The sequence below is a fragment of the Parasteatoda tepidariorum genome, chromosome 4, assembly GCF_982258835.1.
Source record: "Parasteatoda tepidariorum strain Cologne lab strain chromosome 4, Ptep-v5.0, whole genome shotgun sequence".
Classification (NCBI taxonomy): Eukaryota; Metazoa; Arthropoda; class Arachnida; order Araneae; family Theridiidae; genus Parasteatoda; species Parasteatoda tepidariorum.
This window is the reverse complement of record NC_141758.1, coordinates 118,094,486-118,363,554: the sequence shown is the minus strand read 5'-3', so window position 1 is coordinate 118,363,554 and position 269,069 is coordinate 118,094,486. Positions and strand designations below refer to the sequence as shown.

At 31.1% G+C, this 269,069-nt stretch overlaps 1 protein-coding gene across 1 annotated transcript; it reads right to left on the bottom strand.

Moving 5' to 3' along the window:
* Positions 1 to 26,008: 26,008 nt before the first annotated feature.
* LOC107438039 (uncharacterized) lies at positions 26,009 to 191,512 on the bottom strand. Its single transcript, XM_087162368.1, has 38 exons — positions 191,328 to 191,512; positions 129,231 to 129,272; positions 126,285 to 126,500; positions 121,265 to 121,447; positions 119,749 to 119,967; positions 118,267 to 118,299; positions 112,334 to 112,567; positions 109,219 to 109,275; positions 106,881 to 107,102; positions 104,775 to 104,948; positions 103,191 to 103,261; positions 100,331 to 100,412; positions 100,133 to 100,237; positions 97,213 to 97,323; positions 96,791 to 96,985; positions 95,280 to 95,504; positions 93,472 to 93,687; positions 92,096 to 92,460; positions 89,999 to 90,080; positions 89,799 to 89,909; positions 88,113 to 88,325; positions 79,653 to 84,581; positions 77,865 to 78,068; positions 75,280 to 75,468; positions 74,220 to 74,429; positions 72,672 to 73,049; positions 56,051 to 56,082; positions 54,272 to 54,350; positions 51,995 to 52,234; positions 49,542 to 49,652; positions 47,680 to 47,790; positions 41,015 to 41,125; positions 37,679 to 37,786; positions 33,449 to 33,556; positions 32,188 to 32,298; positions 30,118 to 30,231; positions 26,923 to 27,036; positions 26,009 to 26,282 (listed from the first exon to the last, which is right to left on the bottom strand). Exons 1-38 carry the CDS (start codon positions 191,383 to 191,385, stop codon positions 26,089 to 26,091), a joined length of 10,557 nt encoding a protein of 3,518 aa, XP_087018494.1. The 5' UTR covers positions 191,386 to 191,512; the 3' UTR covers positions 26,009 to 26,088.
* Between the last annotated feature and the right edge of the window lie 77,557 nt (positions 191,513 to 269,069).

The following is a 269,069-nucleotide window of genomic DNA, read 5'->3' as shown; positions in this document are numbered from 1 at the left end:
AGTTCACTATATCCGTCCAATTTTAACTAATGGATCCGAACTCCTTCTTTTTATTACACATTATTTAAGTAAATGACCAATAAAATTAAATACAAAAATGACTGAAAAATAATACGTAGTAACAAAAAATGTGTTCACTTGCTTTTATTTTTTATTACTCTTCGTCTTCTGTATAACAAAAAATTAGTAATCTTTAGCTGATGCAGGGAAAAATGTGTCCATACATCTGCCTGGGTAGGCCTTTGTTTAGGGATGGAAAAGTGCGATAAAAGAAGAAAACAAGAGAAAATGATTATCACTATATTCCACTCTATAGATGGTTTTAAAAATCAGTATAAGTATTTATTTTGAAGTAGACATTTCAAAATTATTAAAAAAATTAAGAAAAAGAAATCAGTCGGAGACATTAGTATTATACGTGTGTAGCAAGGCACGGGACCGAACATTTCGTTCGCTGTATCTGGGAGTTCACTATAAACCATGTACACTGTAGCGGGATTTGATTGTATTTGGATCGGACGCAGAGAATTATAGCCATAAAGATATACATATTTTAAAAAAAAGAAAAAAAAACATGCATGCTGTGCTGCATGCATGTCTTGTTCACTGTAGCGGGGGTTGACTATAGTTAGACGTGTTTTTAATTTGATGAAAAATAGTTAATCTGCTGGATAACTGTGCGGTGTCACAGAACCCCGTGCTTGTCATGCTGTCACAAATTTATGACCGCTCGCTCTCCCTTCCAAGCGTCACGTTTTTAAAGGCCCTTTAGTTAAATATATAAAACTAGGAGGCTCCGGCCCTTGCTCGCTAACGCTCGCCAACCCCCGAGAATTGCTACGCAATCCTATGTGGTTCACGCCGTGAACCATGGCTCGCTGCGCTCGCTCGCCAATGGACACAATGTTCTAGCACAAAGACATAATAAACTGCTGTTTGTAGAAAATGCAACACCATGAAAGAATCATCAGAATCAAATGAAATTTAATGCAGAAACGACTTGTACTGATACAAATAAATGATGAAATTTTCAAAACAAAAGAAACAAATTAAGCGTCCGAAATCAGTATTTGGTGCAGCCACCACGCGCTGCAATAAGTGCTGCTATACGACGTGGCATGGAGTCAAACAGATGTTGAATATCTGCTTGAGGAAGAGAATTCCATATCGCTTGTATGCGCAACCAAAGTTCGTCTTTGGAAACTGCAGGACGCGGATCACGAGTGAGACGCCGACCAACCATATCCCACACGTGCTCAATAGGTGACATATCCGGCGAATAAGCAGGCCAAGGAAGAAGTTGCATGCGTTGTGCTGAACAGAAGTCTCTAACAGTCCGCGCAACATGTGGGCGTGCATTATCCTGCTGAAAGATAGCTCCAGGGATGCCTTGAAGGAAAGGAACGACTTCGGGCTGTAGCACTTCACGGACGTATCTGTTGCTATTGAGATTACCCTCAATTCGTATCAAATTGGATCGTCCATGATACGAAATCGCACCCCAGACCATAACTCCGGGTGTTCGACCACTATGTCGTTCAATAATACATTCAGGAAGGCAGCGTTGACCGGCATAACGTCTAACACGAACACGGCCATCATGGGTCCACAAATTGAAGCGTGATTCATCTGAAAAGACAACTTGGTGCCAATCAGCTCGCCAGTCTCTGTGCTCAAGAGCCCACTGCCGACGCAGCCGTCGATGATCCGCCGTGAGGGGAATCCTGTATAATGGCACCCTTGCACGCAATCCACGGCGCAGCAGACGACGACGAATTGACGAAGCCGACAATTGTACACCTGTAGCAGTAGACCAATGTGCTGCCAGCTGCCTGGAGGAAGCTGTGCGATCATTCACCGCCATGCGGAGCAGGTGTCGATCATCGCGCTCTGACGTCACCTTCTGTCGTCCAGTGCCTGTTTTTCGAGTTGTTCGGTGCTCGTCGGTCCACTGCTTCCAAACTCGCATCACTGTGGAACTGTTCCGCTGCATACGAGCTGCTATTGCGCGATAGGAAAATCCTCCTTCTCGAAGGCCGATTATCCTCCCTCGTTCAAACTCCGTAAGTTGCTTGAATTTCTTATTCTTCCGTCGTGGAGGCATACTCAGGTCTCACTAAACGTTTGCCACTAACAAATAATCATAGACTATTTTCAACGTCCCGCTACAGCACTTTATTTACACGCTTTCAGCATCAATTCAGAGGGCGCTGCGAGCGCCACGCACGCGCGATGGCTCTGAAACTTTATTAATTTGCATAATATCCTATAATTGACATTTGCTGCGAATTTCATTTGATTCTGATGATTCCTTCATGGTGTTGCATTTTCTACAAACAGCAGTTTATATTATCATCAAAGACATAGTATTTTATCATCAAAGACATAGTATTGTACTTATGTAGAAGAATTCTACCAATGTTCTTATTGGCTTTTAAAAAAGTATATTAGCTATTTAGATTGAATATTTAGATATTATTAGAAAAAATAAAAACATTAGCTAAATAAGAAACATATTAGCAAAATAAATTATCAAATATTGCTTCACTAATATTCTGCATTTTAAAGCGTGAAAATTCAATGCATAAATAAACGCGAAATATAAAAAAATTCAATGCATTCAATACAAACACTTAAACGTTTTTTAGACGTTTAGGTAGCTCCCAGTAGAAAAATATCAATTCAACAGCGGCCTTTTAAAGCATTCTCTCTTCAATTAATTAATTAATTCCTAATTGAGTTTAAATTAAATATTGTCATGTTGTTAGTGCATGAATCTGAATTGAACAACCTGATAATGCTCACTCTGGTTATTGTTATCTGGTTGCTCACTACGTGCTCTTGCGCACCGAATCCAATCAATTAAAAATGAAAACTGTTGCCAGCGCGAGAAAAGAAATATCATCGGTTTTATTGATACATACATACATACGTACGTATTAGCGTTTTATATAATATAGATAGATTATCAAGTAATTAATAAATTCATAACCCATGAATATTAACAATTTCCACTTCTCTGTTTTTACTGAAGAAAAAAGAAATGACATCGTTTGTTTTCGTGAAATATATGCAAATCGAAATTGACCTTGATCTAGTCTTCGGGTAAATGACAAGGACGTATTTTAATTCTTTTAACCAAGTTGTGATATATGACACAAATGTGTCGTTAATTAAAATTTCCGGACACGTCTTTAACACCTGCCGCACATCTTCTCTTGACGCTGTGTTCTTTGTTTTTCACTAATTACTAAACGGAAAAAGAGAGAGAATTGAAATCGAAGCTGTTTTCTGAATAATATAGTCTAATAATATAGTCCTTGGCTATATTATTCGACGCACTCTAAGATTCCATGTAAAATCTTAATGATCAGGTGATACTATACAGCTTTATTGTTTTTACGTTACTGTTTGCACTTGTTTATGTTCAGGTACCAATTGGTAAAATTAGACGATATATTATATAAATTTGACGATAGGATAAATTAGACGATATATAATATAAATTTGACGATAGGATAAATTAGACGATATATAACACAAATTTGACGATAGGATAAATTAGACGATATATTATATAAATTTGACGATAGGATAAATTAGACGATATATAATATAAATTTGACGATAGGATAAATTAGACGATATATAACACAAATTTGACGATAGGATAAATTAGACGATATATTATATAAATTTGACGATAGGATAAATTAGACGATATATAATATAAATTTGACGATAGGATAAATTAGACGATATATAACACAAATTTGACGATAGGATAAATTAGACGATATATTATATAAATTTGACGATAGGATAAATTAGACGATATATAATATAAATTTGACGATAGGATAAATTAGACGATATATAACACAAATTTGACGATAGGATAAATTAGACGATATATTATATAAATTTGACGATAGGATAAATTAGACGATATATAATATAAATTTGACGATAGGATAAATTAGACGATATATAACACAAATTTGACGATAGGATAAATTAGACGATATATTATATAAATTTGACGATAGGATAAATTAGACGATATATAATATAAATTTGACGATAGGATAAATTAGACGATATATAACACAAATTTGACGATAGGATAAATTAGACGATATATTATATAAATTTGACGATAGGATAAATTAGACGATATATAATATAAATTTGACGATAGGATAAATTAGACGATATATAACACAAATTTGACGATAGGATAAATTAGACGATATATTATATAAATTTGACGATAGGATAAATTAGACGATATATAATATAAATTTGACGATAGGATAAATTAGACGATATATAACACAAATTTGACGATAGGATAAATTAGACGATATATTATATAAATTTGACGATAGGATAAATTAGACGATATATAATATAAATTTGACGATAGGATAAATTAGACGATATATAACACAAATTTGACGATAGGATAAATTAGACGATATATTATATAAATTTGACGATAGGATAAATTAGACGATATATAATATAAATTTGACGATAGGATAAATTAGACGATATATAACACAAATTTGACGATAGGATAAATTAGACGATATATTATATAAATTTGACGATAGGATAAATTAGACGATATATAATATAAATTTGACGATAGGATAAATTAGACGATATATAACACAAATTTGACGATAGGATAAATTAGACGATATATTATATAAATTTGACGATAGGATAAATTAGACGATATATAATATAAATTTGACGATAGGATAAATTAGACGATATATAACACAAATTTGACGATAGGATAAATTAGACGATATATTATATAAATTTGACGATAGGATAAATTAGACGATATATAATATAAATTTGACGATAGGATAAATTAGACGATATATAACACAAATTTGACGATAGGATAAATTAGACGATATATTATATAAATTTGACGATAGGATAAATTAGACGATATATAATATAAATTTGACGATAGGATAAATTAGACGATATATAACACAAATTTGACGATAGGATAAATTAGACGATATATTATATAAATTTGACGATAGGATAAATTAGACGATATATAATATAAATTTGACGATAGGATAAATTAGACGATATATAACACAAATTTGACGATATATTATATATTATATAATATATAATATAAATATATTATATATTATATAAATTTGACGATAGGATAAATTAGACGATATATAATATAAATTTGACGATAGGATAAATTAGACGATATATAATATAAATTTGACGATAGGATAAATTAGACGATATATAACACAAATTTGACGATAGGATAAATTAGACGATATATTATATAAATTTGACGATAGGATAAATTAGACGATATATAATATAAATTTGACGATAGGATAAATTAGACGATATATAACACAAATTTGACGATAGGATAAATTAGACGATATATTATATAAATTTGACGATAGGATAAATTAGACGATATATAATATAAATTTGACGATAGGATAAATTAGACGATATATAATATAAATTTGACGATAGGATAAATTAGACGATATATTATATAAATTTGACGATAGGATAAATTAGACGATATATAATATAAATTTGACGATAGGATGAATTAGACGATATATAATATAAATTTGACGATAGGATGAATTAGACGATATATTATTTAAATTTGACGATAGGATAAATTAGACGATATATAATATAAATTTGACGATAGGATAAATTAGACGATATATAACACAAATTTGACGATAGGATAAATTAGACGATATATTATATAAATTTGACGATAGGATAAATTAGACGATATATTATATAAATTTGACGATAGGATAAATTAGACGATATATTATATAAATTTGACGATAGGATAAATTAGACGATATATAACACAAATTTGACGATAGGATAAATTAGACGATATATTATATAAATTTGACGATAGGATAAATTAGACGATATATAATATAAATTTGACGATAGGATAAATTAGACGATATATAATATAAATTTGACGATAGGATAAATTAGACGATATATAATATAAATTTGACGATAGGATGAATTAGACGATATATAATATAAATTTGACGATAGGATGAATTAGACGATATATTATATAAATTTGACGATAGGATGAATTAGACGATATATAATATAAATTTGACGATAGGATAAATTAGACGATATATAATATAAATTTGACGATAGGATAAATTAGACGATATATAACACAAATTTGACGATAGGATAAATTAGACGATATATAATATAAATTTGACGATAGGATAAATTAGACGATATATAACACAAATTTGACGATAGGATAAATTAGACGATATATTATATAAATTTGACGATAGGATAAATTAGACGATATATTATATAAATTTGACGATAGGATGAATTAGACGATATATAATATAAATTTGACGATAGGATGAATTAGACGATATATAATATAAATTTGACGATAGGATGAATTAGACGATATATAATATAAATTTGACGATAGGATGAATTAGACGATATATTATTTAAATTTGACGATAGGATGAATTAGACGATATATAATATAAATTTGACGATAGGATAAATTAGACGATATATAACACAAATTTGACGATAGGATAAATTAGACGATATATTATATAAATTTGACGATAGGATAAATTAGACGATATATAATATAAATTTGACGATAGGATAAATTAGACGATATATTATATAAATTTGACGATAGGATAAATTAGACGATATATTATATAAATTTGACGATAGGATGAATTAGACGATATATAATATAAATTTGACGATAGGATGAATTAGACGATATATAATATAAATTTGACGATAGGATAAATTAGACGATATATAACACAAATTTGACGATAGGATAAATTAGACGATATATTATATAAATTTGACGATAGGATAAATTAGACGATATATTATATAAATTTGACGATAGGATAAATTAGACGATATATAATATAAATTTGACGATAGGATGAATTAGACGATATATAATATAAATTTGACGATAGGATAAATTAGACGATATATAACACAAATTTGACGATAGGATAAATTAGACGATATATTATATAAATTTGACGATAGGATAAATTAGACGATATATTATATAAATTTGACGATAGGATAAATTAGACGATATATAATATAAATTTGACGATAGGATAAATTAGACGATATATAATATAAATTTGACGATAGGATAAATTAGACGATATATTATATAAATTTGACGATAGGATAAATTAGACGATATATTATATAAATTTGACGATAGGATAAATTAGACGATATATAACACAAATTTGACGATAGGATAAATTAGACGATATATTATATAAATTTGACGATAGGATAAATTAGACGATATATAATATAAATTTGACGATAGGATAAATTAGACGATATATAACACAAATTTGACGATAGGATAAATTAGACGATATATTATATAAATTTGACGATAGGATAAATTAGACGATATATAATATAAATTTGACGATAGGATAAATTAGACGATATATAATATAAATTTGACGATAGGATAAATTAGACGATATATTATATAAATTTGACGATAGGATAAATTAGACGATATATTATATAAATTTGACGATAGGATGAATTAGACGATATATAATATAAATTTGACGATAGGATAAATTAGACGATATATAACACAAATTTGACGATAGGATAAATTAGACGATATATTATATAAATTTGACGATAGGATAAATTAGACGATATATTATATAAATTTGACGATAGGATAAATTAGACGATATATTATATAAATTTGACGATAGGATGAATTAGACGATATATAATATAAATTTGACGATAGGATGAATTAGACGATATATAATATAAATTTGACGATAGGATGAATTAGACGATATATTATTTAAATTTGACGATAGGATGAATTAGACGATATATAATATAAATTTGACGATAGGATAAATTAGACGATATATAACACAAATTTGACGATAGGATAAATTAGACGATATATTATATAAATTTGACGATAGGATAAATTAGACGATATATAATATAAATTTGACGATAGGATAAATTAGACGATATATTATATAAATTTGACGATAGGATGAATTAGACGATATATTATATAAATTTGACGATAGGATGAATTAGACGATATATAATATAAATTTGACGATAGGATGAATTAGACGATATATAATATAAATTTGACGATAGGATGAATTAGACGATATATTATTTAAATTTGACGATAGGATGAATTAGACGATATATAATATAAATTTGACGATAGGATAAATTAGACGATATATAACACAAATTTGACGATAGGATAAATTAGACGATATATTATATAAATTTGACGATAGGATAAATTAGACGATATATAATATAAATTTGACGATAGGATAAATTAGACGATATATTATATAAATTTGACGATAGGATAAATTAGACGATATATTATATAAATTTGACGATAGGATAAATTAGACGATATATTATATAAATTTGACGATAGGATAAATTAGACGATATATAATATAAATTTGACGATAGGATAAATTAGACGATATATAATATAAATTTGACGATAGGATAAATTAGACGATATATTATATAAATTTGACGATAGGATAAATTAGACGATATATTATATAAATTTGACGATAGGATGAATTAGACGATATATAATATAAATTTGACGATAGGATGAATTAGACGATATATAATATAAATTTGACGATAGGATGAATTAGACGATATATTATTTAAATTTGACGATAGGATGAATTAGACGATATATAATATAAATTTGACGATAGGATAAATTAGACGATATATAACACAAATTTGACGATAGGATAAATTAGACGATATATTATATAAATTTGACGATAGGATAAATTAGACGATATATAATATAAATTTGACGATAGGATAAATTAGACGATATATTATATAAATTTGACGATAGGATAAATTAGACGATATATTATATAAATTTGACGATAGGATAAATTAGACGATATATTATATAAATTTGACGATAGGATAAATTAGACGATATATAATATAAATTTGACGATAGGATAAATTAGACGATATATAATATAAATTTGACGATAGGATAAATTAGACGATATATTATATAAATATAAAATATATATTATATCAGGCATTATATGAGTATAGTACAATAATGAGATCAAATGATGAGACGAACTGTAGTGTTTTAATAATGACATGATTTGCACGAGGTTATATGCAATACTCTTATATTTAAACATGCATGTCATGGGTTTTTATTATAAAAATCTTCCTATTTGTATTTATTTTTAACGTATTGCATTACAATGTTAACCCATGGATACACTAACGTAAACAAGTGCAAACCGGTTTCAGTCGCATAAAAATAATAAATCTGCATAGTATCTCAAGATAATTAAGATTTCACATAAAATATTATAGTGCGTCTAATAATTTGAAGTAATTGACAATAAATATTTTTGTTTATACGATTACAAATGCGGACATAACTGGCGATTTTAGCCCATTTTTGCCTAGGCACCTTGCAAGAGAACTGTTCCTTTTCTCAAAGATGTGGTCGTACGAACGTCTTATTTTTAGGACTTGGTTTGCAGACACTAGATAGTTCTATCTATCATAATATATTAATTATTTTGATCTGAATAAGCCACGGCATAGTACTTTCTGTTACGAATTAATTCTCTTTGGCGGCGTCAATTCGTCGCCAATAAAATTATATTTATTTTCAGTTGTTCTCGATACACTCATGCCCGAAGGAGCACTTCTTGAAACCTCCTATTTCTCATATTTTGTTGGTCTGTTTTCAGTCTAATTATTAGTTTTTTTATTGTTATGTTTGTTAATAAATATAGATGCACATATTGATTGTTTATTCATTAACCAGGGCATCAAATGGTAGAGATATACGCATATCCCGAAACTCGAAATAGATTTTCTATCACTTTTCTTAAGCTAAAGTGGTAGGTAACAGAAAGAACTATCCACTCGGTGTAAATGAATATGCACTACCCAGGGTCCACGCTGAGGATTTTAAATTATTAGTCAAATATGAAAAGTGTGAGCCGATTTTTGAAAGTGCTCGCTAAATGCAAATTTTAAAAAATTTTTATACATATTTTTCTTTTCAGTGGAAAAAATCCTTCGCTAATACTGTCGCCAAAACACAATTTTTTCCCCCCAAACTTACGATTTTATCGCATTTGGCGATGTGGCGAATGCTTAGCCCGAGCTCTGACTACCACATTGTTTTTACCCATGTGTTTATCGTATAGAGACTACCTTTTATGGCTGGACATACATGGGTTAAAACATGTAAATATTCAGCGACTGTTAAAGTAAGGATCGTTAATTTGTTAATCAATTCATCACTTTACGATCAGTCACTTTTTTTAATCAATTAATCACTTCTTTTTAAAATTGATATCGTTCACTTGAGCGTCATAGAAAACTGCTTTGTATCTTTCTCATATTTGAGAGTTCAAGAGCTATTTTTATTAAAAAGAAAATAATACAAATTTGTTAAAATTTGCTTGTTAAATTTTTTGCTTTTGTTGAACTTTTCAAAATATATTCTCTTTTTTAAACTTTTATACACACGACTTTTATGTTCGAAAAAACGTTTTTAGGGCTCTTAAATAAAAGACACATTTTTCGAAAAACACATCACCTTGAATAGGATGCTAAATACTTTTCGTACCAAAAGTGTACAAAAGTATTGACACGCATTTTGTGATGAACTACTTCCACACTAACTATTAAGATATAAATACTTATGGTTGAGCTTGAGCTCTAAGGTCAAACATCGTTTTAAATTCGATAAAATAAGGCTTTATTCCTTCAATTTCATAGCCAAAATCTACTTGTGTCAACAGTCAGTCTTGAACGCGAGCTTATTAAATAAAGACCTCGTGAGTGAGAAATAAATTTTCTGCAACAAGGGATATATAGTCAATATTTGAAGCAAAAAGCTGAAAAAAATAATGGAAAAGGATCTTATTTTGCTGTAACTTTCGAAGAAATGGGAGTTTTGAAAAATAAAAACTCTCGTTAAAACTGCGGTACAAAATGTTCCAATCAGCAACAAAAATTTCAACACTGTAATTGCTTTTTAGCGGAAAGTAGATCCATCAACATGTTTTTTTTTTATTTACTACAAGTTTAACAGTGATTCATTCTCGAACTAACGATTGAATCGAAATTGATTTTATTTCATCAAATTGTGTGTACACATCTAGGTAATTTCAAATTTTTATGTTTTATAGATTTTGAGCAGTTAAGTAAAATGCAGCGTAGAGAAAAAAGAAAAAACAAATCTCAAAAAAATTGCTTAAAATTGCAATAACTTTCGAGCAAATTGGAATTTCAAAGAAACTGTGCGAAGTTCATAAGCGAATGTGGTCCCTTCATCATATCAAATTTCAACTCTGTAGTCGCCTTCTTGTGACCTGTATAACGGGCCGCATGATAATTTTTAATTAACAGTTATAAATTTCTGAATAAATCATTGAATATTACTTTTTTATTCCATCTTCTTTCTTGTGGACTTTTCTATGAAGTAATTTCAAGTTTCTAAGTCTTATATATTTATATTTTTTTTTGGGCTGCAAAAATGAAACAGTGTTGAGCACCCGAAACAGTGGGTGGCCTTTAAGATGTCTTAATCTAGGAAGCTTAAGATGTAATTGTATTATAACAAGATTATATTTTCGACATTTCTGTTTCAAGAATATTATATTTTGTTATCAATTTTAATTTGTCCTCAATTTCGTGTACAATAAAACACACTTTAATTGGTTCAAGATAAAAGAAGATATATGATATGAGTGCCGTTTTTGTTTAGGTATAGGCAGTATTAAAATAAAAATCAAACGAAAGAAAGAAAATTTCATGCAGCAAATTAATTTTTTTATTCTACATGCGTTTCTCTTTCTTTTTTTTCCAAAATAGTTACTAAGAGCCGTAATGGCTCAGGGGATTCCCTTTCCAACGAGGCGAACCGGGTTCCAATTCCAGTCGATATGAACTCCGCATCCGGCTTGCACCGATCACAGTGCAGACGTGAAATATCCTCAGTGGCAGACGGATCATGGGCTAGAGTTCCCTTGCCATCAGGCTAACCTTGAGAGGGTCTCGTTGTCTTCCTCTCAGGTCGCGCAAATGTGGGTTAGTTCCATCAAAAAGTCCTCCATGGCGACACATTTCTCCCAATACTTGATCCAGGAGTTCTCTTGACTTCTGGATTGGGTTCGAAATAACTTCGGATGGGTTTAGCAGTAGTAAACCAAAAAACTGAATCTGCTGTTCAACTACGGTTATATACATAAAAAAATAGTTACTCAGTCTGCGTAATCACTTATCAACTAGATTTCAAACTACCCTCTTCATAGTAACTTGCTTACTGCTACAATAACCAAGAGGTCACGATCGATTTTCACTTCCTCGTTGTACTGGTTGTCCCCAAAATGATGTTTGAAACATCGGAAAAGATCACTTAGCACAAAATCTGGCCTGTATTGAGGGGTGGTCTGAAGCCAAAAGAGTCCAGTAAAGTTCGGGACTGATCCGGAGAGAGAGTCATTGTCAAGGAGTTTCAAAATTTCCTGTCAGCATGCCAGCAGGAAGCTTCGTAAACTTCCTACAAATCTGCCGGTGCAGACAGGTTTTTTCCCGACTGAAATGTATCACTGACCGTACCTCACACGATTTGTTGAATTTTGAACATTTTAAAGACACATAAGTGATCGTATATGTAACCTACACATCTGTAACTGAGCACAGTTGTTCCTAAGGAATGCTAGTACACGACGTAAGCATTTGTTGCTACGAACGCGTCACCTATTAGAGTACACAACAAAACGGCGCTTACTTAAAAAAAAAAAAACAGCACTCGTATATCAACTGTCTGCATTTTTAACCATGTCTAGCGCACTTAAAAGATGTCAATTTTAGTTATGTATATTGCACGAATTTAAACGTGTTTAAAAACAAGATAACGACCTTCTCCAAAGCATTAGTCAGAAAAAAGTTTAGTGCATTTCACGATCAAAAGCGTCTCAAAAATTTTGTTGTTGTTGTTGAAGAATCAAGGTTGGCATCTTTCAAAACTCCACTCGAACAATTAAGTTAAATGTTATTTGATAATTGAACTGAATCTGCAGAAAAATAGTGTGCTACTGTCCGATTACGGATCGCAGCCAGTGATGCTTGACTTCGTTGTTCTATTGGGAATCGTGTCTTTACGATCAGTTCACTGCTAGACGGCAGAGGTTTAACATCTTTGCATTAAGTCCCCTCCTAGTCACTGGTTTGGAATAAAAAAAACTCTGGAGGTGCTCTAGAGTTCGAGGGAGATAGATCGGATCAAAAAACAAGATTAATGATTCATCCGCGGCTATTTAAAAATCTTGAATTTCGAATTTGGGGACAAAGTCCTTCCCAACATGAAGCAGGTATAAATTGAAACCTGCTTCTCCCAAACACATCCAGTCCCGCAGTGGACTGATCGTTAAGACACGGTTCCCAGCAGATCACCGAATTCAAGCATCATTGGCTGCTGTCAGTGTGCGGGTGGGTGACCACTTGGATCAGTTCGCGTAGGGTGCGCTGTATGGATCCTCGTGAAACTGTTCTACAGTAAAGTGCTCGACTTCACGTGCAGGTCGTCGGGCTACCAAAGAGGGAGGTGTCAGGCCCTCTACAGAGAATCAAAATTGTGATGGCATGTCTTCGGATCATCTTCAGGGATCTTTCCCAGACCGTCGCCAATAGCCCATTGGGCAGCTCTAGTGCGACGTAAATGAACTACAACTACAACCCAAACACATCCACACAAGCACTGAGCCAATGTCCAAGAGTTCGCGGGATCTATCTTCGCCGGTCGAAGACTCCCCGTGCAGTAAATAGTGACTGATGCACGTTAAATCTGCCGAGTCACAAAGTCCTCCATGTTCCCATAACAAATCATACCTCAGGGATACTGATCCAGGAGTCATGTCTTCTGAATGGGTCCAAAATTTCAAGACTACGGAGTTGAACATTAGTAGTGGTAAACCCAAAATGGGGTCGGCTGTTCAACGATGGTTATAAAATAAAATAAAACGCATCCGTGATGGCTCAGGTGATAAAGCGTTTTCCATCCAATGAGGTGACCGGGTTCGAATCCCGGAGATGGCTATCGATACGAATTTAGCATCTGGCTTGCACCGACCACATTGCTGGCGTGAAATATTTTTAGTGGTAGACGGATAATGGGTTAGAAACCCCTTGCCGTCTGGTTAACCGTGGGAGGTTCTCATGGTCTTCCTCCCCATATAACGCAAATGCGGGTTAGTTCCATCAAAAAATGTTCTCCCAGAAGGCAAATTTCTCCCAATACTTGAACTAGGAGTGTCCTTGTCTTCTGGATTGGGTTCAAAATTGCAAGGCTATGTAGTTGAGCATTAGTAGGCTGTAATCCCAAAAATTGGGTCGGCTGCTTAAAGACGGTTATAAAAATATATAAAAAAGAACACACACGTACACATCCTTAATTGTCAGGAATTTTCTTTTCTCTTGCAACACATTTTAGTGTGTGTCTTTGCCAGAGAGTTTGAACTCGTGGATTTGATATAGATTTGATAGCATGATGACCTTTTCTGAATTGTACTATCTGTCTCTTTACTTGACGAGTCCCGCAATGGACTGATCGTTAAGACACGGTTCCCAGCAGATCACCGAAATCAAGCATCACTGGTTGCGGTCGGTGTGCGGGTGGGTGACCACTTGGATCAGTCTGCGTAGGGACCGAGGGTGTGCGGTATGGGTCCTCGTTAAACTGTTGTACCGTAAAGTGCTCGACTTCGCGTGCAGGTCGTTGGGCTACCGAAGCAGGGGGGCCATCCCCTCTGCAGAGGGTCAAAATTGTGATGGCTTGTCATTGGATCATCCTCAGGGATGTTTCTCAGATCGTCGCCAATAGCCCACTGAGCAGCTCTAGTGCGACGTAAATTAACTACAACAACAACTTTATTTGACGAAGGCTTGTAAGCCGTACTTATGTAATTGAGCATACAATTCTGCGTGTTTATGTAACAATAAATAATTAAATTAAATTTCCGACTCGCTGTTATCTAACCTGAAAACCTATTTTAAATAAAAATGGTTTCCAAATGATAATTCTGGTACATGAACCGCTTCCTTTCTAATTAGTAAAAATAAAATAAATTTTTTTTCTTCTAAATTCAAATTGCTCAAAGGTTTATTAATATACATCTACATTAATTCTGATGGCTTAAGTTCAAAAACTCAACAGTAACTGAAATTCAATGGTAAGCTATTTTATTTGTATTTTTCTCATAAATGTTTTATTATATATATTATATTATTTGATGTAAATTTCGGCAAGAAATTGTTGAATAATTTTAATCCTTATTAAAAAACAAAAACTCCCAAAATATAGGAGGTAGCCGCAATCTGGGAAATATAGTCCTCATAGTTCAGGAGAGCGATCCTAAGTTCCCAAATGTTACTTTTATTTTTTGCGTACTTCGCCATTATCTCGAGAACTTCTAAATCGAATTCTTTGCATTATCAAATTCATCTGTCTGAAGATAATTCCATGCAGAAATAAATTTTAATAAAAATACTAAGTATTTTCTACTTTATATAGTAACAGTCTTAAAACTTGAATGTAAGGTGAGAAAAGTTTTACATAAATTCAAAGTATCTAGTTTTACCCGGCAAAATACAAGATTTGATCGAAATCCGCTGAATTCCAGAGAAATCAAATTTTAAATATACGACAATTTTAAATATTTAACAGATTTCGCTCAAATTTTGCTATGTAAAATTTGATATTTTAAAATGATGTGAAAAGTTGTATACCTTACGATTCAAAATTGTTTCGACTATTGCTAAATAAAATAATAAAAAATTGTAAGTATTTACTAAATTTTTTTTTACATGGATTTAACATGGATTAATTTATGTGCAAAGATTTTTCAATTCGCTTAAAAAATTGTGGAGATATAACGAAATACGCAAGAAATAAAAATAACATTAGGGGAGCCAAACTTTGGATCGCTCTCCTGACCAGGACCCCATTTCCCAGATTGGGGCTACCTCCTCTATTTTGGGAGTCAGAAATCCGAAACCGTAGAAAAAAGGATATGCTTATTCAGAGAAAGTACTTTTTTTTGTCTGATTCGGTAAACTAAAAAATGGTTTGCACCAATTAGCATTTTTGATGGTACCTCCCCTCAAATCATTATTCAATACATATATGGAAGAAAATGAAGCTTTCATTAGTTTAGTTGTTTAAAATTTAATTTCATCTTGTGTAAGGTGTTAATAAATTCATATTTTTTAAATCACGCTATAAATTTTGAAATAATTATAAAACCATAGCTTTACGAATTAGCTACACATATGTAATTATGTATTACTAGAAATTGTTTTTTTTTATAATTATTAAATTTTGTATTTCTTAAGAATGTATGAAAAAACTACGGAGTTTGATTGGGGATTTATGAGAAAATTATGAGTGATATTTCATTATGGTGTTACATTGGATGCTATTCTGATTTAAAAAATAGAAGTTATTAGTGACTTTATGTGTTTCAAATTTTTACGGTGCTCTTATTTTTCTATCTATGATTTTTAAATATGTAAATTTTTTGAAAGATGTTCTAGATTCAACACTGGATGAATTTAAATGCAATTTAGGTTGTTTTTTTCTATTAAAGAATGGTATTTTAGTTAAAAAATTATATCTTTTTATCTAGACTTTGGACTTATGAATTTGAATTAATTTTTAAAACTTAATTACACTACATTGAAAAAAGTTTGGGCTTTAAACAATTTTTTCATCCCTTCATAATTAAATGTCGATAAAAATTAAAATTTAAAAAAAGAACTTTAAGGTAGAAATTAGGACTTTTCCGTTTTTGATATAATTCTATTACAGCTCAAAAAATCTTAAAATGTTTAATATTTTTCTCTTCCTGACATGTTAGTCAAGAATACCATACGAAATATTTATAAACCAAAACATTTTCTTTTATCGCATACTCATTGCCCATTGTTAGTCTGTTGAAAAAAAGGACATCATTAAATCGACGTGAATACTTTCATACATGAATAGCAAAAATCTAAAAATGCGACGTAACGATCAAGACATATTACAAATGACACATATTTTTGTCATTGCTGAAATCTTAAAAATGAAAGATACAAAAATTGTTTAGTCTTCTTCAACTACCACAAAATATTTTTGGAAAAAAGCATTTTTCCGCTGTTTGAAAGAGGTTTGAATGGAAGACATACTTATTTCTGGTTTCAATACACAAAAGCGAAAATCGAACCTCTTTTTCAGCTTACAGTTCGAACCTTTTTTCAATTCCAACTATTAGTTCGCACTCTCTTTATACGAGGGTTGCTATTTATATTTCTGGCCTAATAATGAAAAAACAAATATGTAGGATCGAAATTGGTTTTATTGTTTTTCAAAATATTCTCCATGATGATCAATACACTTTTGCATGCGTTTGAACCAATTTTCAAAGCATTTTTTCCAGTCCGATTGAGGTAACTCCAAAACATGCGTTTTGAATGCATCAACCGCTTCTTCGGGGGTCGAAAATCATTGCCCACGTAATTTATTTTTTATGTGTGGGAATAAGAAGAAGTCATTGGGTGCCAAATCAGGGCTGTACGGCGGATGACGCATCAGTTCGATCTTTCGCTCCGTCAGAAATGCCTTTGTTTGAGTCGATGTATGAGAGCTCGCATTGTCATGATGAAGAATGATTCTCCTGCTCTTCTGCTTTTTTCGAATTTCTCCGATGACTTCTGGCAAACAAATGGTCGTGTACCATTCAGAATTGACCGTCCTGCGTTGCTCTAACTCCACTGTTTCCACATGATCGTTAATGCCGAAGAAACAGGCAATCATTTGTTTCGATGTTCTTCTTCCTCGAACAACTTTTGTTGGTTTTGCCTCGTCTTGGAAGACCCATACAGTTGATTGCTGTTTTGTTTCCGGTTCATATGTATAGATCCATGATTCGTCACCTGTGTAGATGTTATACACAGCCTTTGATGTACCTTGAACGTATTTTTCCAACATTTCCTTGCACCAATCGACACGAGCCTTTTTTTGAGCGTTTGTCAGATTATGCGGGATCCAACGCGAACAAATTTTTTTTACGCTCAAATGTTCATGCAATATTTTATTGATGCTAGTCATACTAATATCCAAAGACGCCTCTATCTCACGGTATGTCAGATGACGATCTTGCTTTATCAGTTCACGCACAGCATCGATCTTTTTTGGCACAACAACGGATTTTGGACGACCTGCACGGGATTCGTCCTGGATCGAACATCGACCACGATTAAATTCGTTATACCAATTTTTTACAGTGCTGTAGGATGGCGCTTTATCGCTGAATAAAGAATTAAGTTCATCGAAGCACTCTTGTCTTGACAATCCACGTCGAAAGTTATGAAAAATAATGGCACGAAAATGTTCATGATTCAATTCCATTTTTTGAAAGAGAAGAACTTTTCAATTTACTGTCAACGACAAAAATGAAGCTATAATGGTAAATCGTCTGCTGAATTTATGTTTAAAAATATCAAACTATCGATTAAAATCGTCTGCGGTCGCCTAGCAACACTTACTGTTGCCAAGGCCAGAAATATAAATAGCAACCATCGTATGATGTTCAAATTTTCAATCGTTAATAAAATACTTTTTTATTCATCTACTCAAGTGTTCAAATACATTATTTTAAACTTGTAGTGGATGATGACACTTGATTTTAATACAGTTTCTTCGAATGTTAATTCATTCATTGAATTTAATAAATTTTAGTTTTATATGGCAGAAAAGATTGTAATTTTTTAATAAAAAGTAACTAAAATAAAATTTTTCATTGTTGACCTATGAAGAAATGGACTTTTAAATTTTTTTACCTTACCTGCTTCTCTCTTAACCATTTAAATTCAAATTTTCTTCGTTAAATTTTCTCTATTTTATTAGAGCTTATTGTTATAAAAAACTAATATAAATTAACCGCCATTAAAATGGGTTCAAAAATTTTTATTGACATTTTTTCCTCAAAGTAGGGTTTGACTTTAATTTTTCTTATATTATTGTTACAAAGCAAAGAGTGTATGACTTACGACGAAATTACCTTTTTTTTAAGCATAATAAAAAAATTTGTTTGCCTTTCTTAGAAATTGCTCCTCTAATATGCTCCTCTATTTTCTTTCTTTATAATTAACTAATAAAATCAATATTTATTATTATTAAGGATGTCAAATAATATTGCATTTCATTTCCTTTTCTTCTTACAGAAACTTGTTACGATTTGGTAACTTATTGTTCAATCATTTCCACCCAAGAAAATTTTTTTGATGGCTTTCCATTGATGGACCAACGTAATCTTGATGGTAACCATCAATAATCCCATCATGAACCATCATATTATTTGGTGGTAAACAACCCATCACCCCAATGTATGAATTCGGACTGATTTATGATGGTCCAACATAAGAATACAAACTTGTTTTGATGGTTTGTTCATGTTGCGCCATCAGAACTTTCCATCATAATTTCCTAGAAATCAAATGTTAGAACGATCATGAACAACCACCATCCCAAAGTAGGAATTGGGATTGATTTATGATGGTTTAACATAAAAAAAACCAAATTGTTCTGATGGTACATTCCAGAGAACCATCAAGAATTCCCATTAAACCATCATGGAAACGTGTAGTTGGAACCATCATGAACCATCACGGATTGTTGGCCCATAAGAGTCAAACTTCTCTTGATGGTTGGTATCATAGCATTAAAATAGCTATTTCCATCATGGAATGATGGAATTTTGGCGTATCAAGAAGCATGAACACGTAATGGAAAATGTTGGATGATGGTGACCATCAAAAGATGTTGGACCATCATGAATCGCACTGAAACTGACATAAACCATCAAAAGTTTTTGATGGAACCATCAAGAACTTTAACATGGGTATCTTCGGAATTTCTGTCTTCCATTAAGTGAAAGACCTGCAAAGTTCCGTTTACTCTAGAGGTGCATTTTAGCACCAAACATACCGTAAAAGTCAAAAGATTGTATGTTATTGTGTGTTGAATTGTATTGCATTTAAAATGTTTGGTATGTTTAGTGATAAGTCAAAATAATTCAAAATAAAAGTAAAGGTAGAATATATGTATATTTTATTTTTTAATAATTTTTAATTTCATCATTAAATAAGTGTAGTAGATTATAACGACACTGTCGTCTATCATCCTAAATTGATGCTGCTAAAGGAATTCAACAGTAAAAAAAGCATTAGGGTGTATTAATTAAGAAAGAAGTATTAATAAGCATTGATGAAGATGAAACTTAAGAACAAGTATTGATGGAATAAATGTAGAGCATTATTAACAAAAAACAACATTTGATGAAATTTTAGCAGTTAAACAATAACATTTTTAGTATTAATTAATTTTTTTAAATGCATTCACAAAGCGAATGTCTATTTAAAATTCGTTGGTCAAAATTTCTAATTAAAATGAAAAATTAATATCTTTGGTTATCCAGTCTTATGGAAATAAAAGTCAAAATTAAGTTTTAGAATTATTTTTTCTGTAGTATCTCATTTAAAAAATAAAAACAAATTTAATGAATTAAATGTATATTTTTTTTATTAATGCTTTTTTTATTTTTATTAATTTTTTTAAGTTATATATTTATTTCTAAGTAAAAATTGCATTTTTATTTAATTGCATCCAATATTCGAAACTAGATTTTACAGAGGCCATTAAAATAGTTAATTTAATATAAAAGAATGTTTTTTTTTAGGATTGTTTTAATATCTCACAATTTGTTTGACGCACATTCAAGCACAGGATGTTTGAAGAGTTGATATTTGGATTATACCAGATATAGGAACATGGTTTTGCTAAATAAAAGAAAGGGGAGTATAAAATTTTGACTGAACTAATCAGTTATAATTTTGAATAATAAAATCGTGTCTTTCGTACGACAGAAGGAACAAGGAAACTCTTTTTTAAAACATTTTTTTTTGTATTTTACGTACTTTTTGTTCATTGAGTTTGATACGAAATAGAGACAGTTTAAACACGTTTTCGTAAAAGTAATCGCAACAATTTCCAGGACATGTTACCATTATACATATCGGAATACATCAGTGGGAATTTCCTAGTCAATTTATTCTTGCTTTATGCAAAAAATTATACAACTGTATATACATCGATATATATAAAATATACATCGTAATAGTATTTAAAGTAATATTTTGTGTAAATCAATATAATACATATTTTATAATGTTAACATCCAAGTTATTATGTTAAACATCCAACTAATTATGCATGCAATAAAATATCTCTTTATATTAATAATTCGTAGGCAACACCACCTCTGTTTTGGGTTTTAAACTAAACTACATTTTTACAAACTAAACTACATTTGGGTACTAAACTTCACATTTTATTTCACTTTGCTGAAACTGTAACACTGAAATGCTACTACAGAGTTAAAATTTGACGTTTTGAAAGGGCTGTATCTATTTATGAATTAAATGTAAGTTTGTCTGGAAATTCCTATTCAATCGAAAGATTTAGACATGACTTAGAACATTTATAACTTTGTAAGATAAGGATGAAAGGTACATTTTCCTACAATTTCATAATAAGTGCAATTGAAACATAATACCTTTTGTACTTCAAAATTCTTTTCAACTTTTGAAATTTTAGCCCTTTTCATTCGTGTTTGGCCTCATTCGATTAATCGAGAAGAAATACATGGGAAACCTCACTCTTTTGCATAGCAATGGAAGAGGCGTAAATAAATGTAAATACAAAATTGAAATACAAAAGAACATATCGATATCGGTGACAGACTCATTAGGGTTTTTTTTTAAAATTTATTTATTTATACTGTCGTTGAATCAACCCAATTTTGTGTTTACGTCTACTAATGTTCAACTCCGTAGCCTTGTTATTTTGAACCCGATACAGAAGACAAAGGAACTCCTGGATCCAGTATTGGCAGAAATTTGTCTTCGGAGAGGACTTCTTGATGAAACTAACCCGCATTTGCGTTACACAAAGGAAAGCCACGAAAACATCCCACGGTTAGCCTGATGGCAAGGAGACTCTAACCCATGATCCGTCTGCCACTGAGGATATTTTGAGCTAGCACTCTGGTCGGTGCGAGCCGGGTGCGGAAATCGTTACGAACAGCCATCGCTGTGATTCGAACTGGGTTCACCTCATTGGAATTCGAACACTCTATCCCCTGAGGATCGACTCATTAAGTTTGAGAAAAAAGTGACTTATTAGTCTATCTACTAACTGAAATTTTAAATTTTCAGGTCTATTATATTTCAAATGATTCTATTATTTTATTTATGCATCTCAAATTTTTATGTGTTTCATATTTATCATCCATGATAGATATCTGTTATTTCCCTTTCAAGCCAGAAGTTGAAAGATAGATATTGTGTCTGGGTTGTTAATATTTAAGCGAGGAAAAAAGAAACTTCATTGAAATTTAACAAATCACGATTTATGAAGACTGGGTAAAAAGCATCTAAGACTTAGTAGCTTGAACAAACAAAGAAGAGAAGATTACTGGAACCAACAATCAAAATTCAAATTGTAAAAAATTATAAATTTCAAATAATATTATTTGTAATGTGTTTAGAATATGGATTGCTGATTTGCAAATAGAATAGATGTCTCAAAGTTGCGGGATTTTGCCACTCTCCACACATTTCTCCTTTCCGTTACCATGATTTCGGCTAATCTTTATTTTTCCCATGGCAGAGCATTTCAATACGAGGTTAGAATTCAGTGGTCTGAGAAATAAGTAAGATTTGCAGAAGCCATGGTCACGCAGATGGGAAAAGTGTGGAGAGTGGTAAAATTGCATTCCATTTACAAAGAGTATAGTACTAAGTATCCAGCAGATTGGTTCATCTGGTTTGCGTTAAATATATTCTTAAATGAAGGAAAATATACCTTACCTTTTTTATACTCTCGATTCGTCTAGTTTTAGTATTTGTATCAGAGATAGTTTATAGAACCGTTTGATGTTTCTTCCTCATGTATGCATGAAAATAGTCGACTCGTGTTATAACGACCCTGTGATAGGACGACCAACATGATATAACGACCCTGTGAAGGAGTCCCAATTCACATCTATAAAAGATAACGTTATTTTACTCTTGCTATAACGACCGTAAAAAAGGTCAACTCCTAATATAACGACCCTCTCTGAATTTGAACACCGCTCTTTTCTAACTTCCTATTGGAAAGTGGGGTTGAATGGTTGACCTTGAACAAGCACACATATGTTAAGTCCTCTTAACATGTAACTTCAACAAATTAATACACATCAAAAAATTAATGTCTTCGTCTAATGAAGCCTCGTTTATGTTCCTCGGTTTACTCTTCTTTATAATACTGCAGATTATGTACATAAAAGAAAATTCGTTATATATACCCACAAATTATGTACATCAAAAAATTAATTCATTAGAAACTAGATTTTTTTTTGTCATACTATGTTTTTTAATCTGTACTTTAAAATAAAATTCTTAATTGTTAACAGTTGTAATTCAATTGTTAAAATGTCATTATGTTTTATTAATGTATGCATCCTATCCTTTTTTGGTTTATAACATGTATACCACAAATAGTATATGCATGCATTATGGCGTTTAAAACCATTATGTGACCGATTTTCAAAGGAAATTTTAAAGAAAGTTAGTTCATTCAAACCTAGAGTAAGTCAATAAGTTTTTGTTGCTGAAAGAAAAATCCAAAAAATCAAAAATCAAACGAATAATTGGAAGAGAACTTCTCCATTGCACAAGTCATCGTCGCATAGTTAATTTACATTTTGATGTTTTAAAAATTACTTTTAAGTATTTGAAACTTCGTGGCTACCTCTATCTTTGTCTGAACTCACTTTTTCTATACGCTCAATTTTAAATTCGTTAAGGAGGTGAAAAAATAATTTGCAATGAAAAATTATCCCCCATGGTTATTGCGTCCTCTTAAAATTGGATTCAGAGTTAAGAAATAAGAGACAGTTAAGAATCTTATAGTGCGTCTAAACATAAGACTGTAGTTTTACTTGAATTTACTTATCTCTAAACTTTAAAATACCAATAGAGATGAAAAAGAATTTGCAATGAAAGAATTTTCTTAAGAAAAATATGATCATGAATTTTCCATCACCTTGACTCTTGTGAAGACAAGAAAATTATAACAACTGAAGAGTAATTTTCTCAAAACAATTATTTACCGAGCGGTAATTTCGTATTTGAAAGGAGTTTGAAGAAATCCCATCGCAATTATGACTCAAATTATGTTCAGTTGAATCTTTCATAGACAGAGGTTGACCTTCAAAATCATTTGAATGAAGGCATATTTGATTGACAGTCGGGGAAAGTGCTGATAATGGCATAACGCGTTCTCACCTTTCCGGTTTTGTTCATTGAAAAGAAATAATAATAATAGTAAAAAAGACTTTAATGTTTATATTATTACTTTTATTATGATAGAGGCGTGCTGCAAGTTGAATCGTGACTCAGTTTCACTGATAAAAGTATCGTCTGCACTCTCGTTTTTTAAGTGTCGGTTTCATGAATATGCATTATTTTTAATGTTTGCGGTTTTATCTTTCAGCTTTCATAGACTATAATTTGTTATTCTTTCAACATTTATAAAGTTTGTATGAAATAGTCTCATGGTTATCTTTCGCTTGACGTCATAGGGACGGCAGCAATGACGTGGGGAGGTTTTTACATGCCCGGGGTAAACTCGACCCGAAGATGCAGGGAAAAATAAGCTCATTTTCTTAGAAAAAAATAATATCTTTTTCTGTAATGAAAGTGGAAATTATTCTAGAATAAAAAAATTATTATTTGTGAAAAAATATTCTGAATTTTTTTCTTCTGAAGTGCGAAAATGAATGAAATTTTAAAGATCTAGAAATTCCTTATGAAATTATTATGTTTGGAAATTGTACTTAACTTCCCATAACCCCAAAATACTTCCCCGTTAAAAAATTAATTTTATAATGAAAATATGAAGAAGTTTATTTCTGCAGCAGCTCATTGTGCGCCACAAGGTTAATGTTGATTAGGAACTATGCTCGGACCTGATCGATGACACGATGTTGGCAATGGGTTCGGCCTTCATATCTAATACTATTTTATTTTATATTTTATAACCGTGATTGAATAACAGAACCAATTGTTTGGGTTCACGACTACCAATATTCAACTCCGTAGTCTTGTCATTTTGAACCCAATCCAGAAGACAAGGAAACTCCTGAATCAAGTATTGGGAGAAATTTGGAGAACTTTTTGAGTGAACTAACCCGCATTTGCGTAACATGGTGAAGAAAACCACGAGAACCTCCCATGGTTAGCCTGATGGCAAGGGGACTCTAACCCATGATCTGTCTATCAGTGAGGATATTTTACGTCAGCACTATAATTGGTGCAAGCCGAATGAGGAATTCGTATCGACCAGCCATCGCTGAGATTCGAACCCAGTTCACCTCATTGGAAGGCGGAAGCTCTGTCCCCTGAGCTATCACGGCTCTATATCCAATACTAATCCCTCAATTTGAAGCTGGGTTTGCTTCAAATCGACGCCTACTATTGCACCCCAGTCTTAGACAATAAAGTTTCGATCTAACCTGATATTTATAACCTGAGTCGTCAATTGAATGTTCCTTTCTATTGGTTGCCTGGGACGGTAGCACCCATCATCCCTTTCAGTACGTCTGTCAGTCTATTTATGAGTAGAATGCAAGCAAAAAAATTTGAAAACAACTTATTCAAAAATGAATAACATGAAAGTATGAAAATTTTATTTAGAAAAAGTAAAATGTAGCAGAAAAAGTGTAAAGCACATTATTATGATGCCCTTCAACCTTTGTGACGCCATTTCGGGCAATCACAAACAGGGCATCCTCCTTCCACACTCTTTATCTGGCAAAATCTGCTGCACTTGGGAGGTGTACAGCGAAGCTTGCATTCGCACACTTGGCACCCACTTTCATCCACTTCCAACTTGCAGCCAGCTCCTAAGCATGATGCTGCCGGGGCACACTTTGGTTCTTCTATGTAGTGAGAAATAAGTATTAGTGTATTAAAAAAGTGTAGTACATTTCTAGTGGAGAAAAAGGCTATGTATTGATATTTTAATAAATTAGTACGCAAAGATTATTGTCCACCTCTAAATTTAAATGATGTCAACAGATATGTGAAAGGTCAGGTATAGAATTGGTTATGCTCAAAAAAATTGACATTTATAATTGACATTAATACTGGCATCAGCAAATATTTTGGAAGATTTTACATGGCAAAACTGTTGGCACAATTTAAAAGATAATGACTAAAGCTTTTAGAAATGGTGTCTTCTTTAACCACACAAAATTTTCACCGACCAAAATAAAGCTCACGAGGTTAAAATCTTTTACCAAGCACTGTAATTAAAAAAGCATTCTTGTATAAACATCTCAATCGTATAAAATTTCAAAAGTTTGTATATTAAAGGTAGAAAGAAGTTTTTAACTCCCAAATCTCATTTTTGTCGATCCGAACTTTGGCTAAAAATGTCATCATTTCCAAATCTTCGAGCATGTTCTTTCAAACTGTGCCAACAGTTTTGCCATGAACAAATTATGCCAAAATTGTTGCTAAAAGGAATATTCTTTACATAAAGTAAATATGGAAGTGTTTCCATTATTTTGATCTTACCTTCCCTTTCGCTTGGACATTCGCAACCAGGACATGGTCCGTCAAACACTTTTTCAAGAAAGCAGCCTTCAGGACATAGGGGTGGAGAGCACATCACTTTGGGCACCTCAAAATCTAAGGGAGAAAAGTTTTTCTAAGTGGATGCCACAGAGCAGAAGAAAATTTTCGTCGCGAACTCTCTTTATCCTTCATTACTAATTCAAAATTTAAAAGAAAGAAAAAGTAATTTCAGGCAAACTTAGAATAAGTCATAAAGTTTTAATTGCTGAAAAAAATTCTTCAAAATATTGAAATGTGTATTGGTCCTACCACTAAAAAAATGAAATTCCAATTGACTAGTATATAAGACACGTTTACTAGATTCTATGTTGGGGTACCTTTCCTTAGATGAATGTTGACATTGTCGATATCTACTCTCTATCCCCACATTGGTGGTCTTCGGACGTGAGGTGAACATGCCTACCTAGACGTAAACTCCTACTTCGATGAATAGTCCAAATTCAGCAGTTGACTTGCCACTTGTGACTACAACATTATCCACCTCCTCACGCTGTTGCTTCTCAGTCTCGATCACACACAACGTATACATTCGACTGCTAAAGGCAACACAGGAGCGATCACGACAGTGAAGCTAATACAGCTCTCACGATCAGCACAAACAAGTACGGTGATTTTAATACACCTCTCCCGGCTTCTCACAAAGCAGCGATGAATCAACTAGTGGTATACGTTCATCTAATTCCATCACAGCTATAATTCTGGTGTGGGAGTACTGTAGTGTGCCTACCACTACAAAAAATAGAATTCCAATCCTCTAGTATATAAGACATGCTAACTCGACTCTATGATAGGGTACCTTTTCATGGATGAATCTACTCTCCCCACAAAATGCAAACAAATTATTGGAAGAGAACTTCTCCATTGCGTAATCCTAAGTTATTTCATAATATATTCTCATTTGTCTATTTTAAAACTTTCTTTTCTCTATTTGATACTCCATGGCTTACTCTAGGTTTAGTTGAACTCACTTTTTCGACGCTGTAAATCAGTAAGAGAATTTGCGAGGAAAAGTTTCTTCCGCGGTATGGCGTCCTCTGAAGAGGACACTTTAACCGCTGCAGAAACACGTCATGTCACACGTCTCTTTCACACACAGTAGAAGAATGGGTTTTTAGAATAAACTTCGAGTGCTGAAAATAGTTCATTCATTCATTTCAAGTGCTGAAAATAGTTCATGCCTGATTACTCAGGATTACGCATTAGGGAAGTAATCCTGAAATAATTTGTTCGCATTTTGAAATCATTCTAATGGCATCTGAAACTTAATGGTTTACACCTGAACTCTCTAAATTTAGAATTTTTACCTACCGGTTTAAATGATACAAAATTTGTCATGTAAAGTTTTTACCATCTATAGCGTTCTCTTAATCCTTTGAGACTGGTAGGACACATGTGCCCCTTATTTATATATTTTTTTCTGACGCTCTAATACTAGCTAAAATATATTTTCTTATTTTTTAATTATAAAAAACAGTCTAATAGTTACTTAAAAAATACATGTTAGATTAACGGAATTGTATTTATACTAAATTATAAAATCAATTAATAGTTTGAAAATTTTTTTCATTCATATTTTAAAATTTATCAGCAATTGATTTTGTTTATTTAAAAAAATTTCCATGATGTATAACTGTTTCTAGTAGATCTAATGATCTGCAAATAAGTACAAATTTGAAAAGTTGTTTGGAAGTGAGCTTTGATCGAAAGATTTTGTAGAAGAAAAATACATTAGTTCTGTATTTCATAACTGAAAATTATGAAAATATAATGTTTTCTTTATTTGACCTAAATTAATGCAAAACAAAGAAAAAAGTATGAAAAAAATGTTTAGTAAAAATTCTGCTTTAAAGGGATAAATAACAGGCTTGCAAATTTCAAATGAAATAAAAGATTTAAATTCTTGTATGGCTTAAAATATTTAAATAACTGCATTTAAACGTTGTTTACCTGTTCCAGTTTTGCCTGTTTATATTTCAAGGATGATGTACTATTTCCGTTGACTAAAGCGTGGGTTGTTTTATTGGTTTGCCTCTATTACTACGAAAATGTGGGTTAACACTATACTAAATAATATCTTTCCCAAAAACATGTTTGCTTCAACGTTTCATTTTGTTTTTTCTTTGTATTGTGAAGAATATTTTAAATTATAAGGTAACAGATATAGAATGTCGTAGGTTAGATTATCGGTTATTTTTGAAATTTTTAAGACTAAAATGGTTAGGGCACATTTTACTGGAAAACCTTACGAGGCAGGCTTTCTGGTTCCAGTGCAAATATTTTTTTGTTTTGTTAAATGGCGTTGCAGATAATAAACCTGCCAATCAAAGAAAAATAATTACATCATCACTTCATGCTACATTACTGAGATTTCAAAAATACAGTTATGGAATTTCATTCATTAAAAAGAATTGGAAATTCGCAACTTGATTTTCAACTATTTTTTCTTATATTTACAAGTTTATCATCTACAGCGTCATCTGAGATCAAGATTTTGAACTAAAACCAAAAACTCAGAAAGGAAAGTTTATGCTCTGTCACATGAATTGCTTTTAGAATTGTTGTTCTAACTTAAGCTGTTATAAGAAGCATCAGTTTAATTATAAAAAAACATTGTAAAAAACGATGTTGATAATTTTTTCCCCAATTACAGTCAAACTCCGCTATTGTGAACACGGTTTATAGTACCGGATATAGTGAACGAATTTCTACATACTTCTAATTTCTATATGTCTCAATTTTCCATCCCTAATTAAAGGCCGCCCTTAAATTTTTTGTACCCAACACAAATAGTAATAAAAAACAACATTTGAAGCATCTTTTTTTACTACATATTGTTTTTTAGTCATTTTTGTATTTCATTTTATTCGTGTTTATGGTTCATTGATTTAAATAATGTGTCATAAAGGGGAGGAGTTCAGTACAATTAGTTAAAATTGTTGGCGATATGGATATAGAGAACTCCCGATTATATGGAACCGATATTTCGGTCCCTGGAAGGTTCACTGTAGCGGGGTTTGATTGTAGTTACAAAATGAATGATTTTGTTTTCTTTTGTTGCTTACTTGCTGTTTACATGTTGTATAAAAAGGATGAATTAAATGTTAGATGGAAAAAAAAATATCAGCTTATTCTTACCGTCCTTTTCTTTCGGACATTCACAGCTAGGACAGGGTCCGTTAAAAACCGTTTGAACGAAACAGCCAGGAGGACAGTTTGGGGGTGAGCACATCACTTTTGGAACTTTAAAATCTAAAAAAAAGTGTCGATTATTTAAATAAGGCAAATAAATATTATTAACCGCTTCCCTGATTCTCCCGAGTAAACTCGGGTATGTATATATTGTAAATATTTATTATCCCGAGTAAACTCGGGTATGTATATATTGCAAATATTTATTATCCCGAGTTAACTCGGGTATGTTTATAATGTAAATATTTATTATCCCGAATTAACTCGGGTATGAATATATTGCAAATATTTATTAACCCGAGTTAACTCGGGTATGCATATAATGTAAATATTTATTATCTCGAATTAACTCGGGTATGTATATATTGCAAATATTTATTAACCCGAGTTAACTCGGGTATGCATATGTCGCAAATATTTATTATCCCGAGTTAAGTCTGGTATGCATATATCGCAAATATTTATTATCCCAAGAAAACTCGGGCATAGCAGAATTCGTCAATACGTTTTGTTTTATCACGTTTCTATTCGCTGCCGGAAGTAAAACAGAAAATAATAATATTCTTCCGTGATTGGAAGTTAGCCAATATTTGTTTGAGAGCATTGCTATTTGTGGTACTGCAGACGTGTTTTGTACAATTGTATATATTGTATATTGGTGGATGAATTTACATAGAAAAGAGGATATTTTGCTTCAGATGCGAGCCGGGAGCAAAATTTGTATTAACCAGTAAACGCTAAGTTTAAAACCTGGGTCACCTCATTGGCAGAGGACTGCTCTAGTCCTGAGCCCGTGTTACTCCTGGAGGTGAATTTGGGAGGTTAAGTTCGCCATTATTGAGTGCATCTTTTGTAGGTACAGTTTGTCTACTGTAAGAACTCCCCCGCCACAAAGTTTGAGCTCGTCTGCTGCTATAGAAACAAGAATAGCGCATTTCAGGGAGGGTAGCTTCTTTTCCTTCTACGGCTAACACAATAGACCGAAGAAAAGATTCCCTTTTTTTCGCCGACCCCACCCCCATACTTGAAATAGTTATACCTCGTTACCATAGTCCCCGCCACGGGTCCAGACGAATGGCTAGGGGAGTTCCTACTTGAGACAAACTATATTTCCCAAGCGTATTATTAAATTTTCTGAATGAATATTTCGTGACATTTGTTTTCTCGTTTTCATACATTTTGGACACACTGTACGTAAAGTAGACAAAATGTGATTAAAAACAACAGGAAAATTGAACATGTGGTAGTTAGAATACGAAACTTCCTGATTTTTAAGTAAATACACATCTTAGCTTTTTACACGATATTTTGGTAATATACATGTTACCGGCAAAGTATGCAATGCCGGCATTCTTTAGAATGCCTAGGCATTGTATATAATGCCGGATGTTTTTAGGCAAGGTATGAAATATGAGAAGTATTACATACTTTCCCAAGGCATTGTATATAATACCTAGGCTTTCTATAGAATGTCAAATGCTATTTAGGCAAAGTATGTAAAAAACGTCCTAATGAAGTTATTATGTAAATGATGTGTATTTCTCAAAAATAAAAATGATATTCTGAAAAAATAATGAGAGTGCCACTAAAAAAAATCATTCAAAATGTGTAAAGAAAATAAAAGTTGTACAAAGCATATTTTATGCCTTTCTTATTAAGGGAAACTAAATTTTCATATAAAAAATAAGAAACTAACCTATTTGTTGCAACATGGCAGGCTTGAATGATATTTTGATTTTGATATATTTGAATGATATTTTGACGAATCGGAGATGTATTTTATACTTCGCCGGTTTCTCATTTGGCATTCTATAGAGTGCCTAGGAAATGTGTGAAATACAAATCGTTTCATACATTGCCGGCTAGATTTGGGCATTGTATACAATGCCTAGGCATTCTATAGAATGCCGGATTTCAAACTTTGCCGGAAACATACGTATCATGTGAGAGTAAATTGTCATGATCTTTTCTATACATTGTCTGCAGAAAAAAAAATGAATATAATTGACGTTATACCTCTCTTGCAATCACAGCCAGGACATGGACCATCGAAAACGGTTTCTATAACACATCCAGGGGGGCATTTTGGGGGGTTGCAGATTACTTCATCTTTTTTAACTTCTTCCTCTGTTAAAGAAAAAAAAGCGAATAAGAAAAAAGTACACACCAAGAATTAGGTTTTGAATGGTTCAATCTCTTGTAATTGATTGAAACTTAGATGTGGTTTTATAACGATAGAGCCACACTGAACTTGATTGCTGAGTAATTAATCTAAGAACACTCTGCATTGCTTAGGGGAAATTCGGTAGCCGTAGGGAAAATGAAGGAACTTTATAAGAAAATCTTCTAAAAATTCGAGCAATGAAAAGGAATTTCATAAAAATATCCCTTGAAAACAGATATTTGACAAAATATTTCATTATAAACAGATATTTGACGAAATTTTCCCTTAAAAAACAGATATTTGAAGATATTTCCCGTTAAAAACGGATATGTGACGACATTTCCCTTTTAGATTTTAAGATTTTCTTCCCTTGTAACATACAATGTTACAAAATACTGATTGATTTAGTACATTACAATAACGGAGTGGTTTAAGGGTCATAAGTCCATAAGTGACAACATAAGATATTGATATCAAGTGATATTTTTTCCACCATTCATTTATGTATAATAAAGAAATAATGAGACAGAGGCCAAAAATACGTTATTTAGAGACAGTCTTAAAATGTAGTTGCTAGTGTCTTGAAAAAGGATGCATCAGTTTTGTTCCCACTAAGTGACAGTATTCTCGTGCAAACATTTATAATTTCTTTTTATAAGCAATTGGGTACTTGCATTTCAGGAAGAAGATCACAATACCTGTGACCTATGATCGTTTTTAAGCAAAATGGCGTGTTAAAGTTGAGATACATTTCTCCACTTAAGTTAGAATGTTAATTTACGTGACATTAATTAAATACAGTTCTTTAGCACGCATCGAATTTTTGAAATGTAGTTCTTTCTGATCTACGTTTTTTGCTTAACTTAGAATTATCATCTGTTTACGTATTTTATTGTAACTGTGACATATTTTTGTTTCGTGTACCCGACAATTTTGATGCATAATTAATTTATGCTCTGCACAACTTTAGGCGGGTCTTGGTTAAGAAATATGAGTAATTGAAGTATCTTTGTGAAAGATTCTTTGCGTAAGAATGTAGAATGTGTCACTTAAGAGAATTGATAGTTGACGTCAACAAATGGTGTTCTAAGAGGTAAACTATTTTTTTTTTACCTGATATGCAGTCACATCCAGGACAAGGACCATCGAACACAGTTTCAATTGAGCAACCAGGGGGACAATTAGGAGGATCGCACGCAATGTCTTTCTTCAATTCTCTTACTATAGATAAAAGAGCAAAATTAATTAGTTCTGCTATTAAAAATTATAAGCATTCAGTCTCTAGCCAAATTACTAGACTCACTATAAGATGATTCTATGTAAAATCTTAATTATCAGGTACAGCTTTATTGCTTTGACGCGACAGTTTGCATTTGTTTATGTTCTTGTATAAATTGATTAAATGAGACGATATATCGAATGTAATTTCGACGATTGGATAAATTAAACGATATATTAGATAAACATAGATAATGTTTCTTATTTTTATATCCGTCGTTGAACAGCCGACCAAATTTCAGGTTTACGACTGCTAATGTTAAACTCAGTAGCCTTGTAATTTTGAACCCATCCGGAAGACAAGGAAACTCCTTTATCAGTACCTCCTGATAAAGGGGGTACTGATAATTCGCCTTTATCAGTAGAAATTTTAATATCCTGGTTTAGTGTCAAAAATATCGATATATAATAACCTATTGCAATATTTTCCAATTTAGCTAATTTATATTGTTCTTACACTGGTCAATATATATTATAATATTTTATCGAATGAATTATTGAATTAAATAAGTTTTATCAATACTCGTATTAATATTGTATTAAATATTAATCGTCATGAATACCATTCAGAATATTATGTTGTCGATGATATTCGCGGTAAATTTGTAATCGATAATTATAAAGTTACCAATTATGATTACGATATTATCCTATTCGGTCTGTATTGTTATCGTTAATGACCGCGATATTACCGTATTTGATACAGATATGTGTATTATCGGTTCTCGGTGAGCTGTGTAATTCAGAATCTGGCATTGTTGGCAAACGTAGCTCCCAGGCCTAATAAGTGCCAAATATTTTTCACAATAACTAGTTGATGACTATTTTCTAGGTTTAAGAGTGCGTTTATGATGAGCCAGTTTTTAAACTAAATTATTTCTATTGAAAACAAAAAGTGTTTCGTAAACAGCATATTGTTTTTTTATAATAACGAAGATTCTTTTCAAATCCACTGAAATGCTGCATTTTTATGCTGTTTCATTAAGTTTGTCAGACGGAATAGTAATTAGCTTTGTGGTAATGAACAAAAGTTCATTAAATTTTTTTTAAAAGCTCGAATCCAATACGGAGTATCAAAAATAATTTCAAACGATTCTTTGGACGATTGGTGCATTTTATTTTCAAAGATCGTTAAATTGAAATATCAAATAATATTCACAAAAAAAAACTATTGGGTTTTTAGGAAAGTTCTTACCGCTATTTTAAATGTTAACGATTCTCATACCATTTCATGCATCAGACGTGTTTTAGATTATTCGAAAGACGATATTTTGTTCAATCTTCTTTTTCTTCTTTGGTGTCAGTTAATTTATGTTAATTATCGGATCCTTATAATGGAATGTCAGTGTGTAAAAATGTGCAACATCTCCTTTTTTTTACTTTTTTGATCAAGGTTATAGAGCAGGGGCGGCGAACCTTTATACACCAACGTGCCATTTGGTCTAAAAAATTGTTTGATGAGGTCATAGACGTGCCGTCAAATAATTTTGACTTCGTGATTATTGGGAAAATATTAATACCAAATACTATCAACTCAAAACTCTTTATTTACATTGAAAAAAACTTTGCACTGTCTCAGTTATACGCGTAATTCAACTTAAAGTAACATCAGTGTGACTTGTGTTGTTGCAGAGTAGATGACAAATAACTTATATTAGGTTGTAAGATGTTAGTTTAAGAAGGACTGTTAATTTTTTTTTGCTAGTTATTTATTGTTAGCTTATTTTTTATGGTTATTAATTGTTTTTTTAAGCATTAATTGTTAATTTTTTTATTAATAATTGTTTATTATTTTGTGTGCTTTTTGTGAATTTAAATTTGTTACATATGCTTCATCGTGTAATACCATTTGTGTAATAACAAACGTGATCGGTGGCGTGCCCGAAATATTGCGTCGGGTGCCATAAATGGCGCGCGTGCCATTGGTTCGCCATCCCTGTTATAGAGCATTAACCGCGTCCCTGGTGATCCCGAGTTAAATCGGGTATGCATAGATTGCAAATATTTATTATCCCGAGTTAACTCGGGTATGCATAGATTGCAAATATATTTTATCACGAGTTAACTCGGGTATGCATAGATTGCAAATATTTATTATCACGAGTTAACCTCGGGTATGCATAGATTGCAAATATTTATTATCCCGAGTTAACTCGGGTATGCATAGATTGCAAATATATTTTATCACGAGTTAACTCGGGTATGCATAGATTGCAAATATTTATTATCACGAGTTAACCTCGGGTATGCATAGATTGCAAATATTTATTATCCCGAGTTAACTCGGGTATGTATAGATTGCAAATTTTTATTATCCCGAGTTAATTCGGGTATGCATAGATTGCAAATATTTATTATCCCGAGTTAATTCGGGTATGCATAGATTGCAAATATTTATTATCCCGAGTTAACTCGGGTATGCATAGATTGCAAATATTTATTATCCCGAGTTAATTCGGGTATGCATAGATTGCAAATATTTACTATCCCGAGTTAATTCGGGTATGCATAGATTGCAAATATTTATTATCCCGAGGAAACTCGACTGTAGCAGAATTTGCCAGCAAGTTTTGTTAGATCCCGTCTTTACTGGGCCTGAAGCAAAAATATAAATAAGTTTGTCGAGTTATGCTCGAGAGTTTTGCTGTTGGATTGTGGAACTGTTCACGTGTTATGTGTGATTGTATATATACGATGGTTGTTGAATTTACCTAGAAAAAAAAAGAGTTAAAAAATGACGTTTGCGCACAAAAGAAAAATTAATGCAGACGAGTTTTCAGATTATGTGAACAAATACAAAGACTAATGTTTAACTTTTTTCATTTTCCAGAGGTCACTCGGAATAGTAAACTGACGGTAACTTAAATGTTTCTTACTCATAAACAAATTAAATTTCAACTTAAAAGTTGTGTATTATGTTTTGTTTTATTTCTTTACGTTTATTAGTAAAATAAAAATGTTGATTTTTTGCATTGTTTTTAAAATAATTGGTAAGGGAAGTGGTTAAAAGCTGCTCAGAACACATGTGCTGTGTATGGAAAGGGTTCCATAGTTGAAAGAACCGCTCTTGATTGGTTTAAATATTGAGATTCTGATATCAAAGACGCACCTCGTTCTGTTCGTTCATTTGATATCCATGATCTAATAAACCAACTTCTGCCCGAAAAATCACGTCAGACGACAGAGAATTGGCAAAGAAAACCACACTTTTAGTTTAAAAAAAAAGAGCAACAGAAACTCAGTTGTCACCCCAATAAATCCGTAATGACTCCTTATACAGTTGCCTTATTCACTTGCATAAAATTGTGAAATATTGGATAAGAACAAGCCATTCAATTGGATTTTTAACTCAATGATAATTGCAATAATTTTTATAAGATAATTGCTAAAACCCATTTGATGCGAATTGTATTGGATGTAAGACACCTTACTATTGGTTAAGGTTTGAGGTCTAGAAAGATAATAAAAAACTTGAAGAAATCAAGGTAAAATTTATAATATTGTGTTTTTTCTATTGCGTTTATTTGTAGAAATTATCAGAAAATCATGGAGTTCGTAGTACTTGAAGAAACCTATTTTATTTATTTATTTATTTTTAATACCGTACTTGAACAGCAGACCCAATTTTGGGTTTACGACTTTTAATGTTCAATTCCGTAGCCATGCGATTGTGAACCCATTCCAGAACCCAAGGAAACTCCTGGATCAGTACCCCCAGAGGTATTGACTTGTTATGAGAGCATGGAGGACTTTTCAACCCGACAGATTTAAGACCATTTACTACACGGGGAGTCCTCGGCAGGTGGGGATCGAACCCACGATCTCTTGGACAGTGTCCTACCAACCAGGCTATCCCGATCTGAAAAAATCTTTGTAAGATTTAAAATTCATATTAAACGTTTCTGATGAATTTCACAATTTTCATGGGAGATCATTTTTTAAGCTAGCGATTTTTTATCGGGTTGTTGATTCTTCAGATTCGAATAATGAGTCGTTATTATTATTTATATCAGGGTTATAATGTTCAAACTATTATTTAGTTCATGAAAATAATATAAAAATTACCTTCGCAGTCACATCCAGGACAGGGTCCGTCGTAAACTGTTTCAATTCTGCAGTTTCGGGGACATTTTGGTGGGTCACAGATTTTTGATTCTACGATGTCTGGAATATCTGCAAAATGGGAAGACAGAATAAACATTAAGACTCAAAAACAAGTCAAATACATTTTGATCTTTAATTGAAAATATAAAGTAGAATGCAGAATATAATATAATTTTATTGATGTGGTAGTGGGGTGGGTTTAAAAGTCATACGCGTAGGCACTGCTCATCGGCTTCGTAATGTTACATGGCGACTGCGCATTGGTTAATCTGAATGGATATTTATGATCGTTGTTGAAGAGTCGACCCAATTTTTTAGGTTTACTGCCACTAACGTTCAACTCCGTAGCCCTGTCATTTTGAACCCAATCTAGAAGACAAGGAAACTCCTGGATCAAGTACTGGGATATATTTGCCTTCGTGGAGAACTTTTTGATGGAACTAACACTCATTTCGCATTACATGGAGAGGAAAACCACGAGAATTTCCCACGGTTAGACTGTCCGCAAAGGGACTCTAACTCACTACCTTGAGGATATTTTACTTCAGCACTGTGGTTGGTGCGCATTGGTATAGATCATCGATCGGTGGGATTCGAACCCGGTTCACAAATATTGACACATTAATAAAAATGACATTACATACTTAAAGTTCAAAACTATGAAAACACTGGTTAGGAACTTTTGTTTCTAGATATAAATTATTTTCAATTCTTAGATTCTTTAAAATTTTATGATGAGTCGCACGCATCAAGCTTTTGTTCGATATAGCAATTTTAATTTTCATAGAGTGACTCGCTTGCAGTTTTTTCAAATGCCGATGAGCACGCATCCACAAAAAGTAGTTTTACAAAGTGCCGATAATTTAAAACATTATCATTAATTGCTCGCATCAAGCATTTGTTTGACGATGTAGAAATTTTTTTATTACCCATTGACAAAATGGGTCTTGGTTTAGATTTGATGGCGTCCACACACTTTTTAACTGCGTTCAAGAGTAATAGTAAACAGTGCGCATGCGTCGTCATTGAATGCGTTGCTATGGTGACCGCTGCTATTTTTATTTTTATTTTCACCAGCAGGCATTTTTAATGTATTTACATATTAATAATTTAAAGTATTTTTATATATTGTTTAATTATTAGCGTATAATGACTGGCTTGGTGGGGATTTCAATATAAATGCTGAAGAAGGAAAAGTATTTTGTGACGTCTTGAAACACGTACATAGGCAGTATATGAAAATCAATCCGACGACAAACATCAATGGAGGCAGTTTTTGCAACCCATGATTTGAAATGGTGTGGCGTTTAACGGAGTTAATCCAGAAAGAAAAAACATTGACCAATGGGCAGCCAGTGATCATAATAAGGCTATCACAACATTTTTGTGGATGTTATTAACTTATTTTATTTTTATTTTCTAGGACTCACGAGTAGTATTTCAAAATGGCCGAAGCAAAAATGTTAAGTTTCTTCAATATTTCATTTGTAATCAGTATATATTTTAGTGAATATAACTGTGAGACTACTTTTCGCAACATTATGTAATTTTTTTACTGTATTTATATACCTTTTTGAAATTTTTTCACTGTCTCAAAATTCTCGACTTCTTTAAATTAAAATAAAAAAAAAAACTTTGTTAAAATTCCTTTTATATTTTTAACGATATTGAATATGAATTTTCAAAACATTTCCGAAAAGTTTTGTTTTGAGCAGTAAATTAAGCTTTGACTATTTGTCAAAAATCCGTCATTCTCGAGATCTTGACCTTTTCTCTTTTGTTCGCTGTAAATGAATTTCGTCAGATTTCCATTCAAGGTTAATTCGAATCCAGGAAATCTTCTAGAAAAGTGTTTAAAAAGCTTTTCTGAATTGCAAAGTAAACACACTTTACATAGAAAAACAAAATTTAGTTCTCCCCGGTCAAACAGACCCAAGTTAGCAAATATTTACTGCTCCGCGGCTTTTGGGTCATCTACTTCTTTTAAAGTTTTATTAAACATAATCTTTGCATTCTTTTATTAAAATGAGTTTTCAAATTTTTACGACTCCAAATATGCTGCAGTTAAGATACGATTGTCTACTGCAAAAATATTTTTATCACAAATATAACTTCATGATGTAATTCAGCATAATATAAGTCTTTACATTCTTTTGTTAAAATGAGTTTTCAAATTTTTTCCACTCCAAATATGCTGCAGTTACGATAAGATTGTCTACTGCAAAAGCATTTTGATCACAGATAAAATGTGATGATATAACTCAGCGTAATAAAATGTAACAAATTACAGTTTGGAAAAAAAAGTAACCGTTATGAGATTTGAACATTTTCTAAACTTAAATTTTAATTATATGCTTTTTACAAAAAAAAATATTATGCATTTATAAGTAACAAACTACATTTTATAAAACTATTTTTTTAAATTTTTTTAAAGAAAAAGAAAATTTTAAATAGTATTAAAATGATAAACTAAATGAGATGCTCATAGATTAGTCTTTTTCAATGTAGAGGGAAAACAAGGACACATAATATTAGAGAATTCAAACAGAGGAAACAATAATTATATGACTACAATATGAATACATGAATATTTAATTATGTGATTGATTGTTATGCATTCTTACGCTTCATAGTTTTTATTGTGTTCCAACGCAGCTTCATACTTTTCATACTAATTTTTAGCCGGCCAGGTGGCCGAGCGGTTAGCATGCCTGACTGCGAAGTCATAGGCTGCGGGTTCGAATCCCGCTCTGGGCATGGATGTTTCTCCCTCTCTCTTTGTGTTGTCCTCTGTTGTATGTGTGTATGATGTGTGAATGTGGCCCACCCTATAAATGGGTTTGTGGCAGTGTGGCGTGGGCAATGTTGCTCGCCTCCGTGACTTTGGTTCACAGGTGCCCACTGGGTAACGCGAAATCAGCAACATTTCTGGCATAGTATAGTAACAGCCTTATTAATCTCCTATATTGCGTCATAGTTTCTATTATTATAATATTAGTTTTTTTGTGTTCTTTCGTTGCTTAATTTTAAGTACGTTTTTATTGCGCCGTGTCCATGTTAGTTATTGGTGTCCATGTAGTGTTTTTGTGTTTCCATGTCGCTTTATGAGTATTTCATAGTTTTCAAGTTTTTTTTTCTGACAGTCTTTCTAAGTTTCTATTTGTCCTCTAAGCTATTGGTAGCTTCTGTCAATACAAACTCCATGTTTTGCACAGTTAACACACAAGACACATATTTTAACAAAATTAACTTATACAAATAAAGTTTAAAAGAACAAAGTTCACATATTTCATTTACCTATACAGGAGCATCCTGGACAAGGACCATCAAATTCAGTTTCGACGAAGCAGCCAGGGTCACATTTAGGAACGTCACAGATGACTCTCTTTTCTACTATTTCGACGATTTCTACGGAAAAAAAATTAATTTTAAAATATGAAATCATTTCTATTTTTTATCCTTCATTAAAAAACCGTAATTATACGAAAAAAAAATCTTTATTTTATTTTTGTTTTGGCTCTGTTTATGTTAAAAAGTTATCAAAACTTTGATTGGTAATACAATTTCAATAATTGCTATTCAGCTGTAAAAGTGCTCTGAATTTGCACTAAAACTGCACTTCAGTGGTCAGAAAACAATTGAAACTTTTTTTGGTCATCCTGCGCTACTAGCCCAATCCAGTTGCAACTTCAGCTCACTAGCTAGTCTGATACATTTTGATTGAAAGGTAGAGCTAAAACGATGATCTGAACACTGATCTAAAGTGCGATCTCTTACAACAATTCAGTTAAAGTTTAATTCAGGCAAAATTATTAAATTTGTGTCTAATTGTGCTTTGTAATAGAAACTATAGCAAAAGATCTAGATAAATAGCTTTCAAAAAAAATTTTATGAACCAAAGAAGTCAAATTTGGACATCTATATTGTTTATTGAGCCAATGTACCACCCATTTTTTTCCAATGATTTCAAGACCTTTGCAAATAAAAGTAAGATTATAAAGATTCAGTTGGGTGGCTATTGGGTAATATCCTTATTGAATAAAAGAGCTAGTTATACGTTAGACTATTTTACTGTGTGAAGCATTTTCAGGGTAAACGATTTACTGATTTGATGCATGTCCTAAAAAAGTAACGAACGAAACCGCACTATTATTTTTAACATAAAATATATTAACCGCTTACCCGATTATACCGAGTTAATTCGGGTATGTATATATTGCAAATATTTATTATCCCGAGAAAACTCGGGCGTTGCAGAATTTGACAGTACGCTTTGTATTATCACGTTTTTACTCGCCTGGAGGCAAAAATAAAAAAAATCTGCTGTGATTGAAAATTTGCCAAGTTTTGTTTTGGGAGTTTTGATGTTGGTTTGTGGGACTGCACACGCGTTTTTGCTATTGTATATACGATGGTTGCTGACTTTGCATTAACCCTTTCCTTCTCGCTCCCTTGAAAATGACGGGGTGAGGTTTCACCCTCTATTTCTCGTTCCCGTGATTTTGACGGGTTGGAGCTTTCAGTAGTAACGTGCCAATAAAAGTAAAACTAGTTCTTTTGCCCGGAAAACATTTTATTACTCATTTTGCACACCAGATGGCAGTACCAGGATATTTTTAAGGTAATTGTAGATAGTTAGCTTATTTTAAACTAGTTGCAGCACTAATCAAATACGTAATACAAATACAAAAGCCCACCCCCCAAAAATAGACACTTTTATGACCGTTTTCTTGAAAATTAAGCAATAGTTATAGGGGGGGGGGGGTTAAAAAAATAATAAAAATGGTGTATCAGTACACTGGCGTTAGGAATGTATCACATTGCGTTATCCCTTGTTTTAAAAACTCTCTCACAAAGACTAATATTTAACTTTTTTCCTTTTCCCCTTTATAACTCGGGATAATAAACTGATGGTAAATTAAATATTTTTTACGCAAAAAAAATTAAAATTTCTACTTAAAACTTGTGCATTATGTTTTGTTTTAGTTTCTTGTATTTATTAGTGAAATAAAAAGTTTTTTGAGTTTTTGCATTTTTTTTTCAAAAAATTGGTGAAAGTAAATAATTTATTCTTATTTATCCATCCAACCTATTTTAAATACTTTCTCCTGTTTTTATATAATACCTCTGCAACGAATTGTTATTTTTCTTTACACGTGATTTAGTCAGAGGCAGTCCAATGAATTAGAGACCTTTGATAAATATTTTTTGGTTCTGGTTTTGACCGAATAAAAGCCAGTATTTGCGAGAGCATTTATTTTATGGAATAGAAGAGCCTTCCTTTCTGGAGTGCATTTATATCCAGAGAATACCATGCATTTGATACGTTGGCTACACAGACTTTATGATCCTGTAAATTAGATGGAACAGGAAATTGCTGTTGGATGTGAGTTTTGAACTTTTCCCAATGATCGATGACTTTCGTAGATGAAGGTTAACGATGTCGATAGCAGCTTTCCCCACACTGGTGACCTTCGGACGTGACGGGAATATTCCTACATTGACTGAAACTTTTACTTCGAAATGAACACGCCTTAACAGTAACGCCCACTTCTATTTGAACAGCCCTACTTCGATGGATGGTCCACATTAAACAGTTGACATATGTCTTATATCTCAACAGTAACGCCCACTTCTATTTGAACAGCCCTACTTCGATGGATGGTCCACATTAAACAGTTGACTTATGTCTTATATCTCAACAGTAACGCCCACTTCTATTTGAACAGCCCTACTTCGATGGATGGTCCACATTAAACAGTTGACTTATGTCTTATATCTCAACAGTAACGCCCACTTCTATTTGAACAGCCCTACTTCGATGGATGGTCCACATTAAACAGTTGACTTATGTCTTATATCTCAACAGTAACGCCCACTTCTATTTGAACAGTTCTACTTTGATGGATGGTCCACATTAAACAGTTGACTTATCTGTTATATCTTAACAGTAACGCCCACTTCTATTTGAACAGCCATACTTCGATGGATGGTTCACATTAAACAGTTGACTTATGTCTTATATCTCAACAGTAACGCCCACTTCTATTTGAACAGCCCTACTTCGATGGTGGTCCACATTAAACAGTTGACATATGTCTTATATCTCAACAGTAACGCCCACTTCTATTTGAACAGCCCTACTTCGATGGATGGTCCACATTAAACAGTTGACTTATGTCTTATATCTCAACAGTAACGCCCACTTCTATTTGAACAGCCCTACTTCGATGGATGGTCCACATTAAACAGTTGACTTATGTCTTATATCTCAACAGTAACGCCCACTTCTATTTGAACAGTTCTACTTTGATGGATGGTCCACATTAAACAGTTGACTTATCTGTTATATCTTAACAGTAACGCCCACTTCTATTTGAACAGCCATACTTCGATGGATGGTTCACATTAAACAGTTGACTTATGTCTTATATCTCAACAGTAACGCCCACTTCTATTTGAACAGTTCTACTTTGATGGATGGTCCACATTAAACAGTTGACTTATCTGTTATATCTTAACAGTAACGCCCACTTCTATTTGAACAGCCCTACTTCGATGGATGGTCCACATTAAACAGTTGACTTATGTCTTATATCTCAACAGTAACGCCCACTTCTATTTGAACAGTTCTACTTTGATGGATGGTCCACATTAAACAGTTGACTTATCTGTTATATCTTAACAGTAACGCCCACTTCTATTTGAACAGCCTTACTTCGATGGATGGTCCACATTAAACAGTTGACTTATGTCTTATATCTCAACAGTAACGCCCACTTCTATTTGAACAGTTCTACTTTGATGGATGGTCCACATTAAACAGTTGACTTATCTGTTATATCTTAACAGTAACGCCCACTTCTATTTGAACAGCCCTACTTCGATGGATGGTCCACATTAAACAGTTGACTTATGTCTTATATCTCAACAGTAACGCCCACTTCTATTTGAACAGTTCTACTTTGATGGATGGTCCACATTAAACAGTTGACTTATCTGTTATATCTTAACAGTAACGCCCACTTCTATTTGAACAGCCCTACTTCGATGGATGGTCCACATTAAACAGTTGACTTATGTCTTATATCTCAACAGTAACGCCCACTTCTATTTGAACAGTTCTACTTTGATGGATGGTCCACATTAAACAGTTGACTTATCTGTTATATCTTAACAGTAACGCCCACTTCTATTTGAACAGCCCTACTTCGATGGATGGTCCACATTAAACAGTTGACTTATGTCTTATATCTCAACAGTAACGCCCACTTCTATTTGAACAGTTCTACTTTGATGGATGGTCCACATTAAACAGTTGACTTATCTGTTATATCTTAACAGTAACGCCCACTTCTATTTGAACAGCCCTACTTCGATGGATGGTCCACATTAAACAGTTGACTTATGTCTTATATCTCAACAGTAACGCCCACTTCTATTTGAACAGTTCTACTTTGATGGATGGTCCACATTAAACAGTTGACTTATCTGTTATATCTTAACAGTAACGCCCACTTCTATTTGAACAGCCCTACTTCGATGGATGGTCCACATTAAACAGTTGACTTATGTCTTATATCTCAACAGTAACGCCCACTTCTATTTGAACAGCCCTACTTCGATGGATGGTCCACATTAAACAGTTGACTTATGTCTTATATCTCAACAGTAACGCCCACTTCTATTTGAACAGTTCTACTTTGATGGATGGTCCACATTAAACAGTTGACTTATCTGTTATATCTTAACAGTAACGCCCACTTCTATTTGAACAGCCCTACTTCGATGGATGGTCCACATTAAACAGTTGACTTATGTCTTATATCTCAACAGTAACGCCCACTTCTATTTGAACAGCCCTACTTCGATGGATGGTCCACATTAAACAGTTGACTTATGTCTTATATCTCAACAGTAACGCCCACTTCTATTTGAACAGTTCTACTTTGATGGATGGTCCACATTAAACAGTTGACTTATCTGTTATATCTTAACAGTAACGCCCACTTCTATTTGAACAGCCCTACTTCGATGGATGGTCCACATTAAACAGTTGACTTATGTCTTATATCTCAACAGTAACGCCCACTTCTATTTGAACAGCCCTACTTCGATGGATGGTCCACATTAAACAGTTGACTTATGTCTTATATCTCAGCAGTAACGCCCACTTCTATTTGAACAGTTCTACTTTGATGGATGGTCCACATTAAACAGTTGACTTATCTGTTATATCTTAACAGTAACGCCCACTTCTATTTGAACAGCCCTACTTCGATGGATGGTCCACATTAAACAGTTGACTTATGTCTTATATCTCAACAGTAACGCCCACTTCTATTTGAACAGCCCTACTTCGATGGATGGTCCACATTAAACAGTTGACTTATGTCTTATATCTCAACAGTAACGCCCACTTCTATTTGAACAGTTCTACTTTGATGGATGGTCCACATTAAACAGTTGACTTATGTCTTATATCTCAACAGTAACGCCCACTTCTATTTGAACAGCCCTACTTCGATGGATGGTCCACATTAAACAGTTGACTTATGTCTTATATCTCAACAGTAACGCCCACTTCTATTTGAACAGCCCTACTTCGATGGATGGTCCACATTAAACAGTTCACTTATGTCTTATATCTCAACAGTAACGCCCACTTCTATTTGAACAGTTCTACTTTGATGGATGGTCCACATTAAACAGTTGACTTATCTGTTATATCTTAACAGTAACGCCCACTTCTATTTGAACAGCCCTACTTCGATGGATGGTCCACATTAAACAGTTGACTTATGTCTTATATCTCAACAGTAACGCCCACTTCTATTTGAACAGCCCTACTTCGATGGATGGTCCACATTAAACAGTTGACTTATGTCTTATATCTCAACAGTAACGCCCACTTCTATTTGAACAGTTCTATTTTGATGGATGGTCCACATTAAACAGTTGACTTATCTGTTATATCTTAACAGTAACGCCCACTTCTATTTGAACAGCCCTACTTCGATGGATGGTCCACATTAAACAGTTGACTTATGTCTTATATCTTAACAGTAACGCCCACTTCTATTTGAACAGCCCTACTTCGATGGATGGTCCACATTAAACAGTTGACTTATGTCTTATATCTCAACAGTAACGCCCACTTCTATTTGAACAGTTCTACTTTGATGGATGGTCCACATTAAACAGTTGACTTATCTGTTATATCTTAACAGTAACGCCCACTTCTATTTGAACAGCCATACTTCGATGGATGGTTCACATTAAACAGTTGACTTATCTGTTATATCTCAACAGTAACGCCCACTTCTATTAGAACAGTTCTACTTCGATGGATGGTTTATATTAAACAGTTGACTTATGTCTTATATCTCAACAGTAACGCCGACTTTTGTTTGAACAGTTCTATTTACATGGATGGTCCACATTGAACAGTTGACTTGCAACTTGTGACTGCGACATTATCCACCTCCTCGTACCGTTTCGATCGCACACAACGTATTCATTTGACTACTAAAGGCAACGCAGGAGCAACCACGACCGTGAACTTAATACAGCTATCACGATCAGCATTAAAAAGTACGGTGATCTTAATACAGCTCTCCCTGCCTCTCACAAAACAGCAATGAGCCAACTAATGGTATCCTCCGTCGAATTCTATCACAGATATAGTTCTGGTACTGTAGTGTGTCTACCACTACAAAAATACAATTCCAATTCACTAGTATATAATCCATATTAACTCGATTCTTGTTGGGGTACCTTTTCATAGATGATGTTAAACAATGTCGATAAATACACCCCCACATATACGCACCCGAGTCAATTCGGGATTATCAGGGAAGTGGTTAAAAAGAAAAGAATACTGTATTATCGTTTCCATCTTTTCTTTTAATTCATTGCTCAGTTAACTTACTAATTTTGACTCTCTTAAATATCTTACTCACCTTTTGTTCCTTTGCAGTCACATCCGGGACAAGGTCCGTCAAATACAGTTTCGATCACGCATCCACGGGGACATTTTGGGGGGTCACATCGGATTTTTTCTTCATAAATTTCTGAAAGTATACAAATAGCAGATTTTTGAAGGGTTTAGAGCTACTTCTTAGTAAGCTACATTTTAAAAATTTTTAAGAGTGTTTTTGTTAAAGAACACTATGTTTTTCACTTACAAAATAAGAAGGATATTAATTAATGCGTCGGTAAATAATGCCAATTATTATGCTAACTATTGTATCATTGCCATTCCTACGAATAATTTTTGTGTCATTAGGTTACTTTACCATTCCTGTTATTAATGAATATATTGAATATTGCAGTCGATGTAAATAATTAATGTATCGTAAAATAAGATTGCTGATTATAATGATAATTGATGCATCTAAAAGTAATATCATTCATTATGATAATATGAATGATATTATCATAATGAAAATCATGATAATCATTCATTACGCAACTCTTGATATAATGACCCTTTAGGCTTTGGGAGAAAAAGGAGGTTATAGTGTGAAGTAGTTATATCGTAATAGCACAATAATACCATAAATATCAATTCACTGCAAAAAATACTTTATTAATACTTGACAAAGCAATGCTATAATATATTTTATTATGGATTCGGTTACTAACAAAAAAAATCGGTAATAATGTAACTTTTTTTTACATAATAACGTGCAAAATTACCTTTTAAAATAATATTTCAAACTTGAAAGGTTCAGAAATTCCAATTTTGATAAATAACTCACTGTAAGATAACTGCGAAGACCACGTTCGTGCAAACTAAACGAAAATAAACAAAGGGACTGACCTATTCATTAATAAAGAGAAAACAATTTTCAAACAAGAAAAAGCATGATTGATAAATTTATTACGGAAAGAAAGTTTCACAGATTATAAGCGATCATAAAGTACGAACCTCTAGGACTTTGGATAAAAATTTGAGGAGTAAAATTCCCTTCGTTAAAAGGGAGTTCGAGGGGTTATTGTGTGGTAACTTCAATGTAAATAATGGTTTAAATGACTTAACTTTTTTTTAAAAAATGAAATGACTAAATTAGGGTCGCTTTTTATTTTTTTATTTTATAACCATCGTTGAAGATCCGACCCAAGTTTGGGTTTATGACACTACTAATGTTCAACTACGTAGTCTTGTCATTGTGAACCAATCCAAAAAACTAGGAAACTCCTGGTTCAGTACCTGGTTCAGATTCAACGTGCACCAGTCAGAATTTACTACACGGGAAATCTTCGGTCGGCGGGGATCGAACCCACGACCTTTTGGACATGGGCATAGTGCCCTACCAACCAGGACCTTTGAATGGAAATTAAAATAACATTGCTTCTATGGAATAGCAAATGGGACTTCATGTATAGCTCGTTGTTATCGAAGTGTCGCTGTAATAGGGGTCGTATTATGGAGCGTAGATTGCCATCTATCGTTTAAAGTCAAGAAAAGAAAATGTAGTCTTGCCCGCTATCTACTGTTTTCATAATAAGAGGTCGTGGGTTCGATCCTCGCCGGCCGAAGACTCCCCGTGTAGTAAATGGTGACTGATGCACGTTAAATCTGTCGAGTCTCAAAGTCCTCCATGTTCCCACAACAAATCAATACATCTGGGGGTACTGATCCAATACATCTGGGGGTACTGATCCAGGAGTTTCCTTGTCTTCTGGATTGGTTCAAAATTACAAGGCTACGGAGTTGAATATTGGTAGTCGTAAACCCATGAAATTGGGTCGGCTGTTCAACGACGGTTATAAAATAAAATAAAATAGAATAGTTCGTAAATTAATATTTCTGTCATACCTTCTTTTTTAGAACAGTCGCATCCAGGGCATGGTCCGTCATAAACTCTCTCTATTTCACAACCAGGTGGACATCTTGGAGGATCACACATTTGAATTTCTTTTCTTATATCTTCAATTAAAAATATAGATTATAAAACAGTTGAGTCAATAAGGTATTGTATCAAAATTAACATTACAGTAATACAGTCGGATTTCTATTTGTAAGAGCTTCCATTTTGCGATATTTTCTATTTTACGACTTTTTTCGAGGAACCAAGAACATTTTGGAAATTTCTTCGTAAAATAATAGCGATGTGAATTTTCTATTTCATGAACTTCTCTTTGAGAACCACTTTTCCTATTTCCCAAAATATTTCAGGATATTTCAAACTTGTTTTGCATTTTTTGCATTTGCAAACTTGTATTGCATTTATTGGGGAAATGACCTTGAATTGTTTGTCGTAGCTACTAAACTTATAGAGAAAGCAGTAAAATCCCTTTTTGTTTTCATTTCAAACGAAAAACAGTAGCAATTAAACTTAAGAACGCATGTGGTATTGTATGTGGAACGCATGTAGTATGTTTAAAATTACTTTTATAATGAATGCAACTAAAATTTTATCTATTAGCCTTTATTAGTTGAAAATGTATGTAGCCTGATACTATAACACTAAATAATGTTTTTCTTTCCATGCAGATTTCTTTTATGGTTAAGATTTATAAAATAAATAGTAGATACTAGTAAACAAGATAAAGGTGTATCAATTTTTTTTTAAAATTATGTCTAGTGCTTATGAATTTGAAATCTGATTTATGTTGTTTAAGTACTTCAAAAGGTGATTTTCTATTTAACCAATTTTCCACATAACGAACTTACTATTTGGCGACTTCATTAAATAGAGGTCCAACTGTATATATACGATGGGTAAGTGGGGTTTACCAATCCTAGTCGATTCAATCTTGAGGTCAATATCTATAATGCATCTTAGTTTCGGACAATCTCCATCAACCTTGAATAAAAATCAATGTCGGAAATACCGTACAATGGTTCTCAACCTTGAAAAAATATCAATGTTGGAAACACCGTATAATAGCTCTTTACTCTTGCCAAAAGAGAAGAAAAAACAGGGTAAATGCATCACGGGTTATTACCGTAAATATGCGTCAGAGAAGGGACCAAGACAAAATTCCTGATGGTACCATCAAAGGATTTTGATGGTTTATGTTGGTTTCGGCAAGATTCTTGTCCAGCATGTTCAACATGTACTGATGGTCGCCATCGTACAACAATTTCCATCTAGTTTTGATATTTTTGGATGGTCCAAAAAGTTTTCATCATTACAAAATGAAAATTTTCCTTTTGTGTTATGAAGGTAAACTATCAGGCAATGTTTGATTTTTGATGAGCCAATTTAAACCATCATAATTTGATGGCAGAGGTTGTTTTACCATTATGATGGTCACTAATAAGTTAAGTTTTTTTTGCTGGATCCGCAACAATTATCGAAATATGATGGAAGATGTTGTATGGCTATTTTGATGGTCCACCAACAAGATTTGTTTATTAATGTTGGGCCAACAACAAAAATTAAAATATGATGGAAGATATTGTTTTACTAATATAACGGTTCAACTATCATGTTATGTGTAGTATTGTTGGACCAACAACCATCAAATTAAGACGGAACATGTTGCTTTACTACTATGATAATTCATGCTATATTTGTTGTTTTTGGACTAATAACACCCATCAAAATAAGACGGAAGATGTTCTTTACCATTATGATGGTCAACCAGCAAGTTATGTTTTTATTTTTGAATCAAAATACAATGGAAGATATTGCATGGCCATTTTGATGGTTTACCAACAAAGTTATGTTCACTAATGTTGGACCAACAACAGCCATTAAGATATGATGGTTCAATTATCATGCCATGTTTTTTATTGTTGGACCAAACACAACTATCAAAATAAGATTAGAGGTGTTATTTAATCATTATGATGGTATACCAGCAAGTTATGGTTTTTATTCCTAAACCAACAACAACCATCAAACTAAGACGGGAGATGATGCATGATCATTTTGATAGTCTACTAACAAATTATGGTTTTTAATATTAAACCAACAACAGCCATCAAATTTTCTTGGAAGATGTTATTTTACTATTATAATGGTTTAACCATCACGTTATGAACTTAATATCGTACAAGTCTCGTTAACATTATACTGGTCAAGCAAGAGTTATTTATGTATTGTTCCCTAATAATGTATTATCATTATATGTATATAGGAACATTGGACTTTAACTATTTAGGATTGATTAGACATAGTTTTAACAGGTGAAACGTGAAAGCTTTGGACATTTTTTGTCTTTCAGCCGATCAATAGCAATAAGTCAAATCTAAAACTAGCTAAACTTTGAAAGGAAAGTTAGAATTTTTAGGTTTCTAATAATTTGAAAGGTATTTACCATCAATGTCCTCTTCTGATACCTTGCACATGCATCCTGGACAAGGTCCTTCGTAAACCTCTTCTAGCTGACACCCAGGGCCACATACTGGTGGGTCGCAGACCGGTGGACACTCACATTTGAAACAACCCCGTTCATCTCTCACCTTCTCACACCCTTTGTCGCATTTCATCCACTCACATCTCGGCCTCTTCCAAGACTCTGGAACATTCACATATATTGTCTTCATATAAACTGCAACTGTAAATACAAGCTGGTAAAAATTACAGGGTGGGCACCCCAGAGATCTGATTCTACCAAACTGATCCCAGGGAATGATCAAGTACATGCTAGTACGTTAATATAGTATTCATTGGTTACGCTGTTTATCATACACACAGACAGTCGGACTCCGATATACTATAATTCTGGTTGTTTAGCCGTATTAGGTGAAAGCAGTTAATAAACAGTTTGTTCTCAAGCTTAGCCGTTTGATTACCATTTTATTTATGGTATTTCATTATTGGACTGCTTTGATTAAATATGGTAAAATAACCATTCAATAAATTGTTATTTAACAATTTTTTCAGAGAAATTTGTAACAGTGAACACGGAACTTTTTACACAAGAGTTTTAACTAGAACGTAGACTGATATGAATCATTTGAGAGTTGGTTTTTCCCTTGAAAGTTGATTTATGTAAGGTTTTTCACTTGAGAATTGATTTATGTAGGATTTTTCACTTGAGAATTGATTTATGCAAGATTTGGTTTTGAAAATTGGTTAATGAAAGATTTTTTACTTGAGAATTGATCGATAAAAGATTTTATTCAAGAAAGTCAATTCGCGAGAAAATTGGAAAGACACATTTTTCTTGCGAAATTAATGCTCATAATTGTTACATCCAAAACTTTTCCTTCTGGAAAAATTATTATTGTTATAAAAATTTTATCCAAGAAACCTTTCAGAAAGTGTCCCTTATTAATATTTAGTTGACGTCGATTCCCGGCAAATTTTATTCATGCAATATATTTTTCTCTCGTAATTTTGTTTATATTTTGTCTAATAAGAGATTTTGGGTAGTAGATTGTATGAAATAATAATAACAATTATTATTATTTGCATTTGACTAATAAGAAAAGATACTTAAAATAAATTCTAATGAATTTCAGATATTTTTAAAGATTTCATTTATATTAACGGAGATAAGGCTTGCCTACTGCTTGTAATTTAAAAAGCTGCGACATGCTGTAGTAGCTCCTGCATACATTTTTGAAAAATTTGCCGTAAATGATTTAGAAGGATTTTAAACATTTTTTTAGAATGAAACCGAAATTCAGTCGATATAGTTAATAGTTACAAAAATACGAGAGTTTCATGAGTTAGTCAAAAAATTTTACTTTTTGTCCCTAAACACTTCATAATTTTTAAGTTCATAGTTCGTCCGACACTATTTTTTTTAATTTTAGTCAGCGAGAAGAATACGTGCAATCCATCAATTGTTTAAGTAGTAATATCAGACAAATATATGAATCTAAGATAGAAATTGTACCTTTTCGCATATTAAAAGCCTTTTATTAAAAAATGTTATTAACTAAAAAAACAACTTAAGTTTTAATTTCAGTGTCAAAAAATGCATCGAAAAATAATATGTCCATTAATAGTGTAATTTAAATGTCTTTAATCATCCCTAAGTAAATACTAGATGGAGGTTCACATCAGAGTAGAACTTCAGATATGGACTTTTGAGACAATTTCCTTTTATTCAATTCCTATTATTAGTTCACACTCCTTCTATACCTTGTTCAAATTTTCAATAGTTAATAAAATACTTTATTTCATCCACTCAAATTCAAATACAATTTTTTAACTAGTAGTGTATGACACTTCATGTTAATACACTTTTTTCAAATATTAATTCGTTCATTAAATTTAAATAATTAATTTTAGTTTTGTATGTTAGAAAAAATTGTAATTATTTAATAAAACGTAACTAAAATGAAATTTTTCTTCGTTGACATAAGTTTATTATTTTTATTATTACTTGTTTATTTTAAGTATGCAACTACTCAAAAACTGACTTCTCACTAAATAATACATCTTAATAAATAATCTGCCTTAAATACTGAGTCCACATTAACCCTAATTCCCAATTTGAGCTCTTTCATTAACATGAAAAGTGGCTAATTCACGAATCCTCCAGAAATCAGGATAAAAGCAAACGTGACCAGTTACTTTTTTTTACTTCAATGCCTGGAGCCATTAATACTGCAGAAAAGTATAAAAGAGAAGTACTTACTTCGGTATGCCTCGATAGTGCTGGCAACGGCAAGGAGTACGAGGATCACGTACAACTTCATGACGTCTGGTCTGAAGATCTATTTTCCGGATCGTTCTCTTTTTATCCGTATCTTCCGGTGAGGAAACCGACAACTTTTCGATAGATGGATGAAGTCGATAACAGAAGTTGAAATAGAACACAAAGAACAATACTTTTCTGAAGAAGAATTATTTTTTTTTACTTTTCATGTAAAATAAATGACACATTGCTTTTGTAAGGGGGCGTGAGGATTTTTATTAAAAAATCAAAAATGTCCTTCTTAGCATATGGCGAAAGTTTATGAATAGTGCTGGATCATTTTGATGTGTGAGACAGTCAAATCCCGTTATAATGAACATTCAAAGGACTGAAATTTCGGTTCACTATAACCGGGAGTTCACTATATCTATCTGTACTGCAAACCATTTTATCTCATTTTTCAATTTTATCTCATTCATATAACGAACTGCTCCTTTTTATTACACATCTATATTATATAAAACGCTAATACGTGTGTATCCATAAAACCGATGATATTTCTTTTCTCGCGTTGGCAACAGTTCTCATTTTTAATTGATAGGTTTCGCTGCGCAAGAGCACGTAGTGAGCATCATATGGCTAATCTATCTATATATATATATTTCTCTTACACGGCACCAAAAAAAAGCCTCATTACAACTCCCCGAATGGCAACGTTAGAAAATCGACCCATGATTGCTGCTAAAAATGTCACATGGCAAATCTAGTTGAGGTGGCTCAACATATAGCGCTTTTAAAAACGGAAACAATAACCAGAGTGAGCATTATCAGGTTGTTCAATTCAGATTCATGCCCTAAAAACATGATAATATTTAATTTAAACTGGCTCAACATATAGCGCTTTTAAAAACGGAAACAATAACCAGAGTGAGCATTATCAGGTTGTTCAATTCAGATTCATGCCCTAAAAACATGATAATATTTAATTTAAACTCAATTAGGAGTTAATTCATTAATTGAAGTGAGAATGCTTTAAAAGGCCGCTGTTGAATTGATATTTTTCTACTGGAAGCTACCTAAACGTCTAAAAAACGTCTAAGTGTTTGTATAGAATGCATTGAATTTTTTGATTTATGAATGAATTTATTATACACATTTTGTTGAATTTAAGTGAGTAACTGCAATATTTGATAAATTATTTTGCTAATATGTTTCTCATTTAGCTAATGTTTTGATTTTTTCACCATGTACAATCTAAATAGCTAATATACTTTTTTGAACGCCAATAAGAACATTGGTAGAATTCTTCTACATAAGTACAATACTATGTCTTTGATGATAATATACTATGTCTTTGTGCTAGAACATTGTGTTCATTGGAGAGCGAGCGCAGCGAGCCATGGTTCACGGCGTGAACCACATAGGATTGCGTAGCAATTCTCGGGGGTTGGCGAGCGTCAGCGAGCAGGGGGCGGAGCCTCCTAGTTATGAAATAAATGACCCATAAAAAGAAATACAAAAAAGATTAAACAATATGTAGTAACAAAAAATGTGTTAACTTTTATTCCTTATGACTCTTCTTCTATCGTACAAAAAATGTGGGGATGGCCTTTATTTAGGGATGGGAAACTGAGATAGAAGAAGCAAACAAGAAAAATGCTTATGGCTACATTCCACTCAACAGATGGTTTTAAATATGTATTTTATGTAAAAATTTTAAAATGACCAAAAAATGAAGAAAAAAAAATCAGTCAAAGACAGAAAAAAGTTCACAATAACCAGTTTCCTCTCTTCTTTTGGTTCCCCTATATCTACAAAAAATAACATTATATGTTCCGTCATCAATAAACAGTTTTAATAATTGTTTTAAATCGTCTGTCGATATAATAACTGCAACTCCAGCTGGTTGCTAGGCAACCAAACGACTTTTTCTTATTATTAATGTTTTTGTTTATCGTTCGTCTCTGTATGTCTGTGGAAATAAAAGAACGTAAAAGCTAACACCACATGTGTATAGCAAGGCACGGGAGTGAACATTTCGTTCACTATATCCAGGAGTTCACTATAAACCATGTTCACTATACTATAGCAGGGTTTGACTGTTTATCTCTAAAAAATATCGAGATTTCGCAATATTTTTCGATTTTATTAATTAAAAAGAATTACAGTTGCTAACAACATTTTGGTTGCACAAACGACACTCATTGATACTTATGATAATATTGTGTTTGTTATTAATAATAGTTTTATTTATTTATTTATTATTATTATTATTTTTTGCTACGGCAGGCACTGAACATTCGTTCTTCACCTCTAAAGATGCGATAAGTGTTGCTCATTTAACGCTACTCATTGGGAGTCATTGAGGCGAACAATATTACCCACGCCACACTGCCACAGATACCCGTTTATAAGGTGGGCCACATTCACGCGTCACACAATAGAGAACAACACACGGAGAGAAACATCCATACCCTGAGCGGGATTCAAACCCACAATCATTGGCTTCACAGTCAGGCACGCTGACCGCTCAGCTACTTGCCCGGCTCGATAATTCTTACTATTTATGAGACTCATGATATTACCCTATTCAATATTTATTGTTTTGAAAATGATCGCTATATTATTGTACTCTACTGTTTGGATATCAATTATATAATACTCTGTAGTCATTATGGTACTTGAAATTTCCTGTTGTCGATAATGACAATCGATCTATGATAATTATCTCTGGATTTCTCTTAAGACATGATATTCTTGATTTACCGGGGGAAATATCGTGATGGTTAAGCCTTATTATTAGCGAGTTAAAATAGTATTGAATTGAATTTTTGAAATACGCATTTTTGGAAAAATTGCAACGACCAATACAGAGCCAGAAAACGAACACACGTCTCTATTTGCACTATTTTTTTTTTTAAATTTTCCGTTCCAAACCTCAGTATTTATATAACCGTCGTTGAACAACCGACCTAATTTTTGGTCTAACAACTACTAATGTTTAACTCCGCAGCCTTGTCGTTTTGAACCCAATCCAGAAGACAAGGGGACTCCTGGATCAAGTATTGGGAGAAATTTGCCTACATGGAGGACTTTTTGATGGAGCTAACCCGAATTTGCTTTACATGGAGAGGAAGACCACGAAAACCTTCTACGGTTAGCTTGACGGCAAAGGCAGTCTAACCCACGATCCGTCTACCACCATACATTTATTCATTTATTGTGTTTTTAAAAAAGGGATATTTATTTTTTAATATAGATATTTGCTTTCAAATCAAGTTATCTTCTGTTTATGTTTCACAAACTGCACGGTGATGGGCAAAAAACCCCACGCTTTAACCCTCAAACATCAGCACTCAGCATCATAATCGATAAAATAACTTCGGTGAAAACTATTAAATAAGTTCTAAATATATTAGTTTAATGCACAGAAAGTGTCTCGAAAATGGTCAATGACTTAAAAAAATTAAAGATAAGCTCAAGGATAATGCTTAAAAAATGAAGTATTTATTTTCAACAAGTTTCAAAAATGCATACAAAGTTTGTCAACAGGTAGCACTGCTGACTGGGACCGACTATGGAATAGTGTGTGTAATATAACCACTATTTGCATCCCGAACGTAGAGCAGTTTAGGAACAAAATGAATGGATGCCTGATCAAATATTTTAATTTGAAGGTTAAATCATGATCCCGAAAACATTGGGTGAGTTCCATGACTTGGAATGTTTGGGGTACGCTTCAAAATGTTTCGACGCTGTCGTTCGAAACACCGGTTAGAGTCGATAAATTTCATCTTTTATCTATTTTTTTAAAAAATAACTATTTTGAGTAAAAAAATTAATTATAATACAGAATTTTTCCAATCGCATTCTTTGCTGCAATTTTTTCATCAAAATAAAAGTTTATAAGAAGTTTAAAAATCTAGAATCTGATTGGTACATTTTAAGCAGAACGGAGAAATCATAAACAGTTAAAATGTCTCCATAGTTTCTAAATGTCTGGAATTGAATTTTATCATTCTTTACCATTTCGACTTTTTCTCTCGCACTTTTCTTCATGAAAGAATTATTCAGAGTATAAATAAAATGAATTATTATTAAATAATGACGCCACACGGAATCTTATGAACTGTATTGTTGAAAATGTATGCAGTCCTCTTACTAGTAGTACAGACCAGAAGTACAGTTAGGTTAGTTGAAAAAAGAAAATTTTTTCTATATCCATGACTTCAAGGTGTTCCGTAATCACCGCCCTTATTAAGGGATCGTAAATTACAATAGCATTGAGAAAGTAAGATAGAGAAACCCGTTTCCGGTATCAGAACTAGTGTAATAAGACGGCGTGCCGTGCATATTTATTTTAGCCTTGCAGACAAAACCAAACCGCACTTCTTTTTACATAATAGTGCGATGTCGATTCGTAATTCATAAAATATAGGGCTGCTTAAAAATGTTTAAAATCCAAAGAAACGTGCAAAAATAAAATCTTTTTTCACTTTATTACCATTTTTCCTGATTAGAGGGCAGTTTTGTTTAATTCCTTCAGTTTGAAACTTTGTTAGTTTACAAATTTATTTCATTTCAGGTTGATCATTTATTTTCCGAAGATTTAGAATATTTTAATCTATATATTAGTCCACCTAGTGTTAAGTTAATTTGTTTTTAAAAATTAAATTTTACCATTGAGTCACTTCAGTAAGCTAAAAGTATTTGGAATCAAGAATATTTCCCATTTTAATTTAATTTCAGTGGTTACAGAATTCTTCCCTTAGTTTCACTTAATGAAATTCTTATATATATATATATATATATATATATATATATATATATATATATATATATATATATATATATATATATATATATATATATATATATATATATATATATATATATATATATATATATATATATATATATATATATATATATATATATATATATATATATATATATATATATATATATATATATATATATATATATATATATATATATATATATATATATATATATATATATATATATATATATATATATATATATATATATATATATATATATATATATATATATATATATGTTTGGTACCATGTGGCCACCAAACTTAATTATTTGTATGCAGTTCATGGTTTTTATTGCTCTTTTTTGAAATGCTGACGTGAAAATTAAGAAAATTTTTTTTTTCGTGTCTTTCAATATTTCTCTTTATTTCCGACACATGTTGTGAAAGTATAAAATAAAAAATGATATACAAAAACGAAAGTACTATGAAAAAAATGCACTAATTTGGCACATGTGATTTTTTCTTTAAAAGGAAAAACGAACATATGTTTATAAAAAGAAAGATCGCTTGTACAATAACCTTGCTGAATCGTTGAAAAAATGATTGCGAAATTTTTTTGCAACAATATGGCAATTTTTTTTCATTTCATTTACAACTTTCCATGAATAATAACTATTTGTATCAGATGGTTTATGTTAATCTTCCTACTCTAACTGTATTTGTGACGTTATTCTAGGAATCCTTCCTCTTCCCGGATAAATTCTTTTATTTTTCATTTTCTTACATTTATTCTAGAAAGTGAGCTTCCTCCCAGACATATAGGCCGAACGTTCTTCCGCGTAACGGATTCCGGAAATTTATCAATTGTTTGGTTTTGTTCAAAAAAGTAAAAACATTTATCGACAAAAATTGATTATGTGAGATTCGTAATTATCTTTCACAAGCAGAAGATTTCCTGTGAATTATTGATCTAAGAAATTAATTTTTTTCGGTGTTATTTAGAATCTGATAATCGAGGAATGCAGAGTCACAAAATATTTTAGTTTTTCATTCTTTTTTTTTCATACAAGAACCATTACTCTTGATCTGCAGATCTGGCGACGGTGTTTTGAGGACTTAATTGCAAAAATTTATAAATAAGTATAATACGGAGTACAACAAGTGTACATGATGATAAAATGATTGTACCAAATTAGTCTGGCATTTTTCTGACTGGGTTATGTCTTACAATTGTAAACTATTTGAGCTTTCTAATTTTAATAAAATTATTTGGATTTTAAATTTAGAATATTTTGTCTGTGAGATAATAAATGATAATAAATTGCAAAAGATAATAAATGATGTAACCATTACGCTGAATTAAACGATTACTATTTATTTGTTGGTTTCAGAATGATGAGTTATGGGGTCAAACATTTTAAAAGGATTTTAATATGTTGCAGACCTAAGTATAAAGTAGGATAAAATAGTTCTTCCAAATTGGTCTGGCATTTCTATGGCTGTGTTTCCTCCGACTTTTGGCAAATATTTTTAATTGCCTAATTTTAATAAAATTTTTCCTGTAAGGGAATATTTAGAATGCATCGTCAGAGAAGCAACAGATTTAAGTACAAATGATAATGAAATAAATTAAACAAATCAGTCTGTAGTTTTTCTTATAATTCTAACTAGATCTAATACATTTTGAAACGAAACTATGAAAAAAGGTTTAATTTCTTTTTTTCTTCTTGATTTTAAAATTTTTAGTAGGTGCTTTATTTACGTTGCACTAGAGTTGCACAATGAGCTATTGGCAACGGTCTGGAAAGCATCCCTGAGGAAATAACTACAGATTTATTGCTTCTTAATCAATGAGATGGGTGTGCTTGGTGTTTTTTACAAGGTTCGCTATATTGGGTTCAAAATTGGTCAATTTTATGGCACATATGTATATGACTTATAAACCAGAAGTACAGAGTTTGTGCCACTGCGCGCTGGTACATAATTACTTGTTTCACCCTAATATATATAAACTTTTATTAATTTATGTTCTATAAAGAAACTGATATTAAGTCAGTTATAAAAAAATTCACAAATTTTACATACTTAATTAGGTATGTGTGATTTGCGTAATTAGAACTGTTTTTTCATAGACCCCAATCAACCCTTCCGATTCGGATAGACCCCCATTCGACCCCCGCCTTTGTTAAATAGACCCCTGGGGGTCTATATAGACCACTTTGGCGACCTCTGCATTAGAGCAATTTAACGAGGACCGAAACAGCGCATCCTCGGTCCCTACGTAGGCTAATCAAAATGGTCACCCACCCGCACACTGACCGCAGCCAGTGATGCTTGACTTCGGTGTTCTACTGGGAACCGTGTTTTTAAGATCAGTCCGCTACGGGACTTCAAATTTTTGTAGGAGAGAGGGAGATTTATGAAATGTTGTCGGAGTCACAGCACACTGAAGTGAAAATCAATCTAAAATAAATCTAAAAAAATAGGTATTAAGTGACTCTGTGTTTTCTTTGTCTAGTTCATTTAGGAACAATAACAGCTTTTTTTCTTCAAATTTTCGGAAAGAAGAGGGAAATTAAAAGAAAAAAGAAACACGATGGGAGAGGTAGCATGCCTGAATGCAAATTGTTATTAAAATATTCTGACAAATAGATTTTCTTCTATGACTGTGCATTCTAAATGTAGAGCATTTTTAGAACAAAAGCGATATTTCAGAATGCCCATGCAATAGCATGAAAAGTGATATTACAATATTTCCTACTGACTGAAATCGACAATGATTCGTTAGAATCTGAAAACGTTTCTTTGTTATTTTATTTTTATTATTTTTAAATATTTATTTGCTCTCCTATTTGTTCCTTGCAACTTTTTTTGACACGAATTTTAAAAGCAGATATAACGCCACATTTTTTTTAATTTTGTATTTTTGATTATAAACCAGTAGTGGCAACAAAATTAACTAAATTATACAATTAAAATCCTCTAAAATATTTTCCGTTTTCTTTTTATTTCTATATGATAACAAATATTTAATTTCTCATCGTATTGGGATAACATTTAAATCTAAATATTTTGCTCCATTACAACTGCAACTTTAATCACAAACTTGTTTTTTGAAATTCTTATTTAATTTTTATTTATTATATAAAACTATATATATTTATAATAAATACTATATATTTTAGCAAAACATTTAGCAACAATACACATATTTAGCAACAATGTGTAAAAGGTAAATTGCCATATTGCATTTGTTGATTGAACCCTGTTTTACATAACATTTATTTTAACAGTAAATGTAACATTTTAAAACGAAACTATCATGCAACTAAACTTTTATAATTATGTTTCAAATTAAGAAAGAGTATCTATATATTTGATGTTGTTAAGAACTATTTATTTCAGCAATAGTGTACTAAAGAATTTTTTGAAACATATTATTTCAAAACGTTTATTAGAACGTTTCGTAGACATGACCTTATATGTACCTGTTTAAATAACTAGTGTTTAGTTTTGAACCAAATTCTTTTTGCTCTAATTCATGAAAATATAAATACATTACTCTTGCCACGACAAGGTGAAAATTCTCTTCTGAAGCTACTGAAAATCCGTAGTTGTTGAAATTGTAGGGAGAGATGTTATCGACCATGTCATCTTTCATCTATGAAAAGGTATCCCATCATAGAATCGAGTTAACATGTCTTATATATACTAGTGCTTTGGAATTGAAATTTTTTGTAGTGGAAGACACACTATAGTACTACCCCACCAGAATTATATCTGTGATCGAATTCGAGGAACGGATACCACTAGTTGATTCATTGCTGCTTTGTGAAAAACCGGGAGGGCTGTATTAAGTTACTTTTGAGCTGATCGTGAGAGCTGTATTAAGTTCACGATCTTGATCGTTCCTGTGTTGCCTTTAGTAGTCGATTGAATATGTTTCACGCTATGTCTGATAGAGACTGAGTAGCAAGAGGGTGAGGATGTGGATAATGTCGCAGTCACAAGTAGCAAGTCAACTGTTGAATGTGGAACATCCATCGAAGTAGGCGTGTTCAGATCGAAATGGGCGTTACTGCCAGGGTAGGCATGTTCACATCACGTCCGGGTCATCCACGTGGAGCGTGTTGTTATCGGCAATGTCAACCTTCACCAATGAAAAGGTATCCCATCATAGAGTCGAGTTAACATGTCTTATCTACCAGTAAATTGGAATTGTCATTTTTTGTGGTAGTAGACGCAATGCAAAGTCTCTAAGGTAATATCATAAGATTATTTTATAATATAATAAAAGAACACCATTTTTGGTTTTAAGCCTTAGATTTCAAATAATAATCACATTTGAAAACGCAAAAAGACAATTATCTCTTCATGTCCCTTTATTGAAGAAACTCAAGACAAATACTCAGAAATAATTTGGAAAAAAATGTATTCTATTGTGACAGTATTTAACTTTAAGAAATGGAAGTTTTTTTCTCAAGCAAAAGTAATGTATCTGTGTAAATATTGATATGAAGCCATCTTTTTCAGCTGTTTCGTTTTAATGAGCAGAAAAGCTAGAGCAGCACGCAATAAAATCAAGCTGCAACTGGAGTCATATGAATGAGAATCTTCTAAGGATAATGAGTCGCATTTAGAGTGGCAGAGTAAAATAAAAAGAGAAATTTGTAACAGAAAGTATACTTCTTGGCTCTAAATTGGCGCCTCTTAATAAAAGAAGGGCGCCATCAGCTACGCTCATTTTCACTTTCCGGTCATAGAGCTTCTGGACAATGTCAAGTGCAAACGATTGACTAATTTTCCCCTGAAAGAGGAAATCATTCTTTTTTTACTTGACTCATTCACGAAAAAACGTTCTGATTCGATGAAAAATACATTGATCTTTTTTCGTTATTTAAAAATTTTTTGAAGAAAATATTAATTAGACAAACAATAGGTAAATTTTTGAGTTTTAAAGATTTATTTTTATTTTTTTCTTATTTACTGACAGCGTGCAATGAATTTTGCGTAAAAACTTCCAACCACATTCAAGTCTGAAAAAGTGGAACCATGTTTTCCAAAATGCATTCATTCCCTATTTCGAAGGAAAAGAATTTAAATCCATCATAATACATATTTATATATAAGAATTTAAATCCATCGTAATGCATCTTTATACATAGAACTTTTCGTATTTGTGTCCGATTTCTCACTTAAAATAAATATCCTAGCGGGAGGTTGAACTATATGACTTGGCTATAGCGTTCAAAAATTGCCGTAATATTGTGGTTGTTAATGTTAACTATCTGTTTACATTATTTTATTGGAACTTTGAATGTATTTTAATTAGTTGCTAGTTAAAGTTGTAGTGCTTTTTCACAAATCGGTGCTCCTAAATAACTTATCGGTGCTCAATAACTTAAATCAGTGCCATTTACTTATTTGAAATATGTCTATTAATTATTTTATATTAAATTAACTTAAAACATACCAATTTTTAATAACAAAGATATTATGCGGCTCAGGCGATAGAGCGTTTGTCTCCTAATCATTTGACCTCCCCGCAGTGGCTGGTCAATATGAATTCTGCTCCAGGCTTGTACCAACCACAGTGCTGACATAAAATATCTGCAGTGGTAGACGGATCATGGGTTAGAGTCCCCTTGCTGTCAGGCTAACCGTGGCGGTTTTCTTCGCCATGTAACGCAAATCGAAAAACTCTCCACCAAGTCTAGTTTGACCCAATGTTTGATGCAGGAGTTCCTTTGTCTTGTGGATTAGATAAAAAATTACAAGGCTACGGACTTTTATAGTCGTAAGCTCAGAATCGGGTTGACTGTTCAACACCGGTTATTAAAAAAATAAATAGTGCGTGGAGTCCCTCCGCGCGGAAGAAGTTAAACTTCGCAACCTGCGACGTTAATTGTAGAAGAATCATCAGTCGTAGAAGGATCGCTAGTTCTATTCAACGACTCTTTTTCCTGCTCCGCTCGCTTCCGTGCTCTGTAATTTCAGAAGAGAAAACCTAACAATCAATTGATGTTCACAAGAGACGTACCTTGACATAACCTTAAATCCGTCGCATTGTCCGTTGGATTGTTTTCACTCATTTTTTACAATTGTTATCCACTAAATTTGAAAATAAAAAATACTACCCTATTAAATTATATGTGTATCAAAACAAACTAAAAGAAATATTTATAGAAAAACAGTACTTTTATGACTTTTATTATTTTTATGCTAGTGAGAACCAAAACAATATGGAAATGAATGAGGGAAAACTGGATCCAACCACGTGATTTCCCGACCAATAAAAATGTAGCGTTAAATGTTTAGCGCAACCTTGTTGGAAGTCGCATAAGAAGTATAACTTCATAAATGCAATCAGCCCCAGTTACCTATTTTCAATCAAAACGTAAACAAATCGTAGAGAATAAAATTTGATCTAAACTTATCAAACAATTTATATTGACTAAATTCATGTTATATTAATACTTATTTTTACTTGATTTGAATCATATAGTCCTTAAAAAGGTTTTTTGTTTTTCATTTTGTACGAATACATCTCCAAACTGTGAATTAAAGTTGGTAATTTCGTTGCAATTTAATAAATGCGAACATTAAATCGCGGAAACATTGAAATTTTGAGTGAAATTAAAATTGGGCATTTTAGTAAAAAAATAAATTAATTAAGTGGACCTATCAAAGTGATCTGAAATGAACGATATTGATGGTCGCTCAATTGGGTACTTGCACTTCAAGAAGACCTCCCATACTCACACATGTGACCTATGACGTCAGCGCCAGGTAATCTTTATCAGCAAATTAGCGTATTAAAGTTCTGTGAAGTTCCTCTACATAAGTTAAAATGTTAACTAGCAATAAGTTAAATACAGAGTCGTTTCGCACATCGAATTAGTAAAAATATAACTCCTTCTCGTCTACATCTTTTTTCTTAACATAAATTTACTATTAATTTATGTATTTTATTGAAACCGTGATATACTCTTGTTTTGTGTACCTGACAACTTCGATGCAGAACTAGTTTGTTTATGTTCCTCATGACTTTGTACCCATCTTTGTGTTAAGTTTCTGCGTAAATAAAATAGTGACAAAATCTTTGTGAAAGAATTTAAAATGTGTCACTTAAGAGAAGTGATACTTGTCGGGCTTTGTTTACTGGAAATGGAATGGAGAGAACTGTTGCTAACGTAAACAAGTGCTACATTTCAACAACCATTCGGGATCGAGATACCTCCCCCCCCCTACGTCACTCGCAGGTATCCCATTGTCTACTAGTGGCAGTCCTAACGCCCTCTGCTAGACAGATTATGACTTCTAAAACCCTGAAAACAAAAAATACAGTGAAATCTTTTCTGTAAGAAATGTTTCGTTTCCGTTTGAACTAACAACGATGAGATAATTAAACATAAAATAGACACAAAAGAATACGACACAGACAATTTGTATAAAGATTTATTATTCAAAGGAATAAAAAAATTGTTGTTATTGGCAAAAGTACACTTAGAGCTTTGAATAGTAATTTAAACAAACCAATTGATGTAACTACATCTCAAATTTCTAAGGCATCTTCTGGATGGGATCCAATCATCGAAAAAGAATTTGTGTGTCTTCATTCGGAACGGTTTTATAAAAAGGCCTCTTTTTTTTAACATTTTCCTCCAATACATCATTTCACTCGCCTCTGATGGACCTCAAGTTTTTAAAGAACCTTTCGTTTGATTAGTCATATCTTGGTCAATTTATTATTATTCAAATTTTATTATTATCAACTATTGAAACCTTCTAAATTATATTTCCACAATCTGATATTAGTAGAGAGCAGGCTATTAGTTGTTTCAACAGAAATGATAGTTTTAACAACTAAAATTAAGGTTTTGCAGTTTTGACGTTCGCGTGAATATATAAGTGAAAGTACCAAGCATTTTGAAAAAGGAATTTGTTTTCTGTTTAAAGTAAAGGTAAAAACTTTCTTATAAAATACTGTTCTTATGTTTGTTATAAAATTCAAACGTAGATTGCTAAATGTTAGTAAATAAATATGTTTATTACTTTATTTAAAATTTAGTTTTTAAAAATTCGAAATATACTTTTCGATATTTTTTTAAAAATTTAATATCCGTATACTTTTATTATTTTCGAAGTTAAAACATGAGCTAAACAAAGATTTAAATGAAAATGGATTTGGACAATGTCAGTTTAGAACCAAACAATTTGACCGTACGAAGACAGTTTTGAACCTAAACAACTGGGCAAAATTTAATCAGTTTTGAACCCCAAAGTAATTATACTGAACTTTGCCAATTTTGAATCAAGGCAATTGGACAGGCAAAGAAAAGGTTTGTCATAATTAAACAAAAGACTGCCAGATCAATCCAAAGCGGTATTATGATTAAAAATTAGTTACGTGCCGTTAATGGAACCCGACACTTTTTAAAAACAAATAAAAAAATAAACTGATTTATTATTTGAAATGATAAATCTAATTTATGATAATATCTCAAATTTTGCTTTATTTTTTACACTTGATGACATTTAATTTACACCTTACGCACAGATAAGATGCGAAAATAGTTTACCGTGTGTTCGTAATAATATATAATTTTCAAAGACCAAATATTTAATTTTAGGATGACTACATATAATTTAATTTAAAAAAACTTCATAACTTAGTTCCACCAGAGGATAGTGAAGAGGGATTAAAGTGCACTCTACATCTGTTATACAAAGATTGTGCAAGCGTTGTTCAAAACAATTCCAGACAAACTGAGAAAAAGAAATCTTCTAGGTGGTTCAATCTTCAAGTGTGTTATATACATAATGTCACAGTTTATTTTGTTAAATGTATTTGTTTTAACTTGGCCACTTAATTTGCCTTATCGTTGTTTTCGGTTTAGCGTTAAGTTAGTGTTTAATTTTTATCCCAGAATTTTTGAAAATTTTTGTTAGTTTATAGTTTTGCTAAATTAATTTGAAATCACAATATAAGAATATATAAGCATTTTTAAAAGTTTAGTTTTGTCACTATTCTACTTAATATTTTGTGTTTTGCAAAAATATATGTTCAAAAAATGAATGCCAAATTTTGCAGTTATGTTTAACATTTTCTGCATATAACTAGAAAATGATAAAGGCTAGGAGTCAACTTTAACATTTCTTCTCTTTTAAAAGGTACTTTAACTATCCATTTTTTTTACAATCACAAAACTCGGAAAGCGAATAAAATATAAATAAGTATTTCTGAGAATTAATGTAATTAGTGATGAAATATATAAAAACCATCATAAATCTGTTCAAACATCTTTTTCCATAAAAACTGTAAAATTTAAAGCCTTAGTAAACTAATGTTTTTAGAAGAATAAACTAATGTTCTTAGAAAAATAAATCGATGTTCCTTCCAGAACAAACTGTGTTCTTAGAAGAACAAATTAATGTTCTTAGGAGAATTAACATAATGATCTTAGCTGAATAAGTTAATGTTCTTGGAAGAACAAATTAATGATCTTAGAAGAATAAAGTAATGTTCTTAGAAGTGTAAACTAATGTTTTTAGAAGAATAAATTAATGTTTTTAAAGGAATAATTTAATAGTTTTTGAAGAATAAATTAATGTTCTTAGAAGAAAAAAATAATGTTTTTAAAAGAATAAATTAATGTTCTTAGAAGAAAAAAATAATGTTTTTAAAAGAATAAATTAATGTTTTTAGAAAAATAAATTAATGTTCTAAAAAGAATAAATGAATGATCTCAGAAGAATGAACATACACATGTTTTTAAATGAACATACACATGTTTTTGAATGAACATACGTATGTTTTTAAATGTATAAATTATTATTCGAATTACTTTACTGAGATTCCTTCTCAGTTCATCTGGAATCTGGTGCTCATGAAGAAGAAAAAAAAAGAAGAGTTCCAAACGTAACAGAGTGTGTGATTGTACGAAGCGTCTACAAGCGTCAGGTGCAGAGTATGAAAAAGACTTGTGTTGACAACAACTGCCAGTTTAACATGATAGTATGAAAAATAAATACAGTGGTAGCTTTTCCACAATTCTACCACCCGAATGAGTTAAATGAAACATAAATTAGTTCTGGCAAGATGATATCTTACACATGCGTTTCTTAGAAGTTCCATTTTGGGAATTTTTCCATGCAAAGATTTCCTTTTGTAACTATTGTTGAGCTGTTTTGATTTGGGTAGGACAAAGAATTGTTCGATGTTGAAGAAGAGTTGTTCATCGAATTGAAAATTCAGCTGTTGGTAGTTTGGCACGATATTTCAGTTCTTTATTCATCGTGAATGGTTGTTTTCAGGAATGATGTGATGTGGATGACATTGTTTTTTTTTAAAGGATATTACACGTTGATATCTAATGGATCACAGCCAACAGTCATCCTTCAGTACCTGGGAGCTAAAAACCAAGAATTAACAAAATATAAATTTTCGATTTTTTTTCCTTCAATGTTATACATTCATTTAGTTTTGTGCTTACCACATTTTCGGTAATGAGACAACATTTCAAATAAAAAACGCTAAACTATAGTAAATTATGATAAATTTATATTCCTGTCTTATATAGATGGACAAGCACATGTGTTAACAAGAGATATTTTCTTCTGTTACATTTTAGCAGATAAGAAGTTTTGCAGTAACAGTTATCTATCTCTATATTAAACAAAAAATCAAAAACTGAAGCAGCAAGATATTATTTGATTAGTTGGAAATAACAGTCGAGAGCAAATTGGAAAATAGCAAACTGGACAGTAACAAATTGAAAGTAACAGTAAACATGTATCAAGCGATACTTATATATTGCCTTGATTTTTTAACTGTAAAATCTCTAGATATTTTTATAAAAAAAGCGGACCAACCTAGTAGTCGGAGTTCCGATCGCCGCTGGTCATAATATAGTTTGCAATAATGGATAGCTAAAATACATCATCCAGTTAAAAGAAGCATTTGGGGACAAATTTGTTATTAGCTAAATTAAATTGCTGATTTTACTCTTATCCGAGTCTTAAAAAAACTGCAAGTCAGATAATCACAATAGAAAATGAACACCACAGAATTTTAAAATAAGTTTAAAATAAGGTCAGAATGTCTTTTTTTCTGCAAGAAATGGACAAAAATTAGATATTTTGGTAAGATTTAATGTTGCTATTGTTAAACATTACCTGCATAAATTGTAGAGGGAAAACAATTGCTTAAAGTTTAAGTTAAAAATAAGAATGATAATAATTTAAGCTTTTTTTAGTATGTTGGAAATTAAAGATTAATAACTTTCATTTTTTTTTAGAAAAAAAGGGGATAGTTTTTGAGTTTTTCTCTTCCTGAATTAAGATAGAATTGACTGAAGTTTGTGCCTTATATGAAACCGAATTATATACAGCGCATTTCCGTAAAATGAGTACTTTCAAATCAATCTATCAAATTTTTGAATATCTTAAATGAAAGTCGCAAAGGAGAATAAATTATATTCATTTAATAGTTTGTATTAAACAGAAGGGGTGCAAAAACTTGGGAGTCACCGGACGATTTTTCCTTTTAACTTGCAAACTTACAACATTTTTGTATGTTATATGATGTGAGGTCTCACAAAGATCGACAAAATATAGTCACACATAAACTTTTTGTTAGGTGAGTTTTATATATTTGTATGCAGTTCAAATTGACAAAGGAGTGCGATTTTCCAATTCAGTGGCCTTTTACAAACCCACTTTCCTGTCTAGTATTTTCAATTCATTTTTTTTAATTCACGTAAAGGATTTTAAAAGAAACAGGTAATATATAAAAAAAATTCTAAAGTCAATTCCTACTTGATCAAAAATTAAAAATTTTATTATAGCAACTTTTTATCAAATAATTATAATTTTTTCTCTCATATACAGCTAAAATTAATTAAATTTAATGAATGAATTAATATTTGAAAAAAAAAACTGTATTAACATCAAGTGTCAACCACTATAAATTTTTTAAAAAATTGAGCGGAAGAATAAAAAGTATTTTATTAACTATTGAAAATTTGATCAAGATATATAAATACTGGTATATAGGGAGAGTGTGAAATAATAGAAGGAATTGAAAAAAAGGCGCGTGGTATCAGACAAATATAAAAGTATAAATGTGGTGACGTGGACCACACTTGCTGCCCCGTAATGTTCTTTATTGAATTTATCTGACACAGCGAATATAAAATAATTAAATATTTAAATGTGCTTAATAAACTATTTTTTTTGTTTATGAATTAGATATTATCACTGATGTTATCTTTAAAGTATGTAAAAACAGGAATCGCTTATAGTAAATTTTAAAACAATGACTAATGCTTAGATCAGAGGTCGCCAAAGTGGTCTATATAGATCCCCAGGGGTCTGTTTAACATAAGCGGGGGTCGATCTGAGCCAGGGGGTAGAATGGGGGTCGATCCGAACCGGAAGGGTCGATTGGTCGAAGGATTATCAGTGTTTTTCAGATATGTGACAATTAAAAATAAAAGACTTGGAAATATATACGAGTAATCTTCAAAAATTGAGCGACGATTTTAAACTGCGTTTTGTTGATTTGGAAAACGTTGACATCCCTGATTGGATTATTGTGCCGTTTTCTGCTCAAATTGAAAACGTGGACATCAACCTGCAAGATGAGCTTGCTGAATTATTATGGGGATTTGAAGCAAAGACGCATTTTAAAAATTTAGCAATAAGCAAATTTTGGACAAATATAAATATAATGCAAAAATATGTAAGACTTTACGAAATAGCTCAGCCATTTATGATAGCATTTCAAAGTTCCTATAGGGTTGAAGCCGGTTTCAGTCACGTAAATTCAATCTTAACTAAGAACAGAAATAAATTAAATGTGGAGTTTCGAGGGGATTTAAAATTAAAATTGATCAATTTTAAACCCAATATAACAAACCTTGCAAAAAAAAAAAAAAAAAATACCAGGCACACCCATGTCATTGATTAAGAAGCAATAAATCCGTAGTTACTTTACTTATTATTTCTACTTATAATTACTTATTATTTCATAAATATTAAGGTATTTATATTTCAACATTAAAATATTTTTCATAAAACTATTGTTACACTATGTACTATTACTTTAATAAATGTTCAAAATCATAAAATAAATGTACAAACACAGTATCTAATAGAGTGTTATCTTAATTAACAGAAAATTACTTTTATGGGGGTCGATGGAGATTTCGAAAAATTATGTAGGGGTCGATGATCAAAAAGTTTGTCAACCCCTGGCTTAGATCAATCAGAAAATTCCATTTCGTTTTTCGTTCATCCCTATTTAATTAATGTACTAATATTTGAAAAAACCGAATTAACCTCGTCATTTACTACAAGCTTAAACAAACGTATTTTTGAACTTGAATGAATAAATAAAAAGTACTTTATTAGCGATTTAAAATTTTAACAAGATATAGGAAAGTGTGAACTTACATTAGGAATTGAATAAAAGATTGAATTACAGTTAGGACCCATTACAGGCAAGAGGAAAATCTCTTAAAAAAGAACGAGTCATTAAAGATCGCTGGATTGTAAATTAGAGCACGGGATATTGCAATCAGCTCTAAATTAATTATTTTATATACTTACGCTTTGGTTTTGAGGGACAGACGCAACCAGGACATCGGTGGGACGGGGCGTTTGTCTCCGCATAGCAGCTGCCAACACATTTCGGTGTGGGGCATTTATATCGGCACTTGCACACTTCACAGCCATCTGCTCCGATTTCCATGCCACAGCGGAGTCCAGAGCAGACAGGTGGTGGACAAGTTGGCTCTTCGGTTGTCGTAGCTACGGTCACAGTTTCTTCGACTTCTTCCAGGTCAACCGTCACTGTCGTGTGCAGCGTGGACAGGGTCGATTCCTCTTCCGCAACTACGGGTTCGATCATGCCTGTAAAAACTCCTGATGTGTCCCCTGTTTTGATTCCTTGGCCACCTTTGTTTGACGAATCTGATGAAGATGATTCTGTAAAAGAAAATACTTTTAAAGTGTGAATCACTGAGTGAATCATATTTTTAACTAATGTTATTAGATGAGTGTGTTTCTTGTGGCAATAATTGAAATCTAAGTTTATGATTGGTTTATGTGACAAAATTCCAAAAGCAACCGATAAATAGGTTAATCTGACAGCGTTTCTTATTGGATCGAATAAAGAATTTAACGAGCTGAATGCAAGAATATTGAGCCCAACTCTTATGATATCATACACGCAAAGGAAAATAAAGAAAAGAAACAAGATCATGATAAGGTACTTTAAAAATGTGATAAAAGAAAGGGAATTGCAGTTTTATCTGACTTAACCTTCTCCGTTTTTTAGTAGTTATGGTTTTGAAGTTACGAAGTAAAACTGTTTTATTATTTTCAGATATAGTTTAGACATATAAACAAGTAATTATTTAAAATTGTGTTACACAGGAATTTAAATTCTCAATTTAAACACCTGAATTTGGTCGATAAGAAGTTATCCTCACGAGTTTATTCTGCCCACAGAAAATACATTTTGTATACATTCATTACTTAAAAGTAAGACATTAAGTTGTCAAACGGGACCCCATAAGAATGCAAAGAATCCTGGAAAGGTGTGAAAATTCAGTGAGCAGATTCAGATTTGGAATAATAGAGATCAGAATAAAGTGGGAGGTGAAAAGGAAATACTTAATATGAGAAAGCATAATAGATTTGTTATTTAGAATAAGATTAAGATACTCAAAAACGTTGGACCGATTCAAGTGCCAAGAATTTTTTAGCATAGCAAGATGTTGGTCAAATTAAGATGTCAAAGAATGTTGGAAGGATCAAGATGTCGAAGAATAAAGGACAGATCAAGAAGTCGGGAAACAGAGGAGAGATCAAAATGTCAAAGAATGTTAGATTGAGTATATAGAGAATGCTGTGCCGATCAAGTTGTAGAGTAATAGAAGACAGATCAAGACATCGTAGAGTAGATGATAGACGAATATATCAGAAAGTAGTGAAATGATTAAGATTTCGGATGTTGAATTGTTGAAGAAGTAAGAAAAAAAGAGTACATCGATGCTGTTTGAACGAACAAATGGCCCCATGAAAGTGGCAAAACTCATCTGAGCTCTGGCTATTGATTTACGTTTGCACTAAATGGTGACAACTTCAACTCACCATTGGCAGGTTGGCTGCAGATGCAAACAGGACAATACGAGAGATACTTGTTGGTGACAATTTGGCAGCCTGGATCACAAACAGGTGTCTGGCAGATGGGCTTGTCGCAGGAACAGATGGGACATCCCTTGGGACCGGGAATCTCCCTACAACCATGATCGGAGCAGAATAAATTGGGACAATACAAGTCGTCATCGTAATCATCTTCATCTGCGAATTTATTGAGAACATTATGAAATGTGATGGCTGTTAATAATTCCAAAATTCTAAATTGATTTAGTTGATAGGCATTAGGTTAGGTTGTCCTAAGTATTAGCACGTAGATATTGATGGAATATTAATAAGTTTCTGTACTGGGTTTTTATTTTGAAATATAATTCTGGAATGTTTTCGTAGCTAAAAGGATTTCCATATTGATAGAAATATTCAAGTCTCAATACAACCTAGAAGTACATAATACTCGTTATTTTAAATCCTTAAATTTCAGAGGCATTCTTAACTTAGCTACTCAAATTTCTAAATAATGAATTATCATTAAATCAGACTATGATGAAAACAAGTTCCTCAAATTTTGCGTATCATCAAATGATCATTTTATCATGTTTATCATGAAATGATTGAGGAGTTTTGAAATTCATAAAATCATTGAGAATTTTTATGCCTTAATAACGATGAATGATTGATTGGTAAAATGTTTGAATATCCCTGAATCAATTGAGTGAAAATTTGCATTTATATCAGTAAAAAAAATTTTCAATAAAGAGAAACACATGAGGCTCTTCAAATGCATTTCTTTCTGAGTTGTAGAACTTAGGGTTAATAGTTAAAGAACTGTGGTTATGATTGACAATCACCTGTTTAATAACCATTCTAATTTAACGAATCTAACTTAATCTCTAATCTAACTTAACGAATGCTTTGTAAAATATATCAAGAAAAAAACCCCAAGAAACTGAACTGATCACCCGAGATTTATTTGCGTGATTTGCTTTCGTGAAGTAATCGAAATAAATACAAAAATATTTTTTTGCAACAAATTTCATTTGAATATTTGACGTACCATCATCTGTAAAAGTTGGGCAAACGCATGATGGACAAGTTCCTGGAGGTACATCAGTTTGGAGGCTACAACCTGGTCCACATTTTGGAATAGCACAACAGCTACAAGTGGAACAGCCATCCGGGCCTTTAACTTCTCTGCAATTCTTTCCTATGCAAGATATAGGAGCACAAGATGGTGCTGATGGCCCTAAAACAGGAATTTCTACTGAAAAACTTGTTTTTCTTTTACTTCTAAAAACCCTATTTTCAGTCTATTGTAAATTGATTTAGCACCACTTAATCATCAGTTCTATTTCAAATACCATAAAATTCACTTGGGTACAGACTTTACAGGAGGATACCCAAATCAAAGTTCTCGATGGTCCCAACAAAATATTTTAATGATTTATGTTAGTTTCAGCGTGATTCATGATGGCCTAACATCATTTCATGGTCCCCATCATCCAACATTTTCCATCATGTGTTCATGGATTTTGATATGTCAACAAATTTGCATCATTCCCTGATGGAAAATGCTACTTTAATACTCTGATGGTTGACAATCAAAAGAAGTTTGGTTCTCATGAATCAACAATCCATGATGATTTGTGATGGTTCATGATGGTTACAATGGCTGATGGTTTAATGAGAATTCTTGTTGGTTTCTCAGGAATAAACCATCAAAATAATTCGATTTTTTATGTTGAACCATCAAAAATCAGCCCGAATTCCTACATTGGGGGGATGGTGGTTCATGATCGTTGCAAAATTTGATATCTGAGAAAATACATATGATAGAAATTTCTGAGGGAGTAACATGAACAAACTATCAAAACAAGTTGCTATTCTTATGTTGGATCATAATAAATCTGCCCGAATACATATATTAAGGTGATGGTTACACTTATGTTGGTTACCATCAAAAATATAATGGTTCATGATGGAATTATTATTGGTTACTATTGAGATTATGTTGGTCCATCAATGGAAAACCATCAAAAATTTTGACTTGGGTATTATCTAAAGTTTTTTTTTCTTAACTAATGATGGCCAAAAGTTTAAATTATTTTCAAAAATTAGAGTTGCTGCATGTAATTTCTTATTTGCTAAACCCAGAAGTGCACCCGTGATAATGAAACACTCAAATGATTCGTACCTCTCAACCTCAACCATGAATTCGGACTTTATCCTCAAAAGAAGAGACAAAGAAATTTTAAAGAAAGAAGAAAACTCGTAGCATACAAGAGAAATTTGTCCCACACTGACTTTGAAGAAGAGTATGCTAGCCACTTGAAACACAAATTGATTCATTAATAGAAAGTAAGAGACATAAATTTTTTGACGTAAAAGTCTCTTTTTTTTAAAATTTCAATTCTTAGAGGGAACTTAAATTGTGAAATCTATTTTCAAAAACAGACATAATGATTTGAATGATCATTATTTTGTGAAATTCAAAATATAATCAAATTTAAACAGGATTAGATACCTGGTATGCAATGCCAAGTTTAACGTTGACAAAAAATTCCATCTCTGAAAAAACAACTCATTTGTCTGTTTACTTATTTATAATTATTTTCAATGTGGCAGCTTTTTTGCCCTTAGAAAAATGATTATTAATTTATTTTCAGTAATAAAAAACCTCACCTTAAGTTAATCAGGATTATTTTAAATTTAAAAGTATACAATACATAAAACAAAATGATTTTTTTAGAGATTAGTTTTGTATGATTAAACGATTGCTATAGAATGTTAACGGTCACAATTCAGGGTATAATTTTCATTTTGCTTTGTTACTAAACCAGGGTTGTTTTAAGGAATGATACGAATGAATATTATTGAATAGTTAGATATATAAAAATTCTGTGCTAAATTCCGGTGACTTAAGTTATCAAATTGAATAAAAAGTATTTAATTAACGATTGAAAATTTCAACAAGATATAGGTAGAGTGTGAACTAATAGAAGGAATTGAAAAAAAGGAGCATGGTATGAGACAAATATAAAAGTATAAATTTGGTGACCTGGACCACACTTGCTGCCCCGTAATGTTCTTTATTGAATTTATCTGACACAGCATATATAAAATAATTAAATACTTAAATGTGTACAATAAGCTATTTTTTTGTTCAAATAGAGTTATAAGTTGAAAATTATCCCTAATGTAATTTTAAAAATAGATGAAAAACTGTATAATTGAAAACAATGACTAACGCCATCAGAAAATTCCATTTCGTTTTTCACTCATTCCTATTTAATGAATGAATTAATATTTGATAAAAAATTGTATTAAAAATCAAGAGTCATTTACTACAAGGTAAAAAAAAAAGAATTTAAACTTGTAGTGGAAGAATAAAACGTATTTTATTCAACGATTGAAAATTTGAGCAAGACGTGGGAAGAGTGTTGACTAATAGTAGGAATTGAAAAATACCAAATAATTTAGATATTTAAAAGTAATGTTTTTTCGACACATTTGAGAACCGGTTATGTGCGAAGTCTGAATCCCTTCACTAATTATTAACACGTTATTTAAATTGGATGATTTGTGTAAAGTTCATAATCGATGAGTTCTCATCTGTTTAATTTTGAGAAAAACTCTACTTACGTTGGACAACAGCTTGAACAACAGTTACTCTGCATAAACACCCAGGACATTGCCCTGGTGGTACATCTCGTAAAACTTCGCAACCAGGATCGCATTTTGGCTCAGCACATTTGGGATCACAGACGCAACTCAGGCAACCGTCACTATCCCTCACTTCCCTACAATTGCTTCCTGAACAGTCTGTGAGAGGGGGACATTGTCGCTCTGAAAGAGAGAAGTCGAAATTGTACTGAAGCTTTAAATTTAATGCATGTGAGCTAAAAGCTTAACATCTCTCTCTTTCTGAGCGTGACTTTATTTATCCAATCAGCAACATTGAAGTTGCACCAAAGAGTGGAATTTGTTGTTCTTCTGTCTGACAGAGGGAGCACTGTCGCTCTGAAAGAGAGAAGCAAAAATTGCAACGAAGATTTATCCATGAACTTAGCGTATATGAGCTGAACGCTGGAGAGCTAATCTCTCTTTTTGATTTACAAAAAGATCAAATTTATTGTGTTTCTGCTTTTTAGAGGAAACACAGTTGCTCTGAAAGAGAGAAGCTGAAATTGCATCGAAGATTTATGTAAAAGCTTAGCATATATGAGCTAAAATCTTAGCAGCTAATCTTCTTTTCTAATTAAATTTTCAATGCTCAGTAGGCATTGGTGCAAAATATGTTCGCATTTATTCTTTGTTATTTTATACCGGACAATGAAAGCGCGCAGAAATTACAGAAAGTAAAGAAACGAGGAAGCAATATAATGTGGGAAGTAAAAATTCGATTTGAACAAAGAAGATTTTATACCAAATTGAGACAGCTTTACTGTTGAGTGATTTTCATAAACAGTAGTTTTCTTTTCCTTTCATATAAGATAAGATAAACTCTGAATTTAAAATATGTTTAGCCCAGTGGAATAAAAAGACACATTAAAATATTTTTCAAACATTAAATGATGCCTAAGTTTTTATCTTTTAGAAATTATGAAGTCGTTAAGTTCTCTCTAATTAATAAGTAAAATAGTATGCGATACAAAAGTTTTGCTTTTTCTGTTTTTAATATTTCAAACCTATTTCAAAGCCAATTTCGTTTTATTATTTAAGAAATTTGAATATTCACTCTTCGGGCAAAGTTGCACTCTTGTTTTAGATTTTGAAGTTCATTTTATTTTAATATTTCTTAAAAAAGACTAAAACTTAGTTTTTGACAAAAATATGCTGCATATAATGTTTAGGGACGGTAAATAACTTCAAAATATACAAAAAGAGGCTATTATTTTTCCAAAATAAATACTCTTCGCTTTAATTTAAGTGCTCTTGGAAGTTGGGTCTATAATTTTGCTCCATAAAGTAGATTTTAAGAAAAAAAGTAAGCTACTCTAATGCATATATATATATATATATATATATATATATATATATATATATATATATATATATATATATATATATATATATATATATATATATATATATATATATATATATATATATTTATTTATTTTATACAAAAAATACATTATTATTCCTTTAGTATTGTTTTTAAATTCATAATTGAAGAAATTAGTGGAAGATTTTGTTAAGTAGTGTTTTGAAAACTATTTACTTTTCATTTTTGAAAGAAAATTCTAGTCAACAGTGAATATAGAACATAGATTTACTTTGTCATATCTTTATATATGGCGATATGAATTGAAAAGTTTTGTTTCGAAAATCTTAATATTTTGAAGCTAATTTCTTTATCTATTAGCTAAAATTTACCATAAATTTTTCCACTAATTTCCTCAACTATCATAGACACAGCATGCTTACCAGAAACCTGGGTGCAGTCGCATACTGGACAACGTCCTTCAGAGTATGTTTTCGTCTTGACACAGTGAGATGGGCAGGGAGCGCACGGCGAGTCGCAGACACATTTTTGACAACCATCCCCACCTCTGATCAAGGAACAGTTGTAACCGTTGCAGTGTGGTGTTGGGCATTGGTAAGATGGACCTCGGGTGGAATACTTCATCGCACCGTAGGCTCCCACTGTGGGTGAAGCTGCAGAGAAAGAAGCAAATACATTTGTAGCTTTTGTGGGGTAAGGAAACTTAGAAGATGGCCTGCGGGGGGTAGAAGATACTCGATTAGAAAGATAGTTGTTAGTCGTGACTAAAACCTGCTCTTGACCAAATGGTCTATTAGAAATTTCTGGTTGATGATTGTCGAAATTTTCAACAATCAGTTGTTGACTCGGTGAGGTATCGGATTCATAAACCGGAGGAGGTGTGGTCGCTATTTCGGGATCTTCCCAATCGAAATCTTCGTATTCGAAGTCTTGTGGGTCTTCTTCCTCAAATTGAGGATCTTCTGCATCATCTTGCTGTTGAAGGGATGGTCTTGGGGGTCTTGATGGAGCCGGGAATAGGTCATGCATCACGGGAGGTTTGGTAGTTGTTTTCAGTTGTTGAAAATGTGGTCTAACGATACTCCCAGGTCGTGTCTTCACGCTTTGGATGTGCACAGGCTTTGCTGACTGAACTATTGCATGTTCCTGTTGATCAACTTGGTCTTTGGTAGATTCGTGTTCGAGATCTTCTGGATAGTCATTTGGTCTTTCTTCTGCTGGTATTTGAGGTGAATGCTGGTGCTCCTCAACTTGTTCGGTTTCTTGAGGTATTTCAAAAGAAACGTGCTCTTGATAATCAAGTGAGTCTTGTGCCGCGTCACCATCAACATGTTCTTGAAGTGGCTCGTTGCTTGGGGAATCCTCCTCTGAAACATGATGCTGGATGTGTTCTTGCCCATCATGATGGGATGCTTCTTGATATTCATTTGTTTCTTGCTCTTGCTGGGCTCCATTCAAATGAGTTTGGTGAACAACTTGTTGATGTTCAGTCTGTAATTGAGGTTTAGTATTTATGTTTGAACTTCCTTGATTTTGAATATATTGGTAGTCTGTTTGAACAAGTGGATCTTCTTTTTGCCCGACGCTAGTCACAGAAGATTGTTGCTGATGAATATATTGTTGTTGACTCTGACTAGGTACTTGATGAGCATTAGTTTGTATATTTAATGGCATATTTTGATCTGAAATCGTTTGGTGTAAATGTGCTTGCTGTTGATAACTTATTTGTGAACCAACCAACGTTTGCTGTTGTTGGGAATTTGTGGGATCGCCAGGTCCTCTGGTTAAAGAATTTATTTGCTGAATCTGTGATTCTTGTTGGGGTAAATGCATTGTGTTTTCTCCAGAGGTAGAACTTTGGTGTTGGTGTGTATGATCATGAGATGATTGTTGAATGGTTGGTGAATGCTGCTGTGTTTCTGAATTATGTTGGGATGTAATATAAATCTGTTGCGGCAAAGTTGGTTCTTTATTAAGTTGTACTATTTGTTCCTGAGAATTGCTAAGTGGAACACTTGATTGTTGTGGTTGCAACATATGCTGATTTGAAGCTTGGTTGTTTTGCAAGAATTGCTGTTGTAAATACTGCTGTTGGGGTGTTAAATTCTGATTTGTCGTTTGATAGTTTTGATATACATCGCCAAACTGTGGTTGCTGTTGAACATTGGGGTTCAGAGGTTTTTGAATTTGCTGCTGTGGGGGAAGATATTGCTGCTGAGGTGGAAGATATTGCTGTTGAGGTGGAAGATATTGCTGTTGAGGTGGAACATATTGCTGTTGTGATGGAACATATTGTTGTTGAGATGGAGCATATTGTTGTTGAGGTGGAACATATTGTTGCTGAGGTTGAACATAATGTTGTTGAGGTTGAAAATTTTGGTTTAGTATTTGTGGCGAGCTTCCAAGTTGTTGTGATTGTGTTTGTTGCTGCTGAAACTGTAGGCTGGGTGTTAACGGTGCATATATTGCTTGAGATGCTGAGTTTTGCTGGGAAACCAAATTCTGTTGCCCTTGGATATTTTGATTTAGGGGTTGATAAGATTGCGTATATTGCTGTTGAATTTGTTGATCTTGTGTTTCAACATTTTGGGGTGAAGAACTTATTTTATCTTCTTGAGTTTCGTGATGTTGTTGTGGCTGAATATATTGCTGTTGAGCTTGCGAAAGTATTGTCTGAGGTTGAACATACTGTTGCTGTGCTTGTATTTGTTGCTGATGTTGAATATTTGATGGCATGCTTTGTTGCGCCTGAATCTGTTCTTGAGGCTTTATATTTGGCTGTAACTGAATCGATTGCTGAGGCACGATGTTTTGCTGTTGTTGACTATGCTGTTGAGATAGGATGTTTTGTTGCTGTTGACTTTGTTGTTGAAGTAAGATATTTTGTGGTGGTTGAGCTTGTTGCTGCAGAAGCATATTTTGTTGAGACTGGATGTTTAGATGAGGCTGAATATGAGCTTGAGATTGATAGTTTTGTTGAATTTGAATGTGGGGTGGTGATTGAATGAAATGCTGTTGATTCTGTATAAATTGTTGCTTTTGTTGCTCCGCAAATTGTTGTTGAAACTGGGAAAAAGAATTCATTTGTTGTTGAGTTTGTACTAGTGACGGTCTTAAATACTGATTATTGCCCATAGAGGTAGATTCATTTTGCTGCTCTTCATTTATTGCTAAATCCATCTGCGTAGAGGATTCTGATAAAAATGAGTTTTCGGGTTTAGACTCTTGAATGGAGATTTGATTTGAGGGTTTCATTTGATCGGGCATTTGTTGCTGGGCTTCAGCAGTTTGCAAATCTTCACTATTTGCTTGTACTATTTCACTCGCATCTGCACCATTAGTTTGAACTTGTTGCCATTGTTGTTGAGGTTTGACAGTTCCTACAATATTAGTTTGACCGTAGATATTTTCCAGGTAACTTTGAGTATGTGCTTGAGTATTATCACTTGAAATTGGCATCAGGGAATCAGGTTTTTCTGCAAAGGTTTGTTCTTGAATACCAAACACTTTATTCGGTGAAGTCTGTGGGGAATGTTCCGTGAAAGTTTCCAAATTGGAAACTAATTGAACGTTACTTTGTCCTGTCATTTGATTGGTTGTTTGGGGTACATGGTGATTGAATTCTGGAATAGGATCTACTTCAGAAATCACTTCTTTGTTTGAAGAATCATGTATATTGATGATTTGATAATCAGGCTGCGGTTTTTTGTCTTCTGTGTGAGATGTTTCCTGAACTTTCTGCTGATCTGTGACTTGTTCTTGACTTTCTGCATAACTTAAGTCTTCTTGAGAGGATTTGTCAGGTTTAACTTTTTCCTGATTACTTGATAACCTGTTATCTTGCATGTTCCACTGGCCATAATTACCTAATTGCTGCTGAGGCTGCAGCTGTGATTGTAGCAACTGCTGCTGGTAAAATGGATTGTTAACTTGACTTAAAATTTGTTGTAAAAATCCTAGCGTCTGTGTTCCAGCATTTAGTTGTTGCTGTAAAGACGGCGGTATAGGAATGTTTGTTTGGAGTAATGTTGCTGATGGAGGATATACAAGGTTCTGAGGATTGTGTATGAACGCTTGTTGTGTGCCAAACATCGGTTGAAGTGATCCATGCAATGACGGTGAAAGACCCGGGAAGTAGGGATTTTGGTAGGGAATTTGTGGAGAAGATGCGCCATTGAATGGCTGATTACTTTGGAAAGCGAATGGTTGATACAACTGAAATTGGGAAGCAATTCCCTGATTTATTAACTGCTGATTTGATTGAGATTCTTCTTGTTGAGGAATTGCATTTAAAGTACTTTGACTCGTCGTCACGTCGCCAGAAATGATTGAATCAGTTTCGACTATGGGAGAACTTTCTTCAGTAGAAACAACACTACTGGATATTTCATCAACTGAAACAGTAGTACTTTGAGCTATTCTAACATCAACAGGGGATTTTGTAACATCTTCAGGAGTTTTGTCAGTGGATGAAATATTCCTATAATCAAATCTATCAATGGAAGTATCTTCTCCGGATTGGATACTGGTGCTAGTTTGCAAAATATCTTTTTCTGGCGAATTAGGTGCTTGATGATTAGATAATACCTGGTGAAGATTTGTCATGAGTTGTTGGAGATTTTGCAATATGGGCTGCATGTTATTATTCTTAAAATTATTTTCAGAAACAATTTGCTTCATTGGGGTTGCGTTTGGATCACTTTGCTCGCTGACAGATGGTCTTTTCGACAAATCATCTTTCGAAATAAGAGCATTCACGGGTTTGAACCCATTATTGTGAGACACCGATATGGATGGGATTGTATCAGCGTGTTTTGTTTCATTATCCATAGCTGCGGGTCTAAGTTCCGTAATCAAAGGTGACACAATAGTGTCACCAGAATGTACCGGGAGATTGCCATTCGCACTTTCTTGAATCGCACCTGACTTTTTTAAGCAGGGTTCTGCTGTCGTTATAGTTTCAGACGTTGGCATTTCTGATGATGTTGTGGATTCAATGTCACGTTTTTCTGTTGTTGTTTCAAAAATGTCGTAAGCATTTATTGTTGTGGGTAGGTTAACTGTCACCGTGGTAAGATCATCTGACGACCTGATACTTTCTTCAATGTCAGCTAAACTGTTGTAAAACCCCGTTGAATCTTCATCACTGTCAAGAACAATCGGGCCCACATTAAAACTCGATTCTTGTGATTTTGGTGCTGATTCTTTTTCTTCTTGTTTTTTAAGCTCTGAACTATTTAAAATGGCCTTTTCTTGGTCTTTTGGAGGCTCTTCTTCTTCAGAAACATCAACGATTGTTGTTGCTGGTTCAATTGTCGTAGCTGGTTCAATTGTTGTAGCGGGCGATGTTCCTGAAAGATTCAAGAAACAGGAACATTTTCAAGGAGCAAGCATAACTATTTTCTTTATTTTCTGATCAAAATAAAATAGAGTTTTTGAATCATAAAAAATCTATGCCATAAGCTAAGGTTAGTTTGTTAATGCTATTAGTAAGATTCAGACTTTTTCATCCTTGTCAAAGATTCTGGTTTTCTAAACTTTTACCAGTTCAAAGATATTTTCCTTGTAAAATCAAATTATACGTTAAGCACTTTACTTAATAATACGTTAAGCAACTCTTCTTTAATCAGCCGATACGGAAATCCATTCCGAAAGAGTTTAGTTTTTCTGAAAGTACTTGGACAGCTTAATTAGCTTCCAAGTTTTCAGGCTTCAAAATTTTTAATCATGATTTAGCAGATTTGATAATTCATTTCCACGGACATTGGCTGTAATTTTTAGATAAAGCTTGAATAGTGGAAGTAGTTATAACTTCTAAGTTTTAGATATGAAAATTACAGCCACGAATCAACAGAATTATAAATCATATGTCCGTAAGTTCTATGATAAGTTCCTCAAATCGCTTGGGTTCGTTGAATTATTTCTGAAGAGCTTGGTTAGCTTAATAGATGAAAGTATTGATAACTTCCAAGTTTTCAGATTCGACTTAAAATCACGAATTAGCAGATTTAAAATCTTATTTCAATTAAGTTCTTCTATAATATGATGTGAAAAAAGTATATAATAAATTAGAAACTAAGTAATGATAACTTCAAATTGCACCGATTTGAATATTAACTTTATCAGTGAACTCCAATAAAATTAATCTGCAATTGAAACTGTCTAAAAGTAGAAGAAATTATATAGAAGAACGTATAGTTTCATCTACAAATCGAAAATATACTCGAAAAACTGATCATATTTGAAAATTAATCTTGATTTCATATTGCAGTCTAAAACACAACCGTCTATCTTGGATAATGGAAGCTCAAAGCCTATTTTTTAAAGCATGTCTTAGGTTTTGTAATATAATTGATGATTATTAATAAATTCAAAACAAATTAGCTTCTGTAAAACAATACTGTTTTCGAAAGTCTGAAAGAAGCTTTTCGCAATTAAGGATTTAAATAAGTGAAGCCTTAAAAAAATCAGAGCTTGCTCCTTTCAAACGCTGTTTCTGTTTTTTGAATTTAATAACGATTTACCGCTATTATGCTAAATTTATTATACTGAATTGTTTCCCAAATTATTCATTGGTTTCCATAATTTTCCTCTGATGATTCAGCACCATTTTCAGCATAGATGATAGTTTCATAAAGTTCATTTTTTTCCATCAAATAGTCGAACACTAGTCCTGCTTTGAAAGTTTTGCATCAAGAGAAAGTGACAAATGCATTCACAAGAAAGATATAAAAGCACAGTAGTCAGTAGGGTTAGTATTGCATATATTAGAAATTATAGTCATTTTAACGAAAAAAACATATCATATCAAAAATACAATGAACATTTTAAAATAAACACTAATACATTAAAATAGAAAACTACTTCCGATTTATAACTTCACGTTTCAAGCTTCCAAAAAACGACGCTCCATTTCGAGACTAGGATGATGAAGAGTCAAAAGAAGGTTAGAAGCAATAAAAATTAATGATAATAAATGAATGAGCAGAAAAACAAGAGACCACCTGGTAGTTGAGGGGATGGCTGATTTTCATAGTTAGTGTACGCAATGGCAATAATTTTGTGAATAAATTTGAGAAATTTGGTTGTAATGTTCAAAAACATAATTTTTGATTTTCAGTTTCATAACAAAAAATTTTTTACGAATTTCTGATGCTTTATAACAAAAACAATTTACTATAACTGTAACAAAAACAATTTTCATGCATTTCTGCCTCTGAAAATAATTCTATTTCCATAATATTTTAATCTCTTTTCATTTCTTTATTGAATGCAGTTTTTGTTAATATAAATTTCTGATGTGCATTTTATACAATATATTAATTCAGCTTTATTTCAAATTAAAAATTCATTGAATGTTTTAAAATATGCTATTTAGTGAATTAAATTCAGTATGTTTTAAAACATTCAATGAAGTTAGCATATTGCAACATATTCAATAAAAATATACATTTTTAAAACACTGGTCGTTCAAAAACAAATTAGAATACAATAAATTATAAAGTTTTAAAATACAAACTCAAATGATAATAAAACTATTTTCGAAATCATTATTGCAAGATTATGCTTTATATATTAGCTAAAACTTTATTCCATAGAGAAATTAGCAGAGATTAAAATATTTATTATGGAGACAAAATTAATCGCAGTGCGTATTCAGTTTTAAATCTAATTTATTAATAAAGCGAAATTTCATAATTTATTCCTAAAACAATTTAATTAGGATATTGTAAAAATTTCTGCTCATGAAAAAAATTTCCGAGTCTCGTATAAAGGAAAGAACATTCAAGGTGTTTCGTAAAGGCCACCGTTAATGTATATCCTTAGAATTCCTGTCAAAAATGAGATAAGACAATCTGCATATTAATCAAATGAAATTATATTAATTAGCGAGAAAAGAACAAAAGAACAATCGCAATCTATTGAATCACTACTATTGGAGGTATTGAAAATATTTTAACTCGCTCAATAACTAGAGGAAACATAAGTTTGCGAAATGAATATTCGAGATAACTTAAAGGAAAAATTAGTTTTTCATCTCCCCTTTGTCGCTAATGATTTAACAGATTTCGATAGCGCATTCTGTTTCTTTTTTTGTCTAAATCTTAATTCGAAACCCCCTAATGTCTTTTTTTAATACAATTTTCAAAAATGATTCTAAAATATAAGGGTCATGACACACCTCTCTCTACATAATCTCCCCTGACAATTCAAGAGGAAAACGAGAAGAGATTAAAGTATTATGAAGATAGAATTGAATCTAATTTACTTTTGTACCAATGTTTTGTAAATAAATGAAGCAGTAGAATCATAGCTATTATATGCAGCTTTAATTTAACATATTTTGTATCAGACAGAATATTCTAGTATATTATCAAGTTCATTTCAATAATTGACGAAACAATCTTTATTCTTGCATTCAACTTAATTTTTTATCCTGATATTTTTATTTGTAACTGAATGTTTAACATTTTATCAAAATTATTGTATCCTGGAATAATGGGTGGAATAGTAGACGCAGTGAGTTTAGAAGTACAAGCTTTAATTTTTATTCCACTATCAGACTGAACCCTTTAGTATAGCTTCAAACTTCTTATATCCTGGAATATTGTGTGGAATAGCAGACTTTTTACAATCAGCTTAGATTTATTTTATTGGATGGAATAATGGGTGGAACAGGCTAGATTTTATATTCAGTTTTAAGTATTATATGCATATATGTATCAGAGATAATTATTTATCATATTATCAAGCTTATTGTTGTCTGGAATAATTGTGAGTGAAAGAACAAGCTTGCTAGTTTTATATTTAGCTCTAGTAATTTTAGCTTTATATTTCAATCCAAATAACATGTTCTAGCATGCAATGAAGTTTATTCTTACCAGGAATAATGGGTGGAACAACGGTGCTCCTGTTTTCGCAGACGCAAGTCGGGCATTTTCCAGGGGGTGAATTTTTATCCAAGAAGCATCCATCTTTGCACTTAGGTGGAATACAGATGGAATCACATTTGCACTGAGGACAGCCTTCATCACCAATCACATTGTAACAGCGACGTCCGGCACATTTTGTCCTCGGGCAGACTCGACCCTCAGCTACAAAAACAAGAGCAACATAATGTAATTTAAAAAAAAACCATTAAATCGAACATTAGTTTAAATGTAGCACGCTCAGGTTTTTGAGCAACAGTTAGATGTACATTTAAAAGTACCAATCAATTTAAATGTTTAATCGATTGAAGGTGTATGCATAATTTTGAAAGAACAGCTTATTAGGAGTGTCCCCAATACATAAAAAATCAAAATACAAACTACACTAGTGAAATACTTTAAGAGAATTTGCATATTTTATCGGATTTTATGAAAAGAAGTGAATTATATGTAAAACCATTGCTTCTAGACAAAAATACAAATCTTGTACATCAAATACGTAAGTGAACACGTGTGTGTAGGCGGAGTCAGTAGAGAAATAGGCTTTATACGTGAGCCTAAGTTAAGACGCATTTCTTTCGCTAGCACACCTTAGCGGATTTCTTGGTATTATTTTGCAGCAATAGGTTAAATTCAAATAACAGTAAAAATGAGTAACCACCAACGTTTAGAGGATGAAATGGCGAATTGAGGGGAGGCAAGAAGCAGGCCAATCTCAGATTTGTATAGAGTTCAATTTAACGCCCAGCGCCGTATGTAACTTATAGATACAGATCTACGATCCATTGAGAGAAAACCTGAACAAGATCATCCAAGAGCCACGACGACTAGAGCAGATCGTCATTTTTCCATTACTGCGAGGCGTAACAGGAAGCTACAGCTTCTCCGCTGCAGTTGTAAATGCTTGTTAGTTATATCAAAAAGTCCTCCGCGAAGAAAAGTTTGTCCAAATACTTGATCCAGGAGTTTTCGTGTCTTCTAGGTTGGGTTCAAAATTACATGGCTACGGAGTTGAACATTAGTAGTCGGAAATCGCCGTAACTCTTCTTTTTGAAATTGTATCTGTTTTCATGGGCTTTGGACAAACTCTGGTACTTTTTATCATCATAATTTATTTGTTACCTTTTTTCAATATTTTTTTTTGATGCCTTGCCTATTATGTTTGAACACTCAAACTTCTAAATTCAATTTTCTGAGTAACTACTATTGTTAATTTTAAGATTTCACTAAATTCTTTGAGGTCTTCTGGTGTTGCCATGAATCGCCACCAAGACTACCTTTTTGAATCCTCTTTTTTTTCTGAGAGGTTATGTGCGCGTACTTAGAGTCTACAGTATTCTCCGAATGACGGGGGCGGAACGGGGTTAAGCTTTGATTTGATTAGTAGTCAGAAACCCGAAAATTGGGGCTTCTGTTCTACGACGGTCGTAAAATTATAAGAACTACCTACCACTTTAAATTTAATAAAGTACTATTCCTTGCGTGACTTCAGATGGAAATAATTATATTAATAATATATTGTGTAGACAGAACGATCTTCTTTCTACGAACTAAATCTTAATAATAAAATAGTTATTCTTTTTTAAGTAAAGAAACTGTATATTTTTAATGGATTCTAATCAATACATAATAGTTTACCTCCTCTTATGATTCCACAGAAGCATGATGGACATACTTCATCATCCCATTTCATTACCATACAGCCGATGGCACACATAGGTATGGGACAACGTGGCTCTACGTCTATGCCTATGTTTAATTGAAGAAAAAAAAATAGAACTTAGGGAAATGTCACAATGAAAAACAACAAATGAAACACACCTTTGGAATATACTTACAGACAGGTATAGTTGGGCACGGAGTCCGGATGCATTGCAAGCGTCTAAGAACGCACTTTTGTCCTTCAGGGCAATTCTTTTGCTAGATAAATTAAGAGAAATTTCAAGTTCATTTCAAAGACTTCTGTAGTGTGTCTACCAATGCATAACTAGCTCTCCCAACTACTTTGATTTAGTTTTAAAATATTCCATCTTAACTCGACCAGGAAAAAAAACTTCACGGAGATTAGATATTTTAGAAATACACATTATCACTAGATATTCCCGTAATTGACTTGTTGCCATTTAATGTTGCAAGGAGCTGAAATGAAGGATAAACTCTTTCCAACTGTCAGCAACGATTCTAATGTTTAAATACAATTTCAGCAAATAATACCGTTCAGACTGAAGTAAACTAATCGTTTCATCATATAAGTAATTATCATGAATGTAGGCTACCGAAATAAATCTTGAAATCTATCAACTGAATTAGCCGTTTAAGAAAAAAAATAAACTAACATGAAAGATGATGCGGGATAACATTAATACTCCTCTGGTGAGACTCAGGGGATAGAGCTACAGTAGGGTGAACCGGGTTCGAATCCCACCGATGTTGGGTCGATACGAGTTCCGCATCCAGCTTGCACCAACCACAGTGCTGGCCTGAAATATCCTCAGTGGTAGACCAATCATGGGTTACAATCACCTAGAAGTCAGGGTAACCATGGGAGATTCGCGTGATCTTCCTCTCCATGTAACGTAAATGCAAGATAATTCTTTAAAACAGTCCACCACGAAGGTAAATTTCTTCCAATACTCGATCCAGAATGTTCCTTGTCTTCTGGATTGGGATCAAAATGACAAGGCTCCGAAGTTGAACATTAGTAGTCGTAAACCCTAAAATTGGGTCAGCTGTTTGACAACGGTTATAAAATAAAATAAAAATCCCACATCTACCCAAATTAGATCTTCAATGGTGCACAATCGGCCTTCGAGTACTATATTTTGACAATATTATCGGCATTCGAGAAATTGAAGAATACACAGAGCAAAGTTTGACATTAATCTGAAGTATACCCTCATTTTTGAAGCAATAAAATCATCCTCAAATTGAAAGGTTTATTTTATATGAAAAATATCTAGTTCTTGTGAACTATGCTTTACCCCAAAACCATTTTTTAGCAGTTTTCGCATCCCCTCGCTGTTATTTTACTTTAAAAGACCCTCGCAAAAAAAACAAGAAAGAGAGCAAAATCGATTTTACGAAAAGGTCAAATTAATACGAACTAAACTCGAATTATGAAAAACTTCAATTTCAGCTTAAGAAATTAAGAGAATTCGCGGACTTTGTCGATTATCTCTAGAACTACTAGACCTACTTTAAAGAACAATATACAACACTTATACAACACAATACAAAACAAATAATCATTCAACAATTGTAATACACACGCATGATTGTAACACTCGTTGGAAGATATGAAACAACGGTTGCAGAATGGAAAAAAAGGGTTAATATGGTTCCCTCTTACAGATATATAAAGGGTTTCATACTTGAAATAAGGCAATTTATAGTTTCTTGTGGCAATTGACTTGAATTGTCCAGTGGCAATTTCATACCTTCCGACTCCAACGAGCGTACATACACGATCATGTGTGCGTATTACAGTTGTTGAATTGAAATTTATTTTATATTGTATCCATGTACGTACAGATCAAATTTCATTAAAATCGGTCCAATAGTTCTAGAGATAATCGACCCAGTCTGCCAATTCTCTTAATTTAACCAGTGCAGTTATTAAGCGATGAATTCAGCTAAGAACTTAAATAAGACGGCTTTCGAAAGAAAGGAAAAATATTTTTACACGATGCTTCTATAAAAGTGTAACAAAACTTAATTTCTTACACTGTAGAGCTACTATCCAAGAAACTTACTCGAGTTTTTTTTATGAATTTATCTTGTCTACCCCTTCGAACATGTCGCGTTATAGGTAAAATATCACAGAATAAAAATTAAAACTTTATACCATTGTTTGTGCGAAATAGGTATATGGGAGGTACTCCTCACTGAAAAATATTTGCAAAAACTAAACTCATTTCAATAACATTTAAACTCACTGCACATTTTCCTTTATCGTCAGGTTCATCCAGAGTTTTTTCTTCTGCTTCTTCTGGGATATAATCAGCATCTTCATCTTCTCGTACAATTCCGCTCTCCAGTTCTCCAGGTATGACGTCATCCACGTTGTACAGGGCAGATTCCAGGGGCTCACCAAACACTGGATAGGCGTGACCTCCGTTGTAATGGTAACCTGGCATGCCAGCGTATTCTCCGTCCTCGTCATCTCCGTGAATAAGGAAAATCTTGTCGACGCCTGGCACCAATTCTTTTCCTGGCAATGGTATGAAATCTGCTTCCAAATCCTCTCTCTTTTCTAGTTCCATATCATCCTCTGTTGTCGTTTTCTCGGTGGTTGGTTCCACTGTTAAACAAAGAAAATAAATACATTTTGGAACGAACACTATATTTATCAAAATAATCCTATCTGCGATAAATGAGCAACAGGCAAAAACATTGTTTGTATATTTATTAATTTAATGAAGCAAATAGCGAAGCTCGATTTATGAATACGTCTAAGGGTTAATTGAATTACATTTTTAAATTTGTGAACTGTAATCGGTTGTTATCATAGTATTACTAAAAAGTGCAGCTTTTAATTTCGAGAACTTGTCTAATATACTCATACTCCTTTAGCTTGTTTTGACGTATATACATACCTATTTACTTTCTTTTGCAGCTCTGCTTGCTATAAATTTCTTCTGTATTTGTTTACAAAATTTAGGAGGCATCATTTGAAATGTTCTTTAGAAATGCTTAAGAAATATCATTCCAGTGTCAACGTTTTCTTAATGTCTTAAAACATCCTCAAACCTTATCCCTTAAGCACAACTTCCAATTTCGAAAAAAAAGGAAAAGTTTATTGGGTGTTAAGTCTAGAGATGATGATGAATGTAGCGATTGTTCTTTACTCAGAATTTTTATGTTAAATCCTCCCATCAAAAAAAAAACAAAAAAAACAAAGGAAAGTTTGATTCTGGGAAAGTACATTTTTGAATCTGTACATCGGTTAAAAAAAAGGAAAGTGGGTAAAGCAGTCCCACACATACTGTTGTGAACCAGGGGGTTATGGAAATTAAAGTATCACAATTTCATGATCAAAGGATGGCAGTTTCATTGAGCAACTGTCGCTTTTACTTTCCAGATAACCTGGTATTTTATCAATATTAAAGCCTTAGTTATTCACAGTGAATGTAAACTCATAGAATGCATTAATTGATTCACATATTGAAAATGCATCCATCTAGCAATTAAGATTGCGTGTCAGTTACATAAAAACTGGAGATTAAAATTGATTTTGCTCGACATCTATTTCTTATTTTATTTTTCTGTGTAAGGCAATAGTTGTTCAGATACTACAGATGATGTTGCTTACCAGTTGTGGTGGTACTTGTGTGTTCTCCGTAAGAGCATACACATCCTCTGCACCGCCCTTGCGGTACATTAGTTTCCAGCTTGCAGTGGGAAGGACACTGGGGAGATTCCTCGCAGGGGCTCTCACACATACATTTTTGACAGCCTCCCTCTACGGTAATGACACTGCAGTTGTAGCCCAGGCACGTGGGTGCTGGGCATTCCTTCCCTGTGTTATCTGAAAAGAACGCATATAACAACTTTTTACAGTTAGTTGGGCAGAGTTTCTTAAAGTTTATGGAACAGATTTTCGTCGAAGCGTTCTGGTCAGAAAATATTATTTGATTTCATGACATTGCTTTATTTTATGTTGTTTTGAACCGTCGTTGAACAGCCGATTTAATTTTATGGGCTTACGACTACTAATGTTCAATAACGTACCCTTGTCATCTTCAATCCAATCCAGAAATCAAGGAAACTCCTGGATCAAATATTGGGAGAAATTTGCCTTCGTGGAGGACTTTACAACAGAACTAACCCGCATTTCCGTAAAATGGAGAGGACGAGAACTTTTCACGGAGAGCATGACGGCAAGGGGACTCAAACAAATGATTCGTCTACCACTAAGGATATTTCACACCAGCACTGCGGTTAGTGTGAGCCGGATTCATATCGACCAGCCATATTAATTATTTTGTAAAAATACTCTTTCCATGACAGCGCACGTTTTAATCTACAATAAAGGTTTCTTTCAATAAAATGTTGTATTTTCGATACCGCGGCCAAATCACATAACATGAAAGCAAATGATTGTTTCTAAACCAACCCTTAAAAATTTGCAAATTCTTGGAAAAAAAAACATGATTAAAATTGTTGCTCCCGTTTTCGACTGGTTAGAGAACATACATCCAGATAGACGTTCGCTTTTATATATAGAGAGAAGTATGTTAAAAAAAAATTATCTATTTAATAAGAAACATTTAAAAAAAAATTAAGTTAAAAAAATTTCAAGAATTGTTGCGTTTAATTTTTTAAGAAACTAAAAATATTATGCTATAGTTTTAATTTGTTTTGTTGCTTTATTTACTTAAAAAGAAACAAGTAATATTAGAAAAAAATAAATTAAAGTCCATTCCTACATAGGTCAATGAAGAAAAATTTTACTTTAGTTACTTTTTATTGAATAATTTCAATTTTTTCTCCCATATGAAACTAAAATTAATTAAATTTAAAGTATTAAATTTAATTAATGAATGCATATTTGAAAAATTTGTATTAACAAGTCCACTACAAGTTTAAAAAAATGTATTTGAACTTGAGTGGGTGACTAAAAAAGATTTTATTAAGGATTGAAAATTCAAACAAGATATATAGAGAGAGTGAACTAATTAGTAGGAATTGAAAAAAAAACGTCTACCTTTAACATTTCTTCTGCATTTTCTGTTATGAAGTGTTTGAAAAAATTAAAATTGCATATTTTTACCTGAATTATTCCTCTTAGGAGGGGTTTATTGCTATTTGCTATTTTACAGGGGTTTATTGCTTCAGAGAATATCGTAATATTGAAAGGAGAATAACATTAATTCATGTAAAAGTTCGTCGGGACCACGAAACATTATCGTAATTGAGGGAGTTATTGTTGTATCGGATATCGTAGTAGCGAGAGTTCACTGTATATTGTGAGAGCATGCAACATATAAGACTAAACACATTGAATCTCAAAAATCTTTATATAGATTTTTCTTGAAGCAATAATACAATAGAATATGTAGCTTCAAGTAGAGAATAATAAAAAATTATATAAAAGAAATAATGAAAGACTTATTTTACCTCTTGCAGATCTGGACAGTTTGCAAATGCAACCTGGACAACGTCCAGATTCAGCTACTTCCGTTTCCACTTTGCATCCTTCCTGACATACAGGTACAGGGCAGGATTCCCTGCAGTCGCAAATGAGACATCCATTTTTGTTTTCAAATACGCTGCAGTTAAGACCCTGACAAGATTGAGGTGGACAAGTGTCTGAAAGGGATTTCGATTGCAGAAGTGTTGCGGCTGAAAAACGTTAAAAATAAATGAATGTAATTATTAAGAAATCAACATAAAGCAGACTGAAACTCTTTTTTTTAAAACTGAAACGGAACTCTTTGATTTTCTTAACTGCATCACAAATTCAAAAAAAAGAGAAAAATATTTCATATTACATGTAAGACAGTTAAAATACAAAATCGCGAAAGATGTTTTGTCAAGAAAGCTTAGTTAGAAAAGTTAGTCAATAGATGACTCTGTTAAAAAACTGTGTTAGCTCTCCGATTGAGTAACTTATATTCCTCTTCTAAGCTGATAAATCAAACGTGAGATTTCTTTTTTAAGAAAATGTTGGTAGTTCTTTTGGTTGGTAGCTTACCGTAAAACTCGATCAGAAGCTTCATAAGAATGGTGACAATTGCTCAAAAGCAATATATATATATATATATATCATGTCTCATATTTTTCTAACGTTACTTATCACTTAAATTGTTTTGATTCATACCATGATTAGGCGATAAAAAATAAGTGATAAATTTCGTCTCACATCGAAAGCTTAAAAAATTTTATATGTAAAAAAATTTTATTGACGCAAATTATTCCTGGAATTTTTTTATCGCAGAGTCGCTTGTTGCTCAATTAGAGAATGGGTCTGTTAGTCCAAAAAAAGTTTCTTGTGACAACCGGAAAGACATATTGAATTGGAAAAGCTCGTTTCACAGAGCAATGGTACCTCATTAACTCCATAATGCGTTGGGCGAAAATTTGTCAAGAAATATTTTGATCCAACGAAACTTTTTAAACTCTTTCTTAGCTTTTTAGTTTTTCTAGTCGATTCGAAATTTTCTCAAAACAAAAACGAATTCGACTGGAGAGTTTTAACGCAATAACTATAACCGTAGAATGTTTTTTTCTGGGTGATTTCTGAATAATCTCTCAAGTAATCATGGATAAAACTAGAAACAGATTCGTGAATGATGACTAAAACATCAAAAAACTAAAACTGTGATCTGTAATCAAAGTGTCTGTGAAAAAGCTATGTTTTCAAGAACGTTCGCGCATCAGCAACGTTTAATAGATTTCTTAGTAAGAATGACAACGATTTATGGCCATCCACCGTAGCATGATATATTTAATACGGACAGTCGAAATATATATTTAAAACATTCACTGAGCTTTAGGACTCATATCTCAATAAATATCTTCCATGTATGTTAAGATAAAATTTGTCAGCGCTTTAGAATTAAAAATACAAAAATAATGCTGTAAAAAAATATTACATTAGTAGAGTAACGAGGGCGGTTTTAACTAACCCGTAGAGGAGTTTTTGCAAGTGCATCCACATTCTAAACCAATATTGTCTCGTAAGTCTAGATCCATGTCACATCCAACTGGGCACTGTCTTGGCTTACAAGGTAATTGACAGGTACAGGCAGCACATCCGAGAGCATCTATGATCATCGTACAGTTGTACCCTGTACATTGAGAATGAGGACATACTCGTTCTTCTGAAAAAGTATATAAATAAAGATGGAGATTTTCTGTTAAAACATTTTTTTCGATATATTACTTGCTTTATATAAATGTAAGTAATAATGAATTTCTTCTTCGCATTTATTTGAAATAAGGCAAAGCATTAATTTCACATATTTATAAAACTTAGAGATTGTGACGCTACGTTTCATCCTTACATAGTCTAAATGAAATCACAACTAGAAAAATAATCTAAATATACCTAGATTTCCTTGAGGACACTTGCAAACTGGACATCCATGTTCATCTCGTCCACTTAAAATGCAATTTTCTTCGCATGATTGTACACGGCATGTCAGTTTATAGGACTGGCCTGGAAAGACAGATATTTCATACAGTTTTTCAAAAACATACTATCAGCGTATTCAAGATTTCAATCAAAGATTTTTTTTTAAATAGAATTTATGATATCGATTAAATCTTGGAAAAAAAACAATGCTATATTGTTTATTGTATATTATATAAAGAACTTCATGGAATAAGTTGAGTGACGCTGTACCAGATGGAGATTTTCGAAGCGGATTTTGCACGTGTTATAATCCTTATAAGGGCTGATTGTTTAAACAAAAAGTTACTTAAAATGTGTACAAATGTATGTAGTTACGCATAAATATAAACAGTCTTCAATTATCTAAATATTATTTTCATTTTGTTGGGGTGGCCGGTTAATTGCATCATACAGGGGTGATTGTGAACCCAAGTCAAAATTCCGGAAAATTTCTTGAGTTAAAAAAACAATTTAAATTGAAAAAAAAAATTTAAACAAGGTTTTTTTCCTATATTTCTTAGTTTACTTAAAATATATTTAAAATTTTACACATACCTATACCATTTACACATAGCTATGATGACCTGGAGAAGTAATTAAAATTTACAAATATGTCTTTCTTGAGTTTATGATTATAACAACTATTTACTGATAAAAAATGAATATTAATCATGAATATAAGCTTATAAAGTATCTCTCTGGCTCTCCCTTACAAACAAATAAAATAAACTGTGTTATTAAGTTCCACCTTTGAAAATTTGATTTCCGGAAACTTCTGTGAAAAATGATATTTTGAAACGTCTGGACCTTCGATCTCCGGAAACTTACAGATCACTGTTAGCGAAAATTCCGGAAATCCAGATTTTTTCCGGAGCACAATCACCCCTGATCATATAAATACATTAATAATACTTTGTAGTTACATACTTGATGTTATCTCTATGACGTGCATATCCCAAAAACCAAGAACCCACAAGTACATTTGTGGTACATCACCCTAGATTCCGCTGTTTAAAGCTGCGTGCAAGAGCGCTTCAAGCACCTTTCACCATTCTGACCCTATTGACTAGATCTGCTATGTTTGAGGCTTCATAAATGGGAAAATATGTCTTTTCGGACTTAGCGTTTATGAAAATTCTTGATCAGATTGCTTTAAATTACAACATATAAAATTTTCAGTCAATTTAATTGAGAATTAATTTCCATATGATTTGTCCTCTAAGAAGAGATGTTACAAATCTTTACTGTGAGGGTAAATGGAACACAAACAACAATGGGGGGGGGGGGGTCGGATTTCACGAGAGTACCTGCTTGGTGATCAATTTTTTGAACAAATCGTCTGTCTTTTGATGAAACTAAACAAGGTGAGCAATTCAAATGGGGATATCAATGGAGGTTTATTACAATGGGGACGTCTAGAGAGGGTCGTTTATGAGATGCCCATTGAATATCGCTGGACATTGTCGTTAGTCGCTGTTAAAGCGTTACTGAAATGCCAGGAATATTTCAAACTCTACGTGATTTACGTCGATGTGTAGCAGCTAATGGTCACTTCCTTGTGCATTCGTCGTAAAATTCTCAATAATAAAAATTATTTTGACCTCGATACTCGTTTTGATTGCATTCAAAATTTTTATCGAGTAGTTGTTCTACCGCATATCACCCTTTGTTTTTCGGGAACAAAACCTATGGAAAAAATTGTTTGAAAACCTTACAATTCTGATCAGTAGACTTTTTTTTATACTTTTATAGAATCATCATATAATTTTTTTTCTTTTGAAAACAGCCTTATTTAAGTTCTTAGTTGCACTCATCGCTTAAAAACTACACTGGTGTAAAAAATTAAGAAAATTTACCGACTAGGAAACCAGATTAAAGCGTTCTAGTGTAAAAACTGTATAATTTTTCATAATTTTATGTTTGTACCGCTATTTTCTTGTCTCCTATACATAAAATACACTGGTGCAAGAAATTGAGAGAATTTGCAGACTGTGTCGATTATTTCCAGAACTACTGAATCGATTTTATTGAAATTTGATCTGTACATACAATGATAAAATACAAAACAAATAACCATTCAACAATTGTAATACACGTGGATGATATTGCGTAACACTCGTTAGAGTGGGAAGGTAATAAACAGTGATTACAGAACAAACAAAAAAAAAAAATGGGTCAATAGGGGCTAAGCTATACAGGCCTTGCAGTGTGATTTCGTACTTGAAATAAGGCAGTTTATCATTTCCTGTGGCAATAGGCCTGAATTGTCTTGCGGCCATTTCATACCTTCCGATTCCAACGAGTGTGACGAACGATCATGCGTGTGTATTACAGTTTTATGAAAAATTATACAGTTTTCACACTAGAACACTTTATCTGATTTCTTAATGCTTGATTTACTGGATGCGATTCTTGAGTGGATCACTCTTGGCGTCTCCAACTCACAGAAAAGTGTTTGTTTAGTTTGACAACTGTTGTTTTCTTATTACATGTATTGAAATTTTGCACTGCAAAAATGGTTTGTTTCATTATATTGTACAGTGAAGTTAATTGTTTCATCATGTTTTTTTTCCTCTTTTCATTATACTTTATTTCTAAAGAGTATTTTTTTTCATCAAGTTCTTTAGCAAAAAAGCGTTTATTTTATTTATTGATTTATATTTTTTTGCAAAAAGCTCTAGTTTCATCACGGCTCTATTAGAAAAAGTGTTCGTTTTATGGCGAGTTTCGAAAAACGTTTGTTTCGCCATTTTTATATAAATCTTTTAAACTGTGTACATGTATGAGGTATACATATCAGAAAATATAAATTTTTTTTTTCAATTTTAAAATAGAATTTTCTAAGCGATGTTACCCTGCTCTTTACACTTGCAGATTGGACAATTGTTTTCATAAGAGCCGATGACATCGCAGCCTTCGGGACATGAGGGTTGACCACACCCAAATGACACTGCTTCACCTACAGAATAAGCATAGAAAAAAAAGAATGAGGAAGTGTGTAATGGAGCATAATGAATTAACTCATAACACAAACAGTTCGAATTTCACTTACACTGGGGCGTTGGTAGGCAGGAACCACTGCTGCAGTTTTTTTCAACCAGCATACATCGCTCATTAAGAGGGCATCGCATTTCCTGAAATGAATATTCATACATTTGTATTTACTTTAAACACTAAAGATATTTTTCTTACAAAATTTACTGAGAAATCCGAATTGAACAGTCAGTTTTGTGAATAGAAATTTACTGCATACGTTACTGTTAAAGTGAGAAATCCGTTATTTCATAGAATAGCCAGGTATATCATGAAAGAAGTCAGTTAAAGTGCATAAAATTATTGAATTCTACGATTTAACTAGGTGTTTTTTAGAATAACGATTACTTGATCGTTGAAGCATGAAATCCGTTATTTCATAGAATAGCCTGGTATATCATATAATACAGATATACAGGCCTTGAAGCGTGATTTCATACTTGAAATAAGACAGCTTATCATTTCCTCTGGCAATTTCATACCTTCGGACTCCAACGAGTGTTGCGCACGATCATGCATGTGTATTACAATTGTTGAATGATTATTTGTTTTGTATTGTATCAATTTTTGCTTTGTATTGTATCAATGAATGTACATATCTAGTTTCATTAAAATCAGTTCAGTAGTTCTAAAGATAATCGACCCAGTCTGCGAATTCTCTTAATTTCTTTCACCAGTGTATTATATACTTTAATCGACTGGTCTAGATATTTCTTGAAATACCTAATTATTCTACGAAATAACAAAATTATACACTTTAACGGTAATACATACATAACCAGAATTAGAAGATTAAAAGGATGCAAATCACTTAAAAATAGAATAAAAGAAAAATGTGTTGTTGAAAAGGCATGAATAAAATTAAGTTATTTATGTACATTTAGGAGCAACTTTAGGAGCAACTTTTAAGAGCAACGATGATGCAATATCTATAAGGGGTTGAGGCTATAAATTGATAAACCATATTTCTTCTAATTGCGAGTTTTTAACATTAAACTGTTATACAGTATTCTTTCCAAATATGTGGGCCACTTTAAGAAGATTTTACTTTTAATGTGCCATGGCTTCAAGTCATTTTAATTTCTGAAATAAAATTCCAAAAAACATTTTTAAGCATTCAAATTAATTTACTTTGTTCTCAGTAAATGTATATACATAGGAATTTGTATATTAAAACTAATGCCTGTGTAATACATTTTTAATGTTTCAAATACAAATGAATTGCTGTGCCCCAATCTTCTTTTATTTAGCTTCAATTAAATCAACTGATAATTAACATAATTTTAACTTTCTAGCTGTGGAAATTGTGTTATATATATATATATATATATATATATATATATATATAAGAGAAACTTATTTCATTTTCAGTTTAAAAGTCAAACATTCAACCCACCATTTCCCCCCCCCCCACTGTGTTAACATAATATTCTGTTACCATTACCATATTTGTTGAGTTGACAAAAATGGTTCCTATGACTCTCTGAATGGTTTGTTTTTATTTAAGGTAGCCATTTTAAAATTTTCATTACATTTGCTGTATTCTAAGAAAATAAAGCTTTGGCAATGTTTACTTACTTTCCCCTCTATTTCTATCATAATTGTTTTAAGTTGGCTTTTTATTTGACTTTTTTTATAATAAGATCAAATTACTCTTCAGTTTTTATTTTATGAACTATTGTTTGTTTGTTTTCAATAGAACCCGTCCAAATAAATTGACTCTTTCCCCTACGTTTCTTTTTACAATATGATATGTTAGTGGTAGCTTTATTTATTGACATTCATTTACTGACTTTTAATTTAGTATTTCATTAAGTTAACTAAAAAAATATAAATATGTGTCAATATTTGATGACAATATTTGGCGTTTAATATTTATCTCTACTAATAGCCTCACTACTTTCTCTTACTATTAAGCTTTATGTAGTGAATACAGTTTTGGTGATTATAATTTCAATTATTTACAGTATAAGTTTGACTAGAGTGTATACTGTTTCAGATAACTGCTTTTTTTTAAATTGAACATTGAATTGATAATCGCGGGGGGGGGGCATAAGTTAATGTTTTACATTATGTTCGAAATAAAAAAGTGCATCGTTGTTTCTTTAAGTTTCATGGATAAGAAGCAGTCCAAAGGAAGCTGAAATTTTCATTCGAATATTTTTTTAAGAAATTTTTTTCGATATTTTGAAGCGTTTTGAAATGACGTTTTAAATGAACGTTTTGAGACATTCTCCATTTTGAGGGGTTAATTGCAATTTTGGTGTTTCTAAAATTTGGCTTGTTGATTTGTTGCCCAGCTGTAATTGCTTAAAATTACATGGTTTTTAACATAAATAACATTCTTTAACATTGAACACAATATAGCATAGTTTAGTTTACAAGATCACGTTTTTATCAACCTTGAACGAAAAATGAGGCAAAAATGTAGCAAGTTTTTAAAAATTACATAACATTAGCAGTACATTACATTACAAATTACATAACATTACATAATGTAATACTTTCAGGTTTGTAAGCATAAAAAATGGAAGAAGTGGGTAATAGTGTAGGAGAAAATTATGGTAGTAAAAAGTTCAAATTATCTATGAAAAGATACAATTTTTCGGCACATTTTGCCCATTTATTAAATTAGGACAATTTTGCTGTTATAATTATGGTTATAAAAAGCGTAATTCAACTCTAGAAGAATATTATTTGTTAGCCAGTAAATATTTTAGGCCAAAAAAATTGCAAAATTTTGGCTTTCACTGTATAATTTAAAAGAAAAGTATTTTATAAACTGTTTGAGTGTAAGATAATGTGATCTATATTTGCTTTCCTTTAAAAACCTTTATAAGCTAAGTTAAAAATAAGCTTTTATCATCTCATTTATGTACCTTGCATTTTTGAATCAGCTGTTGCATAGAATCAGCTTCTTGAGATTCTTCTGTATGACTGTTATCAAAACCTGTAGGAACAAAAAATATATTTGAAAATTCATTGAAGAACATTAACAAAATCAGCTTACAAAAATGAACAAATAAGTTACAAAGTTTCAGAAAAGAAATTCACTATGGAGAAATTTAAAAAAAAAATTAATACCTTAATGAAATCTGACAATATGCTGGTTTGAAAAAAATTTCTTAAAAGTAGATACTATGACCAGATACTATGATTAAGTAGATACTATGATAAAAGTAGATACTATGATTAAGAAAAGACTATTGCGGTATAGGATTTAAGTAAACATCCACGACTGCATATAGTTCCGTTTTATTTGGTTATCAAACTATATAAATATGTTTTCATAACAATTTAAGAGCTTTGAAATTTTAAACAAGTCAAACAGACATTTAATTCGTGCTATCTTTTATTATGAATATCACAAAATTATAAAACTGGTTTAGGCATAAATGCATAACTGACAATCAACAACCTTCAAGCGGTGTTTCTTAAAGTAATTTTTTTTCTAACTTGCACTGTAGATAGCCCTTGAGATTTACATCGATGCATTTACTAATTAAATAGCCTTCGTCGCACACAAAAATTTGTTTTGTAGTTAGTCTTTTTCTATACTAAGACTTTAAAGGTATTTCTAATTCAGTCACTATTGTTATTTTCTTTAAGTTTAGGTTGAAAAGTTTTGCTTGTTTATCATATGGTGCTGCTTCTGTTACACGTGTAGCAGAAATAGCAGAGCATGCAAATTTTTAAATAAATCTGAGTTATCGAATTTGGATGTTTCAGATGTCTGAAAATGCGGTCAGTTTAAATCATCGTTAGTTTCACACATATTATATTTCTGACTTGTATTATAGTTCATTAATTTAAATAATATAATTATGCGTGAATAATATCATAACTCTAAAAGTGATAACTAATTATATGAAGGATACAAGAACTATATGAATGATACTATAGTTATATGAAGGATACAAGAACTATATGAATGATACTATAGTTATATGAAGGATACAAGAACTATATGAATGATACTATAGTTATATGAAGGATACACTTACTATATGAATGATACAATAGTTATATGAAGGATACACTTACTATATGAAAGATACTATAGTGATATGAATATCTCTAAAATTATTGGAATGACACTATATAAATAATTATACAATAAGAATTCGATATTTTGAAGATATTTTTTCTTCATTTGAAACTTCATGGCTTATTTTCCAGGCTTATGACTTATTACCAGAACTCCCTTTTTTCTAAATTCTAAATTTTAAAATACCAGTACAAACGAATTCACCATGAAAAGATTTTCCCGTTGTACAGCGTCTTTTTGAACAATGAAGATTGCATCGATTTGAAGATTAAAGGACTTCGGGTGTAACAATTTGAAGTTTGCCATTTTTTAAAAAAAATTGCCAAGATGAAATTTATTTGTCAATTTTAAGATAGACTAATAATGATGCCTACTAAATGAGAAGTTGATTTTAAAATAAATAAGATGGTCTTACGGAATATATCATTGATTCTGCAAATACATCCTGAGCATTCATTCGCGGGATTTTCTGGTCGACAGACCGGAGGACAGGGAACGCACCTAGACTTGCAACGACACACCGAACAGCCGTCCGCCTTTTTAACCAGCCAGCAGTTGGTCCCCTGACAGATGGGATCCGGACAAACCCCTGCGAACAATTTTAATACACTATCTCAGTCAATTAAAATTACAACAAAATAGTATTAAATGCGAGGAGATAGTGATATTTAGTATAAGCCGCAAGAGAAAATCCTACACTGTTTCATTCTGAAATTAAGGTAACATAACTGGCAGCTGTTTGTCCACCCGATTAAACGCAAAGTTTACGGTAAAGAACATTTTTTCTTTTATGGTTTTGAAACCATTTACAAAAAGTATGGCTATAACACAATGAATACAAAACTGAACGGTTTTTTAAACATTTACTACTAGCATTTTTCAAAAACGTAAAAAAAAATTTATTTTTTTAACTAGACATAGGAGTTCGGCTTTTCGTAAGGTAATGGGCATTGGAGAGTTCCGGCCACTGGAAATTCTTCATGTGTTGAAAGGAATGGAGGAAATAGTGTGGGGTCAACACTAGGACTCCAGTTCTGCCGGTCATGAGATGGACAGATAAACTCGCTCGTTTATGATATGCACGCAGTTGCAAAGGTTTAAGTAGCTTCCGTAGGGGGTTCCAGTGGGTGCGATAAAATTATGGTTGTTTAACCGTAATTTTATCGCACCGTAATTTTATGGTTGTTTAACCGTAATTTTATGGTGAAAGCAATTAATAAACAGTTTTTCTCAAACTTAACAGTTTCATTACCATTTTATATATTGTTATTTTACTGCTTTGATTAAATTTGGTAAAATGACCATTCAATAAATTGTTATTTAACCATTTTTTCCGGGAAATTTTAAACAGTGTGTAACGTACCGGAAAAATTTTTCTACACATTTATTCATCGAATAATGACTCTAAACATTATCCTAATAAATTAAATTTATTTTAAAATAAAATTAAAATTAAAAAAACTGACTTGCTCAGTTTCTTATTTTCTTGAATAAGATAATGATAAATTGAAAAAAAATGCAATAATTAAAATTGTTTACAGTTTTTTAATACGGGTCGGTGTTCTGTTAGTAATAGTTATGATTGACTTTCCATCTCGATAAAAACTCCCCTTTTAAGGCCTTTCGTGGAAATGAGAAAAGAAAACTGTCTTATAAAAACCTTTTAATTTTTTTGCATATTTTCGGGAGAAGAAAAGAAAAATTTCGCGACAACGATGATTTAACGCATGTATAACATGAATCGCTCAAAAAGTCATGGTAGTCGCGAATATTTTATTCCTCCCGAATATATAGAAATAAGATGGATTTTCTACCATTATTTTTTTGATAAACTGATACGTTAATTTTAATGAGAACATCAGAAATACAATAGAAATTATATTTTTGGAGTCAGGGAAAAGGGACAGAAAAAAAAGGATTGATATTGTTTAATGCTGGCTGGTCGTTGGCAAAAGGACGGCCACTGTTATATGTAAATGGAATGGTCACTTAACGGATCCAAATTTAAAAAAAAAAAAAAAAAAACATGAATTGGGGGGGGGGATATTTCGCTTTTATGAAATATTTAAATTAGATGGTATTTTTAACAGACATAACAAAAAAAACTCGGATTATTCAGATAGTTACCGAAAAGTTTATAAATTACTCTTTGGTATACCTGTAGCCTAGGCATCATTCAATCACGACAAGTTGCGGGAAAACTTAACGTGAGAAAAAATAAGTGTACTTTTTTGGGCTAGTATTTCAAACTGGTATCATTTCGATTCATTACAACAGAAAACTCTTTTGGCAAGTTATAGATTCATTTCTTTTCTACAAATGAGTTGTCCATATTGGGTTTTTTTCTGATTCTTTTCACTGGAATTTACTCTACCGGTTCACTTTGAGCTCACTTTGTCCCCACCATGTTATGCATGCGGTTAATCGCAGTTAGGTTCTTAAACCAACGTTATTTGCGTTTTCTGGTTTCTTTAAATCCAGAGAAAACAATTTCAATCACTTAATATATTTTGCTACTCACCGGCACTTTTTTCTTCGCAAGTATAATCTGGACAACAGGAATGAGGTTTGTAGACTGCTTTACAGTTCTTGTAATCGTTGTTGGGCGGAGGCGGACATGAACTGTGGATGCAGGTGAAGTCTGGTGGCGTCTTACAGGTGCACGTGACGCAATTCGTCGGATGCTTGATGTCAAGAACGTGTCCAATCGGGTAGTATCGGTTCTCGAAGTAGCACATCTCATCTAAAGAACAAAACATAATTGGAACGCTTCATATTTAGTTGGTGTTCATTCTTTTCTTAGGAGCAATTTTTATCTCGGTTCCACTAGGACACAAAATTAAACGAGACAGGATGGGGCCTAGGTTAAGGATGTTCAGAGCAGAGAAGTTGCAAACTGGCGAGGAATTTCATAGTTTCTAGAGGGAATAGTGTCACTTCCTTCCCCAAGTCCAAATTTTTGAAGGTTTTCCATTGATTGACCAACATAGTCTTGATGGTAACAGTCAAAAATTCTATCATGAACCATTACATTTTTTGATGGTAAGCAACATAGAATTTGGACTGATTTAGGATGGTCCAACATAAGAAAAGCAACTTTTTTGATGGTTTGATCATGTTGAAGCATCAGAAATTTCCATAATAGTTTCTTAGTGATCAACGAACGTTGGAACGATCATGAACAACCATCACCCCAATCTAGGAATTCTGACTAATTTATGATGGTTCGACATCATTTGATGGTCACCATCATTCAATATTTTCCATTATGCGTTCATGTTTTTGATATGCCAACAATCTTCCATCATTCCATGATGAAAAATGCTACTTAAATACTATGATGGTTAACCATCAACAGAAGTTTAATTCTCATGAACCAACAATCCATGATGATCTGTGATGGTCCCCGAAAGTTCCAAATATACATTTCCATAATGGTTTAATGGATATTCTGATTGGTTCTCAGGAATTTACCATCAAAACAATTTGGTTTTATTTACAATTTGGTTTTATGTTGAACCATCATAAATCCGCCCGAATTCCTACATTAGGATGATAGTGGCACATGATCGTTCCAACATTTGATTTCTAAGAAACTATGACGGAAATTTCTTATGGTTCAACATAAACAAACCATCAAAATTAGTTGCTATTTTTATGTTGCACTATCATAAATCAGTGATGGTAATTCATGTTGGTTACCATAAAAATATATTGGTTTATGATGGAATGTTTGATGGGGACCATCAAGATTATGTTGGTCCATCGATGGAAAACCATAAAAAATTTCAACTTGGGAAGGTTTTTCAAGTCCAATACCTTGCAAATGGCCTGCGTTGGACATTACATACATTCAAAAATTAGCGAGGCGAAAACAATCACTGACATCTCTCTTGGAACTTAAAGTGAGTAAATTGCTATCATTTTGATATTTTTTTTTCTCTATCAGTTCATGCATTAATTTATTTTGTTTCAATAAGTGGTTCGTAAACCTTAAAAAAATATAAATTTTCTATGTTAAGTTGATTTCAATTTAAAACAAGATCAGAAAAAAATCTGAATAAATATATTATAGCTGCGTCTTAAATTATGGAAATGGAGTAAATGAGTTTTTGGCAACAAGAGAAATAGGAAATGGGTCAAATTCGGTTGGGAACTACTAGTCTAGAATTAGACCAATTCACCTCCCTAAAAATAATATATTTCGACAATAATTTGGTCAAGGTTTTAAATAAAATATTGAATCTGTGAAAACCTGAGATATAATTGATTAAAAGGGATTAAAATTATGAAATGAAATTTTAAATGTTTTAAAAGACCTCCTCCAGCGATAGTCACTCCTTCATCACATCTTGATGAGTTTGATAAAATGGTTCGATTTTTCCCCCAGGGTTGCTAAGCAACGGACTTGTCTCAGAATAAATTTCCCCTCTACGAACTGAAACTTCCCTCGTCTAAGCAGAAATGGATGTTTGTTTAGAAGCGCAATTAAATGCATAATGGAGCATGTAAGCCAACTACGCAATACTATAAGTCAATAAAGTAATGGGTATTCGTTCGTATCCGCAATTAAATACAAAATCCCGCATATAAGCAAAGAAAATAGTAATTTGTTTATTGTCGCAATTAAATACACGATTGAGCATATAAGCACATTACGTAAGTTTAAAAGTCCATAATGTAATTAATATATGTTTACAGCATCAACATATTCGCGTATGTAAGTCTGCAAGTCAATAGGGTAAAGGATATTTTTATATCAACAATTAAATGTATACAATGGAGCATACAAGTCAATCACATAATGAAATAAACTAAGTTTATAAAGAGATCAAACAAAATCAAGAATGTCAGTTTACCTTCATCATCATCCAATTTGAAACTGGGAACTTTCATGGATTTAAAATCTTCATCTCCTACGCAAAAAAAAAAAAAAAAATTATTAATTAACTATGGGTATGATGATAATAACTATTCAACTTTTGAGGTTAACGGTGTGAAAACGAGTTAAAAATATAATGAACTTTTTCTATTCAAAATATTTTTTTAAAAAATGTATAAACACTATTATAACTTCCCATTCATATTTTTTTTTATAACCGGCATTGAACCTCCGACCCAATTTTGGGTTTACAATTACTAATGTTTAACTCCGTAGCCTTGTCACTCAACCGAAAACAAGGCAACTCTTCAATCAAGCTTTGGGAGAAATTTGTCAAAATGTAGGACTTTTTTATGGAACTAACCCGCATTTGCCTTGCATGGAGAGGAAAAACACGAAAAAACCCCTATGGTTAGTCTGACAGCAAGGGGACTCTAACCCATGATCCATCTACCACTGAGGATATTTTACGTCAGCACGTTTTACGTAAATTGTGGTCGGTGCGAACCGGATATGGAATTCGTATCGTCCAGCCATCGCCGGGATTCAAACCCTGTTCACCTCATTGGAGAGCTAACGCTCTATCCCTTGAGCAACTACAGCTCATTTCATGTAGACTATAAAAAATATTTTTTGTTAAATGGCTGTTACTGTAAACTTTACAAATTTTATAGAAATTGGTTTAGTGAACAACAGCGAGCTTTATAAAATCTTAAATAATCTTTTCTATTCTCGGGCAAAGAATAATGAATATCTTTAAAGTTTTTTGATAATTAATTTCCAACTGATACAGCACGTCTTTGGCTATTTTTATTATTATTGTTATTTTTTTGTTGATAAAAGCAACTGGCAAGTGGTTAAGTTACAATCTGCTACTTTGGATTGAATTTCAATTTTCTTACGCTGTCATAAAATAATTTAATACGAACGCGTGTTTCCTTGCATTCCGAATTTCGGAAAATATGTGTTTAATTTTTAACACAATTGATAATGATGCATTAATAGCATTATTTTATATAAAATTTAATTTTCAGTTACAGAATATTATGTTTTTAACTAACAATTTACATCCTCAAATTTGTCAAGTGATGACAACTAAAAGCTATAACTAAATTATTAAAAAAGGCAACTTAAAATAATGAATTGCAGCTTAGAAATAAATCATTAGTCGTAATAATTTACTTTTGCATTGTCATTCAAGGTCATTAACATTGTCATAGAAAATGTATGCATGATTTTTGCGAATTTTTTAAAGGTTAATTATTGCTAACTTATACATTTATTTTGATTCAAAACTTAAATTTACAAATTTTTCATTCTTTTTAATTATTAATATAAATATAACTATAAATAATAATCAATATAACTATAAATAATAATTTGTAACTACAATAAATAACTATATATAAACTAAATAATTTCAAGAAGCATAATATCGGAACAACAATAAAGTTTGAAAATATTGTCGGGATTTCATTATTTTCACTGATTTAGTAGATTTTAGTAAAATCGTTTCGTTTCTCAAAGGAATTACAAACAAATCTAGTAATTTTGATTGACACAATTCATTATAAATTTTGATACTGCATTCAGACTTTCTCTACTTAAGAGAAAATTTTAGGCCAATCAAAGGCCTACTTCGATGGATGGTCCCCATTGAACAGTTGACTCCCTACTTGTAACTGCTACATTATCCACTTCCTCGCGCTTTTGCTACTCCGTCTCGATCACACACAACGTTGACCTGTATACTGCTTATGGCAGCACAGGAATGACCACGACAGTTAACTTAACACAGATATCGCAATTAGCATTTAAAGGATCTTAATATAGCTCTCCCGGCTTCTCACAAAACAGCAACAAATCAACTAGTGATATCCGTTCATCGCATTCTATCACAGATATAACTCTGGTGGGGGAGTACTATAGTGTGTCTACTACAACAAAAATACAATTCCAATTCCCTAGTATATAAGACATGTTAACTCGATTGTATGACAGGACACCTTTTCATAGATGTTGACATTGTCGATAACTATTACCACCACAACGAGTAACAGATTTTTTTGATACAAAAAAATTAGTAAAGTCTACAAAGTATTTTTGTTCAGTGCCTGTAATTATACTGATTCTGATTTAATAATTGATAAGATACTGATTTTGACTTAGGTTTTCTCAAATTTGCTAACTGCTTTTCTCCATCAGTGTTGCGATTTCCACATCACTTCAATATATACTTTTGTGCGTTCTTTCTTGAATATTATTTTGATCTGATTATTTGATTTTGATTTGAACAGGAAGACATTTTTTAATTAGTTTCAAATTTATGATTCTGTTATGCTTAATTTACAAAATAAATTTTTGGATTTTTAAAACGATCTGCGCAGATTTTTCAGAAGACTGGTATAGAAATTTTTTTTTTAAAATATTGTTTGAAAGGCTATGGAAATTACATGTTTTGCATTTTATCTGTGCTGGTTCTTTAAAACAGGAACCAGTAGACGATAACAATTTCCCCTCTTGGAATCAGCACAAAAAAAAGAAGAATTGAAGAACAAAGGAACTAATTTAAGTCTTAATAGTGTTTGTCGGAGCTTTTTCTCCAAGAAAAACTTAAAAAAGCCTCATTTCAAATACTAGTGGCAAAGCTGTAATTTTAAAGTAGATACACCATTTTGGCGTCAAAAATTATGTTTTTTTTAAATGGATAGAATGCTTTAAAAATTGTTAAGCTTTCTTTAAAAACCTCCAATTTGTCGAAATTTTTTGACCTATTTGACAAACATCACATTTAATGAGTAATTTTCAATTTTTGCAATTGAGCACAGCTATTGCAGATTTGGGGTAATTTTTTAATTATTGAAAAATTAGATCACTTACGCAAAACTGTGGTTTACTTCTTAATGGCAGTTGGAGCCATTTTCAGAATAAAATTGACCTAATAGTTACGAGTAACTGTTATAAACTCTCAATAAGGTTATGAAAAACAGCTCCATATCAAGAGCTTTCAAAAAATATAATTAATATGCATAGCAAACTGATACATTTTTAACTAAATCCAGTTAAATCTAGCGAATGAATAGTATATTTACCGTCTGAGCAGTGATAGTCTATGGGACAGCAGGTCTTTTCGTGGTAGATAGGTATGCATCCTTGCTTCAGTTTCCTCGAGTCTCTCTCCAGCATGCAGTCGTGCTGCCGACAACTGCTGTTTCCACCCACACCTTTCCATTTATCGTCACAAAGACAGATGAGGCAGGGATCTTCTTCGGGAAAGATTTGCTCCCCATCGTAATACATCTTACCTCGATACTCACACGAAGGAACTGCAAAACAATTAAAGTTTTTCTTTTATTTATAAAAAAATATTTTCGAACATTCTTAAAAATAATAGAAGTTTTTTTGACACGAGGAGCAAATTTTTGACATTGCACTATAAACCAGAGGATGGCTCAGTAGTTAAGGACACTGAGCTGCCATTGCGAAGGACTAGGATTCGATCCTCAGTAGCGCCCCCAGAATTTGATCAACTTGTCTGGGAAGTAAATGTGGCTTATATGTAATGCTGACTACATTACCACAATCATGCCGTTAGTCAAAAAGTTGTAACTCTATGCCTCTCCTGGCGGCGGTGGTAATATTTAATGCTACATTATTTGAATTAGGTGTTTTTGTAAAATACGTTTCTAGTGGAAATGTCTTAATCCCACCATATGTAAAGTTGCGCAATTATTTTATAAATAAAAATAATAAATATAATAAGTAAAAAGAATCACGTTTTTAATCGAAGCATTAACATTTTTATTATCTATATTTCATAGATTTCTTGCGTTGCACAGGAGAGAATACAGCCGTTACAGCTTTAATCTACTAATAGCTTCAACACATTTATAAGTGCAATTCATTATTGAAGTATTCTTCCCCAGTTCAGTAGCAAAAATGAAAAAATAATACTTTTTATTCAGATAAAATAAGTATAAATTCGATACAGGCGAACAGAAAAGAGAGTGGCTAAACCCCATCTCGCGGTATCTTTTGACGCCTGGCTTGGATTGTTTTCTTAACGAAACTTAACTTTGCAACGAATCATCGACCCTGATCAAGTGTTTGATATAAGCTTCTGAAATGGAAAATCTTCAAATCTTAAAAATAATGAATGAATAGGAAAAGCTATGAATGCACAAATCAACGAATCAAAAAAAGAGATACTCAATAAATTAATAAATCAGTGAGTGAACGAATGTATATTTGTTACCGCTAAAGTGTAGAAATCAGATATTTAACATATTATGTGCAAATTAACTAAGGCAATCCGTTAAAGTATCATTTTCTTTCTTCATTTCTCAAATTACCTTGGTAATGTGCAAACTACCTAGATATTCTGCACATTACCCACTAGGCATTCATTCAAATGAAAATAAGATCATTTGCTGCAACAGCAATAACGCTCCCCAGCACACTCAAGAGGACACCATACCGCGGAAGAAAATTTTCTTCGCAAATTCTCTTTTTCCTTTAGTAATTCAAAATTGAAAAGAAAGAAAAAGTAAATTTAGGCAAACCTAGAGTAAGTCATAAAGTTTCCAATTGCCTAAAAAAATACTTCAAAATATTAAAATGCAAACAAATTATCAGAAGAGAACTTCTCGGTTGTTTAATCTTAAGTTATCACCTCATAATTTATTTTCATTTGTATAATTTTTTTTTTCAGTATTTGGAAGCATTCAGTATTCAGTATTCAGTCTGAACTCACTTTTTCTACACTTTAAATTAGTAATGAAGGAGAAAGAGAATTTGTGGAGAAAATTTTCTTACGCAGCATGGCGTCCTCTAAAGTTAAAAAAAAAATGCTATTTATTTATTTATTTTTATCTATCTAAGAAAATCAAGTCGCTACAATCAATCATCAAACACTTTATAAACTATAACACAACAAATGAAGTGTTTCAAATTATTAATACCAGTAAGAAAGTGAATATATAGTCATTTATTTATCTTTCGGTCTTTAAAAAATAATTCGGTCATTATTTATTGAGAAAATAGATCATAGCGCATCGCGATTTATGATATTAAAAAAATAATTTGATTAGAAACGAAAACAAATTAAGGTACTGAATTCTGTCGGATGATCAGGCAATGCATAATTAAGGTTCTACTGTATAGACACTATTAAACTAGGATTTTAAAATATAGCTATTTTAAAAAATAAAATTAAAACAAATTTATAGCTTGTTTATAGCGTTTAAAAACAGGGGCTGTGGAGCTGTTACTCACTTTTAAAGAGGAGCATATTTATTTCACAAAACTAGCAAAATATATAAAAAAGATGTATGTTAAATATTACAAGCCTCATTTTTTAGTTGTTTTAAATGCTTTTGAAGAAATTTAATAATTATCAACCTTAACCATTATTAATTCTTTATAAAGATTCAAATATCAAGTCTTGATGAAGATTTAATCCAATTCAAAAATTCCATTATATAGCATTTTATTTCTAGCTTATCAGTTCGCCACATGTACTGTATATACTTTTTAGGTTTTGCTTTTTTTTAAAAATATATTCAGAAATATGCATTAAATGCTGCTATAAAGAAGCATTCCAATTATGAGCTACGATTTTTTCGAGATTCAGTTTATTGTTTCGTTCGTTTTTACATTCCTTTTCTTACATTCATCTTCCTTCTTTATAAGTTGCATTGATCAAACTATTGCTAACACGCGCCATAAGAGAAAATACTTAATAGCAAGAAAGTTTGATGCTTATATGTTACAGCTCCTGAATCGAATCTGAAATAATTAACACTGCGCAAAGCGCTATCTGTGAGAAATATTATCAGTATCAATACTAATAACATAATTTGTGTGGCTTTCACATAGTTATATCTACGACCAAAATTTTTTATTCAAAATGTTAGTTCACACATTAATCAAGTTGACACCCTTAATGAGTAAATTCAGTTCAAATTGCAGTAAATAAATTAATATGAGTTGTAATCGCTAACAGCAAGTAAAACTATAATGAAGTTTTAGTTGAAGTAGGAATGGCAAACGAAATGGCAATTACAAATATGCAGTAGTAATAACACTCACCTTGTACTCTCTGTGCCACAGTTTAATCATAACTCTATCAACCCCGATTAATTAAAGGTGACACGCCACGGGGGAAGTTTAATTCCTCCTATCTCGCCTGATTTATTCATAAATGATTTCACAAATAATCCTCTAATCCGTTTCTCCTGGATATGGATTTAAAATATTAGATTTACCGATTTTCCCGGAATCTCGTAAATTTTGCAATAGTAAGAGAGTGCTTTAGTCCATTTATAGCAATGCGTTCTGAGTTAATTAAAGTAATCCAAAATTGTGTGTGTTTTTTTTTTATAATGCAGGATGAAAATTGTCGATATTATTAAATAATAGATGAGGTTACAAAGGAATAGCTTAGTGAAGGAAGGTTTCAAATGATATTTGTTTTAAAAAAAAATGCAATTTCTTGGGAAAAGATTAAATTTTTTCATATTTCAGAGTGAAAAGTGTCTACATTATATTGAGTAATAAATGAAGTCATAATAAATAGCTTAATGGTTTTAAGTGATACTTTGGAGAAAAAATTGAGATTTTAGTTTTTTTAAAATATTCACAAAATTGCTTTGCTAAGTCTTAAAATTTTGGAGGTATTAATGAATGAAGGCACTTAGTAACAGATATGGGAAAAAGATCGCTAGTGCATTTGGCTACAAACAATTGACAAAATTGGCGACAACACTTCAAAATAAAGCTCAGAAAGCCTTTCTTTTGGCAGAGTGCCAAGAGTACAAATACTACGATGCAAATATTTTGAATGAATGCTAGGAATTCTGGATCCCGCCAATCAGAAGCTTGCGTATTTAAATCAAGGGAAGATTTCATCTTTACATTCGATTCTCAATTATACTCAAATTCACTAAAAGGCAAAATTAAACTTTCATTCTCCTATCTCTTTATTTTATGACCGGTTGTTAAACAGCTGACACAGTTTTGATTTTACTACTTTTGTGTTCAACTCCGTAGCTTTGTCATTTTGAACCCAATCCATAAGACAAGGGAACCCCTGGATTTGGAGAAATTTGTCTTCACAGATGACTTGTTAATGGAACTAACTCGCATTTTCATTGCACGAAGTGGAAAACAACGAAAACCTCCCATGGTTAGCCAAACGGCAAGGGGATTCTAAGCTATGATTCGTCTACCACTGAGGATATTTTACGTCAGCACTGTGTTCGGTACGAGCCGGGAGCGGAATGCGTATCAACCAGCCACTGTTGTGATTCGAACTTGGGTCACCTCATTGTGAGGCGAAAGCTCTGTCTACTGAACCACCACTGCTCCCACCTCTTAAATTGAAGAGGTAGACGAATGTTCTGAGTAAAAGTTTTGAAAAAGAGAACGTTATATCTTTAGAAAAAAGTTCTTATTTCGTTCGTTAAGGCTTTATCTTTACAATACAAGCATAGTCCAGAAATATGAGTATAAAAAGCCAAAATATTGAGCAATCGTCTCAAATTACTATTATTTCGTAAATATAGCTCATCTTGGTAATGCTGAATGGACTGCTCTCATTAATATGCTGATACAATATATTCCTTTTAGATGATGGAATAAGGATCGAAATTCTCTTGACTTTAGATTTACATGGGATTTAACCATGCACAATAATTGTAGGTTAGTTTAATCTAAAAGTCGGAAGCAAAGTTATTACCCATTGATAAAATGGGTGTTGTTTTGGGTTTGATGGCTTGCGTACCTTATTTGGACGTCATCACACTTTCCAACTGCGTTTATGAGAAACAGTAACCAGTGAGCATGTGTCGTCATTGCATGCGTTGCTGTTTGATAATTTTTTTAGAATTCCTTTTTTTCACTTTTAATTTTGTTATGCATTGAGTGAGTGAGTGAGTTAATTTTTGAGATATGGGACCAGAGAGATCCCATAAATACTTCTCGAGTTGTGAATAAAAGAGAATTTCATCATTTGAACGATATTTTTGTTGTAATTGTTTTAATTAAGAACCAGAAATTCTAACCTTCAGTTCAAACAGGATCGTTTTCAATAAAGGTTAGGTGAATATCACGCGTAAAGAGGATAAAAAGTAGATAAATTAAAAAAAAATTAGACAACCATTTTGTCAATGGGTAACCTGTGATAATCTTAAGGCTATCACTGTCTTTTCTTTTTTATATTTTCCTTTTTTATTATCTATTTTTGTGCTAAAAAAGATAGTGTATTAATAATTTCATGAATTAGATTCAGAAGAACCTTTCTTCAATTTAGAAGAAGTCAAATGAAATCGTTAACCCAGAAACTTCTGGGACGAATTAAAAATTATAGAAACTTTTAAATCACGGTTTAATAGTCCTTTACTCTTCTTACATTGGTGGTACATTGTATAAGTGATTTAGCTGTTCCACGTCAGCAATTAAAAATAAATTGCACAACATTTTATGAATATGATACATTTCTATGAGTTTAAATTAGCCAGAGTTCGTGAAAGTTTCGACCATTCAGAGTCATCAATAAAAAAAAGACAACACATCAAATTCTTCTTATGAATATGATACATTTTTATGAGTTTGAATTAGTGAAAACTAAAAAGTTTTTACTGTTCAGCGTCAGATAAAAAAAGTAAACTGCAGCAGCTCAAATACCACTCATAAATGATGCATTCTTTTGAATTCAATTTAACCAAAACTCTTAAAAGTTTTTCAAAATCATACTAATTAACAATAATTCATGTGTTTTCAAACAATGTAAAAGTACCGTAGATATAAATATAGCTAGAATCTCAAGATTAGCGAAACAGATTTTTTGAAAATTTAAACCTTTGAAATAAGCTTCTTTAAAACGATATATTTTGGTCGAATATAAATCTCCTGCATATAAGAAAGAATAAAAGAAGAAAAACATAACAATTTTTATACTTATTATAACCTATTATACCTATTATAACACTACTAAAACATAACACTACTTATAAAATAAGCTTACCTTTGTAAATATTTTGTTGCTGTTCCGCAGCAGCTGTAAAAAGAAAAATGAATAAATAAAAATATGCAAGTCATTGACATAGCAAAAAAGTTTTCTATATAGTATAAATTTCAAGTAATTTTAGTCCGTAAAATTATCCGTAAGAAATTAGCTTTACACAGTTTAACATAGTTTAATTTATATGGAATTACAATTTCACTAATCAAACAGAACATAATATGCTATATTTAAGTTACAGGATTCTTAAAGGTTTCAATTAAACATATAAAATGTTTCACTACATATTATAGTTAAACGTATCCAGATTTCCATATTCTCTCAAAAATATTTCTAATTGTAAATTCATAATATTTTAAGTAAAATTACGAAACATCCATTCCTTTGAAATTTTTTTCGGTATTGAACTAAATAAGAAAACTAATATTTAAATCAGACATTAATAATTAGAAATAGTCAATATTTATCATAAAACATTTTATTCATAATAAACTATAAGAGTAAATTTTAAAATATTGGTATACACTCGTATTCGACCCGCTATTCGGCTAAGACCCACCTAGTACATTTGATTTAAGTGCTCGAAAAATCTGTGAAATCGAACATTCTGTGGTTGGTCGTCGTTGACCAGTACCATGGGCACAGGGATCTGGAGAAAATATCCTTCCCCTTCAGATCTTAGTTTAAATTGAGAAAAGGGCCTCATGAATGAGTGTTGATTCCAACTAACCGTGGGTTTCTGAGACAAGACGTATTTTCACCCTTGCGGTGCTCACTTTTCAGATGAAAAGCTCACATTTCAGACTTAATTCGCAAAGCTAATAGCTGGCGAGCTTGGTTTTACAAAGTGTCATTAGAAACACCAAGAAAACCCTATTTGGCCATAACTTAATTTCGAAAATTTTTAATTATCCAATTTTGATATAAAAACTGGTAGGATCAGAAAGGATTAAGTACAGGTCTCTGTGTCCGTGTTATTATTATTATTATTTCCTCCTAAATCACAAGAAAAATGCTGAATTTTTAAGAATCGCAGTTAATTCCCTTAAATTTAAAAGAAAAATCCGACTTTAAAACAGCACAGGGAAAACATTTAATATTGTAAAAAAAAAAAACAATTAAAAAGTTTATCTAAACAAAAGTCGTAGTAGAACCACTCAATTTAAAGAAAAATATCAGCTACTTCATTTTCCACAAAAGTACTCAATTTCGAAAGAAATAAAGCCTGCGACTTTTCTCTGAAACCCATAGTTGAGAAAACCTCTTACTTTTAAGAAAAATAACACTAATCACGCTTTTTCTAAAAACCAAGAAAGAAGATCACCTAATGGAGAAAAAAAATGTAGTTACGACGTTTTCCCTGAAAATCACAGATATAATCAAAATTTGTCTTTTGTCGACGATTTTTTTTTAAGTGATAGTGATTATCAAAATAATACTTGTTTAAATAAAAAATAAATAAATAAAATCAATGAATTCACTTACGACATTCGACACTTGTGGGACAGCACTGGTTCTCTTTATATACATAGTGACACCCCTGTGGCAGTGGCGTTTGAGAATATACAGCAGGGCATTCTAGTGTCGTGCACTGAATGGTAGCAGCTTGTGTGAAGTAGTCTCGACCACAAGTACAAGTCTCACAAGCATTGGAGGTTGGTATGCGGGAACCAACGGGGTAAATGTTCTTTTTGTAGATGCACACTGAAAAATATATTGTTACCTTAATATTATAACTATATGAAATATTTATTGTTTAGGGCACGAAAACAGCTTAATAGCTTTTGAGCTAGTGATCGAATTTTTACAGGTCCGGGATAACCTGGTTAGTAGGGGGTGGGCCCATGTCCAAGAGGTCGTGACTTCGATCCCCGTGTACAAAATGATGACTGGGGCAAGATAAATCTGCCGTTATCACATAGTTTGATTGAAGATTGATCGTGTTTTGTTTCAGGTCAAAATGATGATCCGCGGTTGGATAGTCTGCTAATGTGTCCTCCCCGTAAAATGGGATGGGACGTATGGGCATGGCAGAAGTCGAATTCTTGGCCATAGCAGTGGATTGTGCCACCGAAAAACAAGAAGAAGCGCGCCTCTCTTGCCTCAGAATAGACTTGTCAGTATTGAGAGGTGGCATAAGATGACAACAACAACATTGAATTTTTAAGTACTAATTAGTACGTAAATCTTAGAATTTAATCTTAATGTTTTCGAGGGCTATTTTTCTCGAACAGACGATATTTTGGATTACAAAATCAGACACAAAAACGCACTAAATAAACAAACATGCAACAAACCCTCTCAATAAACATGCCTTTCTTTCGACGAATTTGAATTCTTGACTCTCAAACTAGCTGCAATCTGAAAAATACGATTCCAATGGTGGGCGAAATTACGTCATATGATTCTTGCTTATTTCGCAACTTTTTTTAAACCATTAAAGTGAAACTATGTAATCGTGAACATTGTTGTATCTAAAAATAATTCCATATAATTTTACTTAATTTATAATATATTATTTATTTAATAATGGTTGAAAGTTATTGAACTGTAAAGAACACAAACATTTAAATAGCTTTAATCTGTGTATTTTGAAATGACAAAATTCGAAATTTAAACGGATTCGGTCGAATGTATATGTATACATTAAAGAAATCGTTGTGTTTTTGATATAGCCTGGTGTCGCACTTTTAAAAAACCACGAGCATTCATCAGTTAAAACATATAAACCCTAAAAAATATTTAGACAATTCTGCTAAAAACATTTAGCATTTTGTGACAAAAAGATTTCCATGCTAAATATTTTTAGCATTGAAATGCTAAATATATTTCATGTTGTTGTTCATCTAAATTTTTTTTCTGAAAATATTAAACATGAAATGCATTTAACATTTTAACTCTAAAATAATTGAGTATTTCAATAATAATAAAAGAACAACTTCATTTTACAAATGAGCATTTAGAATGAATTAATTATAAACTACAAATCCGAAAGTGTCACCTTTATCGTCGACTTCCACCTCATTTGTTTGAGAGCAGTCGAATCTCCAAGGGCAAGTGCACTTTTGTCTCGGTCTCTCCTCATAGACGGGACGGCATCCCTTTGCTTCATAGTGTTTAAGATATCGCCACTCACAATCACACCCCACTTTTATTAGTTCTTGGCTTTGACCTGTACCATAATCTGAAATATTTAATACTCACTTTATTTAAACAGGTAATAAAAAGATTAAGCAAAGACAAAGTTTTTTTGTTGTTGTAGTTCATTTACGTCGCACTAGAGCTGCAAAGTGGGCTATTGGCGACGGTCTGAGAAACATCTCTGAGGATGATCCGAAGACAAGCCTTCACAATTTAATCCTCTGCAGAGGGGATGACACCCCCGCTTCGGTAGCTCGACGACCCGCAAGCGAAGTCGAGCACTTTAAGGTAGAACAGTTTAACGAGGACCCATACCGCACACCCTCGGTCCCTACGCAGACTGATCCAAGTGGTCACTCACCCGCACACTGACCGCTGTTAGTGATGCTTGACTTCGGTGATCTGCTGGGAACCGTGTCTTAACGACCAGTCCACTGCGGGACAGGTAAAGTTTTGAAAAAGTTTCTAATACAAGCATCTCAGACAATTGTGAAAGGAGTTTTGGAATCTTAAATCTCAGGAATTTCTGATAAATATTTCAGAAAATTATGAAATAGGCTTTTGATGCATCCTTGTGAGATATCTCAGAAAATTGTGAAAGGCGTTAATATTATAATATAGATATAGGAGTTATTATAATATATTAAAGAAATTTTGTATTGCCTAATTATCAAATATTTCCAGAAGTTTTGAAAGAAGTTTCTGATATACGTATCTCAGACAATTTTGGCAATGTATATCTCAGGAACAGAATTTCTGATACGTATTTCAAAAAATTAGGAAAATTTCTTCTGATATATCTTTGTGATATATCTTAGAAAATTGTGAAAGGAGTTACTATATATATTTAAGAAATTATTAAATATTTCTAGAAGTTTAGAAAAAAGCTTCTGATACATGTATCTCAGACAATTATGAAATGAATTTTGGAAACGTATATCTCATAAACAGACTTTCTGATATTTCAGAAATTGGGAAGGGTGCTTCTGATACATCATTGTGATACATCACAGAAAATTTCGAAAGGAGTTTCTGATACAAATATTTCTAGAAGTTTTGAAAGGAGTTCCTGATATACTAAAACTCAGACAAAATGAGACGTATTTGGATTTTAGAAATGATCACAGTTTATTTTTATTTACAAATAATTAAAATGTGAAAATTTCTCCAAAACTATAACTACTATCGTACACAATAGTTGTACATTTTCAAAATAGTTTTGAAAATGTATAAATGATTACAATTTTCAAAGCATCCAAAGGATAAATTTCTTAAAAATGTGTATGGTTAATTATAATTCCACAGATTATAAAAAACTGAAAAAAAATTGAAAGTACATGAATAATTAAAATTTCATCATTATTTTAAAAAAAACTTTTAAAATGTTTCCAAATTCAGAAAAAGTATAAAAGCATGAAAAATAATTATTCCGCAAAGTATTTAAATGATGAAATATTTAAAAGTTCGTGAATAATAAATTTAACAAAATGTTCAAACAAGGCATATTTTTTAACGTATATAAATAATGAAACTTCCAAAAATTCGAAACAAACCAATTTTTATAAATGAATGACTCATTAGTGTAAAACAAATATTGAGAAATTTTTTTTGAATATCAATAAATTAAAAACATTAACTTTTGTTAATGTTTTTAAACAATTTTCGAGTGAATTTTGTAAAACACTGATTAAAGTTGAAGTGACAGGAATTTTCTTAAGATAATAGAAACCAAATCGAAATTCATGTAATGATTTCCAAAATAAATAATTTTTCCCTCCAAAATAAATTTTTCTTTTCTTTTGAACTCATCGTAAATCGATTTTTCATGCTGAATTTCATGATTTACTTAATGCAAAGTGATAATCTAAAATAAATGGTTCGCAGAAACGCTAGTAATTTTTCAGAAAATCAATATGGTTAAAAAAAGGAAATACACGAGCACATCTTGTCATTCTAATCAAAACAAATTCTCACCCATTTGTGTAATGTTGCCACAGAATGCATACCGAAATGAGGATAAAAATCAATGATAATGAGGAAAAAGATGGAGCATAATATGTATTTCGAGAGATTGAAGCATTGCTAATTTAAAAGCTCAAAAGTATTAAAAATTACGTATTTCTTTCATTTTACAGAAAATAGAAATTCTAATTTGATATTAGCTGAGTTTTTTTTTCATGATAAACAATTTTTTATCCAAATGTAAATGAAGGCAAATTTCATTTATAAAAATATAATGCTTATATGGTAGAAGGTACAAGGGGGTGTAAGGAAGGTTTTCAAAGATCATTTATGAAAACATAACAAAGCTTTCGTGATCAAAATCATAGGTATTCATTTTTCACTGGACAATGAAATATTTTATTTTCATATTTTATAACCGTTGGTGAACAGCCGGCACAATTTTTGGGTTTACAACACCCAATGATCAAATATTTAGCCTTGTAATTTTGAACAAGGGTATCGTAGTAGTTTTTCTCCTAATATTTTTTAGCAAACTATTTTTAGGTTTTGGAGAAACATCCTAAAAAGTTTTGAAAGCTGGCTGATGAAGGTGATTTTTCTGAGTTATAAGTTAACATAATTTATGTTTTAGCTGATGTTGAACAGCCGACCTAATTCTGAGTTTACGACAATCAATGTTCAGCACCGTATCTTTGTAACTTGGAGCTCAACTCAGAAGATTCCATTTGGATCAAATCAAAGGAGAAATTTGCCTTCGCGGAGGACTTTTTGATGGAACTAACCGGCATTTGCGACACACGGAGAGGAAGATCACGAGAACCTCCTACGGTTAGCCTAACGATAAACGGACTCTAACCCATGATCTGTCTACCACTGAGGATATTTCACGTCAGCACTGCGGTCGGTGCGAGCTGGATGCGGAATTCGTTACGAACAGAACCCTGTTCACCTCATTGGAAGACGAATTTTCTAAGGCAAATTTAATGAAGAAAAAGTACTGTTTCGTTCATGGAAACTGAAAAATTCACCTTACTATTATTTACCCCAATGATGCTTAATTAGGGCTGGGATCGCCAGGTTGGTAGGGCACTGGGCCCATGTCCAGTGCCCTACCAACCTGGTGGAGGTTTCGGGTTCGGTCCTCGTAGTAAATTGTGACTGATTCACGTTAAATTTGTCGAGTCGCAAAGTACCCCATGTTCCCTTAACAAATCAATACCTCTAGGGGTACTGATCCAGGAGTTTTCTTGTCTTCTGAATTGTTTCAAGATTACAATCTAAGTTGAATATTACTATCCGTAAACCCAAAATCGGGTCAACTGTTCAACGACTTTTATGAAATAAAATAAAATGATGCTTCATTGATTTCGGTATTCTGTTGTTTTTGATGCGTACCATACATACCAATATAAGTACTACTGTGCGGACACTGAAGCAATAGTTTTTCTACCGTTTGCCCAGAAAAGTATTGGAGAAGATTGTTTGATTTTGGAAATTGACATTCATGAATTGACCTTGAGTAACTGCATCACGCTTAGTGATTCTAATGACACTTAATCTTTATTTTGGTGGAATAAACTTCTAATAAAAATATTTTGCTTAATCTAATAACGTAAAATCTCCGGGAAGGGCAATAACTGAACAAAAAACTAAAATAGTTCAGTTTTATTAATGTTTTCGGAGTATGGCTTTAAGTTTTGTGTATTTCTTAGCATTCATCAAAGCTGTGGAGTCGGTAGTAGGAATGTTCGAATCTAAGTCAGAGTCCAGATTTTCCTGAGAATTCGATTTCAGTTTTTTCTCCGACTCTACCCAATCCCAAGAAAGTGTTCAGTGTTAAGCTATCCTATTTTTGAAGTATTACTTAATTAATATTTTAATTTAACCACTAATTGCTATTCTAATGCTAAAAAACCTCTATATATATATACATATAAAAACCTCAACTTAAAGTTACCTACTCATGCTATTCCACTATTAACAGAGCAGTAAAATACGTGAATGTAAGTTTTTCCCTCCTGTTAAATGCACTCTAATCAAGGTTAATCAGCACAAAATTTACGAAGATGGGAAAAAAAAAAGAATTCTGAGAAGAAAAACTGAAATAAAATAATTTCAAAATGCAAAAAATAAACATTTCGATGGCTCCGCATGAAAAAGTAAAAATATAAAATGCGTGTAGAATTAAAAAAAAAATAGAGTTGGTATAATCTCAGTTAATTTTTCAGGTATCAAGTCCATTTCTTTTTTATAACCGTTGTTTATTATAAATTTTAATATTATTTTATTGACAAGGCAGTTCTGAATCAGCATAATACAGTCCGTGGCAAAATTATTAGAAACATTCTAAGATTCTCTGTAGAATCTTAATTATCTGGCGATACTCCATACAGTTTTTTGTTTGTTTTTAAGCGGCTGAAAACGGTTTGCACTTGCTTACGTCCATTGGTTAAATGAGTCGACACATCATACAAATTTAACGATAGAATAAATTAGACTATATATTGCATAAACATAGAATATTTACTATACACCAAGCATTATACTATTAGTATATAATATAGCAATTCAAATAAATTATTAGGAGTGTTTTAATCATGGCAAACAAGGTATTCTTTGGTCTCTTCTCTAGGTATTCTTTGGCCAAGGTTTTAATAATGACATGATTTGCACGAGTTTATAGGCAATACTTTTATAGTTAAACATACAAGTAATGGATTCTTATTCGGGAGATTTTTAATATACTTCCTATTTGTATTTATTTTTAACGTATTGCATTACAGTGTTATAACCCATTAATACACGAACGTAAACAAGTGCAGACAGTCACGTAATCACCTGATAATTAAGATTTTACATAGAATCTTAGAGTGCTTCTAATAATATGACTGTATATTTAAGAATGAAATGCGTACCACATTCCCATCCTATAGGACAGCAATCTCTGTCAGCATAAATGGGAGTACATCCTGGAAACCTCCTATGGTAGTCCTCCCACGGACAGTCAATAACGTTGCAGCTGAAAGCGTTGGGTTCCCGGAAACCATCAAAGCAGTGGCAAATGAGGCAGAGACCCCTCGTGGGGAGTTCATCCCCCACAGAAAACGACGTGCCGTTATAAACACAATTTCCTGTTGGTTGATAGGATTGAAGGAGTTTGGGAAGGAAGACCGACGTTTAAATTCAACAATTTTACAGTTTGAATAAATAAAAAAAGCTCGAAGAATTGCGAGAAATGAAATTTAAATTGTTTTTATATGGATTTAAAATTTTATAAATTCATTTATTATCATTTTAAGAACACAATTTTTTATGTATATGGATTAAAATTTTAAGAAAGCATATTTTATAGTTTCAAGAACACGAATTCGAAAAAGAGTCAGAAATTTAAATGACGAGAATTGTTAATTAAGAATATGAATTTGTTTTAAAAAAAATTTTAAAATTTTAGGAATTCATGTTTTATCATTTTAAGAACAGGAAGTTTTCAATAATAATGGTTAAAGTTTTAAGAAATCATGTTTTATTGTTTTAGGAACATGAATTTGAAATTAATCAGGATTTAAAATTTTAAGAATTCATATTTTAAAGTTTAAAAAATTGAATTATTATTTAAAGGAATTTAAAATTTTAAGAAATTATAAATTTATTATTTTTTAGAACATATATTTTGTATATAAAAACATTTTTGTTTAAAGAACATAAGAAGCATAAGAATTCATATTTTTTGTTTGAAGAACACAAATTAGTTAAAAATAAGGATTTATAATTTTATTCGCAATAAATTGTTTTGTTACAAAAAAGTATTTAAAATTTTTGCAATTCATATTTTATCATTTTAAGAACATAAATTATTTGTAAATAAAGATTTAGAATTTTAAGAATTTATATTTTTTGTTCAAAGTACATAAAATTAATGTATATGATAAGTTAAAAACAGTTTAATAGATTTTTTGTTTTACCCGAAATTATTATGAATACGAATTTAAAATATAATCGTAATAAAATAAAATATTTAAGAGTTTTGAGAACAAGAAAGTTTTATGAATATGGATTTAAAATTTCAAGTATTTATTTTTAATATACAACCATCATTTTTCATATAATTTTTGCATAATGATATGTTTATTTAGATTGATTTAAATAGAAAAAATAAAAATGATTGCACGTTATATTAAATATCAAAAAATATTTAACATAAAAAGTAATTGTTTTTAAAAAAAAAATATTTTAAAAGAAATTTGATTTCAAAATAAAAAAAATGTTTTCAATATAAATGTTCCAATATAAAAAAGGAATGTGAATTTATTTTTCAGTCAAATTGGGAGAAGGGAAGGTAGAGGAGGTAGGAAAAATACAATAAAAAGTAAATTAAAATTTGTAAAAAAATGTAATAAAGTTCTGAACATTTTAATGGCATAATATTAAAGAATATTACAACTGAACTTATGGTCAAGTAAAACAAAAGTCTAAAGCGACTACAGTGTTTTTTCCTTGTTTTTTTCCTTTCTTTTTTTTACCAATACCTTTCTAAAAAAGATGACTCATCTTGCACATTTTTACCAAGCGAATTTAAACTGCTGAAATTGTAAAATATTTTTGATACGAATTTAATTTTTATAAACAAGTTTAAATTTTATTGAAGTTGACTTAAGTTTTCATAAATATAAATAATATGTATGTTCAAGAAATATAAGACCACCTACAAAAATCAATGCAATGTACCAAAACCATTAGAAAGCTCTTACAATAGTATTTAGTCAAAATATTATTTGAAAAAAAGTATTACAGCAAATGCTCCCTTTATTCCAGCCTTCATTTCCCGCAAAAAAAGCAAAAAAAAAAAGAAAAGTTGCGTTTAATATTTTAAAGTCATTTTTTACTCTTTTAAAGACAATATTTACTGTGTTAAAGGCCGTATTTGCTATTTTTAAGGCAGTATTTACTATTTTTAAGGTAGTATGCACTATTTTTAAGGCAGTATTTTCCGCCTTAGATTCAGTACTTTCTTTTGCCCACGGAATTTCCACTACGAACCCTGAATTTTTCTTCTTTTTTTTCATATCTGTTTTGTTCTGTTTGATGCTTTGTTCAAATTCGATTCCGTAAAAGAAACTATTTTTGCGTGATTCCATTTATAATGAAACTTTTTTACAGCAGTTCTACACTGTAAAAATTTTCGAATCAAATTAAGGTAAAAGGAACCGGCACTCAGGATCCCAGTACCGTAAAGTTTTAAGGTACCGATATGCCGTAATTCAAATAGTAATATTTACTGTAAAATCCTCGAATCACTGTAATTAATTAATTATTACTAAAAAAATTACGGTAAAAATGGTATTTACGGTAAAATGGATTTTTTAGATGCTACATCTAGGGTACCAGCATTTGTTTACCGTAATTACTTACAGGAAACTATTTTTACTGTAATGAGATATTCCATTCGCGTAAAACAATTATTGTTACCCTACAATAAGAATAATTGATTTACTTATTACACTATTTACTTATTACTTATTTACTTATATTATTATAATTTATTTACTTATAAGAATAATTTATTATACATATACTTATTTTAAGGGGTTAGAGGTGTTAAAAAGAAAGTGAATGATACAATATAATACATTATAATAGCATACAATATTAAAACATATAACATAATATATACAATATAATAATTTACAACATATTATATACAATGTAATAATATACAATATAATCTAAATAGCAAAATTAAAAGTGTTAAAAACAATGTTTGAAATAAAACCAAATGCGACAAGGAGATGTGACAGGAAAAAACAAAACAAATTGATCTTTTAATAAATTAGGAAAGTGAAAAAAAAAACTGAAAATATTACCTTGACTGCTTATAGTATCATTCTTTGAATCTCTGACAATATCTGAAAATAAAAATTAAGAAATTAATTTCCTGGAATAATTCGAATGTTTTAAAAGCATCTTAAAAAGTTTCATGTAGAAAAAAAGAAAAGTTTAAGTAGTTATTATAAGAATAAACTTCAATATTTAAAATATGCAAGGAAACTAAGGAATAAATAATTTAATGGATTAATTTCTAATTAGATAGTCTTATATTTCTCTAATTTTATACCATTATATTTCTTTTGAAAGAGATGTATTTCAATTATTTAAAAAACAATTTAAATTTCACCTAATACACTTTGCAAATTGCTCTTAAGTAATTAGTTTTAATTATTTAAATGAAACAATTATTTAAATATTAATTTTAAATTAATATTTAAATAATTGTTATTATTCAGGATGCGAAGATCACAAAATATTAACTACTCGAGTATAGAGAACTATGTTCTGATAAATTAAAATCAGCTAAATTTCACTTTAATCATCAGTTTATAACTTAAAAATTAAAATTAAAAAAGTATAATATACAATTTAATGCAAAATAAACAAAAGAATATATTAAAGTTTTAACAAAAAGAAGACTATTTTTTAATGTTATCCAAGTATGTGACATACATGATTATTAATACATATGAATTGAAAGCAGTTTAGAAATCAAAAATATAGATACTACACACTGATAGAATATTCATTCTTAAATAACGGTAAAATAATCGGCATCAGGCTGCCCATCCAAATAACCGTAAAGTTTACGATAAAGAACATTTCCTACCTTTATGGTTTTGATATCGTTTACAGCTAGTATGGTTAAAAAAACATGAATACAAAACTAAATGATTTTGTTATCATTTACAGCTGATGATTTCAAAACCGTAAAAAGGAAACTTAATTGGAAATTGGAGCAAGGCTTTTCGTTAGGTAGTAGACATTGGAACTAAGCTGTGGTTGAGTTGTGTTTTGTCAAATAAACCGAAGATTGTGGTTAAATTAGTTTATATGGTTGTTTCACCTATCGTAAGAGATGGGAGATATTAGACTATATATCGATAATCAGATTGGGAGATTAGCCCACTCGGCCATGGTATGTACCCAGTTCTAAAGAACTAAGTGGTTTCATTAGGTGAGGTAAGTTGGTGAAATAAAATTCTGGTTGTTTAACAGTATTAGGTGAAAGCAGTAGTAAAAGGTTTTTCTCACTGTTAACAGTTTGAATGCCAACTTTATTTACGGTTATTTTACTGTTTTGCTTGAGTATTGCAAAATAATATTTAAATAAATTTCTATTTAACAAGTTTTCAGAGAAATTTTTAACAGAGCAGTAATAATTTTTCTTACTGTTGTTGCATTCTCGGTTTACCCATTTATTATTAAATTAAAAATCATTAAGAACACGATAATAAAAAAAAAAGATTCATTCAAAATACAGGACAAATAATAATAACTAAAAAAATGTTGTTTAATACTAAACAAAACTTCGTTTCTGCTATTAATGTAAATATTTATATTAAGTTTCAATTTTAAATAGTATTTATCTAACACTTGCAACTTGATCGAAATTAAATGTAATGATTTGAAATGTAGAACAAGAATCAAAAAAAAAATTTTATTTTCTGAAAAATATCATTATTTTTAGATGTTATGACTTTGTATAGTCTGAAATGTAAAGCAAGAAGCAACAGCAAAATACTTATCGTTAAAATATATATTAGTCTAGTGTATACGTATATATACACATTTCTCTGTTTTAAATTAATGAAAGAAAAAAAAATATTATGTTTCAGTTTATCAAGAGTTGTACATCTTCCTCCTTTTATTTATTGTTTAATTTATTTTTTCGACCTAAAAGCACATTATGGCTCTGCTTTTATCTGTGAAATAATTCTATGTAATTTTATAAATGTTTTCGATTTTGGCGAATGACCAGAAAATTAAGGTCACCAAAAGAAACAGTTTCAACTGAAGCAGAATCTAAGTTAACAAAAAATATTGTTTTTAAGAAAACAACTTTCACTTGAAACAGAAATATATATATATATATATATATATATATATATATATATATATATATATATATATATACATATATATATATTTTTCGTACTCTTTTCATTACTTTGTATCAATTAAGTCAAAAAAGGGAAACATATTATATTTAGCACTTTTATAATTCAAGGTGATGAAATACAGTATGAAACCCTAATGTCTTTTTCTGCTTTAAGGTTTTAATCGTTCGACAACGGCTCAGTTCGAAACAATAATTTTTTTAATTTGTGCTTATTTGCAGTTATTTAGATATAAGAGAAACAATTACTCCTCATTGAAATTTCTTTAATTTACGAAATCAATTAATCGAATTTGCAACTAAATGTTTGAATTTGAATGGAAAAAAAAATCAAACTACTTTTTTTATTTTATATTTTACTACAAATATAATTCCGATAATTTTAGTAACTGCCAGACGGTTGTTTTGTAATTAAGAAATACCAAAATATATTTTTACTTCTAATTTGAGTGAGAAAAAAACTACATAAAAGGGACCCCGGTGTCCAATCTGAGTCAAAAAGTTAACGATATAGAGTTTAATCTTACTATTATAATATATCATTTGCCCAAACACATAATTTAAGCTCTAAAATAAGGATCGATTTGCTGTTGATGTAGTTAAATTTGACACCAAAGTTCAAGATCCTCACATTTAACGCTTTCATTAATATCGAATATATTGTTACCATAATATTTTGTTGGCCTAAATACATGGTATAAACTCTCGGAGAAATTAGTTTAGCGTTGAACAACGATATCGTTAAACCAGTTTAAAGAAAAGAACTTTTTCGATACTTTGAATCATGCAAATTTTTGAACCTTATAAGATGCTACGTTGATCCTGTTTCGAACCTTAGGGACTAGTAAATAAATTTCAAAATGAAGACATTTATTTGCATACAAAGAATAAAAATCGTTAGATCATTTTAAACTAAGTATAGATGAAATAATCAAGATTTTGATTGCTTCATCACAAATTTTAAACTAAATAATATTTAAAAAAATTAGTTAATTTTAATTTCTCAATTCGCAAGCATTTTTTAATTTTTTTATAACTAGTTTGATAAAAAAATAGATAAATAGGGTGGAAAAAGCTTTACTTGAAAAGAAGAGATAAAAAATAATTAATTATTATAGATGAATTGAACCCTTTCTGCTCAAATTTGGATTATGTGCATTTCAGTATATTAATATAATGATTAACGTATTTAGGGTTATTCCTTTTAACCAATAAGCCGGCATTATAAAGCTTGATATTGAAATAATAATCAAAAATCATACAAATGTTTTTTTTTATATAAAGCAACTTCTTTTCATTGTGTACAAATAATTAAAAATATTTTTTTTAAATAATAAAGCGCATGCATATTATAAAAACTTTTTAACTAACGTCAATTTTGTCGCAATTTCGTTAAGAAATAAAAAAAAATAGGTAAAAAATTCTGAAGAAAATATTACTTATTTATCAATTAGCCTTCTTTTAACTGTAAAGCATGACAGTAATGAATTTTCCAACTTAATAGATAAGAATATTCAATTAAATGATGGTGAAACATTTTTCAATAAAAAAAAATATACATTGTCGCAACAAGTGTACTGCTAAAAAAGAAATTCTTCTTGAAATTCTAATTAATCTGCAGCATCTTGGGAAAGGAAGTACTTATTTTTGCCATAATAAACCACTAATTGCTTTTGAAATAATAATCTAATTTAATTATTGTCCCGCAAAAGAAAACAGTTAAGGATGGAAAACAAGTTTTAAAAAAATAGATAAGCGTTGGGCTCTTACTTGAAAAGAAGGGACGAAAATAATTATTTATTATCCATTTAATTATTTATTTATAACTAAAAACACGAGAGGTTTGAATAGTTTTTAATATATTTCATAACGAAAAATTTGAGCTAAAAAATATAAGAGGGTTGATTTGTGTAATTAGTTTTAAATGTAATACAAATCCTAATTAAATTTTAAATTCAAAACATTAAATTTAAATTTTGTAAAAGTTTTAAATTGAATTTAAAGTTTCTAATTATTTAATTCTAATTTCAAATAAGGCATGAATAATCTATAGTATTGGAACATTTTTAAGTAAATTAAAAAAATTAAATTATAATTGAATTCTTTAAAACAGTGTTAAAATTTGTTTACTCTAATTTTTTAAATCATTATTTATACGTTTGTAATACTGGTTATTTATTTTTTTCACAATTTGGTTATATTAATTAATAAAATTCAGATTGGTTCTATAAATTTAATTTGATAACTGGTAGTAGTATACTTTTTTAATTTTCAACATTTTTTGTAGTAAATAGGAAGTTAAAAGTGTAGAATTAAATTACTCGTATTAAATTTATATACTCACAGATAAAACAAAAAAAATTAATATGCTTTCCAAATTAGCTAAACAATAAGCATGACATTAATTCCACAAGTTTAGTGAATTTTTAACATGATTAGGTGAAAAAATAAAGGAAGATTTTAATATCAAAATATTAATGAGAAATTATATATTTTTGAATTTCTGCTATTAGTTCGTACTCTCCCTATATACCTTGTTCAAATTTTCAATCGGTAATAAAATACTTTTTATTTATCCCTTCAAGTTCAAATAAATTTTTTTAAAACTTATAGTGTATGACCCTTGATGTTAATACAGTTTATTCAAATATTAATTCATTCATTAAATAGGGATGAGCGAAAACCGAAATGGAATTTTTTGATGGGTTAAGCGTTAGTCATTGTTTTAAATTATACTAAAAGCGATGCAGTTATTCACATGTGTGATAATTTCATTTTTAACATCAGTGATAATTTCTAACTATTTGAACAAAAAAGTAGTTTATTGCGCACATTTAAATAATTAATTATTTTATATTAGCTGTGTCAGATAAATTTAAAAAACATTTCGTGGCTGCGCGTGTGGTTCGCGTCAACAAATGCTTGCTTTTATACGAGGGTTGCTATTTATATTTCTGGCCTTGGCAATAGTAAGTGTTGCTAGGCGACCGCAGACGATTTTAATCGAAAGTTTGATATTTTTAAACATAAATTCAGCAGACGATTTACCATTATAGCTTCATTTGTGTTGTTGACAGTAAATTTAAAAGTTCTTCTCTTTCAAAAAATGGAATTGAAACGTGAACATTTTTGTGCCATTATTTTTCAAAACTTTCGACGTGGATTGTCAAGACAAGAGTGCTTCGATGAACTTAATTCTTTATTCAGCGATAAAGCGCCATCCTACAGCACTGTAAAAAATTGGTATAACGAATTTAATCGTGGTCGATGTTCGATCCAGGACGAATCCCGTGCAGGTCGTCCAAAATCCGTTGCTGTGCCAGTAAAAATCGATGCTGTGCGTGAACTGATAAAGCAAGATCGTCATGTGACATACCGTGAGATAAAGGCGTCTTTGGACATTAGTATGACTAGCATCAATAAAATATTGCATGAACATTTGAGCGTAAAAAAAATTTGTTCGAGTTGGATCCCGCATAATCTGACAAACGCTCAAAAAAAAGGCTCGTATCGATTGGTGCAAGGAAATGCTGGAAAAATACGTTCAATGTACATCAAAGGCTGTGTATAACATCCACACAGGTGACGACTCATGGATCTATGCATATGAGCCGGAAACAAAACAGCAATCAACTGTATGGGTCTTCCAAGACGAGGCAAAACCAACAAAAGTTGTTCGAGGAAGAAGCACATCGAAACAAATGATTGCCTGTTTCTTCGGCATTAACGGTTATGTGGCAACAGTGGCGTTAGAGCAACGCAGGACGGTCAATTCTGAATGGTACACGACCATTTGTTTGCCAGAAGTCATCGGAGAAATTCGAAAAAAAAGCAGAAGAACAGGCGAATCATTCTTCATCATGACAATGCGAGCTCTCACACATCGACTCAAACAAAGGCATTTCTGACGGAGCGAAAGATCGAACTGATGGGTCATCCGCCGTACAGCTCTGATTTGGCACCCAATGACGACTTCTTATTCCCACACATCAAAAATAAATTACGTGGACAACGATTTTCGATTCCCGAAGAAGCGGTTGATGCATACAAAACGCATGCTTTGGAGTTACCTCAATCGGACTGGAAAAAGTGCTTTGAAAATTGGTTCAAACGCATGCAAAAGTGTATTGATCATCATGGAGAATATTTTGAAAACCAATAAAACCAATTTCGATCCTACATATTTGTTTTTTTTCATTATTAGGCCAGAAATATAAATAGCAACCCTCGTAGTTGTCTGATGCCACGCTCCACAGAATTTTTTTTTTTCAATTCCTTCTATTAGTTCACACTCTCTCTATATCTTGTTCAAATTTTCAATTGTTCATAAAATGCGTTTTATTCATCCAAATCAAGTTCAAATACATATTCTTGTAATGGAGGTCACTAATTGTAAATGTAGTTTTTTTTTCAAATATTATTTCATTACTTAAATTTAATTAATTTCAGTTTCATATGGGAGAAAAATTATAATTATTAAGTATAAAGTAACTGAAATAAAACTTTTCTTTGTTGATCTAAGTAGGAATTGATTTTTTTTTACGTTACTTGCTTAATATTTTAATAACGTAACTACTTAAAAAAAACTTAGTACATTCCAATTACGAAATTGAATGTATTTAATTAGAAATAGACACTGAAATACTTTAATTCAAAGACGAAAATTAAATTTTACTGCTATTTCATTTTTTACTTCTATTCTTTCCTTTTTGATCGTTAAGTATAAAATAAATATTAAAAATTAAGTTAGTTTAAAATACTCCATTTATAAAGTTTCTAAACACAGAAAATTTTTTAATCTCTATATTTATTAGTCTGGTGAAAATTATATGTGGGCATATTTTGGAATAAAGTTTCAAAAAGAATTGTGTAACAATATGATATTCTAATGATATTACTTTGTTTTTCCTGGTTAAAATCAGAAAATGTTTGTATAAAATTATTAACTGGTTTAATTCAACGGTTTAAAATATAATTATATCAAATTATTTTTATAATATTTAGAACAATTTATTGAAGTTGGAAATTAAAACTCATTTCATTAAATAGGAAGAAAAAGCATTTAGGAATTATTATATATTTTTCATGAATCGGGAAATTAACACATTTTTTTATGTCTCTGTATTAAAAATTAGATTCAAATTCTATAAATATACAAAATAGAATTATAAAAACTGAAGCAAATTTATCTAAATTTATTTGGAATATTTTTGAATGAAAATAAAAATACATAAGAAAACTAAATTTTATATAAATGAAAAGAGATTTCAATAAATTGTTACAGTTTCATAAAATAAATACTTTAGTTTTCCTAATAAATTATCACGATTTAATAAATTCGGCATGAATTGAAAATAATTTCAGTAAATTAATTTTCAAGTGTTATGATGATTCTAATAAATTTCTAACTAGAAAAAAAAAACTTCAAATTTTATAAAAAATATATCATCAATGAATTTAATTTAAGCGGAAAAACAAATTCCAAATACGAAGTTGATAAATTTTAAATTATAATGCTACAAACACGCACCAATTTAATCAAATAAAAAAATACACAGAATATAATGATTAAAAATAAATCCAAATCTTATTCCATTTGTAACGTTTCTAAATAAGAAAATAAAATATTCTATTCGAAAATAACATTTATATCAAAGAGTCATAACAAAAGCTAAGAGGAGATTTACAACATATGATATGAATGAATATTTAATATACTTTTTATTCACGAAAATAATTTTTCAATCATCTTTCAATGCTCAAAACAAACGGAGCTTAGTTATTCGAAAACATCGAATTAATGCTTCATTGTTTATAAAAACAAACATTTACGACACGTTCGAAAACCTTACAAAATTGTTATTTTAAAAATCGCAACAATCAAAACAATTGCTTTGTTTACCATGTGCCGATGTCAGTGTCTTGTTATTTTTAAACTCAAATAATAAAGAACTTATTATTTTTATCCTTTTCGAAAAAAAAGGAATCCCCTCTCCTTTTGATATAACAGAAGAAGCGGAATAAATATTCGATTTACGTCAAGAGTTCCGTGGAATTTTCTTTAACCAATGACAAATGAAAAGAAAATTTCATTCAGAGAGAAAATAGGTTCGTAAAATAAAACAAAAGAAACGAAATGGTGAGTTTTTTTTATTTTATCATACCTCCAATATTTCAACTGTGAATTGAAGTGTCAAAAATGATAAGAAAGAATACTTTCTTTATTTCCTATGAAAAAGTGTTTGTATAATATAAACTGAAGTCTAGAAAGCTAAAGCTTAAATCTATTTCTTTATTTTACTTGATGTGGACAAACTAGCTTTATTTATGCTTTTTCTTTCAATGTCAGAAAAATGAATTTTTATTAAATCAACTTGTAGGTGGTTATAATTTTTTTAAAGAAAATAATAATAAATATGAAATTGCATTGGTATACATTGGTATATTCTGTAGTTTTTTTTATGTTAAACTACATGCTTATTTGCATATTATACTAAGAAATTTGTTGGTATTAAACTTTTTTTAATACAGAAAGTATGTAAACTCCGCTCTAAATATCGATTTTAAGAATCGTTAGCAAAATCTACTTAAAAAAAAGTTTACTCATTTAAGTTAGCAGTTAAATATGCAAACCAGGAAAGAAATATTTTCAAATTCGATGATCATTTTTCAGCACTTTTTAAGAAAGACGAAATTAATGAAACGAAAAACATTCTGATAGAAAAAAAACACTTTTTGGTGTTATAAATATTAGCTTTTTACCGTTTGGTAATTTTTTACTGCAGTTAAACAGGAGTATTTCTTTCGATTTCCTCATTAATGATTCTTCAGGTTTTGATAATAATTATCTTTCTTTTCTCCTCGATGAAAAAAAAATCGAATATATTTTTTATTTACAGCATAATAGTTTTATACCTCATTCTAGTTTTCTTCGTCAATCAAACAAGTTCAAATTTCTTTTAAAAATATAGTTAATAAACCTCTTTAACGATTCGATTAGTTTAGATTTTCTTGTTCCATCTCAAAAACATTTATTTGTGATCCCTAATATGAATATTTAAAAAAAAAATCATTAAGGGAGGTGATTTCATATCAATCATTTTAAAGGTTACAACAGAAAGCAGTCATGCATTTAAAAAAGGAAAGATAATAAATGTTTAATAACTTCTGATCTACGCATTTAACTTTTGAAATGCCTTTATACATTTCAAAAGTTAATATACTATTAATTGATATCAGCTACTACAGCATAGCGTTTAAATTTTTGGGGCCCTTTGAATAAATAAAAAATATACGAGAAAAAAATTTAATCTAACATAAAAGTACAGTAGGGAACCGATTATCCGGAACGATCGGGACCATCGATATTCCGGATAACTGATTTTTCCGGTTTTCTGAATCGCTACAAAAAGTCATTTTTTTATAGTTAAACCCAACTAAAAAAAAAATGAAAATAATCTGAAAAAGAAGAAAAAATGATGAAGTAATACACTAATGATTATTTCCAATATGATGGTAAGGTAAACATCTTTCAAAAAAGAACGAAAAATCCTAAAATCTTATGAGGAAAAAAAATTTTTTTTTTTTAAAAATGACGGGAAAACTAATCGAATTTCGTTCCGGTTTTTTGGTTTTCCGGTTTTCTGATTTCGGGATAACGGGTTCTGTACTGTATTTATATATCTTTTCATTTAAGAAAGCATATTTAAAATTAAAATAAATAATAATAAATTGAATTTTACTTTATTTTGTTAAATTAGAACTAATAAATAATCATAACATTTTATAATCATAGCATATATATTTGAAATTGATGATTTTTAAAAATCATTGTTTTTCTTAATTTTTTAAAATTTATGTTCAAAAAATCCATTTCAAGGGGGCCCCTAATCATGGGGGGCCCCAGGGCACGGCCTAGTCTGGCCAAATGGGTAATCCGGCACTGTCATCCAAGACACGTTTAGAAAATGGTTTTGAACTTGAGATGAATAAAAAAGTATTTTTATTAACGATTGAAAATTTGAACAAAATAGAACGTGAATTAATAGTAGAAATTGAAATAATGCAAAGTAGTCGGTACAGGTATTCGCCTTTTCTAATATATATAGAATACTAATCTTTTGAAAATTATTTGCTCAAATTCAATGGGTGTTATTGCTTAGGATAGAAATTACGAAATAATGTAATTGCTCCTCAAAGTTTAAACCTCACACGAAATATTTTATGTATGTAAAAACACTTTTTTATCCTGTCAATCAAAAAATTATTCTAAACAAAAAAACATTATTTAAATTCATTTTTTCCTTATTATTTTTCCGCTCATTTCATTAGTACATAAATAAACAAATAGTGTCAAGCAATAATAATTTTTTTTTAATTTCTATATTTCATATTATTGTTCTTCTCCGTTTTTTATTTTTTAAATAAATAAACAAAATGTTATAAAGCTACAGCATTTTTTTAAAATTTCTATTTTATTCTATTATTATTATTTTGGTTCCATTTTTCCATTCCATTTCTATTTCTATTTCCATTTGCAGTTCCATTTTTAATATAATAAAAAATAATCAAATTTAATATTTTTTCATTTAATATTTTTTTTTCAATTGCATTCTATTTTTTTACGTCTAAGCAAAAATTATCAAGTTATAGAAAAATATGTGTCGTGGTGGCCTAATGGTTAGAGTATCAGACTAAAGTCTGGTTCCAGGGTTCGATCCTCGACTTCGTTATAGGCGACTATGAGTACAGGCGATATACGTGTTCATAAAATCTATGATCGTATTATTAGGATCGTGATCGTGGATCGTTTTGGAGCTTGTGGTTCACGTCACCAAATCCATAATAATTATTGGTACGGGAATCTGGAACAAATTTCCTTCCCCATCAGAACTATGTCTATATTAAGAAAATGCCTCCCGCGTGAGGAGTGTTGTCCTCTATTCGTGTGGTTATGAGCTAAGACGTACTTTCACCTTTGCAGTGCTCTCTTGTCACATGAGAGGCGTACTTACCTTACTAAATTTGTAAAAGGCCAATGGCAGGTGATGTTGTCTCGTTCAAGTGTTATTAGAAATAACAATAAACAGGGAAAAAACTAGTTAACTTGTAACACTTAATTTTTAAGAGGTTTGATTTATAGAAAAAGAGCTCCAAAACCACAAAGAAAAAGTTAACAGAACTGAAGCATAGCCAAGTTAGTTAAAATAAAAGTATCATACTAAAACCAAACTGGAATTTAAAAATTTATTAAATTAGGGATACAGGTTAATTTAGTTGACATGTTAACCTCGCATAAAATCAATACGATGTATTCTTTCAATGATGTGTAATATCATTTTAGTACTCAAACAAAATTTACCTTCTTTAAATAAAATGACCTTATAGTAGTGTTTTCTTTATCAGATATTCAACTATTCTTTGGCATTAATTTTCGGAATACACTATCGATCTAGAATAAAAAACAACTTAAAAATCTTTTCTTCGTTTATTTATCTTTTTTGCGAAATAGTTCTTAATGTTATACATTGAATTAATTTTGAATAAGAATAGATAAAATAAAAAGGAAGTTTATTTATTTATGCAACACTTTACCAGGGAAACCGTCGGAAAAAGTAGTCATTAGAAAAGGTACATAAATCATATTTATTTTTCATCTCAGGCTTTTACCTACACAACAGATTGAAGATGGAAAAAAAAACAACATAAATTTTACTAAAAGTAAATATTACAACGAAATTGGTTGGCACTATGTAGTAAGAATAATTTATATTTAAACTTAAGCTATCTAAAATAATTTTGTGCCACTTTACATACAAGTATTATTTTTAGTTTGCGGGAAAAAACCATAAATTTTACTAAAAGTAAATTTTATAAAGAAATTAGTTGGCAAAAGAACAATAGGTAAGAATAATTTATATTTAAACTTAAGCTATCAAAAATAATTTTGTGTCACTTTACAAATTATTTTTAGTTCACGGAAAGAAAACATATACGAGGGTTGCTATTTATATTTCTGGCCTAATAATGAAAAAACAAATATGTAGGATCGAAATTGGTTTTATTGTTTTTCAAAATATTCTCCATGATCATCAATACACTTTTGCATGCGTTTGAACCAATTTTCAAAGCCCTTTTTCCAGTCCGATTGAGGTAACTCCAAAACATGCGTTTTGAATGCATCAACCGCTTCTTCGGGGGTCGAAAATCGTTGTCCACGTAATTTATTTTTGATGTGTGAGAATAATAAGAAGTCATTGGGTGCCAAATCAGGGCTGTACGGCGGATGACCCATCAGTTCGATCTTTCGCTCCGTCAGAAATGCCTTTGTTTGAGTCGATGTGTGAGAGCTCGCATTGTCATGATGAAGAATGATTCGCCTGTTCTTCTGCTTTTTTACGAATTTCTCCGATGACTTCTGGCAAACAAATGGTCGTGTACCATTCAGAATTGACCGTCTTGCGTTGCTCTAACGCCACTGTTGCCACATGACCGTTAATGCCGAAGAAACAGGCAATCATTTGTTTCGATGTGCTTCTTCCTCGAACAACTTTTGTTGGTTTTGCCTCGTCTTGGAAGACCCATACAGTTGATTGCTGTTTTGTTTCCGGCTCATATGCATAGATCCATGATTCGTCACCTGTGTAGATGTTATACACAGCCTTTGATGTACATTGAACGTATTTTTCCAACATTTCCTGGCACCAATCAATACGAGCCTTTCTTTTGAGCGTTTGTCAGATTATGCGGGATCCAACGCGAACAATTTTTTTTAACGCTCAAATGTTCATGCAATATTTTATTGATGCTAGTCATACTAATGTCTAAAGACGCCTCTATCTCACGGTATGCCACATGACGATCTTGCTTTATCAGTTCACGCACAGCATCGATTTTTTCTGGCACAACAACGGATTTTGAACGACCTGCACGGGATTCGTCCTGGATCAAACATCGACCACGATTAAATTCGTTATACCAATTTTTTACAGTGCTGTAGGATGGCGCTGTTTCGCTGAATAAAGAATTAAGTTCATCGAAGCACGCTTGTCTTGACAATCCACGTCGAAAGTTTTGAAAAATAATGGCACGAAAATGTTCACGTTTCAATTCCATTTTTTGAAAGAGAAGAACTTTTCAATTTACTGTCAACAACACAAATGAAGCTATAATTGTAAATCGTCTAATGAATTTATGTTTAAAAATATCAAACTTTCGATTAAAATCGTCCGCGGTCGCCTAGCAACACTTACTGTTGCCAAGGCCAGAAATATAAATAGCAACCCTCGTATTTTACTAAAAGTAAATTTTATAACGAAATTAGTTGGCATTAAGGAGTAATAAGTAGTTGGAAATAATTTATATTTAATTTTTTTTTTGCCACTTTGCAAATTATTTTTAGTTTTTAAGAAAATCATATCAGTACTATAATCTGAGTCAGGAAATTTGAAAACTGTTATATGACCTTGGTAATAAATCGATATAATAGGAAACATCGATACATTTAAACTAGTAAATAACTATATTTTAGAATGTGCACTTACCCTGTATCGTGATTGTTATTTATTACGAAAACCATCGTGCGACAGTATTTTCTGACATTAGCAGCAGAGATTACTCAGTTACGTTTTGATGATCATCATCGATAATATCGTCAGTATTATCAACAAAAGCGATATCACATTCATTATAACAACAATATTTTCACTATAATTTACAATGATATCACTGTAGTTATAGACAAAGAATAATAGTACTAACTTCAGCGATGACGATGATACTGCCATCCCTTTAACAAGAAAAATCACTATAATTATCGACAAAGATAATGTCACCAGATGAAACCAAGCCGAAACAGAAATATTTACTCTGATACAGACCGTATTTTGAACCATATTACAACCTTAATACGGAGCAAAGAAGAACTCTTATTGTAAAATTTTAAAAAAACTAAATTTTTATATATTATATGCATATATTATGTTTCAACCTCAGACCGAGTTTTTGAAAGAATCTATCAGTTTTGAAAATAAAAAAAAACGGAAAACCTTAAGGATATTTTTAAATCAAAAGTAAAAATTTTATGAAAGGGCCGAAGATAGTTAGAGATTAGAGCATAGGACTTCGGTCAAGAGGAGCTGTAGTTCAATCCTCTAAGTCACTAAGACTCACCGTTTACATGTGATATACGTGATCCGAAAATCTGTGAAAGTGCTGTGATCAGTGACTGAGGAAGTACCAGGGGTACAAGGATCTGGAAGAAATTTCCTTCCCTTTCAGATCTATATTTCGAAATAGTGGAAGCAGCCTCACGAAGTTGTGTTTTTGCTTCTAGTGGGGGGATTCTGATCTAAGTTGCACTTTCACTTCGGTGGTGCTCTCTTGTCAAACAAAAACCGTACTTCGTGGCTTAGTTCGCAAGGCTAACTACAAGTATGTACATAAAAGCTTCGAATTTTAAAGTTCTATTTTCTTAAATAAAATGACCAGACGCTTCCTTTCTTTCAACATCCGCAATTTTCGTGCCGCGATCGCTCAGAGGATACAGCGTTCGCCTTCCACTGAGGTGAACCAGGTTCGAATCCCAGCGATGGTTGGTTGATATGATTTCCGAGCCTAGCTCTTACCCACCATTATAACAACGTAAAATATCCTCAGTGATCGAGGGATCATAGGTTAGAGTCCCCTTGCCGTCAGGCTAACCGTGGGAGATTCCTGCACTCTTCCTCTGCATGTAAAGCAAATACGGGTTAGCTCCATCAAAAAGTCCTCTAGAAAGGCAAATTTATCCCAATACTTGATCCAGGATTATCTTCCGGATCGAGTTCAAAATTACTAGGCTACGTAATTGAACATTAGTAGTCGTAAACCCAAAAATTGGGTCTGCTGAGCAACTACGGTTGTAAAATATAAAACATCCGCAGTTTTTGTTTATTTATTATCATTTTCTTTAATCAATTTTGTGATCAGTCCTCTTCAACTGCAGAATTTGTATTCTTCTTCTTGTTCAATTGGCCGGACTCAAAAAATAAACTCTGAAGTAGTTACATGTAGGGGGGTTAAGCTCTCTGAAACTAGGGAGATTTTTGTTCGTTTTTATCCCTTTCTAACAAAGGAAAAAATATCGCGATTCTACGTATGTTTGAGAAACAAAGTTTAAGAATGTGTTCACCAAAAAATATCCAAGTTTGCAAAATATAAAATCCTTAGAGAGAGATTCGGGAAATGAATTTTTTGATTGTTTATTGATTTTTAAGATCGGTGAAAAATGAAAATAAAAACATACCTAAATGTTTGCTAAGATGGAACTATGAATGTCGTCATTCCTTTTTAGAAAGTTGAACAATTTTAATTGTATTAAAGAATATAAAGAAACATATTAGGTTTTAAATTCAGATGATAACAATAGCTAAATTAAAGATCTAATATTTTTGAAAAATCGTTTCACGTATAAGCTTCCGAAATTGCCAAGTTTAGTTGAAAATTTTGTAGATGTTCTATATTTAATAAATTTTTTTTTATCTAAGCTCTAAAAAAGTAATTTTTAATTATTTGTTAGCTGAAGCTATTGTAAGTTAATTTATTTTTGATGATTATTAAATATGTATATAGATTTGTAACAAAATTATTCATTCACACAATTTGAAATGGAAACCGAACTGATGACAACTAGTAATTTTATCGGTATTACTATTTTTCAATGTAGACATCAAAGGTACATATTTAAATTTGGAAACAAATATTATTACTAGACTCGACAAAATTAAACGCCACTGAAAGTTTTAGAAGTTAACAAAATGCAACAAAAGCAGAAATCAACATTTTCAATTTCCTGAACAGTTTCAATTATGATATATTGCTATTAACTTAGCCAATATATCCAACTCTTCAATCTTAAATTTTTAAAAGAAAACTTACTATTTCTTTTATAATTTGAATATTATTTGGGAGCTTAAATAATTTTGGAATATCATAAGAAAAAAAAATCACTTTTTTCAATATCTAATAAAAAAAAAGGGTCATAGAGGAACAAAATTATTCAAACTTTCATACAATTTAATAAAAAACATTTTATTCAAAATTAATAGATTTTGGCCCAAAGTGAGGTAAAAGACCTTTAAAAACTGCTTCCTTAAGAACATATAATCTTATGCTTGACAATCATTAATAGAAGTGACTTAAGTTTCTTGTTAATTTTTACTTATTAATTAAATTAAAGGAAGTAAATTTGTTGTAAAGATAAAGTTGCTAAACAGATATTAAAGTAAGGCATCCTCGCAGCAGCCCGTAGTGGGCCAGGGAGGTCATGGATGTTGAGGCTTTGCAGTTTCATAGCCAACAGCTTGATCGTGGCAATGTGGTCAGCATTGCCGCCTTTTCTCCCAGACAAACTAAAACCCATCTATCTATAAGTTGTGTGGGCTTTAAGCCGTCCCTGGGGATCAAACCCCAGTTCCTCACAATAACAGCGTCTTAACTACTGAACCATTGCTGCTCAAATAGTGATTAAAAAGCAAAATTTATGGGAAACAGAAGGTACACATTTTTGTTAAATATTGTAAATATTGATGTAAACATAATTTTAAATGACAGCTGGTTAATATAAATCAATGAAATAATTGTATACGCACACTAGAATGATGGATTAAAGTAAAAAACAAGTAGTTTCTTTAATTTTTCATTAGCGCTGTAAAATGAGAGGTTCTTTAAATATCATTTCTTTATTCAAAAGAAATTTTATCAGAAATAATCAATATATTACTTTTTTTTAAAAATAAATTTGACCAAACATAATCCCAACGTGAAATAAAAACATTAAGGGTAAAGATAGCAGATAAAAGATAAAATTTTAATAAATAAGCAGCAAAATAAAAAATGTTGGAGGTAAAAAAGTTGACGAACAAAAAGAAAAAAAAGGGGCTGAAACTGAGGGAAAAAAATGGCAAAAGGCAAAGAAAAAAATATTAATAAAAATTAAATCGCGAAAAATTGTTTTAGGGAGCTCAAATGGAAAAAAATGTTCGAAAAAAATTGACTTCTGACGAACTTTATTTAATCTCTTTATTAATCAGAGAGGGTGCTCTTAGAGTTTCTGTGAATTTATTGTTTTAGATCATATGTAGTTACGGACGAACACAGTTTACCAATATATTAACCACCACGTGCGATGATATCGGTTCTTTTAATATTCTATTTTCAAGCAAAGAAAAAAAAATACATTTCACAGTCAAGATATTTCATAAAATAACCGTCGTTGAACAGCCGACACAATTTTAAGGTTTGCGACTGCTAATGTTCAACTTCGTAGCCTTGTCATTTTGAACCCAATCCAGAAGACGGGGGAATCTAATAGTGGGAGAAATTTGCATTCCCTGAGGACTTTTCGATGGAACTAACTCGCATTTGCGTTACTTGGAGAAGAAAACCACGAGAACTTCCCACGGTTAGCCTGATGGCAAGGGGACTCTAACCCATGATCCATCTACCACTGAGGATAGTTCACGTCAGTACTGTGGTCGGTGCAAACCGGATGCGAAATTCGTATCGACTGGGATTCGAACCTGTTTCCCCTCATTGGAAGGTGAGCAATCTGAGCCCTTGAGCAATCTCGGCTCTCAAAAAATTACAGAAAAATTTACTCTACAGTTATTTTCTTACATGAGAAAATTAGTGATTTAAAATTAAGTAAATAAGTAAAATCATTTTCGATACAGCCCGTTGTGGGCAAGGTGGTCATTGAGTTTAATGCTCTACAACTTCATGGCCAACGCCTTGATTGTGGCAATGCGGTCAGCATTGAGCACAGACCGGCTTTATTTCCTAAGCAAGCTGGTATCCATCGATTTGAAGATGGGTGGGCTTTAATCTGCCACCTGTTAAATAATATGAAGAAGTAAATTGAAGAATATGAAGAAGCTAATGAAGAAGTAAATTGAATGAAACAAATTCTCAGATCACCGCCAATTCAACTTGCGTTCGTTATAACTTTGCTTTATAAGTTTTTTATTATTTTTTAAATGCAGTAATTAATTTAATGATATAATTTTTTTTAAATAATCTCTATTAATTGTTGAAGAATGTTTCAAACTTTGGATGTGTTTTAAAAGTATTTATAATTTTTTCCATAGACTATATCAAGTCTTCCAAAAAAAATCTCATCTTGAAATCAAATTTATTTTTATTTACTTATGTAAGTAATTATAGCTTAGAATTTCATTCGGATATATTTTAAAAATAAACTTTGAGGTTTTCAAACGTACGTTTTTTTAATAAACTACGCATAGCACTCATTTTTTTATTTTATTTAGTTATTTATTATTAAAAACTGTGTTTCACCTAAGTAAAATAAATTTTAAAAAATCCGCCGTAGTTTAGCTTTTAGAACTTAAGAATTCTGGTATTTCTCTTTTCAAAAATACTTCTTTTTAATATTAACGTGACAACATATTTTTTCCTATCTAACAAACCAGAGTTTCTACTTTTTACTCATACTAGTAATTCGTAGCCTAAAATACTTTTGTCGCTATTTTTCTTTTTAAAAAAATAAATTTCTTGAGTACATTTTTTAAATGCTTTAAGACGTTTCATTTTGTTTGAAAAAAACAGAGTTTTACAGAAATAAAAAAAATCAATTAAAACAAAATTCATTGCTTGTTTGGCAATTTAACGTGGTTAATAACTATTATCTCACCATATGAAATATTATTTCATCGTATATTAGAGTCACAATTTTTTTTTTCTCATCTTACTATGCCATTTTTTGGTAATTTACTAACACAAGTGATTTGTAGCTTAAAATTTTATTCATATTTTCTTTTTTTTTAAAAGCAAACTTAGACTTTTTCACTTGCTTGTTTTTTAAATGATCAAATGCTCCATTGGTCCATTGATCAATGATCCATTGGTCAAATGCTTTTTCTTTCTGTTGACTATTACTCTTGAACAACGTTGAAAAGTGTGTGGCTGCCATCAAATCCAAAACAAGACCCATTTTGCAAATGAGTAAAAATAATAAGTTTAAATTTTCACTCTTTGTTTTGCACCTATATGAATATAAAAATTTTAGTATTTCTCCATAAAAAATATTATTCGTCTCACACTGTTAATGCGAAGCAACAACAATCTGTTTCCTAATCTTGCAATCCATTTTTTTGCTACTTATACAAGTGATGTATAGCTCAAAGTTTCATTCGTGCTTTTTCTAAAGTAAACTTTATAAATGTTTCAAGTTTACGTTCTTTAAATGTTTAACGACGTATAACACTCAAGTCTTCTAAAAAAAAAGGAAAAAAAATTGCTTTACATCCAGTAAAAAATCCTGTTTTAAAATTTCCTTTTTTTCAGATTTTTCATCTTTTATCCCACTAAAGAGACAAAAACCTCAGAAAAATACGAAAAACTTGTTAAATGCTACGAAAAAATAGTGGAGAAAAAAAAAATGCCATCATGTTCAGGCAAAAGAATGACTGATATAAGCGACTAAATCGTAGGGAAAATGTACTCATCCGAAAACTCAATCATCCCAGCAGGGAAAAATTTCCCCCATTTTTTTCCCCATCTTCCTTCAATAATAATGCGCGTAACTGGTGAAGCTTAATCTGCTTCTTCAAGAAGGGAGTCATTAATTATTGATAGCATCATTAAACAGCATCTTTTTGTGCTCCCTTCAAAATGTTCAATGAAGGAATATCGATTGCGGAATTTTAAATGCTTCTCAATATTCACCAGTATTGAACACAATCTGTGATATTTTATTGAATTTTTTTCTTCTTCCTCTTTTAATAAAGATGAATTCTTTTTTTTTTCACAAAATATTTGACAAATTGTTACAATATATTTTTATTTATTTAGATCTAAAGTTTCGAATGATGTTGTTCTAAGAAGATTGAGAAACTGACTATTTTAACTTGAATGAATCATTCAATTATGATGAAAATGACAAATCCATGCGATTAAACAAATACCTGAGCAATATCTATTTGAAATATGATTTTGTTTTAATATTTTTTTTAATGAAAATATTGATGGGAGACAAATTAATTAAGTATATGTTTCGAGCAATTTCCTGATATAAAGTTTGAGAAGTTATGAAATTATTTTAATAAATCTTTTTTTTAAATATTTTTAATAAAATCAACATTTTATTACTAGCTTACAATAAGTGCACAAGGCTGCATTATATATTCGATTTTAGTTTATATCTATAATTTCCTGCAAGTAAACTCAATAATTTTTTTCCATATCAAATAAGGATTTTTTATTTTCAGTAAGAAAATATGATTCGAGCTATTTTAAATCCTCTTTTTTAGAGAGATAAATGATGTTAAACTGGCGATTACAACACTTGAAATGTAATTAAAAACCACTACTACATTTCGTCGAAAAATAAATTTTAAAGTCAAACAAAAATCACCCAAAAAAATATCAAAACTCAGCTTTAAATATGAGTTTAGTCATAAACACAAATAAAAAATTTTTTAAAAAAAATGAATGCGAAAAAAACACCATAAATTCAATAAAATGTAATTAGCTCATATATTCTTAACCTTACTACCAGTACCTAAAACAATAGGGGCAAATTGGCTGTTATGTGTGTTAAATTGAGCGTTTTTTCATTCAATTCGTACCATAGTATTGTTTATTCAGTTTTTGAAAAGTAAAGTAATAGGCCTTCATATTATTTCAGAAACTTTAAAATTATGCTTTACGCGATTGGTGCCTTAACTGGCAATCTTTCTCGCCAAGACTCTATTAAAGAAGGTTCGTAAAGAAAGTAAAAGAAGAATCAGAGGAAGCACAAAAGAGGTTGTCTTAACATTACATACTGTAGTTAATTCTGCAGGGTTTCTTTTTAGAAATAATTATAGTTTGTTAATAATTTTTTTCAGCAATTTTTTACGTATTGCAAAATATCTTTTGCTTTTTTAAAGTTAGTAAAAAACATATGTTCTCTGAGTATTATCTTTCACTGCTACTGGCATATTTGACATGAAATACCAATGATGTCAAAAAAATTTATTCGAATGAATGATGCCTGTAATTTGCAACATAATTCTATTTAATTTTTTGTTAAATTATGTTAAGAACTTAAGTTAAACAGGTATAACCTTACTTTAAAGTGATTGGAAATTAAAACCAGATGCAGGTAGAATCAACATTTGCTAAGAGACTCTGCAAATTACTTCCGAAATAAAAAAATAAAAAAACACAAATTTTTAGCTTTCCCAAGCTGAGAAATTTGCCACAACATCACTGCTTCAACTCAAACAAATTAAACAAATTCAATTAGGAATCGAATTGCTGTGTGACAAAGCTTTATTCTTGCGTTTTGAAATGAAAAATTATTTCGCTTCCTTTTCAAAGTAAACGAGGTCTCATACAAAATTGTTTTCTAAGAAATGAATCAATCAAATATTCATAGTATCACTAAAAGATTCTTCTTAAAGTATTCGAAAGAAGAAAGAATACCTTTGCCGGAATCTTAAATATTTAACAGTATCGAAAGGAATTTTCTTACGATAACAGTTAACTATTTGAAAACGAATTTGCGACAAATAATGATTGAGCAATCAATGTTACAAATTACGATAATTGCTATAACAATTCACTCTTTTAAATAACCAATGTTACTTTCGTTAAAATAAATAAAAAAATGTAACAATTTAAACCTCAAGAAGTCCCAATAAAATATTTAAGTTTGATTTTCCCAATGTTAAATGTTTCCGATTTTATGAACTTGAATAAAATATTTACATTTAGGAACTATTGCTTAAAAGTATTACTTTTATAATTTGAATGAAAATGAGGCAACTTTTGACGACAGATTTTTCCATGCTGATAAAAAAAATTCTTACATAATGCGACATTTTTCAAACTTCAAAGCCTTCGTTTACCTTTTTCTAATAAAATTACGCTTTCCTTAATCTCTAAATAAAATATCAAAGAAAAGAAAATCAGTGTGTTGATATCTTTATTATATATTTTTATTCTGTAATTTTGGATTTAAAAATATTTTGTGTATTCATGCGAACATATTATATAATAATAACTTTAAATTTAAAAATACAGCTTTTGCGTAGTTAGTAACTGACTACTAAAAAATACAATATGGGATAGAAATTATCTACTAAATTTTACCGTTTGAAAGCAAAATATAATTTTTTAATGAATTTCCAGGTTGTGACAAAGTGCATGTTTCGATACTCAGTCTTCCAGAAACTTCTGACAACTTTTGAAGACTAATTTTAAAATTTTTGCATTCAATGTTTGGGATATTTGAAGTATATTTTTAATATAGTTTCTGTGAAGTTTAATATATTAATGCTAAAGTGAGTTTAAAGTGATGTTCTGAGTTTAATATATTAATGCTAAAATGCTTCCTTCGACTTGCTGAGAAATTTCCTTACTCATGAGGCGAACTTGTTTCATGAGTCGCATGTTTCATGCATGTTGGCACGTTTCATGAGTCGCCGTTCTGGTGGATCCCAGGGCCTCGTATTTCCAAGGCACACAGCACCGATTGTATTATAATTTTTTAATATGTATTAGAGAAAATTTTCAGATTATTTTTTTAAATAATATTTGTAAAGGAAATTTGAAAAATATTTTTTTTCTATTTAACTAGGCAAAATTTTTTTAAAAAAAGAAAATCTTAAATAATGAAAAATGAAGTTTTTTTTCTGTTAAAGCACATTGATAACAGTTACCTAGACATGGCTCTTGATTTTGAATTCAGTGTTTTTCATGCTTGCAGCGCAAAAGAAAACTATTCATAGAAATTAGAACCGCAGAGTTAAAAATTAAAATATATTTAAAGATGTTCGGTAGCTTATTTAAGTAGAAGTGGGACCTGTAAATTTCTTATTTTAACTTCATGGGTCCCTATAAATCATTAATACCAAAGAAATTATACAAATTTAAAAATAAAATAAATGTTCCTTTTTTATTTTATTCTTAAGAATGAAGTTGAAACAGAGATTCTTAAATCTAACGATGACTGAGGGTGCAGGCTAAAAAAAAGAGTGTTTTGATCTGGACTCCGCTAAGGCTAACGACAGCTCAGAGTTTCATTTTCAATAAAATGAAATAATAACGTCATCATAATTGTAAATAATTTATTTCCTGAGATATTACGCGTAGAATCCGTCAATCCATTAAAACGGACGCAGATCGATGCTCCGTTTATTCAATCAAAACCCTTTCTCCAGAAGAGCCATCCTCTATATTGCACTCACTACTCCCGGAAATGGGAAAAGAAATTACGCCGGAAACCACGACGACATTTCCAATTTCCCGCTCGAATAGTGGACCGGAAGAATTCAAAATTGTTTGCACACGATTTCCTAGATTGAATTAATAGATGATTTGGAGTGGCGCCCTCTAGTCGATGAAGAGAGAAACTTTCTCTCACCTGCCGTTGCCTAGGTGATGGAAAGATGCCCTGAAGTGTTGGAGGATGCTGAACCAGGTAAATCCTTAGAATCTTGGAGGAGGGAATGACATAGAAGCGATTAAAGTGATGATGGCTGCGAGAAATTATTCCACTATACCTTACGGCGATCGTTTTAATCGAATTTCTATAATCATTCTTAACAAAAATTGAACCGAAATAGTTTATTTAGTTTTAAAAGTATTTTTTGTTTTTAGAAAGGGAAAAAACGAAACGAAAGGGAAAAAACGAAAGGGAAAAAACGAAATACTAAACAACATTGTATGAATTATTTTTTAGTTCTTTGTAATTGGCAACATTTTCTACATTTAAGATTCATAAGAAAATCATTTTCATGATATGATTACACGCACTTTTAATTTCATTAAATTTTGCTTATAAAGTGTTAAGAAATTGATTATATTTCTTTAAAATGCAAGTAATGACCTTAATATTGCAAAATTATGCAAATTTTCTAAGACTTTACCATTTCAACCATTTCAATTCACCATTTCCAATTACCATTTCCCATACCATTTTCAATTTAACAATTTCAGTTTCAATACTTTTTTCTCACTTCACTTTATTCACTAAAGTCTTAAGACCAAGTGACTACGTACTGTTCTTTTCTTTTTTAAACAAATATATAGCACTTTTCATTAATCAATTCAAAAAAGATGATTAATCATTCCAAAATCGAGTTCCAAAAAGGTCATTCCAAAAGTTTTCAGTTCAAGCTTAATAGATATTTTAGTTTCCTATTCCTCATTTCTAAAATCATTGATGGCAACGGAAAAGAAAGTTATTAGCTCTACGCGATTGATGACATTTATTTGCTCAGGTTAAGTCATACCTCAAATTCAACTCAGTAATTTTAAGGATATATAATAGCTTCTTTTCACAGCATTGATAAGACGAGCCCTAATGGCTCAGGGGAAAGAGTGTTCGATTTCCAATGAGTAAACGGGTTCGATTTTGGCGATAGCTGGTCGATACGAATTCCGCATCCAGCTTGCACCGAACACAGTGCTGACGTGAAATATCCTTAGTGGAAGACGGATCATAAGTTGGAGTCTCCTTGCCGTCAGGCTAACCGTGAAAGTTTCTTGCGGTCTTCCTCTCCATGTAACGCAAATGCAGGTTAGTACCATCAGAAAGTCCTCCACGAAGGCAAATTTCTCCGTATCAAGGAGTTTCCTTGTCTTCTGTATTGGGCTCAAAATTGCAAGGCTACGGTGTTGAAAATGACATAGTAGTCGTAAACCAAAAATTTGAGCCGGCTGCTCAACGACGGTTATAAAATAAGTATTGATAAGACAAATAAATCGTGTATTTAAGTAACCATTCATGATAAATTTTCGCCAATCTTCAGAACCATTCATAATAAATTTACGCCAAAATTATGCTAGGAAAAAATTGCCGTTCTTGCTGTCATTATTATCGATATTTTAATTGTAATCGGTTATCAAACCTTTGACGCTCTTGTAACAGTTATTGATACCCTTAGATTGACGCAATTTGTTTTTCCCAATAAAATAATGCCACAATTTTAGCCATTCAATAATCATTCGAATTGAAACTTAATAAATCATTGTTTATTTTTTTTCTTTCTTGTATTTATCCTACAAATAAGTCATTTGCCACCTAAATAACCATTCATCATAAATTCGCCCTTATCTCATTTTAAATTAGAGAAGAAAAAAAAACTGAAAAAAACTGAAGAAAAAAATGATGGTTTGCAGCCGATGCATGGATTATTCATTAACGCATCCTCTCATGGTAGAGTTCCAAATGATGGAAGTGTCGCGATACGTGACCCCGTATTTTCCGAGCTCTCAAGCAGAATCATACCCTCGGAATCCATCGATCTTTCTTTAGTTCTTTTTTTTCTTCCGTGGGATCGGTTAAACGATTATAAACGACATCTTCAAAAAGAAACCGCCTCATTTCCTTCTTCCGCAGTTTGTTTAGTTGACGAAGAGTTCGCGAGGTGATGTGATTAGTTTTTCTTTGTCCTCCCCCCCCCCTCCAATTTTAGTGCAAAAAAATTGAACTTCGAAAGGAAACAAAGTCGATCCATAAGATTACCATATTGATTCGAAAACTTGTGATGTCTGTGTTTCAAGAAAAAGTTTTTAGAAACTTTTTGATAAAAAAAAATCCGTGTAATTGACTATTTATTATTATATTTTTTTGAAGCAAGGAGTATTTATAAATAATACAAATGCAAATTTCATAGGAAGTTATTTTTTTAATAAAGCATGCAGGAACCAAAATTAAAGTCAAATGAATAATTATATCAAGTTAAAATAAATGTTTCTGCAAAAGAAAAATAATAATAATTCAAGATAATAAATAATCCCAATAAACTTTGTTTTTTATCAAGTAGTATTTTACAACCTATTTCATTGAATTAAAAAAAAATACTACCTGTTTCAAGCGCTCAAAAATAGGCTTCTATTCTCTAGACTGACGACAAACATGAATGAGAAGAAACAAAACTGATTCCAAATATAAAACTTAAAGTTGCCAAAGAAAAAAAAAAGGAAAATAAAGGGGAGAAACAAGTTTAGAAAAGCTGCAGTAGCTGAGAATGAAACAAAAATTAAGATGAAAAATACCAAATAAGAAAAACCACTGTAATTGAAAGGGCAGAATTAGGGTAAAATGGATTTCCACGCACTGTGAAGAGGTGGTGAGGGACAAAATGCGTTAACAAAACAATCAGCATTTATATGAATGAAGCAAGATTCCAGAACATCAAGGTGGGCTGATGTGACCCAGACTCTTGTTTCATCTCATTCGCGTCAGGCAAGTCTATAGAATGGGCGTTTATTTTTGAGCGCTTGAAACAAATTGACTCTTATTTCCATCTGCAAAATCTTGAAGTTTTTTAATCAACCAAGATAGTGAGATTTGATGTTTTAAAAAAAATGCAGTCTTGGTTGAGTTACACTTAAAAATCACTCAAAGAAAAATTTATAAATAACAACGATTTAAATGAACTTTCAGTTGTAAAATCTCAAAGAAAATGTTAATTAGAAGTTCAGAAACCGATTGAGAATTTAGTTGAGAAACCGATTTCTGTTAGATACATTTTTTGAGAATGTTCCTAAAAACGAACCGTGATCACAAATGGGTAACCTTAGTTTCAACACCCCTTAGAATTAATGATTTTCTCCAACATAATTAGGTAATTCTTTGAAGCTTTTGACCAAGTCGGTCCCTCAAAAGAAATCGGTAAACACTAATTAAAATAATATTCCAATCTCACCCTTTTGCTCAAAATTATCAAATAATTTCCTTGCATTTTATAACAGTCGTTGAATTTATATTAAGTATACGATTACCAATGTTCAACTCCGTAGCCTTGTAATTTTGAACCCGATCTAGAAGAAAATGGAATCAAATATATTGGGAAAATTGCTTTCATAGAGAACTTTTTAATGGAATTAATCCGCATTTGCGTTACATGGAGAGGAAGACCACGAGAACCTCCCACGGTTAGCCTGACGGCAAGGGGACTCATTCACGTCGGCACAGTGGTCGGTGCAAGCCGGATGCGAAAATCGAACCCGATTCATCTCGTTGTTGTTGTTAATTTACGTCGCACTAGAGCTGCACTATGGGCTATTGGCGACGGTCTGGGAAACATCCCGGAGGATGATCCGAAGACATGTCATCACAATTTTGATCCTCTGCGGAGGGGACTCATTGCAAGGCTATCCCCTGATACGAGCCATCACAGCTTACTTAAACAATAAAAAAAAATCGTTCCTGAAAATAAACTGTAAGGACTAATAGGTAAGTCGCTGTTTCCATAAAAATGGTTATTTTCCACAGCACAGTTAAATAGCCTCCTAATGCATTGCCTCTAAAAAGAAAACGGTCAATCTCAGTTCAAATATTCATATCTCATCATTTTGCGCAACATTAATAAACACTTTTTTGAGCTACTCACGTTTAAAAAAAAACAGTCCCTGAAAAAAAAACTATATGGATTAAACATCAATATCCCTTACGTTTGATTATTTTACACTCCAATATCTGCCATCTCGATTTTTGTCTAAAAATCACTAATAATGCAATTAAAAATGCATTTTCGTATCTAACACATTTATATATCTCCGCTCTATGCAAAGGCAAGTGATGAAGTGTGTGCAAAAATCTGACACAAAAGCGTCTTCGTAAAGATAAATCTCCGAGATGACCTAAAAGCGGTAAATGAAGCGCGGGAGATTTTTGTGTGCAGAGGTAGGTGTACGGAGGGAACGAACAGGTGTCCGTAGACACGGAAGGAGTAACGATTTTAAAGGCCTCCGCATTGGAGAACGCATTAAGAGCTCCAGTTACCCCCAATGGAAGAAATTCACGATTCCATTATGCAAAAAGGGAACATTCTTCAAGAAAGAAATAGTTTCTAATCCCACCAATAAGAAAATTATTCTCTCGCAAAACACACAAAAAGTTGCAATTTTTCTGGGTGCGTATTTTCAAAATTGTTAAAGCTTTTCTTCTAGCTCTATTAATGTTAGATACTGATTTCCTTATTCAATTCCAACTATTAGTTCACACTACCTATATCTTGTTCAAATTTTCAATCGTTCAAGAAATACTTTTTATTCATGCACTCAAGTTCAAACACAATTTTTTTGACCTTGTAGTAGATGGCGCTTGATGTTTATATAGTAGTTTCAAATATTAATTCATTCATTAAATAGGGATGAGAGAAAAACGAAATGGAATTTTCAAATTGGTTAAAGCGTTAGTCATTGTTTTAAATTTTACTATAAGCTATTCAATTTATCACAGATTTTAAAGATAACATCAGTGATCATTTCTAATTTATAGCTCTATTTGAACAAAAAAAAAATAGTTTATGGCGCATATTTAAATACTTAATTATTCGCTGTGTTTGGTCCACGTCAAATTTATACCAAATTTAAATTATCTAAAAAAAAAAGGCGCATAGTCGTCCACGCGCCTTTTTTTTAGATTCCCACTATTAGTTCACACTCTACCTACATATCTATATTATATAAAACGCTAATACCTATGTATCAATAAAACCGATGATATTTCTACTCTCGCGTTGGCGACAGTTTTCATTTTTAATTGATAGGCTTCGGCGCGCAAGAGCACGTAGTGAGCATCCTATGGCTAATCTATATTATATAAAACGCTAATACGTTTTAATTGATAGGCTTCGGCGCGCAAGAGCACGCATATCATATGTCCAATCGGGTGAATTCTCACCGAATTATCAATAAAATTCTCACAAAATTATCTTCATCGAAGCCGATGCTTTACATCCGTCGTTCAGTACTATTTCATATTGTTTTACAACACATGGTTTTAGCCCTCTGGTGGGAAAGACTTTAAAACAAAACTTACAACAGTTACTTTTCTCAACAACTGAAATTTAGAATAGTGTGATTAAAAAAAATATGTGAACTGTTTGCAATTTCAAATTAATATTGAAATGCAAAGGTTTAGAATTTTCTACAGTGAAAAGTTTTCGGAACTTCAGTGTTCAAAAAAGTATACAAAAGCTAGACGTTAAGAACGCATCCAATGAGCGAGCAACGGATTGCGAAGCAATCCGAAATGAACTGCGAAAGCAGTTCCGGGGTTTGGCGAGGGCCAGCGAGCAGGGGGCGAAGCCTCCTATTATTTATATATCTTGTTCAAATTTTCAATCGCTAATAAAAATACTTTTTATTCATCCACTGAAGTTCAAATACATTATTTTAAACTTGTAGTGGACGATGACACTTTATGTTTTCAGTTGTACAGTGTTTTCAAATATATAACTCAATAATTAAAATGTAATTAATTAGTTTTAGTTTTGTACGGGAGAAATTTTTTTTATTATTTAATAAAAAGTAACTAAAATGAAAAGTTTGTGTTGATTTAAGTAGGAATTGACTTTAATTTTTTTTATATATATTACTTGTTATAATGAAACTTAGTGTAAAATAAAATTAAAAATATTAATCTAAATATCACTGTAGTCAAGTTATATATATATATATATATATATATATATATATATATATATATATATATATATATATATATATATATATATATATATATATATATATATATATATATATATATATATATATATATATATATATATATATATATATATATATATATATATATATATATATATATATATATATATATATATATATATATATATATATATATATATATATATATATATATATATATATATATATATACACACACCACTGATCATCCTGTTCACTGATTGATTCATTCAATATGATCAATCAATCACCAGAGAATAGGATTGCAGATTGGAATCTTTCAATAGGAATAGACCAAATAACTAGTTGCCGTTCACAGCCACAAAATTATGACAATTCATTGATTTCTTGATTGATTCTCAGCATGGATAGATTTCTTGATTGAATGGATTGATTCGACTCAGTGATACAGTTCAATCTTTGAATTGGACATCTTAATATAAATGAATGTTTGAGTCTGTCTGTCAGATTTCTGAACCAATCAACCGAGAGCAAAATAATTTGACCTAGTGATAGTTCGAAAGGTCGATGTCGACATTAATTTGAGCAAAGAACTGAATGGAATTTCCGATTGGTTAAGTGTTAGCCATTGCTTTATATTTGACTATATTTTCAAATATTTTACAGATAACAGTAATATTTGATAGTCATTGCTTTATTTCCCGAAAAGAAAAGAGTTTATGGAGCGTACTTTAATATTTAGTTATTTCTTTCGCTATGTCTGATAAATTTATTGAAACATGCAAGGATTACGTTACAGAATTAGTATTCCTAAAATGATCTGAAACCACGCGTATTTTTTGCTGACAAATAATTCGTTTCAAACGTATTTTTGCGAAAGTAAATAATTTAAAACCAAATAATTAATATGAAAAAAAAATATGTATTGAAAGGCAAAATTAATGGGAGAGTGAAATATTAGGGAAAAAGTAGTAAATATCCGTACGATTATTGACGCAAGCAATACTTAATTAATTTAATCTACAGATCCATATTGAAATAAAAAATTAAAAAGGTTTCAATAAAATGCATTTATTGAGTTTTAAGAGAAACGTAGAAAATCTCCAAGGGCAGATGACGCTTAATTTTAGTTAAATTAATTAATTTTAGTAAAACAAATTACTGGTATTATAGTAATTGGTGCAGTTTTACTATAAATTCAACAACGGATTTCCGTAGTTTCAGAAAATATTTTTCCAGTAGTAACAAATGTAGTGCACAAAGTTTTAAATGAATTAAAGTAACTTTCTTCCACCAATACTTATAACAGTTTAATATATTTTCCATTTAATAAACAAAAACATTTTAATACATGCATATTAATATTTTAATACATTAATACATTAAAAATCAGATAAAGAAATGGTCATGATCGAATTTCCTTATGAAAGTTTTAAATTATATTTTATTTTAAAAATTTTATTTTGCTACCTCTAATAAATGCATTGGGTACAAGATACAGATTACTGAAGGGTTATGCATAAGGTACCAAATACAATAATATAGGTATAAAATATTATGATGATAGTATAATTGATAATTATTAAAACTACACTGATACCAATCAGTTTTAATAATGATACTGTGAAAATAAATGTCTTGCGGCCCCTCGAAAGAAAAAATTACTTGATAGTGGCAAATTTCGTTTATCATGAGTGGGTCGCGAGCAGTAGTATGTACAGCAGCAGTAGTAGTAATATGTCAAGTGATCTTAATTTCTATTCTAACATCATGAACTACAAATTAAAAATCTGTTTTTCTGAAATGAATAATGTAAAGCCACCGGGAAAGGTAACAAATAATAATAAAGAAATAATTGAAATTATTTTATCTTTATTGATTTTCTTTTTTTAGTCACCCAGTATGAAAAACGGGTATTTGGCTATTAAAATAAAGAAAATAATCATATTAATTAAAACATTAAATCACTTTTGTAAGATATCTGTAAGTATATGACTTCATTTCTCGATTTATATGTTCCCATTCGTGTTTTTATTTTAATTTTTTGTGATTTTTCACTTGATAAAATTTTATTTACGACTCAGTTTCTTTATTTTTGTTAGGTTCTCTTCACCCTATTATATTGATATATATGTTACTTTGACTATATTAATACAGTATTAGAAAGTACTATTTTTGCGGATGTAATTGTTAGAGCTGATGATGAGATTACGTCTTTTCGTGGTAATATTTTCCAGTTTAGTTATTTTTTTAAAAATATTTAATTTTAATAACTTTTCTACCATTTTTATTTTTAACTTCTTTCCTCGTTTTCCTTATCTTTTCATCTCATATTATGGTTTTTTTTTGTATTTGCAGTTTGTGCGCAGTTTATAAAACTTAATAAATATTAAATTCATAATTCATTTTTCTTTTACAATGTTATAAGTGTTAATATGGAATTATGGTGTACATAAAAAGTGGGGGTGCTGCTGAGAATAACGTTAATATGGAGCAAGTATATTAGAGAAAAATAGCATTTATTATTAGAACATTATTACATTATTTGAGCACATTATTACATTATCAGAACATTATTTATTATACAAGTTTTGTGCTAGATCGAGAGGGGATACTGGTTTAGATAGTATATTCTTATAAAAAATAGAACCACTACGATTTTTATTTGAAAATAAAACAACGCAGAAATACAAACAACGTAATCTTACACATTTAGAATTAAACATTTTAAATAAACTTCAATGTATGAAGTTGAAATTGAGTAGGCGGTACATCATTTGTGAAAAGTAGATTATTGTCACGGTTAAATGAATCCTGCAATACTTTGTTAAATGGTTTGTTTAGAGCTTTTAGAAATAAATTTAGAATGACGCTCCGATCTTAAATAATAGTAATCGGGGGGGGGGGGGGAGGGAAATCAATGGCACTTTATTCATTAGATTTGTCTGTTTGTACTTAAAGCTAGCTAACTATTTCTATTCTATTTCACATTCCCTCTTAACTCTAGTTAATAAGCCACCGCACAAACTTGAAATCACGAAGAGGTTAGCTCCAATTTGAAACCAGACGGTATCGACTGTATAAGCTATTAATCCTCAGATTTACTAACAAATAGTAATTAGAATGGATAACAGTGTTTTGTTTTAATTTACATTTAAAGAGGAGGTTTAAATGTTATAACTAAATAAATTTGAAAAAACGCATTGTTCCACATGTGTATATATATATATATATATATATATATATATATATATATATATATATATATATATATATATATATATATATATATATATATATATATATATATATATATATATATATATATATATATATATATATATATATATATATATATATATATATATATATATATATATATATATATATATATATATATATATATATATATATATATATATATATATATATATATATATATATATATATATATATATATATATATATATATATATATATATATATATATATATATATATATATATATATATATATATATATATATATATATATATATATATATATATATATATATATATATATATATATATATATATATATATATATATATATATATATATATATATATATATATATATATATATATATATATATATATATATATATTAGACATTTATTAGAAATTTTTGAAAAATTTACAAAAAAATAAATATTTGGTATAGTATATGAAACCTTGCGCAAATCCAGTTTTCGGGTCAATCCTAGGTAATAGACAAATCAAATGCTGTTCTTAACTTCTGTATGATTGTGTATTAAAAACTTATTCTACCACCATCCATTTATTCTATAATTTCTTATTTTGTTATTCTTATAATTATTATTCTTAGTTATTAATAATTTTTTATTTTGATTTTTCTTCGCTAAAGAATTGTCCAATGCTCATGATATTTTTACTTTATTTTTGGCAAGAATTCTAAAAATATACAGATTGATGTTGGCTTTTACGGAAAACATTTAATATTAAAATCCTTTTAACTTTTATTATATATTGAAGCAGACATTTTATAATAATTACGGCAATTAATTGTAAATAAAGCATTATCTAGCAACAGAAATATGAAATTATTTGCAACAGAAGGCTGTCAGCTAGAAACAAGTCTGTAAATTTACCAGAAGAAATTATTTATTACGAATTTACATAAAAATATCCTTTTTACTGTAAAACTTTAATAGGAACTGAATTTCCCAACTTTTTTCAGAGACGATCCGCAATGAACCAGTCAGGTGAATTTTGATATGTAAATCTGTTTAGAGTCAAGATACAAATATTATTACTTAACAACAGTGGGGGTGAGCAAACAAGGGACGAAATTCCTTAGTTTATGACAAAATAATTTCTAGATTTAGCATATTAGCTTGCAGAACAAACTGTCTCACTATCATAGGTTGAGTAGCATTGTTTATTTTTCATTCAAGGCTAGAGTTTATTCTTTCCAGAACACGTGTTCTTTGACAGAGGGGAGAACACGTTTGAAGCGAGGCCCCTAGAGGAGATGGTCAAATGATATAAAAAGGTATGAAGGGGCGGTCATTCACCTGATCTCATCCGGAAGACACTTGACCTCTTCACCGATTCTTCAACTCTCTCTTTCATAACGGAGTCTTATAACTCTCGCTCACATTATGCATTTGGCATTCTTTCGAATTGTTCTTTTTAAAATCGTTTTAAACTTCGAAAACTATCGTTTGAAATTTAAGAGCGGATGCTAACTCTCGATGACAACCATCGCTCACATTATGCATTTGGAATTCCTTCGAATTGTTCTTTTAAAATCGTTTTAAACTTTAAAAATTACAGCTTGAAATTTAAAAGAGGATGCTAACTCTCGATGACAACCATCGCTCATATTATGCATTAGGAATTCTTTCGAATTGTTCTTTTTTAAAATTGTTTTAAACTTCAAAAATTTTCGTTTGAAGTTTGAAAGCGGATACTAATTCTCGCTTGCAAACAACACTCAGCTCATAAATGTATACATTTCGAATTCTTAGGAATTTTTGTTTTTAAAAGTGGTCTAAAATTTCTAGCGTTTGTGCTTAAACTTTGAAAAAAGAATGCTCACTCTCGATTACGGACATCGCTCACGCTCTCTCCATGAATTATACGTTCAAAATTCTTCGGAATTCATTCCATAAATTATGCTTTTGCATTTCTTGAGATTTGTCCTTAAGCAGTTTTAAACTTCTAGAATTCTTGTTTAAAATGTATAGGTATGATGCTCATAGTTACAGACATTCATTCCATAAAATTTGGAATTTGGAGATTAATTTTTTTAGAGACAGTTTTAAACTTCTAGAATTCTTGTTCTAGAACTCATAGTTACGAACATTACTCGGTTCATGAAATATGAATTTGAAAACTTTTGTTCTTATTAAGATGGTTTTGAACGGCAAGCTTTAGAGTTCATTTAAATATTATAAAAAAATGTCTATCATTATGGAGAATAATCTCAATATTATCGTTGCTCATGCCATAAATTATACATTTGGAATTCTGTGAGATTGTTATGTATTAAACTTTCGGACTTCACCTCTAAAATTCAAAATATATATTCTTAATGTCTAATAATTACTTGTTTACTCTATTAAGATTTTATAATTAATTTAAATATTTTTCTTAATAAGACTTTTTTTTAAAGTTTTTTTTCAAGTCTAATTATTTTTTTAAAAAGGAATAAATTCAAAATACAAGTAATACTAAACAAATAAAAGAAATATATATAATCAACAAATCATTTGGTTAATGTTACTTTTAATGGATTCTTTTTTTTTTTAACAAAGAGTTGAAATTAAATAATAAAATTGTTTATAATTATAAATTTCTGACATACGTCGAAATTAATATTACTGACTTGTGAAATAATTCGCATTATTATCAATTTATGAAATTATTTAAAAAAAATAATCATTAGTGATTTAGAATTAGTACTAATTTATAAAATTGCTAAAACTTCAGATTTATTGATTTGAGATATTGTTCAAATTTAAAAAAAAATGATTTCTGAAAATATCATTAATAATTGGTATTATTTTTGATATAGAAAAATCTTTCGAATTACTGATAATTATTGTAAAAATAGCAATTCATAAAATTAGACATTTTCAGATAAATCTTTAAAGGACCATGGTAACAAATAAAATAAAATTTGAAATGGAACGATTTCCAAATGTTTGTATAATTAATGCTAATAAACACTTTCTTATCAAACAAATTATCTTTCAATATTTCGGTAGTCACTAAAACCAACTAATAGTATAAATACTTAATTTATTTTATACGTTTATATCTTCACTGAGAGGAAAAGGTATTGTTGACCAGCATTTGCTGTTATTTCCCCAAGAGACGAGATTCATTCTACTAAAATCCCTGAATCTGCTTTTATTTTCCCTCTGATAATGATCAAATATTTATTGAATGGAGGGGAAGCCTTCAAAATTGCAACGCTGGCATTATTTTAACTCTTTATGAGAGTTACATTGGATGTTTTTCGTTCCAGCTAAACTATTTTAAGAACAAAAAGTACCTAAATTTAAGTGTTTTTTGTATTTTATGACAAAATTACAACGTCAGCAATAGTATAAAATGCAAACAGCTTCGATAAATTAATTATTTCACTTTAATTAATAGTAAAACAAAACCCAGAGGAGAAAAACACACCCAGTTACGTCATTATTAACAGCTTCCCTGATTATCCCGAGGTTACTCAGGTATGTATATATTGCAAATATTTGTTATCCCGTGTAAACTCGGGTCTGTAGGTATTGCAAATATTTGTTATCCCGAGTAAACTCGGGTCTGTATGTATTGCAAATATTTGTTATCCCGAGTAAACTCGGGTCTGTATGTATTGCAAATATTTGTTATCCCGAGTAAACTCGGGTCTGTATGTATTGCAAATATTTGTTATCCCGTGTAAACTCGGGTCTGTAGGTATTGCAAATATTTGTTATCCCGAGTAAACTCGGGTATGTATGTATTGCAAATATTTGTTATCCCGTGTAAACTCGGGTCTGTAGGTATTGCAAATATTTGTTATCCCGAGTAAACTCGGGTATGTATATATTGCAAATATTTGTTATCCCGAGTAAACTCGGGTCTGTATGTATTGCAAATATTTGTTATCCCGAGTAAACTCGGGTCTGCATGTATTGCAAATATTTGTTATCCCGAGTAAACTCGGGTATGTATATATTGCAAATATTTGTTATCCCGAGTAAACTCGGGTCTGTATGTATTGCAAATATTTGTTATCCCGTGTAAACTCGGGTCTGTATGTATTGCAAATATTTGTTATCCCGAGTAAACTCGGGTCTGTATGTATTGCAAATATTTGTTATCCCGTGTAAACTCGGGTCTGTAGGTATTGCAAATATTTGTTATCCCGAGTAAACTCAGGTATGTATATATTGCAAATATTTGTTATCCCGAGTAAACTCAGGTATGTATATATTGCAAATATTTGTTATCCCGAGTAAACTCAGGTATGTATATATTGCAAATATTTGTTATCCCGAGTAAACTCGGGTCTGCATGTATTGCAAATATTTGTTATCCCGAGTAAACTCGGGTATGTATATATTGCAAATATTTGTTATCCCGAGTAAACTCGGGTCTGTATGTATTGCAAATATTTGTTATCCCGAGTAAACTCGGGTATGTATATATTGCAAATATTTATTATCTCGAGTAAACTCGGGCATAGCAGAATTCGTCAATATGTTTTGTTTCATTACGTTTTTATTCGACCGGAAGTAAAACGAAAGATAATAATAATCTGCAGTGATTGGAAGTTTGCCCATTTTTGTTTGGGCGTTTTGCTGTTTGTGGGACTGCAGACGCGTTTTGTGCAATTGTATATACGATGGTTGATGAATTTACGTAGAAAAAAAAGAGTGAAAAAAAAATGGCGAGTAAAAGTAATGCAGATGATTTTTAAGATTATGAAGATGTGAACGTATACAAAGACTCATATTTAACGTTTTACATTTGCCCGAGATAATTTGGAATAGTAAACTGATATAAAATTAAATATTTTTTGCACATAAAAAAATAAAATTTAAACTTAGAACTTGTGTATTATGTTTTGTTTTAGTTCCTTGCATTTATCAATGAAAAAAAAATGTTGATTTTTTTACATTTTTTTTTCTTCAAAAAAATTGTTAAGGGAAGCGTTAAAGAGGAAATATAACTATAAAATAAAAGGGAATATCAAACATTAAAAAAGGGATAAAAAAATAAATAGAAAAAGAAATATCATTGTTTTCAAATATCTGTCTTGCAGTAATCACAAATTCAACAATGAGATCTTTTTTTAAAAACATAAATAAATAAAAGTTAGAAAAAGAAGATATATCATGACAGTTTTAAGGATATCGATTTTACTACTTTTAAATAATTCAGCACTAATATTTGACAAAATGTTCTAAATATAATAGATTTATTACTTTTACATAATTCAACAGCAAGAAAGTTCGAGATAGTTTTATACAAGTTTAATTAAAATTATTATAAATAAATTTTCCAAACTAAATACATTGTTCCTTACAATTCTAAAATTTTCCTGACGGTTTTTAGTAAAATGTTAATAAGAAATTATATAAAGAAATTATATATTTCGAAACTAATACAAATATAGTGTATAATTGTAGTTATTAGAAAAAGTAATCAAGTTTTATTTGCGTCAACAATTCTACAAAATAATTACTATATTTGTACACAAGATGGCAATAAAATGAAGTATATACAGTTGTTTGTAGAAAAGGTAATTAAGTTTGATTTGATTATGATTAGAGCTATGCTACGAAATAACAATGACTACTCAAAAAATAAATAGAATGATAATAAAAAATAAATAAATAAAAGTGTAAATGGTTAGAATGATAATAAAGAACGTTAATAATAGAATAAGTAAATAGAAAGGTAATAAAGGAAATTAATAATAGAATAAATAAATTGAAATATAGTAAAGAAACTTAATGATAGTACAAATAAATAGAAAAATAATAAAGAAAATTTGTAGAATAAAAAAAAATCGAAGGATAATAAAGAAAATTATCATTAGAATAAATAAAAAGAAAGATAGTTAAAAGATTTTCAATGGAACACTTGATTTCGAAAAAAATTGAAAATGTTTGTCCAATTTCGATAAAATAACTGAAGATAGTGTATACATCATGCTAATACAAATATAGTGGTAATGGATAAAGTAATTAAAAGAAGTCATTCAATTTGATGGATAAAATAAGTAAGTGGGAAAGATAATTAAGAATTTTTTCAATGTAACACTTAATTAAAAAATTTTTTTAAAGTGTCAGTGTTGAAATTTGATAAAATAATTGACAGAAGTAAACCACGATGAATACTAACGTAGTGATACAGTTGCAAGAAAAGGTAATTAAGTACTATTTTATTTACGAGTTTTCGAAATAATTACTATGAAATTTAATTTGCACTGAAATAACGATATTGTAAAACAAGTGGTTTTCTTTTAAAAAAAATGCAAATACCCATGGCAAGTATTTTATAAAAAGAAAGTGTACAAATGGTATGAATATAAAATGCAGTTTTATAGGAAGGGTAATCAAGTTCATCGACCTTCTGCGACAAAATGCCGTTTCTTATATTCACATAACCCTTTGCTCTGAGGGTGAGCACTCATCAGCAGACTGGTTTATTTCTTTTCCTAAAATCAAAGTTCAGTCAAAGAGCAACTCACCTCTATGTTTGCAGATTGCTTTTTTAGAAGCAATAAAGTGGCGTAGGAATCGTTTAGATTTGGTTAGGTTATGATAACACAGGGCATCGTACAAATATAGGAATTTATACAAATATATGTTTAAAAAAAGTTCCAGAAACATACTTGAACGCTTATCAATGGTATTTTAAACCAACCGTTCGTAATCATACACCCATTTCACTTTAAGGAAGGAGTAGCTAATAAAAGGAATGCACAAAAAATAGAATCTATTGTCATTCGGATAAAAATACGATATTATCTAGAACTGAAATCCTAAATAAATTTTTGAATCAAATGTGTATTACTAAACTATCCGTTTTATGAAAAAAAATATCGATATATATATATTTTATATATTAAAAAAAAGTTCCAGAAACGTACCTTGACGCTTATGAATGGTATTTTAAACCAACCGTTCGTAATCATACACCCATTTCACTTTAAGGAAGGAGTAACTAATAAAACGAAATGCCACCATTAAGACAAGCAATCTTTTCCCTCGTCCGAAAACTCCTTTTGAAGGTAAAGAAGAAGAAAAAGAAGGATGAAGTGGGATCTTCATTAAGACAGCTTCATTAAATGCCCGTCCTTATATTCTGGGGAGTAAAAATTGCTTTCACATTTCCCGCAGACAGTTAATTGTTGAGATGAGATTTTTATTTTTTGGATACTTTTGTTTAAAGAATGGAGGTGTGCTCTAACGAGAACACACTAACTACATCCGAGAGGAGTCATCAGTTGGGGAGTTAAGTACACTTTCTCTAAGGAGTGTATAAATAGTAGTCAGGTATTGAAGATTTAGTTAAAAGTACTTAAATTAAAAAGAATTAGTTTTTGAGCAGTTCTTTAAAGTTTTGGGCACTTTTTAGAGGTTTAGAATCTCCTTTGTAATAAGTGAAAACTGAAAGGCGAGTCGTCAATTGTCTCTAAAAAGTACTAAAATCTGTTTCGAATAAGTGTTCTGGGTTTGGAAATAACTAGGAGCAATGTCGTGCTTTTAACTAAAGCAAAAAACGACGTGAATAAATCCCAAATGAAAATACATAAAAGGACATACTAGTTTCAGTTCTATAGAACTATATAGTAAGTTCATTTATGTACTTCATTTGTGTTTTTTTTAACCCATTGGCAAAATGGGTGTTGTTTTGGGTTTGATGGTGTGTGCACCTTATTAGGACGTCTTCAAACTTTTCAATTGTGTTCAAGAGTAACAGTAAACAGTGTGCATGAGTCGTCATTGCCTGCGTTGCTATGGCGATTGCTGTTGTATGATAATTTTTTTAGAGTTCTTTTTTTCACTTTTAATTTTGTTATGCGTTAAGTTAGTGAGTTTATTTTTGAGATATGGGACCAGAGAGATCCCATAAATACTTCTTGAGTTGTGAATAAAAGAGAAATACATAATTTGAACGATATTTTTGTTTTTATTGTTTTAATTAAGAATGAGAAACTCTAACGTACAGTTTAAACTGGATAGCTTTCAATACTAATTCAGGCGAATATCACACATAAAGAGGGTTTAAAAAAATCCGACAACAGCCATTTTGACAATGGGTAACGAGTGATCTTATTTTGGTGACCACAATTTGTTTTTTTAAAATTTATTTTGGTGTACATAGCACAAAATATACTTCATCCTTTGTTGAATGTCGTATTTGTTAACAACATTTAAAGGTTTAAACCATGATCACCGAAAAACGACGTGAATAAATCCCAAATGAAAATACATAAATGGGCATACTATAGTTTCAGTTCTATAAACAACAACTTTCTTCAGAATCTAAACAAATGATAGTAGATTCCATCATCTGGTATTTAGACACGCTCAATTTATTAACGCTCACAGGAAATAAAGGCAATGTTAAAATTTAAACTTCGATCCCTTCGCTGCAATAAAACATTTATGTAAGCTCCAAGTTAAAGATAATAACTGCTTACAGAACTGGTTGTTACAAAACTTATGTTAACACTATGCTTAGTTCCAGATATAATGAGGACCCAAGTTACATCTATACTGGTGTTAAAATCTTGCATCTGATAAAAAATTGCACAAAAAAGGTGATAACTAATAGTGTTTTATTGTAAAACAAGGTAGTTTCCTGATTAGAAATTGATTTCAAAATCATTTACTGGTCATAACTGACTTGCAAATAATGCAAAATAGAATTTATTAATTCGAAAAAACAAGACATTCACATTTAGCATAAGAGACGTTATAAGAATACGTTATCTAGAACACAGCGCAATTATCAGTTGCCTAACTATTTAGGCAATGATTTTAAGTACTGTTCATTACTTACTTAATAATTATAAGTGAACAAAAATAAAAGTTAATAAAGGTTCGAATCCCAGCGATGGCTGATCGATACAAATTCCGCATCTGGCTTGCACCGATCGCGGGGCTGTAGTAAAATATCCTCAGTGGTAGACGGATCACGGGTTAGAGTTTCCTTGCTGTCTGGTTTACCGTGGGAGATTTTTGTGGTTTTCCTCTTCATGTAACTCAAATGCAGGTTAGTTCCTTCAAAAAGTCCTCCACGAAGGCAAATTTCTTCCAATACTTGATCCAGAATTTCCCTTGTTTTCTGGATTGGGTTCAAAGTTGCAGGGATTTAAACATTAGTAATTGTAAACCTAAAACATTTGGTCAGCTGTTCAACTATCAGAGCATATAACTTTAATTTTTTCTGTAAACTGGATGAATATGTCAATTTTTATCTTTGAAAAGCATTTCAAGTTTAATTATTATGTGGAAGTTGTTTTTATGACATCAATTTGTTGTGTCAAGTGGATTAACATGTTAGGAGATATTTAGAAAATATCACAAATTTAGGAATGTAGAGCTAGATTTTTATAATATTAATTTGAAGGATGAACATGTTAAGTAATATTTAAAAAAAATGTTACAAGTTCCCAAAGAAGGTTGTATCAGATCATATATTTGTTAGATAATAGATTAAGTATAGTTTTTAAAGGAAAAAGAAATTTTGTAAAAGAATTTCTGCTGTTTTGATGCGTCAATATGGGCAGCAATTTTACAGATTCACTAAGACATTATTCATTAATGCAGTAACTAAAACCATCAATTATAAAGAAAACTGATAGGCTATAAATTTTAAAAAATGGGTTTTAGAAGAGTTTTGAAACATTTCACTAGTTAAAATTAATTATTTGTTGTCTGCAAACATTGTTCCAATCATTTATTGAAAATAATTTATATATATTTTTAAGAATTTTTATGAATTGATTACCCTATAAACAAAAACAATAACAATCAAGGTAATAGTTAAGCAAAGTTAAAAGTAATATTTTGAAAAATGTATTAAAGAAAAAAAACTTTAACTCGAGTATATTAAACTCGTTAACAATTAATATAAAGCACATTTAATGAAAGTATTTAAAAATAAACACACATTTTTCTATGATAACAAAATCCTTTTTTTTTAAATTTATTTCAACCGTATCAAGAAAGCGGAGGAAAAAATACGACAACAATCTTCAAAAGAAAGGAAAGGCAAAGAAAAATCGATGCAATCTTCTTTCTTTAATAAGCTCAACTTCCAAAAAAAGAAGAAAAAAAAGTATATAAAGAAAACTTCAGTTTAATTTTCCGGCGCTTAAAAGTATGAAGTCAAAAGTAGTCGGAATTTCGATTACTTCAGAGGAAAGGGAGGGAAAAAAATAAGGGGAATTTTTCTATGATAAGGGAAAACGCTGGAATCCCAACAAGGGCAGCGATCAAAAATGAAATGTTGGAATGGCTAATTATAATGACTCGGTTAAGGCGATACGAGTCGTTAAGACTCTAACGAATGTAACTGGGATTTGGCGACACTTTTTTCTTCTTCTCTGTTAAAGTATTAGTACGTGATGTAAGCAAAGCCCATCAAATGTTCTGCAATGCTTGGATGGGGTGTTTTGAACTATTTTTATCGTCGATTTATGAGATACTTAAAACGATATTATTAGAAAATGGAAACGATTTGTTAAGACACAACAAATATTCTACACCGATTACAGTTTAGCACGGAATATATTGTAAAAGCAATCCCGATACTCTTTCATCAAAACCATTTTGAGAAAGAAAAAAAAAGAGCTTTCGTATAAAACATGTAGAACAATTGTGCTTAAAGATGGACGCGTTTGGCGTAGCTTACGGCAGCAACTCTTATACAAAAAATGGTTCGAAGTTTAACCAAAATGCAAAAATTTTGCGATACAATTTGAAACTCTAATGCAACCATTTTTCCGTTATAGTTGTATCAGAATTTCGTGTAAACTGTTCCTTTGTTTAGCAATGAACTTCAAAAAACACTATGTTATTGCCTAATTTGATACAAAAAGGTAGAATTTGAACGTAAGCGAGGCTCAACTTGATTTCTGAAAATTACTAAAACGCAACAAATCTACACGATATTATAGTTCGACGAGCACCCTATTATCACCGAATTAAAAAGGTTGAAATTGAATTTAAATGAGGTTCAACTTATCTAATGATTAAGACTGCAACATATTTAAATGATATTATAGTTCGCCGAACACCATATTATCACATAATTAAATAACAAAACAATATTCTATTAACGATATTCTATATACTAATAATGATTCACTTAGCTAGCCATCTATGTTAGAGACTAACAATAACATATTTTATACCTTTAAGTTCGTGGATTCATGCACTGAAGTAATTACGAATGCTTTAGACACGTTCTGGTGAAAAAGTGAAAATGTGTAAAAGTCAGCAAAACTTTGATTTTTAGCCTTTTTTCCTACATTAATAATTCTAAATATAAATAAAATACTTTTAGTGTACGACTTGAAACGTTGAGGTTTTATGAGACTGTGGAAGGTTTTTATTTGAATAGAACCGAAATTATTGTTTGCTCATAACTGTACCTTTATCTGTGCTTCATTCACGCTAATTTGTTCTCTTAAAACGTAGAGTATGTCTTATTACTATTTTTATTTTATAAATGTCAGCCGATCCAATTTCTTGGGTTTATTACTACTAATGTTCTAATCCGTAGCATTGTAATTTAAAACCCAATCCAGAAGACAAGGGAACTCCTGCACGTCACATAATTGGAAGACGAACGCTGAGCTATTACGACTCTCTTATCATTATTTAATTGTTCATGTGTTTGGCAATAACGTATTTCATTCCTTCACTGGTTCATGTATTGAAGTCATTACGCACGCCCTCAATTCGTTCTGGAAGTGCGCTGGAAGTAATTAATCTATGTGTGTAAGCTAAAATACGCAGAAGTCAACACAACTTTGACATTTAACCTGTCTTCTTTTCTTAAATTAATAATTCTGAAACCGTTTACAAAATACGAATTTATTAATAGTGAATGATTTGAAATACTAAAGTCATATGAATCTCTGAGGAAGGCTATAGTTTTTTCATTACTGTACGTTTATTTGCTTTTTATTTCTGTTGCTGTGCTTTATTTATACATGAGGTGAAGTAACTTTGAAGATTTCTGTGGTTGCCCATAGTGAAGAGAGAGAGAGCTTTGAACAATGCCAACCTTCTTCTATTAAAAAGTATCTCTAGATTGAATAGAGTTAGCGTGCCTTATATACTAGTGAATTGAAGTTACGCCACACCCATTTAGTGGATTATAGCAATAACGTATTTCATCCCTTTCCGTTCAAACTATTCAGAATTAATTGTTCATGCCTTGTATACATTCTAGAATTAATTTAGAACAAAGCGTTAGGAAGCGGTGGGAAATTTTGACCTCTAGTCTGTTTTCTTTTCCTAAAATAATAATTCTGAAATTGCCTGCACAATACAAATAGAATACATTAAAAACCTTCCTTTTTCAATTCCTACTTTCAGTTTGCACTCTGTCTTGTTCAAATTTTCAATCGCTAATAAAATATTTTTTATTCATCCACTCAATTTCAAATACATTTTTTTAAAATTGATAATACCTGATGTTAATACAGTTTTTTCAAATATTAATAAATTAATTAAATTTTACTAATTAGTTTTAGTTTTATAAGGGAGAATTTTTTAAAATTATTTAATAAAAAGTAACTACAAAAAAATAAAAATATTCTTTGTTGACCTTAGTAGGAATTGACTTTAAATATATATATTTTATATTACTTGTTTGTCAATAGTAAATATTCAATTTAACTAGCCTCAATATTAGTCGTAACTTCGCTCAGTTTTAACTATTAGTCACAACAGTTACATGAAATAGTTATACTAATCCACGAGTATTTTCCATAAAAATAATAGGATCAAATTAAGACTTTCCTACGCATAAAGTTTATTAATAACGATCCCAGAACAAAAACTTTAAATTAACATTGAAATTGAATGTTGCGTTGAATTTAAAATAATAAGAGAGCAGAATTTCTGGGTGAATAAATAATTTATTCATTAATTTTCAACGAAATAGAAGAGAAATTTAATTAGTTATAAACACGCAGGCAGGAGAAAATTTATTTCTGTCTTCTTTCACAAATAATCCTCGTTTCCACCTATTTTCAAACTATGACAAACACTTGAAATTAATTTCTACGACGAGTATAATTAAAGAATATTCGTAATATTTCAAAAATAATTTAGAAACTGGAGTGTTTAAAGTTGTAAATAACGAGCATATTTTAAACATTCGTTTTGTCACTTAAAAAAAAAAATATTCCAATTTTTCAAAAGGTTTAATATATTTAAAAAGAAAAAAAGGTTTAAGAAAAGTAAACATATTATAATTTACAGCAAACAAAAATAATTAATTTTTCTCTGCTTTTTTTACCATAATTTTTAAAACATGTTCGGGTATTAATATTTCAAGCTTATTAAATTAAATTATTTAAATCATCTGTATGTTTGCACAATTATATAAAACATGTAGTTCTTAGTTTTTAAAAGACTGAAAGTAGCTAACTAAAGCGAGTAAATGTTGTTGTTATTTTACGTCGCACCACAGCTGCACAATGGGCTATTGGCGACTGTCTGCGAATCATCCCGGAGGATGATCCGAAGACATGCCATCACAATTTTGATCCTCTGCGGAGGGGATGGCACCCCCGCTTCGGTAGCGCGACGACCTGCGCGCGAAGTCGAGCACTTTACGGTAGCACAGTTTAACGAGGACCCATAACGCACACCCTCGGTCCCTACGCAAGTGGTCACCCACCCGCACACTGACAGCTACCAGTGATGCTTGACTTCGGTGATCTGCTGGGAACCGTGTCTTAACGATCAGTCCACTGCGGGACCTAAAGCGAGTAAAAGAAAAGCGTCTAATTTTATACAAAAAAGCTTGAAATAAATTTTGAATTTATGTGCAGAAATATTGCATCATTTTTCCCATCGTTCTCAACAGCTTCCCTTACCATTTTTTTTTGAAGAAAAAAAGTGTAAAAAATCATCATATTTTCATTAATAATCATATTCATCATATTTTCATTTCATTTTATTTCATTAATAAATACAAGGAACTAAAACAATATATAATACACAAGTTCTAAGTTGAAATTTTAAATTTTTTTATGTGCAAAAAATATTTTATTTAATTTCAGTTTACCATCCCAAATTATCTCGGGCAAATGATGATAAAAGTTTAAATATTAGTCTTTGTGTAATGCTCACATTTTCATAATCTGAAACATCACCTGCATTACTTTTAATTTCGCTCGCGAAGGCCATTTTTTTTCACTTTTTCTTTTCTACGTAAATTCATCAACCATCGTATATACAATTGGGTATAATATAAAAAAAACACAACTACTTCCACTTAGTAGGAATAACATTTACCATGACGCAATGCTAAATTCTATGCCACTATCCACATAAATCAATTATGAATCAAAAATCGAATATCAATTACTTTTCTTTATAATGCAACAAAATCTGGCGAGCAGCTATTTAAACGATCAAACACTTCGTTTGTTTATTTGTGGCTTGAAGTTAGGCTCGCAGAAAATGCCGTTCATGGGTTAAATTTAGTAGGCATAACACAACCTGTGACGTAGGCTATAGTATATACAATTGTACAAAACACGCCTGCAGTCCCACAAGTAGAAAAACTCCCCAAAAAATATTGGAAAACTTCCAATCTCAGCAGATTATTTTTTGTTTTGCTTCTGATCGAAAAAAAACGTAATAGAACAAAACGCATGGACGAATTCTGATACCCGAGTTTATTCGGGATAATAAATATTTGCAATATATACATACCCGAGTTAACTCGGGATAATATGGTAAGATGGTTAATAACTGGAGATATTATGTTACAGGTCTCTCAGCACGAGTTGGAGAGCACAAATTGAGAGTAATAAGAACCGGGAGAGTTTATTCCGGAGATTTAGGGGTTTACTGTATCGCAAAGACAGTCGAAGCTAAAGAGGAATCGGGGAAAGGAATGACTGACACATTCTAAATATGACACAGTCTAAATTCTTTCACAAAGATTCTTTCTCAAAGATTTCAATTTTTTTACTATATATTTACTCAGAGACTCAGCCCAAAGACAGGAACGAAGTCACGTGGAACGTAAATAAACCAATTACGCTTCAAAGTTGCCAGGTACGCAAAATAAAAATATATCACGGTTACCATAAAATACATAAACAAGTGATGAATCTAGATTAAGTAAAAGAAGTAGGCGGTAAAGAATTATATTTGGACTAAATCGATGTGCGATACGGCTTTGTATTTCATTAGTATATCTATCTTATTATATAAAACGCTAATACGTACGTATGTATGTATGTATCAATAAAACCGATGATATTTCTTTTCTCGCGCTGGCAACAGTTTTCATTTTTAATTGATTGGATTCGGCGCGCAAGAGCACGTAGTGAGCAACCAGATAACAATAACCAGAGTGAGCATTATCAGGTTGTTCAATTCAGATTCATGCACTAAAAACATGACACTATTTAATTTAAACTCAATTAGGAATTAATTCATTAATTGAAGTGAAAATGCTTTAAAAGGCCGCTGTTGAATTGATATTTTTCTACTGGGAGCTACCTTAACGTCTAAAAAACGTTTAAGTGTTTGTATTGAATGCATTGAATTTTTTTATATTTCGCGTTTATTTATGCATTGAATTTTCGCGCTTTAAAATGCAGAATATTAGTGAAGCAATATTTGATAATTTATTTTGCTAATATGTTTCTTATTTAGCTAATGTTTTGATTTTTTAACCATGTACAATCTAAATAGCTAATATACTTTTTTAAAGGCCAATAAGAACATTGGTAGAATTCTTCTACAGAAGTACAATGTTATGTCTTTGATGATAAAATACTATGTCTTTGATGATAATATATTATGTCTTTGTGCTAGAACATTGTGTTCATTGGCGAGCGAGCACAGCGAGCCATGGTTCACGGCGTGAACCACATAGGATTGTGTAGCAATCCTAGGGGGTTGGCTAGCGAGCAGGGGGTGGAGCCTCCTAGTATTATATAGAACGCTAATACGTACGTATGTATCAATAAAACCGATGATATTTCTTTTCTCGCGCTGGCAACAGTTTTCATTTTTAATTGATTGGATTCGGCGCGCAAGAGCACGTAGTGAGCAGTAATATATGAACTGTTTGCAATTTCAAATTAATATTGAAATGTACAGGTTTAGAATTTTCTACAGTGAAAAGTTTTCGGAACTTCAGTGTTCAAAAAAGTATACAAAAGCTAGACGTTATCCGAAATGAACTGCGAAAGCGGTTCAGGGGGTTCGCGAGCACCAGCGAGCAGGGGGCGAAGCCTCCTAGTTGTTAATTAATAATCTAATTTAAGAGGAGGAACTTAGGTTAGTGAGTGGCAGCGAACAGGACTGTTATATAACTGTTTTTTTTTATTTACAGTCTCATTTGAATTTAAAAAAGGTCTTGCAAAGTAAAATTGCAATTGCTAAAAATTTCTGCAACTGCAATTTCCAAAATAAATGAATGCATTCAGGAATCGGAACGCAATAAATCTTCAAAACAATTCTCTTTAGTGCTTTAAATTATTTTCACATAAACTCCAATTCCTCAAAAATTTATTTTGTTTTGGTTTTTAATCTAAATCGCAAATCAATGTTATGGCTTTTTCTAACACCATGTGGTGCCAGATCTGTAGCATCATTACCATCCAAAGGTTTTGGTTTTTACGGCATCGATTTTATTACAAGCAGTTAGCTTATAGCTTTGTTCGATTATTAATTCCAATTCGTTAAATGTTCGAATTCTAGAAGAACAAAATAATGAATGACGTCGAATTTCATTTAATAAACTCGTTTAGCGTGTGTGCGTGTGTTCGCCTTTAAAACAATTTTCTATTAGCGTGGCGGAGAACGAAGCCATAGAAAATATTCGAGAGCGAAGAATAAAATAATTCTGGATGCGGTTGTTTCGCATAATTAAATGTCACGGCTGGAATGAGAGATAGTCTGCATATTCTTCGCGGAATATTCTCATGGGATGGAGATTATTCCAAATTTCATTAAGAATGGAGGTTTTGGAGAATTCCATGAGAAGAATTCATGATTCTCTTCTCTAAGAAAGGCTCTATATTATTTTAGTTTTGCTAATGAGTGAGATTTTTTTACTTTAAAGTTGAGTTTTTATTTTGAGTTAGTTTAGAGATTTTGTCAACAGTAAAAATAAATATCTGAATAATGAGAAGCTCTTTTAATATGTTAGCACTAAACATACCATAAGCGTTCAAATGACAGTTAAAGAACTTATGCATCAAAAATGCGCTTATCGTCTTTGCACATTTGACTTCATGACTTTTTCTAACAATTATATATAGTTAATATTCTATTATTATTACTTTTTTTGTATTTTGTTTGTTTCGAGTAATACTTGCCGTATTTCTACAGCAACCTGTCATTTGCCCGGGAGAACAATTCATTGCTTTATAAGGTTATCGGATCTGAAAATACCGTGTAATGCGTGTTCAACGAATTGCATTCGAAAAGTTGCACATTTCTGCAAAGACTGTTGCGTAGTTAGTTTAAGCAGAATAATTATGAATTCAAATTTCAAGAAAGAACCTAAAAATTTAGATGGGCATTTTTGTGTCCGAAAAAGTGACAAAAACTAAAAGTTTTGTTAAATAGCTTAGATTTTATTTGGATATCTTTACTTAATTTCTAACTGTTAGTTTCTTCCCAGGAAAATGTCGAAACAATCAAGACAATACAAGTTCTTAGAAGATATAATATTAATGATAAGAAGAATTATAGAAATAATAATAAGTAGAAGAAAATGTTTGCGGAAAATGTACAATGGAGACACACAGTATATGTAAAAAATGCATTGAGCGACGAATTAAAAATTCTTATTCTTTTTGTTTGTAATACATAAAAATTGACAATATATAACTTTGTTTAATTATAATAAAGTTTTAGTTTATTTCCTTGCTAACATTCATATTTCATACATTCAATCAAGAAACAAAGTCCGGGCATTTGATCGGCTATGGTGGATATAGGTATACATTAAGTATTGGTATGTTTAGTGTTAAACAGGTTTGCTTTATACTTTATAAAAGAGAATTTCGCATTGAAGAACAGATTCATGTCTTAAAAAGTTTTTACAAAACCCTAAAGCAGTGTGAAAAGCAAAAAACTGAAATATTAAACTCAACGCAGGGAGAAAACCCTAACAACAAACTTAAAAAACCGTTTCCATATTGTAGACAAGCAACACAACAAATATTTACCGAAAAATTCTCTGATGTTAGCGAGATCTCAACTAGCGAAATACTGTTTTTGCAACATTGTTAAAACGCTTTAAAACAATTTGTATTGTATTTTCTTATTAAAAGGTTCCATTAGTGTTTTTTATTCTTTTGGAATCTGTAACTAAAGTATAATGTCCATAATGCCCTCATGATTAATAAAAACAAAACATGCAAGGGAAGAATACGTTTAAGAACATTTAAATTGAGCGTCAAAATACTAGATTTTCTGTGGAAGATTAAAATAGCAATTACCATATCTTTACTCTGGCATATTTAATTACAAAAAAAAAAAACTGATGCACTGTAAGTCTAGAAAAAAAATCAATTTAGTTCATAGTCTGTAGAACCTGGCGATAAAGATACAATGTTGCACTGCGTAAAATCGTTAAAGGTTAAGAACATTATTGAATCTGTTAAATTAAATGTAATAAGAAGTGCAGGGTATTTTCTCAGAATGAATGCGGAACAAATACCACAGGTGGTTTTTAATCCTAATCTTCTCTGAGGAAGAGCGAGAGAAAGATATAGAAACAGATGGACAGGCCCAAGATTTTGTCTTACGAAGGGTCAATTACTAAAATAATGGGGTATTGGAAAGAACTTTTAAAACCCAAATCCAGGGTCCACAACGATCTATTGAGCCAGTACTGGTGATGATGAAAAAGAGAGTTTGATTAATAAAAAGTATTTATAAATTATAACAGTGCGTCTTATAATTTGGCCAGGACTGCATTATTACTATTACAATGATTACTACTATTTCTAATAATACTGCTACAATTACGACTATTAACAATATTACTATTACAACAACTACAATTACGGGTACTACTTCTACAATTACTACCACTACTACTACAATAACTAATTACTACCACTACAATTATTACTAATATTACCAGCTACTACTATAATTACTGCTACATTTTTCTAACATTACTACTACCACTACAATTACTTATGATTTTACTGCTCTTATTAATATTAACTAAACTTTTCTGGATCAAAAATAATGCTTAATAGAAAACCACATTTTCTAACTAAAGAAGTTTAGTGTAATTCGCAAATACTAAATAGATTAGCAGAAGAGTAAAGAAAAGATAAATCTGATAGGGCAATCCCATCTGTCATAATTAACAGAGAGGGTATTCTTTCGGGATCCAGTCACATTCTCAAGGATCGAAGAACAAATTGCCAATCGTTCCATGCCTTCGCCTACTTCAAACGATTTTGTCATTTCTAAGGAGGATAGTTTTCTCTTGGCATTTAAGATCATGTTAAGAATGGAATGTTAGTCTTTAATCACTTAAACCAATTTAAATTCTTTATGAGTTATCTTAAAATAACTTATATTTCCACTTTTTTTTTCCTCTAAAAAAATTGTTCGCTGAGTAATTTATGTTTGAATGTGGCCTTTATCGGCTCATTATCTTACCAAACGATAATATCGAAAAAATTCTCACATTAATTTTCTCAACAAAAATTATTTCGTCGATTATTTGCCTTATTTTAAAGTTTTCTTAAAATTATTTTGTAGTCCCTTTGTAAAACTGCGACAAACTATAATTTGGTTATTATTTGTTATTTTAATTATAACGATAAAATGTTTTGTTTTCTAAAATTGCTATAAATAATTTTTTTGATAAACTACCGAACAGGTGAAGCTAAGTTATTTTTCATTGTTTTAAGTTGTTATTTTGTTATTTTTTTTTAAAAAAATTGAGTATTTGATGAAAAAAAAACAATAAAACTATTTTTTTGCTTTTTTTCTTAAATTACCTTTTGAGAATTTAAGCTGTTGTTTTTAGAGGACCTTTTTTTATAAAAATTAAACTGCTATAAATTATCGTCTGATAATTTCAGCTGTCGTTTACTATCATATCATTTATCGTTTTTTTATAGTATTTAAGATATTTTGAAAAATAATTTTATTAAGGAAACTGTAAGCAAAGATCTGACAAAAATATCAAAGTTTAAAAAATCAGTTCCTTTAATAAATAATCAAATAAGTTCCTTTAAATCTTTAATAAATAAATAAATAATCAGTTCCTTTAGAGCATTAATATATTTCGCTCAAACTCCTTAAACAAAACAGTTTTCAAGAGCAAGATACTTAATAAGCAACATCATTATGTAGATTAAAATAGATTTTCTCAAATTAACTAAAATGCCATATAACATGGGTTTTTATTATATTTTCAATTATCTAAAGCTTTCAATCAAGAAATCCTATTTCACTTTTATTGTTTACCAGCTTTCATTTTTTCGTTATCCCTTTAAATTTCAAATCAAGAAAACTGCTTCTAAATTCAATAAACTTTTACTTTATCTTGGATAGAGCAAGTAATTTGTTTTTGTTGAAAGTTTATTTACCCATAAGATACGAGTATTATGATAATTTTACTTCACAACATTGGTTTGAAGGAGAACATTGAAAAAAAAAAACTATTCGGCTTATGATTCTAATAAGCTTTTAGAAAATGACTCAAACTACAAATAGGTTTCGATAGAATAATATTTAATCAAGGAATATTACTACAACGAATTATTCCGATGTTTAACAGCGAGTAACAAAGTCTCTTCGTAATATCATATTTAACTTCTTTTAAAAATAATTTTAATAGCCTTCGATTCGGGAGTTAATTACGTAAAAAGAACTACCCAGACGGCTTTCATAAGTTTAAACTAATTTTTGTTTCATCCAACTGTTACAAAAACTCATTTAAAACAAGCGAAATTCAATCTCTGCTTACAATTCGTTTTGTTCGAAATGAATTATTTGTTTGAAATGAATGGAACAGTTTTCGATTGCATTGGAGAACATAATTAAGAAAAGAAATTTCTAGATCTTCTTGTCTAAAAAGTTTAAAGTGAGCAAAAAATACGTACAACAATCTAAGTAATTTTTGTTGTAATTATCGGAATCTTATGTACTACGTACCGATCTTAATGGTTCAACTGATTAATGTGATACTTGCAAGTGAAGTAGTGTAAATCCTGATGGGTTGCTGAAACTTGGTTTTTATTTACGTTAGCAACTGTTCCTTACATTCTATTTAGAGTAAGCCAAGCCCGTCAAGTATCAATTCTCTTGAGTGACACATTCTAAATTCTTTCATTTTATCTTTCTTACTTAGCGCACTAACGTAGAACATAAACAAATTAATTATTCATCGAAGTTGCCAGGTACACATTTTTTTTTTCATGATTACCATAAAATACTTTAACAAGTAATAAATCTAAGTTAAGTTAACTAAGTTGACGAGAAACAATTACATTTCATCAAATTTGATGTAAAATGCGGCTCTGTATTTTATGAACTTATATGGAGAAACTTAGCTCAACTTTAATACGCCATTTTACCGATAAAGATCCGATGGTGCTGACGTCATAGGCCACATGTTTGGGTATAGGTTATCTTCTTCCTGAAATGCAGGCACCCAATTGTCATTAATTGTTGTTGTAGTTCATTTATGTCGCACTAGAGCTGCACAATGGGGTGACGGTCTGAGAAACATCCCTGAGGATGATCCGAAGACAAGCCATCACAATTTTGATACTCTGCAGAGGGGATGGCAACCCTGCTTCGGTAGCCCGAAGACCTGCTAGAGAAGTCGCGCACTTTACGATAGAACAGTTTAACGAGGACCCACACCGCACACTCTCGGTTCCTACGCAGACTCATACAAGTGGTCACCCACCCGCACACTGACAGCAGCCAGTGATGCATGGAACCGCGTCTTAACGGAACCTCGTCTTAACGATCAGTCCACCGCGTGACTGTCATTGATTGAGCTGTTAATTTTGAAATTGGAATAAGTATATTTGGAGCAAAAAAATCATTTATTTTTTAATAAATTTTTTCTAACAATCAAAGGTTTTTAATAATAATTGTGCATTTTGATTCTTCATCAAACTAAATTGTTAAAAACATCAAAAAATTAACCTCTATCAATATTTTTAAATCTTTCAAAAACTATACCCTCAAAAAATAGCCTTGCACCACATTCAAGAACAGTGACACAATTATTGCTTAAGTTACCAATTCAATCACAAACGCACATTTTCTTTGAATAAAAATTCGACAGATTTCGATTCGTGACCATCGTAACATGAGGAATAATGGCTATCTGGAAAATATTCGTCAAGAGAGGGGTCCACTTTTTGCACTAAATTTCTCTGAAACATTTCAAACGAATGGAAAGTTTTTGTGTAATACAACTATGAAGCTCGTTGACACGAAAGATAATGTTTTGCTGAAAGTAATTTCTAGAAATTATTTTTTAATAACTGTTGTTCTGGAGTTTAAACTCATTCTTATACGTTATGTACTTTTTTATATTGTGATTCACTGTTTTTTAGGTGTGTTTTAAACGAGTTCATATTATGACTTACTCTTATAGGGTCATTTATATCCATGCTTATAGTGTGACAAACTCTGAGTTTATATGCTTATATTTTGTTTCACTCATATGCGTACATTTTAAATGATTCCTTTGACATGATATATTTATGAAACGTCTCTAAATGTGTGACAACGTATTGAGTTAAAGTCGTAATAAACAATATTACCCCATAAATATAGTAATAAAACAAAGCAAATGATATTAAAGTTTGCAATAATTATCTAATCATTCTAAACCCTTTTATCGGGTAAAATTAATAAAACTTTTCAGAATCGAAAAAAAATAGTCTTAGAAGGCTCATCATCTTTAAAAAGTTATTCAGATTAACTGAATGTTAAAGATTAGCGTTAAGTTTAGAAAAGATTAAACCATTCGCAGGCCTGTACTTAACAACAAACCTTTACTTAAACCTAAACAAACAAAAACTTTACTTAACAACTAACCGTTACTTAAACTTTAACTAAAACCTTTACTTAAACAACTAAATCTAAACCCTTACGTAACGTTAACAAAAACAACACACTATTCAAATGTAATTTAATAGACTTAACGGAATAAATTTATTCGAAACAAATATTCCTTATTGCTCGGTGCAGAAAAGAATGAAAGATCTCTCAAATGAAAAGCTCTGAAGACTTGAGTTATTAAATTCTTCGTCCAAACACCATTTCGGATTTAATGAAAATCGAGAGATTTTTTCTTCCCCCCAAGAAACCACGTCTTTCGAACATAAAATGAGGGCTAGAGAAAGACGAGAACCACTCTCTCAACAACAATTGATTTTTTTTTTCTTGTCATATCTTCCCCGTAAGATTGGCTTGTCTTCGAAGATTGGTTTACAAAAAGCTCGCCAAGGCTCGCCCTAACGTTATTTCTCCTCTTCATAGCATGTGATATGTTCTTTGATCAAATCTTTTTTTTCCCTTCTGTTTCCGTAACAGAAAAAGGGACATTTTGACGTAGCTGATACTTAAATATGCATATTCTTCAGTGAACAAGAAAATGTTTGGCTCCACTTTTGTCGGTTTTGTGTAGCGTGGCCTTTCTTCGAAAACAATTTCAAAAGTGTGTAAAATTTAGTCTGTCTTAATATTTTCCACCGAATATGAGTATCAATAAAAATGAAGAGTTATGGGCAATATAGTGACGTTTCCTTAGTAGATATTTTAACTTCACTTTGTTTGCGCAACATAAGAAAGAATATTTTAACGCAGTTGATTCCTTCTGTTTCCGTAACTTGAATGAGGGTCATTTTGAAGCCAGCTGATACTTAAAAATGCATATTCTACAGTGAACAAAGAATCTATTCATTTTTGCTTGTTTTGTATAGTATTACCCTTTCTTTGTAAACACTTATCTAAAGTTGTAAAATTAAGAATATTTTTATATTTTTCACCACATTTCTAAGCAGAAGATTTCTAAGCAGTAAATGTTGCGACAAACTTACAGGGGAAAGAGGGCATATCAGAAGGATTAAAAATTTCCTAGGACCGGGAATGTTATTGTATGCCGCTATGGGCACTTTCCTATAATGAACTGTTACATAGTGTGCCTTTGAATATCAGATACTTTTATTTATCTAAATTATCTTAATTTTTTTTCTCTCAATCATTGTCAAAAACTGCTTTCAAATAGGTACAGTATTAGCTGTTTTATCATAATTTCATAATTTGGCGACACAGTAGACATGGGGGTATTCGTGGTTTTCCTCTCCATGTAACGCAAATGCGGGTTAGTTCCATCAAAAAGTCCTCCACGAACGTAAATTTCTCCCAATACTTGAACTAGGAAATTCCCTTGTTTTCTGGATTGGATTCAAAATTACATGGTGACAGAGTTGAACATTAGTTCTCGTAAACTCTAAATTGAGACAGCTGCTCAACGACGGTTTTAAAATAAGACATAAAATATAATAATCACATGAAGTTTAAATATTTTAGAAAAATAAAAGTGCAAGTTGTAAGGTACACGAAAAACATGTCCATGTTAGGAAAACGCCCCTAGCAGCGCAAAACGACATTTCAGGTTACGGTTTCCATGGTAATTCTTTATCCTTACAATCTGTTATACTTCCCTTAGAAGTTAGTCGCTGCATTTACGGTACACGTTGTATAATAACAAGCCATATTTCTTCCCAAAGATCTTCCAAAGAAGATATGTTCCGTAATATTATTTTTAGATATTTATTTTAAAAGTTTTCAGAATTTCCACAACGAACAATTTATTGCTATTATATATAAATCATTTTTTTTCCATACTGGCTGGCTTCCTTGAAAAATTTGAACGTGTGGCACATCATCGTATTGCGTCAAATCTTTCAAATGAGCGATCTACATCTTTTTATAATCAACATTTCTTGTTAAATAGCTCTTGGATAAATAGCTCATCATTCTATTATTTTTATATTAATATTTTTATTATTAATATTTTACATTAAATTTTATTTTATTATTTCCGCTGTTTTAGTTACCATACTATTCTTGTATGAATATTTAGATTTGATTTGTACCAATCTTCAGTAAATTAATGATTTTATTACTAAGCGTTTTTAAGCGTTCAGTATAATGCATTTTAATTTCAATATATCGTATTCGTCTAAAGGGAATCAAAAATTGAAAAATAACTAAACCTCGCGTTTAAGGGGTCTTCACGCATTTAAGAAAAATGGCTTGAGGTTATAGGATTAAAAAATCAATAATATTTATATATACTCAGTAGTCTTGTAATTTTAAATCAGAGACTACAGAACTGCTGAACCAAGGGCACTATCTATGATTTGTCTACTTTTGTGTACATTTTACTACACCGTAGTAATTGGGGAGAGCAGAGAGTAACGGTTCTATAAATAAGAACTTTCCACAGTGTATAGACACAAAATGACAGTAGGAAAATGACGAGGCAAATTCTTCTTACTGATTAAACTACTCTGCATCTGTTCTTCTACCGAAGAAAATTCTTGCATAAGGAACCGAAAATATTCAATGTCCGATTCTGTACCATTATCTGTACTTAAACTGCTTCAATCATACTTAGAGCAAAGTATTATCCCCATTTAAATGACTACCATTTATTTTTTTAAAAAATACTGAAACTTATAACTGTATTTGTTTATATTTTCAGAAAATACCATTTCTTCCAAAGTTTTTTTTGTGGTTTTTTTTTTGGAAATATATTTTGTATTTAAGGTATGAAATTTTATTTAAAAAAAGTGTTTTAATGCATCGAAAACTATTATTTATCGATTACTTACCACAGAATTCCTGAATGAATAAATAGATATTTTGTTTAAAAAATAAATAAAAGTCTCTAAAAATCTCAGGGTAGAATAATACAAGAGAGAACAAATTCAATGTTCCCTCATCTAATTATATTTTAAACGCAACTAAAGCTACTTGATTCTTCGAAATAAATACGATTAACTCAAAACTCGGAGAAAACAGGATGAATTTTTAAACCTTTATCGATTAGAATTGTATTTTCTCTTCAAGAGGCCTTCCTTTTAAATTAACATGCTCGATATTTAGGAACGCAGATTATAACTAACTCTTGTCTAGATAAAGATTTTTAATGAAGAATTAATCATAGAACAAAGGAATAAATCATTAAATAAGACACCATTTATACGAGCTCTAGTTTTATAAGATAAGTATGGAAACTCTGTGTTTACATATAGATTTGATTTACTTTGCATAGGCTTTTGTATAGTAGATTTACTATGTATTGACTTTACTAAAATTTAAATTTCTATTACATAGTAAATTGGTGTTATCACGTTAATGTTAAAGTATATCAAAACACTATTAGAAAGGTTTTTAATAGAAAATAAAACGTGTTAAGATGTATACGGTTGATTATAAAATAATTTAGTGATAGTATATGTTCATTTGGCAAGCACATTGTGACGAGTTATTTTGTATGTAAAGTATCATTATTACACCCTTAATAGTGTTAAAAGTGATTATCCAGCATTTACAGTTACAGGATATCGAAGCTTTCTAGTAACAGTCTTTACTTATTTCATCCAAACATAACATGCAGGAAAAAAAACTAAAATGGAGTGGAAATGATAATTTCGGCATGAGAAACGACGGCGTTAGGCAGAGATGAAAAAAAAAGCAAATTTATAAATTTTTGGCTTGCAATTCGCCTCTTTTGAAAGTCACTCTGATTTTAATGGAAAGGAAGAAAAAAAAATCACGGATATACTTAGGCTGCATCTTTCGCTCTTCATCTCTGTATAGTGCCGTCACTATTCGTATTAAAACTCATTTACACTTTATTTTAATTTTATAACTATAAGGTTTGATCAGAGGAATTAAGTTAACATTTGAAAACTTAGAAGCTCTCTAGCTACAACCGCGACAGCCGAAAAACTCTCAAAATTCTTTTTCTTTCTTTTACTTTCTTTTGAATTATAATTCTTTCTAAAAGGTCATTTTTTGATAAAGTTATTGTATTATCTTACCTATATATACAACATTCCGAAACTCACGTTTTGTGTTACAAACTACTTATTTATTTATTATAGTTTGTAATTTGAAAAAGAAGTTGATGTACTGATTAAAAAATGATGCTTTAAAATGAACGAATTAATAAATTTTTTTAAAAGAAAAAATTTACAAATTACAGCTTTTTTAAATCCTTTGTCGCTTTTATAGTTGAATTTTTTTTGGCGGTTGTAACAAAGCAAATGATCGCATATCCTAAAATATTAAAAACTCATTTTAAAATATTTTAACAAAAATATGATAACAAAAAATCCCTACGATTCATAGGGTTTTTCCTCCGAAGCGTTTTTATAGTCCTAGTTTTAATCTGTTAAATTTATTTTCGTTAATGGAATATTAAACATATTTTTTATTTTTACTATTACATTTAAACATTCCTTGCTCTTCGTTTAAATTTTTTTTGTCTTATCGTTTCAATTTTCTTTGCTCATTTTCCTATTTTTGAAGAATCTTACTCATGGGTCTAGTCAGTTTTAAAAAACTTATCAATGAAGTATAAAAATATATAGAATACGAAAAATTGGAAAGATGAAGAGCTATGTTAGACAGCTAAAACGGTCAAACTAAGTTCTGAACAATTCAAAGAGAAAAACTAAAACATCGATATAAAAGGCTTTACTTGGAACTAATTTTCATAGCTTGTATTTAGATAAATAAAAGTCGATCTTAAAACTAGGCTGCAAAATTAAAAAAAAAATTATACTCCTCACAGTTAAACAAATACTGTGGAGATCACACAAAAAAAAACTGTTATTATAAAACAGTAACAATCCTGTTTTCTTTTTTTTAATCCTTTGCATTTATTGATTGAAAGATAATTCATTGCAATTAAAATTCTGATCTTCTGCCAAATAACACTTTGCTAATATTTGCTAAACCCTTTGGTTTCGAGGTCAAAAATTATTTTTTACAGTTCATAAGTTATTATTTCTTATAGTTAACGTAATACACAGTAAACAAGTAGATTTTAACACTTTAAAGGAGTAATTAAGTAAGGGGATAAATAGGATTTAAGTTTTTGCAAGCTTAGAATAAAACTTTACGACAGTATTGATTTTAAGCACGTATTTTAATCAAAAGGAAATAGATATTTCATTTTAATTCTCATCTGTTTTGATCATTTATTTTATTTTTTGTATATCGATATATCTTTGCTAATAATTGTTTCAAACATTACTCTTAAGGCTAAAACTTTATTCTATAGCAATAGTTTATAAATTGAATATTAACATTTCCCTTAGTTAAACATGTAAACGAATTTTGATAAATTGTTGGAGAACAATTAAAATAAGGGATGAGTATCATTTAAGCTGTTGCAATATTTAAATCAGTATTGATTTCTAAAAACATATTTCCATATAACTCAAAAAAAAAAAAAATAAGCATTCATTGAAGTTAAAATTCATATATATTTCTTTTTGCTTCTCAAATATTAGTTTACCAAAGTACTCAATAAAGAAATAAGAATATCTCTGAATAATTTGTGAGTTATATGTGTATGCAGAGATAAGAAAATATGTATCTTAAGAAGCATTAAAAATTGGGTGTACGAAAAAAGAAATTATTTTTAAGGGTAAAAAAGGTTTCATAAAAACGTTTGCTAATTAGTCTTTAAAAGAGTTTTTAGAACGCATGCAAGGGAATTTAATCTAAATTTTTTAAAAAGCACTTTAAAATGCGAAGGGAAATATATTTCAAACTGAGTCAAGCTTGGTATTAATATTTAAAACAGTATTGATACTGATGACGACTGTCCAGAGCTCAAGAATTATTTATTGTAATTAAAATTCAATCATAATTCAGAAAGTTGTATAATGAATGCTGTTTCATTTATATGTTTACAAAATAAACGTGTGAAATTAAAAAAAAAAGAGTTCTATAAGAAAAATATTTCCACGGTGATTTTTAAAATATATCTTTTGAGAATATGCAAACTCAAGCATTTTAATGTAAGGAGAAATGTGATTGAGAATATTTAAAATAGTATTGATTCGGAATTTACATTTTGTAGCTAGGCTAAATAAACATTAACTGTAATTAAAATTCTTATCCTTTTCTGAACACTGTATAAATGAATATCACTTTTCTAATATTTGTTTACTGTGGTAATCAATAAACAAAGGAGAAAATCACTGAATAATTTGCAAGTTTTACTCACGTGCATTCGCAGAGGCGAAAACGATCAGGAGCGCGAGCAGCGCTCTTAGGAACTCCATGGAGCGAAAAATCCCGGCGATTCTTTAGAAAGCCACGCGGGAAACTAAAAATGAATGAATCCAATTGAACTTGCTCCTCCTTATCCTTTTTAGTGATGCTCTTCGGTCACTCTATCGCTTCTTCTGGACATCATCGGTTTCGACTGCTATTTATAAACGCGATGACGTCATGACGACGCCAACGCCCTCTGTTCTTCCCAACAAACAATAAAGATGAGAGGTGGAATACTTGATAAGCAGGAGTCGAAGTTCATTACTTTGAAAACTGGGTGAATTTTCAGTTTTTTTTTTTTTTTTTTAGTATATTCGTAAAAATCGAGAGAAAAAAAAATCTAGTTTTTTTAATCGTCTGTCGTTTCAAAAGCTTTTATAATCGTCTGTTGCATCTAAGTTTTCTAATCGTTTGTCGTATTAACATACTTATTTATAATCGTTGGTCGTATTACAATTTTCATAAATTTTTTTTTATTATAATCGATTGTCGCAACAAAAGTTTAATTTATAATTATGTCCTTATAAAATTTCATAATTGTCTGCTTTAAAACTTTTATAACGTTTGGCGGGACGATAATAAAAGAGTTTTCAGTAACATTTTAAATAAAATACCAATTTTATTGTTTTACCACAGATAAATTTCCTAATACTAATTTTAACTTCTAAATCCTAATTACCAAACTAATTCATAATAAATCGGATAAAAAACGATATAGGATTAAAAAAAATGGAATAAATTCAAATTTAAAATCAATTTGTCGTTAGGCATGTACAGTGTGTTTTTTCATTTAATAGTATTAAAATTAGTCTTAGGAAGTGTAATAAAGTCTTAGGTAAAATTAATAGTATTAAAATTAGTGTCAGGAAAGATTTATTAATTTAAAGATATTTTTCTTTTTTTAAAATTGTTTTTCATTTTTGATTATCATTCCAAATTAAAAGCTTGAAACTAAAGTGGCGTTTCCTTAATATAAAATAATCATATTATATTAACTAACCTATTTATCTTAGATTTGCAATATATTTTAATAATTGGTCAGTAATTTAATTATATTTACTTTTAACATAGTCTTTATGTTAAATTAATGGGAAAATATTACAAGTCGCTCAAAAAAATCGCCCTACTATTATTGTCACCAATGATTTTTGATTAATTTTAGTAAAAGACTTTAATTGGAATAAAAAAATAAGATAGGTACTAAGAAAAATTAATGGAGATATTATATCTACTAATTCATTAAAGAGAAGAGTAGTAAATCGACCTACTATTATTGATGCCTGTGATGCTTGCTTAATTTTGGTAATAGGTACTAACTGAAATAAAAAATAAACTATGCACTAAAAAACATAACTAATGGAGGTATGACTTCAATTTTTGACGTCGGTGATGTTCAATTAATTTTGGTAATAGGTACTAATTAAAATAAAACTAAGTTACTAAAAACCAAGTTAATGAAAAAATGATTCGAATTCATTTACGCAAAACGTAAAAAATTGCCAAGCTATTATTGACGACAATGAAGCTCAGTTAATTTTGGTGAAAGCTATTACTTCACAAAAAAAATAAGCAATATTAATGAAGGAATGGTACTAATCCGTTAAAGAGAAACGTAAAAAGTCACCAAATTATTACTGAAGCTATAATTACTTAATTAATTTTGGTAATAAGTACTAACAAAAAAATAAGCTCATCTCACCTATCAAGCAAAATTAATAACGAAATGACATTAATTCGTTAAGAAGAGTTATAAAAAATTGTTACGTTAGTAGTAACATCCATGATGCTTAATCATTTTACGTATTAAATGAAATATGTAATAAAATAAAAAGCAAAATTAATAGGAAAATGGGAATAATTCGTTCAGGAAGAACATAAAAAGTCACACTATTATTGACTCAAAGGGTGCTTCATTAGTTTTGATATTTTGGTAATAGGCACTATTGGTATTATGGTGCAATATTAATCAATAAAGCTATACTAATGCATGTGAAATTAGTTTATACTGTACCTATTAAAACTGCATTAATATTGCGAAATTTTAATATAACGTGGAAAGAGGTGTTTTTCAGGTCTAAGAAAGGGATAAGTTCCATTGAAAATTGCTCATTTGATGTGAATTTTGAGCAACATGAGTTGACCTTGAGCAAATAACACCATTCCAACAGATACTAAATACAGTAAATCGTTATTTTAATGGGATAAATTACAAAAACGCGCTTTGCTTAATGCAATAACGTAGAACCACTGAGAAGGACAGAAAATAATAAAAAATGAAAAAATTGGAATTATTATAGCTTTTTTAATTTTGTCGGCATCTGTCTCTTAGTTTCGTACATGATTTTGCAGTATTATTCAGTAGGGGAGAGTGGGGTCAATTGTAACAGGGTACGATTGTAACAGAGCAAAAATTTCGAGTGTCGGGTTCTAGATTTGGTTCCTAGGTGGCGCACAAGGTGTATTTAATAAATCTACATGTACACCCCTGATGGCAACCATTTTTATGTACTTTTGAAAGAGTTACATCACAAAATATATTTTCACGCCACGCAAGTACTTTTTTTGGTATTAGAATATTATGTTGTAACAAAGTAATTTTGTTTAAACAAATAAAAATTAGTAACCGAATATGTAAGTGGACACTTTAATTAACATTTCAATAAAAAAAAGATTAGTTTTGCTAATTAACTAGCATTGTTTTTAACAAATGAAGCTGAAATGGCGTCTTGGGGACAATTGTAACAATAAGTAAAGGGACGATTGTAACAGCTGAAAATAAATAATCCTATGCTTACAAACAATTACTTAACTCTTTAAGAACCACCAATAGTTTCCTATATCATTTATATTACGTTGCATGTGCATTATTTTATTTCTCATCTTTCACAGCATAAATTAAAATTTTTAACCCTTTAAAGTTAAAAGTTTAATCCTTTAGGTTTCTGCTCATTATTATTTTTACTCCTAAAATATCACTACTATTTTGATCAATAAAAAAATATATCACAACTATGATAATATGTATAATTAACTATGTTTTAGTTGAATTTATGAACTGTTACAATTGACCCCGTAAGTGGGGACAATTATAACAACTGCACGACTGTCAAAAATTGTTAATAACTAATATAATAATATTTAAAATCAGGTATTTATGTTCTTTTCTAGTAGAGGATAGTCTACTTTACTCGTCTGTCAATTAATACTAATAATATATTGGATTTTTTGTCAGTTAAAAATAGTTAAGTAAAAAATGTTACAATTGACCCCACTCTCCCCTACTGATTTATTGATTGTTAAGCTTTCTTCTCGGTATCCATTTAGTAAGCAATAAATATATAAAAAAATATTAAATAACAAGCAAACAAATTTATATTAAAAAAAATTTGAATATTTTTATTATTTTAAAAACGATATTTCAATTAATCTTTTTCTTTAACACTAAACATACTAGCATATAATGTATACCTATTTCTAACATAGCCGGTCAAATGTTTCTTGATTGAATGTATGAAATATGGATGTTAGGAAGGAAATAAAACTAAAAAAACTAATTAAATGAAATTGACTATTGCCAATTTTTATGCATTACGAACGCAAAGAATAAGAATTTTTAATTCATTGCTCAACGCATTTTTTATATATACAGGGTGTTTCTATTGTACATTTTCCGCAAACATCTTTCTTCTAATTATTATTATTTCTAATAATTCCCGTAATTATTCTTAATAAGAATTATAATTTAATAGAATAACTATTTAATAGTTATAATAACTATTAATAATTAACTATTTAATAATAATTTAATAAAACTAGGAGGCTCCACCCCCTGCTCGCTAACGCTCGCCAACCCCCGAGAATTGCTACGCAATCCTATGTGGTTCACGCCGTGAACCATGGCTCGCTGCGCTCGCTCGCCAATGAACACAATGTTCTAGCACAAAGACATAATATATTATCATCAAAGACATAGTATTTTATCATCAAAGACATAGTATTGTGCTTATGTAGAAGAATTCTACCAATGTTCTTATTGGCTTTTAAAAAAGTATATTAGCTATTTAGATTGTACATGGTGAAAAAATCAAAACATTAGCTAAATAAGAAACATATTAGCAAAATAAATTATCAAATATTGCTTCACTAATATTCTGCATTTTAAAGCGCGAAAATTCAATGCATAAATAAACGCGAAATATAAAAAAATTCAATACAAACACTTAAACGTTTTTTAGACGTTAAGGTAGCTCCCAGTAGAAAAATATCAATTCAACAGCGGCCTTTTAAAGCATTTTCACTTCAATTAATTAATTAATTCCTAATTGAGTTTAAATTAAATATTGTCATGTTTTTAGTGCATGTGTGGCGACCGCCACCTATCGTTAAATACTTTCACTGCGCTGAAACCGTTTACCAGTTGTCGCGTGCAATCATTATCTAGCCACGCGCTTGTATTTTTATAAGAAAAACATTATCGTTCTTTTTCTTGCCTTTTTATACAGATCTGTTATATTTAATAATAAAACTTGTTAAGTTTGTTTATTATGTGAATTCGTGTTTATTGATAAGTTAATTCACCTTCTGATCCATACTTACTACTTACTACACGAATTTACACATGAATCTGAATTGAACAACCTGATAATGCTCACTCTGGTTATTGTTATCTGGTTGCTCACTACGTGCTCTTGCGCGCCGAATCCAATCAATTAAAAATGAAAACTGTTGCCAGCGCGAGAAAAGAAATATCATCGGTTTTATTGATACATACATACATACGTATTAGCGTTTTATATAATATAGATAACTTAATAAAATTATATTTTAATAAGAATACTAAGAATATATAAGAATTACAATTCCTGTAATTATTCTTATAATTAATATTATTTATTCAATGAACGTGCGCTGTCTTGATTGTTTCGGCATTTTTCCGGGAAAAAGCTAATAGATAGTTAGAAATGAGGTAAAGCTATCAAAATAAAATATAAGCTACTTACCAAAACATTTGGTTTTTGTCACTTTTTCGTACAAAAAAATGTCAATCTAAAATTGTAGCTACTTTCTAGAAATTTGAATTCACAGTTATTCTGATTGAACTCACTACGCTACAGTCTTTGCAGAATGTGCATCTAATTGAATGCAATACGTTGAACACGCATTGCATCGTAGTATCTGATCCAATAACCCTATAGAGCAATAAATTGTTCTCTCGGTCAAATGAGTGGTTGTGGTGGAAATAGGCATACGACACGTGTTATTCGAAACAAACAAAATAAAAAATTAAAAAAGAGTAATAGAATATTAACTGTATATAATTGTTAGAAAAAGTCATGAAAGTCAAATGTGCAAAAACGATAAGATAAGCGCATTTTCAATGCAAAAGTTCTTAAACGATCATTTGACCGCTTATGGTATGTTTAGTGTAAAAAAAAAAAACTATTCTAACTACTAAATTATCTTTCGGATCTTTTTACCAAACATCTCTCATCAGACGATAAAAAAATTTATGCAATATAATAAACAAAAAGATTATAATGCTTAAAATATCAGTCTAATCGTTCTAATTTTCAATTGAAAAAAATTATATTAGCCTTTTAAAATCCATGTTTATAATTCTAAACGAGACACAAATACGAACTCTTTCTGAATAAATATTTAGAATTAAATGAATGTCCAGAAATTGGAAACTAACTACATGTTCTTGAATAGTTAATGGTATTGACATTTAGTAAATAGGAATCAGTAGCTGCTTGAACAACCTCATTCAAAGCTTTTGAAAAGTTTGTGAGCAACTTTTCCTTCACTTGAAGTTTGATACATAGTTTCAGACATTTATAACTATTTAAAATGAGTCTAAGTTTAAAGATTTTTACATCATTTAGAGCATCTTTTGAGGTCTCCCTCATTTCAATACATTTCTATTAATCATATTTATATCACTATTCTGATTAATTATTATTTTAATAGTTGCAAAACATGAATTTTACACCCTAAAGTAAACAGTACCTTTTATCTTTATGTAATATAGTAAGGTGATACGCTGCATTTATATTGTTTAAAAATATATATAATGTTTAATAATATATTTAATGGTTTCATAACAAGAATTTTACATCCTAAAGTAAACAGTACCTTTTATCTTTATGTAATATAGTGAGATACGCTGCATCTTTAAAAATATTAGTTGAGGTTGGTTTTCAAATTTTTCTGAACTTACAAAGCACTGGGAGATTCTCACAGTAATACTTAAAACATTATATAGAGTTTATGGTGATAACAATAGATTTCTTACAGTAACAGTTACTGTGGGAAAACTTTGATTTTAAATTGTTAATATTAAGGAGGGAGTGTTATAGTACCCAGTGCAGTAAGTATATTTCCAATATTCACAATCGAGCAACTAAGTATTATAACGTGATAAGTTTTGACTATATACACTTTTGAGCCATGGTGACTCAGAAATAGATCACTCGTCTACCCATGAGGTGACTTGCGTTCGAATCCCAGCGATGGCTGGTTGATACGATTTCCTAATCTAGCTCGCATCGACCAGTATGCCGACGTAAAATATTCTCACAAGGGAAACTAGGGAAGTGTGACTCGCCAATTTTGAAATGAACTAGTGGGCTGTATGCCTTATGAGGAATAATTTTAGGGGGCAACATTCGTTTCGGCCCATAGAAGGTCCTGTGATAGATAAAAAATAATTCAATATGTAGAAAAATCGGTATTTTATTACTGCAATGCAGACTATTAGTTATTGTAATTGTCTCATACTCCAATTAATTTGTAAATAATTGATTTGCTAATTAATAAATTAATTAGCAAATTAATTATTAATTGTTTATTAATTAATTAATTAATAATTCATTATCAATTAATTAATTGATTTGCAATTGCATACTCCAATTAATTTGGAAAATGTTTTGAAAAAATTTTTTAAAAAATTGATGTCAATTTTTTTTAAATATTAATCTTACAGATTTTTCTGAAAAACTACAAATATATAAAATTTTCGAAATCAATTGTGACAATAAATATGCATTATTTAGTACGTGAAAGTACCACAAAATTAATTGGAGTATGAAATAATTACAATAACTAATAGTCTGCATTGAAGTAATAAAATACCGATTTTTCTATATATTGAATCCTTTTTTATCTCTCACAGGACCTTCTACGGGCCGAAACGAATGTTGCCCTCTAAAATTATTCCTCATAAGGCATACATCCCACTAGTTTATTTCAAAATTGGCGAGTCACACTTCCCTAGTTTCCCTTGTCAGTGTTAGACGATTCATGGGGAGGAGAAGTAGTAACTCTATCGAAGACTTTATTTAAAATCTAATTGAACAAATAAAACGCCCAAAACTTGCGTCTCCCTTTTTACGAAGCTAATGCGTTTTAGTAAACAAATATCGATTTTTCAATTTAATTTAAATGTTTAAACAATTTATTTTTCTTTATGATAAAAAAAAAAATTATATTCAAAATTTGGAGCTTTTCAAGGGAGAAAAAGGTAATTAAGGAATGATCACGCTTGGTGGGCTACTCTAATTATCTGAATTTATTTTATGCTTTCATTTTATTAATCTTATTGCACGTCATATGCAGATTACAGCTGTTTTCATAGCTCTTTATCAAAAATTTAAAAAAAAACTTGCTAAAACACACCGATAGTTAACAAATTATGAATCACTAAACATTCTCTTGGCGATAAAAAATTGTTTTATAACAGCTGTAACATTTCTCCGGAAAAAATAGTAATCATTTATTTTTATCAGATATGAATTGCATGAAACATGAAAAAATGTTCGATATGCAGGATTAGTTATTTATGTTTTACAAAACTTATTTGACTAGGAAATCCACTCCCTCCCCTCTACTAAATCTCGACTCTGATTTCTCTCCAATTCAATTCGTTTGATAATCGAGTGTTTCAGTCTAGCTTTTAAAAGTTTTAAAAAGCTTAGAATAATATATACTTTTTATTACGATTAAATCAATTTTGGATTTAGAATTCAGAAAATTTAATTTATTTAAAACAAACTATTTTATTTGAATCTTTAAAAAAAATATTTGATTTTTGAATTTTCTCTCACTTTTTTCCTCAATTTTTAAGAATTTGAGATTCAATTTTTTTCTCTTCTAAATTTTGTTTTGAAAAAACATTTCGTGCATAAAATGAAAATATATTGGATTTTCAGAATACAAGTAAAACATTTTACATTCAAACATTCAGATTTTATGCCTGTCAATGGCTTTTAAGACTTGGCTTAATTTGATACAAAAACATAAAATTATTGTAAGTTTCAAAAATGTATCGTAAGTGTAATAATGTATTGTAAGTGCGTAAAAATTATAATAGATTGTTTACGCCGTTGACTGATTCAGTAATCAGGCTCTTTGTAAACAGCGACTTCATTTTGTGATTGGGAAGGTCTCTTCACATTTTTAGATTCAATAATCAGGCTCTTTGATTCAATAATCGGGCTCTTTGTAAACAGCGACTTCATTTTTAGATTGGGAAGGTCTCTTCTCATTTTTAGATTCAATAACCAGGCTCTTTGATTCTATAATCAGGCTCTTTGTAAACAGCGACTTCATTTTGTGATTGGATAAGTTTCCAAACATGAGTATCATTCATTGCCCAGTTATCCTTTTTCAGACAGTAAACCCAAAGCAATAAATGCAAATTGTTTATAATATCGTTAAATGTTTATCAAGTATAATCAAATTTAACTTGTATGAATAATTCTAAGAACAATCCATTTTCCTTAATAAACAGCATATAAACTAATTGTAATACGCCTGAAATACATCAAGCAGATGAGAAAATAATTTGACATTACAAGTTCGAATCAGCAAAGAGCTGGATTTTACAATTTACCTACGTCATATATGTTAAGGTAAAACTCAAATTCTATTTAATCTACTACTACTAAAATCTACTAACAAGGGAAACTAGGGAAGTGAGACTCGCCAATTTTGAAATAAACTAGTTGGATGTATGCCTTATGAGGAATAATTTTAGGGGGCAACATTCGTTTCGGCCCATAGAAGGTCCTATGAGAGATCAAAAATAATTCAATATATGGAAAAATCAGTATTTTATTACTTCAATGCAGACTATTAGTTATTGTAATTGTCTCATACTCCAATTAATTTGTAATTAATTGGATAATTAATTACTTTCACGTACTATATAATGCATATTTATTGTTAAAATTGATTTTGAAAATTTTATGTATCTGCAGTTTTTCAGAAAAACCTGTTAGGTTAATTTAAAAAAAAAAATTGACATCAAATTCTTTTAATTTTTTTTTTCAAAAAACTTTCCAAATTAATTGGAGTATGTAATTGCAAATCAATTAATTAATTAATAATTTCTGATTAATTTATTAATTAAAAAATAATGAATTATCCAATTAATTACAAATTAATTGGATTATGAGACAATTACAATAACTAATAGTCTGTATTGAAGTAATAAAATACCGATTTTTCCATATATTGAATTATTTTTTATCTCTCACAGGACCTTCTATGGGCCGAAATGAATGTTGCCCCCTAAAATTGTTCCTCATAAGGCATACATCCCACTAGTTTATTTCAAAATTGGCGAGTCTCACTTCCCTAGTTTCCCTTGTAAGTTTCACCGGTAAAACTTTGAAGTATATAACATCATTCCATTTTGGCATTTTACAAAGCCTTTTGCGGTAAAACTTAGTCATTACCAAACCACTTTGGTAAATCCTAGGTATAACGTATGATTTACCAGATTTCGGGTATTTATTGTAATATGCACACAATTTATGTTAAATTTCAATACCACGTTTATGTTCATTATTTTAATATGCTCTCAACTGAATTCTTTTATAATTTTGCATTATAATTGCGTAAAATTACAAACAGTAGCCAACTTCATCAAAGTCGAAACGTTTTTCGAAAAAAAAAAGGAAGCGAGCAACTCAATTTTTAGTTGTATAAATCAGCTCACCTCGCCTTTATAAACGAGGTGATAAAAAACGAATATTGTTTCTGATTGTGCAAAATTACTTTTGAAATGAGCCCGGAAGCACAGATTTCGGAGGCCGAAAAAACATGATGCGACCTGAGGCAATAGGGAACGCAAAATAGTGATTGAATGAGAGAAACATCGGCCTTTCCTTTTGTTTTATTGTTTTTTTCAAGGGCGCAAAAAGAGAAGAATTAACATTCGCAATTCTTCACGGTTCAAAGAATTCAACACTCCCCTAACTGAAAAGTTCGCCGGCTAAATATTTTCTTTATTAACAGAGAATGACCCAAAGTCAGCAATTATGTTAATCATGCGCAAAAAAAGTATGCTCTTGCGTTTGTTTAGAACACATTATAGAAGTCACGTTCAAACCCCAGTGAACTATAATTTAAATAGAGTTCTTTTTTATTTTTTTACAAAATGTTAATTGAATGATAATGGGAAATTAGAGATGGGTCATAATAATTACTTCAAAAGATATTGCTGCCAACATGTTGTTCAATAATTCAATCAACAATTTTTAAAAATCTGCAGGCTTTAAACTGAGCCTAATGCGCAATATTTAAATATGCTAAACTGTGAAAAATTCCGAGCTACGTTGCGCCGAAAGTTTACAAAACTTTTTCATTGCTAGCTACATAAAATAGAGTTTCATTTCACCATATTTTGGTATTATCACTAGCTCCTAATATCAATAGAAGGTTGCACCAAAAGTAGCTGTTTTGAAGAATCAAATGATATAAAAGCGGGAAGGAGTTGCACCATTATTAGGTATTTTTAAAGTACTCAAATGCAGATCCAGGTTGCTATTTACCTAACAAAACTATTTACCGGACTATTACCAAATTTAAAAAAGCCAACTTAAAAGAAATGCAAATAAAACATTTATCTACCTAAATAAGTTGATACAACATGGCATTAGTCGTCCCGAGACAGAGTTGTTAAGAAAACATGGTGTAGTAAACAAATATTGTTCAGTTTACAGACACCGTCGAAGTTTTGTGCCTTTTAACAAATTTTGGTACAGTCAGTTGCACCATGTAAGTATTTCTCGATCATTTTTCACAATTTATGGGGTAACCAAGATAAAATGATCTTTCAATTAACTGAACGTTGGGATAATAAGAAACTTTGCACCAAAAACTAGTTAAAGATCGGACGACATTTTTTTACAGTGTACTAGTTGTACATACAGCTTGCACCGTACGATCATACAGCTGCTCATACAGCTTGCAGCGTACGAACGTGGTCTGAAGAGCACCAGCATGAATCTACCGTACTTCTGTGGCCACCAAACTCCCCAGACATTAACCGGATTGAGAATCTGTAGGACAACCGTGATCGGGTAGTTCGTGTCATTGAACTTCAGCCTCGTAACCTGGCGCAGCTGGCTACAGCACTATAATCGACAGGGCTCAACATCTCAGTGAACACCTTTAACGACTCAATTCTCTTCCCGCTCCACTCTGCGAAAGGTGGTTATTGTAGCTTTTGACAAGTGGTCACATTAGGCTGGGATAGCCAGGTTGGTAGGGCACTAGCCCATGTCCAAGAGTTCATGGGTTCGATCCCAGCCGGCTGGAGAATCCCCTTGTAATAAATGGTGACTTATGCACGTTAAATCTGTCGAGTCACAAAGTCCTCCATGTTCAAATAACAAACCAATACCTCTGGGAGTTCTGATCCAGGAGTTTCCTTGTCTTCTGGATTGGGTTCAGAATTTCTAGGCTACGGAGTGGAACATTCGTAACCGTAAACCCAAAAATTGGGTCGTCTGTTCAACGACGGTTATGAAATAAAATATAAAGTGGTCATAGTAATATCACTGCACTGTGTAGAATAACCCACTTATAAAAATTCGATGAATCTATTTTTTCAAGCAAAAACAATGATATTTAAAACTTTAAAATGCTGGTATAATTTTTGTTGACAGCAACGATAAATAACTGTGAAACGGATAGTTTGTCTTGGCTTATGATTCAGACGTTACGAAATTGTTGGGAGATAAAAAAGAGTTTTTGAAAAGTTTGCTACACGTTCAAAAGTAATATTGCAAGATATTGTACATTTTCAATTATGAACAACTTATAAAAAAAAGAGAAAAAAAAAAACGCTGATATTATTTTCTGTGACAGCAATGACAAAAATCTATAAAACGAATATTTTGTCTTGGTTTATGTTTCTGACGGCGCGAAATGTTTTGAAAAAGCTTTTTCAAAACTTTGCTTACCCCACCAGTAAATTTATAACATTTGTGTTTTAGAGGGCTTTCTGGGAATTCCGCTCTCCAATATGCCTTCTAAGAAATATAAAATTCTCCATTTCAATTGGAATCGCATTCCGTGCATTGAGAATCCTCTGAAGATGTGTGCGGGAGCATCTTCAACGAAAAAAAGTAGAAAAAGTTTTGCCTGACTCTACCAACCGCCTTCTAGATCGATCGACGTCCGATCTCTTTACGAATGAGTGCTTCTAACTTCACCATTTCTTTTCCGAAGAAGACCTTTCCTATTTTTTTTTCCTCCTTCATTTTAGATGCCTAGCTGGGCGGAAGAACTGCAGTCGTAAGGGGGGCGCTATTTTCTTTTTTCTCCCCCCCCCCCATAGATATGCAGAACCTGAAATTTAAATTTAGATACGGGAAGTAGATAAAAAAATTCGCAGGTCTTTTCGAAAATTTGTTTCTCATATACCCGAGGGTCACTAATAAAATGAGATAATTTCGGGGTGACGTTTATTTAGTGGATTTTTCCACACGCATCGCACATTATTACTACTGCAACCTAATGAAACATTGCTTCAATGACACTTCCAATTATTTTCAAAAATAAACAAATATTTCAGTTGACATTTTGCTATTATTTTTACCCATTTTATTTTATTTTATAACCGTCGTTGAACAGCCGACCCAATTTAATGGGTTTACGACTACTAATGTTCAGATCCGTAGCCTTGTAATTTTGAACCAATCCAGAAGACAAGGAAACTCCTGGATCAGTACCCCCAGAGGAATTGAGTTGTTATGGGAACATGGAGGACTTTGAGACTCGACAGATTTAACATGCATCAGTCACCATTTACTACACGGGGAGTCTTCGGCCGGCGAGGATCGAACCCACGACCTCTTGGACATGGGCCGATATTTGATATTTGATTGATTTGGACATGGGCCGTTGCTGATATTTGATATTTGATTGATTTGGCGATAGCTGATATTTGATAATTCTTTTAAATTCCTTTTTTTTTTTTACTTTTCATTTCGTTAAGCATTAAGTGGGGGAGTTTATTTTTGAGATAGGGGACCACAGAGATCCCATAAATACTTCTTGAGTTGTGAATAAAAGAGAATTTTATCATTCGAACGATATTTTTTTTTTATTTTTAGATTAAGAATCAGAAATTCTAACCTACAGTTCAAACTAATTCAGGTGAATATCACAAATAAAGATCGTCCGAACTGATTGATACTGTTCCAAAAGTCAAGAGTGGAAGCAAGAAAAAAAAACGATGCCAAGACTTACAGAGGCTGAAGAAGCCAAAGAACGTAAACGGGAATCCCTTAAGCGTTACACATAAGCGGAAAAACGAAAGGATTCCAAACGCAAGCACGACGCCCCGTCCATCAGAAAAATACCAAAGTGGTTAAGAGAATTGAACCCTACCGAAGAACGAATGGTGGCTCTCCCTTTCCTGTAAACTGAGTGTTGATCACAGGTTAGGGATAAAAGGATCCTTTGTCAAGGTACCCAGCAACTTGCACGAGACCGCAGACTGTCTTTCACGCAATATAAATGATTCATTCACTATTCATGTAAAATTGAAGAAAAAAAAGTCTAGCTTTCTAATCATATTCCACGTATGAATTTGTGAATCCGAAACGGGTGTATGATGCAGCTTACAATCTCCATCAAACGCCATTGTACCCATCAGAAAATGCTAGTATTGATCTCGATTGGCTGTTCAATGTCTATTCAGTCATCAATAGAATTTACATAGAATGTGTCTGAGCTGCATTTAAATAGGCCTGCGAAATTGTGTATTGAGCAGTTCAGGATTAACAGTTAAAGATGACCAAGATAAAAACACAAAAAAGTTTCTTTTCCAAAAAAAAAAAAAATATTAGACCATTATTTTCTCTATGGGTAACCTGTAATCGCCTTGCGGCTATCACAATTTTCTTCATTTCGTAGTGAATCGTTACTTTTTTTTGTTAGTTACTTTTCGATATTATTTTATTACAGTACTGCATGGTTTTACAAACAATTCAAAACCAAGCTTACTTCGATATAATTGATCAGTAAAGTAACTTTTCAACCGTGTGCAAAAAGATTTGCCAAATTCTTCATTTTCATTTAATTTTAATTATTCAAAGGGGTTCTTCGAATTTGTTAATTAATTAGAGTAGATGGCCATTTTCGCACATGAAATCAGATGCAAAAACATACTTTCTCTGAATGAAATACCCATTTTTTTCGGATTTGAGATTTTCAACATCAAAATATGAGGGTTCACCCTTAAACCATAAATATTCATTTCTAGTTCAGAAACATTCGAAAATTCTATTAAAAATCACTAATTGGTTTCGCTGTTTTGTTTTATGCTGTTTTGTTTGCTCGTTGTTTTCTTTTACGAGCAAAAAAGTAGGACCCTGAATAATTTTCGATCTAGTAATCGAGTCTTGGCCGTACTGCCTACCAATCTCAATGGATTAAAGAGATGACCACAAATATGCTAATTAATTAATAAATACTATATTTTAGGTAATGAAATCAGACACAAAAATATACTTTCTCAGATCTTTCCTCAGACTGACTGATCAGTAACACGTAATCTGAAAACATTTGGTCCCAATAGTATGGTTAGGAAAGCTGTCAAAAGTTTGGATGCCAATATTATTTTTGGCATATTTCAGCACATCTCGAGAAAATTTAAGAGAAAAGATTTTTTTCTCACACAATTTCAAAATTCGTTTATCCAAATGTAATTCCATGCCAAAAAAATAATTTTCTATAATTATTTATTAATTTTTATTATTTCATTTAATATATTTCATTTAATAATAGTCAAAAAACTTAAATTGAAGTGTATAAAATTTTTTTTATCATTTTAAAAAATGTAATGTTGTTCGGCTAATTATTAAATTTAAACTAAATGAGTCAAATAATTCCTGAGAAATTGGATTTTAAATGTATGAATTGTTTAAAGTTCGATTTCTCAAAAGCTACTTCTTGACCTCTTTCAGATTTTGTATTTTGCAAAGGAACAATTCTTGAAAATCATTTAAAAACTTATATGCCAAACAATTCAAAATTCTTGGACTATTTTCAAATAAGAAAAATATACAAACAAATATTAAAAATTAGTATAATCTAATAATCTTTTTATAAACTAATTTGTGAGCTAATGTTTTCGGTTCATTAAAAAGTTCTCTAAATATGCTAAAATACAGAATACGTGAAATTAACATTAAGGGACTCAAGCTTTCATCCTCTCTCCTGAACAAACTATTTGGACTATATTTCCTAGATTGCGGTCCCCCCCCTTATTTTTTAAAGATCAGGAATCTAAATTCGTCGAAAGAAAGTCTTTTTTCACGTTTTGTGTCTGATTCCATGACATAAAATATCATTGTCACTAATTAACTAATATATTTGAAGTCATACCTTTAAACCATTAAGATAGAGGCCCAGTACGTGAAGATCCAATTATTAGATCAAAAGTTATTCAGGGTGATCGTTTTTTCTTATTTAAATATTTTGCGTTCTATAGACTAACATGGAATTTTTTGTAAGTCTTTAAATGCGTTTTATAAACAATTTATTTTCACTTTTCGCAATTTTCTTAAGGCTTTGTGTCAATCTTTAAACCTTTATTACTCTTGACTTTATGCACATTGCAGTTATTTACAGATGTTTTTATTTAGAGATTTACTTATTTCAAAATTAATTACTTTTCCCTTACATTAAGAGTCATAGAGTCATTTTTTACAAAAAAATTTTTCGCTTGACTTACACATTCCAACGTTTTCATGAAATATAAATTATTTCAGAAAAATAGCAGATGTAAGAAATTTTTTTTAAAAATCAATTCAAAATATTCTATGAAAAATAAGCTCAATGTCCACCATTTTAAACTGAACTAGATAGAAGTTTTGATATTTTGTTCAACTATAGTAATTAGTGAGATTGTAATGCTTTGAAAATTTAAAATTTGAATTTTTTTTTAAGTCCTGCATATTGTTGGTTAACTCTTTTAAATATTAAAATATAACGTTACAATTTAGAGAGCTATTGCATTTGTTTCAGAACGCCGCATTTTTTCCATTTAAATAAAAATAAAATCGTTTCAAACACGTTACACTTAAATAATTATTTATTTAAAATACAGACAGATTCCCAGGTTCATTGAAATGGAGCAAATCTAATGAGCTTTCGAAAACGTAATGAATTAAAACAATACATCAGTATATGGCTTCAAAAATCTTACATAAATACATCTTAAGCAGATTAGATAGCTTTACTTAGAATCAATCTAATTAATTAAAAATTAAGTTAATTGATTTAGTGATAAATCTAAACAAAGTAGGTAAATAAATGAGATAAAAAAAATTTTAGTTCTGTTTTTTTTTTCCAGGAAAAGAAAACTTTTTTTTTAAATGTAAAAATACTGAAATGAAAAGAAATTAAATGAAAAGCTTAATTTATATAAATTTTGACCCACGCTTTTTCAAAAATTTATCTTTAGATGTAAAATTAAACTCTTTTCGCAAATAAAACTTTTATTCATAAAATGACTTATTAAATGGAAATCAAATTACCCAGAAACTCGTTTTCGGATAGCAAAACTTGTGCTAGACTACTTGTTTTTGAAAGAGCTCGTGTTGAAAAATACATTAAATTAACTGGAAATCAAAGCTTTTTCATAAAAAAAAACGGAACGAAACGGAAAAACTAAATAAACAATTTGAATCATTACAAAAAGGAAATTCAGATGTATGTACCTGCCGCACAGAAAAGGAATTCTTGAACGAAAGCAAATTAAATTGAAAAACCATTTCACATCTGATTGATTTCAAATTATATTTCAATTTAATAGTTTTTACTTTCTCCGTTTAAGTTTTTTTTTTTTAATTTTTTATTCTGATCAATTCGCCAGGAAATATATTTTAAATTTTTTATTTATTTATTTTTTTATTTATTAACAGAGTCGTTCAGTCGTTTTTCTTCCTCATTAGATTGTAAGTCAGAAAATAATTTCAAATAGTATAATATCAAGATCGTCTTATTTTTTATAAATATCATTTACAAATCAAATAGTTTTTGAATTATGAAAAATATCAAATTACTTAATGTAATCAGTATGCACGTAGATTATTCTTCAGTAATCTTTTAATATATAATGTTGAAACTCTTGTCAAAAAATTCTTCATCTTTAAAGTTGCACATTAATATTTAAGGGAGAAAAAAAAGGAAAATACCATAAAAATGTGTCGAATCATAAGAGAAAGTGCTGGAAGAGAAACAGATCAGTTTGATTGCCTAGTTTTTCTACTCTATGCCTAATAACTTCTTTTTGGTTCCCCTGACAATCAAACAAGATTTTATTTTTGCAGTCTCGCCTTTCTCATTAATGATTCGTCAGGCTTCCATCGCATTCTCGATATTCGTACGTGTACACTTCGTACACTTCTTTTTTAACTTTTCTATTGATCAAAATAACAAATTTTAACAAAAAGAAATTTGGTTGGCAAAAATAAATCGAAGCAACAAAAAAAGTTTAATTATCATTGAAAAAAATTAATTTTATTAAGCCATTTTTTAATATCTGGAAACAGTCAAGTAACAGTCAAGTTTCAGTAACAAGACATATTTCTGAAGAATATTTAATAAGTCAATTAAAGAAAAAATTCAATTAAATTCTGGAAAACTATTGATAATTTCAGAATCCCCCTCAAGACAATGAATCATTTTTATAGATAAAAATCGAAAATTTAATACGTAAATTTAATGAAATTCAGGAAAACAAGACCCATATTCAGGACTGCCCTCAAATTCACAAATTATTTTTATTAATAAAAATTGAATATTTAAGACATAAGTTAATTTGAATGCAGGTAAACTAGACAATTCAGGACTCTTATATAGACAATTTAATGAAATTTTTGTATGATATAAAAACTGAAAATTTAAGACATAAATTTAATGAAATTCAGGAAAACTAGACACAAGTTCAAGAATTTCGTTGATTCACGAATTTTTCGTTAAAAAATACTATTTCCTTCAAGAGTTAGAGTAAATAAGTCATCAAATATGCGTCAAGGCAAGTGTTCTTAGTAGTCTTCCCGTGTAGTAAATGGTGACAGATGCACGTTAAATCTGTCGAGTCACAAAGTCCTCCATAATCCCATAAAAAATCATAAATCGGGGGTACTGATCCAGGAGTTTCCTTGTCTTCTGGATTGGTTCAAAATTACAAGGCTACGGAATTGAACATTAGTAGTCGTAAACTTAAAATCGGTTCAGCCGTTCAACTACGATTATATATATAAAAAAATGCTCTAACAGTTTTTACATCTCTTGTTGAAGATAATATCAAATGTAGTACCTTCATACTTATCGGACTACTAGCCACCTGATTTTTTGAATACCAATCCTCATCATGAAGACTAATTTAAAAGAGGTACATGTCAAAAACAAAGGAAGCTTAAAAATGAAGCATCATTTCATAAAAATTGAGAAAACATTTGAACATTTGATGATCATTTCGGTTGATATTGTTCGATGTTCAATTGAGCAGCATTATTTGAGGGTTATTTGTGGTGATCATAGATGATCATCATGTGATATTCGTTTGAGGGGTATCATTTGTAGACCTATCGTTGAGTATCATTACAGTAATATTATTTGAGGGTTTTTTTTATTTATTTTTTAAATTTTTTTTAATATTTTTTTATAACCGTCGTTGAAAAGTCGATCCAATTTAATGGGCTTACGACTACTTATGTTGAGGGTTGTTTGTGGTGAATCATTTGGTTGTCATTTGTAGGGTATCGTTTGAAGACCTATTGATGAGTATCATTACAGTAGTATTATTTAAAGGTTATTTGTGGCGAATCTAAACTGTAGGTCAGCTGTAGGGTATCATTTGAAGACTCATTGATGAGTATCATTACAGTAATATTATTTGAGTGGAATTTTTTGGTGAATCATTTGATGGTTAATTGTGGGGTATCATTTGAAGACCTATTGATGAGGTCTTTACAGTAGTATTATTTCATGATCATTTATGGTATATAATAGGTGATAATTTAAAGAACATCATTTGGGGTGATATTATTTGATGATCCATTAAATTATATCATTTAGTGGTGATTTAAGAAAAATCATTCGATGACCATTGTGGCGTATCACTTGAAATCCGATTTGGAATCATCCGGAGTGTATCAAAGCATCTATTAATGATCATTTCAATGCATAACAACTAATAATCATTTGAGGAGTAGAACTCTAGAATCGTTTGAGGAATATCGTCTTATTAACATTTTAAAGTATCATTTTAATGATCATTTGAATACTATACATTCGAAGATCATTTAAAGAATATAATTTGAAATGCAGTAATGGATGACCATTTGGAGTGATCTTATTTGATGATGATTTTGGATGATATTATTGGGTGATCGTTGAAGTAGCATCATTTGATGGTTCTGGAGAATAATATAATATCATTTGAAGGGTGTCATATGAAAGCCAACTGAAGATCGTCGGAAAGATATCTTTTCAGAAATATCATTTGTTGATAAATCCCAGAGCATCATTCGAAGATTTTTAAAGCATTGTAATTAAGGATCAATTGTCTAGCTTCGTATGAGTCTAAGTTCAGAATATTTTAAGGAACATCATATGAATAATGTTTAAAAAGTAGCATGTTGATGATCATTTGAGTATAATACTTTGGATGATCGTTTGAGTACAATATATCTGATGATATTTTGAAAAATATAGTTTCAAAAATAGTAATTGACTGTTATTTGGATTCGATATTATCCAATAATTATTTGAGTAAAAATATTTGTTGCAGTATTAAATTCAAAATTATTAGATGATCATTTTGGAGTATTATGTGGAAAGTATTTTCTCAGTAGTATCATTTGAAGTATAAATTGATGAGCATTTCAATAGTATTATTTAATGTTTCTCAAAGCAGGATCATTTGAAGAAGTCTAACTTCCGAACCTTTCTAGGGGGATCATTTGATAAAAATTTAAAATTTATCATTTTGATGATCAATTGAATACAGTGCATTTGCGTAATATAATTAAAAATAATGTAATTGATTATCATTCGAAGGTCATTATTTGATAAACATTTAAGGACTATCCTTTGAAGATTTGTGTGGTATAGGGTAGAAACAAAGGAGCATAGAAGAAGATATTTTTAAGTAATTTAGGGGTAGTTTCTTTATGTAACTACCTTATCTCGCATTTGAGTCCATTGTGTTGATTGACAAATTAAAAGTTTCACTTTCAAACATGCATTCGAAATGAATAATGTAGGTCAACCCATGTTATAAATTTTACCTGTATAAATATCGAGTACAAGGAGAGAGAAATTCTTCCGAAATCGATGAAAGTCTTAACCCTAAGTAATTAAGAAACATGACAATGGGACACTTAATGATGCAGATTGAAAGCTCGTCTTATTGAAACCGGATGATGAACATTGAAGTTATACAATTAAACGCGTTAAAAGATTTCAGCTTGTTAACTCTTGATACATACCAGAACGCATGAAAACATATAATTACATAATACAGATATAGTACAAATTAATGATCAAATTTTAAATATTTATATTTTCGAAATCATTACAGGTAAATGTATAGTGCGCAATATAAAAAGGAACGCATTTAGCTAGCCTCGACCTGACTATATCGCATTTTAACCTGCTAGTACTTTATGTTAATGGTTTTTTTCTTATTAATTTAAATTGATTAGTCTGGACAATATATTTTGCTAGCTGGCCAGATAGAAGAGCGGTTAGCATGCCTGACTACGAAGTAAATGACTGCCGTTCGAATCCCGCTAGGGGCATGTATGTTTCTCTGCGTGTGTTGTCCTCTGTTGTGTGTGATGTGGCCCACCCTATGAATGTGTGTGTATCTGTGGCAGTGAGGCTGGGTAATGTTGCTCGCCTCCGTGACTTAGATTCACAGCCACCCACAGAGTAACGCTAAATGAGAAACGCGTCTGTCATCTTCAGAGGTAAAGAACGAAAGTTCAGTATCTGCCGTTAGAAAAAAAAATTTTTTTTTGTTATCCAGGAGACAAGGGAACTCCTGGGTCAAGTATTGGGAGAACTTTTGCTTTCGTGGAGGACTTTTTGAAGGAACTAACCCGCGTTTGCGTTACAATGAGAGGAAAACTATGAAAGCCTCCCACGTTTAGTTTGTCGGCAAGGGGACTCTAACCCATATATCCGCGTAACCACTCCAGATATATATATATATATATATATATATATATATATATATATATATATATATATATATATATATATATATATATATATATATATATATATATATATATATATAGCATATAATATATATATATAATATATATATAATATATATATAATATATATATATATATAATATATATATATAATATATATATAATATATATATATATATATACACTGGTTATCATAAATTAAGGAAAAATCACAAAAATAGCGATAACTCTTTCAAAAGTAAGCCAAACCGTGCAAAATTTGCATATGTTGTCCACTAAGAGTAGCTGAGTAAAATTGCAATATGCAAATTAGTGGCGCTGCACTCGGCTTACGTCATCTGCCTGGAGCATAAAAGTCCAAGTTTGAGAGAAAGCACACAAATTTTACTGTGATTGCGACATTGAAAATCTGAGATAGCCAATTCGTAATAATGACCTCTAGGCATCATTTGCCTGAAGAACTACGATGGAGAGCCATCGGGAGACTAGAGGCAGGGCAGAGTCAATCAGAAGTGGCCAGATGGCTAAATGTGAGTCCATCTGTGGTTCATAGACTTTGGAGGCAATTTCAAACCACAGATTCGGCATCTAGGAGGTTCAGTCAAGGACGGCCAACTGTTACGACCAGTGCCGATGACCGATATTTGACATTAAGTGCACGCAGGAATAGAACCGCTACTCCGACACATCTTAGATCCTCTCTTGCTGCAGCCACCGGAAGGTTGGTGTCAACGTCAACTGTGCGCAGAAGGCTCCACGAAGGTGGTCTGTATGCGAGACGACCAGCCATTTGCGTGCCGCTCACATCACGCCATAGGAGAGACCGTTTGCAGTGGGCCCGACAACATGTCCACTGGACGTCAGATCAATGGAGGCCTGTTCTCTTTACGGATGAGTCCAGGTTTAGTCTAGAAAGTGACAGTAGACGTTATTTGATATGGAGAGAACCTGGGACCCGTTATCATCCATCAAACATCCGTGAAAGAGATGCATACGGAAGAGGCAGTGTCTGTGTTTGGGGAGGCATATCCTTAGGAGGGCGCACATACCTCCATGTCTTTCCAAGGGGAACCGTGAATGCTCAGGTTTATCGAGACAACATCCTTGATGCTTATGTGCGCCCATATGCCGGGGCAATTGGTGATTGCTTCCTGTTACAGGACGATAATGCAAGACCACACAGAGCTCGCATTGTTGATGATTATCTTCAACAGGAAACAATTAATCGCATGGAGTGGCCAGCTCGATCCCCGGACTTGAATCCTATCGAGCACGTTTGGAATGCTCTAGGGAGGCGTGTATCTGCCATCAATCCGCCCCCTCAGACCCTTGCCACGCTTGCAACTGCTTTACAAGAGCAATGGCTCTCACTTCCTATTGAACTGATAGACCGCATAATTGAAAGCATCACACATCGCTGTTTGTGCTGTATTGCTTCTAGAGGCAATCATATTCCATATTAAAGGTACTTTTTCTATTGCAAACCGATACTTCCAATTTGTTTATTTTATACATGTGCTAATTTCTATACTACTATTAATGTCTGATAATTTCTTTTTATGTTGTTTAATACCTTACTATGTGTTGTATATTGTGGGTAAGTTTCATAAAATTCCATGTGTAATTTCTTGAGTTATCGCGATTTTTGTGAATTTTCCTTAATTTATGATAACCAGTGTATATATATATATATGTATGTTTTTATAGTAGCAATGGGTGAATATTATAGCAACTGTGTTCTGTAAGATCCATGTACTACAAAGTAAAATAAGTTGTAACCAATCTTTTAATCCATCATTAGTTATTTTTATTTACAAAGTTCCTAGTTTTAACTGACAGTTTCTAAAAAATACTATAATATTAAGAAACTAACTGTTAAAATCTTAAAAAAAATCTTGAAACAAATTCATGTGACAGGGCATAAACTTTTCTTGTTGTGTTCCTTATTTTGGGTTTAAATTTGCACTGATAGTACTTAACAAGCAAATTAAAATGGGAAAAAAATGTTGCAATTTTCCATTACCAATTTCTGAAATCTTTTATGAATGAAAACTCTAAAAATCCTATCACTCTATATTTCCTATCACTTGCATGTTGAATGCAGAGGACGACATCGGCCTGCATAAAACGCTAAGTGGGGAAAAAAAAGGGAATAAATATCTAGCCGAGCCATCCGACAAAAGATTTTAGTTTTATCTAAAACCAAGATCTTTGGAAATAAAAATCTATGCCTTGTCACATGGATTTGCTGCAAATGTTTCTTTTTTTTTTTTTGCTTTTTTTAAAAAAAAAAACTTGATCAAAGTATCATAACTGGAAAACAGTAATCATTATTCTAGTTGTACCAAAGTGCACCCATGTAAAAAAAGTTTTAAAAAATCGGGTGATTACTTTTCTGAAAATCGTATTCCCAGAAAAATTTTATAGTTTTTTTCTATTAGCCAGTTGAGCCGAACCGAATGAGTTTCTCAAAATCTCTGTTTGAGCCAGTGACACGGCAAAAGAGTTGAGTCTGCGAATCAGTGAATCAGAGAAAAATTAGTTTAAAATTTAAATCCGAAACACAACGGAAAATGGTGGTAAAAAATTAACAGCAGAAGTTAACAGATTGGAATGTTATATTTTATATTTCTTTCTTACATCGCAATATCTTCCACAAATATTTTTTGAACTAAAACGATAAGGAAAAAAATTGTTCGATTCGAAAGGAATTATTAGGTGCCATTTTTTCAACATTAAGGTCTTGTTTTCCACCTGAGCAATTATTACAGGAACCGTACTGGGATAAGTTTTATAGGTTATTTTTTTTCATCTCCTGAGGTGAATGTTATGTTTCTTTCAACCAAAAAAAGAAATTACTTCTTCTCGAAATATATTTTTTAGATAAAAAAACTGATCTATTGTTTCGCTTTTATATTAAATGACAAAAAAATTTCACGCATTACCACCTTAACTCTTATATAAGTTAGAAAAACATTTTATGAGAAAGAACCTCGCTTTAGAAAAAAATGTCTTAAAGAAATCAGTTGAGAAAAATTTTAAGTTTTATGTATTGTAAATATATATATTGATTACACTTAGAAATATTTATAGCAAAGAAACCTATAAATACATTAATGTTTAATCCGTAGTTCGACTGACCCTCTTTTAATTGCATCATGAAGAAATATATAATAAAAGACCACAATCACACTTTTTAATCATAATACTTACAATGGTAGAGATTGTTGCCACTAATGCCGCTTGCGAATACCAGCAATATACAATGGGAATCCAAGCCATTTTACAGCAGATGGAGAGTTTCCCGTTTTTCAGTGGCGCCATCTATGGCTAAGAATACGACGTCAGGCACACACACGTCACAGGTCGTTTTACTATGAGGATCAGTTCATATTCTATTCATTCAGCGACAAATCGTAATTTTGAGCAAAACCAGAAAATGATCCATCTCCAATTCATTACCCTTAGAGTTATTGATTTGTTATGGGAACTCGGAGGACCTAGCAACCCCGACAGATATAACGTGCATCAGTCACTATTTAATAGACTTGGTTTTTTCGGCCGATGGGATTCGAACTCACCATCTCACAACCCTACCCACCAGGCATCCCGCTGTCCACTGATGTTGACGGAAAATGTATAGGTCGTGGTTCGTCAACTAATGCCGCTAATTTCCATCAGCACCGAGTAAAGCGGTGTCGCACCATAGACCGAACCCATTTGTCACAGTTTTGCTAATTAATATATTTAACGGATATCACATTATACACTAGTCCAGATGGAGTAGAGTCTCGCAATCACATGAACCAAATTCGAATCCTAGAGACGGCTGGCTGGTTCATACATGGCGTCACAGGGATGCGTTAGACTCTTCTTGGCATCAGGCTAATCAAACTTTTGCGTTGCGTTTACGTAACATAAACGTTAGCGCTAACCTGATTTCCCGCTCCTTGGCGATACTGAGCATGCTCACAAATAGCGTAGTAATTAGCGTTATTTTTAACGCAAGTATTTTAAAAATAGAGATAAAAAAACCTCCTGGCTGTGGTTTAACTGACAAAATATTTCTCCCCAAAGAAGTTTCAGCTTCAGATACTTATAGAAGACCTGAAGCCACCCTCAATAGCGTTTGATCTAATGATCGGATCTTTACATTCTTGGATTCAATTTTAATGGTTCAAGAGGATAACTTCAGACGATATTTTAGGTTACGAAATCAAACATAAAAACTTACTTTTTCTATATAAACACATCCTCTTTTTCCACGGGATCGAACTGCTGACCTCCAAAATACTTCATAATCTGTGAAATAGGTAGCCGTGGTCAGAAATGTTAAACCAAAGTTAACTCGTTAATGCTCATTTTACTTTTTGCTCACTTCACCATATCTCGCAAACATTTTAAGCGAATTTAAAAACTTTTGCCCAGATTCGTGAAATTCGTTCATCCAAAGATAATTCAATGCAAAAAAGTAAATTTTAATTAGTATTTATTCTTTTTATTTGTTATTTTATTTAAGAGTGGTCAAAAAAAATTTGAAAAGTATAAGGTTTACAATCTCTTTTAAAGTATCTAATCTTGAATAGGAAAATACATATTGTAAGCGAAATCAGTTGAATAGTTCTTGAGAAATTGTATTTTAAATATAATTTTTTTTAAAGTTTGTATTCTCAGAAACTATTTAACCGATTTCGCTATAACTTTGTATTTTGTGGTGCTAAATTAGATACTAAAAAAATGTTAAAAATTGCATATCTTATAATTCAATTTTTTTAAACTTTTATTAGATTAAATAATAAATACTTACTGAAATTTATTATTAGTATGGATTTATCTTTGGATCTATAATTGTCTGCAAAAATGTTTCGTTTTGCTTTAAGAAGTTCGAGATAGGGAGAAATATGCTGCAAAAAGTAAAACTTACATTAAGGGTTCAAAATTGGACTACACTCCTGGCAAAACTATTGGGATACTATTTCCCAGATTTGCGGCTACCCCCCTATGTTTAGGGGGTCAGACATCTGAGTACCTCGAAAAAAAGATATGTTCATTCAGAGAAAATAAGTTTTTGTGTTTGATAGCATAACAGAAATTATCGTCTAAACTAAGCCTATTTGAAGTCCCCGTCATTAAGACTGAGTCCTAGTACGTGAAGATCCAATCATTAAATCAAAAGTTATTCAACGTAAGCAGTCTTTTTTTTTTTTAAAGCACTGTACATAAAAGTCAATACTACGAAAAAGAAATCTTCATAGCTATCTTATAATACTTCAATCTTCACTTTTTAAAAGGGAGTATTTGTTCAAGAATATTCCCCGCATATCGGAGAAACTAAATGTTCTTAGAAAATAAACCGAATACTAATTGCGCGACGAGAAATTTTGACGAAAGAAGGTGAAACCTTCAAAGAAATATTCAAATCAATAACCAAACTTTTGTCAGCAGAATTGAAAATTAATTGGCCCTACTGGGACGAGAGACACCTTCAAACAGCAAAATATACATTTTTATCGAAAAGAATCATTTGAGAAGATCTTCAACCAAAATAATGTTTAACAAGTAAGGAAAATATTAGCAATCAAATATGAGAAACAGGGAAATAAGCGAGTAGTCCACCCTAATACAGAGGTGAGTTTTGAGCAGCACTCCAAGTTTAACCCTCAATAAAGGTACCAATTTGAGAACTCAAATAAAAATAAAATATAGATATTATAAATAAAAATAAATAAAATATAGATATATTACACGACTTTTATTATCCAATTTCATTGCTGCTTCAAGTAAGTAACTATGATTAATTAACTATGATTAATGAATGAATTAAACAAAATATGCCAACAAAATGAGTTTCCTTTAACACTAAACATACCATTTGACCGTATATGGTATATATACGGTCAAATGGTCGTTTGAGAACTTTTGCATCGAAAATGCGCTTACTATTTAATAGTTTTTGCGCATTTGACCTCATGACTTTTTCTAACAATCATGTACAGTTAATATTCTATTATTTTTGTTCTGTTTTTAATTTGCTTCGAATAATAGGTACTAGTCGTATACCTATTTCTACCGGTCATTTGACGGGGGGAACAATTTATTGCTTTATAGGTTATCGGATCAGAAATCGTGTGCAAGGTATTGCATTCTATCAGTTGCACATTTCTGCAAAGACTGTGGCGTAGTAAGTTCAATCAGAATAACTGTGAATTCAAATTTCAAGAAAGTACCTAGCATTTTAGATTGGCATTTTTGCATTAGAAAAAGTGATAAAACCTAATAGTTTTGGTTAGTAGCTTATATTTCATGTTGATGGCTTTACTTCATTTCTAACTAACTGTTAGTTTTTACCTAGAAAAATGTTGAAACAATCAAGACAGCACAAATTCTTAGAAGAAATAATATTAATTACAAGAATTATAATTCTTATATATTCTTATAATGATAAGAATTATAGTAATAACAATAGTTAGAAGAAATATGTTTGCGGAAAATGTACAATGGAAACACGCTGTATATATAAAAAATGCATTGAGCAATGAATTAAAAATTCTTATTTTTTATGATTGTAATACAGTAAAAATTGGCAACACACAATTTTGTTTAATTATAATAAATTTTTTTTAGTTTATTTTCTTCCTAACATCCATATTTCATTCGTTCAATCAAGAAACAATAAAATCCGTTCATTTGACCGAATATGGAAGAAATAGGTATATATTAAGTGTTGTTATGTTCAGTGTTAAATATTTGTTTTAACCATCTATATTTTGACTACTGCATAAATAAATGTTTATTCTATTCGAAATAATTCCTTTTCTGCATTTGTTGTAAATTCGATACTAGGTTAAAGAAACATTTCAAACAAAATCAATTTATCTACCTTAAAAAACACTTTAAAAATCTTTAGTGGCTCCGTAATGAAAAGAAATAACGCGGAAAAAAAATCCCAAAAGGTGATTTGTTCGTTTCTCACAAACTAAACTAAATATCTATTTGTCTGAATTTGAGAATCACAATTCGAGGTTTATTTTAAAGTTTTCTTTCTTGGAGAAAACGTCTAAGGATATTTCAAAAATATTTGTAATGAACAAGGGGCTTTGCTTGGCTAGATTAATAAAAATTTATGGATATTTTTTTCTTGATCTTTAATTTTAAATTTCAATAAACGAAACGAGATTTTTTTTAACTGTGAAATAGCATAATGTTTTACTGGAGTGAAAAACTAAATAAAATGAATAACTTTTAATCTAAGGATTTCATGTATCATTTTCATGCATCTATTTTATATTAATGGTTTTATAGGAAAGTTTTGTTCTAATTAATTAATGCAAACGTCAATTTAAGTTTCGAATTCTGACCCCATAGCATACTGTCTGCGAAAAATCATACCTTTAATTCGTCTGGCGTATTTGGATTCTTGAACCTTTATAAAATAAGGTACTCATGGTTTAGAAAAAGCTATATTAATAGTTTTATCTAGAACAGCGTTTCCCAAACTTATGACTTTTGCGTACCCTTTGTAAATTTTTCGCAACGCTGTGTACCACTAATAAAAAATTAGAGTATTTTTTGCTATAAAAAAATTGCACAAAAGTTAAAAATCACAACTGGCTGTTGACACCACTCATTAGTAACTGTTGACTCTGCAAAAAATAGCCAATAGAAAAATACGTAATCGTAAATTTTCAGGGCTAACTTTGTGTTTAAATAAAAAAAATTGAAATTTTCGTTTGTTGCAAGATATTTCGCATAAGAAAGCTTACCCCCGCTAAACTGTTCCCGTACCCCTGGGGGTACGCGTACCACACTTTGGGAAACACTGATCTAGAACATCGAGCGAAAGTTTGTTCTTCCTAATTGTGATATTTACTTATTGTGATTTTGAGTTTAAACATCAACAAAAAAGTACTTTTTGTATAATTATTGAAAACTGTTGATATATGATTGAAAAATTTATAATAAAAATCGGAATTATTTGAAATTAATTCCTCCAAGCTACGTAGAATTAACTGACGAAATTTATATTTTAACAGAATGGATTGAATAGTTTGAGAAATAAAATTTTATCAGTGCTTTTTTTTTTTTACTTTCATAATGCATAGATTTCAGTAAGTACCCGAAATTGTAAATCCTAAATTTTATCGGTAAAACCTAGCCTTTACCAATGTGGCTTGATAAAAGTTTAAAGTGTGCTTTAAATAGGATTCCATTCCGGCTTTTTACCAAGGTTTTGTGGTAAAGCCAAAGATTTATCAGACTTCGGGCTTACTCAAAATTTATGGAATATGGAATTAAGATCCTACTTCTACATCTTCTGATTTAAGCTATGGAGTAGAAAAATAAAATTTCCTAATCAGTTTTAAATCTTTAATTCAAGATTTTTGTTTCATTATACACAAGTGTTGCTGTCTTATTTTTAGTTACTCTTGTTTGTTCTATTCTATCATATGATAAATCTACTATAAACAGAGAAAATATAAAAGCTTCATTAATAAAATTATTCGGAATCTGCTCTTTAGTTTAAAAGGAGTGATGGTGGATCTCAGTCATATAAATGTGCACTTTTTTGAAATATTGAAACAAATTCAAGAGCATGAAAAATAGTAATGAATTTCAATATTTAAAATAAATCCGTAGTTTACTTTGCAAAAATTTACTTTTGTCTTCATTAACACACGTCTTCCTGAAAGAATTTACGTCTAAGCATCTCATAGAACTAAAATAAAACAAATAACCAAAGAATTACAAAGAACTTCAAAAATTCAATTAGAAATAAGGAGAAAACGATAATAAAAAATCTATCTATCTAGAAGTTTTAGTGTGATGCTGAAATCGTTTGGACCAGCATCGTCACTTTACCCTGCATTTTAAAAAAACGTCATGCTTTTTATAGAATGTTTTGCAGAATTATTAGAATGGAAACTCTTTATATATTTATCTGTCTATAAAACTTAGGGAAATATTTTGTTTGGAAACTTATTAAATCTGCTTCTATACCTTCAGTCCGAAATAAAAATCAGTGAGATACGCAGCAAATCTTCATTTATTAAAATTAGTCTCTCATGTTTTGCATTTTAGACAGTGCATCCAGCAAGTAGATTATAAGCGTGAATTTATTTCGCAGAGAAAATAAATCAAAATAACTTGCAAAAGATGGCGAAAAAATTATTCTCTCTTCCAAAGAAATAGTTTGAAATACCGTAAGAAAAAGAGAACAGCTCGTTGCCCATGCTTACGAACAAGAAGTATAGTGTCGCTTGCTTTCAGATGGTTTAGAAACAAACAAGATTTCAAGGAATTTCTTCGCATCAAAAACTTCCTAACAAGCATAGATGGAAGTCATTTTTATTGTCGACGGAATAATGCAAAAACGAACAAAAACTGCAAAAGATTTTTCTCGAGAAAAACGTTAATCGGGGCTCCGAGCAACTTAGAAGTCGCCTGATTTTTGACGCATTCATTCGTTAAGGATCGTTCTTATTCCTTTTGTGACATGGAATGACGCTTTTTTTTGCTTCATTTTACGCGTCGCCGTCAAAGTTGGCAATAAATAAATGTGAGAAAATAAATCAATAAAAAAAATAAAGAAGCAGAAAAAGAGAAAACGATTTGATATTCTAGAGAGTAAAAAAAGAATGAAAAAAAAAATGGAAAATGCGTGTCGTTAAAGAAAAACGAATCAATTTTTTATTCTTTTATTCCTAGCTTTTCATTGTTATTTATTGCTCTCTGCTTTTTGATAAAATCAATCGAACCACGTCTAAGATAACACATTGAAACGGAACCCTTTTTGCGAAAATCCTAAAGATGTAATGCAAACATGGCGAATTAATGGAGCTATCGATATCGTCAAAAGTTTTTTTTGCCCGAAATTGTGGGTATATTCTTTGTCTACAGAATCAAACGACATCATTCACAGAACTCTCAAACTTTAATGATATCGATATCTGTGATCAATGCATTTAATTTTGATTTTGTTTTTTAATTTCGTCTACTACGTCTTTTTAATATCGTATTGACTACTTCATAATGATTAAGTAGCTTGCTGTTTGACGGAAATACATGCCGACTACGAACTAACAGCAACTATGAACAACTATGCCTATAACTTTTGAAACATATGTTTGGTAATGAAGAATTAATGCTTAAATTTTTCAATGAAGCATCAGTTTCTAATCATAAGTCTTTAAAGTTCCGAATGAAATATGAATATTTAATTAACTCAATGAAGTATCAATTCTTAAAATCTTCAATGAAGGATACATTTGCATTAATGTCAATATAGCACTAATCGTTAATAATCTAAATTAAGTATACTCTTTAAAAATTTAAATGAATTGTGAATATTTTAAACTATTTTATTCCACACCAAGACACTCACAAAATCTTTTCTCTATCTCATAACTAATTATAATAGTAATGATAATATATTTTTATAAATAAATTAATTAAACCAATGTTTTTTTTTATATACGTTAAACAGTCGACCCAATATTTGGGATCACGAGTAGTAATTCTCAACTCTGTTGTCTTATAATTTTGAACCTATCCGGAAGACAAGGAAACTCCTGGATCAGTACCGGGATCAAAGGTATTGATTTGCTATGGGAACATGGAGGACTTTGCGTCTCGACAGATTTAACGTGCATCAGTCACCATTTAGTACACTGTCTTCGGCCGGCTGGGATCGAAACCACGAACTCTTGGACATCCAGGCTATCCTAGCTAAACCAATGTTTTGTAAAAATTCAGCTTGCATATAAAATTCAGACGCTTCCACTAAACGCACTATTCCATGACAGAAATAGATTTCCATAATTTAATAAATAATATTCATAGTAATAGATATTCTAAAAACAATCGGTAAAATCAATGTTTTGTAAATACTGAGTTTGCGTATAATTTAGACTTTTTCACTTGACACACTATTTCACGATAGAAATCGAGATCTTTTTTTTTTGGTCCAAAATAGTCACCTTATCATTGGTCCATAATCTAATAAATAATATTCATAATAATAGATATTTTAAAAACAATCGGTAATACCAATGCAGAGCTTGCATACAATTTTCACTTTTCCACTTTTCCCACTTGATATTTTCATAATCATTAGTCTACTATTTAATAAAGGATTACATTCATAGGAATTCCAAAGAAATATACCAAGACCAATGTTTGGTAAAATCTTAGCATGCATATAACTCAGAGTTTCTCAAGTCAAAGTACCATGCCATGGCTGAAATCGAGATCACTTCAGTTCCAAGACAGTCTCATAAATTCTTAAGAAAGTCTGTTAAGACTCCTTTTTTGGTGGAAGTTTGTTGCTCTTCGGGAACATTCCATGGATCTTTTCAAATCAAGAGTTGGCAACGCGGCGTGCAAGCTACAGATAAATGGCCGTCACCTGCATGATCTGAAGTGAAAAGATTCTGTAGCATCACAAAAAAGTTCTCGAAAAAGAGAGATCTGAGTGAGATGTTCTCGCAGACAAGGTATCAATCAGGTGGGGAAAAAAGGAGGCCAAGAGATAAAGAGAAAAAAAAAAGAATAAAATCAGCCAAGGAAACAAATGGAACGATCAAAGTATAAATCAAAGAAGGGAATTGAAACAACTACGGCCAACATACTTGGAGAGGAAAAAATCGCCAAATGGAATAGTTGGCGTACGAATAAAAAGAGTGAAATAGAAGTAGCTTTGGAGGTGGGTTTGGCTGAATAAAAGCTCCCATCGAATCTAATACATGAGCAATGCAACAAAGGAAACAATGGAATTTTTTTCCCCTCCAAAAGTTGCTAAACTTGTAGGATTTTTAGGATGGATTTGTCAGTTAACAAATAGAAAAATCCTTACAATTCACAAACTAGTATTACCGGACCAAATTGTCGGAATTTCGGTTTGTGAAGTTTTGTAAGGATAAAGAAATGTTTAACATTTAAGTAAAATACTTTTTTTCAAGGGTATTAAATACCACAAAGAATAATGTAAGAAATTGATTTTGTTAAGAATACTTGAAATGCTTAAGAACAAATGCTTTTTTTTAATAGATTTACCATCGCTTTGTTTCTAGTTTTACTTTATTAAATAATGTATCTAATACTATCTTATAGTTTGAACATTTTATAAATTTGTATAGCTTGAAGGCATGAAAAAGAGCTTATGAGAGAAAAAGCTTAAAAGAGCTTTTCTTTAGTTAACGACAATACACTTAATAACAACGACTGCTGAACGATTTTCGGATGCTTGACAAAAATACAAGCCCCCTAGAAAGTATAATTGAGAGAGCCTAATACGGGACAGATAAATTGCTGATCTAGTTTAGCCTTCTACACAGCATAAAAATATTAAAGTCTAAAATCGTTATTTGCGAGATCTTATTGGACAAGAGAATCATGGGACGGAATACTTAGTTAAAAAAAGATAAGGAAGGAAGGATATAATTTCTTTCATTTCAGAGATGTTAGGCTGTCATCCAGATAAAATTAATGTAATGTACATTTGTTCATGTCAACTTTCATACTGTTTGTATTTAACTTGTGACTTTTCAGCCATTTTTGTTACATTTTTATTCAAATGGAAAGTTGGAATCATGAAAATCATATTTAAATTATTCAAAATGAAAGGCTTTAAAGCCATTTTTTTTTAAGATTCAGGTTGGTTTGGATTTTAATATTTTTGACTTAGTTGAAATTTTCAGGGTACGCTTTCTTCATCCAAAACTATGTGTGTTTTTTTTTTATTTCAATGAAAAAAATTTCTTGGTGTTTGGCAGATGAAAGCTAAAGATTCTGTGGATTTTTAAATTTTTTTTTATAACCGTCGTTGAACAGACGACCCAATTTTTGGGTTTACGACTTTTAATGTTCAACTCCATAGCCCTGTAATTCTGAACCCGATCCAGGAGACAAGGGAACTCCTGGATAAAGTATTGGGAGAAATTTGCCTTCGAGGAGAACATTTTTTGGTGGAACTAACCCGCATTTGTATTACATGGAGAGGGAAACCATGAAAAACTCCCACGGTTATTATACCACTGAGAATATTTTAAGTCAGCACCGTGGTCGGTGCTAGCTGGATGTGGAATTCGTATTGACCAGCCATCGCTGGGACTCGAACCTGGTTCAACTTTTTGGAGGCGAACGGTCTATCCCCTGAGCCATCACGGCTCTCTTTGGAATTTTGAGAAAAACGCATCTATGTACTTCTTTGCGAAAGCAGTGAATCCCATTCTTTATTTTATGTTCTACTATATTTTATGTTGCGCAATAAATATTAAGACATACATACTTTCAGGTCAAAAATTTTTGAAAAGGCTATATTTTGCTCTTATTTTGCCGTCAAAATAGGACCATACAAATAGGACCATACAATATAAAAGTTGAGTCAGTAACAATTGATCTGCGAATTAATTTTTTTCTACTTTACTTAAGGTTTTTTTTCGACAATTTTCATACTTGACTAGTTTTGGAAAATATATAAATAATGAACTTGAAAATTCTGCAAAATTTCAGTTTCTTGTTACTTAGTGATCAAATTTAAGGTCACGTCACTAGTACAATGCGATAAAAAGGATCACCCGGAATAACTTTTGATTTAATGATCAGACTTTCATGTTCTAGAATTCAATTTTAATATTAGATTGAAATTGGATTTACTTAAATTCAGTTAGATTGAAATTATTTCAAATTGTCTAATTAATTAATGCAAATGATAGTTTAAGTGACGAAATCGGACTCAAAAAGGTATTATTTTCTGAATAAACAAAGATTTATTTCGACAGATTTGGATTTCTGACCATGTTAAATAACCATACTTTCACCAGCGAATGTCAACAATCACACATAGTAGCTTTAATGAATGTCCAAAATATTTGCTATATCCAATTTGACATTAATTTATTCGTTGATATTATTATATTTATTCGACATTTTAGTATCTGCTGAGGATAGATTAGGAGAAACATCAGTGTTCAGAGTACCTATTAAATGCCTACTGGACAGGGCCACTGAATCTTTAAAAAAAACTGGGTAAATGTATATCTGGCAGTGGCACTTAACTAGATCTAGTATATATTTCGGACATTTACCAAAGCGACTATGTGATTGTTAACATCCATCTATCATACGTACCAAACTACAAGTGATTTTTAAAAGTTTCACCGCGGTTTAATTTCTATTCACTACAATTAAACTACGAATGATAATGAAAAATCATTCATTAGAGTGTTGTGTTTAAACTACAAATGCTAAACTGCGAATTGCATGAAATAAATATTCATCATAATATTACGTTTAACTACAAGTGCTAAAATACGAAAGGTTTCCTTTTTTTAAAAAATTCCATCGGAACTTTTATCAAAAATAAACAACAAATCCATTTTGTTTTGTTGTTGATATTTTAGAGACTGTCACTTTAAGATTTCCTCCCCATCTACCTATAACTCTTTTCGTCTCGCTAAGATCAGACATATAATTTCTTTTCGTTTCTCCAGTTGTTTCCGTTATTTTCTTTCCCTAGGTAGATCTTTATTCTCGGACGTTTAAGCGATAAACAAGGATCAACTGTAACCGTTCGTAAAAAAGAAAGAAAAATTCCGGGGGAAATGAAGATAAGGATATTGAGTGTTCAACTACTTTTCCGTAAGCTCTTAAATGAGCTATTTATCAAAATCTCAAACGAAATAAAAAGATTTTTGAAATTCTTCGGGGAACTTTTTTTAAAGAGTTTTCTGCGTCATCTGAAAATGCTTCAAAACACTTTTTTTTTTATCATTTATTTCTATGTTTCCTAAATATTCAAAACTGTGTTTACTTCGGTGTACCATGGTTTCCAAATATAGAAAGATAAACAAAAACAAAGAAACTTTTTAACGTTTAAAATGTCGATCAAAAAATATTGATTTACAAGAACTTTCTGCAATCGATTTTTTTCATGGATGTAAGTGAACTCAATATAGATAATCAACTATCAAACTAATCATATCGTCTTAAATTATACTCATAAAATGAAACAAATCATCCAACCATGGCCAAGCACTTAGCCCCATCATGAAGGGCTCTACTTTTTAGATGCCATTATAAGAATGTCACAGAATTTCGACCCCAGTCAGGTGACGTGGTCAGCGACTGAGCTGGTACCCCTTTCTCCAAACCTCCAACCCTCAACAAACGAAAAGACTTTCAGCCAAGACAAAGTCAACGTGCACTTTTCTGAGCCGATTGTTTAGTCAGTTTCCAGGATCGAACTCACGAGCCCTGGCACTCCACTAATAAAGTGAGAAACGCCTTTACCGATTGCGCCACTGGAGTGCCATGTAAAATGTCAGAGTAACAAGTAATTATGTTATTTTCATATTAGTTTTACATGTCCCCCCTTTCGCCATCCATTTTTGAACACACTGAATAACTTTTGATCTAAGGATAGGATCTTGACGTACTAGGACTCAATCTTAATGGTTCGAGAAGGGATCTTTAGCATTCTTATTGATTAGTGAATATGATGTTTTATGTTACGAAATCAGATCCTCAAACGTACTTTCTCGAAAATAACATACATTTTTTGCATTGAATTATCTTTAGATTGACAAATTTTATAGTTGTGTGTGAAATTTTATAGATCCGCTTTAAATTTTTTCAAGTAATGGCGAAATAGGCAAAAAGCAAACTTTGGAACTCTTAGATACACAAGTGGGCGACCTTTGTGCTAAAATACAAACTAAGGTAAACAACGTTAAAGAGCACAAAAAATATTTAATGCAGACAGCTGTTTCGGATGCTCAAAGGGCAACCTTCATCAGTGCAACAGAAAGAAATGGGCATTTCTCTCTGTTGCATTTGTGACATTTCTTTCTGTTGCACTGATGAAGGTTGCCATTTGAGCATCCGAAACAGCTGTCTGCATTAAATATTTTTTGTGCTCTTTAACGTTGTTTACCTTAGTTTGGACCCCTTATTAGGATCTTATTTAATTCAAAGATTGCGGCTACCCCCCCCCCCTCCCATATTAAAGGTAAGGAATCCGAATTAGTCTTAAAATGTTGCGTTTATTTTGTGAAAATACGTTTTTACCTCTGCTTTCGTAACTTAAAATATCGTCGGCATTAATTAACATACTTGAGGCCACCCCTTTAAACTATCAAGACTCAGTCCTATTACGCGAAGATCAAGTCACGACTAAATCAAATTTTATCCAGGGTGTTCCGTGTTTTCTTTTGCTTTTCCTTTTGTGCACTGTACACTGTATTAGACCCTACAGCTTGTGTTCAGAAATTTCAGTTCCTGAATTTATTGCAAAGCTTTTATAGATTACACGTTCGTCCCAATTGGGAATGATAAAAGTTCAAACAGCAAACGTCTCTGATAATTGTACCGTTCAAATCAATAAATGTTCTTAAATCGATTCAGTGCCTAATAAAATAATTTTTTTAAATCTACGTACTTTTCAGACAAGCTTTACTTTTTTAAGGGTTTTATGATATAATCATATCTCAGTTTTTACATGTCTCTTAGACTAACATGGGTTCATAAACCTACTAAAGATATCTGAATAGTTTTAAAAACCTACGTTATAGTCATAGAAGTAATAAGCATTTCACAAAATAATCTATTTGGCATAGATCTTTAATAAATATTTAAAATACATTCGCATTAAACATTAAAGCTTTTCATGATTCACAAAGCATTTTTTCTAGATAAAATACATCAAGATCGCTTGCCTTTTTATAATAGTGTGGAATAAAGAAATGTACCCCACAACAAAAATCTTATAAACATTCGAGGGGGGAATATTGCGATTTTTTAGGAGACGTATATTCTTTGAGTTATTCCTTTTCCGAAATAAAAAGCTTGTTTTTAAATGCTCCCATTTTTTTCCTCCGTCCACAAGTAACGAAGACAGACATTCATATGGAAATCATTTAAATGTGGGGAGAAAAATCAAAAGTACACAAGAAAAATTCAACAGTCAGAAATAGAAATCTGTTTTATATTTAGAAAAAAAGAAAGAATTTTCGCCAAAAGAAGAACTTTATAGAAAAAGGATTTGAAGCATCTACTGACAACAGGTTTGTTTTTAAGATAGAAATAAAATGAATTAGAAATGACAAAAAATGAAGCGAAAGCAAATAAAATATTCATGGCCTTAAAAAATCAGCATTTCTAACTTTCAACGTTTTCTTTTCTTTTTTTAAAAGTACTTGATTTAGAGACATTTAAGGAGTAAGAGAAAAAATATTGAAACCAAGTTTTCTTAAAATAAATCTTGTGTTGCCATTTATGGGTCGATTTAAGACTATATTTTCCCACAAGAACTTGATTCCTTGAAAGAAAATAAAAAGAAATACCTTAAAACACTTTCAGTAATAGAGAGGTGTCGTAACGCTACGGCAAACACGATACAAAACGCTAACAAATTATTGTACAAAATGACATGACATATTTTACTATCTGCATGTTCTTTTTCTTAATTGGTTCTCTCTTATCTAATAGACTTGACATATTTTATTATTTGCATGTTCTTTTTTATAATTTGTTCTCTCGATCTAGCAGACTTTACTTATTTTATTATTTGCGTGTTCTCTACTCTAATTGGTTCTCTCGATCTAACAGACTTTACTTATTTTATTATTTGCGTGTTCTCTACTCTAATTGGTTCTCTCGATCTAACAGACTTTACTTATTTTATTATTTGCGTGTTCTCTACTCTAATTGGTTCTCTCGATCTAACAGACTTTACTTATTTTATTAATAACTCGATTAAATCTTTCCATCTCATTAATGGACGAAATCGTATCTTTTCTTCAGGTTAATTTTATAATGTTTAGGCCTTTAATAATTTGAGTGTAACGAATTCAAGTATAAACCAACAAAACAGCTAATTAATCACGAAAAAATTTCTAAAGACATAACTACCTTAAGCTACTTTTCACATAACAGCTAACAATTATGATCTAAAATAGTAGCTAAACATTAAGATGTACGAATTTAGAAATTCAGAGAGACGAATATTGCGTATATAGCAATAGGGTCCTCTTTCGAAGATGATAAGTAAGTTGTAGCTCATTTACGTCGCACTAGAGCTGCGTAATGGGCTCTTGGCGACGGTCTAGGAAACATCCCTGAGGAAGATCTGACGACATACCATCATAATTTTGATCCTCTGCAGAGGGGATGGCACCCCCGCTTCGCTAGCCCAACGACCTGAACCAATACCTCCTAGAAAAGAGTAGGCCTCTGCACGGGTTACCATAAATATCCTTTAGTAGTCCAAACGTAATGACATATTTCGTATTTTCAACCACTGCGCAGCTTAGTACCCAGAACGTAATGACATCTTTCTTATTTTTCATCCACTGTGCAGTTAACTTCGTCACATCGGACTACTAATTTGATCCGTGCTGAGGCCTTCCTTATTCTAGGAGGTGTTGCCTGAACGCGAAGTCGAGCACTTTACGGTAGAACAGTTAAACGAGGACCCATACCTCACACCCTCGGTCCTTACGCAGACTGATCCAAGTGGGCACCCACCCGCACACTAACCGCAGCCAGTAATGCTTTACTTCAGTGATCTGCTGGGAACCCAGTCTTAACGATCAGTTCAGTGCGGGACAAGAGGCTAAGTAAAGTAAAGATGCTTTAATAATGCTAAGTTAATACACTTTAAATATCTTCAGTCTATATATTTTTGGATTTAACGTGGTAGCGCAGATAGAATGTTCACTCAATTTGTATATCTCGATTTGTATATTGACCACAGTAGTGATTTAAATATCCTCTGTAGCAGATGGTCGGAAAAACTACATTAACTGCAACTACTTTATTACAATTGTAGTTAACTACAAATACTTTTTTTTAAACGTAGCGACTGCAATTGTAGTCGCAATTTATTTAAAAATACTTTCAAAATGTAGTCGCAACTTTGAGAAGACAAACTTAACTGGAGTACTTAATTTTCACCAATATTCAAAATAATTTTGAATAAAAAAAATTAGTTTGGTTTAATATAAGGAGATATTAAAAAGTTTTAATTCATGTTTACAGGAAATAGCTTTTTTTTTATTCTAAAGCACTTTTTACGAATTCGTTTTTTAAACTTTCAAACTCTATGATTTCAAGGACAGAGATTTAAGAAATACTTTTAAATTATCAAATATTTGAGATGTAAGTGATCAATGCTTTTTTATATCCTGCAAGAAGTAAAGCAGAGTGAGGAAAACAGAAAAACCGACCACCCTCAATAACTTTCGATCTAACAATCGTATCTTCACGTTCTAGGACTCAATCTTAAAGGTTTAAGGGAGTGAAAGCGAATATGCTAATTAATTGATGCAGACGATTTCTCAAGTTTCAAAATCAGGCACAAAAACGCACTTTATAGTTCCTGCGAAATCGAATTTTAATTGTCAGATATTTGAAATTTGATTTCTCAGGAACAACTCGACCGCTTTCGCATCAATTTTTTTGAACATCAGACGTCGATCTTACTAACGCTACGGCCACAGAGGCATTCTCATTGCACAGACTGACGGGCAAGCAAAGGATTTGCACCCATCAGAATCTAATTTTTTTTTTTGCGTTTGAGCTTTGTTTCTTTATTTAACTAACACTAAAATTAGTTGCGAGGAATTGCTACAAACTGCTGTTTTTTTGTATAGCACTATTCACTTTATTTCTTTTAAAAAGGAGCGCACTAAGCTACAAACTACGGTAAATACTAGCGACTACAATAGTTTCACTACTTCTGAATACTGGTCGTAGGTTAGAATCCTTTTGACATCAGTATAACTTTAGGATGTGCTCGTAGTTTATATATTCCTGAATTAACTCAGCAAGTCTTAGGTCAATCAGTTCTCTAATTTTCCTTGTTAAGCTCAAAAATACAAGACTGAGAACTTGAAATGAGTAGCTGCACCTTCAAATCTGATGGATGCACATAAATAAATATTTCAATTCTGGCCCTGATACTGCAGCTCAATTAAAAGAAAATTGTGGGTAGGGGCAATTATTTTTTATATATTTATTTATATATTTTAGACGCTGTAAAAAAATGTCACAGTAAGATGTGTATCAGAAACGACGCAATAATAAAATTTGTACTCCGAGAGCTTAATTTAGGGGAGGTGGATATCAACAATCTTCCTTTGGGACACATATTAAAATCTATATTCTTGATGTATGTATTATTCTATACTATATCCGGCATACAACAGTCAAACCATTTTTGTGTCTTTTAATGCTCAGCCCTCCAGCCTAAATTTTTAAACCCAACCCTGAGGACCCATGGACCAAGCATCCCAGCACTTCGCGGAGGGGCTCTTGGTGGAACTGACCCGTATTATGGTGGAGATAACCATGGGAATTTTCCACAGTTAGTTCAACTATCTTTATTACATTAAGTGAGCTCTATTCTTTAGATATAATTCAGATCAAAGTAATTGATTGCAATCAATAGAGTTTGCAAACAACGATTTCAATTAGGATTTTGATGAATCAAAATTTACCTGGCCAATTGCAAAAGCATTTTATTTTGGAGGGTATCTAAAAATGTTTTTTCCATAAGGATAATAAAAAGGAAATAAATATCATAATGTATAAAAAAAATTGGTAAAATTCTTTTTCGAAATTTATTTTAAAAATTAAAATGTAATTAATATTTTTCATCAACATAGTCATTTTTTATTTATTTCTTTAGTACTGTTCCCTTTTACACAGGTATGAAATTTAAAATCATTTATTTTATGTGTAATATTTAATCCTTTCCTTAACAAAAAAGGGAGATCTCACATTAGAGTTGAATTGGATAAATTTGGGTAGTTTTAACCTTATGTTTGTGTGAACAAACTTGTATGTTGAAGCCGCTTCAGTTTCTTTCTTCTATCCTATACCAGTATGTTTGTTTGTTCTCTAATACTTGTATGTTTATTGCTTAATTACCTATGTGAACATACCATGGGGGAAAAATTGTATGGATCTAAATACGGAAGAGAAAATATTCTTCCAACGGGATACCTTTTCACATTTAGCTTATTTTTGTAATAAATTTAAAATACAAAGCCATCTATTTCCATAATTACACAAGTCAAAATTTTTTATGGTTTTCCGGTGATGGACAAAGCATAATCCAGAGATGCCAACTGCTCCGGACATGACAAAATAATTTAATAAACGGTAACTAACTACATACTAAATTTCTCAAATAATTAATAAAAAATTCTTACTTCTCATGTCAACATGACTGAACTATACAAAGTTACGAATTATATAAGCCTTCTAATTATTTAGAAATAGTGGTGGATAAAAACCTAATAAATCAACTTATTAAACCAAGAATCATACAATAAAGAACTACCACTCGAAAATATTTATTCGTTGTCCGGAGCAAGTTGGCATCACGGTATAATCTTGATGGTTACCATCAAAAATTCCATCGTGAACTATTATACTTTTTGATGGTAACCAACATAAGTAACCATCACCCCAATGTAGGAATTCGGTTTGATTTATGATGGTAAAACATAATAGAAACTTGTTTTGATGGTTTGTTCATGTTGAACCATCAAAACTTTTCTTAGAAATCAAATGTTCGAACGATCATGAACCACCATCACCCCAATATAGATATTCAGACTGATATATTATGGGCCAACATAAAAAAGAACTAAATGTTTTTGATGGTATATCACTGCTGAAACAACAACAAGCTGCGGCAATCTCATGCTATTATGCTAGGCAGAAGTGAGTAGTCTTTGTCGATAGATCTCTATTTTAGTATTTTGTCGAAAGCGTTTTTTTTTTCCAAAAATTTATAAATTACGAATTTATTTGACGATTTTTAATTTATATCAGGAATTATACTATGGCACATTTCTAATAGGTTTAACGAATTACATGTCATTTATTTGAATTCAAATTTATTTTAATGAATTACTATTTACTAAAAAGATGTAATTTTTTTAAAAAAAAAAAGTTGTTATATGGATTTGAATGATTGTTTTGAATACTTAGAATTTTGTACCTCAGTTAGTAGCGAGCGAAGCAAACCATATAAGATTGCGTAGCAATTTTCGGGGGTTGGCGAGCGTTAGCGAGCAGGGGGAGCAGCCCACTAGTAAAGTATAAATTGGGTGACGTGGACCACATGTAGTACCACGTAATGTTCTTTATCGAATTTGTCTGACACAGCTAATATAAAATAATTAAATATTTAAATTCGCACGATAAACTATTTTTTGGTTCAAATAATTACGTTAGAAATTATCACTGATGTTATTTTTAAAATATGTGAAAAACTGTAGTAAAATTTAAAGCAATGACTAACGCATAACCCATCAGAAAATTCCATTTCGTTTTTCGCTCATCCCTATTTAATTATTCAATTAATATTTGAAAAAACTTTATTAACATTAAGTGTCATCAACAACAAGTTCAAAAAAATAATGCATTTGAACTTGAGAGGATTAATAAAAAGTATATTATTATCCATTGAAAATTGGAACGAGATATAGGAAGAGTGCGAACCAATAGTAGAAATTGAATGAAGTAAATTAATCAAAAAGGGAATTGAACTTACTAATCAGAATATCTTATTAATTGGAACTTTAAATTAGAATAAAACAAAAATTCAGAAATTTAGTGAAATAGGACGTGATTTGTTACATTGATTTAAAAAGTTAACATTTGATAAAGGAACGATTTCTTTTTTACATGGTGTTTTATTATTCCCCTTTTTTTCGGAGAGAGATTTCAGACCTCAGAACCTTTATCTCCCGAATAGTGTGCAAAGAAGGGGAAAAAAATGGCACAAGCAACCTGATAGGAATCCTATCAATTATATGGTATAAATCAGCATAGTTCAATTAGTATATCAATATTGTTTCATTATTTACGAATTTTTAAAAAGAATTCTTTTCAAACTAAGTAAATAAAAAAAGTTTTAAGTCTTCAAAAAATGAAGAACAGCAACTAAACATTTCTAATATACCTTACTTGTGCGAAAAAAATCATTTTGTTGAGATTTTACTTTTTGAAAATTTAAAATATTGATTTTGAATATTTTTTTATAAATACATTTTCAAATATTTTTTTTTTTTTAGTTGAACAAGATTTTTTGCCTCCTTTGGGGAGAACTCTACTCTTTTAATTTTATCTAAGAGTACAATCCGGAAAAAAAAGATACCCGGACTCCTTAAATTACTTTTGATCTAATGATCAGATCTTCACGTTTTAGGACTCATTCATAAATGGTTCAACTGGGTGAAATCAAATATGCTAATTAATTACTGCAGACGATGTTTTAATTTAAGAAATCAAAAACAAAAACGTACCTTACCTGAATAAACATACCTTCTTCGCGTCTGATTCGAATTTTTGACGCCCAATACATAAGGGATAACCGCAATCTAAGAAATAGAGTTCCAGTAGTTAGGTCAGGAGAACAGTACAAAGTTTGGACTTTGCCTATTTTGCTATCTCTGAAGAACTTTATGTGAAAATTGAAACCTTTTTGCACACAATTATAAAATGCGTTTATCTAATGATAATTCAATGCAAGCAATAAAATTTTAATAAGTATTTATTATTTTACTTAATGAGAGTCGAAACACTTTTGAATAGTAAGGATCACAATATTTTACATCATTTTTAAAGTATCTAATTTTACCTGTCAAAATACAAAATTCGAATACGAAATAGTTACCGTTAAATTGAATTTTAAATATACGACTTTTTTAGAATTCGATTTCTTAAAAATCGATTATTCAGAAATCCGAATTCGTCGGAAAAAAAACTGCATGAAAACTCAGAGAGAGAGAACATTTTTGTGTCGGTTTTCGTAGCTTAAAATATCGTCTGAAGCTCGAAAAATCGGTGCGATATCGGTTGAGTTGTTCCCGAGAAATCGAATTTTAAATATCTGACTTTTAAAATTCGATTTCACAGGAACCATAAAGTACGTTTTTGCGTCTGATTTCGTAACTTTAAAACGTCGTCTGCATCCATTCATTAGCACATGCGCGGTCACTTCCTCGAACCATTAAAATTGAGTCCTGGAACTTGAAGATCCAATCATTAGATCGAAAGTAATTCAGGGTAGTCGGCTTGCAGACTCCGGCATCTACCCACCTCTGCCTCTTCCGCCACTGAATTGAAATCCCAATTACAATTGATGCTGAGCGACGATTACAAATAATACTGATCTATGCCTACATCTAATCACGGTTACAATTGAATGCATATAATCTTGATTACAAAATTACTGATAACCATAATCAATACCACTTTTCCCGAGTGATCCATTCAATGCTTTGATTACATCCTAAAACAATGCAAAATCATACTATTCTTGAAGGGGGGGGGGAAATCAATCAATAATTGGCAACCTTGTCCTAAAATAGAACTCTTATCTATTCATATCTTGACTCGATAACCCACAATCATTGCGGAGGAGTAGAAAAGAAGGTAAAGATCATTCATTGTGATATTTGAATAAACATATCACTGACCACGTGCCTGACGACCTAGTCGAGTGAATTGGAAGTTTTGGGTGCTCCGGTTACGTTTCCGCATCTTCCCGAGATGCCGTGCGACAAACAAATTTATAAATCAGGAATTCTTTTAGAGGAAGATCATTTTTCAATTCCAACTATTAGTTCGCACTTCTTACAATTTTCAATCCTTCCTAAAATACTTTTTATTCATCCACTAAAAGTTCAAAAACAGATGACACTTTATGTTTATATAGATTTCTCAAATATTAATTCATTTATTAAAACAGGGATGAGTAAAAAACGGAATGGAATTTTCTGATGAGTTAAGCGTTAGTCATTGTTTTAAATTCTACTACAAGCTATTCAGTTCTTCACATATTTTAAAAATAAGCATCATTGATAATTTCTAACTTATAGAACAAAAAAAATTATTGAACAAAGAAATTATTGAACAGAAAAAAAATAGTTTATTTCTCTGTTGAACAAACAAAAAATAGTTCATTACGCACATTCAAATATTTCTTCATTTTAAATTTGCTGCGTCAGATAAATTTAATAAAGAACATTACTACGTGTGGGGCACGTCACAAAAATTTATACTTTCATAGTTGTTTTTGTATTTATTATTTTAAATGCATACGTTGACTATTTTATCTATTACGTATACAATTTTGTATAAAATTTACTATGAAAGTAAGCGTAACTTATTTACAGTTTAATAATTGTAAAACAGTAACTTCATCATAAAATGTAGAGTACTACGGTAATATTGAACACCGATGGCTCGTCATGGTTTAAGGCACTGAGCCATTGTGATTGCCACAGTGTCATTGTTAAGAGCTGCGGCTTGAAGCCGGACCAGCTTCAGATCAATGAGTGCCAGCTTATCTGGAGATTAAAGGCGATCAGCGCTCAATTAGGCTGATGGAGGTCTCGAAATTGTAGAGCTTTAATCTCAATGATCCTGAATGATAGTTGTATAATCCCAATGACCCTTTACTTTAATTAAGGTAGTATTGAGTCGCGATGGCTCAGGGGCTTACCGTGGGAGGTTCTCGTGGTCTTCCTCTCCATGTAACGCAAATGCGGGTTTGTTCCATCTGAAAGTCTTCTACGAAGGCAAATTTCTCCCAATACTTGATTCAAGAGTTCCCTTGTCTTCTGGGCTGGGTTCAAAATTACAAGGATACGGAGTTAAACATTTAAAAAAAAACTACTAAATTTCCAGGAATTTGATACCTTAAGTACTGTTGTGCCAACTGTAATTATATTCTGAGTTACAAAGATCTTATATTTAACAGTGTGATATTGTTTCCTTTTATTAACTTTGCACCCCTACTGAAGATGCGACATCAATATCTCTTTTGATTGATACTGTTTATTGTCTTTATAATGTTTGTTTGTATTTAGTTCATTTCTAAGTAACGCTGTTTTCTGGATTTCATATTTAATATTCCACCTATTTGTTAAAACTCTAATTTGAAAATGTTTGCTTATGTTATTGAACTGTTGAGCGCACTTCGAACTTTCGGAGTGACCCCCTTACGGGGGTGCGGTCAAGCTAGTTATTAGTAGTAGTAAACCCATAAAATTGGGTCGATTATTTAACGACGGTTATAAAATAAATTAAAAACTAAGATAATATTGTAGAACACTGGACTCATGTCCAAGAAGTCGTGTGTTCAATCCTCGCCAGTCGAAGACTCCACGTGTAATAAATGGTGACTGATGCACGTTAAATCTATCGAGTCTCAAAGTCCTCCCTGTTCCCATAACAAATCAAAACTCTGGGGGTACTGATCCAGGAGTTTCCTTGTCTTCTGGATTGGTTCAAAATATCAAGGCTATACGGAGTTGAACATTAGTAGTCGTAAACCCAAAATTGGGTTGACTCTTTAATGATGGTTATAAAATAAAATATAAAAAATAAAACTATGGTTATATTACATGATTATTTAAAAACTGTAATAAAGGAACTTTAGTTTTCAAACCTTTAATTTGAATAAACGAATTTGAATTTGAATAAACGAGTATTAAACGAAAAAAGTTTTAAGAAAAAAAGGTAAATATCACTAACATCAGAGATAGATATGTGACAGTTATATACCATTATAACTTCAGTTAATTTATGCTGATATCAGTCAGTGATATCAGACTTATTAATGTAAATACGTGGTTTTTCAGCCCCATTTAAAATGCACAAAATGTAAATTAGGAATATATCTTTTTATAACATAGATATAGAGAGATATCAATTAAAAAGTTTAAAATTGTGCAGCATATTGTTTAAAAATGTACTGTCTACATTTTGGAAAAATCACTCGCGAATTAAAGTTCAAGAGAAAGTGCACAAGAATGTGAGGTTCATTGAACTGAAGTGAAAAGAAAAATAATTATTAACCAATGATTAAAAAAAAAGTTCTGAGTAAAATAGTAATAATAGTATAAACTTATAACTATGTTTAACATTTTCTGATTTTTTTTTCTCCTTTCGTTCGGAAACTCAACCTTTTTTTTAAATCGATTTTGAAGTAAATGACATCCGCTTTTTTCCCCTGACCCTATCTCGACAGTAGTTATAAAAGATAATGAGGCTCTAATTACCCGAGATGAGGCTTCCAACTCTGTCGTCAGGTAAAGGAAAAACCGGATGGTTGCTTTCAGCTCTTTTTAACCAGTTATTAAAAATAAAATTCTCCCAAAATTGCACTTCCAATCGATTCTTTATACTGTCATCGATAATTCGATTCTCTCATTTCTCACACAATCGGTTAGAGAACCAATTATTAAAAATAAATAAGTCCAAACCTGGCAATTTTAAAATCAATTTCAGTCAATCAAATGAACATTTATAAAAGTTTTAAAAAATTTAATTACAAATAATTAAATTATTAAAGCGTAATTGTATAATATTAAAGTGTAATTGAATTGTCACATTTAAAATCTAAGTTTGGATTTTAAGATAAAACTATAAAATATAAACTTTTCGTCAATTTAAAGACTCAATAAAATTTGGCTGAAATTAGAATCTTTAGCTGGAAATCGTTCCAGGCATTCAATTTAAAACTTTTAAATTGGTAATTTTTAAAAACTTAAATTTATATACTCGTTTATGAGTTTTGGATTCCATATACATTTGTTGATCAACATCTCGTGTTAAGTTCATAAACAGAAATGACCCTTTCAGTGTGTCAAGTTTTAACTCCCTAGTTGCATACTTGCTGCCTTTAGAGCGACACGCATGATATTTTTTTCTATAAGTTTAACAGTTTGAACTAACTATTGAATATCGAATTTTCAAATTTCGAACTAATTATCGATATACTAAAACTAATTAAGGAATGCAATTTTTTTTTTATTCTATTGTACATTTTTCTGCATTCTTCATCTTTTCATTCATCTTCTTCATCTTCAACATTTCAAGTCTTTTTGTGCAACAAAATAAAGCTGGACAACCAAAACAGCAGCAACGACATTTACGATTTTCAAATTGAAAAATTGATGCATTAAAAAGCTTAGCAGCGTAATTTTTTAAAATGTATAGGTAATCAAAAATCACAATTTAAAAAGCCGCTCTGGCTATGCAAACTAAAGGTTAATTTTCATAATTTTAGAAAGTGCAATTTCAAAATATAATTACATCAAGAAAACATTAAAGTAAATTTTACTTATTTATTTCTAAACCTCGTAATAACTTCTAGCATTCCCTACTTAAAATTCCAATAACTTCTTTTTTCTTCCACATTTACAAGACAAAACAACAAAATTTTTCTTTCAAGAATTAAAGGAATGGAGATGAAACTTAAAAAGAAAAAACTTTAAAACTGCAAAGTAAAATGTAATTTTCTTTTCTTCTTTCTTAGTTATTTGAATAAGAACTATCATCAAAAGCAGAAAGAAATCTTTTGTCAAAAGAATATCTTCCCTGCCTTTATTTGAATCTCCCTTAACTGACCTTCAATTGAAGATTTCAAGGACATCTCCCAAACCCCTATAATCATCCGAAAGGAAATATTCGCGAAAACTAAAATTAAGAGAAATTCTTCGGAAGAAAAAATTTAAATGGATGCTTCGATAATTTTAGAGCAATATTTTCTTAATTTAAAATTCATCATCGTAATTTAGTTATGCTTTTCGAAAGAATCATTACTATTTACATAACGATAGCTTGAAATAGAAAGATTCTTCATCAATCACCATCTCATCGACTTTTTTTCTTTTAGGAAAAAAACTTATCGTCATAATCGATCAAAATTGCCGTTTATGAATCTTGTTGTGTATTTTACAGAAGAGAAAAACTAATTGCAGATTGACATTCAAGTAATAACTATAACCAAAAAGTGTTCCTCATTTGAAAATTAAATTCATTTAAAAACTCAAAGTCTTAAGCCTTTCTTGTTTCTTTAAAGCAAGCTTCATAGATTTCACTTCTTTTTTTTAAGGTGCTTTTAGTCTCTTGATGACTAATAAAATATGTTTTAATTTTATTTTTTGGATTTTAATGTGCTCACTTTTTAATAAACAAGGTGCCATTTTTTTTCTTTATTTTTAAAAAAGGGGGGGTTAAAAGTTGGGAAAAAATACGACTTTTTAAAATTTGATTTCTCAGGAACTATTCGATCGATTTTGCTCAATTTAAGTATTCTGCCATATATAATTACATTCTTTAAAATGACATGGAAAATTGTATACCTTACAATTAAACATCACTTCGACCCTTTTTAAATAAATACTAAATATTTACTAAAAAATATTTTTGCATAGAATTGTCTTCAGATAAACGAATTTTATAACTGTGTTCAAGAGTTTTTCAACTCGCTTTGAAAGTTCTGGAGATAGGGAGAAAAGAACAAAAAGCATTCAGGAGTCCAAACAATGGACCGCTCTCCTATTGGGACTATATTTCTCAGATGCTCTCTAGATATTTTGGGGATCAAAAATCAGAATCCATCGTAAAAAGTTTGTATAAAATGCCTTCTGTACTAATTAATTTGCATCTCCGAGGAGAAATGAAGATCCGATCATAAATTATTCAGGGTGGTTCATTTTTTATTTCTTTTGCGCACTGTACAAATATGTATAGTTAACTGATGATAAAGAATATCGAGATTATATAAAAATGTATAGGAATCTTGAAATATGTATAGGAATCTGTGTATTCCTCCGCTTATATTACATTTACGAAACGATGAGTGAACAGGCTTCATCATTTAACAGTTTTATAACTGAGATTGTATTTAAATTTGCGTGTAATTCAACCCTTCATATGATTTTTCTGTATTTTATAATTTCGAAAAAGGCGCAAGCTCCAAATCGATTTAAGGATATTAAAGTCAGACGTAATTAAAGTTGTCATGTTTTGAATGTTATTTTAATTTTTAATCTTTTCATCTAAACTTAATCGGATTTACACAATTAACAGTAAATAGCGCAACTCATAGTGTAAACATTACGAAAATAATATAGGATGGTGTGATTTTTTAAGCTTGAAAGGGAAAATAATTTAGAAATAGTAAACCGGAAGCGGTAAACCATCCTTAGAAATGAGTGTTGTACTTTTGACCAGTTGAATTATTTGCGCAACCTAGTTCAAAAACTTTGCATTTAGTATATAGAATTAATATTTATAAAAGGCCTATTTTACTGTGATGTATCATATCTAAAGACTCTGAATATATGAGCACCCATTTTTTATTCCATTCAATTTTAGTTTAAAAATTCTTTACCCCAATGGAAATGCATTAGTCATTCACATTTGATCCTTTTTTCAATAAAATGAAATAAAGATTTACATACCTCCAACATGCATGGAGAACGCCTTTTAAAGTTTGCTAAGGCTTATGTGAACGTCAATACAAAATGATCTCTCACTTTATACAGGTTTTAACTAATAATTTGAAGATAATGAACTAAAACTGAGCCTTATATCACGAAATATCGATATTTTTACATCGCGATAACAACATTTTAAAAATATGCGATCATTCGTAAATACCATATGCTATAATAACTATCGAATTTTCCAAAATTATAGATAACGATAATATCGTGATCATCATCGACAGCGGTAAATAGTGAGTACGATAATGTCACCACAATTAATACCATTAACAGTCGAATACGTTAATAATGCCATCAACGACAAAGCACGCGTATTCATGCCAACATTAAAGACAACGAAATATATCAAATAGAATTATCTCCAAAACTATCATTATCAAATTCGATATTATCGTGATCAGTATCAACAACGATAAATATTGAAAAGACGATATCTCGAATATTAATGATATTTATAAAGACCGAATACCAAATTATTGTGTTTATACACCTCATTTGGATTTCGAAAATATTTATTAATTCATTGAAAGCATTGCGAAATATCGATACTATCGCGATATTAAAATGTCGATTTCACCCAGCCTAATTGCATACTGCTAGTTTACAGAAATTTTTTTAAAGAAGAAATTTTGAAAATATCGCTTCTTTATCTCACATAATGTGAAACAAATATTATCTTAATGTGATATAAGAATTTTGTCCGATATTTACACCAAGTTCACTTTATGGAGGCATTCTTCTTTTACTTATAACAATTGACCTTCATTCATAACTTCGAATTTTATCCACAACATATTGGCCATTAATATATATTCATTTTTCATCGAGTAATTTGCTTCTCTAATTGAATCATACCAAATGTATGATTTAAACTTTCTTCCTCATGGTTTAATGTTTAACAAAACAATATATGACCAAACAAACCAGCTAGAAGGAGCACTGAAAAAAAAACTTATTTTGCATGTATTCAGTTGGCTCAATGGCCCTCATATAACAATGATGAATGTCAAATAAATTTTATCTCGATTATTTCCTATAACTATAATTTTCAAATACGATATTATCGAGAGTGATAATAACTTTCATTTGATAGCGAAAATATTTATTTATGTAAATTTATTAACTTCAGAAAATATGGCGATATAATTGATATTTCCTTTCAATATATCGAGGTATTCAAATTATAATATCGCGATATCCATCTGTCAATAAATCTCTGTTGATTACTTTCGAACTTCTTAAAGAAAAAAGATACACATTTTGAATATGTCAGTTTTAACATGGCACGGTATTTTTTTTTCTAATGGAGGGCACTTTGGGTATGTCCCATTGGCCACGCCACATAGCCACAAACAGCGTCGCCCACGCCACATAGCCACAAACCCGTTTATAGGGCGGGTCACATTCACACAAAGACGAAAGGACATAGAACACAGAGAGAGTAAGAAACATCTATGCCCTGAGCAGGATTCGAACCCGCGGCCAATGGCTCCGCAGTCAGACACGCTAACCACTCTGCCACCTGGTCGGCTGTCACGGTAGGATAAAGTACAAGATTTTATATGTTATGGTAATTTGGCATAAAATTCGGATGTTTGAACGAAGTAATTTTAAATAGATGCAGTCAATGGCCAAATTAGTAGACGCACTATAAGATTCCATGCAAAATCTTAATTATCTGATGATACTATTCAGCGTTTTTATTTCGACGCGACTGAAACCGGTTTGCACTTGCTTACGCTCCTGTATCAATGGGTTAACGTTGTAATCCAATACGGTAAAAATAAATACAAATAGGAAGTATATAAAAAATATCTATATTATATAAAACGCTAATACGTATGTATCAATAAAACCGATGATATTTCTTTTCTCGCGTTGGCAACAGTTTTCATTTTTAATTGATAGGCTTCGGCGCGCAAGAGCACGTAGTGAGCATCATATGGCTAATTTATATTATATAAAACGCTAATACGTTTTAATTGATAGGCTTCGGCGCGCAAGAGCACGTAGTGAGCATATCATATGTCTAATCGGGTGAATTCTCACCGAATTATCAAACAAATTCTCACAAAATTATCTTCATCGAAGCCGATGCCTTACATCCAGTGTTCAGTACTATTTCATACTGTTTTACAACACATGGTTTTAGCCCTCTGGTGGGAAAGACTTTAAAACAAAACTTACGAAAGTTACTTTTCGCAACAACTGAAATTTAGAATAGTGTGATTAAGAAAAATATGTGAGCTGTTTGCAATTTCAAATTAATATTGAAATACACAGGTTTAGAATTTTCTACAGTGAAAAGTTTTCGGAACTTCAGTGTTCAAAAAAGTATACAAAAGCTAGACGTTAAGAACGTATCCAATGCGCGAGCAAAGCGAGCATCGGATTGCGAAGCATTCCGAAATGAACTGCGAAAGCAGTTCCGGGGGTTGGCGAGCTGGGGGCGTAGCCTCCTAGTCCTAAATAAAACACATTACATGTATGTTTAGATATAAACTAGTGCGCGTCAACTACAGAGCCTCTCATAATTTGATCTAATTATTATAATATGATGCTTGACATAATAAATGATTTATATTTCTATGATATATCGTCTCTTTTAACCAATCGAAACATTAACGTAAATAAGTGCAAACCGCTTTCAGTCATATAAAAACAATACAGCTGTTATAGAGTATCACCTGATCATTAAGATTTTACGTAGAATCCTACAGTGCGTCTAATAATTTAGCCAGGGACTGTATTATTGTAATATGGTATAAAAATTCCGAAGTTTGCAAAGTAATTGCCATCCAGACATAACAACTTCCTTCTTTTGCGCACAATACTTGACCTTCACTTCGAATTATGTCCACAACATATTGGCCATTAATATATTCAATTGCACATAAATGCCATTACCTCTCTCAATACCGTATTTACGATTTAAACTACCATCCAAATGTCTCGGCGTTTAACCACACTATGACCTAACAAAACATCAGTCACATCGAGAAAGAAAAAAATAACTTATTTTGCATGTGTGCAATTGATTTAATGACCATCACACACACACACACAGGCATTCCGGAAGAAAATACGTGAAGAAAATTTCACTTAAGCCTTCGTTGTTAAATGGTAAAAGCAGAGCGCGAGAGAGTGGTAGAGCGGTGAATGTACCTTGAGTGACCTTACCCATCAGACATTGGGCAAATCGCCTTTTTGGAAGCTTTTGAACTCGGATGCTCTCTGGGGCTATCCTTAAAGCTCAGTGGGTAATTATGCCACGATAGATCGTGATTAGAAGGGACTTGCTCATTCATTTCCTCGAAGACACCTTTCTTATGGTTAATTATTCCACCGTTCTTATGAGCTTCTAATTCCGGAAGTCAGTCTAGTAAAATGATGTAATTTTTTTTTTTTGTTAGAAGAAAATAAAGTTATAGAATTCAAGATTTAAATATATCATTAATAAGTGATTTTACTAAGGAATTATAAGTACTGTATTAGATTTATTTCCTAGATTATTAGTATTACTTATTGGCAAAATGGGCCTTGGTTTGGATTCGATGGCATCCACAACTGTGTTGAAGAATAATTTTAAACAGTGCGCATGCGTCGTCATTGCATGCGTTGCTATGGTGACCGCTGCTGTTTTTATTTTCGGTAGCAGGCATTTTTAATGTATTTACATGATAATAACATAAAGTATGTTTATAATATTTTTATTATTAACGCATAATCATTTTCTTGACGGTGATTTCAATATAATCATACCAAAAACAAACCACAATTAAAACATAAACGAAAATTTCCACCCGAATATAGAGCATTTTGTATCATAATCAAAAAAAAGGAAACAACGTAAAAACGGATGTATACATAACTATTTAATGTGTGGAGTAAAAAAAAATATTGACTTACCTTATTTAGAGGTATCTGTGCAGTGATAAATGAATAAGCCAACTTGGTCATAATTACCTCAATATATAATCTAACCTGTTGTAGTTATAAAATTTAAAGTTAGTTTTGCAAAATGAAATTATTAAACAAAAATAAATGCATACACTACATATAACTGAAGAATATAAAGCAAAAAAATACCAAGTGATATTTTAGACAATTTTGTATGTGAATACAACAACAAAGAGATATCTGTTGTTGCATTTTAAAGCTGTTTTTACATTCTTTTAACTGTTATTCACTGTCTGTTTCTGTTGCTGTGTCTTAAAAAATATTTGTCTCCGAATTTTTAAAAATAGTCCTGAAAATAACGACTTTGAGGAAAATGCAGCATTTGAAAACGAAAGTTATTACACTATGTGAAAAAGAATTATTAGTTAATATTTCTGAATTTTTTTTGGTGAACCATTCAGTTTTTAAAAACGTGATTTTTAAAGCGGGATTCTAATGCATGCAATACACAATTGAAGATGTTGTTATATGATAATTTAGAGAATTCCTGAACTACAGCTTCAGAGGACAATAACACGCTACGTTAAATTGTATTTATAATTTTTTGACTGTTTTTTTTTCTCTAAAGAATCCCTTTTTTTTTGAGAAAAAAATACTTCACGAATTTCTTGAGAAAAACTTGAAGAACGCGCTTTTGAAAGCATTGATGCAACATTTGAAAGAGAGTGTAATTATTACACTTTGCTTAAAAAATAACAAATTTATTAGTATACATTTCTACTGTATATCCGATCATATGATGTTTTTTTTAAAAAAAAATCTCACAATTAATCTTGAAAAACGCAACTTTTAATGCAGTAAGGTAAGTACATGTTATATACACAATAGGATACTTGCACTTCAAAAAGAACACGTGACCCACACATGTGACCTATGACGTCAGCACCATCTCATCTTTATCAGTAAAATAGCGTATTGAAGTTGAGCTAAGTTTCTCTACATAAGTTAAAATATTAATTAACTATAAGTTAATACAGAGTCGTATCGCATATCAAATTAGTTGAAATATAATTCTCTCTGTACTTCTTTTACTTAACTTAGACTTATTATTTGTTCATGTATTTTATTGTAACTGTGATATATTTAAATTTTGCGTACCTGGCAACTTCGATGCTCATTAGTTTATGTTACACATAGGTACATGCCCGTCTTTGTGTTAAGTCTCTGTGTAAATATATAGGGAAAAAATTGATATCTTTGAGAAAGAATGTTTGGGAAAAATTTAGAATGTGTCACTTAAGAGAAGAGATGCTTGACGGGCTTGGCTTACTCGAAATAGAACAGAAAGAACAGTTGCTAAGGTAAACAAATGCCACCTTTCAACAACCTACCAGGATCGATATACCCACACAACGTCACTTGCACCATTGTAAAGGTGAAAATTGTTTTAAGCAACATTTCAAAGAAATTAAGAACATCAGCTTTAAAAAATGAAAAGAAAACAATGCAGGCCGCGTTTTAAAAGCTGTTCTTACATTTCCTTTGCAGTTCAGTTATTTTCTGTAAAACTGTTTTTAATTCCTTAAAAAAAATTAAAAAAGTCTTGATAAACTTGAATTTAAAAAGTCTTGAAAGTCTTGATTTTGAGAAATTTGATACAACATTTGAAAGAAATTGCTATTACTGGTACAATAATAACAAATTTTATTAGAATACATTTTCATAAGAAATACTTTTATTTTATTTTTTTCTATTATGTGACTTTTTAAAATTTCAAACAATTCTTATATTTGCAGTTGAAAAACGCGATTTTTAATACGAAAAGATGAACATATATAATACATAAGTGAACAGCTAAGGGGATCGAAGATATTCAGTGACATTTTGGAAAATTTACGAATATTGGCTTTAGAGAATGAAACAACAAGGGGCTGTTGTTAGGTTTTTAAGGCTGTTCCTACATTTTCTTTGCTGTTATTCTATGAAATCTTTTTCTTAAATCATTTTAAAAGATAATTTTAAGTAGCTCAAAACTTAAAAAGACGATGTTAATACAATGTAAGAAATTAACATATGTTATTAGTATATGTTTTTTTTTCAAAAAAAAAAAAAATAACGTTTCTTTCAATTTTCTGTTTTTATAACATTTTAATATGTTGATAACTATTATTAGTATGCTTAAATATATTTGATAAGTTTTAAAAACAAGACATTTCTGCTGTTATTTTCTAGACAGATTCATATAAAATTGTCAGTTGACGAATGAAATGAAAAAATGTATTTTTGTATTTATGAAATGTTTTACTCAAATTTCTTTACTAAATTGCAAATAAATTTTTAGAAGACTAAAAAAGAAACATCGTATTTTACAGTTTAAAAAAAATAAAAATAAAAAGATTAGCAATCTGTTATTAGCGAAAAAAATAGGAATGAAACTTTACGCTACGCGCAGAGTAAGTTCCTCGTAAGTTAATCACATTTTAATATTAATCGCCCCATTTAATTATTTCTTCATTGTCACCCAATTATTTTTTGAAAATAATTAATTTTAATTTTTCTTAGTTTCTATTAAATTAAAACAGTTGAAACTTTAAATTTTTCAATTGAAAAATATGTAAATTAGTATGGTATAAAAATAATTCATACTTTATAATTCAAAAATTTTTCATCCTCAATTTAAATTAAATAAAAAATAAATAATTATTGAAAAACATTTTTGCATGAAATTATCTTTGGGCAAATGAGTTTTATGAGTGGGTGCAATTTTTTTAAATTTCTTAATTAGTTTTTAAAATATGACTAAAAACGAAAAAAGTGAAATTTACATTAAGGGGTTCAAACTTTGAATCTCTCTCCTAACCAAACTATGGGGACCACATTTCCCAGATTTCGGTATTTTGAAGACTAAAAATCTAAATATGCAAAAAAAATATATGTTTATTCAGAGAAAGCATGTTTTTGTGTCCGATTTCTTAACTTAATTAATAATAAGTATTAATTAATTAGCATATTTGAGGTCATCCTTAAGAACCATTAAGATTGACATTTAGTTCGTAAAAATACGATCATTAGAACGAAAGTTATTCAAGGTGATATCTTTTTTACTCTGCGGACTGTACATATTTGATATTTCTATCTATACAAATAAAATACTCACTCAAACGTAGTTTTTCACGCTGAAATGAATATTGAATGAGACTATGCACAATTCATCAAAAGAAATAATTCAAGCGTTTTTAAGTCTAAAAAATACTTCTTTTATCTCGTACTTCTGTATGTATATACAAGTATTGTACTTTCCATATGTGTATATACACTTAAAATTGAAACCTGGGGCTATCTGAACCTATAAGGTACAGTTTTGGAAGTCATATTTTTAGACTGAATATAATAAGATCACTCCCGAAAAAATCTGACTGATAGTTTAAAAATTACGAGCGTTTTATGCACGAAATTTATACCTGTATATTTTTACGCATGATACATTACTATACAGACAAATGTGATGATTAAGGCCCGGATTTTGATGACATTTGCATTTTTTTGCGTTTTTTGCATTTTTGGACATTTTTTGTCCTTTAAATCATTTTTTTAGATTTATAAGGCATTTTTCTTTAAACTTTTTGGCGTATTTTGCATTTTGAAGCATTTTTAAATTTTTTGCAATTTTTATTATTTTTTTTTAATCATTTTTTATTATTACACTGACTTCCAAACAATGAAGAAAATCTCTAGGATATTAACTGGTGAAGCAACATCTTTTCGAATTGAAGAAGAATTGTCGGTAAGTGAGATCGTCTTTTTCAAGTACGCACCAATAACATCAGTAGACGTTGAAAGAAGCTTCTACAGGTATAAAAATTTACTTTCAGACAAGAGACGCTCGTTTACATTTCAAAATATCAAAAGAAATTTATAATCCAATGTAATTCTGATATTTAGTAATATTATGAGATGGAAGTTGTTATATTCATTAAAGTTTCTATACAAAAGGAAAACGTTTTGGAGTCAATATATTTTCCTTTTTTTTTGTTATTTTAGGATATAAAACGTATTTTTAAAACTTTAATGAACGCAGAGCAAGTATTGCATTGCTTTATATTTTTTGAAATGACTCATAATAATTTTAAAGAGTAAAACATTGGTTTAGTTCAATATTTTTACTTTATTTAAGACACGTCATAAGGCATTTTTAGAGCAATTTTCGCATTTTTAAGGGCATTTTTCGCACTTTTTAAGGGCATTTTTTGCACTTTTTAAGGGCATTTTTTGCACTTTTTAAGGTCATCAAAATCCGGGCTCTAGTGATGATATAATATCTCAAGGGCATTTCTCAGTCAAATTAGGTTAAAATGTCACCAGACATTCAAAATAGCGCCATCGATCAATTCAGCATTAAAAGTTACATCAAAATAATATGCCTTACATGATCAGATAAGGTAGAGCATTGTAAGTAGCCTTCAAAGAGCATAAAAATGTTCGTAACTTTTGACTTCAGCTGTGAAAAACAACGTTAGAAACATTATTTAAGTTGCAATGTAAAACGTCACACATTTGTATACAAAACGCTTCTAAACTTTTTCTACGGAAGGATGACGCAAAGTACCTTTCAGGTTAGGTAGGTACTTGCCACACTAGAGCTGCACAGTGGGCTATTGGCGACTGTCTGGAAAGAAATCCATGAGGAGGATTCGAAGACATGCCATCGCAATTTTGATCCTCTGCAAAGGGGATGGCTCATCTGCTTTGGTAGCCCGATGACCTCCACGGGACGTCTAGTTCTTTACGGTAGAAGAGTTAAGCGAGGACCGATATCGCGCACCCTCGGACACTACGCAGGCTGATCAAAGTGATCACCCACCCGCACGCTGACTGCAGCCAGTGATGCTTGACTTCGGTGTTCTACTGGGAGCAGTGTCTTTACGATCTGACACTGAGGGACCCTTTCAGGTTGGAGACATATATACAGTACGCAATTTTTTCGAACATTCGAATTTTTCCTGGTGCGTAATTTGTTCAGGATGCTTCGTTTTTCTTACACTTTTACATAAAGTAATAACAATCGAAACTATTTTTGAAAAGATATTATATTGTCCACATTCCATTGAACAACAACAGTTATGTCATTTTTTTTTATGCAATTCTCCATTAACAAACTATCATTTATCAGAATAAAGCTACTGTATTTAGACCAACGTTACCTATGATTGAAACAAACTTTCTGATATCATTTCAAAGAATAAAATATACTTTTTAATATTATTTTAAGGATCACTAAAGCGTCTTTTTAGTACAACGAGAAGGAACCTATCATATCGCCATTTTTTTAGTGTTCGAAAATTTTGAATTCTTAAGGATATTAGGTTTTATTTAATTAATTAATTAATTTTAAACTCTTATGTGTTACATTTTATTTCCTTAAAACTTTTCAAAATGCTTTGGGCAAAATTAGCATGAGCTGGTATCTTCAAAATGTACAAAATATAAAAAAAAATTTAATAATCACATTTTTTTTTATACAGGGCTTTCTCAGACTATAAAAAACGTTATTTGTTCTGAATGCTTCTATTTGTTCTCAACCTTATTTACAATATAATAGCATTCAAAACCATTTGTGAAACACATATATAGTCCATTAAATAACAACAGAGGTGTCATTTCACGTTTATGCAATGTTCCATTAACGTAAACAATCAATCATTTATCACAGTAAAGCTACTGTATTTAAACCAACGTTACCTCTGATTGAAATACCTCACTAATAACACTTTAAAGAAGAAAAAAAAATATTCTTCCGAATGTTATTTTAAGTATCATTAAAGCGTCTGTAGTAAAACGACAGGTGACCTCCAATCATATCGCCATTTTTTTTTTATTATTCGAATAAGCAAAAACAAAGAAATGAAGGCCAATGACCTCTTGCATTTCTACTTCCTGAGGAGCAAGCACTTTCAAGAAATCAAAATGCCACTCAGTTAGTTGACAGCTATTTTCAAGATCAAAAGGTCGGAACGTTTTTTATACATTTTACGTACAATTGCAGCTATAAGTATACAATCTTCATTACATTTTTCTTACTTTTTTTATCATAAAAAGTTCATCCGTGCATAATTGTTTTAAAATAAAATCATAAGATTTCTGAGATATTTTGACTTTATTTAAGATACTGATAACAATCAGCATACTGTGGGGATATGCAACGTGAGCTAAATTAAATAGTATTTGTCCCAACTTCGAGCCAAGTTGTAAAGAAAAAAGCTGAAAATTTGTAACTGTAAGCTTTAAATCATGGTAGAAAATGCGATTTTGACTTAGAAGTATGTAACTTAGTAGAAAGTAATCTCATAACTGTGAAAAAAATATTTATTTCAATTAATTAAATCTCATTAAATGTTTTGTTAATTGTTTTTATTTGTTACATAAAGGAATGAAAATTTTAATTTTTACCGCTTTTTACTTATTGTAGGATATTTTTATAGTGCATTTTCTTTCTCATTATTGTCGTGAAAAATTCTTCTAGATTTAAATAAATGATGTAAAACTGTTGAAAAGGTTAGCTGAATCAAATTTCTTATCTTTCTCATAATAGCCCGTGAACATCAGACCCCTGTCATAGTATAAGAGGCTGAAAATTTTTCTACGTAAGTACAGCTAAGCGGAGTAAGAGCGGTTACTTTTAGTTGGTAACAGGAGGGCAAAAACGCACAATATGGGACCCTAATTACGTCATTTTATGAAAATTGAATTTTTCATATGCTACTTATTTTAAGATCTTTCCCAAGCAGCCAGGCAATTCGCATGTTGCGAGCCGACTGCTGGACACACCTAAAGATTTTATATCCGTCATTGGACAGCCGACCCAATTTTTGAGTTTACTACTAATAATAAACTCCGTAGCCTTGTCATTTTGAACCCAACCCAGAAGACAAGGGAACTCCTGGATCAAGTATTAAGAAAAAAAGCACCTTCGTGGAGAACTTTTCGATTAAAATAACCCGCGTTTGCGTTACATGTAGAGGAAAACCACGAAACTCTCCCACGGTTAGTCTGACAGCAAAGGGACTGTAACCCATGATCTGTCTACCACTAAGGATATTTTACATCAGAACTGTGGTCGGTGCCAGCCGGATGCAGAATCCGTATCGACCAGCCATCACTGGGATTTGAACCTGGGAACCTCACAGGAAGGCGAACGCTCCATATCCTGAGCCAACACTCCTTAAGATTAATAAAATGTGACTGGTCATTTTCTAAAATCTGAATTCGGCCAACGATACCAAGGCACTTATTTGAAGAAAGGATTGTCTGACAGCTAACATATTGCAGTACAGTTTCTAATCGCCGGACAATTGCAATGTTTCCTGTCGAACTCCTATAAAGTTTACTAAATTGTGATTGTATTTTCACCATTTTTTAAGACTTGAATTTTATACATGTTATTTGGGCAATTATTTTAAGAATTTTCACAAGCAGTCTGACAGTTTTGATAGCATCTTTCCAGATATCGTTGAAAGTCAGCTGAATATTCGAACGACTTTTAAGGGAATGAGATAGAATTACTGCGCATCGTTTGTTGCGCATCTTCCCACGACAGTATACTCTTGGCAAAACCAGTCTTAAAGTATTACCAAAGCAAAGACTGCCTGGTTGCCTTCGGGGATTTTTTTTTATATTGAAGATAATTCAAGTTAATTGTACTTAATTAGAATTTAACATCTTTCATTTAAATTCCCTACTTGCATCTATTCAAATCACTTCCCCTGTTACATGAAAAGTACATTTATAAGTCCTTCAAAAATCTAAACTACAATTACTATTCGTAGCACAACCATTATCATAAAAATATTGCAATATAATTCACTAGCTCAAAAAAATAATTAAACTGAAATAGGAAAATAATAGCGCATGATGAAAATTGGAAGGAAAAAAATTTCTCTGAAGAACTCGCACACATTTTCGTTGTATAAAATATTTAAGAACATCTGAACCAGCTTCAAAACCGCTCAACCATGGCGCCAACATACACGAAAACAATAATTTATTTTTACTTTCACCAATTTTTTCATAATGTAAAGAAGTTTCATACTTATTTTGCTTAAATTCTTCATTATTACTTCTATTCTTTTAAAATTAATCTGTTTTTGTTGGTTGCCTCCTCTTTTAAAAAGATTATAAGCAATATTGATGCTGTAGTGTATCTACCACTACAAAAATACAATTCCAATTCACTATTACATAAGACATGTTAACTCGATTCTATGGTGGGTTGACATTGTCGATAACAATACTCCCAACATTGGTGACCTTCGGACGTGATGTGAACATCCTATCTTGAGAGTAACGCCCACTACGATTTGAAGACGCCTACTTCGATGGATGTTGCACATTGAACAGTTGACTTACTACTTGTGACTGTGACATCGGCCTCCTCATGCTGTTGCTTATCAATCTCTATCACTCATAACGTACAATGTATGCATTCGACTGCTAAAGGCAACACAGGAGCGACCACGACCGTGAACTTAATACAGCTCTCCCGATCAGCACTCAAAAGCACGGTGATCTTAATACAGCTCTCCTGGCTTCTCACAAAACAGCAATGAATCAGCAAGTGTTATCCGTTCATCGAATTCTATCAGAGATATAATTCCAGAGGGGGAGTACTGTATTGTATGTACCACTACAAAAATACAATTCCAATTCCCTAGTATATAAGACATGTTAACTCAATTCTATGGTGGGGGTACCTTTTCAAAAATGAAGGTTTACATTGTCGATAACAACACTCCCCAGAATGCTGTGGCTGAACATTAGGCATCGTATGTATAATGCTTAAAGGCTCTATTTTATTGCCATATAGCATTTTCATAGTTTCTTTGTGCAGAATTTTTAACAACATCTGAACCAAATTTTATAAAGTTATGCAAATACAATCAAAGCTTATAATACTTTAATGATGGTAATAGAACTTGCTACTTTTGGAACATCTATTCTCCAATTAGCGTGCATAAAATTCAGATTTCATAAAATAACATCAGTAGAATCACATTACTTTAAGGGTGCCCGATAGCTTGGGAAACGTCTCAAAATAGTTGCTTTGTATCTTCTTTCATGACGTGTTTGAAGTTAGACTACATTTTGATACGCTGTGGTTTATCCTGAATGAAGAAAAAAATAACACAAAAAGTTGGAACTTAATGCACACATAATGATGAACATGAAAAGTATTAACCAGACAGAATTTAGCATATGTATGAAATGGATAAATTCAGATGTGTAAGTTCGGTAAGTTCCTTCTCCACGGATAACTTCCAGTATCAATACAACTACAATTATGTGGTCTACCAGTTCAGTTGGAAGTGCGAGCCATCGTTCTTGCAATGCAGATGCAAAGGTCAGAGGAGAAAGATTGAGAGCAGCTACACATCTTCGAGTTATAGCTAAATCATCCCAAAAATGATAGATAAGATTCAAGTCCGGTGATCGAGCTCTCCATACACTGAATTGCTTGCTGCTGAAGATAATCCTTCTTGATGTTCCGTTATTATCTTGTAGCACGAAATCATCTCCTATTGGCCCAACGTGCACCTAAACATCACGGCTCTATACACGTGAGCATTCACAGGGAAAGACATCTGTGCATCCACCAAGAGAGAGAACACCTCACACAAACTCTTTGGTATGGATCTCTTTCAGGGATGGATGATATCGGGTTCTAGATTCTCTCCAATATCTCTTTGGAAACTGAACCTGGACTCATCTGTGAGAAGAACAGTTGCGCCTACCTCAAACTTTCTTTTTAGTGAGGAGACGAGATTGGAACGCAAGTGCCTGGTCACCTAGCAAACAAACTACTGTCGTTCTACGCACATTGGTAGTTAGGTACTTTATTGACGTTGCACTAGAGCTGCACCATGAGCTATCGTCGATGGTCTGGGAAACCCTGAGCAGGATCCGAAGACATGCGATCGCAATTTTGATACTCTGTAGAGGGGATGGTCCCTCTGCTTTGGTAGCCCTACGATCTGTGCTCAAAGTCGAGCACTTTACGGTAGAACAGCTTAATGAGGATGGATACCACGCACCCTCGGTCCCTACGCAGGCTAATCAAAGTGGTCACCCACCCGCTTACTGACCACAACCAGTGATGCTTGACTTCGTTGTTCTACTGGGAAACGTGTCTTTACGATCAGACCACTGCGGGATCAACGAACAGTGGACTTCCAGCATTGAGAGACGATCTGAGCTGTTTCTATTTCTTCGTGCACATAATGATAAATATCGGTCATCGTCTGTAGCATTTGACCGCCCTTGATTGAACATTCTAGATACCGAACCTGTGGTTAGAAATTGTTGTCTATGAACCACAGATGGAGTCACATTCTGGCCACTTCTATCTGACCTCTACTCTTCTAATAAATCTCCATCAAAGTTCTTCGGGAAAATGATGCCTAAGAGTTCATTCTTACAAATCGACTTCTCATATTTCTAATTCAAAGGTTTGGGCTTTGCTTATTTTTGGGAGAGTTAACCCTATTTTTCACATTTTTCCTTAATTGATGTCAACCAGTAACTGATGTAGGCTCTATTTTTAAGCTATGTTGCTTCTTTTCGATGTGTTTGAAGTTATTTTGAAATGCTAGAAGTTACATCAGCTCCAATTTTTAGTTTCTTTTTCGAAGTTTTATAAATGCAATTAAGTAACTGTTTGCCAGTATTCCTACTGCGTTTTATGCTTGTGTAGAAGCAAAAACTTTTGACAATTATTTCCTTACTTTCGATTCTAGAAATAAAATAAATTGCAATCATTTGATTATCTTGACAATTAAATTACTTGTGTTCATAATTTTCAAGTACGTAATTATCTGATACGTCATTAAATTGAAAAATGATTAACGCATAAACATTATGGAAATTCACATTTGCAAATCTTAATCATTTTTTTAGGAATACATAAATTAAAGTTTTTTTTAACCTCAATCAATGACTCTTTACTTGTGCATCTTTTATTGCAGGAAGCAATAAAGATTTACGATTCCTGCTATAATTGATGTATAAAAATATAATGCTTGTGGTTTTAGCGCAATTTTTACGTATCGCAATTTGATTAGCTCAATCAGTTTGATTAGTTCAATATGTCACAATTTGGGGGAAAATATTTCTCTACTTTAATATGTTAGTTATAAAATAGCACTGTAATTTCTGAAAATTGGCATTTCTTTTTAAATTAAGAATTTTTTACGTTAAAATTTAAATTTTTTCTGAATATTTGGAAAAGAATGTTTCATTTTCAAGAATAGGAAAGAAAAAAAGTTGGCCTAATAATTTTACTATACTCTGTTTCAAGCTAAGAAAAATCCATTATCCTTATTGAGAAAGCCTGTTTCCATCTAAATGTAAGCCAAATAGATGCCAAGTTCTCAGCGCCAACGTATATCAACATCGCCAACTCTTAAAACGACGTTGCACAACGTTCTTTTTCTTGTTTTCTTAAATCACGAAAACTAAACTTATTGAATAAAAACTATCAATTTTTGTTTCCAGTAAAATTAAGAGAGCTGTATCATATTAAAATTATACTTTCTGTTCATATTTAAAGAAACTAATGAAAGAATAATAAACATAGATTCTAGCAGACGATTTTCTTCTACAATGAAGCAAAAATAAAAATTTCTTATCTCACATTTGATTTGATGAGAGCATTTCGGCATAAGAAGCGCCATTTTTAGTGGTCCAATCAAATCCAATGCTCTTGCCACGTCATATGGTTGTTTCTTTTTCCAAGAACGAATGTTCTCCTAACTTATTGAAATATATCGCAAAGTCTAGAATTATAGTAAGACTTCGAACCTATAACCTTTATTTTTTAATAATTCCGATATATATCATAAACGATAGTACGAAAAAAAATTTCTGTTTGACATATTTAACTTTTAAAAGCTTTTATATTGTTTTGAAAGATAGCAAATTTGTATAATTGGATAGCGAAATGGAACGGAACTGTACACAGTCAAGGATGATTACTTAAATCCAATGCCGCAATGGTCTTTTCTTAACTTGCAAGTATAACTATTTGCTGAAGGGGTATTTTTTTTAAAAAATAAAATCCTTTTAGAGAAAGTTTATTTTTCAGTACTCTCAAAATCCTGGGGGTGCTTTCTTATATCGACATTATCTCAACAAGTTAAAGGGTGATTAATCTATTTTTAGATTTATTATTGTATTTTCACTACAGGAATCTAAAACTTAACAATAAATCAAACTTTAAAACTTTACCCTTACATCAGCAAGGTCTAGACTACAAAATCCAATAGTTACAAAGCATTGATCAATATAATAATGTAAGCAAACAAAAAAAAGAATAGAAAAGTAGCTATCATAGCAAACATACAATCCTTAAAAACCATTCCAAAGAATAAGACTATAAATGGTAACCTAATCAGGTGATCTAGTGTACAAAAAAACATTTTGTTCGAATTCTTATCAAGAGTTCTAACAAAAAGGGGTGACTCTTCACAAGAAAGGGATTTTCGGGTGACAGGACCACTTTGATGACGTCATTCCGTTATCACTCATAGTTGCCAGCATCTCCTCGTTAATGGCAACAGAAACGAATCTTTTTCATCCACATCATTTTGGAATTCTTATCGCTTCACACCCTCCTTTTGACAAGTTGCCAAAATAAAAGCTGTTCCAAAAATGGAAAAAAAGAGAACATTTCGAACTAAAAGTGATCGAAAAATAAAACAGAATGTTGACTTCTCTTCGTTTTCCTGGAAAGGTGATATTTTCGAAATTCTCGAGTTCCTTTTGTAGAAAGGATTGATTCTTTTCATCGTGTTATATGTTGATGAATGATTTAGCATTTGTCACCAACTTTGAGAAAGCTCAAAAAGTGTCCGGGCATTATTCTTTTCTAAATAAGCTGTATAAATATATAGAGAGTGGAACAAAGATCTGTGAATATCGTTCATGTATGTTTTGTGGACTGGAAAAGGATTTTTTTATTTCACAACATTACTCAACTTTCATTTAGCGATGAATGCGTTTCTTTAAAAGCTCCGACATCAGAGATGCTTTTTAAAAAAATAATAGGTCATTTTTATTACTTAACATACGGCATAAATTAGAGCTCTTAAGTTTTGTCGATCTTCTGTCCCTTGCAAGTTATGAAAATGGATCTAAAAGTTGTATGGTTGAAAAGTTATTAGAAATATCATCAGAAGAGATGAAAGGAAAAAAAATATCAATATGAATGGTATTCGGCAAAACTAAATTGAAGACTAATGCAGCATATTTGGAAAACTATTATACGGGAGAAAAAACCCGCGTAGATAAAATCAATTTCGCGATTAACTATATTGTCGATTTCTTAGGTAGAAATGCAGAAAAAGGTTAGAAATACATAAGTCTGTTTCTTTAAAGCACGCTGATATATGCGTAACATATTTCTTAACATTTTAACCAGAGATGGGCAAACTACGGCCAGCGGGCCAACTGTGGCCCGTCGGAAGGTTTTATCCGGCCCGCGGATAGAATTTTAACTTGCCGATCCAGGGTATATATAAAAATATGCATCTATTTTCTTGTCGACTTTTTTAAAGCTATTTATGTTCTTTCTTTTTTAACAAAGTACTGATGACCATTTTACTTTCTCTATTTTTGTTCTACAAATAAATTGATGGAAATAGCACAGAGAGCTTCAATTGGTAAAATGTTGAAAGCAGAAGTTCGTTATAGAATAGCTGTAGATTGGCGTTTGTCTTTCTCGAGGAGCAAACTTATGGAATCCAATATAGGTGAATTATGCTTCACGTGTGGCAGACTGCGCATTTTAAGCTGCAACGAGAGAACAATCATCTGATACAGCTGTTTCTAAATATGCCAATGTTTGAGTTTTACAAATCATTACCCAAAGCTAGTACCTAAAATCTTAATATTTCATGCTCAGGAAATCAGTGCTATGTCTGCTTAATCTTAAATATATCTTAAATAATCTTAAATATAAAAATAAAATATTAAAAATAAAATAAAATAATCTTAAATATAAACAATCATTTTAGAAGTAGACTAACAGACAAGCATTTAGTCTAGTTCCTTAAAGTAAGCATATCTCACTTCGAACCTCATATAAGGAACTACTCATATAAAAATGAAATCGAAATTTCATTCATCTCACTAAATACTTAAATTAAAACTTAAATATTGGTTTTTTTAAAAATTTAAATTTTGAAGTTTTTACTTGGCCCGCCAAACAATTTTTTTCTCAATTTTTGGCCCTCGACCAAAAAAGTTTGCCCATCCCTGATTTAAACACTAAATTATTTGTCGTATTTAAACCTTTTCTCAGTAAATTAAAAATCGTTAATATAATCAGTAATCTTTTTATACCGCAACCTTGAACTGAGCGCGGAATAAAATCTATCTACAAAATTACGCGTCAAAAGACTGGATTGACAAAAAGTATGTGGATTCTTTAACTTTCCTTGACGAAAACTATTCTAACGAATACATGACGATTGAATTTTTGAATTCTTCATGAACGGAGGTGTACTGTGGGTAGATGTACTGCGCAATATTTAGCAATACATATTCATATTAAAATTGAAAGATAATTCTTATGCTCCATATTTTCAAAAAAAAGTTTTTTATTTTATTTTATAAAATTTGATTCGTCATTAAATTAGTTTATCTAAGTCAAGAGAGTAGAATAGTTGGACAAATAGATAATAATGTTTCATCAACATATTTCGACAATCACTCTTTCCCACGAATTCTTCAACAAATAGTTTCGCTACAAAAATTTCGGGGAAACTAAATTAAACGAAATAGCATTTTACTGTTACATTCAACAAATTCAATTCAATCAATTTAGATGTTTAAAACCTTCATACATTCAAAGGGCAAATCAAACTTCTTTTTCAATACCTACTTTTAGTTCACCCTCTCCCCTATATCTTGTTCAAATTTCAATCGTTAGTTAATTAATTCGTTTTTTCAAATATTAATTCATTCATTAAATGTTGTTGTTGTTGTTAATTTACGTCGCACTAGAGCTTCACAATGGGCTATTGGCGACGGTCTGGGAAATATCCCGGAGGACGATCCGAAGACATGCCATCACAATTTTGAGCCTCTGCGGAGGGGATGGCACCCCCGCTTCGGTAGCCCGATGACCTGCGTGCGAAGTCGAGCACTTTACGGTAGCACTGTTTAACGAGGACCCATACCGCACACCCTCGGTCCCTACGCAGACTGATCCAAGTGGTCACCCACCCGCACACTGACCGTAGCCAGTGATGCTTTACTTCGGTGATCTGCTGGGAACCGTGTCTTAACGATCAGTCCACTGCGGGACCATTCATTAAATGTAATTCATTAAATTGTATTCATTTAAATTTTATATGGAAGAAAAACTTTTAGTTATTAAATAAAAAGCAAACTAAAATAAAATTTTTCATGTTTGATCTAAGTAGGATAATAAACGAGAGCAAAACTAAATATTTGCCCTGTACTATAACAACCTTCGATAACACAAATTTATGAATTGAATTTAAATTTGAGGTTGTTGGAAATTTCGTTTACTTGGATTCTGTTGCGGGAACACTATTACAATGGAAATACAAAGAAGAATTACTATAGCCAATAAATATTTTAATAGAATTCGAAAATACATAAAATCTAATATAATTCATGGAAGAACAAAAGTTTTATGATATAAATCTCTTTTAAGATCAATTTTAACATATGCTTGTGAAACCTGGACCACCTCTTGTACAAAGGAGGTTATGTTGGGTACCTTTGAGTAGAAGGTCTTGAGAAGTATTTTTGGAGGAATTCAAAAAAATGGTGTGATTCTTAGAAAATCAAATCTAGAGCTTTATCACTCATACAACGAGCCTGACATTATTAACTTTATTAAACGACAAAGAATAAAATGGGCAGGCCACGTTATCAGAAGGGACGAAGACCGTACCACAAAAAAAGTTTTCCAATGCCAGACCAGTTGGCACATGAAAAAGAAGCGGGCCAAATTTGAGATGGATAGATGACCTAGAAAAAGACCTTTTGGTTTTAAAAACTAAAAATTGGAAAACACTAGCAAAAAAAAGGTTAACATGGAAAAACTTTTTGAAAAGGCAAAGACCCACCCTGGGCTGTTGAAAAATTGATGAAGATGACCTAAGTTGGAATTGAGTTAAATTTTTTTTTAAAATTCCTTCTTTTATTTAAAATCTAATATTTGTTTTTAATTATTTTCTGATTAAAACGAGTCCAATATCTAGATTGCTATTACTTATTTATATTTTTTAAACGTTCTCACTTTCATAAACTGCTTCCGTGAACTGATGTTTGATTAATTCAGCTTCATTTTCGAACTTTTTGATTCAGAAGAACATAAACAGAAGATTTATTCAGAAGAACGTGATAGACATTTAACTCCTAAATTGATTCTAAAACACTTTATGTGCATAAGATTGTTTCAATAAAATAAATAAGTTAATTAATAAATAAGAAAATGAATAAATAAGAAAAAAGTAACTCAAACGTCGCATCTATTTTAAATTTTCAAGAAAAGTAAAATAACTACTCAACACTTTTAACACAACTCTTTGTGGGGGTTAGTAGTTATCGACAATGTCAACCTCCATCTGTGAAAAGACACCCCAACATAGAATCGAGTTAACATGTCTCATATACTAGTGAGTTGAAATTGCATATTTGTAGTGGTAAATACACTACAGTACTCCCCCATCAGAATTATAACTGTGATGGAATTCGATTAACGGATACCACTAGTTAATTCATTGCAATTTTGTGAGCAGTCGGGAGAGCTGTATTAAGATCACCGTGCTTTTGAGTGCAGATCGTGAGAGCTGTATTAAGTTCACTGTCGTGGTTGCTCCAGTATTGCCTTTAGCAGTCGAGTGTATACGTTGTGTGTGATCGAGACTGAGAAGCAACAGCGTGAAGAGGTGGAAAATGTCGCAGTTACAAGTAGCAAGTGTCAAGTGTTCATTGTGGACCATCCATCGAGGTAAGCATGTTCAAAGTAGGAGCGTCTGTCAAGGAAGGCGTGTTTACATCACGCCCGAAGGTCACCAATGTGGGGATAGTAGTTATCGACAATGTAAACCTTCATCTACGAAAAGGTATCCCTCCATAGAATCGTCACATCACGTCCGGATCACCAATGTGGGGAGATTGGATATCGACAATGTCAACCTTCATCTATGAAAAGGTACTCCACCATAGAATCTAATTAATACTAGTGAATTGGAATGATATTTTTGTAGTGGTAAATACACTGCACTCTTACATGGACTTAAAACTTAATTAAGAAATTATTCACAATTAAAATTATAACCTTAATCGCTGTTGAAATAACTGTATACTTTAATTAATAAAATAAAAAAAAAGAATTTCGAAAAAAATGTTTGCAAATTGGTGGAAAATTATAATTTTCATAAGCTAAAAACAAGCGGTAATAGTTAGAAAGTTTAAATACAAGAGGAATTTTTCCAAGCAAATTTTTGCGGATATTTAAAGAACTTGGTGCAATATAATGATTAGCAACATTTTCAAATTGTTCAAGAGATAGTTCTAGAAAGAATTTCATCCATCGCTATGGAGGAACCACGATATTACAGTACGTTGTTCTTGATCCAGCTGACAGCACAGAAACTTGCAAAGTATGTATTTCGAAACAATACTTAGGTCTAATTTGGTGTCAATTTATCTGTTATACTAAGCAGCCTATCGTCGTTTGCTTACGTTTCAAACTAAACCAATAAGTGTTGAAAGTTTTCAAGTTACGGATAGAGGAACAAAGGAAGACAATTGCATTGATTTGTCGAAAGAAAACTTGACTCCTTTGTTTTGGTAGCCTGACGACCTGAGCACGAAGTCGAGCACTTTACGGTGGACGAGGATGGATGGCGCGCACCCTCGGTGCCTACGCAGGCTGGTCAAAGTAGTCACCCACCCGCTTACTGGTCCCAGCCAGTGATGATTGACTTCGGTGTTCTACTGAGAACAGTGTCTTTACGATCTGCGGGACAATTGATGATGGAGCTTTTTAGAGCAGAAGAGGGTGAAGAAAGTAGTGCAACACAGCTTTTTTTAAAATACGACTTTTTTGAAATCGGATTTCTTAGAAACCATTCGGCCGATTTCACGCAAATTTTGAATTTTGCCAGCTAAAATTACATATTTTTTAAAACGATGTAAAAAATTATGTACCTCACAATTCAAAGTTTTTTCGACTAATATTAAATAAAATTAAAAAAAATAATAATAAATATTTATTGAAAGTTATTCTATGCATAGAATTATCTTTGGAAAAATTATTTTTATTGATGTGAGTAAAAAGTTTCGCTTTTAAAGAAACCTATTTTTCAAATGGCGACTACCCACTTATACTATGGCCAGGGCCGGATTGGCCTATAGGCACACTAGGCACGTGCCTAGGGCCTACGAAATTCAGGGGCCTACGAAAAACTTGGGAGAAAAAAAATGCGTTTTCAAAAATAGTTTAGCTTTAAAAACAACAAGTGTATTTTGCACAAAATTATGAAGATACAATTTAAAATATAATATTTTACGGTAATAAATTATTTTTCAGAATCTTATGATCTAATATATTACTTTTTTGCGATTTTTGGATTCAACGAAATCTTGTATTATGCTGTCGAATTCCAAACTACGCAAAATGTCGGATTGAATAGACATAAGTGCGAGCGATGCCAAACGATCTTGATTCATTGTTGAAAGCAAATAATTTTTTTATCAATTTTAATCTGGAGAAAGATCTTTCTCCTTCTGCATTTGATCCAAGAATCGACAAATATATTCTTAATGCAATGTGAACGTTAGGAAAAGTATTCACAAGTTTATCTTTAATTTGAGCCTTCAACATTTCTTGTGCAGATTTATGTTCATACAAATTTGAAAATAGTAAAAATTCATCTACAAAGTTTTCCTCTAAATTGGATGAGTAAATTTTCATCAAATTTTGCGCTTTTAGTTTAATCTCAGATTCTGACAAATTTTTGTGAACAAGAAAACCGAAATTATCGTACAAATCACTGTAAGCTTTATGCCTTTTAGTCATTTCTGAAATTAATACATCTAAAATGGCGTAATACGTTTCCATACGAAGAAAATTTTAGCATATATTTTGAAAAGAGGGGAGGAGTGGAGGAAGGAGGGGAGGGCCCATAAACGGCTGTGCCTAGGACCTACGAAAGGTATAATCCGGCTCTGACTATGGCTGTCAGAAATCCGAATCCGTTGGAAAAAATGCATGCGTATTCAGATAAAGTACATTTTCTGTTTATCATTTCTTAACTTAAAATATCGTCTGCGCTAATTAATAAGCATATTCGAGGTCAACCCTTTAAACCATTAAGAATGAGTCCTAGAACGTAAAGATCCGATAGTTAGATCAAAAGTTAACCAGATTGATCCGTTTTTTATTTTTATTTTGTGTGCACTGTACTAAAAAAAGGAAGGAGTGAGATAAAATTAAAATAAAAACTACACACTAAAATAAAATAAAAATTAAATTTGAAACATGTATTATCTGTTTTATTATTAAAAGAACGACTGATTTTAATAAGAAATTACACATACAGCATTAAATAAAACTATGAAAATAATGAAGAATTCGAGTCCTTGAATACTCGAGACTGGAGCAAATCCATCTTCATTCTTCAATTTTCACAATGGTAGACTTTTTCTATTATATTTTTTAAGTTAAGTTTTAAATAAATTTTAAAAAAAGTTTCAGCAAAAGCAAAGTATTGTTTTGCGGCGACATCTACAAGTTTTAAATGTAACTAAAAGCTTTCAATAGGTTTTTTTTTTGTAAAATAATTTTACTGTAAGTATAATTTAAAGATTTTATTTCAATATTTCGTTTTTAAAAGCCTTCTTTATATTAAATTCTATTCTGTATATGTGTTAAAATAAATAATTTAAAATAAATAAATAAATAAAAAATACAAAAGCATCACTCTTTGATAAACATTTGCTATGGAGGCGACATCTATATTTCTTAGTTGGAAATAAAATCATTTGCCTCAAAACAAATAACTTTAATATCATGTAAAATTTAGCAGAGAAGTTGAAAACTACTTATAAAACAATCGTTGTAAAATAACTAATAATATATAAAAAATAAAATTATGAGTTTCACTTTTAAAGTATAGAATTTTTCAAATCAAGTAAAAAATGCATTGAAATTATCTTTTTATTTTAAATTAGGAGGCCTCCCCTACATTTCTGACTTTTCTTATACAGTTTCATTAGAGTGGCTCTCACAGATTAATATACACCGTACTTAGATTACATACATAAGAAAAAATTTAAATGTTGCCGATATCTTGATATTCGATGCATTTTCTAAGACAATTAAATTATTCTGATTCAAAATCTGCAAATCATTTGTCTACTTAATCCAGGGTTTTTTCAAGATATATTTCTTGACTAGGACTGGGCTATAAATCGATATATCGCGACATATCGATTTAACGCCTATATCGGCAAACCGATACAGCAACTTTCATTCCAAGCGATGCATCAGAAATCTGATTTAAGCAGTCGAGTGAAGAAGACGATATAACGATATAGCGATATAGCGATACACGCAAGGACTTTCTCTTACGTTCCGATGCCAACTCGCGCTGTGGAAGACGATATTGTTTCGTTATGTTGAGACGGCCTTGACTGATGAGCGGTAGAATCAGAACCACTTTTGAGACCTTATATCGTTATATCACATGTTCGTTTTCGCACCTTCGCGATTTGAAATCGTTTCTTGTAGATTATTTTCAATGGGATTAACTTCGTGATCGCCGTCATAACCTTGTTCTGAACGCAATCTATTATTGAAAAGAATTTATAAAGAAAAGTTTCTTTATTAATTAGGTAAGTTTTTTATTTATTTTCTGACAAAACTTTTTTATATTTTTAAATGTGAAAATTATCGGAAATCTAATTTAAGGCACCCATAAGGAATTAAATTACAAAGTAAATAAATTTGTTAGGTTATTTTTTTACTTTCTTTTAATTTATTAAAAACCTTTCGGATAAAGCTTCTAATAATTTAATGGGCTTCTATTACTGATTTTAAATTTATAAATCTTGAGTTGTTTTTATTTTTAGAAATAAAGTTAAAACAAAACTTATTTTTTGGACATAAGTCAATAAACTTTATTTGTTCAAAAGAATTTGAAAAGTTTGCGAATTTTATTCATTTCTTTTTTTTTTTTTTATCAATTACTACTTCGTTTTATTAGAGAGTAAAATCATTATTTTTTTTTTAATTTTCGTTTTATATTATTAGTTAATTAGCTAAATATATTACCGAATATAAAAATTCTTTTGTTTTTATTTTTAAGAATTTAATTAAGAAACTTTGCCTTACTTTGTTTTTCGTTCGTTCATTATTTAATTTAATTTAATTATTTATACGAAATAATAATAAAAATAGTGTTTAAGAAGCATTTTTTTTCTAAAATTTATTTAGCTCTTTGTTTTAAGCATACAAATAATTTTTTAACGAACTTATTTTTTAAATTTTGTTCCTATGCTGTTAGGGAAATATATTGATAAATTTCACTTTTATTTATTTTTTTATTTTTAAACTAAGAAATCTTTTGTTATTTGCGTGATCATTTTTAGAAAATATAACAAAACTTGTGTTTACTTCTTCATTAAGAATTTGAACATTACGATCGAACTTAATAATTCTGTAATTATTTACGCATAATAGTACCAGCAAATATTGATTTGTTAAAAAAAGTTTCTTTTTTTTAAAAAAAAAAAATATTTTTAGCACTTTGTTTTAAGTGTATAATGAATTTCTTAACAAACTTTTTTTTTAATTTTTTAAATTTTCTTTCAATAATTTCAGCTAGATATCTTTAT

Excerpts from the sequence above, each read along its gene's own strand:
- LOC107438039 (XM_087162368.1), bottom strand. The coding sequence starts at position 191,385 with ATGGAGTTCCTAAGAGCGCTGCTCGCGCTCCTGATCGTTTTCGCCTCT. Across the intron at positions 100,238-100,330 it reads CTGCCTACCAACGCCCCAGT|GTGAAGCAGTGTCATTTGGG; the intron begins GTAAGTGAAATT and ends CTTATTCTGTAG. Across the intron at positions 32,299-33,448 it reads TGGATGTGACTGCATATCAG|AGGAAGAAGTTAAAAAAGAT; the intron begins GTAAAAAAAAAA and ends TTTCTTTAACAG.